The sequence below is a fragment of the Salmo salar genome, chromosome ssa13, assembly GCF_905237065.1.
Source record: "Salmo salar chromosome ssa13, Ssal_v3.1, whole genome shotgun sequence".
NCBI classification, from domain to species: domain Eukaryota; kingdom Metazoa; phylum Chordata; class Actinopteri; order Salmoniformes; family Salmonidae; genus Salmo; species Salmo salar.
Window position 1 is genome coordinate 37194508 of NC_059454.1, and position 288358 is coordinate 37482865.

Below are 288358 nucleotides of genomic sequence, written 5' to 3' on the forward strand. Positions count from 1 at the left end.
AGAGAGAGAGAGAGAGAGAGAGAGAGAGAGAGAGAGAGAGAGAGAGAGAGAGAGAGAAATCTATATTTATAAGAGATTTCTCTCCAGCTGTTTGGAGTGCTGCAATGATGTACTATAAGTGTTTTGTTGTGCTTCTAATGTGTTGCCTTGACGACCCAGTGGGGATGTCACAGTGGAGGCATGGGGATATCCGCACCCCTTTTTGTGGGAAATCTCTTGTGAGAGGGGATTTCAAGCAAATACATGGAGGAAAATATGAAGAAAAAAAACACTGTTCAGTTGCGTGATCTCAAGACGACATTGGAAAGAACAGAACAGGGCGTTTTCAGTTCCATGTGGATGGGCTGACTCTCAGTCAGAGTATAGATCAAGTGTTAAGCATTTTCAAGCCTCTCTTTCCTGTTCTCTGTTGGTCTGTTCCTGGCATATTGAACATGACCTTCTGGATGAAATGGGAGCACTCCTGGAAAACAACCTTGACCTAAATCCAACTGCATTACCTGCTATTTTCCTGTTGTTTTAGCTTCATATTAGCTGTACAGTACCAACGTTGGATTCCGTTCCTGTTCTGAGAGCTTACGAAGTATGACATGTATTCTGTAAGATAAGAATCACTGTACTGAAATCGAGTTCTAAGCAGAACTTAAAATGCGCTCATACATGTGTAGTAACACTGTAATTACTACAGTAATTAGGCCTACATAGGACTTGCTGTGTGTTTATGGTAATGGGGTTGAACTGTTTTTGTTATTACCCATGTGGAATAAGGAACAGCCACTGTTTTCTAACATGTTAATACAATGTTGTTACTAGTGTTACTACACAGGTTTAAGTGTTACCGGACAGGCTTTTGAAATCCATGTCATACACCTCAGCTTGTTTGAGGGTACATTCTTGTCCCTTGCAGGTTAGTGCGATAATAGATAACATATTGGCTGGTGGAAGGGTCAGCCATGATAGTAACTGACTAGGAGTACACATCTCTTTTATCTATCCCTAAAGTATTTCTTTACCTCTCTCGTCTCTCAGAATTAACCGATTAACCCAACGAGGGTGTGTTCATAAGTGTAAGGGTCTATGGCAAATCGCTCGCAGATCACTGTGCCATTAAAAACGACAGAATCCTGGAATAAGAAACAGTAATTGTTGGACAGTGATATGATCTGGTTGGAGCAGTAAACCCTTGTCAAACACAGAGGGTTTCACTTTCATCCATCTGCAAGCTCATCATGTGGGTCTAAAAAGGGAGTGAGAGAGAAGGAATGGGAGCACGAGCAGGATTAGGGCTGTGAACCGGCACGTTGCCTCTGACAGCTGTGAATCGCCCCACAGACGATCAACATTTTTCTCAACAGCTCCACGACTGGACCCCCTTCCCCCTCGGCAGAGACTATACTATACTGCTTAAAACAAGGGTGCTTTGTGGTTCTATAGCTAACCTTCTTGAGAGCCATATGAAGCCACCCATTGAACCCATGTTGGTTCTAAAGAGCATTAAAACCATTTCTTCTGCTAGTGTAGTTCTAAATAGGAATGCGCCTTGGGGGGACAGTCCTTAGTACTTAGTGCCACCCAGCTAAATGTGGCCCCTCAGTCCCAATCTTACTTAGCTGGGTGAATCAGATAAACCAGCAGTCACTATTCCCAGCCAGGCGAGTGGCTTTATTAAATGTTTAATTTCAGTCAGGTGGCTGCTTCTGACTTGCAGCGTAACCACATTCCAACGGTGTGGGTCTCCTTTGGTGTGACTCAGAAACACAAATAGGAAATGTTACCATAGTTTCCACACCCTGGGAGAGAACCTTATGCTGATCATATAACACAATTCAACTAATAGAAAACATATGCAGCCCACACTTTGTGATACCACTCATGTTAAAAGAGGCTGATATATGGAGATGGTTATTATGATCATCAGGGCCTAGAATCACAGCTTTCTCTACAATCTTGATCTGTATGGTTCCTTCTTGAAATAATGTAAGCAATCGGCATTCCTAGCTGCCACAAATAATCATCAAATGCCTTTGTACCTCAAGAAACAGGTCTTGGTAAATAACCACTATTGCTTCTTAATTCCAAGGCCTATCAGGAATAGATCAGCCCAGAGAGATATAACATAATATTGGATCATGAGGACCTTTGATGTTACTCTGTGTCCATTGTTCAGCCAGTTAATAATAGATCTGGTTATCATCGCCCTGCCTCTCTCTCTCTCTGTTTCTCAGTACGACCCAGGTAGACACGGTTTAGGTCACACAGGCACCCAACCATGTCTTTATCAGACTAAACCCCTCCTTCTGAACGATTGAATGCAAATGATGGCAGCGCGCCATGGTGAGAATAAAACAATCAGAACTCCCAGGTCGGGAACATTTCTCCAGAATCTTCTAGGATGCTGTAACATACAGATGAATCAGTTCTGAGTGTAGCCCACTGAAGTTACACACTAGTTTTCTCTTCTGTCTGTCTTTTTGTGAAGCAAGAGCTCCACCTCTCCTAAAGTTGTCACGAGTCGAGGAACTACCTCCTTTCAATGTTCCCTCAATTAGGAGCAGAACGAGCGTAGTGAGGGACAGCGAGCGGTGAGGACGCCGAGGGAAGAGGCTGACTGAGCATTTAGGAGACATACAGCGAGTTTTAGTTTCAAGGCATGCAGTTTAGAGAAATAGGTAGAACAACCACTCCACAAGCTCTACGGATCTGAAAACATTAGAGCAACTCGGGTGTTGATTAAAACAAAACACATTTTAGTGGATTCATTTAGAAATAGAATGGGTTCCAGAAGATACCGTTCGGAGACGCCGGGAGAAGTGAACTACCCATTCTGCTGTATTGGGGTTTGTCTGATAATTATCCTACAGTTGTGTGCTGCATTCAACTTGGACGTGGAAAACCCCACTGTCTACAGCGGACCTAATGGGAGCTACTTCGGATATTCCGTGGAATTTTACTTGACCAATTCTTCAAGGTACGTTTTTTCTTTCTTACTTGGAAGTCATTTTGCAAGTTACTGCAAACATGTTTGGACAAATTAGGCATTTGTTGGTACATTTCATTATAGGCTCCAAGTGGAAAATGTGGGCCAAGGAGTTTAGAGGGTTTATTCTCGGGTTCACGCAAATTGCCTATCAACTAAATATTTTACAATAGCCTACATTACATAAATACAATTAATATATCTGATAATTGGACATTAAATTACATGTTCTCTTTGAATTTGGTTCGAAATCCATCCTCTCTTCACGCGCAATGAAAAAAAGGTTGTCCTTATCTAGTGACTTGACCAGTGAGTGACCACCCTATGTTAGAATTGGGAATGGCCAGTGCCTCTATATAAAGCGCAATTTTTCCTATTATAAAAAGTGTTTTAGTCAGTGTGTTGGCCACATTATTTCCTTTATGTCAGTGGTAGTTAACTACAGCTTCAATTGTAACTAAGAGCCTCAAAACAACAATATTGCTAAGGTGTCCACTTGTTATCATACCTCATTAAGACTTCAGCGCGCACACGCATCAGTTTTAATAGAAAACAGTCAGGGCATCTTCCATTTTAGTTCATCTCAGCCGTTGAGATTTCAAGATCACTCTGTTGCATGGATTTACCTGTGTCAACCCCTTTAAGCATCTGTGAGGTAGCCAGTGTGTTTGTTTTGTCTAAGGTAAAACTGAACAATTTTGGTTTAACAGGATGATTTTCTTCCACTTTTCTCTTTATAACCTAATTTACACAAATTACACCTACAAAATGTGTGTTCTGCAAGCCGGAGAGCCTGAAGCCTTTAGTTGGAATGCTGGTCTCTATAATTTAGGTAACATTGGTAATCTGTGATAATTCTATGGGCACTCTATTAGAATGCTATAGAATATAAACATATAGGATCAAAAGGGAACATCAAGCTGAGATTAAACTCAATAAAGATTACATTTGTGCCATATTTGGGAAAACCTTTTCATATAATAGTCTTTAAACTGTAATCTCATTGTCCTAAAATTGGATTTCATTCTGACCTCTAATCTCTCATTGGCTCTAAATGTCAAACTAAGAGCCAATTTGAAGCAGCTTTACCCCAACTCTGTTCTTTTGATGTGATCACCATCCACCTCTTCCTCCATACCAGACGTATTGGTCTTACTCTGAAATGCTCCTGTGCAATTTAGTGTTATGCCGCTTGGCATTATGGGAATGTGATCTCTGTGTCTGTGTCACAAACATGCTGTGACTATTATCTCAGCGTCCTGGCATGCAGTGGCTCCATCACATCAGTCCTGTCTATACTGCTGCTGAGATCACTCATTAAGAATGGCTTAGAGCTTATTCCAGACTTATTATGGGGTAAACAGACTACTGGAGCAGCACAGTCGATATGTGGTCAGGTAAATGGACTGATAGATAGTCTGAAGACAGACATAGTTGATGATGGAAGATGCCCGGGTGGCCACAATGACATCCAGCAAATGACAACATCTGGTCTTTGTATCAATAACCATAGCAACAACAGCTCTTATATCACTAGGAATGCAGCATGAGGGAAGTAAATGACATGCTGGCAGATTCACAGCTGTGTTGCTGCCATCCTGGGGCTATGTGTGTCAGAATAAGATTGCTTTGACTGAGTCGACCACCACTCATCAGTATGCAGTGTCAGCGACTCAGCCTGGACCTAGCTGTCTGCCCTGTAATTGTAATAATCATTATCCAAAGTGAAGCTAGAAGCTAGCCGGGCCACTGGGGCCAGACGCAATCAGACATCCTGGCTGGCTGTGTTTTTTTACTGTCTCGCCAGCCAGCCAGGGGTTTAGGAGAGGGGCTTTGTGCCGAGTGGGCCGCCAGTGGCTCCAGTTTCTCCTCCCCACTTCACTAGTTCCTTGACTAGAGTTCAGACACAGACAGGGTGGGATTCTCCTCCTCACTCACTCCTTTAAGGGGCTGCTGCCATTGGTCTATATTTTTCTACCAGACAGGGGCTCTAGGTCTAGGAACACTATGATTTAGGACGTGAGGCTGGCAGTCTGTGTCAAGAGTGTATTAAATCCCCTATACCTCCCCCCATGCCCCCTTCCTCTGGTCTGATGTAATTCTGCAGGGTCTTTAATTTACGTCCCCCCCGTCTCGTGAATGAAGTCACAGCAGCAGCTAGAGCAGCAGTCATCTCACTGGTCGATGACTTCATCTGAACTTTTAACAGCGGAGACGTCATGGCCAGGGGGAGGAGAGCTAAGACAATGGGTTGGTGAAGAAGGGGGATACTACATTTAGCATGTATCTACCCACTGTCTTGTACTCTCACTAATGCTACTGTTCAGATGCTTGCCAAACCAGACACAGGATGAGAGCAAAGTTTAAACCTGGTCTCAAAAATCTTCCTTTGACTAAATCATATATTTTATTTCCCACATTTCACACGTCAGTAACATAATCCAGCAGGAAACAGAAACATACGTTTCCAGTTATCACTCGTCTTCTTCTCCGTAAGTTTTATCAGTTGTCAGACTGTCGCCCATGTCGTGGCTAGTACGGGAGTAGCTGGAATCCATGGGTGAGGTCAGTCTCTGCCTGGGATCAGGGAGGATGCCTGTGCCTGATGCAAGATGCACACACAACACCTCTTTGACCTGTACCTGTAGGATAAACTCTTCTCTGGAAAACATAAAGCACTTGCCAAAGACTCTTCTCATGGCCAGCTGTTTGAAGACTCATTTCTCTCTCGTCTCTCTCTCTCTGTTTTATTTAGGAACCTCAACAGTAGCATAGGCCTACGGAAACACACAAAAGTGAGAAAGGGCGAGACAGAGCGCTCTCACACATTCATCCCCCACCCTACTACACACAGACAGACTTTCTCTGTCACTGATAGCATGGCTCCATGAGTGTATGTGTGTCTGATTCCTGTCATGCCCCCTGGCCTGGTCTAATAGAATTAAGTAAACTAGCGGACAGAGAGGACACTAGCCCTGCACTGAGACCACCGTGGTAGACTGCCTGAGAATAGGGTTCATGAACTGTGTGTCAGTTAGACACCGGCGAGACCTTATTTATGGTCCCCTGTATGTAGAGTCTACAGAGAGAAGTAGCAGCACAGTATGGGGCCTTGTAAGGACAGGTCTTCTCCTCAACCTGACTTGGCTCTATGAATCTCAGCGAGGCCACAGCAGATCCGCCGGGCTGAGAAGGAAACTGCTTAATACCTCTCCATCCATCCAGCAGCAGCAGAAACACATTCCTCCTTCCCTGTTTCTGGAGCCAGACAGGGATTCAGGGTGTGGACTGTTAACATGGCTGAGGTCAGAGGTCAGACTATAGATGACAGGCCTGGCTGTCCGGGATTGTCTCTGTCTGGACCGATCGATGTCTGCTTCTGGACCGTATATTTATGTTATTCATCCCAATAACAGCAGGTAGTCCTGTCTGTCTAGAAAATACGATATATCAAGAGACAATTTTAACTTGGATGAAGTGAGATAATGTGAACCCTAGGAAGAGTAGCATCTGCAAAAAGCTAATGGTGATCCAAAGAAAGAAATAATCTGGGAATCACAAATGTTGTGGGCTGAGCTGAATGGGGTCTGTCTGTCTCTGTCTTTCTTCTGGGTGTAATTATGTACAGATTGCATTGGAAGGCAGTCATAAGGAGATATTTAGTCATGGATGCCTCTGATGATGATGATGATGACACTGTTCCCCATCCCATCCCTACCACGTGTTTGAGATGGGCTTGGTGGTGTTCTCCATTAGATCATGGAAGGTTTAACTGTGTCATACCCAGATCGAAGTCAGGTCATCGTTCATGTTGGTCACTTTCCTGGAGTTTACCCTCTTAAATAAGGTTTCTGCTAAACCAATATTAATACTGGACCGGGGGCTGTGTTAGCTGCTAAAACAGAAATATTTTCTGTGTCTGCACTGTCTCCCTCACCATATGATCAAGCAGATTTCTGGTATTGTTTTCATTGTTGCTATTTTCGTTTGTGAGATTCTGTTTATAAATCACAGTTGGTGTGAGGGGTGGACGTTGTTTAAATTGGGCCTGTGTATTTGGGTTGCCAAGGTATTCTTCACTCAGGTTCTCTGCTCTGCGATTAGCTGCTTTTCATGGCCCTCTGTGTTGGACAATGGGGCTCTTTGTGTGAATGTTTGCTGTTTTCCATCTGAGAAACTTTCCATGTGACTCCCATGTTCTTTATTTATTTATTCACTTTTTAAAAGGCCTATTTGAGTCTTTCTCTGTTCTCGCTTCAGGCCTGTGAGGTTGGTCTGATCATTCTGTATTATAATAATAATAATAATTTGGGGGTGCTTATATTTGTCCTATTACACACAAGTGTGTAATGAAAATGCGCATTTGTGCATATCCCAACTCCCCCAGGGAATGCCTTGCTCAAGGTCACAGTGACATTTTATATATTTTTCACCTTGTCAGCTCTGGTATTCAAACCAGCAACCTTTCGGTTACTGGCCCAACGCTCTACCCTCAAAGCTACCTGCTGACCCAGTGTGTTGTTTTAAAGGTTAATGGGGACATGTTTAGCCTGCTGACCGGGGCCCAGAAACACCCCAGGAATCTTTAACTGCCAGCAGTCCTGGTTTCTTTTGCCCTATTAGGGTCAAAAAGGGACTCCATTCATTGTACAGACTTGTAATGGCACTCTCCTTTTGGGGAAATGGATCTAGCCAGACCAAACATCGGAATCAAAATAGAGTTATTGCCATCATTCCAGTTCAGATTCAAATCTTGAATTACAATTTTAGTATTTATTAGGATCCTCATTACTCTTCCTAGGGTCCACACAGGAATAAAACAATTACATCAAAACAACAGTCTACATCATAAATAAAATGACATTATTACTCTATTACAACTTTAATATAACATTTACAATATTAAAATTATACAATGCTTGTGTGTTTGTAGAGCGTGTGAGCGTGCAAAATGGAATTGACCACGATGCTGCTACTCTCGCGGTCAATGTTTGCGCAAGGGGGTACTTGGGAGACAACAGAGACAATTTGTGTCCAGACAGCTGTGGTGAATGGGAGTGAATGAGAGGTGATCAGAGGGATGGCTGTGTGACTCTCCTTCCGTCAGCCCCACTGTCTTCCCCTTTAGAGGTATAAAGGACTGGACCCCCCCTTGGTGGTCACTGTGGAGAGGTGTGAATGGCCTGGTGTTAAAAACATCCCTCATTGTGTTTTTGGGGTCTGTGGGGGTGTGGGGATTTTTTTATTTTTCAGGGCTGGGTTGCAATTTGGCGTCATATAGTCTCTTTAAACTCAGCTCCACGTTTAGGGTGTTTGAAATGACCAACTTGCCACTTGTGAAACCCTTGTGAAATGACAATGCCTGGTGGTTTTGCTGAATGAGCCACAGTGTTTAGAAAGAGCTATGTCTCTAAGATCCTCACTAGCATGCAACACCTACATAATATGAGGATGATTGATTTATTTGACACCTTTATATAACTAGGCAAGTCAGTTAAGATCAAATTCTTATTTTCAAAGATGGCCTAGGAACAGTGGGTTAACTGCCTTGTTCAGGGGCAGAACAACAGATTCCTTTACCTTGTCAGCTCGGGGATTCGATCTTGCAACCTTTCAGTTACTAGTCCAACGCTCTAACCACTAGGCCACCTGCTGCCCCATTAACATTGAGCCCATAATCACAAATCAGCCCATAATCACAAATCAAGTCTAAAGCAATCCAAACCACAGGTGTATTTGTTTTACAATGGAACTGAGGGTATCTGAATCCCTGTTCATCGTTAACTACCCTGTATCAGAGCCATGGAATACATGAAGACGAATGGGAAAATCCACCCATATTTCAAAGATCAGTGTCGCTGTATGTTAGAGTACAGGGGACTGGCAGACTGCACTGACTAAGTCAATCTGGATAAGAGCATCTGCTAAATTACCAAAATATAAATGTAAAATGTATTCACCAGTGCTGCTTTCTCCCTGTCACTAATACTAAACAGCAGTGTAGTGTAGTTAGCTCTCCGCACCTGGGACATCAGGCTGCTGAATAGCCACCACTAGTCAGCGACCGACTCCACCCTGGCCCCCTGCTACTCCCCTGGACATTCCCCACCCTCAATGATCACTTACCTTACCTGCTGCTCCCCCTATTGACATTCTTGCCCCCCCCTCCAACGGCATTCATCACTGGTGCAGTTGCTAATATGTATATTATTACATTTAAAAAAAACATTTGTATTGTTTTTATTTCATTTGGTCCCCACACGGCCTCAGTGGTCCTGCTTCTCCCCCTATGGTCATCCCCCACCCCTAAACAGTCTTTACTCTGCCTCCACCCCAACGGACATGTATTTATTCATCTCTGCTACTGTTGTTATTATGTATATAGTGCTATTTCTATTGTTGTTTTTATTACCATTAGGTTGGAGCTCGAAGCCTAAGATTTTCGCTGTACCCTGCAATCACACCTGCAACCCTGTACATGTGATTATTAAACACTGAATCTGAATCTGCTGTTGACTTGCAGGTCTTCTGCTGTACTGAACTAACGTCCTTTGGGAGAAAATGTTTTTGCAGTGACATTAAGATCCGGTTCTGGAGAGGGGGGAATGTTTATCAGATCAACATTGGTGGGTGGGTAGTTTTTGTTGTAACTGCTGCTCTTCAAGTACAGTACTCAAAATGGGAGTGTGAGACAAACAAGGTTTTAACCTGATTGCTGGGCAGTTTGTTTTTGGAAATTTGGGGTAAATTTATAGAAAGGAAACCATAATGAGATTGGAACTCTTCAATACCCCTCAAAATAAGAATTTTCAGAGCAGGTTCCTACTTCATTTACAGTAATTTGGTTCCTACTGTAGCAGCTGACTGTATGGCTATATTAGTACCATTTGGGATGCAGCCTATGAATGAGTGTTCTGTACAGTGTTCTCTCTTTCAGCATTAGCCATCCCAGCAGACACTGCTACTCTCATCATCTCCCTCTGTGTCTGGCCCAGAGGAGTAAGAAGGTCCTGGACAGCAGTACTGAGCGCGTGTGTGTGTGTGTGTGTGTGTGTGTGTGTGTGTGTGGAACTGAAGGATGACCAGACAGAATAGCAGTTGGGAGACAGTCCGTCTCCTGGTCTGGCCTTGGCTTGGACCGAACCGAAGATCGTGTGTCAGACTGAAGGCCGTGTGTCACGGCTCTACATGGTCCAAAAGAAGTCCTTATTATAGTACAGCACATTTAACTGGTATTCCCCTCCACAGTGACACAGTGAGTCATAAATACTTCCAGTAATTCGGTCTAGTGATAATGTGACAATGTCATATTTGGTGTTCTTGTGATGATCCCATTTGACAGTTTGTTGGCATTTCTGACTGAAGACCCTCCTCTTGTACAGTAATGCATTATCTTAAATGTATTTGCGTCAGTTCGCCAAGGCTGTGCGGCAGCCGGTTCCTCAAAGCGGAAGAGGAAAACAGTTGCTGCTGTAACGGTTTACTCGTTGTATTTGGGCACTGGCCAGATCTCAATATCTGCTGCTGGAGAGAGAGAGAGAGAGCGAGAGAGGAAGGGAGAGAGAGGGAGGAAGGTCAAGAGCTCCACAGATTCAGTTTGAGTCACTGTACTTGAGTTAGTTCGGTTTCCCCTTGTTGTGAGGAGATGATTTTGAAGAGTTAGTTGAGTGACTGCATTTGTGATTTTGTTCATGTAGTCCCATCCCAAGTTGAGGTTTGGACCAACGCTTTTGAAGGCTGTTCTACTTATTATTTGTAACTGTTTGTTGGTTGAGGCCCTCCCCTGTTGTGGAGGGCCTCAACCAACCCACTATCACAGATTATTGTGAAATGGACACAAAACACTTATTGGAAAATTGGCATAGTAACTGCACACAAAAAAGTTGTGTCCAGTACACAATTTTGTATACAGTGCATTTCAATTACAGATAGAGAGTGGGTTGCTTAGATAGTTTACCCAAATTACAAAATGACATATTGGTTTCCTTACCCTGTAAGCAGTCTATGGACAAGATATGACAGCAATCCATGCTTTGTTTTAGTTTCCCTGGCACTGTTACTATGCCAAATTCCCAATAAGTATTTTGTGTCTATTTCACAATCCGTGGTTGAGGTCCTCTGCTCCACAGGAGGAGGGAGGTTGTTCGGGGAGGATGTGTGGGCACATAACAATCCAAACATTGTGTGTTCGAATCACATCATGGACAACTTTAGCGTTTTAGCTAATTACCAACTTTGTAACTAGTTACTACTTTTTAACTATGTAACTATCATGTTACATAACCTTGTTGCCTCAACAGTGCATCTTGAGCTAACTCTTCTGTTGGCAGTTTTCTTTTTTCCTTCTTTACTTTTTTTAACCTTTATTTAACTAGGCAAGTCAGTTAACCTCTATGGGCTACTCAACAGCCAGTGTAATCCCGTGGCACGTTATTCAAATTCCTCAAAAATGCAAAAACTTCAATTTTTCAAACATATGACTATTTTACACCATTTTAAAGATAAGACTCTCGTTAATCTAACCACACTGTCCGATTTCAAAAAGGCTTTACAACGAAAGCAAAACATTAGATTATGTCAGCAGAGTACCCAGCCAGAAATAATCAGACACCCATTTTTCAAGCTAGCATATAATGTCACATAAACCCAAACCACAGCTAAATGTAGCACTAACCTTTGATGATCTTCATCAGATGACAACCCTAGGACATTATGTTATACAATACATGCATGTTTTGTTCAATCAAGTTCATATTTATATCAAAAACCAGCTTTTTACATTAGCATGTGACTAGCATGTGACTAGCATTCCCACTGAACACTGCCGGTGAATTTACTAAATTACTCACGATAAACGTTCACAAAAAGCATAACAATTATTTTAAGAATTATAGATACAGAACTCCTCTATGCACTCGATATGTCCGATTTTAAAATAGCTTTTCGGTGAAAGCACATTTTGCAATATTCTCAGTAGATAGCCCGGCATCACAGGGCTAGCTATTTAGACACCCAGCAAGTTTAGCACTCATCAAAGTCAGATTTACTATAAGAAAAATGTTATTACCTTTGCTGTCTTCGTCAGAATGCACTCCCAGGACTTCTACTTCAATAACCAATGTTGGTTTGGTTCAAAATATTCCATAGTTATATCCAAACAGCGGCGTTTTGTTTGTGCGTTCAAGACACTATCTGAAAGGGTAAATATGGGTGACGAGCATGGCACAATTCGTGACAAAACATTTCTAAATATTCCATTACCGTACTTCGAAGCATGTCAACCGCTGTTTAAAATCTATTTTTCTGCCATTTTTCTCGTAAAAAGGTGATAATATTCCGACCGGGAAAGCGTGTATACGTACAAAGAGAGAGAAAATAAAAACATCTCGTGCCCTCGTGCACGAGCCTGAGTCTCAGAGTACTCTTATCGGCCACTATCCAAACGCGATAATGTGTTTCAGCCCTGGGCTGCCTCGATATCATTCAGCTTTTTCCCGGGCTCTGAGAGCCTATGGGAGCCGTAGGAAGTGTCACGTTACAGCAAAGATCCTCAGTCTTCAATAAAAAGAGCCAAGATGAACAACAACTTGTCAGACAGGCCACTTCCTGTTCAGAATCTTCTCAGGTTTTTGCCTGCCATATGAGTTCTGTTATACTCACAGAGACCATTCAAACAGTTTTAGAAACTTTAGGGTGTTTTCTATCCAAAGCCAATAATTATATGCATATTCTAGTTACTGGGCAGGAGTAGTAACCAGATTAAATTGGGTACGTTTTTTATCCGGCCGTGTCAATACTGCCCCCTAGCCCTAACAGGTTAAGAACAAATTCTTATTTACAATGACGGCCTACACCGGCCAAACCTGGACGATGCTGGGCCAATTGTGCGCCGCCCTATGGGACTCCCAATCACGGGTGGTTGTGTTACAGCCTGGAATCTAACCAGGGTGTCTGTAGTGACGCCTCAAGCACTGAGATGCAGTGCCTTAGACCGCTGCGCTACTCGGGAGCCCAGGGCAGTTTTCTTGACTGTATTCCAGGTGATTCCTGCCTTCTTAATTTAATGCTCCAGTCCTCCTGCCCTTTTTCCAATCTTTATATCATATGTAGGCCTACCAGTCCCCTGGGTGTCTGTCTGTGCCATACCATTCGCATTGCATCCAGGGTTAACGACTGCAGATGGTGACTGCAGCCATCCGGCCCGCCACTGGCATGCCAACAAAATGTGAATGTGTTTTTCCCGGCTGGCTTAAAGCAATTATAATAGTGTTCAAGTGACATAAGCTTTGCAGCTGGGAGGAACACCATTAACTGTGGAATGGGTAAAAAGCTGTGTTTGGGTGGCAAGGGGGCGAGAGGAATTTGGCTTCTGACTGCCTCTCTCTAACCTCATCAGAAACTCCATTGGGTTTAAGCCTGGGAAGATCAGTAGTAGATCAACGGTTTCCATCATTTATATATTACCCCTTAATTTGTCAACCCTGTATAAATAGTGGCAGCAACCAGTGGAATTATTGCCTCGCTTATGTATTGTTTAACATTTCTGCTGATTGCAGTAGCAATCATTTATACTGAGGAGTCTGTTTATGGCCTCAACACTAGCAGCCTAAACCAATGAATTTAAAGCTGGAACCATCAGACTGAGGTAGGTTGGGGTCGTTAGTGTGTTTCTGATGGCGTAGGTGGGTCTCGCTTTGGGAGATGCAGAGAAGCCACAAATGTTTCCACCTACGCTCCTTCCGAACAATATTCCCAGCAGTAGATTGCTCAAGGTCTCCTTATTAAACCGTTGGCTATGCTGTAGTTTTTTTTATTGCAACATGAAAACATGCTGCCAACATTTTTTTTTTTCTGAAAATATGTCAAAATTGTTCAATGAAAAGTACCCTTCCTATGATGGCACTACTGTGGGTTTCTTGGCTTGGCTGAGATGCACTGTCTGACCCTAAACCAAACCTCTACCATCATGTTTCTATAGCACTGGGGCTGTCACCTCCACACTGGCTATGACAACATCAGAGTGGTGGTGAATCTGCTGGCCATTCTAGAACCCAGGGGCAGACTGGGACAAGAATTCAGCCCTGGCATTTTATCCACACCAGCCCACATCACTATGGAGCCTGTCTTCTTAAGCCATATATGTTATAAAAGCCAAGCTAATGACAGGCTATATTGCAAATTAGTGCCTGTCATGTGTTCCCCTGCATCAACACCTACCCTAAGTGTTAATTACTATTACAGAGCTCCAGACTTAACAGTTTCCTCTGGTGTCAGTGGTGCCACTGACTTTTACAGTTGGTGGCACCAGGACCCAAATCACGAGTAATCATCTTATAAAGTCATTCATAGTGCTTTATTAAGAACTATAATAAAATCAAATTTTATTGGTCACATACACATATTTAGCAGATGTTATTGTGAATGTAGCAAAATGCTTGTGTTCTTAGCTCCAACATGGCCGCTTGGTCATTGGTCATCCATATATTTATATGTATACACTACCGTTCAAAAGTTAAGGGTCACTTAGAAATGTCCTTGTTTTTGACAGAAAAACATATTTTTCTCCATTAAAATAACATCAAATTTATCAGAAATACAGTGTAGATATTGTTAATGTTGTAAATGACTATTGTAGCTGGAAATGGCAGATTTTTTTATGGAATATCTACAAAGGCGTACAGAGGCCCATTATCAGCAACCATCACTCCTGTGTTCCAATGGTACGTTGTGTTAGCTAATCCAAGTTTATCATTTTAAAAGGCTAATTGATCATTAGAAACCCCTTTTGCAATTCTGTTAGCACAGCTGAAAACTGTTGTTCTGATTAAGGAAGCAATAAAACTGGCCTTCTTTAGACTAGTTGAGTATCTGGAGCATCAGCATTTGTGGGTTCGATTACAGGCTCAAAATGGCCAGAAACAAAGACCTTTCTTCTGAAACTAGTCAGTCTATTCTTGTTCTGAGAAATGAAGGCTATTCCATGTGAGAAATTGCCAAGAAACTGAAGTTCTCGTACAACGCTGTGTACTACTCCCTTCACAGAACAGTGCAAACTGTCTCTAACCAGAATAGAAAGAGGAGTGGGAGGCTGTTGACGTTGAGACTGGTGTTTTGCGGGTACTATTTAATGAAGCTGCCAGTTGAGGACTTGTGAGGCATCTGTTTCTCAAACTAGACACTCTAATGTACTTGTCCTCTTGCTCAGTTGTGCATCGGGGCAGTGCGATGGCGATTGCATCGTCTGTGGATCTATTGGGGCGGTAAGCAAATTGAAGTGGGTCTAGGGTGTTATGTAAGGTAGAGGTGATATCCTAAACTAGCCTCTCAAAGCACTTCATGATGACAGAAGTGAGTACTACGAGGCAATAGTCATTTAGTTCAGTTACCTTTGCTTTCTTGGGTACGGGAACAATAGTGGAAATCTTGAAGCAAGTGGGGACAGCAGACTGGGATAGGGAGAGATTGAATATGTACGTAAACACTCCAGACAGCTGGTCTGCGCATGCTCTGAGATTCCGGCTAGGAATGCCGTCTGGGCCGGCAGCCTTGCGAGGGTTAACATGCTTAAATGTCTTACTCACTTCAGCCACGGAAAAGGAGAGCCCACAGTCCTTAGGGGTGGGCCACGTCAGTGGCCCTGTGTTATCCTCAAAGCGGGTGAAGAAGGTGTTTAGCTTGGCCGGAAGCAAGACGTCGGTGTCCGCGACATGGCTGGTTTTCCCTTTGTAGTCCGTGATTGTCCTGTTGCATACATCTCGTGTCTGAGCCGTAGAATTGCGACTCCACTTTGTCTCTGTACTGACATTTTGCCTGTTTGATTGCCTTACGGAGGGAATAACTACACTGTTTGTATTCAGCTATTTCGCCTGTCACCTTGCCATGGTTAAATGCGGTGGTTCGCGCTTTCAGTTTTGCCGTGAATTCTGCCATCTATCCACGGTTTCTGGTTTGGGTAGGTTTTAATAGTCACAGTAGGAACAACATCCCCTATGCTCTTCCTGATGAACTCAGTCGCCGTATCCGTGTATTCGTCGATGTTGTTCTCAGAGGCTACCCGGAACATATCCCAGTCCGTGTGATCAAAACAGTCTTGAAACATGCATTTCTATTGATCAGACCAGCGCAGAATAAAACTTAGCATGGGTACTTCCTGTTTGAATTTCTGCCTATAGGAAGGGAGGAGCAAAATGGAATCGTGATCAGATTTGCCGACATAAGGGCGGAGGAGGGTGTAAACGTTTCGAAAAGTTGTTTCATCTAACACATCCATGCAGGAATGCAGGATTCAAGCTGTTTTGTTAAACCCAATCCAGTTATTGTCGTGAATTCTGGGTTGACAATTAGACCATAGTTGCTATGTTTTACTCCAGGATTTCCAGATGTATGCAATTCATTTCTATTGAAAAAATAAATACATCTTTATGTGCACTAACTAATATCATAGGCTAATTAATTTGGGGTTCAACACCTGAGGAAGTGGAAACTCAAAACACATTAACTAGATCGCTTACTCTAAATATAATATCCACTGCTAGACATGTATTCATCCAACAGTAAATGTAATGTCCCCAATTATTTTTTTGCAGTTGTAGGCTATGACCCATGAGGCCCATAGGCCTGTGCCCTCGCAATGGCTGTTGCACATCTATATCTCAAAGCCATATCAAATATGGTGGTTGTAAAATAGTTGCTGTTGAGAAATAAAAAAATTACAGGAATCATGAGGATAATGTTTGACCAAATCATGGTTTTTGCCGCCCAATAAATAGGAAGTTTTGAGTGAGGTGACTATGTAGAATGTGCGTTTTCCACATTTAAAGGCACCCTTTTCGTTTTTTAAGATCCATGATCTTGGCTGTCTAACTGATGACAGTCGAAGCAGGTCTCTTTGCTGATGTTTGTCTTTGAATGTGAGCTTGCATGACCTCAGCTCAGCCTACAGAAAACAGGGCTGGTCCATCTTGGTAGGGGGACTGGATGTTGCCCACTGATCAGTCCAAAGGCTCATTATAGATTAGTATAACAGAAAAATATTGCCAAAATCTTAGAATCTTAACGGGCACATGGGCCATGTCAGCCATGTCACCTTTTTTCATTGTTTTATTTTTATATGTAAAAATATATATATTTTCTGTCAATTTCGAGCAGCCCATCTGGCAGTTGCCAGAAGGCCAATCTGCTCCTGCTTGGCATATTAAACCTCTACATATAATGTAGAACTCTTACTTCTTTTCTGAATCTCTGAGATCACTCATTCAAATTCTGATGTTGATATTGTAAAGACGTCCCCCTGAGTTCCTAAAACAGTCAACTACATTCTCTGTAGATTTGAAAGTGCCTGGTGTATGCACGAAGCATCCGAAATGACTGCCCCTTTCCACTACACCTCCCCTTTGCTCTGTCTTAATCCTCAGAGGGCCAGACGGTCTCCTCCCTCCATATACACATAAAGCCGTTTCTAAATCCAGCAATCAGCCAACTACACTTAGGTCTTTATGAAAATGCTAATGCTAGCGAGACTGATCCCTTGCCAGATAAAGGCCCATTAAATGATAATTGTTCCTTATTTACAATACTTTCAGATCACTATCAAGGTGTGAGTGGGTGTGTGGGTGGTGAGGTAGTGAAAACACACCCCTGTTTCCAATTTGCTGATGAAAGCCTTTTCCCCTCGTTTTGTTGTTTCCTGAGTTTTTTTCCCTTTGAAATGATATCCTCACCGAATACTGTTGGCCTGTTTTCAGATCAGATTCTCAATAGATGTAGTAAGCCTACCATCTTTGGCTTGTTTTTTTCCCCGCTTACTGTCTTTGTTTGAATTTACACTGGACAAGGATTTGTAAAAAAATGAATATTTGACTGTACTCATCCTGATTTTTACATCTTCAAATTATGCAATATTGAATTACATTTGTTGAAAGTGTCTTACTCAAAAGTCCAGCCAAAACGTATGTGTTTATCTTTGTAGGAGTTGAAGAAAGCGAAAGGTGACTTTTTCTCTGTGGATCTGAATGTTTGCGTTGGCGTCATCTCTTCCTGTCATAATAAGCACTGAAATATGAATGGCCAAATTAGATCCCCACAGCATTGTGGTCTATTAATTAACACGTGATGAACCAAAGAATATGCTATGGAGTTCATATGTACACATTTTTGCCAAACTTCTTTGTGTGTTTATAAATGTGAAGAGGGAATCAATCCGTGACGACGAAGGTTCTCTCGGATTTCCATTATTCTACAGGTGGAGCACCGTTAGCTGCTCTTCAGGGAGCTTCCCTCACACACACACGCCCGGAAACCGGTAAACTCCCTCTCTCTCTCTCTCTCTCTCTGAGCCAGATGCCATGTTTTTAGTTCCCTCTTCAAAAATAAAAAAAACTATGGATTTCTGCCCTTCGTTTTGGTTGGGTTGCTCTGTATCTCTTTTGAGATAATGCGACCAGTCAGACCACCACTGGTTATAGTGTGACATTAAATCCATGTCCTCAGATTCAGGACCTTGCCCTGTGTTTGGCCTCAGTATGTTTTCAACACCATAAGGTTTAGCTGACACCTACTCCTTCCAGGTTCTCAGTATAGTCTACTACAAACCTTGATTCTATGCAGAAAGTATTAAAGTCATGGCCAATGTCTAAATCCTAACTAAGATGACACTGTGGCAAGGATGACCAAAGATGTTTGACTAAAGCTGGTTTCAGAGTCCAGGGTGGCTCCTCTGGACTCTGTCTGGACCCTTCTGGTTAGTTGTCCCCTGAGGGAAGATGTTAAACATAGCGGTACCGTAAACTACCTCACATCATTGGGTGACTGACCTGGAGCAGGAAAGGGTGTGCTCTTCCTGTGTTTTAGGAAGACCCCTCAGGCTCTACTCCACTCATTGCCCTCTTCTCTTCCCTCTGTCTTTTGCCCACTTCACTGTCCAGCACCATGCCAGTGGTGATAGGATAATTGGAGCCGCAATGAGGTAATGGCTACACTGTGCTGGTTCAGCCAGACTGTCTACTGGAAAAAATGCCTGTCAATTTAGCCATGGCTCTTAGTCCTGGTTCAGTGGTTCGTCTCAAAGTTCTCATTCACAAGCATTTCGCTACACCCGCAATAACATCTGCTAAATATGTGTATGTGACCAATAAAATGTTATTTGATTCCGTGGCTGTCTTTGTTTCTCCGTCATTGAATATTCTGTCCTTGTGATCTTTAGCCTGGTTGGCTGGTCCTCAGACTCACCTGTAAGACCACACATGTTGCTTGGGTTCATGCTATCCGGGATCCTTGGGACGTCCATACCCCCCATTGAAGTTGACATTTGAAATGGTGAAGGTAAGGGTTAGGTAAGGGTTATGGTTAGGCAGGGATTATGGTTAGGGTTTAAGGTAGTGACTTTCCAAGGATCTCGAATAGCACTTATCATGTTGCTGGTGGATCTGGTGAAGGGGTTCTTTGTTCTGTCTTTATGTTTACCACAGGGTTACAGCAGCTAGATGTCTGTCCCAGACCTGTCTTTACGTTTACCACAGGGTTACAGCAGCTAGATGTCTGTCCCAGACCTGTCTTTACGTTTACCACAGGGTTACAGCAGCTAGATGTCTGTCCCAGATCTGTCTTTACGTTTACCACAGGGTTACAGCAGCTAGATGTCTGTCCCAGACCTGTCTTTACGTTTACCACAGGGTTACAGCAGCTAGATGTCTGTCCCAGACCTGTCTTTACGTTTACCACAGGGTTACAGCAGCTAGATGTCTGTCCCAGATCTGTCTTTACGTTTACCACAGGGTTACAGCAGCTAGATGTCTGTCCCAGACCTGTCTTTACGTTTACCACAGGGTTACAGTAGCTAGATGTCTGTCCCAGACCTGTCTTTATGTTTACCACAGGGTTACAGCAGCTAGATGTCTGTCCCAGACCTGTCTTTACGTTTACCACAGGGTTACAGCAGCTAGATGTCTGTCCCAGACCTGTCTTTACGTTTACCACAGGGTTACAGCAGCTAGATGTCTGTCCCAGACCTGTCTTTACGTTTACCACAGGGTTACAGCAGCTAGATGTCTGTCCCAGATCTGTCTTTACGTTTACCACAGGGTTACAGCAGCTAGATGTCTGTCCCAGACCTGTCTTTACGTTTACCACAGGGTTACAGCAGCTAGATGTCTGTCCCAGACCTGTCTTTACGTTTACCACAGGGTTACAGCAGCTAGATGTCTGTCCCAGACCTGTCTTTACGTTTACCACAGGGTTACAGCAGCTAGATGTCTGTCCCAGACCTGTCTTTACGTTTACCACAGGGTTACAGCAGCTAGATGTCTGTCCCAGACCTGTCTTTACGTTTACCACAGGGTTACAGCAGCTAGATGTCTGTCCCAGACCTGTCTTTACGTTTACCACAGGTTTACAGCAGCTAGATGTCTGTCCCAGACCTGTCTTTATGTTTACCACAGGGTTACAGCAGCTAGATGTCTGTCCCAGACCTGTCTTTACGTTTACCACAGGTTTACAGCAGCTAGATGTCTGTCCCAGACCTGTCTTTACGTTTAGCTTACTGCAGGGTTAGATGGGTTAGCTAGATGTCTGTCTAGAGGAACAGGGCCATACAGCTGTGGAAACAACAGTGTGACTCCACTTAGGCTGTTTGCTTTCTTGTTTTCACATCCAATTTGCCCCACGGGGATCTCTCCGTTGTGTGTGTTTGATGGAGAGAGCGGGAGAGAATGTCACATGCGCACATGTTTCAGCAACAATTACACATGGTTACAATATTATGTAACAGTACTGTGGTGGAACCTGTTAAAATGTTTTTGAAGTAGGGGTATAGCTTTGTGAGCAGTAAAACGTGTGTACCGGCTCTGCAACATGCTAAAACTGTTGACTGGGAGGTGTGGAAGGCATTTTTAAATTCATACCAGACCAAGAGTAGATCTAAACCAATTACATAAAAAGACTACAGGTAGCATTAGCAAACCAATCCCGCTGATCTAGGTTGCCATACCTCAGCTGTTATGTTGCTGAGGGAGGTAGCAGGTCAGGTAGAGGTGACATAGTGACATTTGAATGACCGAATGTATCTTCTCTCTCCTAACAGTGTCAGTGTGTTGATCGGTGCTCCCAAGGCCAATACCAGCCAGCGCAACATCACAGAGGGCGGGTCCGTGTACTACTGCCCATGGAGTCTCGGCCAATCAGAGTGCCACAACATTGAGTTTGACAATCAAGGTAAACCCGGTCATTGGCAGACTACGATCAGTGTGACTTCACTACTTTAGGTCCTGAACATACCTCCTCACTGTCTGAACTTGCTTTAAATTAGATTTTAAGATGATAAATTACACGGACTTACTTAATCACAAATGTACTTGACGCGTGAAGACATGGTGTTTCAGCAGATTTGATGATTCCATAGCATAATGACAACTGTCCTTCAGTTCCTGTAACACATACCACGTATCTCCTCATGTAGTCCTGACTGGTGACTCGAGAGTTTGAGACTCTTGCGACTGTTGTGAACTGGAGATTTTAGAGGATGGTTACACACAGTAAAGCCGGTCAAGCCGCTCAAATCCCTTCTTAAAGCCACTGGTCCATGTCCACCATGCTTTGGTGGCCGGCAGGTGATCATCTGTCACTGTTCTACTCCACTGATACTCCTTTGTTTGACACGTTGGTTCGTGGAAACTAGATGATCCCTTTGAGCATGTCATTAGTGTCTTTCTTTTTGGGACGAAAAGAATAACGGATTGTTTAAGACAAGGGTATCTTCCCTTTAGGCTAGATACAATATGTGGTGTTCTGTTTCAACCCCAGGTGCTGTAGGGAAATAAACGGCAAATAAACAGTTGAAACAAAAGAAATGTCACTAAATACAACGACAATACAGTGCATTCGGGAAGTATTCAGACCCCTTCCCTTTTTCCACATTTTGTTACGTTACAACCTTATTCTAAAATGTATTAAATAAAAAATGTTCCTCATCAATCTATACACAATATCCCATTATGACAGTGACATTTAAAAAAAATTTTTTGCAAATGTATCCAAAATTAAAAACAGAAATACCTTATTTACATAAGTATCCAGACCCTTTGCTATGAGACTCAAAATTGAGCTCAGGTACATCCTGTTTCCATTGATCATCCTTGGAGACTTAAATCTCCCTCACTAACTTTAAGCACTAACTTTCAGCTATCTGAGCAGCTTACCGATCGCTGCAGCTGTATACAGCCCATCTGTAAATAGCCCATCCAACTACCTACCTCATCCCCATATGGTTTTTATTAACTTTTTTTGCTCTTTTGCACACCAGTATTTCTACTTGTACGTCATCATCTGCACATCTATCACTTCAGTGTTAATCTGCTAAATTGTAATTACTTCGCTACTATTGGCCTATTTATTGCCATACCTCCTTACTCCATTTGCACACACTGTATATAGATTGTAAATGAGAACTTGTTCTCAACTGGCCTACCTGGTTAAATAAAGGTTAAATAAAAAAATACAAATCCTTGATGTTTCTACAACTTAATTTGGAGTACAGAAAGATCCTTGATGAAAACCTGCTCAAGAGTGCTCAGGATCTCAGACTGGGGCAAAGGTTCACCTTCCAACAGGACAACAACCCAAAGCTCACAGCCAAGACAATGAAGGAGTGGCTTCAGGACAAGTTTCTGAATGTCTTTGAGTGGTCCAGCCAGAGGCCGGACTCAAACCCGATCAAACATCTCTGGAGAGCCCTGAAAATGGCTGTGCAGTGACACTCCCCATCCAATCCAGACAGGGGTTGAGAGGATCTGCAGAGAAAAATGGGAGTAACTCCCCCAATACAGGTGTGCCAAGCTTGTAGCATCATACCCAAGAAGACTTGAGGCTGTAATCGCTGCCAAAGGTCTTTCAACAAAGTACTGAGTAAACGGTCTGAATATTTACGAAAATGTGATATTTCAGTTTTCATTTCGTTTGGAAACAGTCAAGGGGTCTGAATACTTTCGAATGCACTGTAGATACAATGATATATACTGGGTGTACAAAACATTATTGAGTCGGTGAATGCACCAATTTGCAAGTCGCTCTGGATAAGAGCGTCTGCTAAATGACTTAAATGTAAATGTAAAAATGAGTCGCAACCCCCCCCCCCCCCGACCTCAGAACAGCCTGCACCCCCCCCCAGAGATTGTTTTTTAAAGAAGGCTGGATGTCTTTTGGTTGGTAGACCATTCTTGATACACATGGGAAACAGTTGAGTGTGAAAAACCCAGCAGCGTTGCAGTTCTTGTTACACTCAAACCGGTGCGCCTGGCACCTCCTACCATACCCCATTCAAAGGCATTTAAATATTTTGTCATGCCCATTCAACCTCTGAATGGCACACATGCACAATCCATTTCTCAATTGTCTCAAGGCCTACAATTCCTTCTTTAACCTGTCTCCTCCCCTTCATCTACACTGTTTTTGTAGTGGATTTAACAAGTGACATCAATAAGGGATCATAGCTTTCACCTGGTCAGTCTATGTCATGGAAAGAGCAGTTCCTAATGTTTTGTACACTCGGTGCATTTGGTCTAGCGGATATTGCCAACAAGCTTCATTTGAACCTGAATGTAAAAAGGTAGAATGACAGTAAGAGTCCCTGGTTGATGGGTCAACGATCATGCGCTATTCAGAGAAGTGGAGCAATGTTCCAGTGACTGGACAGTTGAAGGAGCCTTTTGTCTTTAGAGGAATGAGTAACGAGTAAGTTAAAGAGTGACAGAGCTATCAGAGAGAAATCTTCTGTGTATTGCGTAAATTAGATCATCCTTTCTCTGACACACACACACACACACACACACACACACACACACACACACACACACACACACACACACACACACACACACACACATCACTGTCCTATGTCCATGGATAGTGGTGTGTGGGTGTGTGTGCGCTCCCCAGTCAGTGCAGCGGGGGACTGTTGGCTTGTTTCCTGGGAAATCAAAGAGAAGAGTGCTGAGAGCCAAGACTGATTTACTGGCCATAAGGCACATTAGAGGAGAAATATTCCACTGCAGCAGATTTCTGTTTTCACAAGCCCCGTTTAACAGTTGATTTGAAGGAATCCAAATGCAGGTCGCCTCTTTCTTCTGGTGTTTTCCTTCCCTTTTCTCTAGCAACAGATTATAAAATGTGTTGCACATCCTTGGATGCTGGCGCAGGGCCATGATCGTCACAGTGATGTAATGTGCAGCAGGCAGGCGAGAAGCAGGGCGTTGGGGTGAAGGATAGTCCCTTGGGGTTTTAGACAGTGTGTACTTCATTTTACTTAATGGGCTTTGAAAGCACCCATTTGATTTGTGTGGAAGAGCCAATTTAGCCATCTGGACTGGCATACAAGAACATAGCACCTCTGTCTGTATGTCATAGAAGATATGTTTTCCTTTAGTTTCTTATGACATGGCTAGAGCTCAGCTGACTGTGGTATATATTATACTGCTAATATATTATTATTGACGCTTTTTATGAGAGGTGTGTCTATTTGTGTGACATTTTTCAGGTTCTTCCCTAAGTGTGGGTGAGGTCTTCCTTGAGCCTGACCGAGGGCACAGGCCCATTTAATTAGAGCCTCCTAATTGGGTCACAAAGTGGTCATGGGAGAGCCTCCTCCACCCCTCCTCGCCTACCTCTCCACTTCCCCTTCCCCTTCCACTAAGATAAGGAAAAACTGCCCAGGGATCTGAGGGAGAGAAAGAGGGAGGAAACCAGAGCCCTGTCTCTCCATCTCTCAATCTGACCCTCTTCCTCCGGCCAGTAACTCCCCGAGGGCCAGCTGATGTGATGAGTGGATTTTGCCATTTTTCTTTGACCCCATCCGCCCTGCACTCTAACCCAAGATACAGGCTCTAAACTCCTCTAATGGGTCTCCTCTCGCACAGTTCAAAGGGGGGAGTGTCTGTGGACACACTCCAGACCTCACCCCATCCCATCCACCCCTCTGCTGTCCTGTCCCAGGAGAGAGAGGGGTGGAGAGGCACTAGTCACTGCAGCACTTCTACCCAAGTCTACCCAAGTTCACTGAAATAACATTACATGACATGTTATTGCGACATGTGTCTGCTAGCTTTTTCTTCAGATCTTGTTTGTATCAACCCATGTTAGGCTTTGGGCATTTTTGCATGACTCAGGCTGACTTGTCTTGTCTAGCCTCTTAACCAACTGATCTTTTCATCTCTCCATCTGTCACACTGTATGAACGCCAATGTACCGTCTCTGACATGGACAATAAGAGCAGTGACAGACTCTGAGCTCACGTCACAGCCGCTCAGTGTAGTTAGAGAACACTCCAAAACCCTGCATGTTTTTTTTTGTGCCATTTTTGCCTTATAGCTGACAGTCTTGTACTTTGAACGTAGCGATGACGTCACTTACATAACTGTAGAGATGTCATGTTGAATATTATTTTCTGTTTTACCATGACCAAGTGCTTAAGAAGAGTCCGACTACTATATTGTTCTGAAATGTGAATAAAATGTCTTTCCCTGCTCATACTCATGGTTGCCGGGGTAGTGTGTCCCAAACACACATGCCTGTTTGGCTTGCATGTCTCCTCAGTGTCACCCCCTTCACTTTATGAAAACAGAGGCCCCTGAGTTATGAAAACAGGAGGAAAGTATGCTTCAGGGAGAGGGACTGTGACGTGTGTAGTGCAAATGATTGCAGTGCAGTTGAAGAAACAAGTCTCTTAGATCTTTTAATGTGTTAGGCATGTTATTTGTTGTATCGCTAAAGTGTGTCTTTCCACACGTGAAGGAGTGGCACACATGTATCCCGGTAGGGAACAGGGGTGCTGTGTGCCCATGAGTAATGCTGGAGAGAAAGCCTGGTGATACAGTAAATCTACTGTGCTGTTATTAAAGGGCCCTAATCCCCACTTCTTTCTTAGCTGGGCAGGGGGAGATCAAACTCCCTGAGAGAGGGATAAAGAGAGGAGGGAGGGAGGGAGTGAGAAAGAGGGAGACTGAGAAAGAAAGCGAAATAGAGGGAGAGAGTAGACAGGAGACTATTAGAGAAAGAGGAGAGTGTGCCTGAGCAGGGATGACTGAGGTTGCTAGGAGGAAACAGAGCCAGAGCGTTTGTTTTCCTTGGACACAGCCCCCCCCCCTTTCTGTCTTTCCACCAAGACACAGAGCAGAGCAGGCCCTCACCCAGATCCAGAGATCTCAGAGCTGGCTGGGGCCAGGGTGGAGGAGGAGGCTGACGCACAGTCTACTTTCCTCACGTCCACAGGTCACAATCTCTGGCTCTCACCACCAGGCCCCCTTTCCAACAGATGGATATGGCTCTATTGCAACACGCTTATGGTTTAACTGTAGAGAATAGTGATTGGGAAAAGAGAAGTAGGCTGGGGTGCGCTTGCTGAGCTGCCGGGGTTAGTGGTTCAGAATCCAAATGAAATTTGTTTGGTACAAGTTCCACTGGATACGTATTGTCTGAATTCCAAGCATTTAGAAAACTTGTTACAGGATGTTTCATGGTATGTGAACTGTATAAACCAATTTGTGTTTGGATTTTGTTTCTCACCATAGCAACACAGATGTTGCATCAGTCTTGCCAATAAAACATCCTGTTTGAACCTGACTCCACAGGCCATCTGTCTTGTCACCTGCTCCTGTCCTGTCAGAGAGGTAGCGTCCTAAATGGCACCCTATTCCCTACATAGTGCACTACCTTTGACCCGAGTAGTGCACTATATAGGAAAAAGTGTTCCATTTGGTAACGCTCTGGGTTACAGGCCAGGTGGCCAAAAAGAGCCAGGGTCAGTAGGTCACGCCAGAGAACTGTCTCGAGTTGACATCTGAACAGTGAGGACAGGAACTATATTGCGGCATGAGGCTCTGGTGAACACCAAGGTTTTCCTCTAGATCCTAGATACATACAGCCCCTGAACATTGAGTACCAAATACTTTCAAGTTTTTTGCTATGTTCGTCTCTGGAATGTTCTTCATGAGAAATTTGTGTGTGTTTAATGATGCAGTATGTAAGTTCTGTAGTGCCAGATGACTAGATGTTTGGATGACGTTGTCTGGAGGAGAACTACAATGATTCATTAGGGACTTTTTTTAGTCGTCACTCATTCACTCGGTTATTTTTCTGTTCCTCCCAGGGGACCGAACAGTCACACTCAACAACACAGACTACCAGGCTGAAGTCAAGTCCCACCAGTGGTTCGGCGCCACCGTCCGTTCCCATGGCGACACCATTCTGGTAAGATGAACCTCACTGACTCAGAGACAGGGGTGGAGAAAGTCAGTTTACTTTCAACTTTGGTCTCTACAGCTCAGAGTCCCTCAACTGTTAAGGGATTGTATATGTTAATTGTTCAAAGTTTGTCTTAAAGGTCTGTGTCAATCGGTTTGTTGTGACTGTTCCAATTTTCACCTCCAGCCTCTCTCTGAGGAGAAGTGTTTTGCGCTCCTGTGACTTCAAAGTTGAGACACCTGTATTTTTTGCTGATTGTGTGGGACGTAACCTGGATTTAGTTACACGGTTACTTTGCTCCAGATGTAACATTGACCTCTCTCTGGGTCTCCATCGAGTTCAACGGGGTGTTGCTGTAACTGACAAAAAACTCCCCCCTCTACCTCCCCCCTCCTATAGGCCTGCGCCCCTCTGTACTCCTGGAGAACCAAAGAAGACATGCCCCAGTCAGATATCACAGGAACCTGCTACCTCTCTGTCAAGAACTTCACTAAGTTTGTGGAATATGCTCCCTGTCGCACAGGTCATTATTTTCTGTTATGTTATACATTTCCCATTAAGACACTGCTGTTCTCTCTGCCAGCCAACTACCCCACCACCACTACAGGTGACTCCTGTGGCCTACCTCTGACACGGCAGCTGTCCACACAGCAGGCTATTAGAGAGGGGTTAAGTGGAGTGCCCGAGGGCCACAACAGACGGGATGTTTAGAGTCTCAAGTAACAATACTGAGTAACCACTTCCAGAGACATCACACACTAGCTGTGGAGAAAGAATTGACCCCCTTAGATTCAATCCATCATGTCAGCCCCATATTGACTAGTCTATCCCTACTGCTGTGGTAGTGACGGGCTGGCTTGGTTCTGTTCAGAATGCCCAGCTGAGTCATTGAACTCCACAGGTTCCAAAGTATTTCAAAATTCAACATTCTAAAGTATTGGTTAAATTTAAGGCAGAATTTATGGATCTTTCAAGTTGCTTTTTCAAATAGGAAAAATTACTGATTTATGAACCTCTCTGTTTTTTTCAGAATTCATTAACGAGGGCGGCCAGGGCTACTGTCAGGGGGGATTCAGTGCTGATTTCACCAAGGTAGCACTTCCTCTCAGTTCAGTACCAGAGCTTTATCAACTAATATGGACTAGAAACACATGATCTCATTCTGTCTCTCTCTCAGGATGGGAAAGTGGTGCTTGGAGGACCAGGCAGCTTCTTCTGGCAAGGTACACATCTCAACAACCCCCTGAGACAACAAGTTGTAGTATTCTGAAGTTATTTGTGTGAAACCTGAGAGGATCTTTCCATTCACTCCCTGCTTCCTGTGTCTTCTCAGGTCAGGTGATCTCAGCAGCCAAAGAGGAGATCATCAAGGCTTACTACCCAGGGTACTTCATGCAGTCTGTAGAGGGACAGATCCAGACCAGACAGGCTCAGCTCAAATATGACGACAGCTACCGCGGTAAGACTTTTCCTCTCATAATTCTACCACTCCCCTTACTTTCCACACATGCTGGTTTCCTGTGCAGGCTACTTGAGTCAGAACTAAGATTGGGAAAAATTCTTCTAAATCAAATCAAATCGTTTCCCAATCACCACAATTCTTCTAAATCAAATCGTTTCCCAATCACCACAATTCCTTCTAACCTTCTGACCTCTGATAAAAGGTGGACCGATGCATATTTGTTCAAAGTACATGCCTTAATCCCTAGATTACTCTTCAAGAGAAATGGAAGTCCAAGGGCTCTGAACGCTTGATATCATATGACTAATGTCTGCTTTCTTGTGGTCTTGCAGGTTACTCTGTTGCGGTCGGGGAATTCAGTGGAGATGAGGTGGAAGGTAAGAGATCTGAACCACAGACCTTCACAGGCCTGCACAACAGAGCGCCATTAAAGATATAGAATGTTTACTATACCTGAAGTAAACGCAACTGAACTGGCCTATAAGATTCTGTCCCCCTACTAAGCTGGAAAACTGCAATCACAGGAATTCTCAGAGTTCGACAGCTGTGACCTTTGTGATATTTCCCTTCCTTAATCTTCCCTTTTTCTGTTTTTCCCCCTGTCTGTGCACCTCTCAGATTTTGTGGCTGGGGTCCCAAAAGGAGTCATGCTATTTGGTTTGGTAAGAAAACCTCATCACCACTCTAATTTCGAGAGGAGATTGATTTTGAAAGGGAGGGCTATAGGCTTGGGGGGAGAAATAGAGCCTGAGATAACGAAAGTAGCCGTAGCTGTGTTTAGTGAAAGTAGAAGTGATGAATACCATATCACTGGCCTACTCTATACATACAGTATGTTGGACCTCAGGTATTTTGACCATATGTTCTGTGTGTGTGTCTGCGCTCCTCAGGTGTCTGTTTTAAATGGCACTGATCTGAAGTCCATGCTCGACTACACCGGTGAACAGGTGAGCATCCAAACCTCCCCAGCTCTAACTCATTAGGGTTATAACACACATAACCCATTGGTTTTAACTCAAGTGTGGTTTTTCACACAGACTGTGGTTCCATAACTTGCTGTTTCTCATGGCAACACTTAATCTCCTGAGTCTGTGTACTGGAGCACTGATGATATAAGCAAAATAATTTCCTTTACAAGTTTCTGTTAACTGGGTTTCAAGCCCTGTGTGGTTTTCTGTAAAACATAATTATTGAAGTAAAAGTACAGAAGCAATTTTCCCCAAATGAGAAGCATGATTCTTCCTGCGAATGGAATGGAGGTAGCGTGAGCCCCTTTTTAATGGTGCTGATTGGTTCAGCTGAATAAATAAAATCATAGGAGTGTATTTGCTAACCCTGGGAGTCTGGGAATCAAGCTGTTTCTGTGTCTTTGTTACTTCAGATGTGTTTTACAGACAGGACAAATAAGACTAACAAAACAGCTTCAAGTTGGACCAAGCAAGAACCATTGCTTTTCATTGACCATTTCTTCTCTCTCCCAGTAGTTTCTTCTACTGGATATTTGTATTCAAGTAGATTCACTGTACTTTAGAAGTCCCTTTGCTTAAAAGCAGCTTTTCTATTTTGAGCCTTTTTGAACCCAGATTCATGGTGATGTTCGAGAGTTGTGACGATGATGTACTCTGATGTTTTCTCAGATGGGCTCCTATTTTGGGTATGCTGTGGCCACAGCTGACATCAATAACGACGGGTAAGTACAGTCTAACAGGACAGTCTAACAGGACATTCTCACCATATATTCTCACCCATGAGTTGGGTGGTGATGGCAAATTGGATTTGTCCAGTAATGTTATGGGACATTTTTTTATCAGTAATGAGGGGTGAGTAGGTGTCAGTTCTCACATAGCATTCTCACCATAGGTTCACACCTTAACCAATGACACATTTTATGGGAAACTCCAGTCGTCTATGTCAAAAAGGCAACTAGGGTTACACAATTCTGGAAACTTAAATAAATTTCCCAGTTTTTCCAACCAGGATTTCTGGAAAGTATACAGCATTTTGCCACCCTAGTCTGTACACTATATGTGTCTGTAACCGTGTGTGTTTCTCCCTCCCCTCAGCATGGCTGACCTGTTGGTGGGAGCTCCCATGTATATGACCCGGGGGTCAGACAGTCGCCTGGAGGAGGTGGGCCGTATGTACGTCTATCTGCAACGTGGTCCCCTGGACCTGGAGCCAACCCTCAACCTGACCGGAACCCAGGTGTTTGGGAGGTTTGGTAGCACCATCGCCGCTCTGGGAGATCTCAACCAGGACGGATACAATGGTGAGAGATGGAGGAGTGGTAGTAATGGGAGTTTAATGGGGAGAAGAAAAGGATGTTTCACAATCTTGGTTTTGAGATTCTACTACATGTAGTTTTGTTAGTCTCATGCAGTTCATTCAAAGTCCTAGTAGACTGTAAAGTTCTGAGTGATCTCACGGTCTTCTCCTGCTCTCTCCTCTTCTCTGATTGGTAGACGTGGCCATCAGCTGTCCATTCGGTGGAGATGACCAACAGGGATTGGTTCTCATCTACAATGGATTTGCTGGTGGGCTCAGGGACACGCCCTCTCAGGTCATAGCTGGCCAATGGGCTTCAGGCACTGTGCCCGCAAGTTTTGGATTTGCCCTCCGAGGGGCTAAAGACCTGGACATGAATGGTTACCCAGGTGAGTGACAAAACTAATGTGTTTTGAAGACCTCTCATGCTGCTGATTTTAGCATATTATCAACTTAATACTTTTATTTTTTTATTTATAAAAATAATAGTAATAATTAGGGTGTAGATCAGCTTTAATATTGCAATATAATTGTGTCCATCATTTCCAATCCCCCATATATATTTTTTACAGACAGACAGACAGACAGACAGACAGACAGACAGACAGACAGACAGACAGACAGACAGACAGACAGACAGACAGACAGTTGAAGTCGGAAGTTTACATACACCTTAGCCAAATACATTTAAACTCCGTTTTTCACAATTCCTGACATTTAATCTTAGTAAAAATTCCCTGTCTTAGGTCAGTTAGGATCACCACTTTATTTAAAAAATGTGAAATGTCAGAATAATAGTAGAGAGAATGATTTATTTCAGCTTTTATTTCTTTCATCACATTCCCAGTGGGTCAGAAGTTTACATACACTCAATTAGTATTTGGTAGCATTGCCTTTACATTCTTTAACTTGGGTCAAACATTTCGGGTGGCCTTCCACAAGCTTCCCACAATAAGTTGGGTGAGTTTTGGCATATTCCTCCTGACAGAGCTGGTGTAACTGAGTCAGGTTTGTAGGCCTCCTTGCTCGCACACACTTTTTCAGTTCTGCCATCAAATTTCCTATAGGATTGAGGTCAGGGCTTTGTGATGGCCACTCAAATACCTTGACTTTGTTTTCCTTAAGCTATTTTGCCACAACTTTGGAAGTATGCTTGGGGTCATTGTCCATTTGTAAGACCCATTTGCGACCAAGCTTTAACTTTCTGACTGATGTCTTGAGATGTTGCTTCAATATATCCACATCATTTTCCTTCCTCACGATGCCATCTATTTTGTGAAGTGCACCAGTCCCTCCTGCAGCAAATCACCCCCACAACATGATGCCGCCACCGCCGTGCTTCACGACTGGGATTGTGTTCTTCGGCTTGCAAGCCTCCCCCTTTTTCCTCCAAACATAACAATGGTAATTATGGCCAAACAGTTCCAACAGACCAGAGGATATTTCTCCAAAAAGTATGATATTTTTCCCCATATGCAGTTGCAAACCGTAGTCTGGCTTTTTTATGGCGGTTTTGGAGCAGTGGCTTCTTCCTTGCCGAGCAAGGACTAGATCAGGTTATGTCGATATAGGACTCGTTTTACTGTGAATATAGATACTTTTGTACCTGTTTTCTCCAGCATCTTCACAAGGTCCTTTGCTGTAGTTCTGGGATTGATTTGCACCTTTCCCACCAAAGTATGTTCATCTCTAGGAGACAGAACGCGTCTCCTTCCTGAGCGGTATGACGGCTGAATGGTCCCATGGTGTTTATACTTGCATACTATTGTTTGTACAGATGAACATGGTACCTTCAGGCGTTTGGAAATTGCTCCCAAGGATGAACCTCCAATTGATTCAAATGATGTCAATTAGCCTATCAAAAGCTTCTAAAGCCATGAAATAATTTTCTGGAATTTTCCAAGCTGTTTAAAACCTGGAATGCTTTTCCAACAGTCTCGAAGGAGGTCCCACATATGCTTAGCACTTGTTGGCTGCTTTTCCTTCATTCTGCGGTCCAACTCGTCCTAAACCATCTCAATTGGGTTGAGGTTGTGTGATTGTGGGGGCCAGGTCATCTGATGCAGCACTCCATCACTCTCCTTCTTGGTCAAATAGCCCTTACACAGCCTGGAGGTGTTTTGGGTCATTGTCCTGTTGAAAAACAAATGATAGTCCCACTAAGCATAAACCAGATGGGATGGCGTATCGCTGCAGAATGCTGTGGTAGCCATGCTGGTTAAGTGTACCTTTGAATTCTAAGTAAGTCACAGACAGTGTCACCAGCAAAGCATCATCACACCACCTCCTCCATGCTTCACGGTGGGAACAACACATGCCGATATCATCCGTTCACCTACTCTGCGTCTCACAAAGACACAGCGGTTGGAACCAAAAATCTCCAATTTGGACTCATCAGACCAAATGACAGATTTCCACCGGTCTAATGTCCATAGCTCGTGTTTCTTGTCCCAAGCAAGTCTCCTCTTCTTATTGGTGTCCTTTAGTAGTGGGTTTTTTTGCAGAAATTCGACCATGAAGGCCTGATTCACTGAACAGTTGATGTTGAGATGTGTCTTGAACTCTGAAGCATTTATTTGGGCTGCAATTTCCGAGTCTGGTAACTCTAATGAACTTATCCTCTGCAGCAGAGGTAACTCTGGGTCTTTTTTTCCTGTGGCGGTCCTCATGGGAGCCAGTTTTGTCATAGTGCTTGATGGTTTTTGTGACTGCACTTAGATTTGAATCTGGTGTTGTTTTGCATATTGTTTATGAACTAATGTTACCAGCAGCATACCACCCTGCGTCCCACTGCTGGCTTGCTGCTGAAGCTAAGCAGGGTTGGTCCTGGTTGATTGCTAGATGGGAGACCAGATGCTGCTGGAAGTGGTGTTAGAGGGCCAGTAGGAGGTACTCTTTCCTCTGGTCTAAAAAAATATCCCAGGGCAGTGATTGGGGACATTGCCCTGTGTAGGGTGCTGTCTTATGGATGGGAAGTTAAATGGGTGTCCTGACTCTCTGTGGTCACTAAAGATCCCATGGCACTTATTGTAAGAGTAGGGGTGTTAACCCCAGTGTCCTGGCTAAATTCCCAATGTGGCCCTCATACAATCAGTCACCTAATCATCCCCAGCTTACAATTGGCTCTTTCATCCCCCTCCTCTCCCCTGTAACTATTCCCCAGGTTGTTGCTGTAAATGAGAATGTGTTCTTAGTCAGCTTACCTGGTTAAAAATAAATGTGCCATGGAATCAGTGCATCAAAAATCTCTTCCCACTATTTTGCAATCTATATGGCACCGATATGGCACAGCTGTTTGGTCCTTCAATGAAACTGGTATACTTTATTTATCACAATTTTCTTTAAACAGTTTTGGTCTTGTTGTTTACTTGTAGTCCATGAACTTGATGAAATGTATTTTCTTGACAGATCTTATTGTTGGTGCTTTTGGAGTTGACAAGACAGTTCTGTACAGGTAATACTCACTCATAGCTTCCTATCTGTTCATCTATTGAGTGATGTCTAATACAAGTCTAGTTAAGAGGTTTACCAAAAGGTGTGCCTCTACCATTTCTTAACCTGGCTTCTGTTCCCATTTATTGTACCACAGATCCCGGCCCATCGTCAACACCAGTGCCTCCCTGACTGTCTACCCCACCATGATCAACCCTGAGGAGAAGAGTTGTTCAGTCAACAACGGCAACACCACTATCCCTGTCTCCTGGTAAGTTCTGCAGCATACCTGCCTCCTGGTACGTATTGCAGCATACGTGTCTCCTGGTAAGTACTACAGCATACGTGTCTCCTGGTAAGTACTGCAGCATACCTGTCACCTGGTAAGTACTGCAGCATACCTGTCTCCTGGTAAGTAATGCAGCATACCTGTCTCCTGGTAAGTACTGCAGCATACCTGTCTCCTGTTGACTACTTGTCTAGTCTCCTGGGCCTTTATTCTGGGCCTGTATGTAAAGCATCTCGGAGCATGAGTGCTGATCTTGGATCAGGTCCCCCCTTTCGATGTGCTGTCTCTTATACATTATGATCTAAAAGGCTAAACTGGTCCTAGATCAGCACTCATACCCTGGAACTCTTTATAAGTAAGGGCCAGACTTAATTTGCTGAACGTGTTTTACACTTGGCACAACACCAACAGGAAGGAGATCCTCAACACTGGCACTCAGTTGTACTTAGACAGGAAGACCCATTGAGAACATATTTACTTGGGAAACAGTCAGTCTTATCTGGTGGTGGTGACCTGTTATCACAGCAACTTCATAACAGATTATATTTCTTCGAAAGGAGAAAAAGTCAAATAAAATGCTGAATAAGGGCATTGTGGCTGTCAGCTATTTTCCCCTTCCGTTAGAATGTGCTGCATGGTATTCCCCATCCAATGGGAGAGGAAACAGAACAGAACAGGGCTCCTCTAATCTCTGGCTGCGCTGCTCAACATGCTTGACACTGTGCTTGTGTGTTTGCTGCCCCCCCCCCCTCTCTAGTCCCCAGATTCATAAAGGAAACTGTTGTGTATACACGTCTTGATTACGCTGCGTTGCCTGGTGATGGGGTGGGATGTAGGTGGGGGTGGGGGGAAGGAGGGGAGTGAGGGGTCAGGAGGTTTGGCAGTGGCTTTTGAATGAGATATTGTTTGGTGGTGGAACACAGCTGGGAAACATCAGGATGTGGAGACTCGTGCGCATGCACACACTCAGACACAAAAACACCTAGAGACACAGGAGCACCATATATAATGGATATATATCCTAGATATAGACATTCTCTTTCTGTCTCTTTCATTCTCTTTCAAATTTGTTCCTTCCTTTGTTCTGTCTGTACTGTCGGGTTTCGCTCCCTCTTTTTCTCTTGTTCCCTTGATCCCTTTCCCTCGCTCCCTCTCTCCTTCCTTCTTTCTTTTCCCGTCAGTGCGAGTTTGGTCGTAGGGCTTGGGGTTTGGGTTGCTGACTCTTGGAAGCTGTGGCTCATGTTATGGGAGTGAGCGAGAACCCCCGGCCCGTATAGATACAGACACTGATTGACAGTCCTGCCTGTGGGGCAACATGAGATGACGCTCAATTTCATCCTCTTAAACTCTGAGGATGGGGCTTGGGCTGGGGGGGGGACACACCATGTTATTAGCTTGGCTGGCTATAGCAGGCAGATGCCTTTCCCAACATTACCCATTGCTCCATATTATACAGTGAAACCCATTACGCTGCTTGTCTTGTAATGTCAGAAAACGGAAGAGTTAGAGTTTAGCCAAAGAGAAGGGGAAGAGAGTGAATGAGTGCGGTGTCTGTGCGTGCATGTTGACTTTTTGCCATGAATGCATATGCTTCCCTCATCATCATGTCTTTGTTATGTTCTCCTCTGTTCTAAACAGTGTCAACCTGAGTTTCTGCCTCTCTGCCAATGGGAAGTACCTCCCAGACAACCTAGGTGAGCCAACTGTCCACATCTGCTCCAGATGACATACAATACCATACTTTCAATTGCACACCAATATCAATTTATATAACAAGTTATTGCATGCATGTTGCATGTATGTTGAAGGACTTTGTTGTTGCTCTGTATTGTATCGTGACAAAGAGATAAAGAGCAGAGTCAGGGTTCCAGAATCCCCATATCTTCCCTGATCCACTTTTAATGAGTTCCAATCAAAGCACAAGGCTCCACTTACGCAATCTCAGCAATTATTCCACTAATTACCCCTCTATGCATATGGTTACTCTGCTATTTGTACCATATGGTAAACTAACTACATAGTCTGGATTCTCTATTTGCTTGAGAGTGTGTTTTAATGTCTGATTGATGGTGTGTAAAACAATGGCACATTCATGGTTGTGTCCTGTGTGTGTGTGTGTGTGTTCCTTTGTGTGTGTGTGTTCCAGACTTCCAGGTAGAGGTGCAGTTGGACCGTCTGAAACACAAGCAGAAGGGAGGGGTGAAGAGGGCTCTGTTTGTAGACTCCCAGCAGACAGTGCTCACGAGGAGTGTGAGGGTGCGGAACAGAGAGCGCGTGTGTCACGACACCAAGATCTATCTGAGGGTAAGTCTCAGACGCGCGCACACACACACACACGCACACGCGCGCGCACACACACACACACACACACACACACACACACACACGTGCACACTCTTTCTAATGAACCCTGTCTCTCTCTATCTGACTCCAGGATGATAAGGAGTTCAGAGATAAGCTCTCCTCCATCTACATCTCCCTCAACTTCAGTCTGGATCCTCAGGCAGCGTTCGACTCCCACGGCCTCAGACCCATCCTCAACTACCAGTCCACCGAGCTCATCGAGCAGAAGGTACTTCAATACACTCCCCCTCTGTCTGACTCTGCCCCCCCCCCCCCCAGCACTGCACTCCTAACCCTGAAGAACGACTCGACGTTAACAGGCCCCGTATATCTACTGAGGTGGAGCACTGCACACGTTTTAATGAACAAGACGTAGTGAAAGACGTGGCTGGAAATCCATTCACTCAGAGCTGATGGTAATGTTTTCGCCTTGACCAGACCTCCACCCCCTCAGAACGACTCAGGCTGCTCTCCTTGTTGATTTCCAAACCGCTCTGCTGGGAAGGGGTCCAGAGGGTCTGGAAAGCAGTTTCAACAAGAGAAATGTGAGGCGTGTGTATGGTACAGTGGAGATGGAGTTGGAGAGTGTTTGACTGCCCCTCCAGGAATAGCTGCTTTCAGCCTGGCTGGGCTGTGTAACGGATCATAGGAGTCGTGTTCCGACCGAGGGCTGCACAGTAAGACCCCGACACACAGGGTTAATGGATATTTCTGGGTGGGGCCACTGGGGCCCTTCGCTCGCAGCACACAGGCCATGTGCCATCTGGTGTAGATTTGTCTGTATTTTGCCAGTTTTATCCTGGCAGGGAGAGAGAGACATGAGCAGGACTCAGCGTGTGGGCTGCCTGCCTTCAGCTGTGGCGTGCTGCACCCTATGTGAGCTCAACAATAACCACTGGATTGGATTGGAGTGTTTTGGGAAAGGCCCTGGCTGAGGTTGCAGTTGCCCCCCTCCATCTTTCTCTCAGTATTTCTCTCTTCTCTCTCAGAGCAGGGCAGTACTGAACCCTGTCATTGGTGTTCCCTTGTCGTATCAAAGCTGCTGGGGCTTCATCAGATGTGGTGTATTGTACTTACACTCCAACCAAGAGCTAAATACTGAACCCTGATAAAGCTATGTTGTTGTAGTACCGAAACTGAACTTCAGATAACATATTTCATTAATCATTGATACCCAGTGTGACTGTAGGGGATGTCTACTCACTACATTCTGGATTTAATCAGATACATGATACCTTATTATGGATTCCTCCGTATGGCATCGTTTGTACTGGGCTGACTGTTGCAGCAAAGGCTACGTACAGGTAACTACCAAAATAACGGAAACACCAACATAAAACCTCTTAATAGGAAGTTGGGCCACCACGAGTTAGAACAGCTTCAATGCACCGTGAAATGGATTCTACATCTGTCTGGAACTCTATTGGAGGGATGCGGCACCATTCTTCCACCAGAAATTCCATCATCTGGTGTTTTGTTGATGGTGGTGGAAACGCCGTTTCAGCCGCCACTCCAGAATCACCAATATGTGTTAAATTGGGTTGAGATCTAGTGACTGAGACGGCCATGGCATATGGTTTACATCGTTTTTATGATCATCAAACCATTCAGTCATCACTCATGCCCTGTAGATGGGGGCGTTGTAATCCTATGGGGGCATAGCTAAGGTAGCCAAAATAATGGCCTGCCCAGCATTTTTATATGTCACCCTAAGCATGATTGGATGTTAATTGCTTAATTAACTCAGGAACCACACCTGTGTGGAAGCACCTACTTTCAATATACTTTGTATCTCGCATTTACTCAAGTGTTTCCATTATTTTGGCAGTTACATATACATGCTGGCTCACCCCAGTTCTCACACCCTCTGGTTGCTGAGTGAGTCTGAGAGATCACCGAAGCCTCTCTGCATAGTTTAATCGTTTCTCTATAATGTGCTCCACATGTTGCCGTGAAGCCAGAGCAATGGGAACATAATAAAAATGGATCCACAAAACACCACCCTGAGAGTGAAGCTGGAAGCTCCCATGGGTGAATGCCTGATACATTCCGCACACAGGGGCCGTGATTTATTTTCGCTGATATTGACACAGTTATTGAGTGAAACTGTATACTACACATGGTACCCTCAATACACTGACTACACGCTATTCATCTGGCTTTCCTCTGCCAGTTGTTGTTTAACGGCAGCCAGGATAGGAATCTAAATAGCTTTTACCCTGATTTACTGAGTCTGTATATGGGCCAGCACACGCTGAAGGGGCAGAGTGGGTGAGCTGGTGGTTACTATGGTTACCCCGGCGTCTTAAATTAGAAAGCCTGCCTGTGTAATGACAGGGGAAGCACTGCGCTCTCTTTCTAATCTACGTCTATTTATTATCTTCGTCGTCATCTAAGTCATCATGATCATCACACTGTGATGGAATCACACGGGGAAACTATTACCTACGTCAAGCCTGGGCTTTTCCCTGCTACACAAACACGTTCAGTGGTTACTGGTCACACTTTACTGCTTAGTTCATGTCTTTCTAGTATTTCCACCATAGCCTCTAGCCCTCCTATATTACCCCCTCCTCCCCCATGACTCTGTACCAGCTTCAGCCCTTCCCTCCCTCTGGTTCATGTATGGTCCTGCACGCGGAGCGCTGGGTGGCGTCGCGTGTGGCTAGCTTGTGGTCCGCTGCAGAGCGCTGTGGTGTGGACGTCAGCGTGCGGCGCTGGTGGATGTGTGGACAGAGAGCTGCTGGCCTCCCCAGAGAGGCTCTCCTGGCGTACCACTTCTCCTTCTTGTCCTCCTGTCTCTGGGCTGTGTGTGGCGCTGCTCCTGCCTCCTGGTCCACCCGTCCCCTCTCCTGAAGGGAAGTCGGACACTCTATGATGGAGGTGGTTTTGTCATCCTACACACAGTCAGACGGCTTCTCCTGCCTTCTTAACGACCCATTTCACTCTGAGAGGAAGTGAAGTCAGACAGGGGCTGAATTAGGGTTGTTTGTGTCATCATACACGGTCATAGTCACTAACATCCCCCAGAAGATAAGAGCGTTTAACAGGGTTATTATTACAGGTGTTTGGTTTGTAGGGGGGGGGGGGGGGTTGGGGCTTGGACTAGGAATGTATTAGTCATTCTGGTCTGCACGACATGTCCTATCCCGCTGCAATTACTCCATTGTATGTTTACCACCAAAGCAAAGTGTCTAATTCTCTATGTTATGTCTAACTGAAAGAAGTGTAGGCCTCATTTTAATGGGAACTGTGCATCCTGTGTAAGCTCTGTCACTCTTTAACTTATTCCTCTCCTCCTCTTTCCTGCTCTAGGCCCAGATTCTGCTGGACTGTGGAGAAGACAACATTTGTGTTCCCGACTTAAAGCTGGCGGTGCACGGGTGAGTTATTACAAAAACCCATGAAAGCCACTAGATCAGGAGAATATATCTACTATGTATGATGAACGGTTGAACTATTCACCTAACTATACAGATGAGTCGGCCTTGTTGTTGTCCTGATCTGATGGATAAATAAAGCTGTGTCATGCTCCACCTGTTTGTTTAGTTTAGCTTGCAGAGCAGACCAGTCTGTTATTACACCCACAATGCTCCACTCGCCGAAGATACTACTCTGCTTTGGAAACAGGAAGAAGCGCTGGTCCCTGGTCTAGGTGCAAGGATTGGTTGTCAGGCAGCTGGAGGAAAGAGACACGAGAGATGAAAGGGATTTGTTATGAACGTATGGAGTGGGAGTTGTGGGCGTTTTTCTCCTAAATAACATGCCCCTTGCTCTCTTTCTGCCCTCTCATGTTCATATTTGTTTGCGCGCTAATTCCATTTCTCTATTGTAAAAGTCGTCTATCACATACCCTGACTGTACAAAACATCAGGAATACCTGCTCTTTCCATGACATAGACTGACCAGGTGAATCCAGGTGAAAGCTATGATCCCTTATTGATGTCACTTATTAAATCCACTTCAATCAGTGTAGATGAACGGGAGGAGACAGGTTAAAGAAGGATTTTTAAGCCTTGAGACAATTGAGACATGGATTGTGTGTGTGTGTGTGTGCCATTCAGAGGGTGAACGGGCAAAGACAAATTATTTAAGTGCCTTTGAACGAGGTATGGTACTCTGCTGGGTTTTTCCATGCTCAACAGTTTCCCGTGTGTATCAAGAATGGTCCACCACCCAAAGGACATCTGGACTACTTGACAAAACTGTGTCAAGCATTGGAGTCAACATGGGCCAGCATCCTTGTGGAAAGCTTTTGACACCTTGTAGAGTCCATGCTCCGATGAATTGAGGCTGTTCTGAGGGCAAAATGGAAGGGAGGGTGCGCAACGCAATATTAGGAAGGTGTTTGTTCACTCAGTGTATACACCAATATTTTTTTTCTGTTTATTTGTCTGGGGACGAAAGTAATTATGAGTTGAAATAAGGGATTTCAGTTGAGGAAAATCATAATGCATGAACTACTTTCCTCTGGCAATCAGATGATAGTGCTGCGTTCATCTAAATGCTTTGTTTAATAGTAGCTTGGGGCAAGGGGTCAATTATGAAATTCCCAGCATTGTATCCATCAAAATATTTCTACTGTTTTCCTGCCAAAGCACACAACCTGTACCACCAATGCCCCTCAGGAGAGGTTTTAGGTTTTTGTGGGTTCTTCCAATGTATCCCTTTTGTTTTCTTTAAAGAGCGTGATGGCTGTTGGAGTCTGACTAGGCTGGCTGGCTGGTTGGCCAATAGAAAATCAGTGTTTGAAATATGGTCCATGTTGCTTTCTCTCTCTGCCTGGTTTTATGAGTTCAGCTCTAATTAGAAGCGTCTGTGTGGCCCTCGTGTGGAATTCCTCTCTCATTGTGTTCAGAAAGAGAGTGAGAGATGGAGGAAGAAATGTGGGGAGGGAGAGGGAGGGGGAGGGAGGGGGAGGTGTTTTACATTCCTATTCTGTGCTCTAACGCATGTATGACTTTGTTCCTACATTTGAAAAGTTGTGTGTGAGGGGGATGCAGGGGAAGGGGAGGGGAGAGGGAATTTCCTGAGATGAATCTAAGTGTTTTGGGCTGTGTCCCATTTTGAGAGAGATGAAGCACAGATATCAGGCTATAGCAACAGAACATGCAAGTATGTTAGTGACCAGACACTGCTTTATACTGTATGCACTGTGCACACAGCCTTCACAGTTGTCTCTAGTATAATGGCACCCTCTCCCACCTCTTCCGGGGCTTATTTACACTTGGAGACCCGACACCTCTTGACCTGCCGTCTGACCCGATTAGTAATCAATTTCTGTTTTTTTTGGGCCCTCAGGGACCGGAAGGAAGCGTACCTAGGTGACGACAACTCACTGACCTTGACTTTCAACGCTCGGAACGAGGGTGAAGGAGGGGCCTACGAGGCTGAGCTGTACGTGGTGCTGCCTCCTGAAGCAGACTACAGTGGTATAGCTCGCAATAACGAGGTGAGAGAAACTACTAAACATTCACCTGAACCCAACACTACTATTAGATGTGAAGTAACTTAAGGGTCCCAGTCTATTGGCTCATACGACTTGTGATGGTAGATCTATAAGGGACAGGACTGTTATGGAAGTTCTGAAAACACCAAATGGAACCAAATGTTTGTTCTTGGTGTTTGATCTGTAGATCTGTATCTATGATTCTTCTTTGTTGTGTTCTAACCAATGACAAACACATATGAATGTATATGGTTCTAAACCAGCACTCTTTCTCCTTGCTCTCTGTCTCTTTTGGTCTCTCCCCTCTCTCTCTCTCTCTTCTCTCTCTCCCAGAGCCTGACCCAGCTAACCTGTAGCTACGAGACAGAGAACCAGACCCGCTACCTAAGCTGTGACCTGGGCAACCCTATGAAGTCTGGCACCAGCGTAAGTCAAGGATTCATGTTCTGCTTGCCCTTCTGAAGATTGGTCATGAGTAGGGCCAGGACTATTTCCTGGTTAGGTCACATGGGTGGAAAACAGGAGCAGCTCTGGCTCTTGGCGTAAAAAAATCATTGATGTTTATTTCGGCCATCTTGGTCTTCATCAAAATGAGAATGAGGTCACATGACATAAAAATAAACGTTGGGCCTGGTTCTACTCAAGACCTTTCTGAAGAGCATTGGTTATGAATGGGGTGAGCAGTTTTTCCTGGTTAGGTCACATGGTCCTGGCCCTACTCGTAAGCAATACTCTTCATTGGTTCTGATGAGTGTTGATGGCTGGTGGAATAGCTAGTCTAGCCCTCTGAGATCTGTTTAGTGGTAGAAAAGTAATTGAGGCTAGCACAAAATCAATGTTTCCTAGTGTGTGAAGGAAGGGATTGTGTGTCGTCTAGGGGTTGAGTGGTAGAGAACTGAACTGGACAGGAAAGGCTCTCTTTTCATGTCACAGCAGTGTTCAGAGAGGAAGTTCCTGTCCTGGTAGCAAGAAGCTGGTCTACGTCTCTGCTCTGAGCAGAGGTTCCCTCCTAATGTGCCTGACTGCAGAGGAAGACTGTAAAGTGGACATTGGTGGAGAGGTTAAGAAGGTTTTCTGATAGAATGGTTGTATTCAAAGTGTAAACTAAAATTGAAAAACTTTAGTATGCAACAAACATATAGTATAGATCCTGCCATTGTAGTACCCAATGTGCTGAGGATACTGTAGTTTGCCTAGTTTGTCTCTGTAGTGCGTTAGTTATAATACACAATGGCATAGAATGTTAACAAGCAGTATTTTAATTGTTTTTACAGTGCACATTTGCAGTTCGATACACACTCACGCTACAGAGTTAAACAGCAAAAGCTCTAAACTCGCTGGAAAACTAAAGGGGCATGAAATTCCAGTTGAAATAAAGGGCAGCAAAACAGAATACTGTAAGCAGGAAGTCCCAGACTGTCTGGACCTGCAGGCCCAGGTGTATTACAGCTGTGTATGTGCCAGGCAGGCAGGCAGGCAGGCAGACAGGGAGTACCGGCTGACTGACCGATTGACCCCTGAAGACAACAGAACAGTTGGGAGGAGAGAGAAAGAGAGGACAGGACTGTTATCCTGTCGGGGGACTGGCCCCCGGTATGCTGTTATTATTGTATAACAGAGAGTCTACTCACCGTCGCTGTGGGGTGTTCAAAGCAACACTGGCGGTGAATGCCTGGTGAACACAACCCTGAACTGGGGTGGAGTCAAAATAGTATCAAAATAGTGCACATGTTTCCTAATGCCCTTAAAAGGTTAGCTTTAGATATGTTGGTTGCATCGTCCCCCTTAGACATTTGTGACTCTCTTGCCTCACGTCATGTTGGCATCAAGCCCTTGTCCCTGATCGCATTGCTTCTCCTCATCTGCAGCTGTGGGCAGGCCTGCGCTTCACTGTGCCACGACTGAGGGATACACGCAAGACGGTTCAGTTTGAACTGCAGATCCGCAGGTATGACTCAGTTACATCACCTCTCTAGGCATATGTTTCAACTGGGACTATAGCTGGACATGTGTTATGTGTCATTGACAAAATAATTGAAGGCTAAACTTGTAGGATACAGACCATTGAAAATACCACAGTATTCCAATATCACCATATAGCTGCAGAGGTGTGTTTTCTCTAATTCATCACCCTCTCTTCCTCTCTCGCTTTCTCTCCACAGTAAAAATGAGAATAATTCCCACAGCGAGGTGGTTCCCTACAAGTTGGAGGTGGTTGTCCAGGCCAATGTTATTTTACAAGGGTGAGTCCAGAGGAAGTCAGAGAGAAGTCCAGGGGTTGGAGGAATCTCTGTGTTAGATTTCCCCCATCAGAGCAAAAACCTTTTGGAACTCCATAAAAGTAGTTTTCTTTTTCTCCCCACACAGTCTCACGCTTTCTCCCCACACAGTCTCACGCTTTCTCCCCACACAGTCTCACGCTTTCTCCCCACACAGTCTCACGCTTTCTCCCCACAGTCTCACGCTTTCTCCCCACAGTCTTACACTTTCTTTTCCCTCTCTTTTGAAGAGTCTCCCGGCCAGACAAGGTCTTCTTCCCTCCCCCCAACTGGAAGGTGTCCAAGAGCCCCCAGGTGGAGCAGGACATCGGGCCTGCAGTCCAACACGTCTATGAGGTAAGGAGTCAAAGGGTTGGGGTTAGGATTAGGATTAAGGTTAGGTTGGGAAGATCCAATGGAACATTCAATGCATAGACAAAGGGGAATGCAGCCAAACCGGGAGTGGACGTTCCCTTTTTTCAATGTAAGGAGCTAGAGCCAGAGGCCCTCCAGGAGGATAGCTGTTAGCTGGCTGGACAGACTCATCAGGATGTAGTATGGCAGAGAGTTCTATATAGCAGACTCTGGCCTTAAGCAGGTCTGTAGCAGCAGGCAGTACTTCGCAGACACTAGCTTTTTTGTAGAAGCAGACCAGACCAGACACTAACCTTTGTGTAGAAGCAGACCAGACCAGACACTAACCTTTGTGTAGAAGCAGACCAGACCAGACACTAACCTTTGTGTAGAAGCAGACCAGACCAGACACTAACCTTTGTGTAGAAGCAGACCAGACCAGACACTAACCTTTGTGTAGAAGCAGACCAGACACTACTTCCTGGGGCTACAGAGAAGTCAAAGGAGAAAGAAGAAAGAGAAGAGACACATTCCAGGAAGCACAGAGATTTGTTTTGAGCTTTACATCATTACAGGTCTAACTCAATTTGTAAGGACAACCTAGTCTCCCGTGATAGACATCACACCGGGCCACCTTTCACATAACAGGAAGAAAAACAGTGCTGAAATTTAGATGACATCACACCAACATGCCATTTCCTGGAAGTCTGGGTCAAACCAGAACGGGTTAATTTTTAGCAAAGACTAGCTGGGGGGTTATATGCGTGTAATATTCTTTTAACTAATTGCTCTCTTTTTCTGTCTTTCCTTCCGTCTCTCTCTCCCTTTCTCCCTCGTTCTTTCCCCTGTCTGTCAGCTGGTGAACAAAGGCCCCAGTGGTATTAGCCACACAGTGCTTCAGCTCAGTTGTCCTCTCAGTGTTCAGGGACAGGGTCTCCTCTACCCTCTGGAGATCTCTACTGAGGGCCCCCTCAACTGCACCACCAACCACTCCATCAACTACATGCAGCTCAAGGTGAGCAATCAATCATTGGAATGTCTTTTGATGTATGACAGGGAAAAGTTATTTGAATGTCTATGTTAAAAGTATGTTGTTTACACTTTTGCAAGGGTATAGCAAGTCTTGAACTCATTGTCTCTCACGGTCAACACACACACACACACACACACACACACACACACACACACACACACACACACACACACACACACACACACACACACACACACACACACACACACACACACACACACCCTCCCTTCTCAGGGTCACATGAGGCTGACAGACATCTGTGTGAGGCTAGAACACTTCAGAGAGACGGGCACTGTGAAGATGTCCCACAGGTTCTAATTCAGTGTGTGATTAACAGTCTCTACACCCACCTCCACCCTCCCTGCCCAGCCAGCCCCACCCAGGACACCATCCCCACTAACACTTTGATCTCTCTGCACTTCCCTCAGCTCAGCACAGCTTGATGAACCTCTTCTGTCCCGATACACTCAACTTCTAACGTTAGGTCCCCTTCTGCAGGGTTTAAGCCTCAGGTTTTTCATGGGAACAGATGACTCTTGGGTAGTCGCTTGTTTCTGTTTCAAATTTCTAACTGGCCAGATGCTGAGATGAGGCTGAAGAGGTTTCCCATTTAGCTGTGATCTGATTTCCTCTATGGGAAACCATGTGAATGAGACCTCACTTTCACTAGATTAATGACGAGGATAATGATGGGTCACTAACGTCACTCCCAATATTGACAGAAAGGGTGGCCTGCTCGTCTCTCATGGGTGAGGTCTCTGTCTGTAATGTGTTGACAGAAAGGGTGGTGTGCTCGTCTCTCATGGGTGAGGTCTCTGTCTGTAATGGGTGGTGTATGTTCTTTCCCTCGGTCTCCTCAGCTCCAGCAGTCGTCCACAGAGCAGCCTCCCCTACTTGTGCCCGGCCAGGATCACCACATCGAGAGGAGAGACGTCCACAGAGACCAGTTGGCTGAGCACACTAACCTGGTGAGGCCCTTAGCAAGGACAGATGGAGAGAGTTATTGGAACAGTGTGCCATTAATGCAACTGGCTTTTTGAGTGATGAGTAGAGCTTGTTGTTGCCTCTGGTGGTATTTCATGTTGTCAAATAGTTCAAATAAACAGGACAAGTGGATGGAAGTGACTAGGGACTTTCCTTTGGAATAGAGCTGAGATGGAGGGTTGAACCTCTGCCTCTCTGCTCCTCTGAGTTGCCTGAAGCCATGGCATGTATTGATCTGGGACAGTGGCTCTGGCCCTGCTCTTGGAAAGCCTCCTGGGATTGACTAATGAGGTTATAATGTAATTGAGAGGAAGGGGTCAGAGGGTGTGGGGTGGTGGAGGTCCCACTGTGGTGATTAACATTAAAGGGCTGCAGGGAGACTGGGAGGGGTGGAGCTGGGGTAGTAGGGACATGGAAATAGGGGGATCTGTGGGACCAGGGGCATGATGCGCTGGTTAGTTCACAGACCGCCCTCTAATTTTCCACTCCGTGGTGTTGTTAGTATGAGTACCACTGCCCCTGGCACACACTGGCCCTATTGATCCAAGCAGGACCAGGACCAGGTAGCCCTCCCTCTGTTCTCCCTCTCATTGGTCTGTCACTACCCAGAGTGGTGAAAGAGGTCTTTGTCCCCCCCGCCTGTCGCTCTTAACCGCCCCTCGTTTATCAAGCCTGCCAGATGACACGTTTCTATAAAGGCCGCCATTCTTTGTTTCACTCTTAGCACTTCAGTTTCTATGCTGAGTTGGAACTAAGGACAGACGTCTCTGTTAAAAAATATATTTCAAGAGAACGTGTGTTAGTGGTCAGAGCTGTGCATAATGCCGTTGTATAGGCCCTTGATTGAATCTGGTTGTAGTAGGGGACTGGTAAATGAGAGAGACCCCTCGCTATGGCTGGCTTTGTCCTAGAAAACCTGTAAATGAAGTAGCACTGTGAGCTTGGTCTCTAAACGGCTATTAGAACAATCTAGGAAAATGTAGATTGAATTATTGTTTACATTCATGTCACACACTAGCTGCCATTGTAAACTTCAACACACACACTGCAGGTCTATTATATAGCCAGTCACTGCTGTTCTACTCATTGTGGGAACAGAAGCTTCCCTCCCAGCTCCTGTCCCTGACCTCAGCCACCCCACTAGGGAGGATCTGGCACTCTACCATATCCAAATGGACCATTTCCCCAGGCCCACCAGAATCCCTTAGCCTCCTCCGGCCTCAGAGAGTTTCCCCAAGCCTCCACCAGCCTCAGTTAGCCTCCAGTTTTAATCAAGTGTAATATTTTGGAAACAATTGTCTGACTTGTTGGACTAGGCCTCAGTATCCTGGGGCATCGGGGAGGTCCAGGACAGGAGGAGGAATTAAACAGATATACCCCCTGTCCGTCTGTCTGTCTGTCTGTAACTGTAATGCCGTTATTAAGCCTGTCTTAACTGTAAAGCCCTGAGGGAGGTTCCAGGCAGTAGGGTAGGTACTGAGTTGTGTACTACACCCTCTCCTCCTGTGTTCGTTTGCCCTCCTTGGCTCTTGGCTTAATAGGCAAACTAATTCGCTCCCGCAGGAAGCCCACCAAAACCGCCCAATCCGGGGTGGTCTGTCTAACACGCCAGCATTAAAAGTCAGTTTGTGGAGGTTTACAATGCAAAGCGCCCAGCTACCATTATGAGGATTTAATTAAGATTGTGTATTCTAACAGTCTTGTGAAAAGGGAGCTGGTGGTTGGGCAATAATGTTGAGTGTCGACTGCATGCTGGATTTTTACAGTCTCATGACATTCACTCAGTCTTTCTAATTGGAAGCAGCCTTGGATTGGGATCATAACATTGACCTCTTTGTTCTATTTATTTGGCCTGCAGAGTGAACATTGCCCTTACTGCTCTTCCCACCCACCTTCTCCCTGTCTACTGACCTTCACGTCACGTTTTAATTCATGCACTTACAGTAATTACTGTTAAGTTAAGCCTGACAGAATGTCAAATTAAGTTTGTTTTGTAGCCGTTTGGTTTTCCTTGCTGAGGACAGCAAGTTTTTGCATGGCATATCTCCAATGATGGCATATTTTATGTAATTTGTTAAGCCTTAACACTCTCTCTCTCTTCCTCCCTCCTTCTCCCTCTCTCTCTTCCTCCCTCCCTCTCTCCCTCTAGTCCTGCTCTAATGTAGAATGCTGGACGCTGCAGTGTGACGTGGGTCTTCTGGAGAAAGGGACCAGCGCCATCCTCAAAGTGCGCTCACGCATCTGGGCTGAGACCTTCATCGAGGTACCGTATGGACTGGAGATGAAACCAACCACTCTGCATACATATGCTCCACTACATACCTTTTTAATATGGCGATTGAAGAGTGGATCTTAGTTAGGTTCAGATGCAGAGATTTAAACCAACCGGCAGAGCTACTGGCCTCCTCTCAAACTCACTACACATGCAGATGCATGTTTCTACCAGATGACATTGGCACTGATTGCATGAGACGGACTGTCTCCGTTCACGTTGTCGTCTGTGTATTTTCTCATGTCAAGGTTTGGCTGAGTATAAGCAGAATGATTCCTTTAAGCCTCTACAAAGGAAAAATCAACACTCAAAACCTCAAATTCAAGACTGTGAAAGATGAATGACCAGTCAGACTCACACATGTGATTGTATTGACTAGATGTCAGTATTAATGCTAGCTCAGAGCTAAACTCTGCCAGTGTGTACTGTCTCAAATAGTTGGCCCAAATGAAGGGAAAGTGGTAGCTAACAGAGAGTATAATTCAAATCTGATTTCAATAGTCGTGTGTGTGTGTGTGTGTGTGTGTGTGTGTGTGTGTGTGTGTGTGTGTGTGTGTGTGTGTGTGTGTGTGTATAGTGTTTTAGCTGGATGGTATCTGTCCACAGAAGCAGTTTTGAGAGACCTTACACACAAAGCCTATGTGTAAGTGCATTGAAAATTCATTAGCTGGTGGTCGTGGCTTCTCATAGGATTGGAATGTCAGAGGGGTTTTGTGAGAGACAGCCGGTCTGATAATAGAGTTGCATCTCTCTGTAGCACATGACCACCACCTACTGGATACAAGACAAAGTGCACCCATTACCAGTCCACACTCTAGCCTCGCTAACACATATACAAGCTGCAATTTCCCAGTACTCCTACACTAATTATTTGCAGAGTCACAATGAATATCCAATCTGATCCAGTTCCTGTTGTTTTGCTTCCATCCTCAGAGGGCATACAAAGGGTATGTGCTTGAGTGCCTGGCAAGATTCAGTGTGATCAAGATGCCCTATGCCATCTTACCCAAGGAGCTACCAAGTGGATCTAAAAAGGTAGGTCTATATGCAATACACCCATGTTACCAAACCCCTCTATGTGTTACTGTATTGTTAGTCATGCATTACCATACAGTATGCCAAAGTTTTGTACATCACTCCGCTGTTGGGAAACTGCAGGAAGCCTTGAATCTAGGCTATTATAGTATAAGTGGTGGTCATGACTAATTCTCTGCCCCCTCCTCAGGTGGTGACCCCGGTGGTGTGGAACAAGCCGGACAGCCAGTACTCTGTGCCAATGTGGATCATCATCTTGGCCATACTAGCTGGACTTCTGCTGCTGGCACTGGTGATTTACGTCCTGTACAAAGTGAGTGGTCAGGATGGTGCTGATGTTAACATCAGGCAGAGTGGGCAGTTTCCATCTCTTAAGAACGTCCCGTATTTGCCTTTATAACTAAGACTTATTAGTCTCAGGCCAAACTCCATCTTGCTCTTAGCTCAGCCTTCTCTAGGCCTAAATGTAAGTCTGGCTGGAGAGACTAGAACCTCATTGACATATGAAGATTTGAGATGATGTTATAAATACTATATTTAGTTCAAACTTTTTCTGTCTTTTTTCTTTCTTTCTCCCTCCCAGCTTGGCTTCTTCAAGAGGTCGCTACCCTACGGCACGGCTATGGAGAAGGCCCAACTCAAGCCCCATGCTACGTCTGAGGCCTAAACACCACAGAAGGATTAAAACAAGCTACTTTGTTGTCAAAGAACCAAAGAAACCTAGATACCCACATGATTGCAACAGAGAAACATGGTTCATTTAAATGTCCAGAGAGGATCAGACTGCAGTTGAAGAGTGAGGAAGAGGAGGAGAAAAGACCACTGGAACTCCACTGTACTGCACTAGAGGAAGAAAACCCTAAGAACTCCAAACCAAATGAATGTTTTTAATTTAATATGTGTTGTTTTGTTTGTTGTCGTCGATCGCCAAGATGAACTTCAGTGTCAGACAAACAGGCCTTAGCCTTACTGATCCTATTTGAGTTGAAGTCCAAGACTAGTGACTACAGAAGATGGAGAATAGGAGCCCTTGATAAGCCCAGGATGGAGGAAGACGCTTGGTTTCTCCCTCCACATCTTTTAAAATAGCTTTTACTTCTCTTGGATCCTTGTGAAAGATAATGTTTAAGTCTTTTTAACTGCCTTCGTTTTGGTGCTAAAAAGTACACACGTTGTGCTCAGTGCTTCAAACGGGATGGCCACATCTTTCTTCTGGTGTTTAGGGGAGTGAATACCTCTCTCTTCCTTTTTGTAGCATTAAAGAATCACAGCTGATATTTTCCCCACCAAAGACCTGGAAACTGCATGATCAGGGCTTCTACCATAGACAGATGATTGTGTCTGTCTCATGTCGCCAAACTCTCTACACTTTGACTTTTTACCTATGAACATTTCTACCAAAGATTTTTTACAGTCTCATCTGTTATTGTTTTATGTAAGATGTAAGTGCAGCCCAAGTGCTCCAGTAATGTTTGTCAGGTTTAGATAAAACAGAGGAGCCTATGGCTTCTGCCCCCTTCTGAGTGGTGGACATGCAGTGCTTGGTTCAGTTGTTTTGCACACAAAGGAAATCTACTGATGACTAACAAGATGCCAAAAACAGACAGGATACTGACTGACTGAACTTCCTTTGAGTTTGACATGAACTCTTACTGATCAGGTCGTGTTGATCCATGTTCATTGTGACAAATGAAAGCATTGCCTCAAAGTCGTCTGGGACTTGACTGGATCCACCACCATGGGCCTGTGAGATAGATCTCACTAACAGCTTGAAACAGTGTGGTGCTTTGCCAGAGCTCTGGCTGGCGACTTGTAAGCAAGGTTGTCCAGACTTTGCTTGTGCTGCAAGAGGCAGTATGGAAATTGGGTTGAAGCAAAGGCCATCCAGGTATATCCACAGCCTTGGTGTGTAATGATGTCTTGAAAGTCAATATATACCTATTGTATGTTGCCAACAGAGATCAGGGAAGTTGCAGTACATTCTGAGTGGGTTGCTAGCAGGTCAGGGCTCATTCCACGTGAGTGTCAGGGAAATGGCCAAATGTCCAGTCCCTACACATTTGACCTCGATCTTAGTGTGCTGCAAGCATCTTCACTTCGGTAGATTTTTTTTATTTTATTTGATGCCCTTATGGATAAAGAGAACTGACTATGAGTACCAAATGCACTCCCAACACAATGCTGCAGCTTCACCCAGGGACTGAAAATATGTGGGGTTCATTTATTTGTCATGTCTTTATGTAAATTGTCTGTGCCTGAGAGAGGTGTGTGTGTGTGCTGGACTGTGTGTGACTTCATGTGTGCATGTTCCTGTCTGTGTATGTTTTTCGTGTCAATCAGAGAGATCTTTCCCATTGCTAAGTCCGCTCCTTCCTCCCTTGCATCACTAGAGAAGAGTAGACTTGTCCAGCAGTAATGCTGATCATCGTGCCACTACAATTTGTGCTCAGGATAGGTTGAGACTGCTGTTTAGGACAGCTAGGACCAGAGTAGCTATTCATTTAATGCAATAGAGAGACTACGATGCACATGCATGTACATACATGTCTGTACTGTAAAATCAGTTTGTGCCTCTTGTAAAGGAATAGCAACTGGGCATTGGGAACAAAAATCAACTTGTTTGTACGTGCAATATTATTTACTCTGGTTAATATCGTTTTTCGTTTTTTTTGTTGCAGTTTTTGTTATTTTCTTTGGTTTTGTTCCGGAGGAGTTGTGCTAAACCCATTGTATCTACCATCTAGTGATGAGTGTGAGATATCAACCATACATAAACTGTTCTCGTGGCCGGAACGTTATGGTCAGATTCTTTCTCTCTAGGTTTTTCCACGTTTTGACCAATTACATTTTGCTCCACCACTATAACTAGCCAATCTTTAGTATCAATATTTTAGATATCAGTGGTAAAAAAAGATATAACGACCTCCATCAAACCTCTGAGTTGAACTCGAGTTGGCCTATGTTACTTGTGTGATAATGTATGTGCAGTTCAATTGTATCAGCTATCTAAACACAGCCATAGTGTTACATATCTGTTTTTATCTGCGATGCCCCCTGGGTGATATTGGTGATTTCATTCTGCGATTAGGCTTTTCATGAAAGCTTTATCAAGACTCATGGTGCAAAGACTGTTAATGCCACTCAGTGGATTCATTTTACACGTGTAATATTGTTTTGAACAGTATTTGTATGATGGTAGTGTCCAGACTGAAATTTCAACCTAGGGTTATTTATATGTTGAGGATGTTTTAAACATAATCCTCTGTGGTTACAGGAGGAGACTACACTGGGTTTATCCTTGTTTTTCTAAATGTCTTCTAGGCCCCATTTTAATATTTTTTTCTCCTTTTTACCAAAGTTGTAAATATATTTCTGACAAGGAGAATGTTTTTAGATCCAATAAAAAATAATTGCTTGTTGTGAAATTTACTCTCCTCATATTGGGGGGGTGTTAGTCTTTCAGTGATCATTTGTATCTTATTTTATGGTTTGCATTTCAAATAAAAACATACATTTTTACAAACTCTTGACTTCATGCTTTGATTGAATACACATCATTCTGAAAATAATTTATTTAGAAAAAATAAACGTACATGGTATGAAATGTTTTACACATTTGTGTATGCGTTCTGGCAACATAGCTGATTGCTAAACAATTTATTGTACATGAAAATTGTATTACAAAGTGGAAAAAGGTCAAAACAAACACTCCATAACTACATGCTATAGCATATATCTGCTCTACTGTATATGCTTATGTAGACGGGTTACACCTCGATCACACCAACATTGTTTTGGCATTTGGTACACCAAAAGTACATTTATTTCAAATGGAACGCTGCGTTTGCCTTGCAGCATTGCGTTGCAGAGGCAGTGCGTTCTGTGTGGTCCCTACGTTGGATTTATCGAACGTATGCGCCAAACTGTATGCGTAGACGGCTTGACCGAAATGGTAGCAGAAGATGAATGTTGAACTTTGTTGCACACGTCCAGATGATGCTGCGTAATATTTTGTGCAAAACACAATCGCTGTGATCAAGGCATTAGCTAACAACGTCATGAAAACGATGCACACGCGTCAATGGGGCAGAAGTCTGTGTTGTGACTCTGGATGGCCAGATAGCTTGCAACAATGACAAGAAGCTGCCAGTGGGAATCGTAGGTGGCTCGTTTCATCTTGTTCTTGATACTATGTCTTGTTTTGAGGTGTTTTGACCGATGTCACATCTATGCTAATATGGCAAAAATTCGCTAGCTAGCTAACCAACAACTGTAACGATGTATTTGAGAGAGAAGTGCTCATTGTGCAAATGTATTTGTTTTCACAAAACATTGGAGACTAAATATAGTTTACATGTTGTCAACAATCTCAGCCAACACTGCCTCGTTTGCCCCAACCCGTACATGGCACTTGTAAAACCATAGTCTGCTATAGATATGATCGTATAAATAACGGCTAATGCCAAATATATGCCCTTCTTCCTCCGGAGTGTAGTGTTGCGTCACAGCACGCAAAATGATCAGAAACAGCAGTCGCTGGACCAGCAACATCTCTGGTAAGGCACTAGGGGTCACTAGATACTGCCAGTCAGATCCCTCCTCAGGTCCTAGTCACTTGATTAGCAGTCCAAACAGCAGCTTCTCTTGAATGCTCTCTGTGTGACACTGAACAGCCCAGAAACATCCACAGTCCTCCATTCTTGACACCAGACATGTACATGAGTCTATAGAAGAGCTTGCATGTGGATTAGTATGACCATGGTGTGTAATCACCTGCCAAACTCTTATTCACAGGCTGTGTTATAGACCGTCTTTATACACAGAGATATGTAGATACAGTCCTTATACACGGGTCTGGTTCAGCTCTCAGCGCTCCATTCCCCTGGACAGTTGTGTTAGTTTGCGCTGGTTGTCGATCACTTCAAAGTTCTGAACATAGTGGCGGATGTTGCTAGGATTCCGGAGAGGGAGGGACTGCTCAGAATCTGGACAAGCGACAAAGAGGGAGATTGTTTCTTAACACCTAACACAGAAGAGCTACATTTACTTCATCTCATTTGAAGCTCTGAGTGGAAAGTGAGTTAAGCGTTGAGGCATAGCTTACATGTGGACACCCGAATGGAAGGCGCCTCCAGAAACATTCTGTCTGCGAGTCCCTTCTGAGGTGAGGAAGGCACTGCGGGACAAAGAACCATCGAGTGTGAACACCATGCCCCAACATCGTCCTTATTCCATTCTTTTCTACAACTTTTTCATTTTGTTGTCTTACCGTAAGGTGTGCTTCGGCACCCTCGAACGATCTTCACTGTCTTGGCAATCATGCGCTGAAACAGTGGAGAGAAAAGGTGGCTTATTTAGCCAATAGTGTACAAGACAAAAAGAGAAGACATAACTTGGGTAAGGGCTGATGTAAGAATTTGATATTTAGGCTAGACAACTCACCATTTTCTCAAAATTGACCAGTTTTTCCGTGTAGTTCTTGTTTCCCTCATGGATGAATGTCATGTCTAGAGGAACATAATGGTTCAGTATAGGGCCATGTAGACTTTACTCAGGTATTGAATGTTAGATCTATCATAAGAGGTTTCTAACAAAGCAGTATTACCTTTTAGTAGCAGAGGCATGAAGGGGATGTAGGGAGGACTGAGCTTCGCCACAGCCAGTCTGTAGGCTCTGTGGTTACGTGACGGATCCTGACACATTAAGAGAAAGACACACACTTCTCCATTAGCTCTAGTTATAAAGGAAATATAGGCCCAAAAAAATGCACATATTACGAAGGGAGGAAAACATGATTCATACACACAGTGGAAATGAGGGGGAGGGATTGACAAGTGGCCTGTGATGTCACCTGTTGTTATCTATGACATTTAGTAGAACACTTTGTTATAAAGCTTGTAAGCGTGTACACATTAACTCACTCACCATTAACCTCTCGTAGGCACAATAGACCCTTTTCGTCTTACTCGGCACTCTCTGTCAACAACAACAACAACTGTTACTCCTCTGATATCCATTTCACATATGTTAGAAATAAAATACATTGTTATTATAAGCGATCCTAAAAATGTAGGTCATTGTCCCGAGCAGGCCTCACCTCCCAGGTCTTGTAAAGTCTCTGTACAGCACTGTTGCTAAGACCAAACATCACAGCAAAGAACGAGTTGAGGTTTTTCTGCTCCTTCAACCTGAAACAGGAAACACAGCCAGTAAGAGCTGTGGGAAGACTAAACATATACATTACCAAAATGGTTATTAGAGCACCAGTGTCTACAGACATGACCAATATTTTAACTGGATATGAAAATATTATTTCTGCTGGTATGTTGAATATTTTTTGTATATAGTGTGTTATTGTACAAAATCACCAATATAGTATACTGCTCTATAGGAATATTTACCCCTAAGATAACATAGTCATTAATCTGCACGTTACAAGGTAAACTGGGTCTTAATTTAAGTGAGACTCACATGGCGGCCATCTTGATGAACTTCTTCAGCAGCATGGCTCTCTTCATCAGGTCAGCACACAGACACACCTCCGTCACCACCCAGTACTGCACCTCGTTGAAGCGATGCACAAAACGCTCCAGGTTAGCTGTGGTGGCGCCTGGGAATTTATGTCGCCCAAATATATAGTACACTAGTTCCACCTGGTGGGAGAGACACAGTCATTTACCATCCATATGTACTGTGACACACTAAACACAGATCCAAAGTATTTGTATGTACCCAAATATATCAAGCAACCATCCAATGGACTAAACCTTCAATTTGGCATAACATTTGAACTTGACTTGAACTTGATTTCCTTGTCAAAGTGCTATTTTGACCTCAGTGGGTCAACCTGGTTAAATAAACTTGCATAAAAAGAGGTGTGTGTCAGATGAACACGTGGCCAATAGAGGGAGTAGTGTGTCAGGTGAGGAGTCGACCTGATGACTGATATGATGCTGCAGTAACAGTTACCAGAGAGAGGATGACTCAGACACATGCCTGAGTGACAGATAGCAAATCCTTTAGGCCTGTTTATACCTGGTGCTAACATGTGTCCTGTGCCCACTTTTTCAGACAGGTGTAGACAATTCAAATACATTTTGTTAACTGATTGTGATCAGTTCATTCGTCCTGACAAGATCAGGACGAAAGATGCACGTTAGAGTATAAACAGGGCTATTGTTGTTCTGAGACAGACGGAGACAGCTCACATCTGAGTCACCAGGCCTTGTCAAACCAGCTACCCACCACAGTGCATACCCACATGTGAGATAGATGTCATACCCTTAATAGACATGTACATTTGAGTCATTTAGCAGATGCTGTTATCCAGAGCGACTTACAGTAGTAGTGACTGCATACATTTTCAAACTTTTATTATTAACTAAGCCCCTTATTCAGGGAAATGGGGCATACTGGTGATTCTCGGTATTTAAAGCTGGGTAGCAAATGATCCCACTCAAGCGCCCATTGCAAGCATACGTCACAGTTTCTCCACTTTTAACTCTTATCCTGCTGGTCCCAAATCCATAACTTCCACTCCATAACATTGGCAAAGCTCCGGCATGGGCTCACCTCATTTCCTTCCTTACCTCATGCATGGCGGTAAACAGTTCCCAGTCGTAGTTGGTGAGCTGGCTGGCGATGTCCTTGGAACACATCTGCTCCAAAGTGTCAATGGTGCTCTGATCAGGGCCCTGTTGTTCCTTCAGGGGCGTCTGTCAAGGTGCCAGAGAACAAACACCATAAATAATGCCATGAAATCACACAAATATCTATGAACGGTATGCTATGATGACAGTCTGGGGATGTTTTTCTCTGATTCACCATGCAGTGTAGTTCTTAAGTTATAGATAAGTTATATATGGTCATCTCAGCACCCATGAGAGACTATAGAGTAGGTGTAGATTGTAGGTGATGAGGGGAGGGTAGGACTCACCAGTTGTTCCACCTGGCTGGCAGTGCAGAGGAACAGTCTCTCATTCAGCCCCAGAGAGGTGTGGACTGCTGTGGCGTCCAGCTTCAGCTGAGCCCTGTCTATGATACAGCAAAGACAAACCCTTTAACACACAATACCTCAGAGACACACATCCCAACTTAACATCAACACTCACTGAGAGTTACACACTCTCTCAACAAAACTCAATCTCAAATGACATGTTACAAGACATTAACATGCACATATACAACATCGTAAAGTTATGAATATAACGGCTCTTGCCTGAAGGAGGGAGTATTGTACCAAGTGTACAAACTGAAAGGGAGATAATGAATATCCTGTACAGCCGTATCTTAGAAAAGGGCTTCATATTGCTTCCAGATGACATGGAAAAAGAAAGAATAGCCCCGCACCTCCCATGGAGTTCATTTTGACCAGGACGTGGTCTCCTCCTGGGTTTACCAGCGATGACATCATTTCCTGAACAGAGGTGTTCACCGGCAGCATCAGAGTGATTGACGTATGGTCTGGCCGGAAGATCTCATACAATACTAGGAGAGAAAACACAGAGACATGGGAAAGGAAGTTAAGCATTAAAGGCCCAGTGCAGTCAAAAATGTGATTGTCCTGTGTTTTATATATAGTTCCATACTATGAGGTTGGAATAATACTGTGAAATTATGAAAATAATGATAATGCCCTTTTAGTGTAAGAGCTGTTTTAAAAGACCACCTGACATTTCAGCCTGTTTTGGTGGGATGGAGTTTTAGCCTGCCAGGTGAAATCGTCAGGTTGTAAATTAGTTAAAAGACCAATAAGAAAGAGAGTTCCAAACCTCTGTCAATAACAGCTAGTTTTCAGTTTCCCCACTCCCAGACAGTCCCCACTCCCAGACAGTCCCCACTCCCAGACAGTCCCAGAAATTGTACTTTGTTAAGAAGCTATTTTTGACAATTTTAATAATTTTAAACAATCACAGTAAGGTACTTAATTTTTACCCAGAAATGATTTGATATTGAGATTTAAAAAAACAGCTGCATTGGACATTTAAAACAAAGTATAGCAACAACCATTAACATTGATCCATCTGTAAGTGCATTTCATGGTTACAGTGGGCTGCCAATGGTTAACCAATAGTTAATAAACAGAAAAAAAGGCAAATTGTGCATTTTGTGTCATTATAGAAAAGGCATAGTCATTACCATGCTATTCATGACATAGTTATTACCATGCTATGGTAGTAGTAGTCTCACTGACCTTTGTCCTTTGATCTGATTGGCAGACACTTCCCCACTGGCTCCTCACAACTGGAAAACCAGTCAAACTGATGGTTAAGCTAATGGAAACAAACAGTAGACAGAGTAAGTCAGCCACAAGAGTGACTTTTCATTTCTCTGTGTTTTTTATGCTTTTAATGTTTTATCTTTTAGCTCCAGCAGCTCTGAAGACTAACATGCTGTGTTATAAAGGTTGGAGTTATATTGTGTCTTCTGCTATCTCCCAATCTGTCTAAGTAAAGAGAGCATGTCATGTGGTAATAAACAGAGATGCAGATGTATTTCTGTGTGCAAGAATGACCTTTATAAGCCTTTATTAATGTGGTTCAACTTACCCTTGTCAGTGACCCGAGTTCATTCTCAAGCCTGGGAAGATATTGAAAAATACAAAAATGATAGTAACCTAATTCAAATCTCAAATCCAGATTCCAGAAATACTCTTATTGGCTTGGTTACAAAACTACATCATGTTATCAATATGACTGTAAAGGAAAGAACATGACTTTTGCTTTTGTTTCACATTCCTGTGAGTACAAGGCTTATATCCATACCATACTATATTGAACTTTGACCTCCATTATTCACCGTATGGGCCCAAAAGTTGTACATTTCAGATACACTCTGGCGAAAGGGGCAGCAGGTAGCCTAGTGGTTAGAGTGTTGGACTTGTAACTGAAAGGTTGCAAGATTGAATCCCCGAGCTGACAAGGTACAAATCTGTCATTCTGCCCCTGAACAAGCCAGTTAACCCACTGTTCCTAGGCCGTCATTGAAAATAAGAATTTGTTCTGAACTGACTTGCCTAGTTAAATAAAGGTCAAATAAATAGAAATGTATTACTACTCACGCTCTGGTTCTCCTCCTGTCTCTGAGCTGCTCCCTCAGCATACTGGACAGACGGGAGTCACCTGCCACCTCCTCCCCCAGCCTCTATCATGCATAGAAACACTATGTATAAACACTGAATGTATATAGTATTTTTATGGTCACAACACACAGAAACAACACACAGGCCATGATTCAATACAATATACTGCACAATTTACTGTATAACAGATTTTTCAGAACGTGATATTTGGATAACATTGATCATTGAACATCTGCTATTTTTTATACTCTATATTTTTTTATACTCTATATCTATACTACATATATAATCTATGAATATGTGTTTGGTTATAGAGAATCCCACTACCCCCTTCACTCACCTCCAGGAAGTCTACAGCGATGGGGTCATCTTTGAGCAGCTGGCCGAACACCGCCACCCACTGGCAAATCAACTTCACTATCTTCTGCTTGGTGTTGAGGGCATAGGCTGCTTTCTCCAGATCTGAGCCCTCAGAAGGCTCGGCATGATAGGTGCACTCATCGATAAGGAAGAGAACTAACACATCTGAACAACAGCTTAACACAGCTATTCTAGACCTAGACCACTGTCTGAGGTGCTTTCGACTGAAGCTGGATGCCTTGGTTTAATTATGTTCATTTGTTTTATTTATTTAATTTAAGAACATTTAAACGTTTAATTTGTTTTTCGGGTACACAGATTCAAAATACTCCCACAAATGTTGGGTATGTGATCCTCTTAGAGACTAAGTGTAAGTAAATAGAAATAGACACAGCTTAGGACATCATTATCGTCATCCAAAGGATATTGGTGTTGCAGGGCCGGGCAAAGCTGGCTGGAGGGCATGAAGACCCTGTGGGTTAGCAGGAAGTCGCTCACACAGGGATCTGTGGGCACAGACAGAACAACACATAACTCACTAACAAGGACTAATGGCACTCTGTGTCCCTCCACTTTGTGTCCCGTCCACTTCCTCCCTGAAAAACACAGGCGCAATGAGTCATCTGATGGCCTTTAGTGAGTGGATATAAAATACATTTCCAGGAATGTGCCTGGCCTGATTCTGCCTGTTCTTTTCTGTCTTTGTTGGCTGTTTCATGTGAGTGACCAAAACAAACCATTCCCATGAAACCAGAAATGATCTTTATAGTTTGGCTGAGGATTCAGATGTGAAGCTACTGTATGGTCATCCTGGTACAGTATAGTGTGTTTTGTATTTGTATTTATTATTATGGATCCCCACTCTTCCTGGGGTCCGGCAGAATTAAGGCATTTATACAATTTAAAAAACATTACAATACATTCATTACAGAATTAACAACACACTGAGTGTGTGCCCTCAGGCCCATACTCCACTACCACATATCTACAACACAAAATCCAGGTGTACGTGTGTATAGTATGTTATTGTGTGTGTGTATGTATGTGTCTGTGCCTATGTTTGTGTTACTTCACAGTCCCCGCTGTTCCATAAGGTGTATTTCGATCTGCTTTTTAAATCTGATTCTACTGCTTGCATCAGTTACCTTATGTGGAATAGAGTTTCATGTAGTCATGGCTCTATGTAGTACTGTCAGCCTCTCATAGTCTGTTCTGAATTTAGGGACTGTGAAGAGACCTCTGGTGGCATGTCTTGTGGGTTATGCATGGGTGTTCGAGCTGTGTGCTAGTATTTTAAACAGACAGCTTGGTACCTTCAGCTTGTCAACACCTCTTATGAAAACAAGTAATGATGATGTCAATCTCTCTTCCACTTTGAGCTATGAGAGATTGACATGCATGTCATTAATGTTAGCTCTCTGTGTACTTTTAAGGGCCAGCCGTGCTGCCCTGTTCTGAGCCAACTGCAATTTTCCCTGGCCACACTACTGAACAGTAGTCCAGCTGTGACAAAACTAGGGCCTTGTTGATAGTGCTGTTAAGAAGGCAGAGCTGCGCTTTATTATGGACAGACTTCTCCCCATCTTAGCTACTGTTGTATCAACATGTTTTGACCATGACAGTTTACAATCCAGGGTAACTCCAAGCAGTTTATTCACCTCAACTTGCTCAATTTCCACATTATTCATTATGAGACGTAATTGAGGTTTAGGGTTTAGTGAATGATTTGTCCCAAATACAATATTTATGACTAATTTATTCCTTGCTACCCATACCGAAACTAACTGCAGCTCTTTGTTAAGTGTTGCAGTCATTTCAGTCGCTGTAGTAGCTGACGTGTATAGTGTTGAGTCATCCGCATACATAGACACACTGGCCTTACTCAAAGCCAGTGGCATGTCGTTAGTAAAGATTGAAAAAAGCAAGGGGCCTAAACAGCTACCCTGGAGAATTCCTGTTTCTACCTAGATTGTTTTAAAAGAGGAACTCCTGTTCTTTGAACATAAAACAGTGGGAGTATGTCAGTGGTCCAGCGACATAGAGGGGTCCAGCCACTACAGTAGAGAAACGTTTGGACCCATACAAGGCAAGCCATACAGGTTTCCTACCTATAGCATCACTGCCATTAGTATCCAGCTTCACTGTCTCAAGCAGGTGTTCTAGGATCTTCTCTGGAGTTCCAGCCATCACTGTATACCTGAGTGTGTAGGGGAGGGAGCGGGAGAGGGGGAGGGGAAGAGGAAGAGGAAGAGGGAGAGGCAGAGGAAGAGGGGAGGGAGAAGGAGTGGGGGAAGTAAGAGGGAGAGGGAGAAAAAGAGGGAGAGGGGAGGGGGAGAGAGTGTTGGTATGTGTGTAGTGTGGAAAGAGCCACAGGTGGACACATTGGTTAACAGTATAAAGAGGCATCCATTTGAGCATCACATTGATTAAACTCAATGTTTGCTAAAACACTTGAAGTGAGATAACAAAGCACAGTCTATTCAACTGAACAGGGTTCAGGTCTATGTCTCTGTTGAATCAACAATAGGCAGGCAGCTACAGTAACTGCCACAATTAACAACACTGTTAACTAAAACAGTGCTTGTTTCTTGCACATTTAATATTCTACAGTAAAAATGTGTGTTTTACATGACATTGGTCTAAGAATGCCTTAGAGGAGTGTGTTCATTTAGGTCTTGATTAATGTATAAGTGCTTGTTTGACTTTTTGTTGTTATACAGTATAATATATGACAGGTGGGAGTGTCTTACTTGCTGCTGTTTCCTGCCCCTCCAGGATTGGTTGACTCAGCCTTCTCCAGCACCAGCACAGCTTTACCATGTTCCTCCAGACGCATGGTGTTAGCTTCCACATCCTGAAACACAATGTAAACACACAGTCATGCACACACTTTACATCCAGTACACACTATACACGGTACACATGGATACATACCCCTTTTAGCATATGCAATAGGCATATTTGAATCATTGGTGTGTATTCATGGATGCCAAGGGAAGCCAGGCTTCCGAAAATATTTGACAATTTTTTTAATTTAATTTATAAAATAATATATCCTTCGTCTCTCTGTGTTTTTAGAATTTTGAGTCATTTCGCAAGCGGCTGAATCACACAGGAGTGATCCTCAGAGCGAAGGAAACAGCGCCCCTCTGTCTCAGTATGTGTAACACACGTATCTGATGCTGTCTGGAACAAAAGAGTATGACATTTTGCCGATGTAGCATTTGATTGATTAATGCCAGCAAGCATTTGGGCTCTCTTGATAAAAAAAGGAAAAAAGAATGAGCCAATCAGTGTTGAGCTGAGCTCAACTGTGGGTTGTCCTGGCCCCCCCCAGGGAGGCCAGTTTTGGATTTGGCTTCACACCAATCAAATTACATTCTAAGCATAATCTCATTGTCAGAAAACATGTCTGTTTCTGGTCTACTTGTGTTGATGTCCTGCAGTAGCTAGCTTGCTAAATCGTCCCTTTCCTAATCCATGGATGGAGATGGGGATTTGGATTTGTGGTTTTGTCTTAATTCTCTGGACAGGCCTATGATTATGATGGTGATTCTGATCTAAACATAAATTAATATATTGTGCCACTGGCCTTCGATGATTGAAGTTCAATATGTAGCCCAGTAGGCTCACGTTAAATAGCTAGCTAACTTAGCTGGTTCATTGTTAACCATACGAGGAAGTTAGGCTAGCAAGCATTTTAGCTAGGTAGCCTATGAAAACTTACACACACACACACACACACACACACACACACACATCAGTGCCATGGACAGCCACATGATATTTAGCAACATTGGTTGGACTAAATGGTTTTAGGTATTTTTAAGTTTGTTTTCAGTGTATTAAACTAAGCATATATATATATAGCCTTGTTGATTTGATGATGTTTACATGTTTAAGTTTAATTGTTACATGCAATATTTGCTTTGTGGACTTCACCGGACAGATGTGGCTCTCTGGTTTTGTGATGAAACAAACGTATGTATAGTTGAATTTATTCCGCCACTGTGTGATTGTTGGCTTCTTGTTGTCACGGCCTTATTGTATGTAACGGTGGTGTATGAACTAACGGGTTATAGAGCAAACAACGCAATTATCACAACATAGGTTGAAGTATGAGGTTTTTCCTGGCTTGGCTTCCCCAGTGATTTTACCCACACACCGCTATTGATTTGAATAGAGTACGTACTGTACACAAAATCAGGTTGTGATCAAAGAGAATGTGTATCTACTTTACATACAGTACACACACACACACATCAGTGTGAATACGATATGCACCCATCTTCAGTTTGTGACCAAACTTACCTTGAGGATGCGTATGAAGTCCTGTTTGTCGACTCGTAGGAAGTGGCAGTTGTCCTCTCTCAGGATGATGGTGGCTGCTCTGGGAGCATCGTTCACCAGGGCCAGCTGCCCAAAGTCTTCTCCCTCATGTAGCGTCGTCACCAGACCCTGCATCACACACGCACGTACACGCACGTACACGCACGTACACGCACACGCACGTACACGCACACACACACGCACGCACACACGCACACACACACACAGACAAAGTATAACTATGTAAGTGTGACCAAAAGGCTCCTTAACAGCTTCTACCCCCAAGCCATAAGACTGCTGAACAGTTAATCAAATGGCTACCTGGACAAATTTACATTGACCCTCTCAATTATTTATTTATTTATTGTTTTGCACTAACTCTCTTGCACTGGCTCTATGCACATGTACTAGACTCTACCCACACACTCACACATACTACATTGACACTCCAACACACACAGACTGCATACGCTCACACGCACAAAACACATGCATGAATATTGACGCCACACACACTCACAAGTAACGACACTTTCACACTTGAAATACGCTGCTGGTAATCAGTTTATTATATAGCCTGATTGTCACTTTTACCCCACACACATGTACATACTGTATTACTTGAACTACCTCGTACCACTGCACATTGAATCAGTACTGGTACTTCTTGTATACAGCCTCGTTATTGTTTTTATTGCGTTACTCTTTCCTATTTTATTTACAAAATATTTGTCTTACTTTTTAACTCTGCACTGTTGGGAATGGGCTCATAAGTAAGCATTTCACTCTAAAGTCTACACCTGTTGTATTTGGCGCATGTGACCAACAACATTTGATTTGATTTACTGTAAGTGTAGTGTGAATACAATTCAAATTCTCTATATCCAAACATGAATCTATAATGTGTATACTAAAGAATTGTACACAATTAAGATAACTGGGGTAAAGACCTTACCTTTCCATGTGTGATGACATTGACAGAGCCCTTCCAGATGATGTACCAGGAGGTGCCTTTGTCTCCCTGACTGAACACTGAGAAACACAAAGACACAGAGATTTAGGATTCACATCAGTCTCAACAGTCAGTCAGCTCTACCAGACAAGGATGTAGGCACAGTGCTTCACAGGTAAAGTCCAATAAAAATGAAAGGCCGGGAGGCAAAATGCTGGTGATCTGTATTTTTTTCCCATGTTCACAAAGGTGCACATGGCACTTTCGGTTGACATCAGTGTTTCGGTCAGCTTTGCCGACAGACAGATTTCTCTGACAATCTATTGGACTGATTGTCCAAGATAAAGATTTTGAAATATTCAAGTGGGTTTCAGTAGGTTTTACATCCGTGGTAGAAATCATTTGTTCAGCCACTGATGGACAGGTTTGTTGTATACTGCACTGAGGGGGTGGATGGTAACAGAGACAGAGTATCTCTAGCACTGTGGTGGTGATGTGGGCCCGGTGAGGCTCTCTTTCGCTCTCTCGCCCACCAGAGTTATAAAAAAAACATCACAGAGGACTATGACACTCACAGACTGTGCCTGCCTTGGCATGGGACTCAAACATCAGCACTGCTGCCAACTCCTTACGGACCTACAGGAAGAAAAAAGGAAAGGGAATGAGACAGGATTAAACAGGGAGAGGTCAGAGGGAGGGGCAGTGTAAAGCCTTAGCGCTACAGGACATACAGTAGTGCTGCTCCCTCCTCTTGGACCCAGATTTAACCTCTTCCTGGACTAAACATCACTTCAAATCACTTTCAAAACTCGATTGAGCATTGCTTTTGCTGCCCAGGTTTGACTTTATCTGGGTCTGGGAAAACCGCTCATCGTGTGCAGATGTTCTACTCCACTGGATGCTCAATTCACTTTCTAAGAACTGGGCCCATATTCAATTCACTTTCTAAGAACTGGGCCCATATTCAATTCACTTTCTAAGAACTGGGCCCATATTCAATTCACTTTCAAAGAACTAGGTCCATATTCAATTCCCTTTTTAAGAACTGGGCCCATATTTGATTCACTCTCTAAGAACTGGGCCCCATATTCAATTCACTTTCTAAGAACTGGGACCCATATTCAATTCACAAAGCATCTCAGAGTAGGAGTACTGATCTAGGATCAGGTCCCCCATGTCCACATAATCGTATTCTTTGTGATCTATGATCTAGGCCAGGGGTATTCAACTGGGAGTCCGCGGTGGTACTGCAGGGATTCAGCAATGTTTTAAAATAAATAAATAAACATATACATATATATAAACATATACATATGTATACACATATACATAAACATATACATATGTATATATATACATATGTATACACATATACATATATATATATATATATACATATGTATACACATATACATATGTATACATATATACATATGTATACACATATACATATGTATACACATATACATATACATACATACATACATACATACATACATACATACATACATACATACATACATACATATATATATATATATATATACACACACAGTACCAGTCAAAGTTTGGACAGACCTACTCATTCCAGGGTTTTTCTTTATTTGTACTATTTTCTACATTGTAGAATAACAGTGAAGACATCAAAACTATGAAATAACACATATGGAATCATGTAGCAACCAAAAAAGTGTTAAACAAATCAAAATATATTTGATATTTGAGATTATTCAAAGTAGCCACCCTTTGCCTTGATGACAGCTTTGCACACTCTTGGCATTATCTCAACCAGCTTCATGAGGTAGTCACCTGGAATGCATTTCAATTGACAAGGGCCTTGATAAAAGTTCATTTGTGGAATTTCTTTCCTTCTTAATGCATTTGAGCCAATCAGTTGTGTTGTGACAAGGTAGGGGTGGAATACAGAAGATAGCTCTATTTGGTAAAAGACCAAGTCCATATTATGGCAAGAACAGCTCAAATAAGCAAAGAGAAACAACAGTCCATCATTACTTTAAGACATGAAGGTCAGTCAATCTGGAAAATATCAAGAACTTTCTTCAAGTGCAGTTGCAAAAACCATCAAGCGCTATGATGAAACTGGCTCTCATGAGGACCGCCACAGGAAAGGAAGACTCAGAGTTCCCTCTGCTGCAGAGGATAAATTCATTAGAGTTACCAGCCTCAGAAATTGCAGCCCAAATAAATGCTTCACAGAGTTCAAGTGACAGACACACTGTTCAGAGGAGACCGTGTGAATCAGGCCTTCATTGTCAAATTGCTGCAAAGAATCCACTACTAAAGGACCCCAATAATAAGAAGAGACTTGCTTGGGCCAAGAAACACGAGCAATGGACATTAGACTGGTGGAAATCTGTCCTTTGGTTTGATGAGTCCAAATATGAGATTCTTCGGTTTCAACCGCTGTGTCTTTGTGAGATGCAGAGTAGGTGAACGGATGATCTCAGCTTGTGTGATTCCCACCATTAAGCATGGAGGAGGAGGTGTGATGGTGTGGGGGTGCTTTGCTGGTGACACTGTCAGTGATTTATTTAGAATTCAAGGCACATGGCTACCACAGCATTCTGCAGCGATATGCCATCCCATCTGGTTTGCGCTTAGTGGGACTATCATTTGTTTTTCAACAGGACAATGACCCAAAACACACCTCCAGGCTGTGTAAGGGCTATTTGACCAAGGAGAATGATGGAGTGCTGTATCAGATGACCTGGCCTCCATAATCCCCCAACCTCAACCCAATTGAGATGGTTTGGGATGAGTTGGACCGCAGAGTGAAGGAAAAGCAGCCAACAAGTGCTCAGCATATGTGGGAACTCCTTCAAGACTGTTGGATAAGCCTTCCAGGTGACTACCTCATGAAGCTGGTTGAAAGAATGCCAAGTTTGTAAAGCTGTCATCAAGGCAAATGGTGGCTACTTTGAAGAATCTCAAATATAAAATTGATTTTGATTTTTCTAAACACTTTTTTTGGTTACTACATGATTCCATATGTGCTATTTCATAGTTCTGATGTTTTCACTATTATCCTACAATGTAGAAAATTGTAAAAAAAATTAAGAAAAACACTTGAATGAGTAGGTGTGTCCAAACTTTTGACTGGTACTGTATATATATATATATGATAGAAAAATAAGATTATTATGAATATCACTAGCAACAACAGAATAAACACATTTTGAATTACATACCTACAGTAGAAAGAGTAGACTATCTTCTTTCAAATTATGACAACTTTAGTTTTTAAATCCTATTATTGAGCAAATTACACTATTACACTCACTGGAGTATTTGACATAGGTTTTGAAAAAGCCCACACCAATAGGCTACCAGTGCGGCAAGTGCTGCTGGCCGCTCGTAAGCTTTCTTGACTTGGCCATATATCCTTGCCATTGTCATTCACGTGAATGTTTTAGCTAACATATGATGGGGTTCCCTGGGTTGCCGGTTTGCCTGGGAGGGGGTCCCTGGGTTGCCAGTTTGCCTGGGAGGGGGTCCCTGGGCAAGAAAAGGTTGAAGACCCCTGATCTAGGCAAAACTGATGCTTTATTAGTACTCCTACTCTGAGACTGTTGTCATGACGTTGGCCTCTTTTGGTACAATTTTGTGATACTCAGAAGAGACAATATAGCCATATTACCATAAAACTGTTTATATAATAGACTCAGTTTAAGACTTGCCTCATATGGGTGTATGGAATGTATTAATAAGGATAAAGCTTTTGTAAGACATTGAGATGCTATGTACTGATGTAATGTGATAGAATTGTATTTCTGTAACCAAATCTAACTCAGTCATAGGCACGCCCCAGGGACATATACAGGACCAGGCGTCATTTGACCAGCCTGTTCGATGGGCACTATAAAACACTCCCTGATTTACATTTCCTCAGACCAGGCCTACACTCTATGGCCAGAGGTTTGACCATCCAATTCCTCTACTGAAAGTGAACCATACCACGTGGTTAACTTTTAGACTATTGATACCGACAGAATAAGAACAAGTCTTTGATATTAATTATTAGTCTGCAGCTAAGTAAATTATATCATTGAACGCGAAGACCAACGAAACCACCATTCTATGACGACATTAATGAATGTCGCTCTGAAAGATCCATTCTGAGAGAGAGAGAGAACGCGGACAAAACTCTCCAACAGAACCGAACTCTCCAACAAAGAACGACGACACACTGAGCGTAAATATATATTGATTGCAATTGTTCCCGAATGAGTGAGCCTTCAATTGTCAATTGTAATATTAATGAACTCTGTGTAAACTTCTCAGCTGACCATTTATGACCCATTGTTCAACAGGCCGACCAGCCTGTTTAGCCCACAAGGGCACATTCCGATACCAATCCTTTGTGACAATAATTACTGTTTGTATGTTTTTCTGTTAATTACTTAGTGTAGTAAATAAATGATTTTAAGACAATTGATGTATGGATGATTTTAGTAAAGACTGGGTTCGTGCAGATACAACAATTTACGACGTTTTGGAATGAGACTGGACGAGAGGTAAATACACCATTTAAACTTAAGAAGATAATCGACCTATACTATAATAGAATATAATATTATAGTACAGGAAAGTTATATTAGGAAAATTATAGCTTTGTAATCTGAATATTCTCCTTGGTGCCCCGACCTCCTAGTTAATTACAATTAAACGATTAATCAGTTTAATCGCGTGATAATAATTACAGGGAGCTAATTGATAAACATATCTTCAGTTTAATGGTACCCCCAAAGACACGACACTGTGAATGTGGGCCATGGACTGGTATAGCACCATTTCTACAGAACATCTTCTGACTAGACTCAGGTTGTACGCGTCCTCAATAGCGCCACATTCCCTGTAGAGCTCACTACTTTTGGACAGAGCCATATGGTAATGCAATACATAGGGAATAGGGTTCCACTTGGGACGCAGCCAAAGACAGGACAGGAAGCTGCGACTCACTGAGGTGGAGAGGTGAGCAGCAGCCTTGACATGAAGCAGCTCCTCATAGATCACCTCCAGGTCCTCCGCACTACGCTGGCTGGGGCTGCAGAGAGGACGGGATATGCGCAGGTTACAATACAGTCAGAGGTTAGACCTTAGAATAGGATGATATATGATACGATAGGAGAGCAGATATAATACAGTAGAAGTTTATTGTCCATCTGAGGGTGGAAATGTCCTTTTGACTTGTGAAGAGTAAAACAAACTTGATACGAACACACAGTATAATAAAATGGAACTCACCATTTGCGTAAAATCATGGTCAAAAGAGCATCTGGACCAATCTGCAGTAATAACGACAAACCCTCCTGCAGCTCATCGTCTAATTGGTCCTTCTCATTAGTTGTGTGGTTCAGTGAGATTTTCTCATTGGTCATGTGGTTCAGTCCGAACTCCAAATCCAGGAAGCGGTAAAATTGAGTGTCTTTGTCATGGAAGTTTAACTCCTGCTTCACTACATTGTGATGATAGGAGACATTGAGTTTGGTTACACTCACAGCAGGGAGCAGTTGATTCTTGTCAAATGATCATATTTGATAAGACATGATGATAATACATTCACTCTGATTAAAGTCTCTTACCATGAACAATGATTCCTTCATCCACCAGGACTTGCCACATGCCAACTGCCTGGCTCCTCGATTGGAAGCATTCGTTTAGCTTCATCAGCCAATCAACAAGCTCTTTCCCCGAACAACATTGTCTGTAAGGGAAAGAGTGAGATTTCTACAAGGAAATTATCTAGTATTTTCATTTCAGAAAGACAAACAGGCAAAGTAATACTCGAATTTGCAATCATTGACAGGAGCAAGGCTCCATACCTGTAGGTCTTCAGGTGATGCTTTCTGTCTCTGATCAGGCCAGGGCTACGTACTATCAAGGCACTATGCACCACCCTGGCTGCCTTCAGAATACGATCCGACAGAAACTACAAGGGGTGAGAGAAAGAGAGAGAGAGAGAAATACTGTATCAAATACTTGATACAGTCAAATGTAGGCTATGTGCAAATCAAAATATAATTGGACAATGGACCTCTTTCTCTGCCTATCATATGCACACAACCAACATGCCTTTACTTCTGTGTAATTTTCATGACGTGATAAAGACATGAGGTCATATAAATAAAGTGGGAAATGTGAAATGTCACACAGAAGGTCTTGTGACAACAGACAGTGACAACAGTGACCCAATGTGTAGACTTAGCACGCAAGGAGCTAGAATGAAAAGTGAAAAGCAAGTGGCAGTGGCAGAAAACATATATTCTGTGAGAAGCATTACAGAAACCATGTGTGATGTCACATACATCACTGGTGTGAGTGGAGTGTTTTGCTTTGCAGGGGCTAGAGTCCCTAATTGTGCGTGTGTGGGAGGAAAGCTGGTGAGAATGTGTTATAGAGAGAGTTACTGCACTGCTAAACTCAGCCACACCACACACACAACTCTCCTCACTTGGCTACGTTGACAACTTTGCCATTCTGAGAGTTTTCACTTTGCCTCCTCTCAGATTCTCTAAGTAGTATCATTTCCAATACACCTCCCAGTAATTTTTTCCCCATTCCCTGCCCCCTCCTATCTCACTCCTCTCTGCCATGCTCTACCACCCAAACAGAATGTGAGAAGAAAAAAAATCTGTATCAACCACTGATGCAGACTAAAGCTTATGTAACTCACAGCACATTGGGTCTGTTGCTGTGCAGCCTATTTCCTACCATTTCCTGTTTATAGGCAACCTCCATGACAAAACCAATATTACAAACGACTAAATATCAATATTTACTGGGTTGTTAATGAACTAGAATGTCTTCATTTCACTCCCTTCCACTCAATATGTTCTTGGTCCTAGTCTTGTGATTCCACGAGTGACTCACACAGTTGATTGTTTGTTATTGGGTTTCCTTCAGGGCGCTGTTTGTCCAAGGTGGTGGTCTTGAGATTCAGATTGAACTTAACAAAGACCAGTTCCTTTAGCTTTTGTCTCCACTTTGCTTGGTGTTGTGGTGGACGGTGCTTTCCTAGCCTCCTCTCCCAAAAGCCTGGCCCCTAGCCAGGCCTCAGCCCTTAGCCTGCTTTGGCTGGTGTTGTGGTGGATGGGGCAGCCTGTAAGGCCCTCTCCTCTCTCCTGTCCCCAAAGCCGGGTCCCTAGCCTGCCCTGGCCAATGGCTCTGGCTCCAAGCCACTCAGGATGAAATGATTGGCTCCTGACCCGTGACTGATCTGCCGACTCCGGCCTCTGCAAAGACAACACAACCTGGCAGAACCTGGTGTTCTCATCCATTTTTCAGAACCATGTACAAAAGAACGAGGAAACCTGCATGCTATTTTAAAGTTCACAGAGACACACCTGCTGTGTGAGAAGTTAACTGAGAGGTCCCCCAAGCCCCCCATCCCCCCCCTTCATACCTCTGTTTTCCCACAGGCTGTCCTGCTCCCAGACCGAGTGTCTACAGACTGTATGCATCATTCTGAACCTTTCATCCTCTCCACCGACTGCAGACTGGTCCCAGGGGACTGCAGACTGGCTCTACTGGCTGGAGGTCACCACTATTCCCATGTGCCCTGACTGTTCCCGTGGAACCACTAGCTACCACCATGTTCTCAGCCTGGTTATCTCTGACCTCTGACACTGAGATAATAAACTCCAAATGCATAAATCCCCCATCATCATTGCAGACAAGCTGGCATTTCTACTGTGACTGTGTTCAGTTTGCAATCTTAAACACATTTTCTTATAACAGACCAAAATTGAACGTTTCATACAGCACATCCTGGGTACAGCACCCCACCTACTAAGTAGCTAAACACACAGGACATAATCACTCATCAATCTGTTCGGTTCTGTATATACTGTAAGAACAAAAGCTCTAAAACTCTGTGAACTCTGTGATGAACAACTTGACATACACTAGCACTGCATTTCTTTTTGTCTACCCATTGAGAACATGTAGAGCTACTAAACATGTAATCTAGTGCAATGGTTTTCAACGGGTGTGCCTTGAGAAGCTGTCAGGTGTGCTGCAAACCTTTTCCTAATCTTTATTTTTTTTTTAACACACTTATAAATGTGACCTGTGGAATGCACATTCAATTTTGACTTGGGAGCACCACTGCCACTCAGATAAATACATTGTTTATCTTGTATCCTGATGCCTAGTCAGCTTACCCTAAAACATATCTACCCCTATCACTCCAGAATCACTGCACATTGTAAATATGATATTGGAACTGACCCTGTATATAGCTTCTTACTTATCTTGTTTTTATTTCTTGTGTGTTTTTGTTCTACCTTATGTTATTGTTAGTACTACACTGACATTGATTACTGCCTTGTTGCCTTGCTTGCAAGAATGGCATTTCCCTGTACTTGTGCATTTGACATTGAAACTTGAATAGCTCATGGTTACATCTGTACCTACAAATCCAGTTTGCTCAGGCATGTTGTAACATTTTTATCAGTTTTAGGGGCGCACATCATGAGCAAAGTCCTTTCCCACTGGACACAGACATCAGTTCAACGTCTGGTTTTGATTAACATTTGGTTGAGCTGTCATCTACTGTGAATTCAACGTGAAATCAACGAAACATTTCACCATGTCATTCGGTTTAGGTTAAAAGTTAGGTGGAAAAAAGACGGAATGCGTTACGTTGATCATTTTTGGCAAATCCATTTAGTTTTCTATGTTGATTCATCACCGGTGCCAAGCTTCCTGCCATCCAGGACCTCTATACCAGGTGGTGTCAGAGGAAGGCCCTAAAAATTGTCAAAGACCCCAGCCACCCTAGTCATAGACTGTTCTCTCTGCTACCGAACGGCAAGCAGTGCCAAGTCTAGGTCCAAGAGGCTTCTAAACAGCTTCTACCCCCAAGCCATAAGACTCCTGAACATATAATCAAATGGCCACCCAGACTATTTGCATTGCCCCCCCTCCGCCCCCTTTTACGCTCCTGCTACTCTCTGTTATTATCTATGCATAGTCACTTTAATAACTCTACCTACATACATATTACCTCAATTACCTCGACTAGCCGGTGCCCCCGCACACTGACTCTGTACCAGTACCCCCTGTATATAGCCTGGCTATTGTTATTTTACTGCTGCTCTTTAATTATTTGTTACTTTTATTTTTATTTATTTTTTTATTTTTCTTAAAACGGCATTGTTGGTTCAGGGCTTGTAAGTAAGCATTTCACTGTAAGGTTGTATTCAGCACATGTGACAAATACAGTTGGATGTGAGCCAATCTCATCGCAATGATTTATTGGGTTGAAATAATGTGGAAACAAGGTTGATTCAAAAAGTTTTTGCCCAGTGGGTTGTATCAATTTACTTCACCTGTGAAAACAATTATCACAGGCAAGTCTGATTAAAGGCACTACATGGTCAATCTGCATTGGCCAAGTCAGGGCATTCATGCTTCTTACACTTCGCCTAGCAGCACAGAGCTGCTGTCAAGGAAGTAAGTTTGTGTTTATACAGGACCTCCCGCCCTCACCTACCGTCACCCATTAATGGCAATGAGGAGCAATACTGAGCGACGCACAGCGATGCCGAGCTCAATTATAAAAAATGTTTTGTCGAGAGCTCAATTTAATCTTTAAAAAACTTTTGTCACAGAAAATAGAGAATTTTGCAGTAGGGATCAGATGAGATGGGGTCCTTACCACTAAAGAAATTAATAAGGACATTTCTGGTGTGGTGCTAAAAAAAAATGGATCCATAAAAGTGTGCCGCAGTTCAAAAAAGATAAGGAACCACTGATCTAGGGACTATAGCCCATGTGTTAGTAGTATAGGCAGGAGGAACTCCCTGATTGTTCCGACCACATGCATCAGGTTACAGAGTAAACAGTTTTCCCTCAGGTGTGCCAGTGCTAGTGAATGACATACTGTATGTGCTGTAGAAGTGGCCCTTTCTTTTTCACACTGCTCTCTCTGACGTTTCAGGTCCGGAACAGGCTGAATATGTGCTTTAGATAAACATTAATGACACACTTTCTTATGGAGACCAAGTCAAAGTCTGCCTTTGAATGTTATGTCTGTGTTTGAATAGTGTCGTATCACAAAAGGAACATATGAGCCTGTTAAAATGGTTTGTATATTTGTGGGTGGGTTGGTTTGTGTCTGACAATGGCTAATGTGGTCTGTGGTTATGGCCTTTTCTCCCACACTTTTTTTTCTTCTTATAACAACACTTAAATAAAGTCACTTTGTTACCTTCATTCTCTGGCTCAGTGAGAGTAACTGTTTCAATAACGGAGTGTGGTGTGTGGGTTTACTATATTTGTGCCTATAGTCTGTGTTAAATAGTGTCAAGTTTCTACTAGTGTTCTGAAGTTTCCTCTGTGGGCGAGTCTACAGTCTCCCTCTGTGCTGTGACCTTGGTGGGCTTTGTTCTCTCCTTTTCTGTTCTCTCTGGAACATGACTGTACCTGGAGGGAGGGATGGAGCACCACGCCGGTGGGCAGAGCTGTAGGAACTGCATCTCACATCCCACTCTCTACACAGACAAGACCACGTCAGACCTTCTGAGGGGTTATTGTTTCCAACAAGTACACTTCCTCCCCCATTTCAGAAATACCAAGCTACAGCACTGGATTTCTTTTTCCTTTCTTCAAAACAGGAAGTGCCAATTTAGGTAAAATGGCCTGACGGCATTGATGAGGATTTTTATTTTTTTTACCTGCGTGAATATACATAGCACCAAACCCCAAACCCCAATCACCATCTTGATAATCATTAGATAACAAACAGAACAATCTCAAATCTCTAAACCAGGAGTCTCAAACTCATTTTCCCAGCTCGCAAAATTCATTCTTCAATGAGGTCTGGAGGGCCCAACTTAAAATGAATTACAGTGCATTAGGAAAGTATTCAGACCACTTGACTTAAAAAAAAACAAAATGTTACAGCCTTATTCTAAAATGGATTAAATCGTTTTTGTTCCCTCGTCAATCTACACACAATAACCTATAATGACAAAGCAAAAATACGTTTTTAGAAATTTTAGCAAATTTACTAAAATTAAAAACCTGAAATATCACATTTATATAAGTATTCAGACCCTTTAGTCAGTACTTTGTAGAAGCACCTTCTGCAGTGATTATAGCCTCTAGTCTTAGGTATGACGCTACAAGCTCGGCACACCTATATGGAGGGAGTTTCTCCCATTCTTCTCTGCAGACCCGCTCAAGCTCTGTCAGGTTGGATGGGGAGAATCAGTGCACAGCTATTTTCAAATGAAATGAAATCAAATTCTATTGGTCACATACACATATTTAGCAGATGTTATTGCGGGTGTAGCGAAATGCATGTGTTCCTAGCTCCAACAGTGCAGTAATATCTACCAATTCACAACAATACACACAAATCGAAAAGTAAAATGATGGAATTAAGAAATATATAAATATTCGAACAAGCAATGTCGGAGTGGCATTGACTAAAATACAGTATAATAGAATACAGTATATCCATATGAAATGAGTAAAGCAGTATGTAAACATTATTAAAGTGACTAGTGTTCCGTTATTAAAGTGACCAGTGATTCCATGTCTATGAATATGGTAGCAGCCTCTAAAGTGCAGGGTTGAGTAACCGGGTGGTAGCCGGCTAGTGATGGCTATTTAACAGTCTGATGGCCTTTAACAGTCAGGTCTCTCCAGAGATGTTCAATCGGGTTCAAGTCCGGGCTCTGGCTGGGCCATTCAAGGACATCCAGAGATTTGTCCCGAAGCCACTCCGGCGTTGTCTTGGTTGTGTGCTTAGTGTCATTGTCCTGTTGGAAGGGGAACCTTCTCCCCATTCTAAAGTACTGAGCGCTCTGGAACAGATTTTCATCAAGGATCTCTCTGTACTTTGCTCCTTTCATCTTTCTCTTGATCCTGACTAGTCTCCCACTCCCTGCTGCTGAAAAACATCCCCACAGCATGATGCTGCCACCACCATGCATCACCGTAGGGATGGTGCCTGGTTTCCTCCAGACGTGATGCTTGGCATTCAGGCCAAAGAGTTCAATATTTATTTCACCAGACCAAAGAATCCTGTTTCTCATGGTCTGAGAGTCCTTTAGGTGCCTCTTGGCAAACTCCAAGCAGGCTGTCATGTACCTTTTACTGAGGAGTGGCTTCCATCTGGCCACTCTACCATAAAGGCCTGATTGGTAAAGTGCTGCAAAGATGGTTGTCATTCTGGAAGGTTCTCCATCTCCACAGTGGAACTCTAGAGCTCTGTCAGAGTGACCATCGGGTTCTTGGTCACCTCCCTGACCAAGGCCCTTCTCACCCAATTGCTTAGTTTGGCCAGGCGGCCTGCTCTAGGAAGAGTCTTGGTGGTTGAAAACGTCTTCAATTTAAGAATGATGAAGGCCACTGTGTTCTTGGGGACCTTCAATGCTGCAGAAATGTTTTGGTACCCTTCCCCAGATCTGTGCCTCGACACAATCCTGTCTTGGAGCTCTACAGACAATTCCTTTGACCTCATGGCTTGGTTTTTGCTCTGACATGCACTGTCAACTGTGGGACATTATATAGACAGGTGTGTGCCTTTCCAAATCATGTCCAATCAATAGAATTTACCACTGGTGGACTCCAATCAAGTTGTAGAAACATCTCAAGGATGATCAATGGAAACAGGATGCACCTGAGCTCAATTTCGAGTCTCATAGCAAAGGGTATGAATACTTATGTAAATAAGGTATTTCAGTTTTTTTTTCATTTGCAAACATTTCTAAAAACCTGTTCTTGCTTTGTCATTGTGGGGTATTGTGTGTAGATTGATGGGGGGGGGATTATTTAATCCATTTTAGAATAAGGCTGTAACATAAAATGTGGAAAAAGTCAAGGGGTCTGAATACTTCTGCACTGTATATTTCCTTGCCATGAAAATGTGAAAAAAATGGTCCTCTAGCCATCGCTTTTTGAATTTTCAATGCTCCCTGACTATCTATCTTAAGTTTTGATGACTGTTAGCAAGCTGGACAGAGTAAAGAGACTAACATTCGGTCAATTATAATTTCTACAGTTTCTATTTGGTTTTAGTCATTTCGATGTCAATTGAGATCGTCCCCCCCCCCTTCCAAAAAATGTCAAACTAAAAAACTGATTTCTTTACTCAAACCACCCTTGGGCCAGATTGAATCGGCTTGCAGGCCTTGAGTTTGACACATGCTCCAAAGACATAAAAAACAAGAACAACTAGCAACCAAACAAAGCATCAACAAAGCCAAACTCCCTGTAGCCTTGCTACTGTTCTCCCATTAGCTATAAGACCTGCATCCTCTCTCCCCTTTCCAAAATACACACAGCACTCACACAGAAAAAGCCCTTGGGAAGTTAGGAACATTCCAAGGCTGACTGGATATTTATTAAAGATACTCCCTACATGTTCAGTGCAGAAAAAAACATAGACATGAACTCAACTTTAATGTTGTATAGGGCTATTTACTGGCATTGATCTTTTACTGTTTTCATTCTTCCTGGAGTAGAAGAGAACACTGTTTCACTGTTTTTATTCCTGGAGATTCTGGATGCATCAAAGTGAGACCGGCTGTGTGTGTGTGTGTGTGTCTGTATGCGTGTGAGCGTGTGTGTGCCTGCCTGACTGCGTCTATGTATATTGGGTAAAATAATACCAGTCAGGAGCCAGGTTTGTCTTTCCATTTCAACACCGTTATCAGGCTGATTTCTCCCGAGAGGGTGCTATTGAAGGAACAGTTAGATAAAGGAGTGAGAAGGTTGGGTCTGCTCTGGTCAGGCGGGGGGGTAGTGAGCTAGCTGTGGATCTTGGAGTGTTCTTTAGACTCCCTGTGACTGCAGTGCTCGCCTGGATTGGAATGTGTTTTTAAAGACTCCACTGCTCAAGCAGTGATATTAGGAACTCAAAAAGAACAGGTTCAGCAGTTACAGAAGATGCCAACGCTGCAACAAAGGCTGGCGCAGTGGCTAAAAGTGCCCAGGAGAAACAATTAGCTGGAAATACAGCCTGAAGGCCGGGACATGTCCGATGTCAAGAGGTTGTGGTTGACATTTAATTGAGATGACTAAAATCGTTGTAGAATGTGATTATGTTCATACATTGGATCATCATATTGAGGCAAAGTGTATGTTGAAGGTCTTGTGAGTCTTAGAATTTCACATGGCACACTGTAGAAAATATGGGGCATTATATGATGTAATATGGCGTAGAATTAATAATACTAAATGTTTAATCTTAAGGACCTATAGCTTTAAGAGGTTAACTACTATTTACTGTACTTGAACTTCGATTCACCATTTCTACTATGCTGATGTGGTGTTTCTATGGTGTAACAGATTATTTGAGGGTGAGATCAAAATGTCCAACATAAATAATGTTCCTACATGTCAACTCAATGACCTTGTTGGTTCTCTTCTCATGAAGATTGATTCATCTTTGATGAATCACAGAAGCCAGAGCAGTTTGATTAAGGTCTAAGACTAGATGTAGGGATGTGAAGTACTACTGTACTGTGTTTGTGAGTGTCAGGGTTGGGATCAATTAGAATTGAAGGCAGTCAATTCAGGAAGTAAACTAAAATATGCCTTAAATTCAAACTGAGCCCAACCCTGGTGTGTGTGTGGCACTGTCCCTGATCGGCATAGTACGTACCTGCTTCATGGTGTCCTGTGTGTCAAGGGCCTCTGGCAGTGGGGTCTACGGGAAAGTGGGAGAGAAAGAAACATAACCTACTATTACATAATTTCACTATTCCATCATAGAGGTTCATGTCCAGTCCAGAAAGCCTATAATATCAAGGCATTGCTGAATAATAAGGCCTATAATATATTATGGCTTCGTCTCATAGGCATTCCAACAGAACTGGTTAAACTGGTTGTTCTCAGAAACCATTGGGTGGGACCAGAAACATAGTTTGAATGTGAAATATTCTAATGTCTAATGAGATACATACTGTTGTGTTCAGTTTGTTTCTGTGAGTTTTTTCTATATGTCTACTGGTTCAGGCAATATATGTCCTAAAAAAGATGATATATGGGCAAACCCTCCTCTCAACTCATCAACACTATCCTGTAGCCTAATTCCCACTTCCTCTATTGTTGTTCTATAACTCTTCTTTTATGATCCACTGACAGCCTCTAAATGTGTTCCCAAGCCAGCTGCTAAGTTGCATGACATGGATGGACTCCGCTGCCTGAGGTGTCATCGGAGTACACAGTCATTTACAAGGGCTTTGTTCGGGCCATTCTCTCCTCTATCTTTCCAGGTCTTGTTAACTCATGAGTGGTTAGTGCCTTACCTTGAGGGCCACTCAGGAGAAAATGGATTGTATAAGATACCGGCCTCACGTTTTCACTGTGTCGCGGCGTGGGATCGCCAGCTCAAATGATGAAAAATAGAAATATGTGGAAAATGATATCTCGTCTCTCTTTGTGTGGGAGCGCTATTGATGGCCTTGTGCTGGGCTTGGGTATCAAATGCAGCTAAAAAGAAAATGGTTTGAACACAATTTCCCTCAGCTCCACTTGCAGTCAAGAAAATAAATAATAAAGTATTCTTCTTCTATCCCCTTTTCTTATTATTGTACTAGATTGCTTTTATTCTCTTAAGTCAGGTGTTCAATGACTCCTAGCGTGGAGACCTCTCCACCCTTCCTTTCTGTTGACAGAGTAAACTGTGCTGGTCTGTCCTACTGCCAACACTGTCACATGCTCCCAACCAGAGGTACTGCACATTGCCCTTTTCAGCTGTTAGCCAACTCTATAAAATAGACTTAAGTCTCTCTCATATGTTCTGTCGCTTCTGCTCTCTCTCTGGCATGCTGAGAGCAGCAAAACCATGCTTGTAGAGGCGTCACTTCTTGCCTGATGTAGCACCACACAGACACCTGTAGGCTATGGTGACTTTGTTTTTTTCACCCCTTGGAGAAGCCCTTGCATCTTAGAAAATACGGCCTGGCAGCAGTATGGGGAATACAGGGGGAAAAACCAGATGCCATGTCCTGTCCCTCTTATCAAGAAGTGCCCTTCTTGCTATGTATCTCTTATTATGAGGACCTATACCAAATGTGAGTCATTTTGTCCTGTTTATCTCCAGGAGACATCATGGACATACATTATGAAATGTATGCATTCACTACTGTAAGTCGCTCTGGATAAGAGCGTCTGCTAAATGACTAAAAATGTAAAAATGTAAAATGCACATTGGGGTACAGACCTTATTAGCATCTATTAATTCTAGAAAAATGACTGTCTGCATTGCTACTAGTGGTGGTATCAGACCACACGTGCCATGTGTGTCTTAATTAACTAGAGTTAGCTGGCGCCCAGTGTGAAGCCAGTTTAATTGGGTCTAATGTTGTTGCATGCCGCCTCTGCATTCCAGACACATCAAACAGACACAAAGATGACGTGGAGCCGCAGATGCTTTAGGAATAATGATGTTTGGCTGATCATCTAAGGCATGGAGCATTGTACCATGGTTCTAATAAGGCCTACTGAACTCAATCTCCATTCTAAGTCTATTATTTTACATTTCCAGATCTTACTGTATTATCAATGTAATAAGTGTATTTCCCAATATCAAACGAAAAACAGGGTATTGTATGTTTAGCTTTCAATATTTTGTAATGCGCCCACAGCTATTGACATGAATAAGATCAAACATTTGGTTTTGTATGAAAGCATTGATCTATTTATCTATGAGAGGGGTTGCAGGTGTAGTTGAACCTCTAGGGACTAGGTCAATGTGGATTTAAAGGACATTAAGCAGATGGGCTAGATTAAAACATCCTCACCATAGGGTGTCCTAATGAATCAACTATAGGCTACTTGAGGAAAAAACATACACATAAACAAATAAACAAACTCCCTATGCATATGATATTTAGAAGCTTTACTAAACCATCTTGATTTTTTTGTTCTCAGCCAATCCAGTTGTTACTTGTGAACACAAGATCAGGGTATTAAGTAATATTTCCATTGACGTCCTACCTACAGTAATATGTTACGGCTACTCCATAGACATTGGCAAATATATATATTTTTTTTTTATGGACTGTCTACTGACAGGCGACACCTTTGCTTGTTAAGCTGTTATTGATCATATATAAGACCTATGCCTTTTTATAGTCAGGTCATCACAGATTCAGCTAATCACAAAGTCTGTAGGTTAATAACTATAGATTTGTATAATCCTGAGCAATTCAATAACAAAGTCAAAGCCAAATTTAGATCTTTCTTGAGGAGCACTATTCGGAACCTTCCTGTGGCTGGGGGAAAATAGACATTCTTGTCTACCCTGTAAACTGAATGAGGGGGGGGGGGGATTGAGGTGAAAAATAAACAATGCGCTATAAATAACAAGAGTAATACAAAAAAAAAATATATACTGTCTGGGTCTCCGCTACCTTCCTCTCCTCTGTCCCACACCCAAGACTACAGAGTCGTCCCCGTGTCAGTCTGAACCTTCTCCACATGCTCACATGCAACGCAGGAAGCTGCTTTTGTTTCGGGGACAGATACAGACTGTGTCAAAGTGGATGTGGTGAGCCTTCCCCCCCACTTCTTCCACCAACACATTGTCTGACTCCACAGCCCCATTCACTCTACGCCTCTGCAGTGCACACCACCCACACATCTCACCACGCAGACACTAATACAGTGGCACAATCACATAAAATGACGTAAACTTTTATGCTGAAGTGTTGCAGTGTTTTCAAGTGTGACCCGTCTTCCCTCCTCTTGCAGTGCTCATAGTAACTGATTAGTGAAGTGTGCAGTGTGTGCGAAAGGCAGAGAGACAGAGCATGACTGTGACAGTCAGACTTTCTGTAGAGATTGTTCTACCACCAACCACATTCTTTTCCATCAAGTACTGTGGAGCTTCATTACAACCTAGAACGTGAGTCTCACTCTCAAAACATGTCCACGTGATAGGCTATATCATTTATTGAAGGCCTATTTTGCGGTGAAAACATTGTGTCAAACTGCCATGGGTGTGACTATTTTGAGAATATTTTCAGTCAAGGTCATACTTTACTTTCTGAAGAAAAAAAAAGTTGTTTTTATGAAGAATTATATTATGACCCATGAGCACTCATTATCATCATCATCATCATTAATCATCATCAACATCATCACTATGGTCAGATCATCATCAAACCATCTCAAAGCTAAACAATAAGCACAAGGCAAAGACAAAAAAGGAATGATTTTGCAGATAATGATGATGATAAGTAGCCTAGTGATGATGATGATCATTATTACAAGATTAGTATACTATTAGCCTGTGCAACTGTAGGTTTTGTAGGCCGTCATTGTAAATAAGAATGTGTTCTTAACTGACTTGCCTAGTTAAATAGAGGTTAAATAAAAAATAAATAAAAGGTATGCTATTCTAGGCAATAATAATAACATACCCAACTGATGCCTCGAATGGTCGATGTTTCCACAGAATAATGATCCGGGAAAATTCGATAATTGTAACTCCGGAACAGATGCATATTGTTTCAAGTCAAACAAAACAACTTTCACGGTTAGTGGATCTGCGGTAATAACGCATGTCGAAGACGGGAGAACCAAGCATGTCTGTCTATCTGTTACAAAGACCGGACCCACGTTACAACAACATAGCATACCGACAGTGGACATTGCACGACCAGTTGAATCGCCACATGTTGCTCTTGTGTCACTAAAGCCACAAGTCTACATTATTTGTATCCAACCTGACTGTTAGGCTACTGTGCCTACATCAAAACTCAACACAGGTGTCACTGCCACCTCGCACGACGTTGCTGGCTTCTGCCTCTGCTCGACCGAGACTCCAACCCACTTTCAATCAGCCTCAGCTCTATCTCAGCACAGGCGCATGATTGGAGCTTTGCGTAAGCACACTTGCTCTCAAATGATTCCCCGCTGCTTGTCAAGTGATTTCGGAGTCATTAAAATCGGCGGCCTCTTCAGAACGATTTGATTCTCTATTCACTGCAGCAAATTGCCTTTTTCTTGTTCTTGTTCCCAACATTCAGTTGCGTTGACAGTTTCCGGAGTCATTCCGATGGCTGTTTTAAACTTTTTGTATATCCTTCTGTAGGCCTATCCCAGTGGACAAAAACTATATAGTTGAATCAACGCTGTCTGTTTCCAAGTCATTTCAACCTAAACAATGTGATGACATGACATTGAATTAACGCCGAAAACTTGTGGGATTTGCAAAAATTCATACATTTAACGGAATTTCGTATTTTTTCACCCAACTTTTAACCAAAATCCAACTACAGGATGAACATTTGGGTTGATTTCACATTGAATTCACGTTAGTTGACAACCAAATGTAAATCTAAACTAGACGTTGAACTGACATATGTGCCCAGGTGGATGTGTCACAAATATATATATATATATATATATTTCTAATATTTTGTAGGGCAGGCCTATCTGATTCCAAAACACACCACAATATGTTGAGTCAGAGCTCCAGCACTCTGTATTTCGCCTGAGTTTGGTAGATGAGATTGAGTCAACGATAAGTATATCAAATATAAGTGTTCATAATGTTCCAGGCCAGTACTGTGGGCAGGCTACAAAATTATCCTGTCCAGATAGCAGCACCTGTACATCAGGAGTTACTGGTGCAAAAACACTTTGATTAGAGGTAGAGGTACACACTAAAAACAAATGGTTCTATATAGTGCCAAATAAGGGTTATTTGGCTTGTTACCATAGCGGAACCCTTTTTAGTGCTATGTGGAACCTTTTTTAAAGGTTCTATAAAGAGTCATGCTCATAAGGTTCTAAATGGAACCTCTATGGTGCTAAAAAAATAACCCTATCCTAAGGTTCTATATAATACAAAAAAGGGTTCCGCTATGGTTACAACAATAAAACATCTCCTGTAAAATGTATGTATGCAATTTCATTTACAGTACAGCTAATGTAATCCATTTTACGGTACAACAAATGTTACCGAAATCTAATTTACAGTACCAAGTCAGTTACTGTAATCTAATTTACAGTACAAATTACAATTACAGCATATTAGTGTAAGTACCCAGTGACATATTACCCAATGCTCTTTGCAAGTTTTCATTTTCACATTTTTGGCCTTCCTGTGATATCGGATGCTGTAGTTTTCCTAGAGGTTAGGCAGTATGCCCCCCGGTGATGCGTTGGGCAGACCGTACCACCCTCTGGAGAGCCCTGTGGTTGCGGACGGTGCAGTTTCCGTACCAGGCGGTGATACAGCCCAACAGGATGCTCTCAATTGTCCATCTGTAAAAGTTTGAGGGTCTTAGGGGCCAAGCCAAATTTCTTCAGCCTCCTGAGGATACACTGGTCTTCAAAATAATTGTAATTACAACAAGGTATCTTATGATATAGCTCTGACTAGCTCTGATAGTAACAATACCTTACTGAGATATTCACCGTACCTTGATATCTGCTTCCTCTAAATCACTATAACATTAAAGTATTGACTAATAAAATGTAAGAAAGTCATTTTTTATAGTATTTGACTGTAACTACAAGGGATTGGAGCATGCAGGTTGGCTGCTAGGCATTTGTATATTACAGAATATTAATGAATACTAGGTGTTTTATATCACTTTCCCTTCTAGGGGCCTTAACAAAGGCTTCAAAACTGGTCGTGATTACAGGGCAAAACTGATCAAATGGACATGATTAAATAGTCAACCATTAATGGTTTAGGACCCTCTTTCACTCTCATTTGTCCCCTATAGACATTAATTGTTTGAGAACTACTACCACCTAAATTGGTACAGGGCTCTCACTAACAGTGCAACAAATATAGTACAAGGCACACCTGAAATTTTTCCTCTCCCAGAATATTTTTCCACAATGCACCATAATTTACAGTATGCTGCATTAAATATACAGCAAAACAGCACTTTATTGTTGAATTGTATTGAAAAACTTTTACGCAGTTGCTAATAATGAATAAGTAATTCTATATTACAGAATACCAACTGCTATTTGGTGTTTTATATCACTTGCAATTTAGGCCTTAACAAAGGCTTCTAAAGTGACAGTGACAACAGGGCAAAAACAGATTAAAAGGACATGGCTAGCCACTCAACACAGGTTTAAACCTTCCTGTCACTCTGATCTGTCCTCAAAAGACATTCAATTGTTTGGGAGCCACTACCACATATCAGTTAAATTCATCCAGTGGGTGAAACAAATATAGCCTCTTACAAGACATACCTCAAAATATGTTAATCAGAAACAATACCACATACCCACTAGATTTGCAAAGATTTTTGGCACTACAAAAATGCAGTATGGAACTGTATTCTGAATTACAGTAAATTACTGACAGCATTGGCCTGAAAATTACTGTAGATTTTCAGAATAAGGTTTATAGAATTCCTAAAATACAGTATATTACTAAACTCAGCAAAAAAAGAAACGTCCTCTCACTGTCAACTGCGTTTATTTTCAGCAAACTTAACATGTGTAAATATATAACAAGATTCAACAACTGAGAAATGAACTGAACAAGTTCCACAGACATGTGACTAACAGAAATGGAATAATGTTTCCCTGAACAAGAGGGGGGTCAAAATCAAAAGTAATAGTCAGTATCTGGTGTGGCCACCAGCTGCATTAAGTACTGCAGTGCATCTCCTCCTCATGGACTGCACCAGATTTGCCAGTTCTTGCTGTGAGATGTTACCTCACTCTCCCACCAAGGCCCCTCCAAGTTCCCTGACATTTCTGTGGGGAATGGCCCTAGCCCTCACCCTTCGATCCAACAAGTCCCAGACGTGCTCAATGGGATTGAGATCCGGGCTCTTCGCTGGCCATGGCAGAACACTGACATTCCTGTCTTGCAGGAAATCATGCACAGAACGAGCATTGTCATGCGGGAAGGTCATGCCAGAATGAGCCTGCAGGAAGGGTACCACATGAGGGAGGAGGATGTCTTCCCTGTAACCCACAGCGTTGAGATTGCCTGCAATGACAAAAAGCTCAGTCTGATGATGCTGTGACACAGCGCCCCAGACCATGACTGACCCTCCACCTCCAAATCGATCCCGCTCCAGAGTACAGGCCTCGGTGTAACGCTCATTCCTTCCACGATAAATGTGAATCCGACCATCACCCCTGGTGAGATAAAACCGTGACTCGTCAGTGAAGAGCACTTTTTGCCAGTCCTGTCTGGTCCAGCGACGGTGGGTTTGTGCCCATAGGCGACGTTGTTGCCTGTGATGTCTGGTGAGGACCTGCCTTACAACAGGCCTACAAGCCCTCAGTCCAGCCTCTCTCAGCCTACTGCGGACAGTCTGAGCACTGATGGAGAGATTGTGCATTCCTGGTGTAACTTGGGCAGTTGTTGTTGCCATCCTATACCTGTCCCATAGGTGTGATGTTCGAATTTACCGATCCTGTGCAGGTGTTGTTACACGTGGTCTGCCCCTGCATGGATGATCAGCTGTCCGTCCTGTCTCCCTGTAGCGCTATCTTAGGCATCTCACAATACGGACATTGGAATTTATTGCCCTGGCCACATCTGCTGTCCTCATGCCTCCTTGCAGCATGCCTAAGGCACGTTCACGCAGATGAGCAGGGACCCTGGGCATCTTTCTTTTGGTGTTTTTCAGAGTCAGTAGAAAGGCCTCTTTAGTGTCCTAAGTTGTCATAACTGTGACCTTAATCGCCAACCGTCTGTAAGCTGTTAGTGTCTTAAAGACCGTTCCACAGGTGCATGTTCATTAATTGTTTATCCTCTTCACTATAGGGGGCAGTATTTTCATGGCCGGATGAAAAACGTACCCAAATTAAACTGCCTCCTACTCAGACTCAGAAGGTAGGATATGCATATTATTAGTAGATTTGGATAGAAACCACTCTGAAGTTTCTAAAACTGTTTGAATTATGTCTGTGAGTATAACAGAACTCATATGGCAGGCATAAACCTGAGAAAAATCCAACCAGGAAGTTTGACCTGAAATGGTTGTAGTCATTTCAAATGATGTTATATCTAAACTACAGTGTCTGATGTCATATTGCACTTCCTAAGACTTCCACTAGATGTCAACAGACATTAGAACCTTGTTTGAGGCTTCTACAATGCAATTTGATTGAATAATACCCGAAACAGTAAGTGGTCGGGCTAGGGTCATTGACTTACCTGGTGCGCGCTCACGTAGGGCTAGCCATTTTTATTTTTCTTCTGTAATGAATCTGCTATTGTCCGGTTGGAATATTATCGAAATTCTACGTTAAAAACACCCTAAAGATTGATTGTGAACATGGTTTGACATGTTTCTACAAACGCTGAGGGAACTTTATAACTTTTCGTCAATGGTGGATAGATGCATTTTGGAATGGTGATCTGGACGCGCCATCAAAACGGATTTATTTCAACATAAATGGACTTTATCGAACAAATGAACATTCTTGTGGAAGTGGGAGACCTTCCGAGTGCATTCAGCCGAAGATCAGCAAAGGTAAGATAATATTTGTAACATATTTCAGCGTTTTGTGGATGCCGTGGCTGGACGGCTAACTGAATAGCTTGGGGCTCAGTACTCAGAATATGGAACAATGTGCTTTCTCCATAAAGTTATTTTGAAATCTGACAAAGCTGTTGCATAAAGGAATAGTTCATCTATACTTCTTTAATTTATTGTTATATATTTTGTCAACGTTTATGATGAGTATTTCTGTAAATTATGGTGCACATTCACTGGAAATTTTGGGGTGAATACATTTTCTGAACGTCACGTGCCAATGTAAAATGTTTTTTTTAAATATAAATATGAACTTGATGGAACAAAAAATGCATGTATTGTCTAACATAATGTCCTAGGAGTGTCATCTGATGAAGATTGTCAAAGGTTAGTGCATAATTTTAGCTGGTTTTGTGCTTTTGGACGGCTACCCTTGCTTGGAAAATGGCTGTCCTTGCTAGGAAAATGGCTGTGTTGTTTTTTTGCTGTGGTAGTATCCTAACATAATCTAATGTTTTGCTTTCGCTGTAAAGCCTTTTTGAAATCGGACAACGTGGTTGGATTCAGGAGAAGTGTATCTTTAAAATGGTGTAAAATAGTCGTATGTTTGAGAAAATTGAATTGTGGTATTTTAGTTGTTTTTGTATTTCGCGTCATGCGATCTCATTGGCTGTTGGCTAGGGGTTCCACTGGCCTAGATGTAAGAAGTTATTAAGGTTCATTGAACAAGCATGGGAAACTGTGTTTAAACCCTTTACAATGAAGAGCTGTGAAGTTATTTGGATTTTTCGAATTATCTTTGAAAGACAGGGTCCTGAAAAAGGGATGTTTTTTTTGTTGTTGCTGAGTTTCTATTCTGTGAGGGTAAAGCATTTCCTCTCACTGGTGCAACAAATATAGCCTCTTACAAGGCACACCTTAAAATATGTTAATGAGCCCGAAACTCTTTCCTCGCCCACATCTTCCCACAATGCACCATAATTAATTATGTAAAACACAATGAAGGTATTTTACTGTGCATTCTACCGTGTTTCACTATTGAAATTACAGAAATGTCTTACAGTGAACCCTTTTCAGAGCTATATTATAGGAAAAAAATGAATGGTTCTACAGAGGTTATTTTTAGAACCATACAGTGTTTCTCACTTTGGTTTAATAGCCATATTAAATTGTTATAATTCCATTGGTTTTATTATTGTTTTTATGAACAAGTTTTATCAGGAATGCTAGCTTTGGTACGTCTGGGGATTCCTGAGGAGAGAATTGAGAACTACTGACTTAATTAACCATTCTTACAAGACACCTTCACTGACCATAGTCATATGTAACATCTAATAGCATAACACAACAGATTAGATCAACTGGAATGACTCACAGTTGCACAAAAAGAGCTGTGAGAAAACCACGTCCCAAAATATTAGAATGACCCACCGGCCATACATTTGAATTATCGCTAAAAGAGGAAAGAACAATTTTTTGAACTGCAAATATCCATTGAAGGGCTCAAAGGGTTATTTGGGTCAGTATCTATCACCTTCCCAAAGAACCCTTGAGGAAACCATTTTTTTTGTGTGTATAGAGGTAGTTTCCTACTGATTTATGGATTATTTTTGACATGAGTACATTTGCTCTGGCAAAGTCTCTCTCTCTCTCAATCTTGCTCTCCCCCCTCCCTCTCTCTCTCCCCCTTTCTGTGTGTGCGTGTGTGTCTGCGTGTCTGTCTGCCTGCGTGTGTGTGTAGGATTGGGGTGTGTGGACACTTATCAGAGTGACCCCAGCTGTCTGTCTAACCATGCAGTAGGCTACAGACACGTGGACACAGACAGATAAACCACCTCAGTCCAGGGACAGACAAAAACAACAGGGGAGGCATGACATAGTTACAGGACGGACAGCAAGAGTGATTCTCCCCCTATACATCCTACATAGAACAACTCTGCTATGAAGTCTTATTTACTATTTCAAAGTCTGATGTGATTACATCATGTGGGTTTCACAGACCTTTCTTGAAACCCAGCATACAACCCGTTGAACCAGAATTACATGTAGCCTAATTATTAAGTGCGTAATGGTATTCAAATATGCATGTCATCATACAGTGTGTGTAAAACATTACAGTGTATCCAAGTCAAGTCTCTTTGTGGACATTTAATGCTTGATTTAAACAAACAAAACAAGGTGAATTGTAAAAGTGGCAAATTACGCTATAGTGAATTCAACACTCCAACTCTTTCCTCACAATTCAGATAACACACTATCCTTCTTTTAAAGATGTTCCTGTTTGTATTATGAAGAAGGAGAACTCGTGGTTGTCTTGGTGACCTGATGTATAAACAGATAACTTACTTCCCCCTCTGGTGTTATCCGTCTGGACGGCAGCAAGATAGATTTGAAGAAGGTATCCATGGAGAACATGGCTGAAGCCGTTGCTAGGTGAAAGAGAAGAGCGAGGAAAAACAATTTAATGTATTTTCCTATACAGTTTCCTCTAGTAATGTTCTGTGGAAACACAATAAGTTTGGTTCTGTTTTTCTGTCCTGTCATGCCCTGGCCTGGGGGGCAGTTTCAGGAGCTGTACAGTACCGTTCAAAAGTTTGGGGTCAATTTCCTTGTTTTTTAAAGAAAAGCAATTTTTTTTTTGTCCATTAAGTAACTTCAAATTGATCATAAATACAGTGTAGACATTGTTAATGTTGCAAATTACTATTGTTACTGGAAACGGCTGATTTTTTATGGAATATCTACATAGGTGTACAGAGGCCCATTATCAGCAACCATCACTCCTGTGTTCCAATGGCATGTTGTGTTAGCTAATCCAAGTTTATAATTTTAAAAGGCTAATTGATCATTACAAAACCGTTTTGTAATTATGTTAGCACAGCTGAAAACTGTTGTCCTGATTAAAGAAGCAATAAAACTGGCCTTCTTTCTTCTCAAAATGGCCAGAAACAAAGACCTTTCTTCTGAAACTTGTCAGTCTATTCTTGTTCTGAGAAATTAAGGCTATTCCATGCGAGAAACTGCCAAGAAACTGAAGATCTCTTACAACACTGTGTACTACTCCCTTCACAGAACAGCGCAAACTGTATCTAACCAGAATAGAAAGAGTGGGAGGCCCCGGTGCAAAAATGAGCAAGAGGACAAGTACATTAGAGTGTCTAGTTTGAGAAACTGACGCCTCACAAGTCCTCAACTGGTGTAACCAATGTGAAATGGCTAGCTAGTTAGCGGTGGTGCGCGCTAGTAGCGTTTCAATCGGTGACGTCACTCGCTCTGCGACCTTAAGTAGTTGTTCCCCTTGCGCTGCAAGGACCGCGGGTTTTGTGGCGCGATGGGTAACGATGCTTCGTGGGTGTCAGTTGTTGATGTGCGCAGAGGGTCCCTGGTTCGAGCCCAGGTTGGGGCGAGGAGAGGGACGGAAGCTATACTGTTACACTGGCAGCTTCATTAAATAGTACACGCAAAAAGAACACAGACACTGGACAGAGGAAAGGCCAGCACAGTCACCGGATCTCAACCCTATTGAGCTGTTGTGGGAGCAGCTTGACTGTTGGTACGTAAAAAGTGCCCATCAAGCCAATCCAACTTGTGGAAGGTGCTTCTGGAACTATGGGGTGAAATCTCTTCAGATTACGTCAACAAATTGACAACTAGAATGACAAAGGTCTGCAAGGCTGTAATTGCTGCAAATGGAGAATTATTTGACGAAGCAAAGTTTGAAGGACACAATTATTATTTCAATTAAAAATCATTATTTATAACCTTGTCAACATCTTGACTATATTTCCTATTCATTTTGCAACTAATTTCATGTATGTTTTCATGGAAAACAAGGACATTTCTAAGTGACCCCAAACTTTTGAACGGTAGTGTAAATCAGTATAATGTCAGGCTGGACAGACCCTTGACTTGGTCTCCATCCTAAATGGCACCCTATTCCCTCTATAGTGCACTACTTTTGACCAGACCAGGGCCGGCATAGGGCTCTGGTCAAAAGTAGGGCACTATGCAGGAAATAGGGTGCCATTTCAGACGCACACTTGCTCTCTCCCACCTACAGTAGCACAAAGTAATGGGGTCATTTCACGATTCTCATCTGTGACCTGGTTACATTAGAAGGCTTGTTTAGATCCCAGCCATGCTCTCCACCTCTTTCTAGTTACTTAGCTGCCTCAGTTACTACTCTGTCTTGTGTCATTCTATATAGCCACTGAGGAGATATACCCTGGACCTTGAGAAGAGATAGAGTTTATATGAAAGGCTGAATATCTCAGGGTGTCTCAGCTTCTTTATCTCGACCCAGACACCTGCTGTTTCTCGTCAAAGTATTTTTCCGTTGCGGATATCACCTCTCCTCATCATCCCTAGACTGTAGATGAGAAAGTTAAGGGTGTTCACAAAACACAGTGTGCTGCCTAGTACAACAAACATCTGACCCAAAAATAGCACCCATTAAAAACCAGTAGTCTACGTGAAATGTCTCAACCCTTCAAAGCGGGCTAAGAAACCTCTTCCTGTAGTTCTGACGAAAACAATCCACCTGAAAAGCAGGCAACAACAATTTCTTACCAAATATGTCTTCCTGAGGACTGTGAAGAATGTTTTGTCTATCTGTGATCCTGCTTAGAGAAGTCCAAAAATTCCCAAACATAAAAAACAAATAAACTAAAAGTACAGTCTACGGCAGAGACATACACAGAACAAGCTAAGGAAGGCTGAGTGAGGCTCTAGTGTTTGTCTTCCAGGGACATCAAGATGCCAGTTTAAGAATGCTCATAGTGAAGAAGGAATCCCGTTTTCATTTGTATGACCTCCTCAGGGAATGTGAACACGTCAGTTTGTTCGATAAGGAATAACAAGTGCTGTAGCTAGCTGCTAGACTCCATCAGATAGCATCTCACAGAGCGACTGCACAGTGCACAGTCCAGTGTCATGAGGGCTGAAAATGTTTGTTATGTTTCAACTCGGTAGTTCAACGGTTTGGTTGACTGGTTTAGGCCTACTTACAAGGCTTGTATTGATACACGGTTGGTGTGGTAAAAATACATCACGCCTATTTAATGACCCACAACTGATCTCAAACCATGAACGTGTTAGGACTGAGGGCATAACGATAATTCAATCTTTTAAACAAATGATTGCAACACATTGAAACAAAAGCCAGTAAATATTGAGCTCAGGACCGCTAGCTGGGCCTTGTATAGTATAGGCCCTAAGAGATGGCCAAACAGTAACCAGCGAGCATCATCAAGCACTGCCTTAATAAATATTGTCATCCTCTGGGGCTTATGTGTGTCCCTTCCCTCCACCTCACCACCAGTCACAGTCTGAGTCATTGTGGATGTTGTCAAAATGTCCCCTGCCTCAATTGGGCTTTCTTCCATTTTGGGAATTTAATGCTGCCATCTAGTGAATACACCCTCACACTACGCTCTGAGTCACCGTTCTCAAATCCTTTCTAGTTGTGGATTTATAGTACCGGTAAGGGATTTAAAAAAATATATATAAATATTTGAGGGGAGACACATTATTTGCTCATTTGTTATTCAGTTTGCACATTTATTACAGGTTAATTTGTTAATTTCAATTTAGCAATACTGAATTTGTTTGCTTGTGTATCTAAACTGTTAATCACCACTGATTTACAGATTGAATTAACAAAGAAAGAGTCCCATGGTCTGGTGTCCTTTCCCCACAACAAGCTTGTCATCAGGTCATCAGTTTGATAAGTGTGTGTGTGTGTGTGTGTGTGTGTGTGTCAGTTCCTCTGGGAAAGGGAGTGGAATTTCCTGCATCTACGCCCATTTGGAATGTGCTCTTAGCATGCTGTCTTTGTTGTGCGTCAGTGTTACAACGGTCTCTAAAAATGTGCACACACACACACACACTTATAGCACTTCTGAGGACAAGCACCTCATGGGAGCAAAACACCAGACATTTATACCACAGGACTTCTTCCTTTTCCTTGAAACATGTACCTACAGAACCATACATAGTATGTACGATTGTATTGCTGTTTTAGGCTTATTTATCTTTTCCCATCCTCCCTCTCACCTTTTCCTTCCTATTGTTTCCCTTGGCCAGTTAGCAAGTAGGGAGAGGATGGCAGAGCATTTATTCACCTGACCCTACGCTCATAGAGGAAGACAAGTAGATAGTTATAAGAAATGGAGAGAAGGTGCTAGAAACAGATTTAATGTGAGAGATGACTATAATTAAGCAATATCAAATCAACGGTTTTTTGTCACATGCGCCGAATACAATAGGTGTAGACCTTACAGTGAAATGCTTACTTACAGGCTCTGACCAATAGTGCAAAAAAGGTATTTGGTGAACAATAGGTAAGTAAAGAAATAAAACAACAGTAAAAAGACAGGCAATATACTGTAGCGAGGCTACATACAGACACCGGTTAGTCAGGCTGATTGAGGTAGTATGTACATGTAGATATGGTTAAAGTGACTATGCATATATGCAATAAGCCTAAGCGGAGTGCCTGGATACAGCCTTTAGTAATGGTATGACCATATACCACAAACCCAGAGGTGCCCTATTGCTATTATAAACTGGTTACCAACATAAATAGAAGAGTAAAGTATTTTTGCGTCATAGCCATGGTATGTTGTCTGGTATACACATGACTGAAATGCTGTTTCTGCCAATCAGCATGCAGGACCCAAACTACCCGGTTTATAATTAAGCAATAAGGCCCAAAGGGGTGTGGTATATGCATCGTGCCTAAGAACAGCCCTTAGCCGTGGTATATTGGCCATATATCACAAACCCCCGAGGTGACTTATTGATATTAAAATTAGGACAGTAAAAATAAATGTTTTGTCATATCCGTGGTATACGGTTTGATATACCACGTCTGTCACCCAATCAGCATTCATGGCTCGAACCACCCAGTTTATAATGTTTAATAGCTACCGGTTTCATGGGTATCCCTTTGTCTTGCTTTCATTTGGGTCTCTCTTTATACATCACTGAAAGGCTTATAGCTGTTGTCCACCTTCACATTCTAAAAGACGACTGATAACATTCGAAAGTCCTGTGTCTGAGAAGCAGCACATGGGGATATTGGGGCCATCTGCTCCTGATAATCTTAATCTTGCTTTGGTATCACATAAATGTACATCAATATCAAATTCATCCTTAAGTGTATTTTGAGTACATTGTGACCCCCTCAAAAAAAGTACCAAACTAACTTATACTCAATTATTACCACAATGACTACAAATTATTACTTATTTTGCCCAAAGCTCATGATATTTCTGTAATTTTAACATGAGGTGTCTATAGATGTGTGATAACAGACTAAAATCTTTTTACCTGATACCCCCTCTGCCATGTTTCAGCCTCCGTGTTCTGTTCTGAGAGCCCAAAGCTGTCTTCCTCTTTCACTCTCCTCTCCTGTCCTTTTGATATGACAACTGATGGTACATCACAGTTTGGGTTTGTGAGCTTTGTGTGTGTGTGTGTGTGTGTGTGTGTGTGTGTGTGTGTGTGTGAGCTTCCTGTGGCTGTCTGATTGGATATGACTAGTGTGCTCTAGGGGCTTGGGGTGTCAGCATAGTGGCGGGTAGAGGGGGAGGTAGACAACACTGTGGCAGTTGTCCTAAAATGGCCCCCTACTCTGCTACACCACCAAAGTAGGCTACTACCCATTTCACTGCACCTATCCTGTGTACTTGACAATATTATTATTATTATTATTATTATTATTATTATTATTATTTTTTTTTTTTACTACAGTAGTACTCACCTGGACATGATGCATTGGAATGGAGGCCATAATGATGAGTGATAGAGGGAAGTCGGGGAAAGAAACAGCGATGAGTCAGTGTCTCTGTGGACTAAATAGAGCCAAAATATGTTACACATCTACAGCATTCTAACTGTCATTGTTAAAGCAAAGCAAGGATGTGGTTTACCTCTGTGAAAGACTGTTGAGTACACACTATGATAACCACACTGGAAAGATAAGCTATGTCTGTCTCCATCCTACTTGTAATAGTACATTTTACTTCCTCATGATGCCATCTATTTTGTGAAGTGCACCAGTCCCTCTTGCAGCAAAGCACCCCCACAACATGATGCTGCCACCCCCGTGCTTCACGGTAGGGATGGTGTTCTTCGGGTTGCAAGCCTCCCCCTTTTTCCTCAAAACATAATGATGGTCATTATGGCCAAAGAGTTCTATTTTTGTTTCATCAGACCAGAGGGCTTTTCTCCAAAAAGTACAATCTTTGTCCCCAGTTGCAAACTGTAGTCTGGCTTTTTTTATGGCGGTTTTGGAGCAGTGGCTTCTTTCTTGCTGAGCAGCCTTTCAGATTATGTCGATATAGGACTCGTTTTACTGTGGATATAGATACTTTTGTACCTGTTTCCTCCAGCATCTTCACAAGGTCCTTTGCTGTTGTTCTGGGATTGATTTGCATTTTTCGCACCAAAGTATGTTCACCTCTAGGAGACAGAACGCGTCTCCTTCCTGAGCGGTATGATGGCTCCGTGGTCCCATGGTGTTTATACATCCACAGGTGCACCTCCAATTGACTCAAATTATGTCAATTAGCCTATCAGAAGCTTCTAAAGCCATGACATCATTTTATGGAATTTTCCAAGCTGTTTAAAGGCACAGTCAATTTAGTCTATGTGAACTTCTGACCCACTGGAATTGTGATACAGTGAATTATAAGTGAAATAATCTGTAAACAATTCTTAGAAAAATTACTTGTGTCATGCACAAGGTAGATGTCCTAACCGACTTGCCAAAACTATAGTTTGTTAACAAGAAATTTGTGGAGTGGTTGAAAAACGAGTTTTAATTACTCCAACCTAAGTGTATGTAAACTTCCGACTTCAACTGTACATGTAGGTATGGTTAAAGTGACTATGCATACATGATAAACAGAGAGTAGCAGTAGCGTAAAAGAGGGGTTGGCGGGTGGTGAGTGGCAGGACACAATGCAGATTGTCCGGGTAGCCAATGTGCGGGGACACCGGTTAGTCGGGCTAATTGAGGTAGTATGTACATGAATGTAAAGTTAAAGTGGCTATGCATATATGATAAACAGAGAGTAGCAGAAGCGTAAAAGAGGGGTTACACATTGCAAATAGTCCGGGCAGCCATTTGATTAGCTGTTCAGGAGTCTTATGGCTTGGGGGTAAAAACTCTTGAGAAGCTTCTTGGTCCTAGACTTGGCACTCCGGTACCGCTTGCCATGCGGTAGTAGAGAGAACAAACTGGGGTGGCTGGGGTCTTTGATAATTATTAGGGCCTTCCTTTGACACCGCCTGGTGTAGAGGTCCTGGATGGCAGGCAGCTTAACCCCAGTGATGTGCTGGGCTGTACACACTACCCTCTGTAGTGCTTTGCGGTCGGAGGCAGAGCAGTTGCCGTACCAGGCAGTGATGCAACCAGTCAGGATGCTCTCGATGTTGCAGCTGTAGAACCTTTTGAGGATCTAAGGACCCATGCCAAATCATTTTAGTTTCCTGAAGGGGAATAGGCTTTGTCGTGCCCTCTTCACGACTGTCTTGATGTGTTCGGACCATTCTAGTTTGTTGGTGATATGGACACCAAGGAACTTGAAGCTCTCAACCTGCTCCACTACAGCCCCCGTCGATTAGAATGGGGGCGTGCTCGGTCCTCCTTTTCCTGTAGTCCACAATCATCTCCTAAGTCTTGGTTACGTTGAGGGAGAGGTTGTTATGCTGGCACCACCCGGCCAGATCTCTGATCTCCTCCCTATAGGCTCTCTCGTCGTTGTCGGTGGACTGCAAAAAAAATTAACATTTCCTCTCAATCCAAAATGTTGAATGCAATTATATTTTAACTTACTCTACCGGTTGTCTGTGTGGTTAGTCCTTATGTGGGTCAAAATTTGAAAAAAATTATCCACAGGAAAGTATTATTTACCCAAATTTTTAGAGCGCCGCTAGGTATATGGTTCTGTAGGCTTGTATTTTCAATCTCCTGATGCATTTACACGTGATGCACACTATGTAAACAATAGCTGACCCTCGTAATCAGCTAGAAGTGCTTGAGTCTTACTGAACATCATCTGTTCTGTGAAGTGTGATCGCTTATACAGTATAATAGCTCATCTGTGGTTTGGTTATGCTCAGATATTGTTTACATATTGTACAAGCTATGGCATAAGGTAACGATGAGCAGATAAGAGGCAATCTGTAATTTCGATTAAGACATTAATGAACAAGCTAGGACGGACTTTGTCAATATAACTATTTATTCAGCACTTCTGAAATGTACTGCGACAAAATTCAGAACATGGGCCGTTTTTACAGTACACCTGTACACCAAGTCAGAACCGCAAGATAAACAACGGGGGCATTTAAGCAGCTCTTACAGTATTCAGTGATTACATTTCTCTAAAACAGGCTATAGGCTACATGTGCACCACCAAGTCAGAACAGTAGGTGAAATTAAGAGGGGTAACGGGACCAAATTATTAGCGTGAAACACATGGGCTACTAACAGCTTACTACACAACATACACTTAGTAACTTTATTACTTTCTTAGCTACAGTATACATATCTCCCTGGCATGTTACATAATTTATGTAGCAGCATACAAGACATTTTTGGATGCACCTTGTTGTGCTGTGCTCACTTCCTTCCACACCACTCATTGTTGAATTTGCAATTACCAACTTGTTGTGTAATGTTTATGTCCAATGGTCGATGAGCACCGATACGTTTTATATATCATTTCTCTTCATTATTTATCTTCATATGACAGGGATTGAAAAGGATTTGCCAGTAGATTGTCGACTTAATTCATGATGATGACTGCTAGCTAAGATGTTAAAAGTATGATGTTGACATCAGTCCAATCAAAGCTACTGTACATTTAACGTGATTTGACGTCATTTTATCTGTGGCCAATGACCTTGAGCCTTTTTGGATGGGCACTTCTAATGTTTTTTTATTTATTTTTTATTTCACCTTTATTTAATCAGGTAGGCTAGTTGAGAACAAGTTCTCATTTACAACTGTGACCTGGCCAAGATAAAGCAAAGCAGTGCGACACAAACAACAACACAGAGTTACACATGGAATAAACAAACATATAGTCAATAACACAATAGAGAAAAAAAGTCTATATACAGTGTGTGCAAATGAGGTAAGATAAGGGAGGTAAGGCAATAAATAGGCCATAGAGGTGAAATAATTACAATTTAGCAATTAAACACTGGAGTGATAGATGTGCAGAAGATGAATGTGCAAGTAGAGATACTGGGGTGCAAAGGAGCAAAAAAAATTGAGATGAGGGGATGAGGATGAGGATGTGCTATTTACAGAAAGACTATGTAATGTAACTCTATGTCAGCAGCCAAAGGGCAAGAATGTTCGAGGTCTCCCCTTACACTTTGCGGTTATGTAGTGTCCCCATGAATGACAGAGCACTGAGCCAATCACGGCGCAACACTCCATATTTTCTGCTAGCTTTCCCCATCACCACAGAAAGCACTGAGCTAGGCTGAAACACCTGCATTTTGGAGCTACTTACTCAAGAAAACAAAAAAGAGACCATGTTTGTATGCGGATTTATTAACTCAATGATATATACTTTTTACATGGTTTGCAAACTGATATGTGACACGTATTAATGCCAAAATAACATGCAAAACAGGCAAGCCCACCCCGACCAAATATGTATTTTTTTTATTTATTTTTTTTTCAAAAAATGTGGGGCTCAAAACAGGTGGGGCTCTGCTTCTTTTACTTTTGGTTTTGTACACCATCTTCAATCAGCTGAAAACAATATTTTTGGTTATGGAAAATATATTTCACAGCAGTTTAGATGGTCGAATGATTTTTATACTATACTTCGAATTTTAGCAACCAGAAAATGGCGGAATGATTTCTGCATAGTGCATCTTCAATATCTTCAATACCACATGGAAAATTCAATAAATCAGATGTTTTATGTGAATAAAGACTTGCTAAAGTGCATCCTCTGTGACTTCTAGGTAGAGTTTAACCCACTTAAGAGCAACATTTCTTCTTTTTTTTTGCTTTGACTAAGTCATTTCTGAAGATTACTATTTCTTTCATGTGATTTAGTGATTCACATACTGTATGTCTGCCCTCATTTTAAGGTCAACCCTTTTATGTGAACTGAAGTCTCGTTTTAATGTGGAGAAACTAGTCCCTTCTTTTTGTTAACATCTAATAGTCAAACTATAGTGTAAAAGCAGGTAAACTGGTTTTACTCTTTTTTGGAAATGTTCTGGTGTTTTGTGGGGAAAACTAAGTGGGTCGGGTATAACACGTCAACCCTGTTAACCAGGCACAGTAGAAATGTTCTGGTGTTTTGTGGGGAAAACTAAGTGGGTCGGGTATAACACGTCAACCCTGTTAACCAGGCACAGTAGAAATGTTCTGGTGTTTTGTGGGGAAAACTAAGTGGGTCGGGTATAACACGTCAACCCTGTTAACCAGGCACAGTTGAAATGTTTTACCAATTTCATTATTTTGTGAAGCTTGTTTGCAATTGCCCCTCCCTGTTGCACACAACAAGCTTCCTTTCCCCCTGTCACAAGGGGATTTATGGCTGATTTAAGATGAAGTAGTCAACCCTCTTACGGTCAACTTTAATAGGCACTTAATATATTCCTTTTTTTAATTTAACCTCTTGAGATGGGAAAACATGTTTTTCATTAAGTTGAAGCTGTGCTCTTTATGACAGAATATTAAAGTTAGGTGAAATAAAAAATATATAAACTACGGTTCAAAAGTTTGGGGCCACTTAGAAATGTCCTTGTTTTTGAAAGAAAAATGATTTTTTTGTCCATTAAAATAACATAAAATTGATCAGAAATACAGTGTAGACATTGTTAATGTTGTAAATGACTATTGTAGCTGGATGCGGCTGATTTTTTATGGAATATCTACATAGGCGTACAGAGGCTCATTATCAGCAACTATCACTCCTGTGCTCCAATGGCACATTGTGATAGCTAATCCAAGTTTATGCTGGCCTTCTAGGCAGAGTTGTAAAGAAAAAGCCATATCTCAGACTGGCCAATAAAAAGAAAAGGACAAAGATGGGCAAAATAACACAGACACTGGACAGAGGAACTCTGCCTAGAAGGCCAGCATCCCATAGTCGCCTCTTCACTGTTGACGTTGAAACTGGTGTTTTGCAGGTACGATTTAATGAAGCTGCCAGTTGAGGACTTGTGAGGCGTCAGTTTCAAGAATAGACTGACGAGTTTCAGAAGAAAGTTCTTTGTTTCTGGCCATTTTGAGCCTGTAATCGAACCCACAAATGCTCATGCTCCAGATACTCAACTAGTCTAAAGAAGGCCAGTTTTATTGCTTCTTTAAATCAGGACAACAGTTTTCAGCTGTGCTAACATAATTAAAAAGGGTTTTCTAATGACCAATTAGCCTTTTAAAATTATAAACTTGGATTAGCTAACACAACGTGTCATTGGAAAACAGGAGTGATGGTTGCTGATAATGGGCCTCTGTACGCCTTTGTAGATATTCCATAAAAATCTGCCGTTTCCAGCTACAATAGTCATTTACAACATTAACAATGTCTACACTGTATTTCTGATTAATTTGATGTTATTTTAATGGACAAAAAATGTGCTTTTCTTTCAAAAGCAAGGGAATTTCTAAGTGACCCCAAACTTTTGAACGGTAGTGTATATATATCACTGAGTTATACTTCTCAAAAGACACCTAAATGGTGCAAAGACCCAGAACCATATACAGACCAGCGCTCTGAAAGTTGGGTTAATAAACACTTTCCTGCGGATATATGGTCTAAAGTTTCAACCCACATAATGACGAAATGAGCGGGCAACAGGTAGAGTAAGTTCAAATGACGTTTATTCAACATTCTGACTTGTAAAGGGACTGTTTGACCCTATATGTTAGACACGAGTGAGGAAGGAGACTTACACACTCCGATTCAAAAGGGGAAACCCTACCTGTAGAACTTACATCAGTGATGTGATTTCTGGTAGAGAGGCGACTGTTTGTTTGTTCGCTGTTCGTGACTTGATTTTAAATTTGCTACTAGATTCATTATTAAATAATCCTAGTTACATAGTTTGGTTACGCACTAGTTTTGATTATTTAACCATCATAAGTTATTCAAAGTTTAAGCTTTCAGGCTACTCTCGTTCCCGCATCCTGATCTACTTGTACTAGCCTAGCAGGAGCCTTCCCCCAAGAAGCTACAGCAGCACTCATCTGAGTCATCCAGCATAATGAAAGCTACAATTATACTGTAACTACATACAATATCATACTGCTTCACTAGCAAGTACAATATCCTTGTGTTTTTTTTAATTATAGGCCTGCCTATAGCCTATCTCTAGGCCACAGGAGGCTCTGTTTGGGTCTGCCATGTGGAGTTTTGTTCAAAGCGAAGATCTTCCAATATAGTTTGCTAAATAGTTCACTTCTCAAATGTATCTGTTTATTTCCTTCGCTTGTATTTGAGAGACAAAAAAAAAGTTTTGACATGGATGTTTTTCAATATCAATGCATACAAGACAGCCTGTTTTAGAAAGCCTATTTGACTCTTGGCTGAAGACGGAAAGACACTAAAGCATTGGCTCTAGAACATAACACACAGTCTTGATCATTCCTGGGCCAGGGTCCGGAAGGAGTCGGGCGGTGGGAAGACGGCAGTAACTGATGTTTTGTTTGAAACTGCTGGCGAGTCGGGTGAAGATGAAAGCGCAGAGAGTGAGGAGTGGTTTACAGTGGCGAAAAAGAAAGGAAACAAGAGAAGTTAAAGTTGTGGTGGAAAGCCCTAGACTCATTTTTAGTTGGAATGAGGGTTTTGGACCAATGTAACCTGGGATATCCGTTTGAAGTGTCGATAAATGTAATGGAAGCGTTGGGTGAAGTGAGGTCAATGGAAGTCACAAGAAGTGTGCTTATTTAGGTTTTTAGTGTGTCCGAAGAGCAGAAGTGCCTTAAGAAGATATATTTGTGGAATCTTTAATGTAGGATCTTCAAAGCTGTGCACCTATCAAGGGGGTTACCACTGGGGTGGAGCATAAAGTGTGTGCAGAGGTAGTACCTGAGGACATATGGACTTATGTAGAGTGGTTGGGGCACGTTGACTGACCTGTATGGTAGATGGAGTGAAGACATTCTATTTTTGTATGATGTCATCGCCCAATGGTTATTTGTTTCTATAGTTTACCACCCGTACAGTAGGTGCCGGCATGCATCTCCAATGAATATTTGTGGACTGCCATAATACCATACATTTTTTTCTGCATGTTGATGATTGATTTATGGTGATCAGTGTTGTAAAGTAACAAAATAAAAAATACTTTGAAGTACTACTTAAGTAGTTTTTTGGGGTATCTGTACTTTACTATTTATATTTTTGACTACTTTTATTTTTACTCCACTACATTCCTAAAGTAAATATGCACTTTTTACTCCCATACATTTTCCCTGATACCCAAAAGTACTCATTACATTTTGAATGCTTAGCAGGACAGGAAAATGGTCCAATTCACTCACTTACCAAGAGAACATGTGGTCACCCCTACTGCCTCTGATCTGGCAGACACACAAACACAAATGCTTTGTTTGTAGATGATGTCTGAGTGTTAGAATGTGCCCCTGGCTCTCTCTCTCTATATATGTTTTAACCTCTACGGGATCGGTGTCCCTATACCAGGACCGTTGAGCTAAAGTGCGCTAATGTGATTAGCATGACAGTTGTAAGTAACAGCAAACTTTCTAGGACATAGACATGTCTTACATGGACAGAAAGCTTACATTTTTGTTAATCTAACTGCACTGTCCAATTTACAGTAGCTATTACAGTGGAAAACTATCATGCTATTGTTTGAGGAGAGAGCACAACAACAAAAAACTGGTTTGATACATTCACCTCTGAAGGTAAATAATGTACTTACATTCAGTAATCTTGCTCTGATTTGTCATCCTGAGGGTCCAAGAGATAAAATGTAGCATAGTTTTGTCTGATAAAATCCATTTTTATATTCAAATGTAGGAACTGGGTCTACAGTTTGACCCCAGGGCTGTCTCTGGCTCCTCACCCACCCCGCCCGGCCATCTAGATCTGTGAAAGTTAGTGTATAAGCTAATGTTCTATCATGTATGACATTTCTGGGAGTGTGTAAACTAACATTTTGTATTACCATATCATTTTTGTATCTTCTCTATAGTTATGTACTTAAAACAGTAGCAATTGACCAATTCGGCACATTTGGGCAGACTTGACACAAAATATTGTCCAGTATTGCCATGCTTCACTGGATCAATCTGAAATTTTGCACACACACTGCTGAGGCCAAAATCGAATTTACGCCTAAACTGCAATATTATATGATGGCCTTTCTCTTGCATTTCAAAGATGATGAAAAAAATAGAAAAAGCATGTTTTTTTGTTTGTATCATCTTTTACCAGATCTAATGTGTTATATTATCCTACGTTAATTTCACATTTCCACAAACTTCAAAGTGTTTCTTTTAAATGGTATCAAGACTATGCTTAACCTTGCTTCAAGTCCTGAGCTACAGGCAGTTAGATTTGGGTATGTCATTTTAGGCGAAAATTGAAAGCAAGAAAATTGTGCTGTCTGGTTTGCTTAATATGAGGTATTTTAAATGATTTATAGAATTTCCTTTTACTTTTGATACTTACTTAGCAATGACATTTACTTTTGATACTTAAGTATATTTTAAACCAAATACTTTCAATTTTTCATCAAGTATATTTTCCCTGGTGATTTTTACTTTTACTTGAGTCATTTTCTATTAAGGTATCATTACTTTTACTCAAGTATGACAATTGGGTAGTTTTTCCACCACTATGTTTTTAGCCACATAGTTGTTGTATTTTTGGGTTCTTTTTACGTTTATCCCGCACACTAGGTGGCAGCAATATAACTTTGTGGATATAGTACGGTGTAAAACACTAACGAAGAAGATTAATCTTCCTGGGCCGGTAGGAGAAGTTGTTAATTTGTTGCCACTGTAGGCTACTGTTTTGTCGGTTGTGTGTAATTTACACAATTGTAGCGAGTGTTGTGTTCGCTCGATAACCAATTCGTTTGTATCAATTCGAGATGGTTCAGTCGATGTAGTTGAGATCAGTTGTTGTATAGTCAGTTCGGGTGATTTCAGGACAACAACATCCAGCCAGCCAGGACTGCTGTTGCGTAATCACTATACTATGTGAGCCGTGTTTGTCTAAATTTGTCAGGCTACGTTTATGCATTGTTATTGACCGTCTATATAGCAGCTTTCCCCCCAAAAAAATTCAATCTAGAATTATAGTTATATCCGTGTTAATGGGGAAGAGTAGAACATACATCAGCATAGGATATGCTACCTTTGGTATGCTGGTTGGATTTTCAGCATTTTTGGTCTGGAACATAGCATACAAACAACCATGGACGGCAGCAATGGGCGGATTGTCAGGTACAGTAACAACGTAGAATGACGGACATACCAGTGTGTCGTGAACAATATCAGCTTGAGCAACAATAGTGGACTCGGCGGTTCGCCTCCAAAATAAAAGTTCCCCATTTGAAATCAATTATGTATATATAAAAAAAAATCCTCTATTGCTGGTGCTTTGAAGCCACCGGTCGGCCATATTGCTAACCGAATCATCGTCCCTCTCCTAACACGAACGTAACCATTTTAAATGTCAACTTCAATGGGGTAGGGACGTCCCAATGATCGATGATAGCAAGGGCATTAGGAATAGTCCTCTGTAGGAATTAATGCAGTATTTCAATTGTTTCAAGGACAAAATTGCGTGTATTTAAGTATTTTTGTTATAGTAGTGTGGATAGTAACATTATTAATCTCTAAAATGTATAAATGTTTTTATACATTTTTTTATTATTATGTTTAACACACAGTATAATGTAAAATTATGTATTATGGTGTAATAAAATAAACATGGCAGAAACGAATGTAGACATTTGTAAATGTATTTCTATATCTTCTAAAATATTTTTTTACAACGTGGGGAGTGCCAAGATGGAGGAACAGTGGCTTCAACACAGTCATCTAGTGTATATATAAATCATTAATTGAAACTGAGGCAAATGGATAAAAATAGTGGAATGAGACACAATTGGATTAGATAATGCTAAACAATGTTGGAATGTTATAGATATTCAACAAAAGACAATTTGTTAATTTGAAAAAAATGTATCTGTTGAAATTGCACAGTGGATGTATTCGAGTTCCGAATTGCATTGGGCTACTTATGAATCCAGGGTCTATGGAATGGGCTATCAGCAGACTCTGTAAAACCCACAAATTACAAAAGTTACACAATAAGAGCTACGCTGCTAATATTTGTGTAAACTCTTCTGAATTGTAGTCTGCGGGTGTCACTGAGTAGGCTCATACCCCCATTTCATGGACCAAAGATAAGTAAGGTTGTACAGTGCATATAAGTATGCCCCAAATGCAAATACATCCACAGTACGATTTCAACTGATTTCTACCGTTATGTGTCAATTTAACTAATTATTGTCATTTGTTGAATTTATATAACAACATGCCAACATTGCTTAGCATTATCTTGTCCAATTGGGGTATGGTTCCACAATTTGTATCACTTCGCATGTTTCAATTGGGGACTTTCATTTTGAAGGTGAACCGCCAACTCCACTATTGTTGCTCATGCTAATGTTGTTCTCAACACACACAGCAGACTTGTAGGCCAAGATAAATGGGCATTTCACCATAATGTTGAATAACATTGTCAATGTACTCCACTACTATGTCAGTGCATGCAAATAACTCAGAGCCTGTTTGATATTTCTCATGGTTTCTGTGAAATGTTTTTGTGTAATACTGTGTTGTTATTGTAGCAAAAAAAAAGGCTAAACGATCGAGCCCAGGGATGGGAAACTGGCACAGGCCGTTGGATCAATAAAAACAGAAATATATTTGATTTATTTATCAGGAACTCCGTCGGTGTCTCAACTTACTGTTTTGAGTTAGAATGGTAGAATACAGAAGGTGCGGTGTCTAAATTTGGTTGTACATCAGCAGTTTCTCTCTTGTTAAGTAAGTCACTGATAGTTTGTCTCAACTTGTTATCATGGTCAAATTACCTGCCGGGGGGCCGCCATTGATTTTGTTATTCAGTCTAACTCAGATATAAAAACTGCAAACATTTCTCTTCAAAATGTTTAGAATTGCAGGAAATTAGCTGTAAAACAGCTAATGTACTTGTCCGCCCCATGGCAAAATATATAGTATTGCAGCAAACTCTTTAAAACTGCAACATTTTCCCTACACCCCATGTCAAAATGTGTAGAATTGCACAAAATTAACTCTAAAATGTATATATATTTTTTATCTCCGCTGTAAGAGGGGGGCCACTATAATGTTTTGCTCGCAATGCGGGTTGTAGATCGGCCCCTCATGATGAGTTCAGATTTTGTGTCCCCCATCAAAGTTGCCCATCCCTGATCTAGCCTAATGCCTTGATGAACTGAGACTATTACTCATAACTTAGGAATAAATGTGTAGAAGTGTGAATTGAATAGGCTGACTGTTTGCATCAGATTTAGCATCACCTTTAATTAGCGCAATGGCCCCTTACATCTGCTTCACCAAAGGCTTTTTCTGTGATGCTCCCTAACTAAGCACGCTGTCCCTATGTCCTAGTTCAGTCATGAGGTCTCACAGTATGCCAGCCTTTCTGGAGAGTATGATACGGTATTCCCCATGTTTCTGTCACCCAACAGGAGTGCTGGCGCTCTGGGCCCTTGTCACCCACATTATGTACCTGCAGGACTACTGGCGCACATGGCTGAAGGGACTCAAGTTCTTCATCTTCGTTGCGGGTTTCTTCTCCATCCTGGCTGTGGTGGCCTTCGCTACTTTCCTCACCCTTGCCATCACACAGAAGCAATGTTAGTCTTTCTCTCTCTCTGGCTCATATTCTCTTATCTGATATGTAACTATTGATTACAGATTTCGAAACCTATATATCATCTAGTAATTAAGTGTCGAGATATTCTGAAAAAGTTTGACAGATTGTATATTCTCTCCCGTCCTGCAGCTCCCACTGACCCGACGAGCCTGTACCTGTCCTGTGTCTGGAGCTTCCTCACTCTCAAATGGGCCTTCCTCCTAGCCCTGTACTCTCACAGGTACCGCCAGGAGTTTGCAGACATCAGTATCCTCAGTGACTTCTGATCACCATCCATTTTACCCACCATACACTGGGTAGGAGGTTTGGGGAACCAGCCAGCTGCAGAAGAGTTGGTCAAAAACGTGTTTCAACGAAAGAGAGCGCGGAGAAGCTGGAATGGCTGCATAAGAGTTCTTTGAACTTTTAATCAGCGTAGTTACACACTCCGGACAAGCCCTAAATTGTTGTCAACCCCTAAATTGTTGTCAACCCCCACTACTATACATACAGTAACAGCTCATTTGTTTTGTTGGAGTGAGTAGCCATATAGTCACTTGGAAAAACTCCTTCTGATGGGGATCTACTGCTTATCTGTAATGGCAGGTAGCAGTGGCTTATGTTTCTAAGCAAGGATTTGCACAAGGCTATTTGTAGAGTGGCTTTGGGATCAAGACTAGGTCATGTAGACTGTGGGGGTTTGTCTCTGAGGATTTGGGTCAAAGCTTTCCAAAAGGACACTGTTTTTAAGAATTGTATTTTAAGTTTCAGGTTGAAATGTGTTGATCCAATGTCACATCTAATGAGTAAGTGTCAAATACACCCATGGAAAAAGGTTGTCACTGTGTTATGCGATCTCTCTGCTCTTTCTCTTTCCGCCACTAGGGAGAGCAGGATTATTTAGCCTGTCATTGCTATCGCTGTCTGGATGCTCTTTTAGTTAACAACACACACATATTTGATGTGATGCATAATAATGCACTTTCAATTGTTATTCATTTCATTGGATTTGTTCTTCCAATGCTGTCGTCTGCTTTTAAAGAGGAAATGCCAGAGGATGAGGATAGATATGACACAAACTAATACACAGGTGTATGGAACTCCTGATTTGATGGGGTTTCTTTTTCTCTGTTTCTATCTTCCTAAGTTTTCTTCCTTATATTCATGTTGATCAGCACACTTTTTGGCTTTGTTTTTATCATATTAAATATCTAATGTATTTAAACAGAATTTCCACCTTTATACAAGTTGGTCTTGATTCTTAACCTGGCTCTATTTGTATAGAAATGTCTGCAAATGGGTGAACGGTGTGTTTTTGTATGAGATAAAGGCTGTTCGTGAGAGGGAGAGAAATATTTTAAATAAACAATTGGTTCGTTTTGCATGGTAAGAGTTTTTTTAGTTTTTATTCACAAGATGTATTTTGGTTGTACATTGTCTGTTAATAAATGTTGAGATGTGATTGTATAATATTATTATTTAGACAGATCATAATAATTTCCATAATCATATTGCACTTCTACCATTAACTATTCCAACCAAACATGATGCCTTGACTCCCTCTAAAGGAAGCTAGACCATGGTTTCCCGTCTGTGGCTCCTCCCATGGAGAAGGTGTCAGCACAGTTCCAGTATAAAACAAATAATTAATCTTTTCTGGGGTGTGAAAACTCAAACCAGTGCCATCCCATGGTTCACTCTGACAGTACGGTACAGTGCGGCATACTTGCTTTGTTTTTGATTTGTTGGTCACTTTACTCTGCCTTGTGTTAGACTGAAATGTGTTTAGTATGTTGCAGATCACCTTATGTCAAATGTAAGACACTTGGTGGTCTATTGTCTTACTGTAGGCTTTCTGATAGATTTGCATTCTGACTCTGGCACACATGCAAGACATGATCTTTCTGATCTCAAAATATAGTTTTTTATCTCTATTCTTTTGACTTGCATTACTGAAAAATCGAATCTTAATTGTCAGTCATTTTTTAATATATTTAATTTTGAACATGCAACCCATTCTTCCAGTTCAGTATTATTTCAGTATAACCATGGTCTTTGTAGTGTGAGAGGGGCTGATGTGTGACTGACCACGTGCCTTTAGTTTGGAAGATTGGTTATCTAGCTCTGTTCAGACAGAATGGCACTGGACCTGCCTACCTCTCTCAAGGTTAGATTAGGAACCCAGCAGAACGTGAGGGGTTTATACTCAGGAAATAAGGGTGTTTCATTCAACCTTACTTGTTTCTAACCACCGCCTATGTATTATAGTTGCTTGATATTCATAGACCTTCCTAGTATATGGATGCCACCTCAAACGATGCTGTGTGAGTGTCCGTTGAGTAGCCAGGGAAGAGTAGCAGTCAGTTTCTCCTATCTTGCCAACTCTTAATGGAATTGTCACACCAAAGTCATGTTTATCTTGACAATAACAGCCATGGAGTTGGCAAGAGCTCAAACAGATCTGGACCAGACTAACCTTTAAGTAATGTTATGTCATTTTATCAATGCAATGTAATCTCTCATTCACACCTCAGTGCAGCTGCATGGATACTAGCGTCAATTCTTGGCCTGCCTAACTATCCTCTGATTGGCTGAAGCCATGCAACAAGAGCGCCCACGCTATGTGATCAACAGGCTAGCCTACTCCCTCCCAGACTTTGATGGGGAGTTTGACAAGAAGAAACGGGCCTTCCCCATAGGAGAGAAAGTGAAGAAATGCTTCAGGTACAGTGTTTACATTCTACTGACTATCAAAAGCCCACAACTGTTTATCTCCTTTCATGAGTCAATTAAGCTCATCTAACAAGACTTTAGTACTTTCATTACGACATCTACATTTTAAACCAGATTGTTCCGCTTGAGAGAACTGAGCTAGTACTATACCAAATAAAGAGGATGAGGCCATAGGGAGACTGTTCTAACCAGCCTTGCATGCTGATGCACGTTATTAGGTGCTCTGGGTCTCGACTCAAGTCCCTGCTGTTCAGACACCTGCCTATCCTGAGCTGGCTGCCCAAGTACAAGGTGAAGGAGAACCTGCTGTGTGATGTCATTAGCGGGGTCAGCGCAGGCACCATTCAGGTTCCTCAGGGTTTGTCAGTTTCCTCCTTCTGGTGTCTCATCATTTGAGCTGTTGTCCTGCTATATATTATCTTATACGGAAGCAGAATAGTTTCCTAATGATGTTTTTAACATTACAATTTATTATCAAGAGTTTATGATTAATTCAATTCATGAGTCATGCTCTGTACAGGTATGGCGTTTGCTCTGCTGGCTAACCTGCCGCCTGTCAATGGCCTCTACTCCTCCTTCTTTCCTCTCATCCCCTACTTCTTCATGGGCACTGCTCACCAAATGGTCCCAGGTACTGTAAATCTACTGTAAATCTGCATGTTAAAGGATAATTGAAGACTTTAGATGAAAGACTAGATCTCCTTAAAGTGTGATGTGATTGAGTGATCTCTATGTCCAGGTACTTTTGCTGTGCTCAGTATCATGGTGGGAATGGTGTGTTTGAGTCTGGCCCCTGAGTCTGACTTCAGCCACTTCAATGCCACCCTCAATGCTACAGTAGTGGATGAGGACAGGATGAACGAGGTTCGACTGGGCATCTCTGGAACACTGGCCTGTCTCACTGCCATCATCCAGGTATTGCCTGAGGGCCACATAGAGGCTTAGTTCATCATTGTACAGTGTTAATACAATATGTTACCTTAGTGTGGTATCGTGAAAATAACACTGTCTTAATAATTGTAAGTGACCAAGGACACAAATTCTATCTGAGCAGATGGGCCTGGGCCTAATGCAGTTTGGCTTCGTGGCCATCTACTTGTCTGAGTCGTTCGTCAGGGGCTTCATGACGGCTGCAGGACTGCAGATCCTCATCTCTGTACTGAAGTACATCTTTGGTATTAAAGTACCTCCCTACAGTGGACCACTTGCCACCATATATGTAAGTCTCCTATATGCATGCAGAACTACATTACTACTTACACTAACCATGATGCACCTCTCTATAATTTCTAAAAGTTGCCAAAATGATGTCCCTTTTTGTCCCAGACTCTAAAAGATATTTTTTATGGCCTGCCTGACACCAACATAGCCTCGCTGGTCTTTGCTCTGGTCAGTAGTGTTGTACTCATAACAGTGAAGGAGCTGAGTGCACACTACCGTCACAAACTGCCTTTCCCCATCCCCATGGAGATCATTGTTGTGAGTAATCGAGGAGACTCGTCTGTTCCTCTTATGCTATGCTATGCTCTGGAGTTGTAAGACCAATATAAATGGTTAAACCAGAACTTCCATTTGCACAGGTGGTAGTGGCCACAGCCATATCAGGTCCCCTGGACCTGCCTAAGAAGTATCACATGGACATAGTGGGAGAAATTCCCCTAGGGTAAGGGACACAGAATATTACCAGAAAAGTTTACTGTTATGGTTTGCTATTATGGCTGTTTTACAGTCTATCCTTATGCAGTAGATTCTGTGGTCCCAACCTCTTCTTCTAGATTTCCTGCTCCAATCCTCCCAACTGTGATTCAGTGGGATGACATGCTGAGCACAGCCTTCTCCCTGGCTATCGTGGGCTATGTGATCAACCTGGCTATGGGCAGGACACTGGCAGCAAAGCATGGCTACGATGTGGATCCCAATCAGGTACGAATACGGGACAAGCATGTCTTCGTCTTTTTTTCATATGAGATGGAAAACCCATTTTGTGCAATTTTTTTTAATGCAATGCCATCAAATCCCTGTCTAAGCTGTCTGACTATAGTCTCCATTAGTCATCATAGTGTACTATAAACACTGATAGGAGTGTGCGTTTCTGTGCAGGAGATGTTGGCTCTGGGCTGCAGTAACTTCTTGGGGTCTTTCTTCAAGATCCATGTGATCTGCTGTGCTCTGTCTGTCACCTTGGCGGTAGACAATGCTGGGGGAACATCACAGGTCAGACACAGGGAGCCGTGAGGCAGGACCACGTGGAAACTTTGCACGGCACTAGACAACACAGTATTCATTGAACATACCTCTTACTTTTATGCTTAACAGTTCACTTAATAATCGTTCACTTGTTAATTTACTTTCTGGTTGACTGACTAACATAATGTACCAAGTTTCATAAGAGCTCTGTTCAGTACACAACGGTTAGTTTGTCATTTTGTCGTCATGTCTCAATAATTAATCTCTCCTCTACTTTCCTCTTCACAGTTTGCCAGTCTGTGTGTGATGCTGGTGGTCATGGTCACCATGTTGGCCTTGGGGGCTTTCCTCAAACCACTACCAAAGGTGAGGACCTTTATTTCAGTGCATTCAAAAAAAGATAAGAACAGTGACGTACAGCAGGTGTTCTCAACCTTTTCCATGCCGGGGCCCACTGAAGCGCTTTCAAATCAGGGACCCCCTGAAGGCTCTCTGAGGCCTCCCAGGCATCCTAGACCCCTGGTTGAGAATCACTGACGTACAGTAACACTGAAGGTAGAAAATCAAAAGAAGTCTTTGTTTCATCTTATATCATACATGTTCATGATCTACAAATAACATGTTGAAGGTAGTGAATGTTAATCACCATTTATTCCTGCAGTCTGTGCTGGGAGCCCTGATAGCTATCAACCTGAAGAACACTCTGCTGCAACTCTCTGACCCATATTACCTCTGGAAGAAGAGCAAACTGGACTGTGTGAGTCAAATAACCCACACATTAAGTGTTAGCTCTGACGACGATACTCAAACACTGTCAAATCTACTGCTCTAATGATCCTGTATCTTGTCCAGTGTGTGTGGGTTGTGTCATTTTTAGCCACCTTCTTCCTGAGTTTGCCTTATGGAGTTGCCATTGGAGTCAGCTTCTCCATCCTCGTGGTTGTTTTCCAGACCCAGTTGTAAGTAAAACAACATTGATTGCGCAATAAATGTCACAAACTGGAACATTTGCTATAGTCATCTGTTTTAGAATGGTAAAAAATATATATTATACATTCTTTTTTTGTTCTTCACAGTCGAAATGGTTCAGAGATGGCTCAGATCATGGACACAGATCTCTACAAAAATCCCAAGATTTACAGCAAGGTAGTAAAACATCGTATTCACCATTTACTTTGGATTTATGTTTGTGTCTTCTTTCATAGCAAGGTTTTATGAATGTGAATCTATCCAATGGAATGCAGACATTTTTATTTTATTTCTATAGGTGAAATGTGTAGAGGGGGTGAAAATAGTGAACTACTGCTCCCCTCTCTATTTTGCCAATGCAGAGATATTCAGACAAAAAGTCATCAAAAAGGTACATTAATGACTAAAGGATGGCCATATCCCTCTCTCTACCATGCAAAGTCAATTATGTTTAGACTCATTTCCCATCTGGTGTGTTTGTGCGTAGACTGGATTGGACCCAAGTAAACTTCTCTTAGCCAGGAAGAAGTTTCTGAAGAAGCAGCAGAAGGAGTTAGAAGGGCAAAACAAGAAGACCAAGAAGAAGAAGCCCTGCTCTTTGGGAACCATGAAGTCTCAGGTGAGAGGTCAGAGGTCAAGGGGAATTCATGCATTAAAATGGACAAAGTCACTTTAAACTAGCTACCTTAAGTTGACTATTTTGTGGTTATGTCCTCCCCCATGTCTAGACCATATCACAGATAGAGCTTCAGAATGACTTTGACGACAGCAATCCTTACCCGCCACCATCACCCGTCAGCTATGTCAACTTCCACTGTAGTGACATTGAGCTGGGCGAGCAGCCTCCTGACCCAGAACAACCAAGTTCCTCCCCTGTTACCCTGGACTCTCAACCCAGGCCCTTCCACACCCTCATCCTGGACATGGCAGGGGTCTGCTTCATAGACCTCATGGGAATCAAAGTACTCATCAAGGTCAGACAGCTAGCCATTTGGTTTTTGTTTGCTTTCCCTTTATTTGGATCCCCATTAGCTGAAGCCATTTGTTTGATATTTTGCTAGCTGCAGTATATGAATAATGAGATGATGGGTGATACTACTGTATCCCATTTTATTTCATTTTTTAACAAGTCTGAAAGTGCAGGATGCATTTGAACATTTACAGTGATATGCACTGCAGCTCTCATAGAATTTGTTGAGACTTGATGTGTGCTGTTATGCGTTTGCTGTTCACAGATGAACTCAAGCTATGAGATGCTGGGGATCAAGCTTTACTTGGCCAATGTTCAAGGTAAGATCTAGTTTTCATGAAGTAGCTAGGTGACTTTCAATTGTAGTCATGGGAACAGAATCTTACTTGCAGGAGCAAAAGCTGAGTCACTGTGTGGAAACTAAGGACACATAAAAGATTACATAGAACACAGTTAATGGTTAAAATTCAATCTCAGCATGACCATAATAGGGTCTAGAATTTTCAATTTCCTTCTCCTTCTCACTAATTCCTATTGAGATAAAGAGGTGATTCATCAAAGGGAATAGTGCAGGTTGGCATTCAATTTACCATTCATTTACAAAGTGTTCTCTGTTCTTCTGCTGAATCACATATGCAATGACTTGGGCTTCCTGATCCAAAAGAATGTTTAAGGTCATTTGAGTTCCATAACGTTGGGTGGAAAACTCAGTCCCTTAACACAAAAGCCCATGTCTGTCACATTACTTTCACAGAAAAATCCTAGTATCATAGAGGGCATGCAACGTCCCTAAGCTCCCTAGTTTTTCTCCTTGTATTACTTTGTTGGTTTCTGGTGTGTGTGTTTACAGCACAGGTGTACGAGGAGCTGGAGGGAGGTGGGGTGTTTGAGGAGGGCAATATCGCCCAAGGTCACCTCTTCCTCTCTGTCCATGACGCCATCCTCTGTGCCCAACAGAGGTCAAGAAACACCGAAAACTCTGAAAAGGCAGGTCCCACTTAATCCTACACCTTATCAGTATGACCATGAAACACTTCACAGATCCTCATTGAGTAATGACAAAGTAAATCAAGAGGCAGGGGATTATTCTATGTAAATCATCTACACGCAGTACACATTAACTATGTATTGTCTGCAATCTGACAAAGATGGAACACTTCCTTCTGAGTTATCCAATCAATAGGAAAAAATCCAGCTCAAACACTTCACAGAACTTCTGTGATTACATAAGTAAGATTACAAAATATATAAGGAAGAGATAGGTAGATTCCGTTCTTACGTCTGATGGGGAGAAGGGGACATTTGGAGCAGTGTGATAAGTTAGGGTGGGAATTTTCTTAGCTGTGTCCCTGGTACTCACCCGGCACATTAACTTGCTTCCTTTCTACTCAACCTCCACCATCTTATCTGGGGCAGTTAGTGTAAACAGGTAAATCACACAACACAAGTCCAGGGAAACTTGGCACCACTACCTATAACATTTACTTCTCAACTTCACTTTGAATCCTGTTGTCGCCAGAGGTCATGAGAAAGACAAGTCGTCTGTCTGTTTCTCCTTTATTTTCTCTCCCATTACCTTTATGGCATCCGGGAACTACAATGACCATGATTATCACTTGTTCAGATGATGTTACAGACACAGCAGTTGAGTTCAAGAGAGCAATACAATTATAAAATAAATGTGTAGATGATAACGTACTATATGTGTGTGTAGTCCTGAGTTAGCTAGGTGTTAAGGAGAGGCTCCCTGACTGAAGTGTGTCTCTCTGTGGGGTTGCAGACAGAGAAAGAGAGGAAGGAGCTGGTCTTCAATATTCAGGAGGATGAGGAGAGGGATCTGGAGCAGGTACACTGACTAAATTAACTATTTATCACTGTTGTGGATAATCTATCTTGATGAAGCAAATTGTAAAACAGATGGTTACCGTTTACTAATCGTTAGGTTACCTATCAACCCACAGTCATTCTGAATCATCCTTTTCTCTCCACAGGAACTGTTTTGAACATGGGATTTTTACTACTGAATGTATGGAGAATGTATGAAATGAATGAAGATCGAGGAAAATGTTCATTTAGGTTGATAATAAACAAAACAAAAAAGTGTTGTCTAAACAGTCAATTTCTGTATCTCAATGATTGTGTATTGTACAAATAGTTATTAGATTATCTCAAAATCATGATAATAAACATGTGATAGTCTATACTGTAAAATATCTGTAGTGACTGAACAACTGGTCTCACTATTCAGGTTTCCATCCAACCTTTTTATGTGAGTAAAGTGCATGTCAGATAAAAACATGTCATCATAGGCCCAATGGAAACTTTCCAATGTCGACAAAACAAAATACTCTAGACAAGGTGGTATATTAATTATGCAAAAAATGTTGGTGGAAATGCTTTTATGCCAAAATGTTTATATAATAACCATCATATGGAAGTAAACTTGGGAGTCACGCGATGACATGTGTGGTCCTCCCACTATGACTTGTCTGGAAAGCAAGCAGTGAATTAGGCTACAGATGAAATAAGTTATGAACTTCACAAGGTGGGGAAAGTGCAAGGTGATGAGCTTGATGCTTCTTTCCAATAAATATTGAGGGTCTTATTCTGGTGACATGATTGATGCTTGGCTGCTGTTTGACAAATAAAAATAATCTTGCTCTTTTGCCAATAATAATCTCATCATGTAGGCCCCTCATACTCAATTCTGGACCTCGAAGCCAGTTCCACTGTGTTTTTTCATTGTTCCATTCTAATCAGGGACTGATTTAGACCTGGGACACCAGGTGGGTGGAATTAATTATCAGATAGAACAGATAACCAGTAGGCTCCGGACCTCATAGTGTAAGGCTTGAATGCCCCTGGTAAATCCTAAGGAAACAAAATACATAATTAAATACCTAAATACTACATCCGCTGAAGATTTCCACAGCAGTTTACTTAATTCTGTCTCTTCAACCCCATTACTTCTTAAAATCTAATAACAATCCCTTTCCCTCCCATATTTCTGGCACTGAAATAGAACATGTTCCACTGTCTCCATCTCCTCCTGACAATGATCACACCTAACTGTTGCACCTTTCATGACACTAGCATCTTATCCAATCAAATTCGTTTCACCTGTAATCTTTTCTCCGTTTTTGTAGTTCTCTAAATATACAGGCGTATTTGTATACTATTGGGAAAGGTGACTATGATGGCCAAATTGGCCATGTCCTCACCTCAATAGCTAGGTTTCCATTCAATTGGCGACAGATTTTCATACCAATCTAAAAAAATATGTTTCCATCAAATTTACTTGTGCAGATAAAAGTATTTGCGTGATGACATAGTGCACATATAAATACCGTTTGCAGTTACATTCCCATGTAGGCTACGGAATAAAAAATAAAAGTAAAATGGGTATCCATCGCATTTTCAACTCTACTGATGTTTTTCTCACAAAATAAAGTTGCGTTATAGCGAGTGTACCCACTCTGGTATTGATACGTGCGCTCTAGCAAGCAGTACTCTGATTGCGGGCTTTTAGCTGGAGCGCAGTATAGCCTACTGACCGTGACTGTCTCTGGTCCACACTCCAGGCCAGTTGGTGGCGGTAATGCACCTTAAAGTTGGTTGCAACTAACATATAAAGTCCACAGAAGAAGAAGGTGCGACGGTTTGAAGAAGCGGTTGGACAATAGGCTTATGCTGTGATTATTAGGAATAGCACAGCGTAGTTGTTTCTCCTTGAGGTGTATATGTAGTAATGTTTTTCCTAATTTGAAGTGAGACCTTCTCCGGTGTTATCCAGACACGGGAGGACAGGTGTGTTAAGTCGCACGCAAATAAACAGCAATACTGTCGATATCTAGGCTAATTAGGTTACCTGTGGAATGTTAGTTTTTCTCTTGATTTGAACAAAATACTACAATATAGACTGATCAACATGAACTTACTTAAAATATACACATTTGAGCTAACAAATTCCTTTATAGTTCAGATAGCCTGTTACATTTTTTTTGCAACATGTTTATACATTTTATTAAATTGTATGCACATAACGGGTGGTTGTCAACATGGACCAATCTCCCTCTTGTGGAATATGATGTAACACAACACTGAAACATAATCAAATGTTTGAAACGAACCTTTATTGAATGAATAATATTCAATTACTGAATGTGTTGCTAAAGCATACAATGTAAAATCAAATTACACCTATCGTATTGTACAGTTGTGGTGTTTTCCTGCTCTATTTTAAAAGTTGTAAAATATAGATCAGTCTGACAAAACAGAATGTGGTCTTTCTTGGCACAGCTTTTCAAAAACAATCTGAGCGATCATTTTCCTAGATCCTACTTTCCTGCCCAGTCAGATGTAAGTTTCTACCTGGATGTCAGCACAACATGAATGTGGCAGCAGGTAAGGAACATTGTAGACTTATTCAAATGTAATCTCCTTGGTATAAATGGTAGCCTTGCCTTTACATTAGATATTGTACTGTAGAGAGGATAGTAGTTGGACATTACTGAAATATTGCTCTCTTCCATTTAGTTTTTGTTTGGTTCAGCCTGGTGGTCACTAAAGCCGTTTGTACTCGGGAAGAGTACCGTCTGGTGTGCTATGTGAACAGCAGGACCCAGCACCATCCTGACATGCTTACCTTCAGCCTGGACATGGCTGACCCATTCCTCTGCACTCATATCATCATGGCCTACATGGACCTGGACCAGGACTATCACATCACACCCTTCACACAGGAGGATAAGACCCTCTGCAACTCCCTCAACATGCTCAAAGAGGGGTGTGTGTGTGTGTGTATCAGGGTTTTACTACCACAACCATCAGGTTGTATAATTCCATCTCTTCTCCCTCCACCAGGAACCCAGATCTGAAAACTCTGCTTGCTGTTGGGGGAAGGAACTCTACTGACACCAGGTCAGTACCCCACTCACACTTAATTAAAGTAATAATTGTAAGTGCTTTTGGAATTGAAAAGTTTTCACCCAAGCAGTAACGTCCAACCATCCCTCCACCATAGGCTCCTAAAGATGTCCTCTAACAACACCAGGAGGAAGACGTTTGTCCAGTCTGTTCTGAAACACCTGATGCAGGAGGGCTTTGATGGACTGGATGTGGTGTGGCAACCTCCCTCTGCTTCTAATGTAGCTCAGGGGGGAAAAAATATATTCACTAATCTGCTCAAGGTAAGAGCTGAGATGACTTCTTCATGTTTGCATTTTCATTTGATGTTGTCAAAGTGAGAAGTGTGTGTGTGTGTGTGTGTGCGAACGTAGGAGCTGCGTGGAGGAATTCAGGAGGAGGCTCGTGTCTCAGGGATTGAGGCCCTGCTCCTCTCCACAGCAGTGTCAGGCCTGGAAGACTATGCCAGAGAGGCCTACAATGCACATTCCTTCCCCCAGTGAGTCCACACACAGTACCCTGGAGTATGGGACTATGGTGGAGAAAGACACTCACCTCTCACAGTTTTAGATTGACGTCTGATACAGTAAATGGGACATTACGAACGGCATAATCATGTAACATTTTCATTCATTGAAGTACTTGTTGATAGACCATACCACATATTATTTTACAGCTATTTCATGTAATTAAACATTTTCTTAAAGTAATCCTGACCTTTGACCCTCTAGGTATGTTGACTTCATCTCCTTGGTGACGTCTGACCTCCACGGGCCACTGGAGGGAATGTTGGGTCACATCAGTCCATTGTTCAGCCGGAAACATCCAGCTATGGACACACCTCAGAGAGAAGTACTCACTACTGTTCAGTACAAATGAATTACTTCATCATTGTATTCCTGATGGCCAGAGCTGGTTGAAATGACTTGGACACCAAGTGTGTTTCTGCTGGTTTTACTTGTCATGATTTCCAAAGAACGTGTTATGTTTGTTAGTCTCTTCTATTGAACCTTTATGCAGTACTGTTTTACCAGAACCAAGTGCAGTACTGGCTCTCTCAGGGAGTGGATTCCCAGAAGCTGACTCTGGGGTTCCCTGCCTACTCACCTGTACCCCGAATCCTGGGGAACGAGATAAATTATGACAAGGAAGATACAGAGCTACAAGAGGACGCAGCGGAATATACTGAGACTGATACTACTGTACGTGTTATGGCCTACCATGAGGTAAATAGCATACCTAGTGCAATAGGAACCCTGTTATGGTTCAAGTGTCAATAAAGTTTGTTCCAACTTTGCTGACATTTCTGACAGGTTCTGTCTCTATGCTACACTATAGGTGTGTCAGTACCTCAAAAGTGGGGCGGTGGTGAAATTTGATAAGAGCAAGAAGCTGATACAGACACATGAATACGATCACTGGCTGAACTTTGAATATATACATATCCTGAGGGAGAAGGTAAATGTTTACATCAATACAGCATCTGTGCAACACATTTCCTATCTTTATAGATCAAGCAAGCCGATACAGTTGCATTACATTGTTACTTTATTTGACAGGGACAATGCACATTAATCAACCCATTTTGTAATTATGCCAGGTTTAGCCAGCCGACTAACTTTGATCCAATAACTATCATAGCTATGTGTAAAACTCCTTCCTGCTCCTCTGCAGATGAGAGCGCTGCAGCGTCAGGAGCTGGGTGGAGCCATGGTGTGGTCTCTGGATCTGGATGACTTCACGGGGACGCTGTGTTGCAAAGGTCGCTTCCCGTTCACCAGACTGCTCAAAGCGTCGCTTCTCAGGGATAAGGGGCCACGACATCATAAACGACACCACCGCTCACGCCACCGTCATCACCATCGCCATCCACATCGTCATGGTGGTTTCCTTTCCCATGACAGCCATCGCACTGGTTACCATGTCCATTGTCACCGTCACCTTGACCGCCACAACACTTACTCACACAGTGGAGTGTGACTGTAACGTAACTCACTACACTGGCAAGACTCAACATACCATCCCTGGGGCCTCAGGTAGCCTAGTGGTTAGAGTGTTGGACTAGTAACCGAAAGGATGCAAGATCGAATCCCCGAGCCGACAAGGTAAAAATCTGTCGTTCTGCCCCTGAACAAGGCAGTTAACCCACTGTTCCTAGGCCGTCATTGAAAATAAGAATTTGTTCTTAACTGACTTTCCTAGTTAAATAAAGATGAAATGTAAAAAATAATAATAAATCCCTGCAAGAAGATATTAGCATAGTTGTTTTATATGGTAGATCAGGTCGGACTGTTTGTTGGCTCTGTGAGTGATTTCTGTCATGGTATAGTAGAGATGAGGCTTTAGATTTAGCTTCATAACTTGCACTCTGGCCTCTATGGTTGAATACCATAGAGTTCCAAATGTTACTGCTTTACAAATAATAAAATGAATGGCTCCGTTTCCATGGCCTAATATAAAGTGTTGATATGCCATTAAATGACAGATCGGTTTCAGGTTGTTTGCAGTTGACTCTTCACTGTACCCTCTCCGCAGTTTACAAAAATGGTAATATCTTCCTTTGCAGTACTGCACTCCGATGCCAGGGGGCAGTACACTACAGTGTAAGGTGATCACAAAATCGGTCCGTATGGGCCGGGGAAATCACAAAGGAGATTTAGCCTACAAAAAGTGTCTAGTGAAGTTGCTGACCAAGCCCATCTGCTGCATGGTGAGACAGTGGTCTTTCTGTAATTAACACCCAGTCTGAGTGTCCATTGAAGGACGCAGCTGTGGAGAGGAGAGAGCACTCCGCTCTGCCTTGTCCCCATGGAGACCTAGCTGACTATAGAAGGGCAATGCAGGCTGGACAGCAAGGGGAGGAACTTGGCATCAGCAGTTTCACATGGCTTTTGTTTCCCTGGACTCATCTGTTTAATAGTACACTATTACAGTGCATTTGGAAAGTATTCATACCCCTTTCCTTTTCTACATTTTGTTACATTACAGGCTTATTCTAAAATGGATAAAAAAATTAAAATAAAAAAAAAATCTCTATCTATACACTACCCCATAATGACAAAGTGAAAACAGTTTTTTTAGAAATGTTTGTGAATTTATTACAAATAAAAAACAAATACCTTATTACATAGGTATACAGACCCTTTGCTCAGGTGCATACCTGTCTATATAAGGTCCCACAGTCAATATAGCAGTAGTCTGCATGTCAGAGAAAAAACCAAGCCATGAGGTTGAAGGAATTTTCCGTAGAGCTACGAGACAGGATTGTGTCGAGGCACAGATCTGGGGAAGGCTACCAAAACATTTCTGCAGCATTGAAGGTCCCCAAGAACACAGTGGCCTCCATCATTCTTAAATGGATGAAGTTTGGTACCATCAAGACTTCCTAGAGCTGGCCACCTGGCCAAACTGAGCAATCGGGGGAGAAGGGCTTTGGTCAGGGAGGTGACCAAGAACCCGATGGTCACTCTGACAGAGATCCTCTGTGGAGATGGGAGAACCTTCCATAAGGACAACCATCTCTGCAGCACTCCACCAATCAGGCCTTTATGGTACATTGGCCAGACGGAAGCCACTCCTCAGTAAAAGGCACATGACAGCCCGCTTGGAGTTTGCCAAGAGGCACTACAAGGACAGAGAGATCCTTGATGAAAACCTGCTCCATAGTGTTCAGGACCTCAGACTGGAGCGTAGGTTCACCTTCCAACAGGACAACAACCCTAAGCACATAGCCAAGTGGGGGTTCGGGACAAGTCTCTGAATGTCCTTGAGTGGCCCAGCCAGAGCCCAGACTTGAACCCGATCTAACATCTCTGAGAGACCTGAAAATGGCTGTGCAGCGACACTCCACATCCAACCTGACCGAGCTTAAGAGCATCTGCAGAGAAGAATGGGAGAAACTCCCCAAATACAGGTGTGCCTAGCTTGTAGCGTCATACCCAAGAAGACTCGAGGCTGTAATCACTGCAAAAGGTGCTTCAACAAAGTCTTTTTTTAAATACATTTTCCAAAATGTCTAAACCTATTTTTGCTTTGTCATTATGGGGTATTGTGTGTAGATTAATGAGGGGGGGGGACAATGTAATCAATTTTAGAATGAGGCTGTAATGTAACAAAGTGGAAAAAGTCAAGGAGTATGCCTACTTTCCGAATGCACTGTATATCCCTATTGGGTTGATATTTACTCTAGTAGTCTCTATGTAGTGTGTAGGCTTCCTCTGGAGCATACATGAGCATAACTTGACAATTTGCTAATGTCATTACTGAATATAAGGAGAAGAGAACACAAACACACAATGTTTTGGGTATACTCTCATAAACTCGGTGAAAACACCCCTTGGGTTGTGTACTGTACTGATGAGAGAAGTGTCCTAAGTTTGACAGCCGTTTTAAGCCATTTTGCGTGCTGCTATGGCCAAGAACAGTTTTATCTGAAAGCAGTAAGTAATATATGATTACATTATGTATTCATATATTAGTATAGATGCATCCACACTCATATTAAGTGCATGTCCAAGGGGACAACAGTGCCACCAACCCACTTAAGGTTTAGCAGTTGTGGCAGACCTCCAGTGGCCTAGCTCTTGGGCTGGATGTGGAGCGACGATGATTGAGTTTAAATTATGGTCTAAATTATGCAGAGATGGATGACGCCGGAGGGCATCCTGTGTTTGTGTGTGTGTGTGTGCTCGTGTGCATGCTGTGGGATACACATCATTCCCCAATCACATTATCCCAGCTCGTCTACTCTGACCTCCCTCTGATTCATTGTCACAATATGCATCCCACTAGATGTCACACTCAATGACATTTTAAACTAATTCAATTCCATTTTACTATCTTTATCATTCCACAATCTTTAACATTTTATGTTAAAATCTGTAGAATTACATTTTTATTTAGATTTACGATGTATGAGCTGGAGTGGTAGGCCTATGGTATACCTTCATTTCTATGACCACTGTATGACACTGGTATATTTTAATGAAAATATGCAAATATTTAGTGAGGGTCAACTGAATCCTTGCGTCATGTTGGTAGCAGGTGCACTAATCCTGCTATCCCAGTGGCAGTCAGTTGCTGTCGGTATGCCAGTGATGCATGAATAGATTTATGATGCTATTAAGAAATAATCCTAAAATATTCTGTTTTACACCTGGTCCTGCAGCCTCCCTCCCTCCTCTCTGAAGAAAATTGGCACCGTAGGTAATTACAGAGTTCCTACGGCCATCAGCTTTAATCAGGAGCTGTGGGAGAGCCACTCCGAGACGCTCCACTTTTTAATGGCTTTCTCTCTATCACGCTGCCTTTTCCCTTTGTAACCCCTCTGTGGTAATACCTGACAGGCCTGTACCCAGCAGGTGTCACTGGTAGGCTACAGTACAGGTGAGAGCTGGTGCGATGTCCTGAGAATAGCAGGTGGATGTTTTGTGGTTAGAGAGGTCTTATTGTGAATCACGGTGGTTGTGTTTTAATCAGGGTTCTAGAGTTTAATGGAATGCCATTCTATTCTCTTGTTCATTCACCTGTAGGAGTGGTCCATTAAAAGTGATGTACCGTGGTAGCTAGATAGATTGTAGCCTGTGTTCATTCCAAATGTTCCACTGCTATATTCTCCTCTGCACATAACAATCAATTTCAGTTTTATCATGTAATTACTTGTTAACTACTTGTATAAGCAACAGGAATTTAAACACGTTAAATAATGATTTGAATGCAATGAAAGGAAACTGGACAACTTATCTTTTCAAATGAGATAATATCGTAGTATATGAGGGGCGGGGGTGTGTGTCTTTTTGTCAATAACAGCTGGTGTGCGATTTCTGATATTAAAGAAGACTTGAGGTATTGCTCGCCTGAGGTAGAGTACCTTATGATAACCCGTAGACCACACTATCTACCAAGAGAGTTCACACCTATATTATTCGTAGCCGTATATTTACTACCACAAACTGATACTGGCTCTAAGATCGCACTCAACCAGCTGTATAAGGCCATAAGCAAACAAGAAAATGCTCATCCAGAAGGGGTGCTCCTAGTGGCCGGGTACCTTAATGCAGGCAAACTTAAATCCGTTTTACCTCATTTCTACCAGCATGTCACATGTGCAACCAGAGGAAAAACAACTCTAGACCACCTTTACTCCACACACAGAGATGTATGCAAAGCTCTCCCCTGCCCTCCATTTGGCAAATATGACCATAATTCTATCCTCCTGATTCCTGCTTACAAGCAAAAACTAAAGCAGGAAGTACCAGTGACTCGCTCAATACGGAAGTGGTCAGATGACGTGGATGCTACGCTACAGGACTGTTTTGCTAGCTCAGACTGGAATATGTATCGGGATTCATCCAATGGCATTGAGGAGTATACCACCTCAGTCATCGGTTTCATCAATAAGTGCACAGACAACGTCGTCCCCACAGTGACGGTACGTACATATCCCAACCAGAAGCCATGGATTACAGGCAACATCTGCATTGAGCTAAAGGCTAGAGCTGCCGCTTTCAAGGAGCGGGACACTAATCCGGACGCTTATAAGAAGTCCCGCTATGCCCTCAAATGAACCATCAAACAAGCAAAGCATCAATACAAGATTAAGATTGAATCCAACTACACCGGCTCTGACAAGGCTTGAAAACTATTACGGACTACAAACGGAAACCCAGATGCGAGCTGCCCAGTGACGCGAGCCTACCAGACGAGCTAAATGACTTTTATGCTCGCTTTAAGGCAAGCAACACTGAAGCATGCACAAGAGCACCAGCTGTTCTGGACGACTGTGTGATAACGCTCTCGGTAGCCGCTGTGAGCAAGACCTTTAAACATGTCAACATTCACGAAGCTGGGGTGTCAGACGGATTACCAGGACGTGTACTCAAAGCATGCGCGGACCAACTGGCAAGTGACTAAACTGACATTTTCAACCTTTCCCTGACCAAGTCTGTAATACCTACATGTTTCAAGCAGACCACCATAGTCCCTGTGCCCAAGGAAGCGAACATAACCTGCCTAAATAATTACCGCCCCGTAGCACTCACGTCGGTAGCCTTGTAGTGCTTTGAATTGCTGGTCGTGGCTCACATCAACAGCATCATCCCAGATACCCTAGGCCTAGACCCACTCCAATTTGCATACAGCCCCAACAGATCCACAGATGATGCAATCTCAGTCCCACTCCACACTGGCCTTTCCCACCTGGACAAAATGAACACCTATGTGAGAATGCTGTTAACCACGTCCCACCCTAGTCAACAGCCAGTGGAATCCCGTGGCGCGATATTCAAATACCTTAGAAATGCTATTACTTCAATTTCTCAAACATATGACTATTTTACACCATTTTAAAGACAAGACTCTCGTTAATCTAACCACACTGTCCGATTTCAAAAAGGCTTTACAATGAAAGCAAAACATTAGATTATGTCAGCAGAGTACCCAGCCAGAAATAATCAGATACCCATTTTTCAAGCTAGCATATAATGTCACAAAAACCAAAACCACAGCTAAATGCAGCACTAAACTTTGATGATCTTCATCAGATGACACTCCTAGGACATTATGTTATACAATACATGCATGTTTTGTTCAATCAAGTTCATATTTATATCAAAAGCTTTTTACATTAGCATGTGACTAGCATGTGACTAGCATTCCCACCGAACACTTCCGGTGAATTTACTAAATTACTCACGATAAACATAACAATTATTATAAGAATTTTAGATACAGAACTCCTTTATGCAATCGCGGTGTCTGATTTTAAAATAGCTTTTCGGTGAAAGCACATTTTGCAATATTCTGAGTAGATAGCCCGGCTATCACAGGCTAGCTATTTTGACACCCACCAAGTTTGGTACTCACCAAACTCAGATTTACTATAAGAAAAATTGGATTACCTTTGCTGTTCTTCGTCAGAATGCACTCCCAGGACTTCTACTTAAACAACAAATGTTGGTTTGGTTCCAAATAATCCATAGTTATATCCAAATAGCGGCGTTTTGTTCGTGCGTTCAAGACACTATCCGAAGGGTAAAGAAGGGTGACGCGCCCGGCGCGTTTCGTGACCAAAAAATTCAAAATATTCCATTACCGTACTTCGAAGCATGTCAAACGCTGTTTAAAATAAATTTTTATGCGATTTTTCTCGTAAAAAAGCGATAATATTCCGACCGGGAGTTGTTGTTTTCGTTCAAAGACTGAAAATGTAAACATGGAGTCGTCTCGTGCACGCGCGCGACCGTCTCATTGTTCTCAGATCGACCACTTACCAAATGCGCTACTGTTTTTCAGCCATGACCTGCAAAGTCATCATTCAACATTCTGGCGCCTTCTGAGAGCCTATGGGAGTATTAGAAAATGTCACGTTACAGCAGAGATCCTTTGTTTTGGATAGAGATGATCAAGAAGGCCAAGAAATGGTCAGAGAGGGCGCTTCCTGTTTGGAATCTTCTCAGGTTTTGGCCTGCCAAATGAGTTCTGTTATACTCACAGACACCATTCAAACAGTTTTAGAAACTTTAGGGTGTTTTCTATCCAAATCAAACAATTATATGCATATTCTAGTTACTGGGCAGGAGTAGTAACCAGATTAAATCGGGTACGTTTTTTATCCGGCCGTGCAAATACTGCCCCCTATCCCCAACAGGTTAATTGACTACAGCTCAGTGTTCAACACCATAGTACCCATAAAGCTTATAACTAAGCTAAGGACCATGGGACTAAAAACCTCCCTCTGCAACTGGATCCTGGACTTCCTGATGGGCTGCCCCCAGGTGGTAAGAGTAGGCAACAACATGTCTGCCACACTGATCCTCAAGACTGGGGCTCCTCAGGGGTGTGTGCTTAGTCCCCTCCTGTGCTCCCTGTTCCCCCACGACAGTGTGGCCAAACACGACTCCAACACCATCATTAAGTTTGCTGACGACATAACAGTGGTAGGCCTGATCACCGACAATGATGATACAGCCTATAGGGAGGAGATCAGACACCTGGCAGTGTGGTGCCAGGACAACAACCTCTCCCTCAATGTGAGGAAGACAAAGGAGCTGATCGTAGACTACAGGAAAAGGCGAGCCGAACAGGCCTCCATTAAAATCGACGGGGCTGTAGTGGAGCGGGTCGAGAGTTTCAAGTTCCTTGGTGTCTACATCACCAACAAACACACTATCATGGTCCAAACACATTGTCAAAGACTCCAGTCACCAAAGTCATAGACTATTCTCTCTGCTACCGCACGGAAAGCGGTACTGGAGCACCAAGTCTAGGACCAAAATGCTCCTTAACAGCTTCTACCCCCAAGCCATAAGACCGCTGAACAATGAATCAAATGGCCACCGGACTATTTACATCGACACCCCCCTCCCGACTAACCTGTACCCCCACACGTTGACCCGGTACCCCCTGTATGTGTTACACCCTGATCTGTTTCACCTGTCCTTGTGATTGTCTCCACCCCCTCCAGGTGTCGCTTATTTTCCCCAGTGTATTTATCCCTGTGTTTACTGTCTCTCTGTGCCAGTTTGTCTTGTATGTTTAGTCAAGTCAACCAGTATGTTTTTCCCATACTCCTTTTTCTCTTCTCTTTTCTAGTCCTCCCGGTTTTGACCCTTGCCTGTTTTCTGGACTCCATTCCCGCCTGCCTGACCATTCTGCCTGCCTGGACCTCGAGCCTTCCTGCCCTTCAGTACCTACTGGACTCTGAACTGGTTTTGACCTTTTGCCTGTCCATTACCATTCTCTTGCCGACCCCTTTTTGGATTAATAAACATCTAAGACTCCAACCACTTGCCTCCTGTTTCTGCATCTGGGTCTCACCTTGTGCCCTTTTAATATAGCCTTGTTATTGTTATTTTATTGTGTTCGTTTTATTATTTTTTTGTTTATTTGGAAAGTATTTTCTTAACTCTTTCTTGAACTGCACTATTGGTTAAAGTCTTAATACCTGTTGTATTCGGCGCATGTGACAAAGTTTGATTTGATTTGAACTGTGTTGTGTAATTTTAACAAATAATGCTTTTTACTTTTAACTACTTGTCGATAACCAAAAGTGATCTGCACACTGCTGTAATATGGTTACAGTTACTGTACAGTACTTTCATAAGAAATGTACCCCTCATCCAGCTGTCCCACCATGCATGTCTCTTCCAAACACTGTGCTCCCTGATTATATATAACTCCATGAGGTATGTGTGACCCTGGGCCACATTCAGCCACTGCATTAAATCGGTAGTAGCCAGTAGATTAGTGTGATGAATAAGGACTGCACATTCATTGACCACAAAATGTCTTTGCTAGGTAAAGCCCCGCCTTATCTCAGCTCACTGGTCACCATAGCAACACCCACCCGTAGCATGCTCTCCAGCAAGGAAATATTTAACTGGTCATCCCCAAAGCCAACTCCTCCTTCGGCCGCCTTTCCTTCCAGTTCTCTGCCAATGACTGGAACGAATTGCAAAAATCACTGAAGCTGGAGACTTATATCTCCCTCACTAACTTTAATCATCAGCTGTCAGAGCAGCTTACCGATCACTGTACCTGTACACAGCCCATCTGTAAATAGCCCACCCAACTACCTCATCCCCATATTGTTATTTATTTTTGCTATTTGCACCCCAGTATCTCTACTTGCCCGTCATCAACTGCACATCTATCACTCCAGTGTTAATGCTAAATTGTAATTATTTCGCCACTATGGCCTATTTATTGCCTTACCTCCCTAATCTTACTACATTTGCACACACTGTATATAGATTTTTCTATTGTGTTATTGACTGTACATTTCTTTATCCCATGTGTAACTCTGTGTTGTTGTTTTTGTCATGCTGCTTTGCTTTATCTTGGCCAGGTCGCAGTTGTAAATGAGAACTTGTTCTCAACTGGCCTACCTGGTTAAATAAAGGTGAAAAAAAATATGAGGCAGAGAAAGTGAACCACAAATTCTGTTTACACAAACCGTTCAAGACACTTTAGGGCGATTAGACTAATTGGAAAGCCATATATTTATATTGTATTGTATATGGAACTGGAATTGTTGACACAAATTATTTTCTTCTCGGTACTTGAGAGACTGTATCTGTAGACTGTTAGGCAGACTTTTTTTGGAGCTGCCGTCCCCAGCAAAATTTTGGGCTTGACCTTTGCATTAGAATTGAGATTGACATTTGCAGCACTTAAATAACAAGCTGGGAGGGAGGAGAAATCGAATTAGAGGCCACTGCTGCCCCAAATGGGATATGGGCAATCTAGGTATCAGCCTGCCTTGAAATAGAACCAGAATGTTATCCCATCTTCTCTACGCCGCCTAAGAATGATGGAGCATTTTAAAACACTTGTGAAATTTAAGTAACGGTAGTTTGACATTGACCAACAGACTACAATTCATCTTATGCATATGCATATGCGTCGGTCTGGGATAACAGGCGTGTGTTTGTGAGAGGGAGATCTATATTATGGAGCTTTGTTAACAAGCAAGTTTTAGAGCCAAAGGGATCATAAATCTTGGTCGTGCCATTTCAACAAAATGCTGTCGCATGCCTCGCATTTTGGACAGGGTGTGTTTACAGTCTTGAATGGGTGCACATTTGACCACTGATATCTAATATTAATTCATGTCTATTGTCCCTCTCCACTAGTCTGTTGGCAAATAAATGGTTCCAAGAATGGAGCGTTTCCCGGGTGATTAATTAAGGTCTAAAATTACAGAGTCTGCTTCTGGTAAGAGGATGGTTAATTATTTAACACCCGGTTATACCATCACACCACTGGTCCACAGTGCAATGTAAAATATTGTATTCCATTTGGCCTCCAAAACAAGAAAAGAAGGGCCCATTGCCTAGTCTGTTGTTCTCTGAGAATATTTCAATTTTAGAGCCTGCCAAATCAAAGTTGTTGTAGAATAGTTGACCCATTTCCACATATAGTATCACATTCTAGCTTGGAACAGTGTTTTATTTAAGATTGAATCTCTGTAATAAGATTTGAATTATGGACACTAACTGGTTATCTTGGGATTGGACACATTGTGATATGATAAATACTTTTACTGTTAACACAATGATTTAATTCATCCCTGTCAACACCAAGCATAACACAAATCAATAAGACTGAATAAAATTCTAGATAAAGAATATTATGACGCAATTCTTCCTTGAACCTGAAAATAAAAACTGTTTATTTATCATGTTATAAAATGGCAATATTCCGTAAATGTACATAGAGCTCTTGCATAACCATAGCTGCCTTGCTACAACCTTTGTATTTTTCCACATTACATTGACCTTTCTGCAATAATTATGTGATAAACATTTGTATGTATTGTAAAGAGGGTAGTTTGAGGCTGAGGGAAACACCTTTTTATGTAATTTTTCCCTCTGCATTGTTGGGAAGGGCCCGTAAGTAAGCATTTCACTGTTAGTCTAGACCTGTTGTTTACACCTGTATTTTTTTAAGAAGCATGTGATTAATTTAATTTAATTAAATTTTTCATGCATGGTTTCTCAGATAAATCTAAACATTATCTAAAATGTTATTTAACTAAGTCTCATCTTTCAATATACAGTTGAAGTCGAAAGTTTACATACTCTTAGGTTGGAGCCATTAAAACTCGTTTTTCAACCACTCCACAAATATCTTATTAACAAACTATAGTTTTGACAAGTCGGTTAGGACATCTACTTTGTGCATGACGCAAATCATTTTTCCAACAATTGTTTACAGACAGATTATTTCACTTATAATCACAATTCAGTGGGTCAGAGGTTTACATACAGCTTGGAAAATTCCATAAAATGATGTCATGGATTTAGAAGCTTCTGATAGGCTAATTGACATCATTTGAGTCAATTGGAGGTGTACCTGTGGATGTATTTCAAGGTCTACCTTCAAACTCAGTGCCTCTTTGCTTGACATCATGGGAAAATCAAAATAAATCAGCCAAGACCTCAGAAAAAAAATTGTAGACCTCCACAAGTCTGGTTCATACTTGGGAGCAATTTCCAAACGCCTGAAGGTACCATGTTCATCTGTACAAACAACAGTACGCAAGTATAAACACCATGGGACCACGCAGCCGTCATACCGCTCAGGAAGGAGACGCGTTCTGTCTCCTAGAGATGAACGTACTTTGGTGCGAAAAGTGCAAATCAATCCCAGAACAAGAGCAAAGGACCTTGTGAAGATGCTGGAGGAAACAGGTACAAAAGTATCTATATCCACAGTAAAACGAGTCCTATGCCGCTCAGCAGGGAAGAAGCCACTGCTCCAAAACCTCCATAAAAAAAGCCAGACTATGGTTTGCTTTTTGGAGAAATGTCCTCTGGTCTGATGAAACAAAAATAGAAGTGTTTGGCCATAATGATCATCGTTATGTTTGGAGGAAAAAGGGGGAGGCTTGCAAGCCGAAGAACACCACCCCAACGGTGAAACACAGGGGTGGCAGCATCATGTTGTAGGGGTGATTTGCTGCAGGAGGGACTGGTGCACTTCACAAAATAGATGGCATCATGAGGAAAGGAAAATGATGTGGATATACTGAAGCAACATCTCAAGACATCAGTCAGGAAGTTAAAGCTTGGTTGCAAATGGGTCTTACAGATGAACAATGACCCCAAGCATACTTCCAAAGTTGCGGCAAAATGGCTCAAGGACAACAAAGTCAAGGTATTGGAGTGGCCATCACAAAGCCCTGACCTCAAGCCTATATGAAGTGTTGGCTGAACTGAAAAAGTGTGTGCGAGCAAGGAGGCCTACAAACCTGACTCAGTTACACCAACTCTGTCAGGAGGAATGGGCCAAAATTCACCCAACTTATTGTGGGAAGCTTGTGGAAGGCTACCCGAAACATTTGACCCAAATTAAACAATTTAAAGGCATTGCTATCAAATACTAATTGAGTGTATGTAAACTTCTGACCCACTGGGAATGTGATGACAAAAATAAAAGCTGAAATAAATCATTCTCTCTATTATTATTCTGACATTTCACATTCTTAAAATAAAGTGTTGTCAAATATTGTGACTTTATTAAACTAATAGTGTTCTCGTAGTTTATTCTTGAGTGACTATAGTCACCATATCCTGTTTTCCTAATTTTAGTAACTGACCTAAAACGGGGAATTTGTCGTAGGATTAAATGTCAGAAATTGTGAAAAACTGAGTATAAATCTATTTGGCTAAGGTGTATGTAAACTTCCGACTTCAACTGTATATTAGTCATACTCCCTTAGATATGTAGCCTTGCTAAAACCAGAGGTAGGAAAATAATGAAAGTATAAATAATAATTGGGATTTTTGTTTTGATTAAATCTAAATCTCCTTAAATACTTTATTACATGTTTACTGAGAACCATGATGACATAATGACACATTGACATTCAAAAAGATAAAGGCCTAATAATAGAGTAGGGGCAGATGTGTGAGCGATTGATATCTGATGTGATCTGATATCCTCTCCACCCTCTCCGAGTTGGGCATCTCCGGCGCGGCCCACGCTTGGATTGCGTCCTACCTGACAGGTCGCTCCTACCAGGTGGCGTGGCGAGAATCTGTCTCCGCACCATGCGCTCTCACCACTGGTGTCCCCCAGGGCTCTGTTCTAGGCCCTCTCCTATTCTCGCTATACACCAAGTCACTTGGCTCTGTCATATCCTCACATGGTCTCTCCTATCATTGCTATGCAGACGACACACAATTAATCTTCTCCTTTCCCCCTTCTGATAACCAGGCGGCGAATCGCATCTCTGCATGTCTGTCAGACATATCAGTGTGGATGACGGATCACCAGCTCAAGCTGAACCTCGGCAAGACGGAGCTGCTCTTCCTCCCGGGGAAGGACTGCCCGTTCCATGATCTCGCCATCACGGTTGACAACTCCCTTGTGTCCTCCTCCCAGAGTGCTACGAACCTTGGCGTGATCCTGGACAACACCCTGTCGTTCTCCACTAACATCAAGGCGGTGACCCGATCCTGTAGGTTCATGCTCCACAACATTCGCAGAGTACGACCCTGCCTCATACAGGAAGCGGCGCAGGTCCTAATCCAGGCACTTGTCATCTCCCGTCTGGATTACTGCAACTCGCTGTTGGCTGGGCTCCCTGCCTGTGCCATTAAACCCCTACAACTCATCCAGAACGCCGCAGCCCGTCTGGTGTTCAACCTTCCCAAGTTCTCTCACGTCACCCCGCTCCTCCGCTCTCTCCACTGGCTTCCAGTTGAAGCTCGCATCCGCTACAAGACCATGGTGATTGCCTACGGAGCTGTGAAGGGAACGGCACCTCCATACCTTCAGGCTCTGATCAGGCCCTACACCCAAACAAGGGCACTGCGTTCATCCACCACTGGCCTGCTGGCCCCCCTACCTCTGAGGAAGCACAGTTCCCGCTCAGCCCAGTCAAAACTGTTCGCTGCTCTGGCACCCCAATGGTGGAACAAGCTCCCTCACGACGCCAGGACAGCGGAGTCAATCACCACCTTCCGGAGACACCTGAAACCCCACCTCTTTAAGGAATACCTAGGATAGGATAAAGTAATCCTTCTAACCCCCCCCCTTAAAATATTTAGATGCACTATTGTAAAGTGGTTGTTCCACTGGATATCATAAGGTGAATGCACCATTTTGTAAGTCGCTCTGGATAAGAGCGTCTGCTAAATGACTTAAATGTAAATGTAAATGTATGTGAGTGATCATTGCAAAGTCTTGGGCAGCAGGTACCCTAGCGTTGGGCCAGTAACCGAAAGGTCGCTGGTTCAAATCCCTGAGCCGAAGAAAAAAATTATCTGTGTCCTTGAGCAAGGCATTTAACCCTAATTTGCTCCAGGTCTGCTGTACAACTATGCCTAACCCTATAAAACAGCACATTTTACTGCACCTATCTGGTGTGACAATAAAACATACTTTTATTTTTTGTTATCAACTCATTACAGTGACTGGCAGGTGGGTTCTCCAGTCTGCTCATTAGATAAAGCTCAGCCTGATTAAAATATATCCAGATTGTGGCTCCTTATTGGGTTGTTCAGTATTGAACAGCCGGGAAATGAGATTGGACAATGTAAAGCTGTGCTGTGTGGTGGAACGTCAAGGGATGTCATTAGAACCTACAGTAAAACAGGAAACCACATAATGTGTTGCGACAGCATGTCATCATTGGCTATATGTGTTTATTGCTTAGCGATAATCCAATAACTTGTGCACAATTACTTCATTATGTTTTAAATCATGCATGACAATTATTTCTGTAGGCCTGGGTGAATAGTAATGGGGAGAGAACATTGTGGGGGTGCAACCATGCTGGTCACTTTTTCCACATTTTGTTACGTTACAGCCTCATACTAAAATTGATTAAATTGTTTTTTTTCGTCATCAGAATACCCTACAAAACCTTATAATGGCAAAGAAAAAACAGATTTTTAGACAGTTTTGCAAATTTAATTAAAAGAAAACTAAAAGATCCCATTTACATAGGTAATCAGACCCTTTAATCAGTACTTTGTTGAAGCGCCTTTGGCAGCGATTACAGCATCGATTCTTCATGGATGGGGAGTGTCGCGGCACAGCTATTTTCAGGTCTCTCCAGAGATGTTCGGTCGGGTTCAAGTCTGGACTCTGGCTGACTACTCAAGGACATTGAGACTTGTCCAGAAGCCAATCCTGTGTTGTCTTGGCTGTGTGCTGGAAGGTAAACCTTCGCCCCAGTCTGAGGTCCTGAGCGCTCTGGAGAGCTCATCAAGGACCTCTCTGTACTTTGCTCTGTTCATCTTTCCCTCGATCCTGACTAGTCTCCCACTCCCTGTCGCTGAAAAACATCCCCACAGCATGATGCTGCCACCACCATGCATCATCTTAGGGATGGTGCCAGGTTTCCTCCAGACGTGACGCTTGAATCCTGTTTCTCATTGTCTGAGAGTCTTTAGGTGCCTTTTGGCAAACTCCAAGCGGGCTGTCATGGCTTTATACTGAGGAGTGGCTTCCATCTGGCCACTCTACCATAAAGGCCTGATTGGTGGAGTGCTGCAGAGATGGTTGTCCTTCTGGAAGGTTCTCCCATCTCCACAGAGGAGAACCCAATGGTCACTCTGACAGAGCTTTAGAGTTAGAGCTCTGTCAGAGTGACCATTGGGTTCTTGGTTACCTCCCTGACCAAGGCCCTTCTCCCCCGATTGCTCAGTTTGGCCGGGCGGCCAGCTCTAGTAAGAGTCTTGGTGGTTCCAAACTTCTTCCATTTCTCAAACTTCTCTATTATCTATGCATAGTCACTTCACCCCTATCTACATGTACAAATTCCCTCGACTAACCTGCACATTGACTCAGTACTGGTAACCCCTGTATATAGCTTTGTTATTGTTATGTTAATGTATTACTTTTTATTATTTTTTACTTGGGTTTATTTATTCAATATTTTCAACTCTTTTTTGAACTGCATTGTTGGTTAAGGGCTTGTAAGTAAGCATTTCACAGTAAGATCTACACCTGCAATATTCGGCTATTTGATCAAGGAGAGTGATGGAGTGCTGCATCAGATGACCTGGCCTCCACAATCACCCGATCTCCACCCAATTGAGTTGTTTTGGAATGAGTTGGACCGCAGTGTGAAGGAAAAGCAGCCAACAAGTGCTCAGCATGTGTGGGAACTCCTTCAAAACAGTTGGAAAAGCATTCCTGGTGAAACTGTTCAAGAGAATGCCAAGAGTGTGCAAAGCTGTCATCAAGGCAAAGGGTGGCTAATTTGAAGAATCTCAAATATAAAATATATTTTGATTTAACACTTTTTTGGTTACTACATGAATCCATATGTGTTATTTCATAGTTGTGATGTCTTCACTATTATTCTGCAATGTAGAAAATAGTAAAAATTAAGAAAAACCCTTGAATGAGTAGGTGTGTCCAAACTTTTGACTGGTACTGTATTGTGTACTGTCAACTGTGGGACCTTATATAGACAGGTGTGTGCCTTTATAAATCATGTCCAAGCAATTAAATTTAACACAGGTGGACTCCAATCAAGTTCTTGAAACAGCTCAAGGATGATCAATGAAAACAGGATGCACCTGAGCTCAATTTCGAGTCTTATAGCAAAGGGTCTGAATACTTATGTACATTTTTATTTTTGTATTTTTTATAAATTAGCAAACATTTCTATAAACCTGTTTTTGCTTTGTCATTATGGGGTATTGTGTGTAGATTGAGGGGAGAAAAAACTATTTGATCATTTTTAGAATAAGGCTGTAACGTAACAAAATGTAGAAAAAGTCAAGGGGTCTGAATACTTTCCGAAGGCAGTGTAGATCTGTAACATCAGTCTGATCTCTACCATGGCCTGGTTCCTCATCTTACGTATGTCTGGACTGAAATGTGAGAGACTGAGTGCCTCAGTCCTACATTCCTCTTGACTTTCAGCTTGTATATGGGGCTAGATTGGTAATTATCCCCTGGGCACTCAGAATTTTGTATATATTTTTTCTGTTTTATTTTCACGTACACCAGATAGGTGCAGGGAAATGTGTTTTACAGGGTCAGCCATAGTAGTACCGCGCCCCTGGAGCAAATTAGGTTTAATGACTTGCTCAAGGGCACATCGGGAGATATTTCACCTTGGGTATTTGAACCAGCCGTAGCGGTGAGTAGGTAAAATCACTGGGGAAGCCAAGCCAGAAGAATGCCATATTACAACCTGTGTGTTGTGATAATTGCGTTGCTTGCTCTATTATCTGTTAGTTCATATGCCTTGTGACCGTGATATATAGGCCTAAGGCCGAGACAATAAGAAGACACAGTGGCAGAATAAATTCAACCACAGCTTTGTTTCATCACAAAACCGGAGAGCAACCTCTGTCCGGTGAAGTTCACAAAAGATATTGCATGTAACAAACAGTTACATGACCTACAACACGGTCAAGCAAGTTAATGTTTCCAACATTTTCGGGCTACTAAACAACTATTGATTTAGAACCAAGGAAAGATAACGCAAGTCACAAAGAAAACAGGAGCTGCCTCCCCAATGCAGCACCATTTCAACATCAAATCACCTAGGCTTAGTCTAAAACAGTGACAGCTAAAAGATACCAAAAACGATTTAGTCTTATCAACGTATGCTAAATATGTGGTTGCCCATGGTTCTGATTTCTGTGTGTGTGCGTGCTTCGTGCAAGTAGAAAAAACATGTTGACTCACCCTACTTGTAGAGAAATGACAATGCCATCCTCCTCTTTCATCTTGACTTAACGATCTATGACTCTGTCATACAGTACACACTTGTGTTTTTTGTTGTCCTAGGCTACCTGGCTAAAATGCTTGCTCGCTAGCCTAACTTCCTTTCTTGGGAAACGTTCGCTAGTTAACATTAGCCTTCTACATCTAGTACATATTGAACTTCCATCCTCTCAGGCCAGGGGCACCATGTATGAATTAATGGTTGGATCAGAATCGCCATTATAGTCATTGGCCAGTGTGGAGAATTAAGTAAAACCACAAGTCCAAATCACTATCTCCATCCATGGCTAATTTTGGAAAGGGACACTTTTAGCTAGCTAGCCAGCCACCGGAAGACAACACAATGAGACGCAACAATTCGGTTTTTTTCAATTGCTAACAAGCATCGGTCAATACTGAAGCCACTTTTTCAAAACTCTTCACACAGTTTGCATTACCAACATGCATCTTGGCCAAACAGTTAATCTCACCTCCAAAACTCACTCAAACCACCAAAACACTTCATACATTTCTCAAAATAAGCTCGTTCGACCACAACACTGGCAAAAATTCTCACTCAGAAAGCATACATTGTCACACATTGATCTAAAAAACACTAACAGGGAGCATTACATAAATTATTAACTTCTCTTTGACTTTTGAATGATTTTTCACATAAATCAGTATTTCATTATAGAATAATAATAACACATTTTTCACTTTATTGACTGTACTAAAGTATATGTAACAATAATGATTCAGAAATGCAGCAATTTGCTTCAATAGCTTTTATTTATTCTATATCTTTGCATATAGTCATTTACTTGTGAAAAATAAAAAGTTCCTGATATTCCAGGGCTGCATTAATAATAAAAAATAAAAAAACATCAACAACATGTATAGTATAATTACTCATACTGTACAGTACTGTGAGGGTTCTAGTTCTCATCAACATGTATAGTATAATCACTCATACTGTACAGTACTGTGAGGGTTCTCGTTCTCATCATCATGTATAGTATAATCACTCATACTGTACAGTACTGTGAGGGTTCTAGTTCTCCCTCTCTCCAGCATTTGGCCACAAGTTCTCATCAACATCACATCTTATATCTTCTCTGGCGATGCATCTTGGAAAGTATCTTCTGGAATGTCTAATCCAACCCTGGCAGTCTTCAGGAGAAGTGTCTCCACACCCTGCATTCATGGCATCCAGTAAGGACATCTGGTCATGTGGATGGTGATCATAAACCTTCCACCTCCACGCAGGGAGAAACTCCTCTATGGGGTTTAGGAAGGGGGAGTATGGAGGCAGGAATAGTACTGACATCCTGGGATGTGACTGCAGCAGACTGTTGGACTGCCACATTATCCCACACAACAACGAAGGTGGGGGAGTTTCTTGCCTCGGTCTCCTCTGGCACAAGTTGATTATGCAGGTCATCCAGAAAATAAATGTGCCTCTCTGTACTGTAGGGACCAATGTGTGGTTTGTGTAACAGCAAACCATCATTGAACAGTGCTGCACACATTGTGATGTTAGCTCCTCTCTGGCCTGGGACATCCACGGTTGCTCTCTGTCCAATCACATTTTTCCCCTGCGGCGGGTTTTTGCCAGGTTGAATCCAGCTTCATCCACAAAGATGAATGTATGTGCAGTTTGCCTGGCTTCCATCTCCATTACTCTCTAAAATACAGTAAATCCACAGTTTTACAGTACTTTACATTATGCATAGCTGTGTATGTACCCTGTTTGGTTATTGAACAGACATCTTACCTGGACATACTGATACCGGAGTTCTTTCACACGTTCACCGTTTCTCTCAAAGGGTACAGTGTACAACGGCTTCATCCTTATTTTATGTTTCTCTAGGACTCTGGCAATTGTCGCTGTACTGATCGTATTCACATTCCCAAAAGTGATATTGTCTGCCTGCACTTTGTCCCGAATTTTCCACAGTTTTATTGCATTGTTTCCAATTACCATGTCAACAATGGCAATTTCCTGCGGGTCTGATAATATTCTGCCTCTCCCCCCTGTGGGAGGCAACCTTTGGATCCTACTGAAAAACACAAAACAATCAATATATTTCAAAATGTCAGTACATGTAAAAATGTGAATGTACTGTATTGTACTGTAATATGTAGTTCAATTACATTGAAGGATGCACGTCTCACCTGTTGTTTTGCCGGATAATTTGTACTATTGATGCAACTGTTGAATGCTGCAGATTTGGTTGCACCCTTAAACCGGCCTCTCTCGAAGAGAGACCATGGTTTACAACATGGTCAATAATTGTGGCCCTTATCTCATCAGAGACCACCGCTCTTGGTCTTCCTCTCCTTTGTCCTCCACACATACTCCCTCTCTCTGTCACTCTTCTTTCCCCACCAACCTGTCTTCCTTGATCCATGTTTCCAAACTAAATCATTCCGTCCTCTTTTGTCTTTTTGGTAACGAGACTAAAAACAGGATACGCTTGGGTAGGCTTTCAGCTGAAATTGCAATCAGCTGTGTTTGGAATGATTAAATATTCTGCTGATTTGTCTAAACTCAGCAAAAAAAGAAACGTCCCTTTTTCAGGACCCTGTCTTTCAAAGATAATTCGTAAAAATCAAAATTACTTCACAGATCCTTCATTGTGAAGGGTTTAAATACTGTTTCCCATGCTTGTTCAATGAACCATAAACAATTAATGAACATGCACCTGTGGAATGGTCGTTAAGACACTAACAGCTTACAGACGGTAGGCAATTAAGGTCACAGTTATGAAAACTTATGACACTAAAGAGGCCTTTCTACTGACTGAAAAACACCAAAAGAAAGATGCCCAGGGTCCCTGCTCATCTGCGTGAACGTGCCTTAGGCATGCTGCAAGGAGGCATGAGGACTGCAGATGTGGCCAGGGCAATAAACTGCAATGTCCGTACTGTGAGACGCCTAAGACAGCGCTACAGGGAGACAGGACGGACAGCTGATCGTCCTCGCAGTGGCAGACCACGCGTTTATTGTGGAAGGAATGAGTGTTACACCGAGGCCTGTACTCTGGAGCGGGATCGATTTGGAGGTGGAGGTCCGTCATGGTCTGGGGCGGTGTGTCACAGCATCATCGGACTGAGTTTGTTGTCATTGCAGGCAATCTCAACGCTGTGCATTACAGGGAAGACATCCTCCTCCCTCATGTGGTACCCTTCCTGCAAGCTCATCCTGACATGACCCTCCAGCATGACAATACCACCAGCCATACTGCTCATTCTGTGCATGATTTCCTGCAAGACAGGAATGTCAGCATTCTGCCATGGCCAGCGAAGAGTCCGGATCACAATCCCATTGAGCACGTCGGAGACCTGTTGGATCGGAGGGTGAGGGCTAGGGCCATTCCCCAGAAATGTCCGGGAACTTGCAGGTACCTTGGTGGAAGAGTGGGGTAACATCTCACAGCAAGAAATGGCAAATCTGGTGCAGTCCATGAGGAGGAGATGCACTGCAGTACTTAATGCAGCTGGTGGCCACACCACATACTGATTGTTACTTTTGATTTTCACCCCCCCCCCCCCCTTTGTTCAGGGACACATTATTACATTTCTCTGGAATGTCTGTGGAACTTGTTCAGTTTATGTCTTAGTTGTTGAATCTTGTTATGTTCATACAAATATTTAAACATGTTAAGTTTACTGAAAATAAACGCAGTTGACAGTGAGAGGATGTTTCTTTTTTTGTTGAGTTTATTTGTTTCAATCTGGTTACTGCAGAAATGCACAAAATTTGCCATCATTCTGTTTTGAATGTGTTTTAACAGTTTTGGAAACAATATGTTAGTATTTGAAAACATGTGCTGCAAATATGTCGTTTTGCAGGTGGTAGAGTATGGATGAGAAAAGAGTTAATGGATTTCGTGGTCATTGAATTCATTTTGTGTGAAAGCAATGGAAAATGATTCACAGTTTGGTCCACATACACTTCTGTTTCACTGACTGTGTGAGTTTTGATAATGTGACTTCAGTTTTGACCAATGCATGTTAGCAATTGAAAAAAACGGTAAAGTTATTTATGTCAATGACGTATGCTCTCGATGTGATAGGAGTGAAGCCAAAGGACCATTTACAGACAGTTGAGCTCATTCAGTTTAGCTCAACGCTGATTGGCTATTATTTTATGCTTTTTTTTAAATCAAGGGAGGTCAAGTGCTCGCTGGCTACCCTTGCATTCAATTCTACTGGTGGCAACAATATCACACTCTTTTTGACCAGACCGCATCAGATAGATGGTTTAAACATACCGAGACAGAGATGCGCTCTTTTGCTCAGTGAGATGCATTCAGCCTCTTGCAAATTCAAGGAAAATTATGAAACACAGAGAGATGAAAGCAAATATATATATATATTTTTTTTAATTGGGGGGTCCTGGCTTCCTTGGCATCCATGAATACATGCCACTGTGAACCAGCGACATTTCGGTTACTGGCCCAACGCTCAGTCAGCACCATGCAGACAGTGCCAGGCCTGGTGTTTGTTCATCAATGCCCAATGCTCCTCTCCCTCTGTTCACACCTCTCTGTTGTTGATAACAACACACTAGTCAGGGAGGTTTTACTGTTGTTCAGGATTAATTAAAATATGAGGGGATATATATGGGATATTTTGTTAATGGCTCCAGAACCAGAAAGGACTCAGTTTGAGTGTAACTTTCGCTCCTCTCAGCTGTTTCAGTGACTAAACATCACCACAGGAGGGCAGTGGGGCTTCATCTGTAAACTCAACCAGCTGGTCTGATCAGGGATAGAAACTTTGATGAAGTGTCTCATTCCCCCAAAGGAAACCAGTAACCGATAAAGAGAGAAAATCACGAAAGTGGAGGTTGAGGCGATTTAAAACAGCATGTCTTTAAAGAAGCTGAATGGAGATGTGATCTTTCTTTCCTGTGATCCATATGCATTGAGCCAGGGGGAGGGAGGTAGAGGTGGGGGAGAACTGGTCGAGTGACAGGCAGCTGATGGCTGAGTGGGGGGATTGGGCCAGTGGGTGCTGCATCACCTCATTGGCCCGCGGAAGACTGGAGATGCAAATGGAGGAAGATAAAGCTTTTAATGACACTAAGCACACCCCAGAGGCCTGGCTACGGCCGGCGCTCTCCACACTCAGCATATCAAGGACACCCCAGCCTTCTCTGTCTGAGCCTCCCCTCGGCGTGCCACACATCCCGTCGATCTTTAGTTTTATTAGAGACAAGCACTTCTGACTCCTTCTGCTGAGCAGAGCCAATGACAGGAGACAGATGTGCTTTCCTCGGAGAATAGAGGATCCCGTTTGATAAGCCCCCTGCTCTGTAGACTGTTAAATAACCACAAGAAACCATTGTAAAAGGAATTTGATCTACATAAGAATGGATGGATGTGCCTGAAAAGTGTCGTCTTGCTCATTTTGCTGTGCTTCAGCAGTAAATGTCAATTTGATGTCAGATTTTCCTCTCTCTTTTCAACCGTGACTTCTGTTATGGATTAGAAATGAAGGTAAGGCCTACTTCCTCATGGAACAAGGCCTGAACTTGGAGAGAGGGAATGCAGCCAAATGTCAAAATACCAATCTATACTGTACAATTGACCGAGTTCCAATTTAAACATTTGAGGTTGCTGAAATGTCATGGTAAACTGCGTTGAACAATCTTCAAATCTCAATTCTCTCAGGCCATTTGTCAGTGGGCATGTGTCAGTGGGCCCAGCCATGGTTTTCATATCACACAGCTCCGCCACCACCTGAGAGCTATTGTACCCTGCTGGGACAACAACACACTGTCTGTACTGTCTGGGTGTCTTTTACTGTGAGAGACAGGCCCCAGGTGGGATGTTGTCTTTTCTGTGTGGGTCATTCAGGCATAGAGAACACCAGCTCTCCTCTCCCGTGGTTACCGCAACACAGGTGAGCCCACAGCGGGTGCTAAGTCTGTCATAGTCAACAGTACCAGGGTCTTACCATTCTTCAAAGGGAATAAAGAGAAGAAGAAGTGTAGCCTACTTTTGTCAGGAATGTTGGCTCCTGGGGGTGTAGCGTTCCATCTTTTTGTTTGGAAGTAAAGTTAGTGTACAAATGTTTGGAAATATGTGGAAAATGCCTTTTTATTTTCCTTTCTAGTTAATCAAATGAACTTGATTATTATTTAGCTTCTGTTCACAAAATACGAAAACGTGTTTAAAATGACTGTGGTAAAACCATCTGGAGTCTCCTCACGTACAGTTAAACTACTCGTGATAACTGTTGTCAGACTTCAGCGTTCTCCCTTCGACTTGTGCAATATGTTCCACGTCCATACCCTCTTGGCTTCTTACTGCTCTGCACGCGCACGCAACTCCCACTGTAGCTCGGCACTATCATTTGTTTAGATGTTGATTTCTAAACGAATTGCCTGTAATTGCTGTTTAGCAGCACAATTAATCTGAGCTGCGTGCTTCCTGAAGCACATTAGGACACATTTGTATAATGAAGTAATTAACTCAATTATAGAAGAACTAGAAAGTAGGGATAAGAGAGAAAAGGAGAGTAAAGAATGATGGAGAGCATTAAGTACTTCAGTGCTGCGAGGGTCCTGCTGGGCTATTTGAAAGTGTTTGTCTCATCAGTGTTCTGTATGTGCAAGCAAAATGTTACATTGCATGTAATGAATTAGAGTTGTTGTTTCAAGATAATAGCATGCTTGAGGTTACGTCATCACTACTTTACGAGACATTTCCAATACATTTCTATGAAATAGTCCGTGTCACGCTCAGCTTTACAACGTTTCGGTCCCAGCCACTGTACAGTTTACACCCCTACACATACAATTTATCTTTCTGTTGGCCTAGTGGCTAGTTTCTTCTTTCTCATTTGGTCTCTGTCTCTCTGTCAGATGATGCCATGCCATTGTCACTGCCAAGCCTGTGTCTCATTGTCTGCTAGCAGCATTGTTATTAGTGTGGGATGGGACTGCCTGTGGAGGTATGGGCGGGCAGACAGGCTCCAGGGAGCAGGCGGCAGGCTGGGTAATTAGTTGCTCCTCAACACCAGACGGGCACACTGCCGTCACCACCACCGGGAGGTAGAGACGGGCACAGTGCAGTCATCGGGAGGGAGATGGGAAGTGGCATGTCTGTCATAGGAATACTGGAACAACCTTTGGTGTGAGAGCTGGTTTCCAACGGTTCCAGCGCATCTGTCACAGTCACACCAATCATCTCGTCTAGCCACCGGCAAGATGGTAATGCTTATTACCCCACCAAACACAGCATGAATTATTATTAGTTTATCAGAAAGCGCATTATCACTATCGTCTTGTATCATAATTAGGAGTGGTGTTTTACAAAGCCCATTGTCCAGCTGCATTGGGAAGGTTGGAGGGCGAGGGCTGGCTGCGTACAGGGGAAAGCAGTGCTTGGATTACATTACTTATTGGTAATGGCATAATCAAATAATGAAACGTCATTATTGTTGAGTCAGAATTGCTTTAATAAACACTGTGGCCCTACAGCATTAACCTGAACAGTGAGCCTGTTAATTGAATATGCAGCATAGTGTATCGATGACAAATGAAGGCACAGAGAGGACAAAATGCTGTAGACTAGCTTTACGAGTATTTTTCACATATTCTCGTTTGTTCTTTATATGTACCCCAGTGGATCATTGTCTTGACTTGGAGAGAGGGAATGCAGCCCCTGGCTTGAATCCCTTGACCTTTCCATGTGACGTAATGGGTTTTAGAGGAGCCATTTCTGCTGATGTCACATCTCCAGCCCCAGCAATGTGTTTCTGTCTGGAGCGACTGTAGCGACCATGTGACGATGATGACGGACCCCTGGTCTTGTAGGAGCGGCGGAGTAGCTTCCTCTGGTCGCCCCGGGAGATGTACAGGAGGAAGAGGAGGATGGGTACCCCCATGAGGAAGGTCCCGGCAAAGCCTAGCAGGACTCCATAGACCAGGGGCCACGCCCCGTCCAGTAGACGTCGCTGGTACGGCTGGACAGGAGCCCTCTCCACAACAAGCTCCAGGTCACTCCATATCAGCTCCTTCACTGGTATATTTCTTACTGTCAACCAATTAACAACAGCACAACAACAGATCTCAGCCTGCCAACCTTCAACAACAGCACAACATGTTCCTTTGCTGACAGTGACAAACAACTACTCAACAAAAGCACAGGAGAGTCCAGCCAAATCAGAGGAGTATCAGACACCTGCTTTTAAAAAAAAAAATTTACTTGGCATGAGAAAACGTGACTTTTTGACAGGTGATAATTGCAACTTAGAAATTTCTGTTGTCCTGGGAAAAATTGTTCCTCATCAGTTGATGCTGATGATAAGTAATACGTTTTATGGCTCACTGCCCAACTAGTGCAACCAAATCTTTTTTTCAGTGACTTTCCTTCACAGTACCGTGTAGAGATTATCTACAAGGGCTCATACATGACCATCACATTATCTCTATAATACATTATAAACTGGGTGGTTCGAGCCCTGAATTCTGATTGGCTGACATACCACGGGTATGATAAAACATTTACATGAACTGCTCTAATTACGTTGGTAACCAGTTTCTAATAGCAATAATGCACCTTGTGGGTTTATGGTGTATTGCTAATATACCATGGCCAAGGGCTGTATCCAGGCACTTTGCATTCCATCGTGCATAAGAACAACCGTTATCCGTGGTATATTGGCCATACCAAACCCCCTTGGGCCTTATTGCTTAATTATGTGTCCATTATCTACCCTGGGGCTCTATACCTTACCGTGCCTTGCTTGGGGCTTTGGGTTTACATGATGTTCCTCTGTCTCTGACTGGACCAGTGGAGACTCTATGGAGCTGACTCTCTGATGGTACTCCTCCACATACTTCTTTATACTCAGGGTTTTGTCCTGGTTGATATTTTTCCCCACCTCTGGAAGAACATCACAACATTGGCACAGTGAATGGCTACTCAAAATGGCCTATACATACAGTACCAGTCAAACGTTTGGGCACACCTAAGGTTTTTCTTTATTTTTACTATTTTCTACATTGTAGAATAATAGTGAAGACGTCAAAACTATTAAATAACACATATGGAATCATGTAGTAACCAAAAAAGTGTTAAATAAATCCAAATATATGTTATATTTAAGATTCTTCAAAGTAGCCACCCTTTTCCTTAATGACAGATTTGCACACTCGGCATTCTCTCAACCAGCTTCATGAGGTAGTTCAATTAACAGGTGTGCCTTGTTAGAAGTTAATTTGTGATTTTTTTCCTTCTTAATGCGTTTGAGCCAATCAGTTAGTTTATAACAAGGTTGGGGTGGTATACAGAAGATAGCCCTATTTGGCAAAAGACCAAGTCCGTATTATGGCAAGAGTGGCCAGAGAGATACCACTCCTCACTAAAAGGCACATGACAGCCCGCTTCGAGCTTACCAAAAGGCAGCTAAAGGACTCTCAGACGAGGAAAATCTGGCACCATTCCTACGGTGAAGCATGGTGGTGGCAGTATCATGCTGGGGGGATGTTTTTCAGCGGCAGGGGAGACTAGCCAGGATTGAGGGAAAGATGAATGGAGCAAAGTAGAGGGAGATCCTTGATGAAAACCTGCTCCAGAGCGCTCAGGACCTCAGACTGGGGCGAAGGTTCACCTTCCAACAGGACAACGACCCTAAGTACACAGCCAAGACAACACAGGAGTGGCTTCGGGACAAGTCTCTGAATGTCCTTGAGTGGTCCAGCCAGAGCCCGGACTTGAATCCGATCAAACGAGATGTAACCTGAAAATTGCTGTGCAGCGACACTCCCTCTCCAACCTGAGCTTGAGCTTATCTGCAGAGAAGAATGGGAGAAACTCTCCAAATAGAGGTGTGCCAAGCTTGTAGCGTCATACCCAAGAAGACTCGAGGCTGTGATCGCTGCCAAAGGTGCTTCAACAAAGTACTGAGTAAAGGGTCTGAATACTTATGTAAATGTCATATTTCCGTATATTATTATAATATATTTTTTAAACCTGTTTTTGCTTTGTCATTATGGGATATTGCGTGTAGAGTGATGAGGGGAAAAAACTATTGAATCCATTTTAGAATGAGGCTGTAACGTAACTAAATGTGGGGTCTGAATATTTTCAGAATGCACTGTAGGCGTATCTGGGTTGTTCCACCTTTTGAAAAGTGTAACTTGGTCAAAAAAGAGCACATGTTCAACTTCATAAAAACATGTTTTTCCATCTCAAGAGCTTAAATACAAAAATTACTAAGTGCCAAATAAAGTAACAGGGTTGATCTCAACAGGGTTGATGATTTCATCTTAAATCAGCCATAAATCCCCTTGTGACAGGAGGAATGGAAGCTTGTGTGTAACAGGGAGGGGAAATTGAATGCAAGCGTCAAAACATTTTGTTGTTATTATTATTGTTAAAACATTTCTAGTCTGTCTGTCTTTGGGTAAGAGGGTTGACATGTTATGCTTGACCCTCTCACTTTTCCACCACAAAATACCAGAAAAGGGCCAAAAATTGTAGAACCAGCTCACCAGATTTTATACTATGACTTGACTTTTAGATGTTCGTGTTGCTTTTGAAAAAAATATTTTATAAAAGAATAGTTTCATCATATTAAAACGAGAGTTCAGTTCACATTACAGGGTTGACCTTAAAATGAGGGACAGACAAATGAATCACTAATCACATGAAATAAATAGAGACATAAGTGGGTTAAATTATGTTTGAAAACTTGGAGACATAAGTGGGTTAAATTATTCCTAGAAGACAGAGGGTGCACAAAGGGACATGTCACAACGCTTATTTTTGGCACTTCATTCAATTTTACAGGCTTTTAAAATGAGATATTGGTGCACAGGGATGAAAAAGACACTATTTTTGTGGAACGACCCATCTACAGTTTATGCATTGGGAAAGAGAGACCGAGAGAAACTATGGATAACATGTGTTGGGTGCCCTCCATAACTTAATGGACTTGAACTAAGCAGGCCTTGGTAAATACAATTAGTTCAGCAATACAGCAACTGCTCTCACTTTTACTTTAAAAAAGAAAGTAAACAAACAGTCGAAGTTGTTGTGTAAAAGTGGATTTATTCCTAATTGCAATCAGGTCCTGGGTAATTGGTGTTTTGTGTATCCATAGATTCCACACATTCATTCTGATCCAAAAATAAATAGCTTTCATACACTGTGTTGACAGAAGGGATGTTCTTGGGCTGTCACACTTTTGTCATTTCTCTCTATCTGTCTCTTCCTGCCCCCCCCCTCGCTCGTTCTCTCTCTACCCACCCCCCTCTCTCTATCTCTGTCTCTCTACCCCTATCTCTCTCTCAATCCCTCTCTTTCGCTCTCTCTCAACCCCCCCTCTTTCTCCGATGATGAAAGGACCAGATGGTTCGTAGTGAATGTGGTGTGAGCTCCACTGAGTCCTCTGTCAGATCATTTACACCTCAGATCAATCGCCACTCGACTGTGGAGTCTCTTCCACACTAGACCCCACCACATGCCAGAGACGGACATAGCCAAAATATAAAATTTTTAAAACTCCAATTACAGTGGACCTTGATGTAGTGAGTTAATTATGTAGACAATGTTATTGAAGTATTGAGTGCACTGAAATAATGTCAAAATACAATTTGTTCAAGTTAACTTATGGTGTCGTTCTCTGGCAGCTGAATCTCATGTCTTTGATGGCTGCTTTCAATGAGACGTCACTAGTGCTGTGTGCGTGTTTGCGTGAGCACGTGTGCATGTGTGTATGCGCTGTATCTGTCTGTCTGACCTATGGCAATGTCTGTCCTTCCAATGTGTTGCAGGGCGCGAGACAGCCTGTCGTAGTACGTCTGTTCTCCGTGCTTCAGCAGCCAGTCTGTCAGAGCTGTCCGGCACTGAGCCTCGCTGTTCCTGTCTGATAAACATACAGCATATGGCCCTCAGACAGCAGACCCAGCCACGCTGCTGCAGCTAACTAGGGAGAGGTAAACAGAACAGGACATGGGGGAACAGACCGCTCACTCTCCTCTGAGTCCTCACAGACTGGGATAATAAACAATCGCTTTGAATGCCTCACTATAATATACCCATTATATAGCGTTGAGTTAGAGCAGAGCATTTTGTATATTGTGATAGCTAGGACAGCTAGCTAGGCCCTTTTGATTGTTGCATTGCATCTCAGTACATCAACATATGTGTAGAAGCACAGTAAATGTATGGTGCAGACCCGGCTGAGTTTGCACAGTGTAACGAATGAGCTTTTGGTTGTGATGTACTGTCAGTGTTGCAGTACCAGTGTCTCTCTTGACTCTCTTCTGGAGGTCCAGTTGGTTGTTCTCCAGTGAGAGATGGTCCAGCTGCTGGAATATGTTCTCCTCTGGGTGGGACAGGGCAGAGAAGAGGTTCTCACACTCCCTTGAGGTCAGCAGCTCCACCAGACGACCCAGCTGGTGAACACCCATGTCCTCCGCCACTGTGGAGGTGCATAGGAGTGGATAGGAGGGCACAGTGTTAATACGCTATGCTATGATTGTAATCACTGCTTATGGCTGTGGCATTACAGGAAGAGGTATGAGTAAGGTGCATAGTGCTAAAGCGTCCCAGGAAGGGGTATCACATGATCTCAATTAGTATGTACTGTATGTGTGATGAGAAACATTTTCTTTCCTTTTAAAATAAACCCATGTAACTAATTTCACACAACTGGTGGAGCAACTTGAAATCCCAGTTTCATTAAAAGTGAAGATGAGTTTCCAACAGATTAGCACGGTATCAGCTCCGTGGAACATTTTAGGTTCTCACCTGTGTCTTCCCCCAGGCTCGGGCTCAGTAGGAGCAGAAACAGAAGTGAGGGAGCTCCCATGACTGACATGATTACTGTAGCAGTACCCGTTTCCAGTCCACTCACAGTGCAGGAGGTGCTCCCTGGCTACAGTAGAAGCTATTTTCAAAACACTGCAGTGATCCGGAACTCATAGAGTCATAAGACAACGGAACTGTGAGGAACATTCTCTTTTCTATGTTGGAACTGTTCAACACCGTGTGAGAGAAAGATGTCTTTGACTATGTCAGTGGTTATTGGCATTTGGTTTACAACACTGACAATTAGGCTATTCATGTGTTGTGGTTTGGTGTCCACCTCCGCATTAGACAGGAATACAGGCAGTAGACTACTTTACCAATCATATCCCTCCCTGCTTCAGCAATGCCAGCACTCTCCTCCTGTTCTGTGGGTTTTTGTGTGTTTGATGGCCTAGCGTTGCTGTCTCTGTGTACAGTAACATTGTACATGAAAGCCTGTCGTTGTTTTGTTGTTTAAACACTGTTTGGGGCCTGCAGAAAATGCTTCCATGCTAATGAGAGCAGGTGGGTGCATTTATGGTTATATATAAGAGGAGCCACAACCCTGTGCTGAACATCTGTTGCTTTGCTTTTTGGATTAATCGTTTTGTTTTTTACTAAGACCCAGTACTGTCAAAAATATGATTTCCCCATGTTTTATATATATTTCCACACTATGATTTTGACAAATACTGTGAAATTATGAAAATGATGCCCTTTTAGTGTAAGAGCTGTTTGAAAAGACCACCTGAAGTTCCGCCTGTTTTGGTTAGATGGAGTTTTGGCCTGCCATCATCAGGAGGTAAATTAATTAGTTAATAGACCAATAACAAATTGTTTTAAACTTCTCTCCCAATAACAGCTAGTTTTCAGTTCCCACTCAGACCACTCCCAGACAGTCCTAGCAAAATTATTGCATGAGAAATTGCTCTTTGCTAAGAAGCAATTTATGTTTCTTTTTTACCATTTTAATTGAAAACAATCACAGTAAGGTATTTATTGTGACCAAGAAATTACTTGATATTGAGATAAAAAAAATGGCTGTCACGACTTCCGCCGAAGTCGGTCCCTCTCCTTGTTCGGGCGACGTTCGGCGGTCGATGTCACCGGCCTTCTAGCCATCGCCGATCCATTTTTCATTTGTTTTGTCTTTGTCTTACACATCTGGTTTCAATCCCCCAATTACTTGTTCATTATTTAACCCTCTGTTCCCCCATGTTTATTTGTGAGTAATTGTTTGTCTTGTATACAGTCCGTTATTGTGGGCTCGGTATATTGTGTTGTATTTGCGAATACTTGAGTAAATACGTTGATTACTCATATCTGCTGTCCTGCGCCTGACTCTCTACACCAGCTACACACAGGCAGGATTACAATGGCTGCATTGGACCTTTTTAAAAGATCTCCAAAGGGGAATTTATTAAAAGGCAACCAAAGCAAACAAATGCCACTGGCACAGGGTAAAACCCCAGATTGTAATGATTTGCTGTGCTTCATTCAGAATACCATTGAACATAAAAGCTTTAGCCTGACCAGGCCTTATAAAAGCCTGCAGCTAGTGACGTTGAGCTTCGATGTTAGAGAAGACATTACTCTTTGAAAGACAAAAGGTTGCATATTAAACGTGTTCCTCTCTAGTTCAGTATATAAAGACACATGTTGATTGGGTTTGAAATAGAATGATTAAAAGATAAACGGCTACCCACAGCACACCAGGAGGTCAGAGGACGTTAAAAGGTTGTGTTCTACTTTCAATCGCTGGCTGTGTCCCAAATGGCACCCTATCCCCTATATAGTGCACTACGTAAGGAATAGGGTGCCCTTTGGGACACGCCCTCTATAATGTATTACTGGTAGGAGATGCACCTGACTCACAAGCATTTCGCTACACCCGCGATAACATCTGCTAAATATGTGTATGCGACCAATAAAATTTGATTCGAGGTAGTGCTACATGTGTAATCATTATTTTATGGGGAGGTTAGTGTGGGGGCACATTCTGAATAGATAATTGAACTTGGAAGTTACTCTGAGGCCTCTCAGCTCAACTTCATTGTCTGAACTTTAACATTGTGTTTGTGTGTGGGTTAGTCTTGGATGATCCATGTCAGCTAATGAAAAAACATGTCGTGGCATTGAGTTCAGGTGTGTTACGCCTAGGGCTGTGACGGTCATGGTATTTTGGATGGCGGTAATTGGCCAGCCAAATGACGACAGTCACCGTAATTAGCATTCCAATAGCAAATTATGTGCATTTTCTCCTCTGCGAGCGTACCAATGAGTTTACCAGTCAAATTGCCAGGGTTAGAGATTCCAAGCCTGTTCTGTTAATTATATTTCTATGTGTGCTCCTGTTGCATTGTGGTCATTCAGTCAACTGTTAGTTTGACCAATTAAAAAAAATATTTAAATGGTTATGTTGATTTTATTTTCATGACAGTCTTCATCCATAACCGTTGGTTACACAGTTGTACTGTAATTGTGCCAGCCCTAGTTACACCAAAGGGTGTGGGTGCTGTCAATCGTTGAATATACATTTGTGGAAATGTTGTTAGTATTTGAACAGCTCTTGCACAAAGGACAGGGTCAGAGACAGGATATATTTAGGTCATTCAGCATATAGTTATCTAGACTAGAGTAGCATTGATCTACAGGCACAGTGCAAGCAAACACGGAGATTAAATAAGAATTTTAATCAGATTACAAAACATTTACATCTTCACATTTGATTTTATGATGAATTTGAAATGAGCCATCAATCAGTCAAATGTATTTATAAAGCCCCTTTTACATCAGCAGTTGTAAATTGTGATGACATTCCTTCCAGGGCAATATCAACTATACAGAATACAGATTTTCCATTTATATTGTTTGGTGTAAATGATTAGACTTATTACTAAGGATTGCTTGCAACACTTTGGAAATGGACTCCATTGCTCAGTTAGGGTGCAAAGCTAAAGCTCCATGTCTCTTACACTTCATTTCACAGAAATCTGGTTGAATAAAGACACAGACTCCGGTGGAATGAAGGATAGAATCCATAGAAGGTTCTGGCCGATACAGCAGGGCTCCAGCAGGCCATCTTATGTCTGAAACAAAAGTTGGGTCAAATAAGCAAACATTATTATGGAACTTTAGTTAAATACATTTAATTATGCCTTTTCTCCCACCGTGGAGAACAAAATGGCTGAGTGTCTGTTTTAGGCAGCAACACGCCCTTTCTCGCTGCATGGTGTTTATGAAGAAACACTAAGTTCTTTTAACAGTTTCAACCTGAGTATAGAGGGAAGGAGACAGTGGCCTGGGAGCTTCGACACAGCCCTATGTAATTTATGACTCCAGTTAGTAGGTGAGGGAGGGTGAGGGGGTGGCAGGGACAGGGTGTGGAGCAGAACAGGGAGTATAATTTGGCCTCTCCATTTCAGCCTGTGCTGTCCTATAACTGCTCCATGGCTCCAGGCAGGCAGGTAGGAGAATGTGGCCTCTTTCTGGGATACAATCACAGGCCTGCCTGACTGCTTGGTCTGGCTGGCTTTGCCCTCACTCACAAAGCCTTGCCACCTCCACGGTGATCCCCTGTACCGCTCCACCGCTGCCTCAGAGCCCCCTCCTGAGGAAACCAAACACCCCTCATCAACGTCACCATCCGTCTACTGCTTCACAAATCTGCTTAGGAGCTTTGATACTAACCCAGGCACAGACACACACACTTACATGACAAACTCCTTCCCAGGTTGTACTGTATCATTGTTGGTTACATGGGGATTTTTTTATTAGTATGTTATTTTATTAGGTTCTTATTCTGTTTTCAGTCGCCTCCTTTCTATTTTCTAATTAGCTGTTATTCCTTTAAAATATGTAGTTTTTTTTCTCTACAGAATTGAATTGCAAGTCTATGATTCTGCTATGATGAAGATCTCTGCAAACAAATTACTTTCCAACTCAGCGCCCAAAAAATATTTCAAAATTGAAAATACCAAAGCATGGAGGAACTTTTAAGACATCACTTTCGGCATTGCTAATTAATATGGATATTTCACTCACCTCACTCACCTTGTTGGCCTTTTAGTTCCCCACCTTCTGAAGAGAAATGCAGATGTGAAAAACAGAACTGCTAAACAGAAAAGGTTGTTCCTTGCAGACTGATGTTACCAACAGAACACGATCCTAACTTTCTTCACACTGACTTTACTTTTCTACCTGACTCAGGTAATGCTATATTAGAGGCCCAACGTCGACCAATGAGAGATCAGCCTCTCAAAAAAGGCCAACCTCTCTACCCCACTCGCCATGGGATACAGGAGCCACACCCTTATATGTGGTGTTGTTTTACAGCCTAAACTCTGAACATTAGCTACACCTCTGGATTTTACGACTCTTTAACTGGATGAATGAAAAAAAACGACTCTTTAACTGAAAATGGGAAACGTGAGACTAACGTTGAACAAATAGTACCTCTGCTTCTGGCCTGGGGGCCATATATTTGATCAGTTTGGTTTGTTCATCGTAGGAATGTAGAGCTCTACTCATCGTAGTAATGTAGAGCTCTGTTCATCATAGTAATGTAGAGCTCTGCTCATCATAGTAATGTAGAGCTTTACTCATCGTAGTAATGTAGAGCTCTGTTCATCATAGTAATGTAGAGCTCTGTTCATCATAGTAATGTAGAGCTCTGTTCATCATAGTAATGTAGAGCTCTGTTCATCGTAGTAATGTAGAGCTCTGCTCATTGTAGTAATGTAGAGCTCTGCTCATCGTAGTAATGTAAAGCTCTGCTCATCGTAGTAATGTAGAGCTCTGCTCATCGTAGTAATGTAAAGCTCTGCTCATTGTAGTAATGTAGTGCTCTGCTCATCGTAGTAATGTAGAGCTCTGTTCATCATAGTAATGTAGAGCTCTGCTCATCGTAGTAATGTAGAGCTCTGCTCATCGTAGTAATGTGCTGCTGATGGCGCTGCTCATCCTGCTCCTTCCCATCAGAGGATATCACTCTCCTCATTAAACTGGTTCATTTTTGTTGTAATCCAGAGCCTCTCTGCTCTTGTATCAATTCTAATAGCAATATTGGCGCGATAATTGCATAGATTTTGTGAAAAGGAATAATTTGTGTCGTCGTAATTAGGGACAACCATGAATGTTCAAGCGCTTAGTGGCATTTATCCCCTAGAATTACTATAATCCACATGGAAATTAGATATTAACATAATAATTCAACAATAGTAATTTTTCATGCAGTCTTTATTGTAATGTACAGTATTATAACTTTTTAATTTCAGCAGCAACCAACTTGATAGAAATGTAGCATTCTGGTCACTTCACTGTAACATTTCAAACTTCACAGCTCTGTAGACTCCTCCTCTCAACTTTATTGAAAAGGGGCTACATCACTCTCAAAGGGCTGTGGCTCCCTGAAAGGAATTTCACCCCCAGGCAATGGAGGGAACAGAGGGATGGACAGGGAGGAGGGAAGAGGAGGGGGACAGGTCTAAGACATTCGTGAGGCCTATATGCACCTAAGCCTCACCTGACAATATATTTATCTTGAGAGAGCACATTCATTTGAGACCAATCTATTTTTATGTGATTTTATTGACAAGGACACCAACATCTTTGAGTTATGAGCTGCTGTTGTGCTCCTCAGACAGACATATTATATTTTACTCTGGGTTGTGTGTGGGCCTGATAGCCCTGGACAGACACTGGGGCTGCTGTGTCCCAAATCAAACCCTACTCCCTATGTAGTGCACTACTTTTGACCAGAACCCTAAGGTGCCTGGTCAAAAGCAGTGCACTGTGTAAGGAATAATTTGCCATTCGGGACGTAGAGTATACGGGGGTTTCTTCAGGGTAATCTTGAGGAGCGAGGGGGAAGTGACAGGTGAAAAATGAGCCTGTAAAAGCTCTTAGATTAGAGATGGCTCTCTCGCTTTTTACCACAGGAACAAAGAGTTCACAGCACAACAGACCTGCATGCTGTAGAGAAGCCATTGCTCAGTGGACACTGGGGTGGGGCTTTGCTGTCCGTCTCTTCAAATAGCCTCAGGGCATAACTTTGTGTAGTCGCCCCCCAGATGAAATCAGGTGTTACTATACAGTAGACATAATAAAAGGGAGAGGGGGTGGAGGTAGGCTAAGGGGGGGTAAAAGTAGTGGAGACATTGCACAGAAGGAAATGCATACTTGTAGTGTATTCAAGGTTTAAAATCGCTTCTCAAGTTTGTAATTTCCACTGCCCTAACAAAACTAAATTCAACCCCTACAAAAATGCTGGATTATTTTCCTGCTGTGAGAAACTGGTCCAAACAAATCCTACATCTGTATTTAGAAATGTCAGCAGAACAGTGTTGCCTATAGCAGGAGCAGCTTTGTAGGGCATTTTGAAAAGAAGAATTGCATAACATATAATAGACGAAGTGTGACAATGTGTGCCAAAGGACTTGACATTTTCATGATGTGCATATCATGGATAAACCAAAAATATGAGTAAAAGTTCAAATCCTGCTTTCAGATCAACCCCATGGCGAATAATGTGTGCCGTAACATCACACAATAAGTTGTGCTGCATAGTTTAGTTTAGCTTAGTTTATTAATTCGACCATTTAAAAAAACAAGCACACATAAAACTTGAAAAAGCCATATATGCACATGAATAAAATCATGGAGGATAACATACAATAAAGTCTGGGACTTATTTCCATTGTGGTCCTCTTGAGACAAGATGGCTGGACAAGATCCAACACAGTATGGCAGTGAAATAATAAAACTAAAACTTAGCGTAGTCAACTAAAGTAGAAGGTTGGTGTTTAGATTGAGATGGCTTGGCTGTTTAAACAATCCCATTGGGTTGAACCTACTTCTGTTCGTGAGCTGTGAGGCAAATAACAATAGATAGACATTACTCCATGCTTAGGTAAATATTCTACCACAAACTGAAGTGACATACAGGTCAAGAGTTAAACCCAAGGTGTCATCAGCTCTTTGTTCTTTTACAAATCTTTGTCTCCAAGTACCACAGAATAGACCAAATCGAGTATCGATCCCATAGGTCCAACCCTCTATAAACTCCTACATCCATCAGTGTCCCCAGAGAAAATCTGTTTTATATAGGGAGTTGTTGACTTTTTAAAGCCTCTTTTTAAAGCCTCTCAATTTTCATAGAACAGCAAGGTCAATGGGAAGTGAACACAGCCATTGATAGCAGCACCTGGAGAAGGGTGGTGAGGAGGACATGTTGTTGCTGAGTAATGATTCAGAACGAGTCTTGGTCAATAGAACACGGGTGTGACCATGCCCTGAAGTGTCTTTAGTAATAGTGAGACATGCCACTGTGTGACCGTACACTGAGGTGTCTTAGCAACGGTGTTCAGTGTTTGGGTGGCTTGTATTTATCTCTTCAAGGAACAACCAGGATTCCTTAAAGGAAAACAAAAGTGTTTGTTATTCCGTTGTTTTGGGGAGAGCACTGACCCACAGCGAGTGAGAGAGACAAATATAGAGAGTCAGAGACCGAGAGGTGTGTTTGTTTGTGTGAGAGAGAGACAGAAAGACAAAGAGAGAAACAGATGTGAGAGATGAGATGGTAATTTCAGTGCTGCCATGCTCCCTGAAGGCAGCTCCCTCCTAAGTGAAGGCGGTGTCTGAACATGCCACAGTCAGGAAGGAATGTCAGTGGAGCCCTTCAGGCAGTGACTGAGATTGGCTTATGTAAAGCTGCTCACACTGAAGCCAAATCAACACGCTGATATCTTGAACTGCACTGTGTGAAAAAATGTGCCTAGTCTATTAGATACTTACGAATGCATACCAACATGATAGTTATGCAATCAGTGATTTGCTATAGTTGTTTATTTTATTTGAGCTTGCCCTGCATGCCGGTATGTTGACGAGGCTATGACAACAATTGTTCTCATGAAAGGACAATACATGATACCTGAATATTCTAACAAGTCTTCCTTTTTGACAGGCTTGAATAGTGAAGACCTAATCCAAAACTACACCGTCATCATTAGACAAGTCCAATCAGGAATAATTAGTAACATCATAAAGGCCTGCCTGGCTGTGTCTAAGCATGGTATTTGGTTTGGAGTCATTTGACATTTAGTTTTAAGTTTGGGATTTATAATGGTGTTTAGATTGTTTTAGGGCTGGGGTTATGGGAGTTCTGCCTATATGCAGCCTAAAGGATAGGGCAGTCTTCTGCTGCTGCATTCTCCCCAAGCTCACTCCTCATCTCTATCCCCTCTCTCTCCCCTCTTTCTCCCTTCTTCTCGCTCCCCTCATTTTCCTCCTTCTCTCCTCTCTCTCTCCCCCCTCTCGTTTTCTCCCAGCTACTGATGGGAATCTGATGCCTCATTGAGTGAGTCTGTTCTGACTCGCCCGAGCAGGAATGCACCATCCATCTAATGCACTTTTATGTCCAAGTAAATTGACAATGAAGAGTGCCATCATTTTACAGCATAAATATTTCACTCCCCATTTGGATGCAGATTCCAAGATGCGGTGGCTGGAATACAAATGGGCTGTCTCTCCCTGGGGAAATGAGGGTCACCTGGCCTCAGTGAGTATGATTTGTGTGTATGTGTGTGTGTGTGTGTGTGTGTGTGTGTGTGTGTGTGTGTGTGTGTGTGTGTGTGTGTGTGTGTGTGTGTGTGTGAAGAGACACTGTGTGGTTTTCTTGTTATCAGTCCTTGTTAGATGTTGTTGGCAAGCTGGGATATTAATGCAAAAAGGTCCATTTTATATTTTGTAGAGCAGAGACCACGATCACAAACAAATTGCAAGTTTACTTTAAAAAACCCACATTGAATATCATGCAGATTATGTACTGCAGTCTATAGTCCTCTTAAATATTTGGTTATGCTTGCCTTTCGCTTTCTTGTACTCACACTGATGGGAAAATGACTATGACCTCAAAGTACATTATTCACGATTGAGTAGTTACCAAGATAGACATTAATGCCCTATTCTTTTGAAAAACTTTCAAAATAGCACGGAAAGTGTATCAAAACTTTCAGCCCAAAATGATTCTCCTAAGAGGGTTTGGTATAGTGAGTCTCATGGTGGGCTGTCTGGCAGAAACCAGTGTTTATCTGTCTCTTCTCCCTGACGTGGTGTAATGGAACTCTCAGTAATAGCAGAGGAGAGATGGCATCACAGCAGGTCATAATGGAATACTCTTTTCTCCCTCAAACACTCTGGGCCTAATCAGAACATTAGAACATGACTTGTTAGCTCAGCCATAGTGGAAGACACAGACAGAGATACCAGACCGAGGTTCTTTCTCCCTTTTCTGCCATTTATGAATATACAGTACGCAGTTGAAGAGTAAACACATAGCATATGACGTAATTGACCTCTGTTGAATACTGAAACTCTGTGCCGCGCATAGATTAATAGTTATTCTATATTTGTAAAAAGAACTGATAGACCTACATATGTTTGCACAGTACCTAAGAAGTGCACTTTGCCAAAAGCACTCCATTCCTCATCCCCTCCCCTTCTCATCCCTGTTAGCCCTGGCATCTGTGTGCGTATGAGCCTGGTCTTGCACTGTGTTCATCATACCTGCTGTTTCACCCAGCCACTGTTCTGATTCTATAGAGACTGATAGAGGAAGACATTCCAGTTGGCTATGAGGTGCTGATTAGTTGAAGTGTGCTTTAAGACATATTCTTTGCTTCGGAAAAAGGATTGTGAGACTGTGCACTCAAACCGGGTGAAACCGTCTCTCCTATATTGACACAGGTCAAAGCCTATTCACCTCAGCATCTCTACATGTCTCCCCAAGGTCCAGAAAGCAATCCTCTGATTAGTCATTAAGTCCACAAGTTTGAATTAGGATCCAGAACAATGAGAAACCTGTAACGGCACAGAGCAGCTGTGTCTGTTTACTGGAAAATATTGGTGTATTTCTAAATAACAATTTACAACACATAAAAAAAGGAACAAACATTTGCCCATTCTAATGATCTTTCTATTGTTAATAGTCGGTACTCCCTGTTAATATAAAGTATTCCCTAAAACCACCTGATAGAGCAGGGGATTGGGCACCAGGCCCTAGCAACACAAAGCATGTCTAGATTAAAAGGAACTCACTGTGCCTTGACATAAAGGGTCACTGAGAGCCAATTTAGATTCCTGTGCCTCTGCAGTCAGGAGTTAATCCAGAGACAAAACAAGCATCAGAAAGGTGAGAAGGGGGTGTCTTTGAGAGCTGCCATTCTCACTTTTCACTGCTTATCACAATTGTATGGGCAAATGAATTCTCATGGTGAAGAAGGAACAACAGAATGAGTTCTTACACTGCATCGTACATAGAAAATGGCAGCGGAAGAAATGGCAGCAGTTTTACAGTCTCCTAACCAATTGTACTATTATGTGTTTTTTTCACGTTATTTTTACTTATTTTGTACATAATGTTTCTGCAACTGTATCTTACGGCAAAAAAGAGCTTCTGGATATCAGGACAACGATCACTCACCTCGGATTTGATTTTTTTCTTCAACAAGCAGGACGCACAGGACAGTCTGTGCATATTTGTAAACAACAGCTGGTGCACGAAATCTAAGGAAGTCTCTAGATTTTGCTCGCCTGAAGTAGAGTATCTTGTGATAAAATGCAGACCACACTATTTGCCTAGAGAGTTTTCAGCTATACCTTTCGTGGCTGTTTATTTACCACCACAGACAGATGCTGGCACTAAGACCGCACTCAGTCAGCTGTATAAGGAAATAAGCAAACAGCAACCCACTCACCCAGAGGCGGCGCTCCTAGTGGCTGGAGACTTTAATGCAGGGAAACTTAAATCAGTTCTACCCAATTTCTATCAACATGTTAAATGTGCAACCAGAGGGAAAAAAGTTCTAGATCACCTGTACTCCACACAGAGACGCGTACAAAGCTCTCCCTCGCCCTCCATTTTGTAAATCCGACCAGAATTCTATCCTCCTGATTCCTGCTTACAAGCTAAAATCAAAGCAGGAAGCACCAGTGACTCGGTCTATAAAAAAGTGGTCAGGTGAAGCAGATGCTAAACTACAGGACTGTTTTGCTATCACAGACTGGAACATGTTCCGGGATTCTTCCGATGGCATTGAGGAGTACACCACATCAGTCACTGGCTTTATCAATAAGTGCATTGAGGACGTCATTTAACATTTACATTTAAGTCATTTAGCAGACGCTCGACTTACAAATTGGTGCATTCACCTTATGATATCCAGTGGAACAACCACTTTACAATAGTGCATCTAAATCTTTTAAGGGGGGGGGTTAGAAGGATTACTTTATCCTATCCTAGGTACCCACAGTGACTGTTTTTACATACCCCAACAAGAAGCCATGGATTACAGGCAACATTCGCACTTAGCTAAAGGGTAGACCTGCCGCTTCAAGGTGCGGGACTCTAACCCGGAAGCTTATAAGAAATCCTGCTATGCCCTCCGACGAACCATCAATACAGGGCTAAGATTGAATCGTACTACACCGGCTCCGACGCTCGTCTTATGTGGCAGGGCTTGCAAACTATTACAGACTACAAAGGGAAGCACAGCCGAGAGCTCCCCAGTGACAAGAGCCTACCAGACAAATCATTTCTATGCTCTCTTTGAGGCAAGCAACACTGAGGCATCCATGAGAGCATCACCTGTTCTGGATGACTGTGTGAACACGCTCTCCGTAGCTGACGTGAGTAAGACCTTTAAACAGGTCAACATTCACAACGCTGCGGGGCCAGACGGATTACCAGGATGTGTGCTCCGGGCATGTGCTTACCAAATGGCAGGTGTCTTCACTGTCATTTTCAACATGTCCCTGATTGAGTCTGTAATACCAACATGTTTCAAGTAGACCATCTTAGTCCATGTGCCCAAGAACACGAAGGCAACCTGCCTAAATGACTACAGACCCGTAGCACTCACGTCCGTAGCCATAAAGTCCTTTGAAAGGCTGGTAATGGCTCACATCATTATCCCAGAAACCCTAGACCCACTCCAATTTGCATACTGCCCAAACAGATCCAGAGATGATGCAATCTCAATTGCATTCCACACTGCCCTTTCCCACCTGGACAAAATAAACACCTACGTGAGAATGCTATTCATTGACTACAGCTCAGCGTTCAACACCATAGTACCCTCAAAGCTCATCACTAAGCTAAGGATCCTAAACACCTCCCTCTACAACTGGATCCTGTACTTCCTGATGGGCCGCCCCCAGGTGGTGAGGGTAGGTATCAACACATCTGCCACGCTGATCCTCAACACTGGAGCCCCTCAGGGGTGCATGCTCAGTCCCCTCCTGTACTCCCTGTTCACCCATGACTGCATGGCCAACACCATCATTAAGTTTGCAGACGACACAACAGTGGTAAGCCTGATCACTGACAATGACGAGACAGCCTATAGTGAGCAGTTCAGAGTTCTGGCCGGGTGGTGCCAGAATAACAACCTATCCCTCAACGTAACCAAGACAAATGAGATGATTGTGGACTACAGGAAAAGGAGGACCGAGCACGCCCCCATTCTCATCGACGGGGATGTAGTGGAGCAGGTTGAGATCTTCAAGTTCCTTGGTGTCCACATCACCAACAAACTAGAATGGTCCAAACACACCAAGACAGTCGTGAAGAGGGCATGACAAAGCCTATTCCCTCTCAGGAAACTAAAAAGATTTGGCATGAGTCCTCAGATCCTCAAAAGGTTCTACAGCTGCACCATCGAGAGCCTCCTGACTGGTTGCATCACTGCCTGGTACGGCAATTGCTCAGCCTCCGACCGCAAGGCACTACAGAGGGTAGTGTGTACAGCCCAGTACATCACTGAGGCTAAGCTGCCTGCCATCCAGGACCTCTACACCAGGCGGTGTCAGAGGAAGGCCCTAAACATTGTCAAAGACCCCAGCCACCCCAGTCATAGACTGTTCTCTCTACTACCGCATGGCAAGCGGTATCGGAGTGCCAAGTCTAGGACCAAAGTTTTTACCCCCAAGCCATAAGACTCCTGAACAGGTAATCAAATGGCTACCCAGACTTTTTGCATTGTGTGCCCCACCAACCCCTCTTTTACACTGCTGTTACTCTCTGTTTATCATATTTGCATAGTGACTTTAACTATACATTCATGTACATACTACCTCAATTGGCCCGACCAACCAGTGCCTTCGCACATTGGTTGACCGGGCTATCTGCATTGTGTATTTTTCACTGTCTTTTTTACTGTTGTTTTTATTTCTTTACTTACCTATTGTTCACCTAATACCTTTTTTTGCACTGTTGGTTAGAGCCTGTAAGTAAGCATTTCACTGTAAGGTCTACACCTGTTGTATTCGGCGCACGTGACAAATAAACTTTGATTTGATTTGAATAACACCGTTCATACTGTTAACAAAAATGACCTATGTAAATGAAAGGCTAACTTGGAGTTGGACTAATGTTAGTCCAACAATGAAAAGTTGACAGTTGAAATATCTAATGTTATCACTCACTTACAGCGTCTTACAAACACTGTAAAACATATACCCCTTAAAAAGATCATTCTTCATGAAAAACACATTGATCAAAACAGAACTATATATATAGACAGGGTACCATTGCCAGACCAAAAAGCCTGTTTGGGCATTTTGTCATAATTAGGAGAGAAATCTGAGGTTGTGTGAAGGAGAGGCGCTAGTGCCAGTATGTGTGTCTCAAGACCAAAATGCTATTTATTTTCTTCATTTGTCAACCTGTTTTTGCAAAGCATTCTATTGTAAAATATGTCAAATGAACAGCCTTACAGTGCATTCGGAAAGTACTCAGACCCCTTCACTTTTTCCACATTTTGTTATGTTACAGCCTTATTCTAAAATTGATTACATTGTTTTGTTTTTCTCATCAATCTACACACAATAACCCATAATGACAAAGCAAAAACAGGTTTATAGAAATGTTTGCAGATGTATAAAAAATACGAACTGAAAAATCACATTTACTTAAGTATTCAGACCCTTTACTTAGTACTTAGTACTTAGCACCTTTTGGCAGTGATTATAGTCTTGAGTCTTCTTGGGTATGACGCCACCTGTTTGGCACACCTGTATTTGTGGAGTTTCTCCCATTCTTCTCTGCAGATCCTCTCAAGCTCTGTCAGGTTGGATGGGGAGAGTTGCTGCACAGCTATTTTCAGGTCTCTCCAGAGATGTTCGATCAGGTTCAAGTCCGGGCTCTGGCTGGGCCACGCAAGGTCATTCAGAGACTTGTCCCGAAGCCACTTCTGTGTTGTCTTAGCTGTGTGCGTAGGTTCGTTGTTCTGTTGGTAGGTGAACCTTCTCCCCAGTCCGAAGTCCTGAGTGCTCTGGAGCAGGTTTTCATCAAGGATCTCTCTGTACTTTGCTCCGTTCATCATTCCCTCGATCCTGACTAGTCCCCCAGTCCCTGCCCTTGAAAAATATTCCCACAGCATGATGCTGCCACCACCATGCTTCACCTTGGGGATGGTGCAAGGTTTCCTCCAGACATGACGCTTGGCATTCAGGCCAAAGAGTTCAATATTGGTTTCATCACACCAGATAATCTTGTTTCTCATGGTCTGAGAGTCTTTAGGTGCCTTTTGGCATACTCCAGGCGGGCTGTCATGTGCCTTTTACTGAGGAGTGGCTTCCGTCTGGCCACTCTACCATAAAGGCCTGATTGGTGGAGTGCTGCAGAGATGGTTGTCTTTCTGGAAGGTTCTCCCATCTCCACAGAGGAACTCTGGAGCTCTGTCAGAGTGACCATCAGGTTCTTGGTCACCCTGACCAAGGCACTTCTCCCTCGATTGCTCAGTTTGGTCAGGTGGAAGAGTTTTGGTGGTTCCAAACTTCTTCCATTTAAGAATGATGGAGGCCACTGTGTTCTTGGGGACCTTCAATGCTGCAGACATTTTTTGGTACCATTCCCCAGATCTGTGCCTTGACACAATCCTGTCTCGGAGCTCTACGGACAATTCCTTCGACCTCATGGCTTGGTTTTTGCTCTGCATGCACTGTCAACTGTGGGACCTTATATAGACAGGTGTGTGCCTTTCCAAATCATGTTCAATCAAGGTGGACTCCAATCAAGTTGTAGAAACATCTCAAGGATGATCAATGGAAACAGAATGCACCTGAGCTCAATTTCGAGTATCATAGCAATGGGTCTGAATACTTATGTAAATAAGGTATTTCTGTTTTTTATTTGTAATACATTTGCAAAAATGTCTAAAAACCTGTTTTCACTTTGTCATTATAGGGTATTGTGTGTAGATTGATGAGGGGGAAAAATTATTTAATCAATTTTAGAATACGGCTGTAACGTAACAAAATTTGAAAAAAGTCAAGGGGTCTGAATACGTTCCGAATGCACTGTATTATCCAATATAGAATTAGGGTTCCATGTTTGTTTCTGCTGTTTCAATGCTGCTCTCGGTGTGAGAAAATAAGTGTTAATGTAACTCTGTGAAACTCAAACCCACTCCCTCTCTGGAAAATCTATGCTTGACATATGCATGACAATACATGTCATTCTATTACAGTTCTCTTTGTTCCAAATGGAACATGGATCTGGGCAAGTAGGCTGTATTTATGTACTCTTCACAGATTATTTCAAAGAAGAATCATTTAAACACACACTCTTGGTGGGAACATCGATAGCAGCATCAGTAAAACATAGAACTCAATAGCCTCTTTTGGAGGTGTGAACGTTGTTGAGATGGATGGCGACATCAACTGAACATGTAATTGGCTTTAGAGAAAATCTCATAGAGAAACTTTAGATAATGTGTCTGTGAGGGTTGCTAGCAATATGATCAATCCTCCTGTGCATTGATTAGTATCAGATGAGAGAGCGAGATCGATCACTCTGAGTACTGACTGCTTCTCGTATGGTGGAGAATGCTTTCACACCTATATTTCCCATATAGATTTTCCAGAGAGGGAGTAATACACCACTGACAGTATATCATCACAATTCACACATTGTGCCCAGAGAGAGGTTTTGATATTGATAGATTCCTTTTCTACTTTCATGAGGAAAATAGTATGTTGTTGAGGGCAGCGGAGTGCCCTTACAGGAGAGACTTACTCCAGCAGTATAGACTTCGGCTAACAGAGTTATGGGATAATCTGAGATAATCTGCCAGAAGCACATTACTGGTGAGAATACATTTTCAGTGTCAGGGGTGTCTAAGAGGAGATGATCCCAGATCAACCAGCAAAGGTCACTGCTATGATACTTTATGGACTGTTTATTCAGGAATTTTTATGCAATTTTAATACTTGGCCGGGCCACCTAAGCGTTTTTTTTTTCTCGGGTTGCCTAAATCCAAACAGTGTAAAAAAATTAAATAATGGAATACATTTTCAGGATGGAAAAACGCTAAACTTAAACAACTAAAACCACATATAAAGATAATGGACCTACAGTTGAAGTCAGAAGTTTACATACACTTAGGTTGGAGTCATTAAAATCTGTTTTTCAACCACTCCACAAATTTCTTGTTAACAAACTATAGTTTTGGAAAGTCAGTTATCTACTTTGTAATTTTTCCAACAATTGTTTACAGACAGATTATTTAATTTATAATTCACTGTATCACAATTACAGTGGGTCAGAAGTGTACATACACTAAGTTGACTGTGCCTTTAAACAGCTTGGACAATTAGAAGCTTCTGGCTTTAGAAGCTTCTGATAGGCTAATTGACATCATTTGAGTCAATTGGAGGTGTACCTGTGGATGTGTTTCAAGGCCTACCTTCAAACTCAGTGCCTCTTTGCTTGACATCATGGGAAAATCAAAAGAAATCAGCCAAGACAGAAAAACAATTGTAGAACTTGTGGTGGCTAATTTCTGCATTACCAAATGAGGAGAGTTACAAACACAACAGTCCGAATTAACTACATCTTTAATAACTAAGATACTTTTGCAAAAGCACTTGACCTTCAATGATGCCATTGAAAAAGGTAACTACACCTTCAATACAAAGAGCTTTTATACTCAAGGTCCACCCCTCTCAACGTACATGACAAACCACAGTTACATAGAATGGGTCACAAGGTTAAGTTTTGTATGAAAAGATATCAATAAAACACAGCAACTGCTATATCAACAGAGTCATTATATAGACCAGTGTCTGGTCTCCCTAGAACCGTCCCTCCCTGGTACGGTATTGAACAGAACTATTAGCTCATGTCCTCTGGAATGCTTGTTAGGCGTTCTTATCAAAATACACCATAAATCTCCTCTGTCAGTGCTATCTCATAGAGGCCCATCCTCAGTAAGACACCTCTTGTTCCCACTCCTGGACAAGCTCACTGAGGGGAGTGACCTGCGCACAGACATTGTGGAGACAAATAATTGGTTCCCCATTAATCACGCCATCCCTTCACATGGTTTAACCTGTTGGAGGTAGGGGGCAGTATTGACACGACCGGATAAAAAACGTACCCGATTTAATCTGGTTACTACTCCTACCCAGTAACTAGAATATGCATATAATTATTGGCTTTGGATAGAAAACGCCCCAAAGTTTCTAAAACTGTTTGAATGGTGTCTGTGAGTATAACAGAACTCATATGGCAGGCAAAAACCTGAGAAGATTCCTTACAGGAAGTGCCCTCTCTGACAAGATCTTGTTCTTCTTGTCTCTGTTTATTGAAGACTGAGGATCTTTGCTGTAACGTGACACTTCCTACGGCTCCCATAGGCTCTCAGAGCCCGGGTAAAAGCTGAATGATATCGAGGCAGCCCCAGGCTGAAACACATTATCGCTTTTGGCAAGTGGCCGATCAGAGGACAATGGGCTTAGGCGCGTGCACGAGTTGACCCCGTGCTTTATTTTCTTTCGTCTTTTTACCTAAACGCAGATTCCCGGTCTGAATATTATCGCTTTTTTACGAGAAAAATGGCATAAAAATTTATTTTAAACAGCGGTTGACATGCTTCGAAGTACGGTAATGGAATATTTTGAAATTTTTTGTCACGAAATGCGCCGTGCTCGTCACCCTTCTTTACCCTTTCGGATAGTGTCTTGAACGCACGAACAAAACGCCGCTGTTTGGATATAACTATGGATTATTTGGGACCAAACCAACATTTGTTATTGAAGTAGAAGTCCTGGGAGTGCATTCTGACGAAGAACAGCAAAGGTAATAACATTTTTCTTATAGTAATTCTGACTTTGGTGAGTGCTAAACTTGCTGGGTGTCTAAATAGCTAGCCCTGTGATGCCTGGCTATCTACTTAGAATATTGCAAAATGTGCTTTCACCGAAAAGCTATTTTAAAATCGGACATATCGAGTGCATAGAGGAGTTCTGTATCTATAATTCTTAAAATAATTGTTATGCTTTTTGTGAACGTTTATCGTGAGTAATTTAGTAAATTTTTTGTAAATTCACCGGAAGTTTGCTAGTTCTGAACGTCACATGCTAATGCAAAAAGCTGGTTTTTGATATAAATATGAACTTGATTGAACAAAACATGCATGTATTGTATAACATAATGTCCTAGGGTTGTCATCTGATGAAGATCATCAAAGGTTAGTGCTGCATTTAGCTGTCTTCTGGGTTTTTGTGACATTATATGCTAGCTTGAAAAATGGGTGTCTGATTATTTCTGGCTGGGTACTCTGCTGACATAATCTACTGTTTTGCTTTCGTTGTAAAGCCTTTTTGAAATCGGACAGTGTGTTTAGATTAACGAGAGTCTTGTCTTTAAAATGCTGTAAAATAGTCATATGTTTGAGAAATTGAAGTAATAGCATTTCTAAGGTATTTGAATAACGCGCCACGGGATTTCACTGGCTGTTACGTAGGTGGGACGAAATCATCCCACTGGCCCTAGAGAAGTTAAGAATATTTAAAGACACATTCACGTGAAGAAAATGTCTCATTCTTTTATCCTCTCTTGCTGATATTCTGCATAGCAACAGAGACCTGTAAAAAACAAGTCTGACCTCTCCCCTCTCTGGGCCCCAAGTGACTGAGCCCCAGCTAAGGGAAACGTGCAACTGAAAGACACCAGAATCCAAAGGACACTTTCTAATGACAAGTATCTCACATAAGCATATTATACTAATAAAATATCTTAATTATCTATGTTACCCAATTAATTCTGATTCATCCACCACAACCTCCACAAGTCTGGTTCATCCTTGGGAGCAATTTCCAAACGCCTGAAGGTACCATGTTCATCTGTACAAACAATAGTATGCAAGTGTAAACACCATAGGACACCATAGATGCTGGAGGAAAGAGGTACAAAAGTGTCTATATCCACAGCAAAACGAGTCCTATATTGACATAACCTGAAAGGCCGCTCAGCAAGGAAGAAGCCACTGCTCCAAATCCGCCATAAAAAAGCCAGACTACGGTTGCAACTGCACATGGGGAGAAAGATCGTACTTTTTGGAGAAATGTCCTCTGGTCTGATGAAACAAAAATAGAACTGTTTGGCCATTATGGCCATCGTTATGTTTGGAGGAAAAAGGGGGAGGCTTGCAAGCCGAAGAACACCATCCCAACCGTGAAGCACGGGGTTGGCAGCATCATGTTGTGAGGGTGCTTTGCTGCAGGAGGGACTGGTGCACTTCACAAAATAGGACTGGTGCACTTCACAAAATAGATGGCATCCTGAGAAAGGAAAATTATGTGGATATATTGAAGCAACATCTCAAGACATCAGTCAGGAAGTTAAAGCTTGGTCGCAAATGGGTCTTCCAAATGGACAATGACCCCAAGCATACTTCCAAAGTTGTGGCAAAAGGGCTTAAGGACAACAAAGTCAAGGTATTGGAGTGGCCATCACAAAGCCCTGACCTCAATCCTATAGAAAATATGGGGGAAGAACTGAAAAAGCATGTGCGAGCAAGGAGGCCTAGAAACCTGACTCAGTTACACCAGCTCTGTCAGGAGGAATGGGCCAAAATTCACCCAATTTATTGTTGGAAGCTTGTGGAAGGCTACCCGAAATGTTTGACCCAAGTTGAACAATTTAAAGGCAATTCTACCAAATACTAATTGAGGGGCAGTGTAAACGTGTGATGTGATGAAAGAAATAAAAGCGGAAATAAATCATTCTCTCTACTATTTTTCTGACATTTCACATTCTTAAAATAAAGTGTTGATCCTAACTGACCTAAGACAGGGAATGTTTACTAGGATTAAATGTCAGGAATTGTGAAAAACTGAGTTTAAATGTATTTGGCTAAGGTGTATGTAAACTTCCGACTTCAACTGTAGGTGAGCAATGTTCATATAGGGAGGAATGTACTCTACTCAAAGGTCTTCTTTAGTCATTGCAAGAACACAACTAGTCAGAGTCTGTCAAAATTAGTCAAGGCTGCTTGTATGTATGATTCATTTTCAAATAAAGTCGTGACTCCTTTAGATACACCGGGAACTCATCGGCATCAAATTGAGAGTGTGCAATCTGGTATTGGCTATTTCTGTCTTCAGTGTATCTGAATGAAACATGAGCAGAAGAATGAGTTTCCCACTATTTGAGAAACATGGCAGAGGAGCCCCTGGGCTTTACATACTGTATTTATTTGGTGGCAAAGGTTGGATAAAGCAGCCTGGGAAACTAAATTATGTATCTGCCCCTGAACACTGATTCTTCTTCATAGGCCAAACTCTTTATCTACCAAGAGAAAAACTAAGAAGGCAGATGTATAACCTCACCACTGCGTATTTATCACGGTGAAATACAGAGTACGAGCTGGAATTTTTTCCTACTTTACATGCGGATAAGAAAGTTTTTGAGGCTCTCCCTGGGTTTGATTGAACGCACTCCTTTCTAATCTACAATATATTTTCATTATCTTTCCTTTTTTCACTGGAGTGATGGTGGGGCGTCCTGGGAGAAATGACTATTTCAGGGTCAAGCCAGACATATACAGATTTATGACGCTTTACATTTTCATTGCGGATTTGGCCCATAGCAATTGCATTATTTTATGGCCCATTGCATGGTTGATACTGTGGAACAATATACAGTAGCCTATTCAGCAGTCTTGGTATTGAAATATTGATACATTCATATTTTTTCCAGCAGCAAAGCTGTGGTGATATATTAGTGACTGAATGGCCTTGAGGCATGCACTCGTCAACATTGAATGGGTACTGTCTGTCATACAGGGTGATAGCTTTGGTGAGAGAAGCCAATGTGACAGGCCTATTGCTAATGTTGACTGTAATTCATTGATGTATAGATAGATAGCTTAGTGCATAATGTCTCTTTCAATGTGTATTATTGAATATTATAAAACTGGTTGTTTGGATCCTGGATGCTGATTGGATGAGCAGCGTTCCAAGCTGTGTTGTACTGGCCGTCACAGCCACACCTATGCCTGCTAACAGTTCGATCTGAAAATAATCACTACCCCTCCATAAAAATATCATGTTCATGCTGCTGTCAGAATGTATCTTAACTCACACATCATTTCCCCTTGCTTCCAGCCTAGCATTTAGTGAACGGTGCTCAGACGAGACAAGACAACTTTTTCTGAGCCAGTCGAAATTGCATATCTACGTCATTATTATGGACATATCCAAGTAAATGCCAATAGAAAAATAGCTCAAACAAACAAAAATGCAACTAGTGTACTGTCATTCCAGGTTCAATATTTGACGTGACTGAGTTAGCTGAAGTTGGCTAGCTAGCTAGCAAGTAACAAGAACGTTATGTATCCAGCCTGCATAGCAACCATATTGTTTAGAACAGACAACCCGTCCTCTTGCGTATGTAAAAATAATTACGACTGGATTGCGTCTGTAGCAACATGACCAAAAGAACTAACAACCTGATTTTTGTCCAGACTATATCTTCTGGTGGAAGAGTTAAATTGTATTTAATTGGTAGCAGGTTTGTTTAAGTGATAATGCCCGAGAAGCCGGTGTTTGGAGAATAAATTGGCACAAGTGTTGTTAGGCCCTAGACGAAGTCTGCAAACCGTGCCAATATATATCCTCCAAACACCGGCTTCGAAGACATCATCACTTTTATGCAACGGATTACCAACATATTCAAATAATGATTGACATATTTGAATAAAAACAACCTTCCACAAGATATAGTCCCGACACAAATCTAGGGTTGCCACCCAAGTCAGCTAGTCGTTCGTTCTATCGGTTCAGTTGCCAGAGATACGACCCAGTCATTCAGTATTTTTGTTCTGTATCTATGGACGCGACCCAGTCGTTCATTCTAAATGTTCCATTGCCATACTGGCTGGCAACGTTCTTATCCTTTGCTTGCTAGCCAACTACGGCTAGCTTACAGTCACATCAGCAAAAGTAGCTGAATTTGCTTTTTTAAAAGCTGTTTTCTAGTGACATTTATTTGGATACATCCATAACAATGAGCTAATGAGTTGCGATTTCGCCTGGCATAGAAAATGCTCACTTGTCTGGATACTTGTTCAGAGGAGCTAGCCAACAACACAGCTAACACAATCACTTCACACTGAAGACGGAAAGATTGCAAACTAGCTGCACTTGGATTCGATTTACCATTTCGTTGTATGTCTCCCTAAAAATGATGCCAGCTGATTTATGATTTTGACTGGCTGAGAAACGCTGCCTGCCTGTCTGTCTCGTCCTGACTCCTGACTCATTCATTACTATGGGACCGCTGGAGATAGAATTTGAATATTGAAACAATGTTGCAAATGTCGGAGAGACAGACAGCAACGTTTATACAAATCTCCGCTGTTGAAAACTAAATGTTAGTCTAAAAGAAATGTGAGATAATGTCTAGATGCTTTTTATAGTGGAGATCAAGTTCATAAGTTCCCTGGCTGGACTGATGAGACAGTGGATTGCGCAGTCAGACGGAACAGAGTAAATAGGCATTTTAACGTCATAGATTTAGCCGGTGGTAACTTGTGGAATAGTCACCGGCTGGAATGCGGATTAGACCCACCTGATGTATATTAAAAAAGGCACGCGAGGCAGTGCTGTATCATGAATACAGTCCCAGGTAAATGGGTTGATTGGCCCTCTGCTATCTCGTCAGGGCGGAACAACACCATATACCTGTGACTGTATTCATGATTTTGCACTGCCTCTTGTGCTTTACTTCTCAACCATACTATACTACACTGTACTGTACTATATATGTACTACACATCAGTTTGACTCCCTGATAAAATAAAGGCTAAATAAAAAATACATGTACTATATGAAGTCTCACCTTTCAAACGTAGTCAAAGACTTGAGGAATGTTTCTCTTTTTTATTCCTCCCCCAATCTTACCATCTTGACTCATATTGGAATTTTCCAGTGCCCGTGCTGCAGAGAGAGGGTTGTGGAATGGAATGCAGACAGGACAGGGCATGTTGCTGGAGCTCTACTACCTAAATGAGGGATGGGTAACTTTGATGGGGGTGGGGGTCACAAAAGAGCTGAAGTCATCATGAGGGGCACATTTGCTTGTGGGTCTGCGTACCCATATGTGCAAGAGTGTACAAAGCTGTCATCAAGGCAAAGGGTGGCTACTTTGAAGAATCTCAATATAAAATATATTTCGATTTTTTTTTAACACTTATTTGGTTATTACATGATTCCTTATGTGTTATTTCATAGTTTTGATGTCTTCGCTATTATTCTACAATTTAGAAAATAGTATAAATAAAGAAAAACCCTTGAATGTGTAGGTGTGTCCAAACTTTTGACTGGTACGGTACACTGAACAAAAACATAAACTCAACATGTAAAGTGTTGCTCCCATGTTTCATGAGCTGAAAAAAAATATCCCAGAAATGTTCCATATGCACAAAAAGCTTATTTCTCTCAAATGTTGTGCACAAATTTGTTTGCATCCCTTTTAGTCAGCATTTTATCCTTTGTCAAGATAATCCGTCCATCTGACAGGTGTGGCATATCAAGAAACTGATTAAACAGCATGATCATTACACAGGTGCACCTTGTGCTGGGAACAATAAAAGGCCACTCTAAAATGTGCAGTTTTGTCACGCAACAACCAGCCTCACAACCATTTACAACGTGTAACCACGCTAGCCCAGGACCTCCACACCTGGCTTCTTCACCTGCGGGATCATTAGAGGGGGGAGGGCGGGGTGATGAGGAGTGTTTCTGTCTGTAATTAAGCACTTTTGTGGGGAAAAATGAATTCTTATTGGCAGGGCTTGGCTCCACAGTAGGTGGGCCTGGCTCCCAAGTGGGTGGGCCATGCCTGCGCCCCTGCCCAGTCGTAAACTCCATAGAATAGGGTTTAATGAATTTATTTAAATTGACTGATTTCCTTATATGAACTGTAACTCAGCAAAATCTTTGAAATGGTTGCATGTTGCGTTTTATATATTTTTTCAATATATACAATATATATTTTTTTATTGAGCTGAGGGCCTTCAAAAGGGGGGCCATGCGGTCGACGGGTTGCCCATTCATGATCTACACAGCCTTACCTGTGGAAACTAGCTCACCCATTCACAATACATTACCTTTAGGGTGCAGCCCAGCCCTCCCTCTCTCCCTGCAGTCAAATTCACAAGATATTCCCATGCCATCACATGAGCACAGGGGAGTAGGACGTTTCAAATTAGATACCGTATTAGTTTAATTATTTTATATAAACAGTAGATCAGACAAAATTACAGGTTGCAGGTATCTTAGAACATCTAGAAAAAGCGCAAAGCAAAGTATCTTGAAGGGCCTGTTTCTAACAGACCTTTACCACCTTAATCCATCACTGTCAAAAAGTTTTGAGCCTGCAACCTTTTTTTACACAATATGAATGAGCAAACAATAAGACCTTGTGCATCTGCTGCTTTCTTTAGCTACTCATCATTAGTCTGATTGTGATTATGAGGGTTCATCATCTATAAAAGCTATAATAATCAGCTCAGAATAGCTGAATAAGTCATTAGATTGGATGTATCCTGGATAACTGCCATGATTACCTCCTAACACAAATCATGCATAACCACATTGTCTACTGGTGGAGAGACAACAATGGCAGGATAATTTGTTTTTGCTTCAATGACAAAACCCCTTTTCCACATTTACAATCCCTATTCCGTTATCCTACTTTCTTTCTTTCCTTGGCAGAGTCCTTTCATATAGTGGGATTTTCTCAGTCCTGCTGTGATTTCTTCTCCTGTGTGTATTTCTGACTGAGAGTGAGAGAAACATTTTATTAGGAACTCTTTTAGTCCTCATTTGAACTAATCTCCCAAGAGTCTTTAAAGGGATAGTTCATCCAAATTACAAAATGACACATTGGTTACCTTACCCTGTACAAGATATGGCAGCAATCAATGCTTTGGTTTAGTTTCCCTGGCACTGTTTCCACATACTACATTTTAGCATTTGTGGCACAAATCCCGTTCAAGTCACGGGGCCAATATTTTAAAAAATTGCACATCATGTTCAAATCATCTATAAGTGACTTCGGGGACCATCACAATCAATTTTAGATACTTTCGGATAGAATATCGGTCCCATGACTTGAATGAGATTCTAAAATAAAATAAAATAGTATTTGTCACATCCGCCGACGAACACAAAAGGTGTAGACCTTGAAATGCTTACTTACAAGCCCTTAACCAACAATGCAGTTGTAAGAAAAATACCTAAAAAAATAAGCAATAAAAGTAACAAATAACTAAGGAGCAGCAGTAAAATAACAATAGCCAGGCTATATACAGGTGGGTACCGGTACAGAGTCAATGTGCGGGGGCACCGATTAGTCGAGGTAATTGAGGTAATATGTACATGTAGTTAGAGTTATTAAAGTAACTATGCATAGATGATAACAGAGAGTAGCAGCGTAAAAGGGGGGGCAATGCAATTAGTCTGGGTAGCCATTTGATTAGATGTTCAGGAGTCTTATGGCTTGGTGGTAGAAGCTGTTAAGAAGCCTCTTGGACCTAGACTTGGGACGCTGGTACCGTTTGCCGTGCGGTAGCAGAGAGAACAGTCTATGACTAGGGTGGCTGGAGTCTTTGATATAGAGGTCCTGGATGGCAGGAAGCTTGGCCCCAGTGATGTACTGGGCCGTACGCACTACCCTCTGTAGTGCCTTGTGGTCGGAGGCCGAGCAGTTGCCATACCAGGAAGTGATGCAACCCGTTAGGATGCTCTCGATGGTGCAGCTGTAGACCCTTTTTAGGATCTGAGGACCCATGCCAAATCTTTTCAGTCTCCTGAGGGGGAATAGGTTTTGTCGTGCCCTCTTCACGACTGTCTTGGTGTGCTTGGACCATGTTAGTTTGTTGATGATGTGGACACCAAGGAACTTGAAGCTCTCAACCTGCTCCACTACAGACTCGATGAGAATGGGGCTTGCTCGGTCCTTTTCCCGTAGTCCACAATCATCTCCTTTGTCTTGATCATGTTGAGGGAGAGATTGTTGTCCTGGCACCACATGGCCAAGTCTCTGACCTCCTCAAATTCCATTTGTGGCATTTGTGCCACAAATGCTAAAATGTTAGTATTTGAAAACAGTGCCAGGCAAACTAAACAAAAGCATGGATTGTTGTCATACCTTGTCCATAGACTGCGTACAGGGTAAGGAAACAGATATGTCATTTTGTAATTTGGGTGAACTATCTCTTTAAAAAACTTTAAACAATACAATCACATTTTCACAAATAACACACTGTTACAAACAACAGACGTAACACACCGACATATTTACATGTAAAGAAAAACCTAACATATACAAAAGTAAAGAAGAAAAAAATGTACTATAATAATGAGAAATACTCTGACAGTCTGAAAAGATAGGTTGGTTCAGTCATCTACCATAGTCATGCACAATATCACAATCCATTATTTTCAAGTAGTCCTAAGTGTTGCTTGAATTTATTTATTAAAAGATTTCTGTTTTTCTCAGAAACTATTACTTTTTTTTAATTGCTCTGAATCAATGTTCTTTTGCCTCTTTCTCTTCTCTGCTGGGGTAAGACATGGATGGTTGAGATCTTATTCCTAGTATTTACTGAATGTCTGTCTCTTACCAACTGAATCCTGTTGTGAATAGAGTTTGGACGTTTTAAATGGTGTACACTGTGAAATAAAGTGAGCATCTTTTTTTCCTTTTTTTTTCTTGTCGGATAGCTGACCCCCAATAACACTGTGTGCATGAATACAAAATAATTATCATATCTCCACCTCAGAACAATCCTTGCTGCTTTGTTCTGTGCAATATGCAGTCTCCTTATCTCACGTGCTGTTGCATTTCCCGACACCACAGAACAGTAAGCCAGACTACCAGACTACCTGACTCCCAATTAATGCTTGGGTTGTTTGCCTAAGAAGCTTTCCCAGTAGATACTTCCTTTTGAACATGTACATAGTCTTAAAGTGGCACTCCAGTCTCCTTTTCACCTCAATTAACACCTGATTTACTTAACAAGAGGCACATCTCAATAGGTGGTCCAGGTAAGTCATGAATTGGCACATGTGGGGGGTCTTTCCTCTTTTGTTCTCTATTACTCCTCTATTGTTCCTCAAGCAAGGGGGGAGGTGATGACGTCACAGATTCCCAGCAGAACAACTCCTTGAATGCCCTACTCCTTGAAGTTTGGAGTTGTCTAAAAAACATTATTTTGCTAAATTCTTTCGGGGACACTTTACTGTATGTACTTTATGGTATTTATAGCTGGGATGTCGCTTGCATAGATGACTTATTTCAGTTGACCATGATAAGCAGTTGTCTAACTGAACCCCTAGTAGTTTGGTTTCTGCCACTTCCTCTGAAAGATTTCCTCAATTCGCTCTCCCTCCATGTTTAATCCCATGTTGTGTCAGCCTTTTCCTGGTAAAACAGACCAACATAATTTAGGTTTTATTAGCATTCAAAACTACTTTTCTGACAAACCCACTCCTATATATTTCCAAAATCCACTTGTAGATCTTCCTGTACCTGTTGAATAGATTGTCTTGCTGTATAAATTGTATAATCATCTACAAATATAGTAGCTTGAGTTCCAGACAGGGCATAAGGAAAGCCATTGGTATATATTGAAAAAAGAAGTGGCCCAGGGCCGCTGCCATGAGGAATTCCACAGTCTAAAGCATGAGGTGAAGAAAAATATGCATTAATATACAGGTGAAGTCAGGAGTTTACACGAAGTTGACTGTGCCTTTAAACAGCTTGGAAAATTCCAGTAAATGATGTCATGGCTTTAGAAACTTCTGATAGGCTAATTGACATAATTTGAGTCAATTGGAGGTGTACCTGTGGATGTACTTCAAGGCCTGCCTTCAAACTCAGTGCCTCTTTGCTTGACATCATGGGAAAATCGAAAGAAATCAGCCAAGACCTCAGAAAAAAAATTGTAGACCTCCACAAGTCTGGTTCATCCTTGGGAGCAATTTCCAAACACCTGAAGGTACCACGTTCATCTGTACAAACAATAGTATGCAAGTATCAACACCATGGGACCACGCAGCCGTCATACCACTCAGGAAGGAGACGCGCTCTGTTTCCTAGAGATGAACATACTTTGGTGTGAAAAGTGCAAATCAATCCCAGAACAACAGCAAAGGACCTTGTGAAGATGCTGGAGGAAACAGGTACAAAAGTGTCTATATCCACAGTGAAACGAGTCCTATATCGACATAACCTGAAAGGCCGCTCAGCAAGGAAGAAGCCACTTCTCCAAAACCACCATAAAAAAGCCAGACTACGGTTTGCAACTGCACATGGGGACAAAGATTGTACTTTTTGGAGAAATGTCCTCTGGTCTGATGAAACAAAAATAGAACTGTTTGGCCATAATGACCATCGTTATTTTTGGAGGAAAAAGGGGGACGCTTGCAAGCCGAAGAACACCATCCCAACCGTGAAGCACGGGGGTGGCAGCATCATGTTGTGGGGATACTTCGCTGCAGGAGGGACTGGTGCACTTCAAAGTAGATGGCATCATGAGGCAGGAAAATTATGTGGATATATTGTAGCAATATCTCAACACATCAGTCAGGAAGTTAAATCTTGTTCGCAAATGGGTCTTCCAAATGGTAGAGATACTCTCAAAGATCGGCTATGAAAAAGCCAACTGACACTTACTCTTGTGTTACTGACTTGTTGCACCCTCGGCAATTACTATTATTATTATTATTTGACCATGCTGGTCATTTATGAACATTTGAACATCTTGGCCATGTGCTGTAATAATCTCCACCCGGCACAGCCAGAAGAGGACTGGCCACCCCTCATAGCCTGGTTCCTCTCTAGGTTTCTTCCTAGGTTTTGGCCTTTCTAGGGAGTTTTTCCTAGCCACCGTGCTTCTACACCTGCATTGCTTGCTGTTTGGGGTTTTAGGGTGGGTTTCTGTACAGCACTTTGAGATATCAGCTGATGTAAGAAGGGCTATATAAATACATTTGATTTGATTTGATTTGACAATGACCCCAGCACACTTCCAAAGTTGTGGCAAAATGGCTCAAGGACAACAAAGTCAAGGTATTGGATTAGCCATCACAAAGCCCTGACCTAAATCCTATAGAAAATATGTGGGCAGAACTGAAAAAGCGTGTGTGAGCAAGGAGGCCTAGAAACCTGACTCAGTTACACCAGCTCTGTCAGGAGGAATGGGCCAACATTTACCCAACTTATTGTGGGAAGCTTGTGGAAGGCTACCCGAAATGTTTGACCCAAGTTAAACAATGTAAAGGCAATGCTACCAAATACTAATTGAGTGTATGTAAACTTCTGACCCACTAGGAATGTGATGAACGAAATAAAAGTTGAAATAAATCATTCTCTCTACCATTATTCTGACATTTCACATTTTTAAATAAAGTGGTGATCCTACCTGACCTAAGACAGGGAATTTTTACTAGGATTAAATGTCAGGAATTGTGAAAAACTGAGTTTAAATGTATTTGGCTAAGGTGTATGTAAACTTGCGACTTCAACTGTAGGTGAACTGTTTCCTGTCAGTTAGATAGGACTGTACCCAATACTAATGCAGTAATTTGTTGAAAGTATTTGATGATCCACTAAATCAAATGCTGCACTCAAATCTAGAAATAGTACACCCACAAACCAGGTCATCATCCACAGCACTGAGCCATTGATTAGTCATGTCAGCCAATGCAGTGGTAGTGTAATGTTTTGTTGTTGTTGCGATAAGCATGCTGGTTGGCTATGATCAAATCATTATTTTCCATGTACTCCCATATTTGTTTACTCACAATACTCTCTAATATTTTACTGAGTGAATGAAGTTTAGCCGACTATTGGCAGGAGTAAGAGTAAGATCACATCAGATCTTTTTCAGAGCTGATCTGATTGATCAAATGACCAATTAGTGAAAAAACTATCAGAATTGGGCTGCCTCTGTAAACGCAGCCTCTTTTTTGGTTTTTTTTGGGATTGGACACAGCTTAGCATGCTTACATTGGAAATTGACCCTTTTCCAGTGACAAATTAAATGTATTTCAGTGGAGCTGCAATCAGGAGCGGCGTAGCGAAGCAAAATATTGTCCATAAGATCATTACCTGTAGATTTACCATTGGGTAATTACTTCAATAGGTTTGACACCTCTATTGACACCAATGGTAACTACAATAGCTTATAACATGATCATCAATCAACTGAACAATAGCTTGCTTGGAAGAATTGGGGTTTACATTCTCTCAATTAATTAGTTTTCTTTGAAAAAATATATAATCTAAGTGATTGGCAATGTCAGCTGGTTTTATAATTGTTTTCCCTTCCACCTCCACACTAGATGGGTATGATGAATTAGATGTGCCAAGTAATCCATTAACATACTTAAAAAAATCATTTTTACAATCAAACGTTATTATCTTATGATTTACTATACCAGTTAAATTTTATGTCAAAATGTAGATTTCCGCCTACATAGAAATACCCAAAAGTAATTATTTATCATGAAAGGGCCATAAATGAGTGTTTCCCAAATCCTCGAGTACTCCCAACAGTACACATTTTTATTGTAACCTTGGACAAGCACACCTAATGAGACTTGTCATCAAGCCCTCAATGAGTTGAATGAGGTGTGTTTGTCAAGGGCTACAAGGAAACTGTGTATTGTTGGGGGTATTTGAGGACCAGGGTTGGAAAGCACTGCCATACACAATACTTAGTAAGGCCTATACTGCCCGGACGATAAAAATATCACCTTTCTGGTAAAAATTGTTATACATTTCTGAGGTATAGTCACTTTTGAGGACACAAGTTCAAGTACACAGTGCAAAAATGATAAAAACCTGAAAAATTATTTGATCTTTTTCCTATTCAACAAAAGTGGGCAAATATGGGGCTTGAAATTACTGAAATGCTTTCTAAATATATTAACAATTAAATAATGAACGACTTACTATAATATTTCACCTCATAACTGGTAAGTAAGTATGATCATAATTCGTGACAGTAGAAAATTGGCACCATTTGAAATAACTGATTATAGAGAATTTCCTGCCCAGTGTTCTCTGAGCAATGAACAGACGCCATTCAAATGCCTGCTGACTCGACACAACTTCAACTTTAAGCACAAGGTGTCCCTCTGTGACCAAGAGAAAGTGGTTTTGTTTCAATTCTACCAAATTATGTTGTATTTTTTCATGTTGAGAGCTCTAAATCCACTTGCGAACATCACAGCAAGATGCGACTGTGTTTGGTGTAATTGCTAGACTAGAGTCTCCCGTTTCAAATGCCATATTGTAAGCGGAGCTGCGAGGTACACAGACAGTTCGATCCTTTGTCTGGATGGGCCAGAAAATGTACACACACAAATATCATACCCCCAAGACATACTAACCTCTCACCATTACAAAAACAGGGGAGGTTAGCATTTTTGGGGGGTGTGATGTCTAACTTTCTCACTTCAAATGGGGGGACTAGAGACATCAAGTGCTTTAATTTCTAAACGATAAAACAGATATAGATAAAAAATACCCTTGCTTCATAAAAAAACAATTGATCTGAAATCCAAAATGCTGAAGTATAGAGCCTTATTAAAAGTTTTAGCTTCACTGTCCAAATAAATACGTAGGGGAGTTTATACAGCATGACGCAGTTTGATGCAATGTCTTAATATACAGTGCATTCGGAAAGTATTCAGACCCCTTGCCTTTTCCCACATTTTGTTACATTACAGCCTTATTCTTACGTTACAGCCTTCTTCTGTGTTATCTTGCCAAAACTATGACATTGCTCTGGACCTTGTTTCCCAGTTTCGATGTAACTTTAGCAGTAAGATGATCGTACCAGATGCATCGTTATTTACAAACCAACTTTTTAAGAGTGTTTCCCAAACAAGCACGTAGAAGGAATGTTCGCTAAGTGTGTCGTTAGACCATGTGTCGATACTGATAGGACCTAAGGAAAAGCAGCGCTGCTCTTGGATCAGCTTTCTACAAATCAAAATGTCCCTTAGCATATTCTTCCACAATACTGATGATGGATCCACTCCTAGAGAGAGACCACCTATGGCTGCAATATTGAGGTGGCTTATTCGAAATGCTTACCCCATGCACTTATTCAAGATTTGGCACATCATTGCACACCAGTTGTTACACACCATGAACTATTGTCACTGTTGTCGTATGATGAAGGAGCGGACCAGCGTGTGCAGCGTGTGTATCGTTCCACATTTTCTTTATTAAACTGTGAAACTATGCAATACATACAAAATAAACTAAAGAACAAAAACAACAAACCGTGACGAAGCGGTGAAACGTACACTAACTCAAAAACAATCTCCCACAAACCCAGGTGGGAAAAACAACTACTTAAGTATGATCTCCAATTAGAGACAACAATGACCAGCCGCCTCTAATTGGAGATCATCCCAAAAAAAGGCCAACATAGAAATACAAAAACTAGAACATAACAACATAGAAAATCTAAACTAGAAAAAAAACTGTCACACCCTGACCTACTCTACCATAGAAAATAACAGCTTTCTATGGTCAGGACGTGACAACTATATTGAGACAGAAATAGTAGACATCGAATTAAATATTACAATTAATACACTTGAAATATATAGGCCTACGTAGTGTAATGTATTTATCTTGAAGCATCATTTTATTATTTGCTTGTTTGCAGAAATTTATTGGAAAGTTTGTATTTGTAGTCAACTTTGTTCTGAAGTTGTCACAGGTCACAGAGAGACAGATAAACTTCTTGATTCTGTGTTTAGCGGAGATCTAATGTGTATAAAGTGATGCAGAAGGGCAAAAAAAACCATCTTATGACCCACAGCCTTTCTATGAGTAGCCTGAGGCAATGTTCCCTCGATTTCTTTTAAGCAGTGAGTATATTTCAGGTCTGCTGAGCTCAAACTTGAACCTTGTGAAAATTCTGTGCAACTTCCAGTGTGTGTTTACTGTGAACACTGAGGCTGTACTAGCTTTAAGTTACATTTTTAATAGTGGCCAAGTAGGCAACTGTGGTTATTTGATCATAATGTAGGCCTACCAGAGTGGCATACCATCAAAAACAATGGAGAAAATATAAAATGTTAACACGGAAATAGCTGTTCTATCATGCAGCCAATGTGTGGTGTTCAATGACCTAATGTACATTTCATGAGACTTTTGAAAAAAACAGGGCTTGACATTAACCTGTTTATCCACTTGTCCTTCAGATAAGGAGGTGACTGGAAATGTTGTTGTTGTGTTGTTTGATGCAAGAAACCAAGAAAACACTTTACAAAATAAAATGCATCATTATTCCCATATTATTATTACAGAGAATCAGACAAATGATCCTACCCTCTGCCTATTGGCTACTTAGCTTATTCAAGCCTGTCTCAAAATAGTGTTGCCCCTTTAAGACAAAAAAAAACCTTTACCTGACTCACTTTTTAATGATGTCTAGAAATGTACATGTTTTGTGCTCTTGTAGGAGGCAATCACTCCCCCATTGCTGACTACACATTATCTGTAACTGGGCTAACAACTCACTAACTAGCAAAGGATATGAGCAAATGTGCAGCTCTCGCTTTAAACTCAAAACAAGCGCATCTACTCTAGACTGCTCATACTGTGAATGGCACAGATCCATATATATTGATTCGATCACAATTCCCACCATAAAGGGAAACGTTGATAGTGTTAACTAAGGGGGAAAACTCTAGAAAGTTGAGTGAAATTCAATCTTGTGCTTCTCTATGCGGGCTGATATTTTTTCTGCACAGCAGAAATCCCAAACCCTGGCCTGGTCTGCTTGGTCTGTTTCGCATGCGTTCCAGGAAGTCTCATGATGGTGCGCCTCTGGGTTTAGAAACTCTGTGGTTATACAGCATGAAAATATACTGTATGCTACGAGGCATTTTATTGGCTTGCAACATACAGTATGTCATGGAAAGAGCAAGAGTTCCTAATGTTTTGTACTGTACAGCTAAACAGTAGGCTAGCAAAACACATCCAAAGCAAGTTGTGATACTACCAGTCACAGTGCTGTCAAACATAATGACCTTTTATAAAGGTAAATTAAAGACATAAGTGTACAAGCATGTAAAGTATGATTTGTACATGTAAAATATGAGTTGCACCTGTATAATCAGTTTTTTAGTTGCAAACAATATTTGCAAACAAGTTATTTTAAGAATAGATGCAACAGCATTCACATGCACGTAATGTGATGTGTGAATAGATACATTGTCACGATTCCTACCGACGGTGGCTCCCCCTCCTGCTCGGGTGGCGCTCGGCGGTCGTCGTCACCGGCCTATTAGCTACCACCGATTCCCTTTTTGTTTTTCCTTTTTTTAAATGTTTTCTCACCTGCCCTGAGTTAGGCAATTAAGAGGGCTATTTAGTTCAGCTGGCCCGCACCCTATTGTGCGGGATTGTTTTTCTGTGTGTCGACTGCGTTTGTTCGACTGTGCTTGTCAATTGTATTTTTCCCTGTTGTTGGGAGACCTTTTATTTTGTACAGGTGGTTTTATTAAAATTACCACACAGTGTTCGCTGCTTCCTGCGCTTCTTTCCGCCACACTACAGACAAGACGTTACATACATCAACACTTGCAAACATGTAACTTGAAATGTGAATAAATTCAATAAGATTTGCAAGCATGCAACTTCATTTGAAAATGAACGCAACTCATTTACTACACTTGCGACTGGTGAACTTCTTGTCATAATAGTTGAAGCCGTGTTGTATGGACCAAACTGCAGACGGAATGTGGATACTCATCTTTTTAATATAGAAGAGCAAAGCATACACAGGGAAACAAATAAACACGAAACTCACGACAGGCTAACAGGCTTACTACAAACAAAAGGACTAGCAGTGTTAGCACAACCACACACAAACCCAAGTGACAAACATACTCCTAAATATATGACTCCCAATCAGGAACAACGATCCCCAGCTGTTCCTGATCAGGAGTCACAAGACTAACACAGAAACAGACATACTAGACAACACATACAGACTTCTTCTGCCACGTCCTGACCAAAATACTACACCACTACTCCCTCTGCTGGTCAGGACGTGACAGTAACCCCCTAAAGGTGCAGACCCCGGGATGCACCTTAAAAGAAAACAAAAATCCCCAATACCACAACAAAAAATAATATCCCCTAAACAAAAAAGGGAGGGAAGGGAGGGTGGCTGCCGTCAACGACGGCACTGTGCTACACCCTCCCTCCCCAACCCACCTATCCTGGAGGTGGCTCTGGTTCCGGCCTCCTGCCCTCCAGGTTGTAGGCATACTCATTGGGGTCCGGGTCGTAGACAGACTCAAGTTGTTGTGGCTCGTGGGCAGGTTCCCTCATTTCCATGCTGTAGGCACACTCATTTACAACACAGTTAGTCAATTTCAGTTCTGAGTCGTAGGTAGACTCCTTCGGTTCCGGGTCGCAGGCAAACTCCCTCGGTTCTGGGTCATAGGCAGACTCCCTCGAATCCGGGTCATAGGCAGACTCCCTCGAATCCGGGTCGCAGGCAGACCCCCTCGAATCCGGGTCGCAGGCAGACCCCCTCTGGTTCCGGGTCGCAGGCAGACCCCTCTGGTTCCGGGTCGCAGGCAGACCCCTCTGGTTCCGGGTCGCAGCAGTCTCACTCGGTTCCAGACTAGACACTGTTGCCGGATACTCTGGACTGCACACTGGTGCCAGATACTCTGGACTGCACACTGGTGCCGGATACTCTGGACTGCACACTGGTGCCAGATACTCTGGACTGCACACTGGTGCCGGGCTCTTGAGGCTGGGCCGACGCACTGGAAGCCTGGTGCGTGGGGCTGGTAGAGGTGGTACCAGGCTGAAGACATGCACCCTAGGGCTAGTGCAAGGAGCGGGAACAGGCTGAATAGGACTAGGCCGACTCATGGGAAACTTGCTCCGGGTTGCTGGTACTGGTCGTGCCATACTGGAGGTACTCACTTCCGGGATAGCACGAGAGGTGGGAACCGGAAAGACTGGGCCATGGAGGCGCACAGGTGGCCTTGACCGCACCGCCTGCACAACCCGTCCTGGCTGGATGGAACTAGCAGCCCTGCACGAGCGGGGTGCTGGTACAGGGCGAACTGGGCTGTGCAGGGGCCTGATGGTTGCCGTGCATAGAGCGGGAGTAGGGTAGCCTGGTCCTAGGAGGCGTACTGGCGACCAGATGCGCTGCGCAGGCATCCTCCTACCAGGCTGGATGCCCACTCTAGCACGGCATCTGCGAGGGGCTGGAATGGCGCGCACCGGACTGTGCATGCGTATGGGTGAGATAGTGCGCACCTCAGCAAAACACGGTGCCCTCCACTCCATACGCTCCTCCACATAATCACGGGTAGCTGGCTTATGGCTCTTCCTTGGCCTAGCCAAACTACCCATGTGCCCCCCCCCAAAAAAATGATTGGGGGTGCCTCTCCGGCTTCCTCGCCAGCCGTGTACCCCAGTAGCGTTCCCGGTCTGGTCCCAAGTCCATTTCTCACGAGTGTCCATGTCGAAGTCTATTTCCTCAGAATAGTCCATATATTCAGCGTCCTGCTCCTTTTTCCGCTGCGTGCTCTTGTTGTGGTGGGTGATTCTGTCATAATAGTTGAAGCTGTGTTGTATGGACCAAACTGGAGACAGAATGTGGATACTCATCTTTTTAATATAGAAGAGCAAAGCATACACAGGAAAACAAATAAACACAAAACTCACGACAGGCTAACATGCTTACTACAAACAAAAGGACTAGCAGTTTTAGCACAACCACCCACAAACCCAAGTGACAAACATACTCCTAAATATATGACTCCCAGCTGTTCCTGATCAGGAGTCACAAGACTAACACAGAAACAGACATACTAGACAACACATACAGACTTCTTCTGCCACGTCCTGACCAAAATACTACACCACTACTCCCTCTGCTGGTCAGGACGTGACACTTCTTCTGTGAATCAAAACAACATTTCCCAGTATCAAATCTGCTTTGGCACTAATTTAGTGACTAACCTCTGCCAAAAGTTTTGTAGTAATATTTTTTAAGCAAGCAGCATAGAAAAACACGATAGCTCTGGTGGGCAGGCTTTTTCTTCCCAAAATGTAGGTAAGGTGATGTTGGCTGCTTAGTTATTTAGCTATCTAGCATTCGAGCCTTCTGGCTAGCCTGTATCTAGTGCTTCTTATGTTGTGTAACAGAGCAATAGGTTTAGCTATGTAGCTACTTGTCATTTGGTTGAGACTAAAATTAGTTTAGAAAATAATTGTTTGCTCTGTATATATTTGGTGTGTGGTTGGTTGGCTTTGCTAGTTAGCAAGTGGGCTAATGCTGTTTTGAAGAGAACAGGCTAGCTCCCTGTAGAATCGAGACGAGGGGATGGGGAAGAAGATTAAATGTGCAGTTGCTTCAATCTGACTGCTGCAGTGCCCAGACAAGACGAGAGCAAACTGCTACAGCTATAAAAAAGTGAGATCTCTCAGATTCTATCTTGATTAGATGGCTAGATGTCAATGTTGAACCAATGCAATGATAAACATTTTCTTGGCTTGCTATATGAGCTGCTTTTCCTGAAATGTATATCTGATATATCTAGCTAGTTGTTGTTCTATCTAGTGCAATGTCCATTCAATGTTACAGCCACAACATCATGATCATCTAGTCATGCATCTGCAGACCAGTGAGGAGGAGAAAAGCCTGCTTTGGGTGAGCTAGCAAGAACAACATCTAGCTAGCTATAATATCAGATAAACATTTTCTAAGAAAAACATGGATAGAGCTAGCTATCTGTAGTAACATTATTATTTGAAACCAACACATGCACATCATCTGTATCTTCGTGAAAATGTAATGTGTGATCTTCGGATAATTCACCTATTACCTGCTCCAAGGCCACCATCCTGCTGTGCTACTTCCACTTGTGTGCAGAGGTGGGCGGAGCCATACATAGTTCTGGTTATCACAACAATGACATCCTGTGCTCTCTCTTTGTGTGTAAATGCATTGTGTAATATTTTTAAAAGGTATTTCCCAAATTTTAAGTTTGCCAGATTATCTGTGGCGGTATGTTTAACTATCAAGAGTCTTCGTGTCAACAGTAAATCTATAGTTCTAAATTATGCAAATGTTTCTTTCTCATATCATTCAATTTCTCTGCTCATCGATCCAAGCACTTAGACCTCATTAGTACTACAAAAATTGTATTCATCCGAACCTAAAGAGTATGTGTTTTGTATAGGACTCACTGCTGGTGTCACTCCTGTCCGGACCAGTCTCTTCATGGCAGTCTCCCTGTTTGTCTACGACATGCACTACTTCTTCTCTAAGCTGTAGATCATCACCACCGCATTCTCTACTCCCCCATGATCATAGTGATCGTATTCTTCCTCTTTAAACGGGACTCAGTAACAGGTCTTTTGACAGAAGCTCAAACAAATAGGGTATCTCCTGATTTTCACTTTAGCAAACTTTGCTAGAGCTTTTGTCAGACTGTCAGATTCATCGGGTGTTTCCAGCCACCCCTGCCGATAGGAATTGAATCCACCTTTAATAAATGAAATATGGTGATGCTGTAATAGCAAGCTGAGCCAGTTGAAAATATTGTTGTCAGGGATGTCTGTGTGCTCCTGAAGTAGTAGACATTTACAGGTCATATTCTAGACAAAAACTAATGAGACTGTTTCACCATGTACAAAGTTACAATACAAAACGATACATCTTTGCAAACATGTAAAAAGGCAACATAATGATCCCTGGAGACGAATGTGAAACCAGCCATATGGAAGCAAACTGAAAATCATATCAACATGACATGTATTGCCGCACCTTTTCCACAGTGAAATAGGACATAAATAGCTGTGCCATCATTCAGAATTTGTGTGGATGAAACTTGGGAGACCCAAGCTATAGGCTTCTGTAGGGCTGAACCTGCCGAGTTGATGGATGTGCTTTGATTGTATAGCTGGGCTTTTCTCTGTTTTATTTTACAATTTGTAGCATGTTAAATATTAGCCACTATCGAGAGCCACCGTCAGTAATAACCACATACATTTATTTATGCATCATTCCATTCTGTTTACCTTTCTTTCCTCTGTCACCTCTGTGTAGTTGTTCCTGAGGGTTGCTAGCATTAGTGGATCATATTAGGCTAACGTTGTGCAATCATTTGGGACATGTAGCCTATGTGAATCATTCTGGAACTCAGACCACACGTAGCTGGTTAAACCTAGAGCCTGGCGCACGGTTCACTACGACTGTACCGTTGTCATACAGTTCCATGATTAGTGAGAATTAGGGTAGGTTTTTAAGATTATTGTTCAACCCCTATTGTATACTTTTTTCCACCTTAAAATATTTTATGGATTGAACTTGAATATGATAACTTTCAGAATGAATCAAACTTGCACGTTGGCTTGTATTTTTTATTAATCATTATAGCAAGTGGGAGGGTTTTCAGCGGTCGAATGAAATGTATTCAGAGAGTGCAAGGTAGCCACACCTGCAGAGCGCGTTACGCAACTGAAAAAGGTAAGTCTGAATACCAAATACGGAGAAGTGAGTAAGAAAGGCATGGGTAGGTAGCGATCGGGCCCATACTGCATCTCAGATGAGAACGGCATGCGAAGTGGGACAACCCGAGCAGTCATGAAGTGCACAACAATTGATGTTGCGCCATTCACAGAGCGCTCTATACATAAAAATGTTGGTCGGAACCCGTCCAGAAACGCTCAAAGTCCCCTTAATAGGGGATTTAACGTCTACATAATTACGTAGTGTTCTTACACTTCTGTTCATAAATGTCTAGTTTAGATTTGGCTGCTAAGACTTTGGCTCTATATCTTTGAGAAAACACCTCAACCAGTCCATCATCAATCCATGGAGATGGACAAGGCTCAGAGAGGGAGAGCGAGAGGAGGAAACCACTCAGCACAGCCATGATTAAGTCTTGTTGCCAAAGCACACAGTGGAATCTCTGCATGTTTTTGTTGGACTGATTAACACAAAGTAATAGCATGTACTAAAGGGCTAGGTGTTGTTTCTACAGATCTACTCCAGTCATACTACAGTAGTTTTATAGTAGTTCTCTTATTTTCCTGAGTGAGTGATGCTGCCATAGCAGGGCAATATGAGATGCAGGGTCTTTGTTGTAACTTGGTTTGAGTCTCTGATCAGACCTGGTTAGGTCATCGCTGGGCCAGACCTGCCTCTGACACCTGACACCTCAATAGGGTTTTGTTTGATCCAGGAAGGTAATACAGTTTAGGTGCCTCAAGCTGTAATAACGGCTTCAAGCTCTTCAAGTCTTTCAGAATGCATCAGAGGGTTGAACATCTCAGTGGAGCTAATAGGGGTACTTTCTGAAACCTCATTTTGTTAGGTAGTTTAATTTGCACGTTGGCTTGGCTGTTATCTGTGTGGCTAAAGATAAAGATCAGAGGAGATTCACTGAAAGAGCCAAAACGTGAACCAAATGTCCTTTAGAGAAAAGGAAACTTAGAGAAGAGGTCATATTAAACTTGGATCTTTTATCCCACTAGGTAATTTAACAAAGTGAGGTAAATTTTACCCACCCTGATAAAGAAGACTGCCGATAACCTCAAGGAAGATTAAGATCTCATTGTGAGATTGTATGTCGAGGCAGTTGCTTTAGCGCCATCTATTGATGAGGATGTAAAGCTCGCTGTAGTGCAGCCAGCTCGACCCCTCCTCTTAGTGCTAGAGAGTGAGAGAGAGAGAGAGAGAGAGAGAGAGAGAGAGGAATCACTAGTCGAGAGAGAGAGAGAGAGAGAGAGAACAATCACTAGTCCACAAGAGGACACTGTGTCATCAGACAATTGACCCAGGAAGAGAGCCTATGAATGTGTCCAGGCAAAGGATAACCACTTCATGGTTATGCCAGTTAGGTTGCATTTACTGTAGACAGGCAACCCAATTTTGACCAATCACATCAGATCTTTTCATATCAGATCTTTTTCAGAGCTGATCTGATTTATCAAAAAACCAATTAGTGAAAAAACATAGAATTGGGCTTCCTGTCCAAACACAGCCTTAATAGCTTGAACAACATCATGAAGATTTGAGCTACAAAGGGAAGAAACTAATGCATTTTGCATAGCAAAGCATCAGATACAATGTATGATTATTATCAAAAAGATTGGGTAATTGGCTAGTGCAACAATCTCAGAACGGCTAATTGTGGTCATTGGTAATTAGCAGAAGAGATACTGTACTACTTTGTGAACCACCAGTAGCCTATCTCTGAGATTTATACAACATGAGTCCTATTAAGACACTCCAAACCAGGGAATCTAATTAACAAGAAGTTAACAATCACAAATTTGAGGCTTGTCCGTAGTGACAAATATGTTTCTAATTCGCCCATTCTAAGGATGGAGCATCAGCACATCGGCATCGCACTGTGCTCTCATTCATTATACAAAAGTGTGGCTTAGAAAAAGGGTTCCAAAAGGCTTCTGGGGTTGTCCCCATAGGAGAACCCTTTTTGGCTCCAGGTATAACTATTTTGGGTAGAACCCTTTCCATCCTTTCCAGCCTTTGGTTCTACCTGGAACCAAAAGTGTTCTACCTGGAACCAAAAGTGTTCTACCTGGAACCAAAAGGGTTCTACCTGGAACCAAAAGTGGTTCGTCAAAGGGTTCTCATATGAGGACAGCTGAAGAACCCTTTTACATTCTAGATAGCACCATTTTTTAAAAGATTGTAGGGGAGGAGAAAGGAGAGTGGAGTGTTGTGGCTTTTACATAGCATTTTTCCACTACACTACACTGTCTGGGTCCTCTGAATAAAACACACCGTTATGATCAACATATAACAACTTCTGAATGCTGACATCATATGTGAGCTTTAATGATTGGTTGTTGTTATTTTCTTCAGAGAATTCCATTGTCAAGTAACAACAGAACAGTCTGTTCTAGAATGGTATCTTCTCTCCCTCCTGTTCCAATAGTCTTCAGTGAGTCTCTCATCTGATTACTAGAGGAGACACAGTTAACGGACCCCTAAATACGCCTGAAGAAATAACTAACTCTCCCCCCCTCTTTAATAAGCTCCACTTTGCCTCTGTCTGTGACATGTAATTTAATTTTGCCTCACACCGGTTCACCCCCTACAAAGTTTGCTTGGTAATTACCCAGTTTGAGCGTGGGACATGGTGTGTGAACTCAATTTGGAGCACCACTGTGATTTCACACCATGTCCAGGGCCACAGAGGGCCTTCTTATTACTAGCATCAAACAGCAGTGATAAAACACCTCAATCTCTCTCTCCCTTTTCGTTGCAATGGGTAATCTTGAGTTCATAGTAATCTTTAACTCAGATGATGATGATAATAAGAAGGTAAACATCAAGAGGATTGCTAGCACTGAACGAATTACAGTTAATCGACCAGCCACACAGTAGGTTAGACCCGGGACAAAAATAACATGGGACGAAAGTAACACACCCACTTTCTCAGATAAGACAGAAGCTAGAATGACGTAGTGAAGTCAGCATGTTCCTAATGCGGAGAACGAGCAGAGTGAAGGAAAAGCAGCCAACAAGTGCTCAGCATATGTGGGAACTCCTTCCAGACTGTTGGAAAAGCATTCCAGGTGAAGCTGGTTGGGAGAATGTCAAGAGCGTGAAAAGCTGTCGTCATGGCAAAGGGTGGCTATTTTGAAGAATCTAAAATAACACTTTTTTGGTTACTACATGATTCCATATGTGTTATTTCATAGTTTTGATGTCTTCACTATTATTCTGCAATGTAGATAATAGTAAAACTAAAGAAAAACCCTTAAATGAGTAGGTGTGTCCAAACTTTTAACTGGTACTGTAACTATTATGTGACCCATTTTGGTCTGATTACTGTAAGGCTAAATATTGTGGTTGCGCAACATTATGATGTTGACGCATGGTTACTTTTGATACATTTCGAACCTACAACATTAATTATTCAAATTAACACAGACATGAAATGATGGCTGATAGTACATTTGTTGAAAGTAACAACCATTATAAACCAGAAACACGGAGATAAGACAGATATTGTGCACTTCTCGCCAGCTGTTACTTCCATCCCAAGGCTGTGTTACTCCTGCCCTGCTGCAGGTACAAAAGTAACGGTGCGGTAGTTCTGTTCTCTGCCTATTTCATTTCAACAATTTTACCATAGAAATTAAATTACAGTTGCTAATGTTAGATGACATATAATCGTTGTCTCTCTAGCTTTATCAATCTCAGTAATTAGGAAAAAAACAAAAAGTGTTATTTTCGTCCCGGTTCTCCCTTACTACAGAGAGACTATGTATAGAGGAAGCTGCAACAATACTGAAATGGTGAACAGTCACTGTGTTGGAGGGATTAATTTTTCACCATGTAAATGTATCATCAACCACCATGCCTCTGAAATGCTCTCTATGATTTAGGCATCATGCATTGCTAAGGCCATGGCCTTTTCTTCCTGCTCTCTCTACAAGACACTGAGTCAGATTACCAGGATGTCTCTTTCGGCAAGAGGGAGACGCATACAGGTGATACTTCCCATTTTCACCTGCGATCCCCCCCCTTTATTTTCATACTTGGATGGGGATTCCTTGTGAGCTCTGCAGAAATTGGATTTCATATATGTATTTTTTTGTTGCAACTTTTGAAAGTTACAAATGCTTTGTGCTCCTTCCTTCCCCCTTATGAGTGAACCGAGTACTCTGTAGCTATTTTCCTCTGGCCGGGGGAGAAGCATAAAAAAGAATGATGGCAATATTACTTCTGAAACTGAGTTGACTTTATTGAGGTTTTATGCGTCAAGGGAAATCATTGTGTCCTGGGCTGCAGCAAATGATTATTGAGTGTTAATAGGAGACGCTGTTTAATATAAAAGAAAGACCAGACAAAATCGCTCATAGCACCTGGGGGAATAAATTAAGGGAGGAGAAGTGGAAGGTGGGAGTCGTTGCTGTTGTAGATAGATGAGCTTTATTACCACCTGGCTGGCTTTGGTTGTATCATTACGGAAGCACACAACACATTTCTCTCCTCTCCTCTCTCTGTCTGTCTGTGTTGGTTAAAGCACTCTAGAATCTATAAAGAACCCTCAAGCTGACTTGTTGTTGTTGTTCATCTCTTGTTTTTTTAAAAAAAGAAAAAGAAAGTAGCACAGTGCTTTTTTGACCTCTGAGAAGTAGAATGCACGGTGATTGCCACCTCTCGAGGCCATTGATGGCATTGCTGCCCTCTTCATGTTATTTGCCTGTTTATTTCCCCTCAAATGTCTTTTGTTCATTCAATACACATATATGTAGTCTTATGGATAGTTATATAAGAATATGTGTAACTTGTCCTATTGTGAACTTCATCATGTCAGTACTAGTAGTGACATATACACAAAGTGTACAAAACATGACATAGACTGACCACCAATGTTCCCTCTAAACTGTAACACAAAGACTGCCTGAGCAGATCCCCCAGAACTACTGTGCAGAGTGTAGAGAAAAGCACGTGATTGAACTTCACGTAACTTTCTAGAGTTTTCCCTGTTAGTTAACACTATCAACGTTTCCCTTTACTGTGGGACTTGTGATCGAATCAACGCAATATTAGCCACTTTCAATGCAACATACCGAAACAAAATGAACTATGCAAGATATTTTTAACGCTTCGGAGCAGGATTATATTGCCCACGACTCAGCCCATACTCTACAGACCGGTGCGGCATAACGAATCCGAGCTGCAGTAGGCCTATATGCAAATAGACCATTACCATATATGGATCTGTGCGATTTACTTTGAGCTGGACTGTGTTTACAGCTGTGGGCGCTTGATTTGAGATCAGAGCAAGAGCTGCATGTACTGTAGCCACATGTGCAAAATGTTTTCATATCTTTTGCTAGTTAGTGAGTTATTAGCCCAGTAATAGATAATTTGTAGTCAGCAATAGGGGAATGATTGCTTCCTACAAGAGCACAGAACATGTACATTTAAAAAAAAAAAAGTCAGTTAAAGAGCTTTCTTTTGTCTTAAAGGGGCAGTGTTGTATTTTGAGAAAGGCTTGAATAAGCTAAGTAGCCGAAAGGCAGAGGGTTGCATAATTTGTCTGATTCGCTGTAATAATGGTATGGGAATAATAAGGGCATTTTATTTTGCAAAGTGTTTTTTTGCATCAAAACACACAACATTGTCACGCCCTGACCTGAGAGAGCCGTTTTTCTCTGTTTGGTTAGGTCAGGGTGTGACATGGGGTGGGCATTCTATGGTCTATATTTCTATGTTGTGTTTTTTCCTTTGATTGGCCGAGTATGGTTTCCAATCAGAGGCAGCTGTCTATCGTCTCTGATTGGGAATCATACTTAGGCAGCCTTTTCCCCACCTGTGTTTGTGGGTAATTATTATTTCTGTGAGTGTTTTGTCTGCGCAACAGTGGCGTCACGTTTCTTTCTGTTGTACCTGTTTATTGTTTTGTTTGGTTTTCTTCAATAAAGTATGTGGAATTAAGCCTCCTGAGATGTGTGCAAACCTGGTGGCCAACTAAAAGAAACGTCTGACCTCTGTGATTGCCAACAAGGGTTTTGCCACCAAGTACTAAGTCATGTTTTGCAGAGGGCTCAAATACTTATTTCCCTCATTAAAATGCAAATCAATTTCTAACATTTTTGACATGCGTCTTTTTGACATTTTTTGTTGTTGTTATTCAGTCTCTCACTGTTCAAATAAACCTACCATTAGAATTATAGACTGATCATTTCTTTGTCGGTGGGCAAACGTACAAAATCAGCAGGGGATCAAATACTTTTTTCCCTCACTGTATGGGCTTTTAACCAACGTTGCTATTTTGTTTGGTTTTTGAATTGTTTGCAACTTATTTTGTACATAATGTTGCTGCTACCATCTCTTATGACCGATTCTGGAAATCAGAACAGCGATTACTCACCTCGAACTGGATGAAGAATTTATCTTTAATGAGTCGGACGAGAGAGATTTACTCCAGACCCCCGAACAGACCCTCTTCCCCGTCATTTGCAGGAGAAAGAAATGGTAGAGGTATCGTGGAAAGAGATCGGGGTGTCTTGTGGGGATCCGACGACGAGTGGCTAATCTGCCTTTGCCATCAGTATTATTGGCCAATGTACAATAGCTGGATAATAAATTAGATGAACTTAAAGCACGTATATCCTACCAACAGGACATTAAAAACTGTAATATCTTATGTATCAACGAGTCGTGGCTGAACGACGACATGAATAACATACAGCTGGCGGGTTATACACTGTATCGGCAGGATAGAACAGCAACCTCTGGTACACAAGAGGTGGCGGTCTACGTATATTTGTAAACAACAGCTGGTGCACGATATCTAAGGAAGTCTCAAGGTTTTGCTAGCCTAAGGTAGAATATCTCATGATAAGCTGTAGACCACACTATCTACCTAGAGAGTTTTCATCTGTATTTTCCGTAGCTTTCTACGTACCACCACAGACCGATGCTGGTACTAAGACCGCACTCATTGAGCTGTATACCGCCATAAGCAAACAGGAAAACGCTCATCCAGAGGCAGCGCTCCTAGTGGCTGGGGACCTTAATGCAGGGAAACTTAAATCCGTGTTACCTAATTTCTACCAGTATGTTAAATGTGCATTCCAGATGGAAAAAAACTCTTGACCAACTTTACTCCACACATAGAGACGCGTACAAAGCTCCATTTGTCCTCCATTTGACAAATCTGACCATAAATCTATCCTCCTGATTCCTGCTTACAAGCAAAAAATTAAAGCAGGAATCACCAGTGACTTGGTCAATAAAAAAGTGGTCAGATGAAGCAGATGCTAAGCTACAGGACTGTTTTGCTAGCACGGACTGGAATATGTTCTGGGATTCTTCCAATGGCATTGAGGAGTACACCACATCAGTCACTGGCTTCATCAATAAGTGCATCGATGACGTCGTCCCCACAGTGACTGTACGTATATACCCCAACCAGAAGCCGTGGATGACAGGCAACATCCCCACCTAGCTAAAGGGTAGAGCTGCCGCTTTCAAGGAGCGGGACACTAACCCGGAAGCTAATAAGAAATCCCGCTATGCCTTCTGACGAACCATCAAACAGGCAAAGCGTCAATACAAGACTAAGATTGAATCATACTACTCCGGCTCCGACGCTGGTCGGATGAGGCAATGCTTGCAAACTATTACAGACTACAAAGGGAAGCACAGCTGAGATCTGCCCAGTAACATGAGCCTACCAGATGAGCTAAATTACTTCTATGCTCGCTTCGAGGCAAGTAACACTGAAACACGCATGAGTGCATCAGCTGTTCCGGACAACTGTGTGATCACGCTCTCCGCAGCCAACGTGAGTAAGACAGGTCAACATTCACAAGGCCGCAGGGCCAGACGGATTACCAGGACGTGTGCTCCGAGCATGCGCTGACCAACTGGCAAGTGTCTTCACTGACATTTTTAATCTCTCACTGTCTGAGTCTGTAATACCAACATGTTTCAAGCAGACTGCCATAGTCCCTGTGCCCAAGAACACTAAGGTAACCTGCCTAAATGACTACCGACCCATTGCATTCATGTCTGTAGCCATGAAGTGCTTTGAAAAGCTGGTCATGGCTCACATCAACACCATTATCCCAGATACCCTAGATCCACTCCAATTTGTGTATCGCCACAACAGAACCACAGATGATGCAATATCTATTGCACTCCACACTGCCCTTTCACACCTGGACAAAAGGAACTCCTATGTGAGAATGCTATTCATTGACTACAGCTCAGCGTTCAACACCATAGTGCCCTCGAAGTTCATCACTAAGCTAAGGACGCTGGGACTAAACACCTCCCTCTGCAACTGGATCCTGGACTTCCTGTCGGGCTGCCCCTGGTGGTAAGGGTAGGTAACAACACCTCCGCCACACTGATCCTCAACATGGGGGCCCCTCAGTGGTAAGTGCTCAGTCCCCTCCTGTATTCCCTGTTCACTCATGACTGCACTGGCAGGCACGACACCAACACCATCATTAAGTTTGTGGTAGGCCTGATCACCAACAACAACGAGACAGCATATAGGGAGGAGGTCAGAGACCTGACCGTGTGGTGCCAGGACAACAACCTCTCCCTCAATGTGACCAAGACAAAGGAGATGATTGTGGACTACAGGAAAAAGAGGACCGAGCACGCCCCCATTCTCAACGATGGTGCTGTAGTGGAGCGGGTTGAGAGCTTCAAGTTCCTTGGTGTCCACATCACCAACAAACTAACATGGTCCAAGCACACCAAGACAGTCGTGAAGAGGGCACGACAAAACCTATTCCCCCTCAGGAATCCTCAAAAGGTTTTACAGCTGCACCATCGAGAGCATCCTGATTGGCCGCATCACTGCCTGGTATGGCAACTGCTCAGCCTCAGACCGCAAGGCACTACAGAGGGTAGTGCGTACAGCCCAGTACATCACTGGTGCCAAGCTTCCTGCCATCCAGGACCTCTATACCAGGCGGTGTCAGAGAAAGGCCCTAAAAAATGTCAAATACTCCAGCCACCTTAGTCATAGACTTTCTCTCTGCTACCGCATGGCAAGCGGTACCGGAGCGCCAAGTCTAGGTCCAAGAGGCTTCTAAACAGCTTCTACCCCCAAGCCATAAGACTCCTGAACATCTAATCAAATGGCTACCCCAGACTATTTGCCCCCCCCCCTCTTTTACACTGCTGCTTTTCTCTGTTATTACCTTAATTACCTCAATTACCTCGACTAACTGGTGTATATAGCCTGTATATAGCCTTGCTATTGTTATTTTACTGATGCTCTTTAATTATTTGTTACTTTTATTTGTTACTTTTTTTAGCTATTTTTCTGAAAACTGCATTGTTGGCTAAGGGCTTGTAAGTAAGCATTTCACTGTAAGGTCTACACTTGTTGTATTCGGCGCATGTGACAAATAACATTTGATTTGATTTGATGGTGTCAGGTAGTTCAGTATCCTCCACAACCACAGTCCCCAGGCAGTCACAGATCTTCATTTGACCTTCCGCCGGGGCACACTCCTCCTTGTCCCTCTTTTGCAGAGAGGAGAGGTACTCTCAGGAGGTCTGGCACTAGCCTGCTTATCAGCAGGCTGTTCAGAGACCCAATTTCCCCTGCCTGTATACCCAGGCTGTAGTGTATACCCTTCATTGAAGGGCAGATGCTCCCTGCCTGCCTGCCTGCTACTAGAGAGGCTCCAGCCCCACTACAGGTATATATGTCTGTTTGAAGGCTGCAGTATGTGGAAGTTGCGGAGGGGATTAAGTGAATATACTTTGAGCGATCTTACCTGGCTTCTTTGATATGATTGAGACGTTGCCTTCAGAAAGTATTCATACCCATTGACTTATTCCACATTTTGTTGTGTTGTTGTGTTGCAGCCTGAATTCAATGCTTGAAAATATGGAGAGTGGTTCTCAGTAATGTGTTGTATTGGATTTGCCCCAGACATAACACTTTGTATTCAGGACAAAATTTGAATTGCTTTTCCAATTTTTTGCAGTATTACTTTAGTGCCTTGTTGCAAACAGGATCCATGTTTTGGAATATTTTTATTCTGTTTAGGCTACCTTCTTTTCACTCTGTCAATTAGGTTAGTATTGTGGAGTAACTACACTGTTGTTGATCCATCCTTAGTTTTCTCCAATTACAGCCATTAAACTCTGTAACTGATTTGAAGTCACCATTGGCCTCATGGTGAAATCCATGAGCGGTTTCCTTTCTCACCGGCAACTGAGTTAGGAATGAAGTCTGTATCTTTGTAGTGACTGGTTGTATTGATACACCATCCAAAGTGTAATTGATAATGTCACCATGCTCAAAGGGATATTAAATGTCTGCATTATTTTTTACTCATCTACTGATACGTGCCCTTCATTGCAAGGGGTTGGAAAACCTTCCTGGTCTTTGTGGTTGAATCTGTGTTTGAAATCACTGCTTTACTGAGGGACGTTACAGATAGAGTAATTGTATGTGTGGGGTACAGAGATGAGGTAGTCACTCAAAAATCATGTTAAACACTATTAATGCACACTCATTATCTGACTTGCTAAGCTCATTTTTACTCCTGAACTTATTTAGGCTTGCCATAACAAAGGGGTTGAATACTTATTGACTCAAGACATTTGAGCTTTTCATTTTCTATTAATTTGTTAACATTTCTAAAAACATAATTCCACTTTGACATTATGGGGTATTGTGTGTAGGCCAGTGACAGAAAATCTCAATTTAATCCATTTTGAATTCAGGCTGTGACACAACAAAATGTGTGAATACTTTCTGAAGGCACTGTATATGTCATGCACATACTGTAGGTACAGTACATGAATCACGCACACTAGCATTAAGGAGGACGAGGAAGGTTTACTCAAATACTTCAAATTAGGTTCTCTTTCAGTCGATCCTGAGAACCAAGGATACAATATGCAACCGTGATGTTTTGTCTTGAGAGTGTTATTTGAATGTGGAAATGCCCACTAATGCACAACACACAGCCCTGCATACTGTAGGTAACCCATTCTGCAAACACATTCATAATGCCTCAAAATGTGTTTATCTATTTTCTAGAACCAGCCAAAGAACATGAATAAAAATACATTTCACAGTTTAACAACTACCTCAACATCAACATATGTGAAAATGCCACGTTTTTATGTTTTGTAGTAAAAAAGATAGAGGAAGATAATTGTTTCCAATGACAACATCAACCAGTTAGTAGACAATTAATAGGAAATACCTACTCATAATTGGTTAAATCACACAATGCTCACTGATTTCTACAAAACATAGAACTGCAACATTTTCACATAGTTTGATGTTGGGGTGGTGCTGGAGATGATGAATATAAAGTGCATCAGTATGATCTGTATGAAACTCCCTTTATTGTCACCAGGTCAGAACCATTCAAGTGCAAAACAGAGGTTCTGGGATCAGATGTGTGAAACGGACACAGAGTTGTGAAACATGGCCACGTTGCAGTCCAGTGTTAGGCTTGTCTAGTTCTAGTGTTCAGCCCCCCCCAGAACACACATATAGCACATCATCTCACACTGCCTTGACCTTACAAGCATTATCGACTCAACTTGTTTGCCTCAGACCAGTGTAGATTCTCTCACCATCCACACCTCTATCTGTCTAGGCAGGCAGTACTTCCAGGCCTCTGGCCACAAAGGGTTCGCCTCTCCCATCACCCACCCCTATACTGGTTCTTCTGTCTTCAGAGTCCAGCTTTAACTCCCGCTCCTGTCTGTACCTTCGCTCTCTCATCACCCATCCAACCCTAGTTACCCCCTGTCCTGTCATCTCCCACTCCCTTCACACTCCCCAAACTGGATACGCCAGTCCTGTCTCTAGCTCTGTCACCACATTCACCCTTACCCACCCTCATTGCTCCCCAGCCCTCACCCACCCAGTCGGCCCACCCCTCCACATCGTCTCAGTGTGCTGGAGGTCTCAGCAGAGTGGCAGTGGAGCGAGTGGTGATTAAGTTGGAAGGTCAGGCGGAATTGATTCCTTCCCCAGCCGGCAGCCGATGCTTCCATCGCCCCCTCTCTCTGACAGGAAGAGGAGTGCAGATTTGTTTTGGGGGTGTTTCCTTATTTAGGAGAGTTTTGGCCCTGTCTCCGGGGGAAACGCCCATGCCCTGACTCCAGCGCCAGCCAGTGGAATAAGAGGTGTGCAGACTCATTCATCCATCCTTCCATTCTTCCATCCCTCTCAGCTGGAGTAGGCGATAAAGCAGTAAGGCTGTGGTCAAACAAAGGGAGGGTGATGCTTTAGCCCTACAGAGATCGCCTTAATTGAGCTCAATTGCACTGATGAGCTGGCATTCTGCTGATGAATGAGCTCTGCTAATGACTCATTACTTTATTAAATCTACCATTTAGCTCATCAGGGTTCGTTCTCTCTGGCTTCCCTACACTGGACAAGATATCTGTGCCCTTGTAATAGGCCTACACAGTAAACATTTCATGCCGGACATGAAATCGCACATGATACTGTATCAGTTTCTTTACCATGAAACTGACCTCCATGAGGGCCTTTATAAAATGCCTAATTACCATATGCTGAAAACATGTTATTTTCTTTGAAAGTACTTCCTCTGTACATTGGTTTTATACATGTCTACTTTCTTCACAGATGTGGTTCAGATGTATTGTGATGTAAAGACTGATGTTGAGGCGTCACGTCTTTCATGTCATATACATGAACTGCATCACAGCTGGTCGAGCCTGTCTCTCTCTGACAGCAACCCTGACAAACCCCTCTGTTGTCTTAGCGCTTCATCAAAAAGTGACAGCTGGCGATAATTAAAACAACAAGCTCCTCTCTTCTGATGGAGCTGATCGACATGGCAACATGAAGATGATAACAAATGAATTGTAAACAAGCATGAAGGAACAAATTGTGGAGTTTTTTCTTCTCCTTTATGCATATCACTAGGCCTTTTGTAAATGTATTGATAAGAATAATACCTATTACCCTTTATGTTATATTACATTGTTCTTATCTCTGTGTAGGTATTCCTGTAAGATTAGTGTAATAACTGTACAAAACGTATATTAATCTTTGATTTGTTACACCATATAAAAAGAGAGGACGTCACCACAGTATGGAATGACATACTCCACTTCAGCTAACAGCCAGGTCCCCAGTAAAGTCCAGTCAGCCTGGTAGAAGGGTAATGAGAGGAGTTAGAAAATGGTTTATGAGTGATTTTTATCTGGCCTCACACACACACAGACACACACAGAGAGGCCCATATGCTCTTTGCCCAAGGGTCTGAGCAATTTTCAATCGATAGCCACAGAGCGATTGCTGATCCCTAAGGCTGGAAGAGTACGACTCGCGTGCTTTCTGTGTGTCGTCCTCTGGGACTCTATTTTTGTATTTATTTTTTTACATTTCATTTTTTCCCCAAGAGATTGCAGTGCAATATCTGGAAGTCAGCCAGCTGGTGTCTCCCTTCTGGATGGTGGAAAGCATCTTAGAGACAGAGAGAGAGAGAGAGAGAGAGAGAGAGAGAGAGAGAGAGAGAGAGAGAGAGAGTGGTGAAGGGGTGTAAAACGTGTTGCTGCCTCTTTCTCGCTCTCTCTCTCTTTCTCTCTCTCTGTCTCTCTGCCTTTCTCTCTCTCTGCCTCTCTGCCTCTCTCCCTCTCTCTCTGTCTCCAGGGAGAAACAGAGACTGTACTCGCTCTCCCCTTGTGCCAATATGTTTGAGATACGGAGGGAAGGTATGAGGGGAAAATAAAATTTATGAATGCAATCATTACTGGTAGAGAATGGTAATGCTATTGTAACGCCGTTGAGGGAATGTCTTCATAAATGTCTGGTCTCGGGGGGAGGGAGAAAAGGATGCGGGTGCGTGCGGCACAGTGCGTGGAGGGGCCTCTTTCTCTGTGTGGTCTGCATGAATAAATGCATGCGTTACCGGTGAGGTTCTGTTTGCTTATTATGGATGCAGTTGGCTCTTCGGGCCATCCCAGGAGATTAAAGTTTGTAAACATGAATAATAATTAGGAGCAGGTCTTCGGGCAGGTAATCTACATGTGGGATCCGCAGGCATGCTTACCTTACCCCACTCAATATGCATCCATTTGGAGGGGGGGCATTGCATTAGCATTTTGTTTACACACACACACAGGTAACGTTTGATCTCTTATCAGGGCAAACAGAATAGATGTCATTTCTAGTTGGCTTTAAAGAAGATGAGGTCCAATGTAAGGAAAAATACAGAGCAAAGCAAAGATGAATAGATTTCATCTTTACTAAGGCCAGCCCATGTTGTTGACAAGCGGTTTTTAATATTCTCTGTTGGTAGAGACACACACCAGCAAGCTACCTACAGCCAGACCTTGGTTGGGTCTGTTTGGGTCCATCGAAGGGGCGCAAACATTTTCCCCCCTGTTGTTATAAAGATATACAGTATAGTATGATTGGGGTATTTCAGCACACCACAACAGAGGTATTGTACACAACAACAGAGGTATTTGAGGATGCTTGAGCCGTGTGCTTTTTCTCTGAGGAGGTAAAAAGTCAGTCTCTGGGCTTTGTGTAAAGATCCATCCTGGCACGTCCAGGAGTCTGCTGGGCATCAAGGGGATGGCTAAATGAGAACTCAGGGGCTTACAGATCTGATGCAGGGCCTCCCGTGCCCCTGGGTATCTGACTTATTGACACAAGGATAGGCCGCTGATGATTAATTAACAACATGGTATGTTATCGCTCTGGCTGGACCGCTGGAGAGATGGGAGATCTGGAGGTGACATTGGTGTTAGGAAGGAAGGAATCTAATCTTTGCTATTCTGCAGGAGTCTGAGGGTGCGTCGCAAATGGAACCAACCAGCCTTTATAGTGCACTACTTTTGACCAGGGCCCATGGGGGTCTGGTTAAAAGTAGTACACTTTATAGAGGATGGAATGCCATTTGGGATGCTCCCAGAGCCACCCATTCCTCCTTTCCCTTCCCCTAGTGCTAACAAGCCCCAGTCTGACAGTAAACAAATCTTTGACAAGTCCCCTTCCCAAACCCGCCCCCCTTTTATAGATAGTCTTAAGACTTTAATCTGGAACCGGTGACAAGCTCATCCCCAGTCAATAGGGTAAATGGAAGCTCATGCTAGGGAAGTGATGTCTTGTCCAAAGGCTGGTATGAGTGAACATGCCCTGCATCTTAAAACATAGCTCACCTTAAAGGAAGGGTACTGAAGGAAAGAAAGACAGCAAGTCAGGTTTTCACTATTAAAGTAGCAATACGCCACTTTTTGGGCGACCTGACCAAATTCACATAGAAATGTGAGTTATAGATATACACAACCAAAAGTATGTGGACACCTGCTCGTCAAACATCTCATTCCAAAATCATGGGCATGAATATAGAGTTGGTCCCCCCTTTGCTGCTATAACAGCCTCCACTCTTCTGGGAAGGCTTTCCACTAGATGTTGGAACATTGCTGCGGGGACTTGCTTACCTTCAGCCACAAGAGTATTAGTGAGGTTGGGTGTCAGGTAAAAATCTTCCCAACTTGAAGTAGTTCCCAATCGTTCTGATCGTGTTCTGATTGTGATGTCATGCTGTAAAATTTCTCCCAGCATGAAAATGTTCCCAGTTCAATAATTGCACGCGCATCTCTTTATGTGGATGGCTGAGCTCGTTTGGATGCCTCCCTCTCAAAAAACTATTCTGTATTCACGCGCATATGCTTCACACATCTTCCAATCAATGGTGGCCGGGAGTATTCGACACTGATGAATCAGAAGCTTGTTGATGCGTGAGATCAGAATTTAAATACCCGGCCTCACGCATCAAAGTGCTGAGGGTGCGCGTTACTTTTTTGATTGACAGTGCATATATTTGTTACTTAGTTAGCTAGCTAAATCAAGGGCGAGGGAGGGTGTGAGAGAAACATCTGCGTTCCATTTCATCCCAAAGGTGTTCGATGGGGTTGAGGTCAGGGCTCTGTCAAGTTCTTCCACACTTATCTTGACAAACCATTTCTGTATGGACCTCGATTTGTGAAGGAAAAAGGAAAGGGCCTTTGAAAAGAGCCTTTGAAAAAGGAAAGGGTCTTCCCCCAAACTGTTGCCACAAAGTTGGAAGCACAGACTCGTCTGGAATGTTATTGTATGCTATAGCGTTAAGATTTCCCTTCAATGGAACTAAGGGGCTTAGCCCGAACCATGAAAACCAGCCCCAGACCATTATTCCTCTTCCACCAAGCTTTACAGTTGGCACTATGCATTCGGGCAGGTAGCGTTTTCCTGGCATTCGCCAAACACAGATTCGTCCGTCGGACTGCTCTGGAATGGTGAATGCTCCAGAGTGCTCCAGAGTCCAATTGCAGCGAGCTTTACACCACTCCAGCCGATGCTTGGCATTGCGCATGGTGATCTTAGACTTGTGTGCGGCTGCTCGGCCATGGAAACCCATTTCATTAAGCTCCCGACGAACAGTTCTTGTGCTGACGCTGCTTCTAGAGTGTAACAAAGGTCGTATAAAGGGGACCAAGGCGCGGCGTGTAGAGTGCTCATACTTTTCTTTAATGAAACACTTAACCAAAAACAACAAAACGACAGCCAACAGTTCCGTCAGGTACACTTGACAAAACGGAAAACAACTACCCACAAAACCCCATAGACAAACCCCAACTTAAATATGATCTCCAATTAGAGACAACCCGAACCAGCTGCCTCTAATTGGAAATCATCAAAACTCAACCTAGAACTAGAAAAACAAGAACAAAACATAGAAACAAAAAACATAGACTGCTAACCCATATCACACCCTGACCTAAATAAACAGAAAAACACAGCTCTCCTAGGTCAGAGCGTGACATAGAGGCAGTTTGGAACTCAGTAGTAAGTGTTTCAACCGAGGACAGACCATTTTTTATGTATGGCTGTGTGCTCGATAGCCGAATCCAATAATTTGTCCATATACTTTTGTATATACTGTATATTGTATCATTCTACTTGATTGCAAGTATAAGAAGTGGTAGATCTGTTCTATGTGCACTATTTCTATGCTTCCCGTTCTTTAGTTTCATTTTTGCATCTTTTAGTTTCAGTTTTGTACACCAGCTTCAAACAGCTGAAAATACTATATTTTTGGTTATGGAAAATGTACTTCACACCGGTTTAGATGCTACAATGATTCTCTACATTATACTTGCTTGTTTTGTCACATAAACTGAAATTAGGTCAACTACTGTATTAGAGTTTTAGCAACCAGGAAATGGCGGAGTGATTTCTGCATAGTGCAACTTTAAGCTGTAAAGAAAAATATATTTTGCTTTTTATTTTCTAAATGAATATCAACAGTCTTGTACTACTGCTCAGTATCTACAACAGTGGAGGCTCCTCAGAGGAGGAAGGGGAGGACCATCCTCCTCCTGTGAATTTCATGAAAATAAAAATGGTAAAACATTAAAAAAGTTAAGTATAGATAAAACTATACTAAATATAATCCCATCACCAAATAATTGATTAAAACACATTATTTTGCAAAGAAGGTCTACAGTAGCTTCAACAGCACTCTGTCGGGTAGCACCATGCTGCAGCCGGAGGACATCCTCCTCTGCGTACATTGACTTCAATACAAAACCTAGGAGTCTGATGGTTTTCAACCCCTTCCATAGACTTACACAGTAATTATGACTTCCAGAGGACGTCCTCCAGCCTATCAGAGCTCTTGCGGCATGAACTGACATTTTGTCCACCCAATCAAAGGATCAGAGAATTAATCTAGTACTGAAAGCATAAACTACGGCTAGCTATCTATCACTGCACTGTAGAAAATGTGGTGAGTAGTTGACTCAAAGAGAAAGAAAGACAACAGAAAGACAACAAATTCATTTATTCCAAAATGATGGAGAAGCACTTTCACAGCTAGCAAATTTATCCTACTGAAGAGAAACTTGGTCAGTTGTACAACTGAATGTCTTCCGCATTTAACCCAACCCCTCTGAATCAAAGGTGTGCAGGGGCTGCGTTAATTGTCATCCACTTCTTCAACACCCAGTGAACAGTGGGTTAACTGCCTTGCTCAGGGGCAGAACAACAGATTTTTACCTTTCAGCTCAGGGATTTGATCTGGCAACCTTTCGGTTACTGGCCCAACACTAACCACTAGGCTACCTGCCACCCCACTGAAACACACTGCTTAAACAGAGCTGACTATGACCTTTCAACACAACAATGGAACTCTTCCAAGTCAAGGTAAGCTTTTGGTTTTATTAATTTATTGTCACCAGGACCCACCGGTGTAACTGCTTATTGAATGTACACTGTAACTACGATGTTACTTTAGCTAATATGGGGACAACGATGTAGGCTGTGTGCAGTCGATTGGCTTGGGAAGGTTTACATCACAGCAAGACCTAGAATTAAAGATTGAGCTCTTGTGTCTTTTACACATGTTGTACCGTTATCTGATTGCATGTTAAGGTTACCAACGTTCTGGAACTTTCACGGGTGGGTACATAGTCTCAGTCTATGTTGTGTATGATTCCTCAGTCCTATCGGCATTGATCCATCTGTGTGTGCAGTCACATTCCTGGGCTGTGGAGCATCTCTCTCTCTTTGGATCCTCTGGTTATCAGCGTGCCCTACAGCTCCTAATCTATCTTTGTTAGGCCCGCTGCGCCTGCTCTCGCTCCTGGCTCGCACAAGACTGATCACCCCCTCTCCAGCATCCAGCCTAGGTGCTAATATTACAACTCACATGCACTTTGTAATTGTCACAGGTGCCACTTTCATTCAGCCCCTCGCCAAGTCTCTCAACCCGCATAGTCTCAACATGGCGCTCGTAAAAATGACAAGGGCGGAAAAGTGAGTTGGAATTTCAGTCACAGTTTAGTTTAAAGGGATACGGTAGTAGGTGACGGAATGGGGATATATTTCCTAATGCTAAGAAATAATGACTTCGAATGGCAGACATTATTGTAAAAGCAGTATTGGGTATATCAACACTCCCTGGAGGCTGAATCTGTTATGGTGGTGAAAGGATGTAGTCTGAGTGGCATAATTGCATGGTATATGGATGAGTCATGTAACCTATTGTACCATTGCCCTCTCAAACCCTCTACTCATAGTACTGTAGTTGTTAACCTGATCAAGATAGTCTATAGTCATCATTGGCTATCTTGTCTTCATTAGCCTGTGTGTACATAAATCAATATGCAGATTACAATCACATGTCATAGGTCAAAAGATCATACAGCGAATCACCTCCACGTGGACAAAACTGGTTGAAATTACATCATTACAACTAGAGGATGTTTGAAATGATGTAATACTGACGTCACTTCAACCAGTTTAGCATCACATTTTTTTCTTACACCTAATACTGAAAGTTACACATTATCATGCTATTCAACCGATCAAAGTGATTGACCAAACTCTATTCAAAGGCACCCCTTCCATCATTTCCCAAAGGGAAGCTGTAGGCCAGTCACTAGGCCAATATGATGAGATACAATTCTAAAGAGCCGTTACACAGATGTCAATGAATGACCAGTAAAGACAAATTCAAGCCAAGGTCACAAGCCCAGTATATCCCAGTCTTCCTACAGTTATAGTTCAGTCATTTAGCATAAGCTCTAATCCAGAGCAATTTATAGGAGCAATTATTGTCTTGCTCAAGTGTACATTAACATATTTTTTCATTTAGTCGGCTCTGGGATTTGAACCAGTGACCTTTTTTGTTACTGGTTCAACATTCGTAACCGCTAGGCAGTGCCGGAACTACCGTTTTCTACATGGGGTGGCCAGGGGGTGGCCAAGGCTACTTCAGGGGGTCCATAGACCATGACCAAACATTTGTGTGTAACCCTAACCTGTGTCGTGTCTTTGGGCACCATTAACTGAAGACGTTTATCAAAATAACTCCCTGTTATTATTATCACGCGATTAAACTGATTAATCGTTTAATTGTAATTAACTAGGAGATCAGGGCACCAAGGAAAATATTCAGATTACAAAGTTATAATTTTCCTAATATAATTTTCCTATATTATAACATTATATATTATATTATAGTATCTGACCGATTATCTTCTGGTTTAAATGGTGTATTTTACCTCGCGTCAGTCTCATTCCAAACGTCGTAAATTCTTGTATCTGCACGAACCCAGTCTTTACTAAATCATCCATACATCAACTGTCTTAAAATCATTTATTTACTAAACAAAGTAATTCACAGAAAGTATACAAACAGTAATTATCGTCACAAAGAATTGGTAGAGTAATGTGCCCTAGTGGGCTAAAGCGGCATGGCGGCTTGTTAAACCAACAAGGGGGGGTCAGCTGAGAAGACCCTAAAGAGTTGATAAATATTAACAATTGATATGCTAATCCTTTGCACATGAACGCTCACTCATTCGGGAACAATTGCAATCAATATATATTTACGCTCAGTGTGTCGTCGGGATCCTTGTTGGAGAGTTTTTGTCCTGTTGGAGAGTTTTTGTCCGCGTTCTCTCTCTCTCGGTTAGAATGGATCTTTCAAAGCGACATTCATTAATGTCGTTATAGGATGGATGTTTCATCGGTCTTCGCGTTCGATGATATCAAATTTCGAGCTGCAGACTATTAATTAATATCAAAGACTTGTTATTATTCTGTCGGTATCGATAGTCTCAAGTTTAACCACGTGGTATGGTTAAAGTTCAGTAGAGGGATGCATGGTCAAACCTATTGGCCAACTCGTAATGGAGTGGAGGCCTGGTCTGAAGAAAATAACCCTGGGTGGGGGTTTTATTCGGAATGACAGAAAAAGGCTGTCTCATGACGCCAGGTCTTGTCTGTGTCCCTGGGGGCGTGCCGATGACTGAGTTAACCTGTTAGGGCTAGGGGGCAGTATTGACACGGCTGGATAAAAAACATACCCGATTTAATCTGGTTACCACTCCTACCCAGTAACTAGAATATGCATATACTTATTACATATGGATAGAAAACACCCTAAATTTTCTAAAACTGTTTGAATGGTGTCTGTGAGTATAACAGAACTCATTTGGCACGCAAAACCCTGAGACATTTTCTGACAGGAAGTGGATGCCTGATGTGTTGTATTACCTTTAAACCTATCCCATTGAAAAACACAGGGGCTGAGGAATATTTTGGCACTTCCTATTCCTTCCACTAGATGTCACCAGCCTTTACAAAGTGTTTTGAGTCTTCTGGAGGGAGATCTGACCGAACAAGAGCCATGGAACGATGATGGCCCATTAGACACCTGGCGCGCGAGTTCATGTTGGGTACCCTCGTTCCAATACGTTATAAAAGAGTATGCATTCGTCCACCTTGAATATTATTCATGTTCTGGTTAAAAAAGGCCCTAATGATTTATGCTATACAACGTTTGACATGTTTGAACGAACGTAAATATATTTTTTCCCCTCGTTTAGGACGAGAAGTCCAGCTGGCTTAGATCATGTGCTAACAAGACGGAGATTTTTGGACATAAATGATGAGCTTTTTTGAACAAAACTACATTCGTTATGGACCTGTGATACCTGGAAGTGACATCTGATGAAGAGAATCAAAGGTAATGGATTATTTACATAGTATTTTCGATTTTAGATCTCCCCAACATGACGTCTAGTCTGTATCGCAACGCGTATTTTTCTGGGCGCAGTGCTCAGATTATTGCAAAGTGTGATTTCCCAGTAAGGTTATTTTTAAATCTGGAAAGTTGATTGCGTTCAAGAGATGTAAATCTATAATTCTTTAAATGACAATATAATATTTTACCAATGTTTTCTAATTTTAATTATTTAATTAGTGGTGCTGACTTGACTGCCGGTTATTGGAGGGAAACGATTTCCTCAACATCAATGCCATAGTAAAACGCTGTTTTTGGATATAAATATGAACTTGATAGAACTAAAAATGCATGCATTGTCTAACATAATGTCCTAGGAGTGTCATCTGATGAAGATTGTAAAAGGTTAGTGCATCATTTTAGCTGGTTTTATGGTTTTGGTGACCCTGTCTTTGAATTGACAAAACATTACACACAACTCTTGTAAATGTACTGTCCTAACATACTCTAAATTTATGCTTTCGCCGTAAAACCTTTTTGAAATCGTAAAACGTGGTTAGATTAAGCTTTGAACAGAAATACAATTGTATCACATTAACATCAGTACATAGCCTCTCAACATATTCCAAATAGATTTAATGTTATTAAATCATTGTATACAACCATTTAGATGCAAGTCCCATAGCTGGGGCTATTATATAAACTTTAGTATGGTAATATGACACTATTGTCTCTAATGAGTATCACAAAATTGTACCAAGCGGACCAGTTCGTAGCTGGATTCTTCACCGATCTTTTATACCTTCTCCAGAACATAAATGTCGTTCGGTTCCCCAATTCTGTGAGTTGGGAGAATTTCTTTGTCTCTCTATGAAACCCCTCTCTGTCTCAAAACTGGGCCATGCGGCAGGACATTCTTCTTTAGAATTTTACAACCCCTCTCACCACAGCAGTGTCAGAAGTATAGAGGTCGGGGGATGGTGCATAGAAAAGGCCTGGTGCAGAGGGAGGGGGTTCAACTGTGTTCTCTGTAACCAGAGAGAGGGCAACGTCATGACACCTGGCATCTAAGGAGCATGAATGAATCCTATGATTGCTGATTAGAGGTAGAAGTGATAATTCTCTTAACCTAGAGTTCTTCAATGTGACAGATAGTGTGGTCCAAAAGGTTTACTTCACTGGAATTCTTTAACATACTATGAATAGTCAGTGTCTCTACCTCGGAACTGCAGCTCAATTTCTTTCTCTTTCTCACACACACACACACACACACACACACACACACACACACACACACACACACACACACACACACACACACACACACACACACACACACACACACACATACACACACACACACACACACACACACACACACACACACACACACACACACACACACACACACACACACACACACACACACACACACACACACTGTACTCACATACTGGAGAAACTTGGGTCACTCTGTTTTCATGAATATATAATCTGGGTCTATAAGTGTTGAACATCCAAAATATTTTCAGTAAATAAAGCTCAAGCACCAAGGAGATAAGATAGCATTTCTGTGTTACGTAAATTGAATAGTTTACTTACAAAAAAGTAAATTTACAAGAAAACACACTGCAATTTGACATACCAGGTATCAAGCAGAAATGGTTTTGAAAAATAAAAATCATTTTGGTGCCCATCAATATTACAAACTTACAGTATCATATTTATGCTCATATATATTATGTTAACTAATAGCAAAGTTTTGGAATTGTCCTAATCAAGGCCAAATTAAATCTGTGTGACATGATACCCTCTGGATTGATCATTTTAGAATGTCAGTGTACTAGCTAGTACACGGTGCAGGTTTTAATCATGACCAGAGGACCGCCTAAGTGCCAAATTATTCTAGGTGGATTTAAAACAGCATAATTCTGTGATTCTGGTGAGAACTGGCAAAATGTTTCACAAACTCATCCATGTTGAGGGAGCGTGCCCTCCTTGACTCAACACTGAGAATTCCGAGGTGACTTAACCTGTCATCAACCATTGTTGTCCTAAGGTGGGTTTTAATCAGTTTTAAAGCTGAGAAGCTTTTCTCGCAAGAGGCACTGCTGACTGGTGTAACAACAGAAATCTTACAAAGTCTAAATAACTCATGGAAGACCTCTTTATAAGGTTCTAGAAACACAACAAAGTCAAGGAGAGTAGACGGTCTGTCCCTTCCACTTTTCTCTCTCCTATCAAAAAGCCGCTCGGCTTGAAGAACCTCATGTTTGAGGTCCTCTAAATCTGACTCACAGGTCTGAGCAAAGGCAAACAGAGGCTCTTCATTCACTCTTTGGGTTGACAGACTGGACCCCTTGCATTATCTCGCAATTCTTCTTTGAAAAATGCCTCTGCAGCTCAGCTGTGAGACTGTCAAGCACCTGATAAAAGATAGCTCTTTGGAAGCGCTCACCATCACTTTGGTCACTATTGTTTTAGGCTGTCTTGTTTGTACACTTATTTTGCAGTGCTCTGCAATCTCTTCAAACTCTTTCCATAGTTCTCCAAAGTAACCCTCACGTCTGTAGTCCTGTAATGTGTCAGTCAGGCCACCTACTAAACTCAGCAAAAAAAGAAACGTCCCTTTTTCAGGACCCTGTCTTTCAAAGATAATTCGTAAAAATCTAAATAACTTCACAGATCTTCATTGTAAAGGGTTTATACACTGTTTCTCATGCTTGTTCAATGGAACCATAAACAATTAATGAACATGCCCCTGTGGAACGGTCGTTAAGACACTAACAGCTTACAGACGGTAGGCAATTAAGGTCACAGTTATGAACACTTAGGACACTAAAGAGGCCTTTCTACTGACTCTGAAAAACACAAAAATAAAAATCCACAGGGTCCTTGCTCATCTCAGTGAACGTGCCTTAGGCATGCTGCAAGGAGGCATGAGGACTGCAGATGTGGCCAGGGCAATAAATTGAAATGTCCGTACTGTCAGATGCCAAAGACAGCGCTACAGGGAGACAGGACAGATAGCTGATCGTCCTTGCAGTGGCAGACCACGTGTAACAACACCTGCACAGGATCGGTACATCCGAACATCACACCTGCCGGACAGGTATAGGATGGCAACAACAACTGCCCGAGTTACACCAGGAACGCACAATCCATCAGTGCTCTACTAGCCCAACTCTGTTGTAAGGCAGGTCCTCACCAGACATCACCGGCAACAACGTCGCCTATGGGCACAAACCCGCTGTCGCTGGACCAGACAGGACTAGCAAAAAGTGCTCTTCACTGACAAGTCGCGGTTTTGTCTCACCAGGGGTGATGGTCAGATTCATGTTTTTCGTCGAAGGAATGAGCGTTACTCCGAGGCCTGTACTCTGGAGCGGGATCGATTTGGAGGTGGATGGTCCGTCATGGTCTGGGGCGGTGTGTCACAGCATCATCGGACTGAGCTTGTTGTCATTGCAGGCAATCTCATGGCTGTGCGTTACAGGGAAGACATCCTCCTCCCTCATGTGGTACCCTTCCTGCAGGCTCATCCTGACATGACCCTCCAGCATGATAATGCCACCAGCCATACTGCTCATTCTGTGCGTGATTTCCTGCAAGACAGGAATGTCAGTGTTCTGCCATGGCCAGCAAAGAGCCCGGATCTCAATCCCTTTGAGCATGTCTGGGACCTGTTGGATCGGAGGGTGAGGGCTAGGGCCATTCCCCCCAGAAATGTCTGGGAACTTGCAGGTGGAAGAGTGGGGTAACATCTCACAGCAATAACTGGCAAATCTGGTGCAGTACATGAGGAGGAGATTCACTGCAGTACTTAATGCAGCTGGTGGCCACACCAGATACTGACTGTTACTTTTGATTAATTTTGATCCTCCCTTTGTGCAGGGACACATTATTCAATTTCTGTTAGTCACATGTCTGTGGAACTTGTTCAGTTAATTTCTCAGTTGTTGAATCTTGTTATGTTCATACAAATATTTACACATGTTACGTTTGCTGAAAATAAACGCAGCTGACAGTGAGAAGCAGTTTCTTTTTTTTACTGAGTTTAGATCCACAGCCCTTGCTGAGTCAAGAGAGCTTGATTGGAGCATGTCAGAAAGACATTTGGCAACACCAAGCTCTTTACAAAAGTTAACCAAAAGCCCTATGAAATGTAAATCTATCTGGGAAAAAAGGCCCCTTGCCTCCACTGATCTATCACCACTATTTTCAAGTGTGATATCCTGTAGCACTCTCAGAACTGCTGGAAGTCTGTCCCTCATATTACGGCATGCCATGTATCTGCATGCCCAGCGTAAGTCTCTGTAGTTCCCTGGGATGCTGCTGTGGATACAGCTCTTTCTGAACTGCAAGCCACTTGAGATGAACGTAGAAGCCAGATACAAAGTCATGAAGCTTCTGCAGGAGTTCAGGCACTGATTTTACAGCATCGACAAGAACCAAATTCAAACAATGTGCATTAGTGCACATAAAATGCTAATTTTGCACTGTTTGTAATCTGTGCAGACACACCAGAATGCTTTCCGCTCATGACGGATGCACCGTCATAGCCTCGCCCCACAAGATTATTTCTGTTGTCCAGACCATGTTTTTCAAGGCAATCAATTATCATTTTTGTGAGACCTGCTACATCAACTATATTTTGCAATTGTTTTAATGTAAGTACAGTTTTCCTCCACTTTCTTTTTCCGGTCCTCATTTATGACATCTAACATTGATGAGTTGCTGTCAATAGCCATTTTATGCTGATTCCAAGCGTACATAGCATTGATATGATGCCATGCCTTCCAATGGAGCTTAAACCCAGAATCTATAAACAGCGCCTGTTTCCAGTTACAAAAACCTGACTGTGATGTGAAGGCAGATTCAGGTGTATTGGGCAGAGAAAAATGCCTACAGGCGAAACAATAAGTCGAATCTTGATTTACAGAATATTCAAGCCATGAATTGTCCTTATACCAGGAGCTGTAGAAAGCCCTTTTCCTAGTACCATGCTCGGTTCTGGGAAATGTTTTCAAACACGGCTGTACAGGACCCTCTTCTCTGGATCTTGAAATGTCTGAAATACTCTTTAAATAATGTGTCATATGTGTCATATGTAAATATGTAATTAAGGGATCCACAAGATTAGATACTAACAGCTGCTAACTAAAATGTGTAGTTTAAAGTATAGGCCTGGCCTACCATTGGGTTCTTTTGGAACAGAAGTATAATATCTCTCCCTTTCTTTTCATGTTTAACTGACCCGATGCAAAAATAAGACCGTCTATGGTTACATCTAAGCATCCAATTACCAACATTTTAGTCCAAACTTAATTACAAATCCCCATTATCATAACTGTACCTTAAAATCAACTATCAGCCTAAGTTACTAGTTAGATCATGGCTAGCCCTACTCTGCAGTAAGTATTTAACTAGTCAAGTCAGAAAAGAACAAATTCTTATTTACAATGACAGCCTAGGAACAGTGGGTTAACTGCCTTGTTCAGGGGCAGAACTACAGCTCGGGGATTCAAACTAGCAACCTTTCGGTTACTAGCCCAACGCTCTAACCATTAAGCTACCTGCCGCCCCTAAGTAACTTCGCTAGCTATAATTTCTTACACCTTTATGATAGCAAACAGGCTATCTGCACATTGTGGTAATCTTTTGAGTAATGTTAACAGATTAATAATCACAATTGTTCATTTTGAGTTCAAGTACGAAAATCTCACTGAGTTCATGGATTTCAAATTGCTGAATGTTAACTTGCTGAACACTGACAGCTGTAGCCTACTAGTTACCCCACATTAGCTAAAGTTAATGTTAGAGCCAAAGGTCTAAACCTTAAAACTTTCTTAAAATATAATGCTTTCGCCAATCGCAAAAAGAGCTCATGGAGCTGTGGAAATAGGACATTTTCTTCTTCTGTATGTTCTTCTTCTTCTCGCAAACAATATTAATATTCTCTCTTTCTCATCCTCGATTTGAAAAATGCGCCGCCGAACATCAAAATAATTGCTTCTTTCAACAAGAGGTGAAATGAGAAGTCAATCAGCATCGAACTGCCAGTAGCGAATTACATTTTGGGGTGGCACCCGGGGTGGCCAATCAGATGTTAGGGGTGTCCAGTGCCACCTTTGACACTCCTCTGGCTCCGCCCCTGCCGCTAGGCTACCTGCCGCTCTACAGTAACAGAGTACTTCAGGCTGGAGGATGCAGATACAGTATGACCAATGATCCCTCATTGGGAGGTGACCCTCTTGATAGCAGGTTCACTGTGACTCTCCAACATCCCTCATCCATCCATCCTTCCTTCCATCCATCCCTCCATCCTAGTGCACTGCAGAATGTCTACTCTGTCCCAATGATCTCCCTGAGCAGCGAGTGGTTCAGGGCTCAGCCAGCCCCACTGGAAACGCTTCATGTAATTAGACTATAGAGTGGTTCCCAGAATTCATCGCTCAAAGTTGGATTACATAATCAAACGCTAGATTGACTAACACAGTGCCTTCAGAAAGTATGCATACCTCTTGACTTATTCCACATTTTTGTGTTACAGCTTAAATTCTAAATGGATTCAATAGATTTTTTTCTCACCAATCTACACACAATAACCCGTAATGACAAAGTGAAAACATGTTTTTAGAAATGTTTGCAAATGTATTTAGAGAAATATCCCATTTATCCCAACTATTGACAGCAGGTAGCCTAGTGGCAGGTAGCCTAGTGGTTAGAGTGTTGTACTAGTAACTGAAAGGATGCAAGATTGAATCCCTGAGCTGACAAGGTAGAAAATTGTCGTTCTGCCCCTGAACAAGGCAGTTTAACCCACTGTTCCTAGGCTGTCACTGAAAATAAGAATTTGTTCTTAACTGACTTGCTTAATTGAATAAAGGTAAAAATTGACATCCCTTTGCTATGACAGTCCAAATTGAGCTCAGTTCAATTTCCTTTGATCATCCTTGAGATGTCACTACAACTTCATTGGAGTCCACCTGTGGACAATTAAATTGTTTGGAAATGATTTACGAATGAACACACCTGTCTATATAAGGTCCCACAGTTGACAGTGCATGTCAGAGCAGAGACTTTATATCATGAAGTCCAAGGAACTGCCCATAGATCTCTGAGAATTGTGATGAGGCATATATCTGGGGAAGGGTATAAAACAATTTCTAGAGTGTTGAAAGTTTCCAAGAGCACTGTGGTCTCCATCATTGGGAAATTGAAAAAATATGGAACTACAAACGCTCTGCCATAGAGCTCTCCGTCTGACCTAACTGAGCAACCGGGAAAGAAGGACCTTGGTCAGGGAGGGGACCACGAACCCAATAACCACCCTGACAGAACTACATAGTTCCTTGGCTGAGATGGGAGAACCTGCCAGAAGGACAGCAGTCTCTACAGCACCTCACCAATCTGGGCTTTATGGGAAAGTGGCCAGATGGAAGCCACTCCTGAGAAAAAGGCACATTACAGCAAGCCTTGAGTTCGCAAAAAGGCATGAGAAAGACTCTAAATCATAAGGCAAAAGATTGTGCGGTCTGATGAGACAAAAAAAAATACAGGCAAATCCCTGATGAGAACCTGCTTCAGAGAGCAAATGACCTTAGACTGGGGGCGAAGATTTACGTTCCAACAGGACATTGACCCCAAGCATACAGCCAAAGCAATGTTGGAATGGCTTCAGAACAAGAATATGAAAGTCCTTGAGCGGCCCAGCCAAAGCCCAGACTTGAATCCCATTGAAAATCTGTGGAAAGAATTGAAGATTGCTGTTCACTGCCACTCCCCGTCTATCTTAACAGAACTTGAGAAAATCTGCAGAGAAGAATGGGAGAAAATCCCCAAATCTAGATGTGCTACAGACATACTCAAGACGACTCAAAGCTGTAATCGCTGCCTTAGGGTTGTGAATACTTATGTAAATGAGAGATTTCTGTATTACATTTTTTATACATTAGCTAACATTTCTAAAAACATGTTTTCACTTTGTCATTATGAGGTATTGTTTAGAAAAAAAATACATTTAATCAATTTTGAATTCAGGCTTTAACACAACAAAATGTGTAATAAGTCAGGGGGTATGAATACTTTCTGAAGGCACTGTACATGAACAATGTACAAGTGGCAGTAATCCTGTTATTTCCCCTTCTGCAAATTCAGTTGTAAAAGTGGTGGATTGTGGATTGTCACCTTTCCTCGTTTGAATGGGACGGAGTCATGGCGAAGGCTGAGCTAACGCAATGTGACATTGTCGTGAGTGGCTTTTCACACCTCTTTCATGCCATCATTTGATCCTGTTCAAGAATTACAAATCGATTTTTGCGTGAAATAAATTGTGATTTGAAAAGAACATAACAAAAAATAACAATTCCAACATGTAGGAATATACCATAGATTGCTAACATACAACATCATTCACGTATTTAGATTTATGAGAGAATACGCAAAATGAGACAATGTAAAACAAACACGTGCACATTTGAATAATCAGCTTCACCTTATGGGGGAGAGAAGCTGTAGGTTACTGAGGAAGCGTCCCTGTTGCAGTCCTGAGTTGGCCCTCCATGTGAGTGGATGAGGGTACACTAATTTGATTTCACGGCATGCCGTTGAAGATGCATTAATCTTTCCTAGACCATCGCACGGCCCTAAGCAGCTGGAGAAAGAGGGGCGAGTGAGACGAAGGGAGAGAGGAAAGCGGGGTCGGAGTGAGGGAGTTACGTGCCTCCCATGCTAACAACGTTCTCCTGCAAACAGAAGAGCAGAGCTGAGCAGAGCATCCCTCTAGGCATGCAGTGTAAACAGTGCACACCATCTCTAAATCACATTCACACCATCATAGACTGACACTCTCTCTCATCTCTCTAGCTTTCTCTCTCTCTCCCTTGTTCTTTATTTTTCTCTCATTTGTTCTCTATCTCCCAGTCTCTCTCCATCCCCTGCACAGCACTCTAGTAATGAAAGCCGGGAGCGAGGGAGATGGTCAGTTTGATTCTCCTGGCTATGTCAGTATATTAGTGATTTTCTTTATATAATGTTGACTGTTGTGGGTCTCGCAATTTTATCAAGGTTTACGAACAGCTATGGTGCTGTCGAGTCTAGGTTTTTCTACTTTGAAAACCTATATTTTTCGACTAAAAGATTAAAAGTTGTCTTGCAATTATTAAAGATTTAGTAATCTCAAGAGCATCTCATTCCAAAATCATGGGAATTAATATGGAGTTGGTCCCCCCATTGCTGCTATAACAGCCTCCACTCGTCTGGGAAAGCTTTCCACTAGATGTTGGAACATTGCTGTGAGGACTTGCTTCCATTCAGCCACAAGAGCATTAATGAAGTCGGGCACTGATGTAGGGGTGATTAGGCCTGGCTCGCAGTCAGCGTTCCAATTCATCCCAAAGCTTTTCGATGGGGTTGAGGTCAGGCTCTGTGCAGGCTAGTCAAGTTATTCCACACTGATCTCAACAAACCATTTATATATGGACCTCACGTTGTGCACGGGGCACTGTCATGCTGAAACAGGAAAGGGCCTTCCCAAAACTTTTGACACAAAGTTGGAAGCACAGAATCGTCTAGAATGTCATTGTATGCTGTAGCGTTAACATTTCCCTTCACTGGACCTAAGGGGCCTGGCCCAAACCATGAAAAACAGCCCCACACCATTATTCCTCCTCCACCAAACTTTACAGTTGGCACTATGCTTTTGGGAATTAAGAGTTCTTCTGGCATGCGCCAAACCCAGATTCGTCTGTCGGACTGCCAGATGGTGAAGCATAATTCATCACTCCAAAGAACACATTTCAACTGCTCCAGAGTCCAATTGCAGCAAGCTTTACACCACTCCAGCCGATGCTTGGCATTGTGCATGGTGATCTTAGGCTTGTGGGCGGCTGCTCGGCCATGGAAACCCATTTCATGAAGCTCCTGACGAACAGTTGTTGTGCTTCCAGAGGCAGTTTGGAACTTTGTAGTGAGCGTTGCAACCGAGGACAGACGATTTTTATGCGCTGCTTGCTTCAGCACTCGCGGTCCCGTTCTGGTAGCTTGTGTTGCCTACCACTTCGCGGCTGAGCTCTTGTTGCTCCTAAACATTTCCACTTCACGATAACAGCACTTACAGTTGCCTGGGGGAGCTCTAACAGGGCAGAAATTTGATGAACTGGTATGTTGGAAAGGTGGCACCTTATGACGGTGCCACGTTGAAAGTCACTGAGCTCTTCAGTAAGGCCATTCTACTGCCAATGTTTCTCTATGGAGATTGCATAGTAGTGTATGTTGTAGTATTTCTAAAACTGGTATTATTTGGTATAGGATAATCTGGTATTCAAAGTATTTTGTTGCATTTCAAAGATCACTGCAATGTGTAACAGAGAGCTATTAGTATGCTACGTGCTGGGCCATCTATCATCCATATTTTGCCTGCATCCTATAGGCTGGCCCCCAGACAACTGTGTGCAATGATAACTGGTGTCACATAATCAAAGCAAATCCATGGCCGGAGGCTATACTTCTCATATCTCACTTTGGAGCAAAGTGAGGGGAAAAAAAGATCCTCAGATGAGAAATGTCCCCAGGTCGGTTTTTGGTCAGTTGAAATCAAAGAACCAGAGGGAGGGGAGAGGAATGAGATAAATGTTGTCTAGCTACCAGAGTTAACGGTCTGACTGGAAACCCCCCACCACAGCCCACAGCCCACACCAACCCCCACCCCCTGTCCTATTGGCCCACCCAACTGCCATTTGGCTCTGGGGCTCTGGGGCCAATGGCTTCTTTCTTTTTTTGTTCCAGACCCATTTGAACTACTCGGCCGGCGGTGGAAGCATCAAACGCCACGTGTCATGCAGGATCCAGACCCCTTCCCCTTCCGGGTTTCAAAGAAAATGATTAAGGCATGGAAATATTAATATGCTCTTCACAGGGGTCTGTGAGGAGGCAATTTCCATCATGCCCATGTATATTTCGCCATGTGGGGAAAAAAAACAAATTTCTCTGATGTTTCTGCACACAGAACAGTGGCGAGTCTGCTGATACTGAAGCTTGCAGAGAGGTGTAAACAGATTGGTCTGGTATTAAATTAGGGGGTGTGAAAGGAGTTTTTTATCACTCTCTAATTTGGTTAACGCCCCTGGAGTATGTAATCATATCGATGGCAACGTCCTGAACTGGTTCGTTAGTATATTCATGGTTCCAGGGATATTACTTCAAATAAACTTTGGTCGTTTGACTTGTGGATCAATTCTGACAAGTCTTTTGATTATGGTTTTATGGTGAACCTAATTTATAGTGTGAGCTTTATTGTGATTTTAGCTGGCATAGTCGTCTATCTAGAGAGTACAACTACTTTTCTGTGTTCTGTGGTCCAGAATTCAAGTGAGAATAATCAATTCATAATCAGTGTCCTCCAGTATTCACACAGGAATATTTCACAGACAGTCATTGAACATGGTAATTGAAAAAACAATCCATCTCCATGGTTGAGTTAAGGAGCAAATTTCAAGAGCTGTATGCATGAAGGACAGCTCGGCATGTCCGAATTTGATTAGTTGCTCTTGCTGGGTAAATAAATGAATTAATCCTGCCTATTGTCCTTGAGATGTATTCACCTAGATCCCTCGTGGGAGAAAGGAAGTTAATTAAGATCATGGTAAAGGTGCGTTTCTGTGTCGTTGCTTGTAAATGTTGTGATTCCTTAAGCCTGCATCAGCCATCTGAAAAAGTACATAATAGTAGGTGAAAGTGGCATTTTGTGTGGAAATATTATTTTCTCCATTTCATATAAATGTATCGCAATCATGATTTATATCTTGACCTTAATATTATTATTTATTGTTAGAACGGAAGAATGGTGTGGGAAATTATAACAATTTCCCGATGATGTAGTCAAAAAATGGAGAGAGTGAACAAATGTGAATGATGATGAAGGCCAGTGATGAAGTTACATCTAGCAACTTGCTGATACCAGCCTGGCGTGCTGATTCAATGTAGCGTTGTCCGGATGGATGACTGTATATTTGTATCTCACAGGAGAGAACCACACCTTTGCCGTGGCAATCTCCAGGATGTGACGTTCCCACGGAAGTCCTGTGGTCACTGACGCCAAGAGAGGTGTGAAGACTGATGAAAACTTTAATCAACAAAATGTATGTTACTGTGTGAATTACGTTTTCATGTTTGGATTGTTTCAAGAGTTCATAAAGAGATACACATTTTCGTATGTTTTATTGTACTGTAAGCGCTATTTATTGTTACAGGGAAGCTGTGATATTCTGTTTGTCGGACGGCGGTCAGTTCGAAGAGGAACGACACAGGTGCGCTCCTACAGTATCATACAGTTTTGGGGTGTGGTGATTACTTTAGAGAATTTCTCATTTGTAATTTTTATGCCTTTTGTTTTAATGTTTTGGGCCATGCAAAGTGATGCTAATTAGACGATAGGAGAAACTTGGATTTGGCACTCTTGGAATAATAAAATCTGGGTTGAAATTTCTAGCAATTATTTGCTTGGATTATTATTTGGTGAATGGTCTAATGGTAGATGTTATTCAGACTATACATAGCATATACATTGCATTCGGAATGTATTCAGACCCCTTCCCCTTTTCCACATTTTGTTACCTTACAGCCTTATTCTAAAATGGATTACATAAAACATTTTCCTCATCAATCTACACACAATACCCCATAGTGACAAAGTTAAAACAGTTATTTTTTTTCACAAATGTATAAAGAATTACAAACATAAATACCTTATTAAAAATACGTGTTCAGAACCTTTGAAATGAGACTCGAAATTGACCTCAGGTGCATCCTGTTTCCATGTATCATCCTTGATGTTTCTACAACTTTATTGGAGTCTACCTGTGGTAAATTCAATTGATTGAACATGATTTGGAAAGGCACACACCTGTCTGTATAAGGTCCCACAGTTGACAGTGCATGTCAGAGCAAAAACCAAGCCATGGGGTTGAAGGAATTGTTCGTAGAGCTCCGAGACAGGATTGTGTCGAGGCACAGATCTGGGGAAGTCTACCAAAACATTTCTGCAGCATTGAAGCTCCCTAAGAACACAGTGGCCTCCATCATTCTTAAATGGAAGAAGTTTGGAACCACCAAGACTCTTCCTAGAGCAGGCCGCCCGGCCAAACTAAGCAATCGGGGGAGAAGGGCCTTGGTCAGGGAGGTGAAAAAAAAAGTGACCTGGTAGTCACTTTGTGGTCACTTTGACCTGGATGCAGAGTTCCTCTGTGGAGATGGGAGAACCTTCCAGAAGCGGAAGCCACTCCTCAGTAAAAGGCCTTTCACAGCCCGCTTGGAGTTTACCAAGAGGCACCTAAAGGACTCTCAGACCATGAGAAACAAGATTCTCTGGTCTGATGAAACCAAGATTGAACTATTTGGCCTGAATGCGAAGTGTCACGTCTGGAGGAAACCTGGCACCATCCCCACGGTGAAGCATGGGGTGGCAGCATCATGCTGTGGTGATGTTTTTCAGCAGCAGTGACTGGGAGACTAGTCAGGATGGAGGGAAAGGTGAACGGAGCAAAGTACAGGGGGACAGGGCCACGGGCAAGCACTACGATGAAAACCTGCTCCAGAGTGCTCAGTACCTCAGACTGGGGTGAAGGTCCACCTTCCAACAGGACAACAACCGTAAGCACACAGCCAAGACAACGCAGGAGTGGTTTATGGACAAGTCTCTGAATGTCCTTGAGTGGCTTGTACCCAATCGAACATCTCTGGAGAGACCTGAAAATAGCTGTGCAGCGATGCACCCCATCCAACCTGACAGAGCTTGAGAGGATCTGCAGAGAAGAATGGGAGAAACTCCCCAAATACAGGTGTGACAAGCTTATAGCGTCATACCCACGAAGACTCAAAGCTGTAATTGCTGCCAAAGGTGCTTCAACAGGGTAAAGGGTCTGAATACTTATGTAAATGTGATATTTCATTTTTTTTCAGTCATTCTGCACACAAAAAAATGCAACGTGTTTTTGCTTTGTCATTATGGGTGTGTGTAGATTGACGCAGAAATACAACTATTTAATCCATTTTAGAATAAGGCTATAATGTAGCATAATGTGGAAAAAGTCAAGGGGTGTCACGGTTGTCGTCTGGAATGGAGGACCAAAACGCAGCAGGAATGTGGATGCTCATCTTGATATTTATTTGAACCAAGAAAACACCAAAATAACAAACGAAGAATGAACGATCAACAAAACAGTCTTGTAAGGCTCACAAACGCAAAACAAGAAACAATCTCCCACAAACACTAAACCAAACAATTACCCATATATAGGACTCTCAATCAGAGGCAACGAGAAAGCACCTGCCTCCAATTGAGAGTCCAACCCCCCATTAACCTACACATAGAAATACACCAACCCAGAAAGAACATAGAAGTACAAAACATAGAACATAAACCAAAACCCGGAAAAAAATTATCAAACGCCCTACTAAATAAACCACCACCCCGAACCACATAAAACAAATACCCTCTGCCACGTCCTGACCAAACTACAATAACAAATAACCCTTATACTGGTCAGGACGTGACAAGGGGTGTAACTATGCAGCTCTGAGCGAAGGTTAACTCAATAATTTAATGCTGGGACGTTGATTGCAAGATATTAACAACAAAAATGAAAATCTAAACACAACATGCAACAATTTCAAAGATTTTACTCAGTTACAGTTCATATAAGGAAATCAGTAAAATTAAATAAATTAATTCAGCCCTAATCTATGGATTTCACATAACTGGAAATACAGATATGCATCTGTTGGTCACAGATACTCTTAAAAAATGTAAAGTATTGGCATGGATCAGAAAACCAGTCAGTGTCTGGTGTGACCACCATTTGCCTCATGCAGTGCAACACATCTCCTTGATCAGGCTGTTGATTGTGGCCTGTGGAATGTTGTCCCACTCCTCTTCAATGGCTGTGCGAAGATGCTGGACATTGGCGGGAACTGGAACACGCTGCCGTACACGTAGAGCCAGAGCATCCTAAACATGCTCAATGGGTGACATGTCTGGTGAGTATGCAGGCCATGGAAGAACCGGGACATTTTCAGCTTCCAGGAATTGTGTTCAGATCCTTGAGACATGGGGCCGTGCATTATCATGCTGAAACATGAGGTGATGGCAGTGGATGAATGGCACAACAATGGGTCTCTGGATCTCATCATGGTATCTCTGTGCATTCAAGTTGCCATATATAAAATGCAATTGTGTTTATTGTCTGTAGCTTATGCCTGCACACTCAATAACCCCACCACCATCATGGGGCACTCTGTTCACAACGTTGACATCAGCAAACCGCTCACCAACACGACGCGCACACGTCTGCCATCTTGCCTGGTACAGTTAAAACTGCAATCCATCTGTGAAGATTTCTCCAGCGTGTCAGTGGCCTTCGAAGGTGAGCATTCTCCCACTGAAGGCGGTTACAATGTCGAGACCCTGGTAAAGACGATGAGCACGCAGATGAGCTTCCCTGAGACGGTTTCTGACAGTTTGTGCAGAAATTCTTTGGTTGTGCAAACCAACAGTTTCATCAGCTGTCCGGGTGGCTGGTCTCAGACGATCCCTCAGGTGAAGAAGCCGGATGTGGAGGTCCTGGGCTGGTGTGGTTACACATGGTCCGTGGTTGTGAGAACGGTTGGACATACTGCCAAATTCTCTAAAATGACGTTGGATGCGGCTTATGGTAGAGAAATGAACATTCAGTTCTCTGGCAACAGCGCCGGTGGACATTCCTGCAGTTAACATGCCAATTACACTCTCCCTCAAAACTTGAGACATCTGTACTGTGTGACAAAACTCCACATTTTAGAGTGTCCTTTTATTGTCCCCAGGTCAAGGTGCACCTGTGTAATGATCATACTCTTTAATCAACTTCTTGATATGCCACACCTGTTGGGGCATGCTTTTCTCTGGAGCGATGTTTCTTTTGATGCCTTGCGCATTTTCTTTTTTGTTCAGTATAATTGCATAACGGTCATATTGGACACATGTAACTTATAGTATTCCGAGTGGTGATGCAAGGCTTGCTACTTTGGCTTGACCTATTGGATACACTTATGGGCCTATAGCATTCAGATTAAGTCAGATTGAAGATTATATTATGGTCAAATTCCTGCTACGCTAATTCTCTGTCATCCTCAGTCGAAGTGGATTTTCACCAATCTACACTGACAATAGAATGATAGTGAACGATTTTGCAGTCTGAACTTGAGTCCAATGCCAAAAAAAGGTGTTAAAAGATGATGTGAAGGGCTTTGTAGTCAATTGGGCTCAGCGTCAGACTGCTTCTGGGATTGGAGAATATCTGGCTGTATTTGCTAATATTAATACTATATCAATGTTAATATGTGTTCTGGCTGTGGAGGAGACTGGTGTAATTCCGGTCTTTAGTAAGGAAGCATTGTCTGGAGATCATTTCTGTTCCACATCTCCCTAAGCCTTTGTTGGGGAATCCTGGGTCTGTGAAGAATTTGTGAGAAATGTATGGCATTATAAAATAGACAACGACACCAACTCAAATGGGTAGTGGTGTTTCTACCTGTGTAGAGACATGCGGATATAAGTGATAACATTTTTAGATATAAGCAGAGATTTGCAGATAAAATACAGATTTAGCTGTTTATATGTTCTTCAATCTAGTTATGAAATCATGGGCTTTCAATTTTCTTACAATGGCAAAATGGCAGAACTTAGACTAGAGTGCTGACAAATTGCATGGAGAGAGTAGACCCTTCCTTGAACATGCCAGGTAATCTGGTTAAAAGCCTTGACACGGGTCAATAAAGTACTGTCTCTAGGGGAATAGTGTGTGCTGTGCAGCAGATAGAGGCCCTGTCGCTGCATAGACATGCTACAGTATAGACTAGAGGTGATTGAAGTGAAGCCCTTAGCTAGTGACAGCCCCTGCCTAGATGTCAATGTAAGCCAGAGTAATTGCACATGACATTAAGAAAATGCATGTGCTAACAGGGAGTGCACACATCGTTATTTCTCAGCATAACACCTCATTAATATTTGTTTTTTTTGTGTTATTCCCCCCCCCCTGATTCTGTGAGGAGGGCTGCACTGCTAAACTGGATTGGGAATGACAGGGAGATGAATCTTCTTGACTCCAGGCATGTGTTTCCTGTTTTGCATTCTAATTAGACGACACACCCCACCGCCTGTCGGCCCCGGCAACATGGCCTCTGGAAAAAGTGGCACGCTGGCGGTGGAAGATCATAAAGTACAAGAGGCCTGGCGTCTTCGTAAAGTGGCGTGTGTGCCGTGTGTGGGATTCGTCGCTTTATGAAAAAGGTCATATGGCTGAAAGCGAGGTGTGATCTATTCATCAAAGTCACAGGGCGGAATTGCCGCCACCTCGTTCCTCATTCCTGTTCCTCGCCCTTTCGTCAGGTGGTTTGGGGTCAGGTGTGTTGTGACCTGCAGTTAGCAGCAGTGCCTGTGGAAGGCATATTGCCTCGTACTACTCCAACTCATAGAGTAAGAACTGTAGAGATCCTATCACCCAAAAGCGTGTCAGATAAAATAAGCCGTTTGAGTTGGATTGGATCATCTGTGTATGAAAATATCCTCTCTTCACACATAACAGTGCGGTTTGGCTTAGCAAGTGAAATGTTGATGATTCATCACTCATGTTGTACACTACCTACAATTAACAGTGTGCGGTAGATTATCTTGTTTCCCTTCTACTCCTGCTGAGGGGAGAATCAATTCTGCAATCTGTAATGTGCAACTGCGTGCTAAACACCATCTTTGATACAATGCTGTTAGGTTAGAGGTCAGACTGGCATACAGGAATAATACAAATACATCATGTTAGATAAGAAAATGTACAGGCCGACTTCTTTGTATATCTCGCAGGTGCAGTAAACGGAAATGTCGATAAAGAATTTTCTTGCAATGTAATACCTGAGCATCAAGATGTTGCTCACTCTCTGTATTTTTTTCACATTTCCCATGGTTATACAATTCCAATTGCTTAACCAATCCCTACATTTTTCGACATTATTTTGTGCCTTTCCCATCCTCCCTTAAAAATAATAAGTCTGGTCAACGGGAGAGGGTCTTCCCTACCACTGTCGCCCCAAAACAACCCTGGATTCTCTAATCCCAGATTCCATTAAATGTCTTTATTGTTCCTTTCCTCCGACATCAGTCCTTCCCTCCGTTCCTTCTTTCGGTAGAAATATAAACCGCCTTCCTCAATAAGCTGCAAATCTCATCATCAGCCTGCAAGAAAGAGCTGTTATTCTCCTCTCCTAATTATGCAGAACAGCATCAAGTTTCCAATATTATCCTGCTGCTACACAGACAGGGTATAATATATATTGAGACAATAATGTACTGTCCTGATGGTGTCATATGCCATAGATGAGGAAATGTGCTGTATTGCAAAGGCAAATTATGTTTAAAGTTGTATTTCTACACATGTGTGGTTATTTCAGTTCAGTGTTTCCCGTACAGCACATGGGGTTGATGGTTGATGGCATCAGCCCTTCAGTGTAGAGAGATAACAGTCAGTGTGCTTTTAGAGAAACTAGTCTGACATTGTGGAGATGGGAATGTTCTTGACACGTTTCCCACAGGCGGTCCAAACTTAAAGGCCATCTTTTGTGAGAGAAAGTCGCAGTTCAGCAAATTATCTGGTTGTCTGTGGCAAGATTATACTTCTAAAACATTTTAGTTTGCAGCTAATTTAACTATTCATTAGGGGTAAATGTAATTGCTACTTTTACAAGCTTCTACTACCTCCTCTCTGTATATATTATTCTTCTTCTTTTTATTTCTTATTGCTTCATTCACACCTACACTGTTGGAGCTCGGCACTTAAGTATTTGTACTCTGCAACTACCCTGTGCATGTGACTAAATACAAATAAAAATAAATAAATAGAATTGCCTCAATCATTTTTTTTTGTCTAATCTATTTGTGTACACTGAAATAAAAATAGAATTGTCTCAAGAATTCAAAACTGAAAACGAGTGCCTCAGCCGTGGCCAGTTTGCTGGTCTACTTCTGTATACCCTCTTTATAAACAATAAATTGGCCCCGCTTTTCTGTTGTGGCAATCTCACACTATAACATGAATGTATGGCTTTGTTTACTACTTTGACCCACACTGCTGCAACAGTGATTCATCTTCGACCCCTTATTACAGTTACTTGCAATGAGATTACAATTTCAGTGCCGTTTTCTGGGATCTAACTAGACCTACTGGGAATATGTTAGTTGAGAACGATATGAGTGGGAGACATTGCTATCCGTCCTGTCCTGGATTACTGTCATGTTATAGAGCCCAGATATAATTATGCATTTGAATAATGCTGTGCAATATCTCCTTCTAAATGATCGGGGAGGCTAAATTATTGGCCTCTCAATGTAATTTAAGCCTCTCTGAATAGAACGTTATTTGATAAATTAGTTTTAGGCCTACATTGTCATCTCTCACATTTAATTTCTCAGTATATCATGTTCTTTGACAACAATTCAATGGAGGCTACAGTTCAGAAGTGGAATTGACCACTGTGTCTGGTTACACGGCATGCGGCATGCCCAGAGAGAAATCTGGGCAGAAATGTGCCTATTTATTATGAGTTATTTGTTAGAGTTATGGTCCTGTTACCTCAGGATCACAAAAGTTAAGTGAGGAAAGTGTAAGCATTAAACATAAATAGATGTATTTCACTATAAGCTACTTCAGACTATTGTTATGCACCCTAAGAATCTTGAATAAGATTGATGATAATTGTAACTTTATTTGTAAGGTCTTGAACCTGAGATGTAACCTGAATGATTATAATGACTGTAATCAGGTAAGATACCATCAGTTAGCAGAACTCTGACCTCAAGGGCTATTCTAGCATCAGACACGTGTTTTTTCTCTGAGCTATGGAGAGGCCACGCTGTATTTAGAGGGAACTCACTGTGGATATGCATTTTACATGATTTCGACCTTGTTGTAAAATTTTGTGGCCACAAAATGGAAATCATTGTTCTCAACCCTTCTCCATTTTATTTATACTGTACTGTCCCAAAGGAATTGTTATACAAACCTCATTGTACTGTAATTCCAGGATTATTCTTTGCATTACCATTTCTAAAATACTAGCAAAATATTTATTGAGTACTTGGATTCCCCTGAGGTGTTAACACCACCTGTATCTACTTCTCATTGGTTGGCTCTCCCTGAGGGACTGGAGTCTTCTCCAAATATAGACCACTAATATGCAAACATTTTAATGAGGGGACATATGGTCCTCGTTTTAGCATCTTAGCTCTACTTCTGCCCTGTATTAACATATTTCCCCCTTACTCTGAGATCATAATCCAATTGTATGTCCTTGAAAGTGGATAAACCAATAAAAAATGGTCTTCTTTTTTGGCGACGGCACGGAAATTCATAGCGTAGCGCACCAGTAATCCAATAAATAATAGCACTCAGCAGCCACATTTAAATGAGGGGGCCTTCCTCCTCTCTCCTGATGCCATCCATGCTCACAGTTGGGGGTTGTCTGCCAGTATTACCCACTGTGGGTGGTCCGGAGCACGGACTGAGCCATTGTAAGTACACACTCTGCTCTCCAGTTAACCTATTTTACTGTATGGATCAGCATTGTCGCTAACTAAGCACCATCCTGAAATCCATATTTTTCATTTTTCTAACATTCTCAGTGTGTGGGGACACATTATACATTGCATACAAGACTGTCTTTTCTTCTCTGTTAAGACCATGATGTCTAGATGGATCGTTATCTTCCGAACATCTTTTTTTTGTTTCCTACCTTGTGCTCATTAGTCAGCCACCACAAAAGGAATTGCTATCGCAATTCAGCCGGTGTTAATTTCTCATGGAATATCAATTATGCTCCATAATGGGAAGCAGCACTGCACACAACCTGGAGGGGATCAGGGTCCCTCTCTCTGCAATCATCCCAAATCACCCATCCATCCATTGCTCTCTCCCTCCTATCCCTCTCTCCCATCTTCTCCTCCATTCGTCAGTTCATTGAGAGACTCATACTTTCTAATTAGTACCAATGAGGAAAGGGACTTCATTACCGGCCGACTATGAATCATTATCTGATGTAATTGGCCCTCCATTCCCCTAGGAGGTGCCCTGCTCCAGCCCGCACAGCTGGAAGAGCCTTCAATGGCTCTGAAGGAGGCCTGGAGAGTGTTCCAATAATCTCTCCTTCCTCCTGAAATGTATGCTTGTTCACTACTTCCCACACGTTTAAAAGCATTGGATTGGTGTTAGCATGTGCTAAAATGAGTTTCCATATACCAGTAATTTCCTTTAAAATGCATGAAGGTTGGGAGGAAAGATAGATAATTGGGACATAGCCCTACAGTCTGTGCAGTTCTGATGATGACCATCTTTCTCTGCTGCAGTGATGTCATTAATCATTTCTATGTCAGCGTGTGCTAACAGATTCCTATTAATCATAGTTTAGGAAGTGTTTGGATGTAGCTCGGCTCTGTCTTACAGGCCCAGTGCAGTCAAAAACTAGATTTTTTCGTGTTTTATATATATTTCCACACTATGAGGTTGGAATAATATTGTAAATTGTGAAAATTATGATAATGCCATTTTCAGGCTGTAATTTTACCTGAAATTACAGCCTGTTTTGGTGGGATGGAGTTTTGGCCTGCCTGGTGACATCACCAAGTGACAAATTAGTTAATAGACTAATAAGAAAGAGTTCCAAACCTCTCTGCCAATAACAGCAAATGTTCAGCTTTCCCCCTCCCCACTAAGAATCATTATCCTAGGTCCTAGCAAAATTATTGCTTGAGAAATTGCTCTCGCAAAGAAGCTATATTTGTTTTTTTACACCATTTTAATTTAAAACAATCAAAGTAAGGTACAATTGTTACCCAGAAATGATTTGATATTGAGATAAAAATGGCTGCATTGGGCCTTTAATGAGATTCATTTGATATAAAATGTATTCTGTGTCACTACAGGGCATGTTGTTTCTTGGGAATGTATAACAATGTTAGCGAGGCTAGCTTCCTCATTCATGGTGATTCATTTTAATGACTTTTGAATATGATTAAATTTGCTTCATACCACCATGATCTGAAAAATACTTACTTTTTAATGGTTGTCCATGTCCCACCCAGCTAATGTTTTATCTGCATAAAAGACAATAGTGTGCACAACATTTGCAAACCATAAAGCATCAGGAGATAGGCCTAATCTAAATGGAGATTCATCTCCAGTTCCATTTCATCATCAGTGGTGAATTAGCATGTGTTAATGACCTCAGGAATGTTGATTGGTGCCAAACCTTCTGTTTACTTCCGAAAACCAAGAGGTGATCTGCTCAACCAGAGAGAGAGAGAGAGAGAGAGAGAGACAGAGACAGAGACAGAGACAGAGACAGAGACAGAGACAGAGACAGAGACAGAGACAGAGACAGAGACAGAGACAGAGAGGGCTGGCTGGTGCCTGGCACGTCACTCTCCAACACATCAACGCATCTCCTGCCTCTGTCAGCCTCACTTTAATAATTAGCCCGCTAAGATTACACTCAGAAACATTTCTAAAGTGAGCTTTCTTTCTCTTCTTGCTTTCTCCAGGTCCTGCGTGCTTGGTCCCTCTCATTTACAGGGTGATTAGCATGTCTGACTCTGCCCTGTGATGCAGTTTAGTCTCTCTAAAAATGATTTCCTAATGCTAATTGCTAATTGAAAAATTAGAAAGTCAATTAGTGTGCTGGAGTGATCTAATTAAGGGGGAATTGAATGAAAATCTCACTCCAAACTCGATTGGCTTCCTCCAATTTATAATCTCCTCAAGGCTCAAATTTACTCTGATAGTGTGTGCGTGTACTGCTGTGCTTCGTCCCCGAAAATGCAATTGACTTTCGGTCACACTTTATTTAGATAGTTTGTTGATATCTGGACTATCTGTTGATAAGAAACTGGTTGCTAAGGTTACGATTAGGTTTTGAATAAGGGTTAGGTTAAGGGTTCAGTTTAAGGTTAGGATAAGGGTAAAGGTTAGGCTGAGCTAGGATTAGGGTTAGTAGATAGTTAGTTGAAATGTTACTGAAGGTCTGTAGAGCATCTACAGATGGACTTTTCAAATGAGGTGTTACCTGACATTCAAAGCACAAGCATTTGACTGATTGATTTGGATTCAATCACTGCCACTTCCCTGTCTCTCTGCGAAAGATTAAAAAAAACAAATGTAAACTTACTACTTGAATGCTTTCAGGAAAGCCTATTCTAAACAAGATAGGAAAACGCAGTAGAGACACTCATTTAAGGCCTTAACACGGTGGCCTAGTAATGTAAGTTGAGCTGCTTCTTTTTAGTCACGAAAGAGCGGCACCTAAAATGTCTTAGTTAAGCACCTCACCACCATTCTGGCAGGAGTCGAAAGGAAGATGTCACTCATGACAAACTGGTCTGCGAGTACAAGCTTGCTACTCCTCAGATATATTGTCAGAGGGTGGGGTGTGCTCTGTCTGTCTAAGAGCTATAGCTCTCTGATAGCACTGTAGCCATCTCACATCATTGTTTACCTGTTGGTGTACCTTGTGGACGAGGAAGAGGACGTGGTGCGATTATAAATAATAACAGCCCATAGCAGCGGCAGATAATGCGTCAACACGCCTAGTTGATGCATGATGCAGTGAAGACACTTTGTAGCATCACTGTGGGGGGGTTCTGTGATAAACAGCTGCATGAGAAATTAAGTCAATTTAAATAAATTCATTAGGCCTTAATCTATGGATTTCACATGACTGGGAATACAGATATGCGTCTGTTGGTCACAGATACCTTTAAAAAAAGGTAGTGGATCAGAAAATCAGTCAGTATCTGGTATGACCACCATTTGCCTCATGCAGCGCGACACATCTCCTTCGCATAGAGTTGATCAGGCTGTTGATTGTGGCCTGTGGAATGTTGTCCCAGTACTCTTCACTGGCTGTGCGAAGTTGCTGGATATTGGCGGTAACTGGAACAGTCTGTTGTACACGTCGATTCAGAGCATCCCAAACATGCTCAATGGGTGACATGTCTGTTGAGTATGCAGGCCATGGAAGAACTGGGACGTTTTCAGCTTCCAGGAATTGTGTACAGATCCTTGTGTGCATTATCATGTGGAAAAGATGAGATGATGGCGGCGGATGAATGACACAACAATGGGACTTCGTCACGGTATCTATGTGCATTCAAATTGCCATCAAAAAAGTGCAACATTGACAACAGCAAACCGCTCACGCACACAACGCCATACACACTATCTGCCATCTGCCTGGGATTCATCCATGAAGAGCACACTTCTCCAGCATGCCAGTGGCCATCGAAGGTGAGCATTTGCCCACTGAAGTTGGTTATGACGCCGAACTGCAGTCAGGTCAAGACCCTGGTAAGGACGATGAGCACGCACATGAGCTTCCCTTAGACGGTTTATGACAGTTTGCGCAGAAATTCTTCGGTTTTGCAAACCAACAGTTTTATTAGCTGTCCGGGTGGCTGGTCTCAGATGATCCCGCAGGTGAAGAAGCTGGATGTGGAGGTCCTGGACTGGCGTGGTTACACGTGGTCTGCGGTTGTGAGGCCAGTTGGGCTTACTGCCAAATTCTCTAAAACAACATTGGAGGCGGCTTATTAATTCTCTGGCAACAGCTTTGGTGGACATTCCTGCAGTCAGTATGCCAATTGCACGCTCCTTCAAATCTGAGACATCTGTGGCATTGTGTTGTGTTTTTAGAGTGCCATTTTATTGTCCTCAGCACAAGGTGCCCCTGTGTAATGATCAAGCTGTTTAATCAGCTTCTTGATATGCCACACCTGTCAGGTGGATGGATTATCTTGGCAAAGGAGAAATTCTCACTAACAGGGATGTAAACAATTTTTTTGGACAAAAGTTGAGAGAACTAAGCTTTTTGTGTGGATGGAACATTTCTGGGATCTTATATTTCAGCTCATGAAACATGGGATCAACACTTTACATGTTGCGTTTTATATTTTTGTTCAGTATGTTATGAAAAACAGAGATACATTTTTTTTTATAGAATCTGGAACATAACTCAAAGGCCAAAGGTGGCATTTAGATAGGATCTAATCCTTCTCTCTGTGCTTTTAAATCCACAATGTGTTAAAAAGCTCTGCAAACATTATGAATATTCATTGGCTCAGTGTTCTGTGGGCTCTGCTAAGCGTATTCCCCTGTGGTGATTTAAAGCAGCTTCCCTCATTGACTGTGAAACGCTAGGACAAACCCTCACCTTCACTTTTCCTCCTGCTTGCTCTACTTTCTTTCTCCGTGGTCGACAGAGAGATTGCTGAAACAGGACAGGGTGAATTTTCTCAGCAGTTTTCCTTTAAAGTCCTTTCTATGAAATGCCAGCCATGATAAATGAGACTACTGTTTCAAAACGAGACTGCTTATCTAGCTTTTATTGTTTAGTTGTCATGCATGGTACACGTGTGTGGACAAAGCTTGCATGCGTGTGTGCGTGTGTCCGTCCATCAGTGCCTGCATGCGTGTTTGTAAGGCAATTCCTTTGGCACATTTGATGTTTTGTCTCTTCTCACCAATGATGTGTCAGTCTACTACAGTATACCTTCAGGTGCTGCTTGAGAAAGGAGGCCACGCTCAAATTCTGCTCTTGTTGTCTGGTCCAGATACTTTAATGTAATGGTGTCTGGGTGTGTTACTGGTAGCATGTTGTCCTGCCCAGAATCACAGAAATGTGTTTGGACTTCCCAGAACATTCTGTGTTTGGCTCCCCAATTTCTCTAATCCACTAGATTGGTTAATGGTCATTATATAGGAGTTCCTTTCATAATGGCCCTTTAAGAAACCGTTAGGGAGTCAACAGTCATAAATAATGAACAATACTGTAATGAGCTTCGGCCTGCGAAAGAGAGAGCCAGGAACTCCATAGTACTTGTTAATAATGACTGGTCACAGACACTTCATTTGAAGTAACTGTCCAGTGACAATCCTAATTTTAAAAGTAAGGGTATGTTAACTGTTGTTGACTAATCCTATACTCATAATTGTGGACCAGCATAAATTGGAGAAAAAAAACACTTCAAAAACCCCACCTCAAACTTGTATCTTTTTTAACATTTTAAATGTAACCTTTATTTAACTAGGCAAGTCAGTTAAGAACAAATTCTTATTTACAATGACGGCCTACACCAGCCAAACCCGGATGACGCTGGTGCCAATTGTGCGCCACCCTATGAGACTCCCAATCACGGCCGGTTGTGATACAGCCTGGAATCAAACCAGGGTGTCTGTAGTGATGCCTCAAGCACTGAGATGCAGTGGCTGCGCCACTCAGGAGCCCAGACCATTTCAAAATTGCTTGCTATTTCCTCATAGAATATGATGTCATACTCCTGGAGGATGAGCTGGCCTATCAGAGATCTAGAGGAGGATGAGCTGGCCTATCAGTGATCTAGAGGAGGATGAGCTGGCCTATCAGCGATCTAGAGGAGGATGAGCTGCCATATCAGCAGTCTACTCGCAGCAATATTGTTTATGACCGGTATACGCTCACACCATTCTGTTGTTGGGGTACGCCCACATCATTCCAACACAGAAAAGCTACTTAATTACAATGGTTTGGAAGGAAAACGATTTCACTCATATTGGAAGTAATTATAGGTCATATATCATTAAAATCTGGAAACACTGGACAATTACTTTAAAACATTAACTCTGATTAATTTGTAAATATGTGTTAGAGTAGGGATAGTGGAGTGTATGAAGGATGACTGACAGGGGAACAGGAATAATATAGAAAATGACTTCCTATATGACTCTCCAAGCAGCAACTCTTAACTAAGTCCATAAATGAACTCACACTAATAGTAATATTAGAGTTAGCCCGCAGGAGCTGGATTATTAGCTTTGTTGTATAAGCAAGGAGTTGGTTACAGTACAGACAATTTCCTTGCATAAGTCTACTAATAGGAGCTATACTGTGCACTGAAGAAGAAGAAGAAGAAGAGAGTTTGTCATAGAGAATAAAGAAGGGACAGGGAAGTGGTGCACAGCAGAGAGCAGAGAGTTTCCTCTTGGCTGTTGTTCTCATCTTCCTTCTCTGTGTCCTGTGGGTAGGTAGACCAGCATGTCCCAGCTCTACGTCTCCTGTGGGTACACTAGTATCATCCTCTCTCTCATGTGGGGTAGAGCAGCATGGCCCAGCTCTCCGTGGGGCCATTGTCCCCCCTGACAGAGAAGGCCCCCGCAGCCGCAAGTGACAGGCCTGGAGAGAGGGGAGAGCGGAGAGGGGGGAAAAGTCACTCCCATCTGGTTCAGCTGGATCAGCCTGGTCAGAGCAGTGGCCAGAAAGGGGCAGAAGGGGCCATGTGTCCCCCCACATCAGTGCCATCCCTTCTCTCTCTTTGTCCAGATGCAATGTCCACTTCGAAAGATACACTTCCTGTCTGATTATATGGAACAAAGTAAGGGAAGGCTTGGAAAAGGTTTCTGGAGATTTCTCATTTCCACATTTTCCCCCACAGTAGGCTTCATCCAGCACTGACATTATTATATTTCTCACTGTTTATGTGAGCTGTTTAAAGTAGGGCAGATTTCACGCTACACTAAGTACTGGTGAATATCAACGTTCCTCGCAGTCATTCAGATGAAATATTCCTCATGTGATGATCATGCCCTTAGCGTGTTGCCAGGGTCAACACAGGCACCCTGGACCTAATAGGCTCTCCTTTTCTTATTTACCCAACTCGAGATGATGAAGGCTGCCAGCCAATATTTCTGATAACCATGGCTAGCTGTGATTGTAGTGGTTGTTGTTTTGCATTGAATCCCAGTCCAGACTAGACTATCTTCCTGGTTCCCCTTAAAGGCATTTTTAACAACATGCTCAATTGAGCTCTTTGAACGCATCCGCACAAATATCCGCCAAAACGGGAGAAAAAAACGAACAAATTGGCTGTCCTTTCTATGAATTGAGGACACATCACAGAAATATTTGTTACACACTTTTCAAGATAATGTGTAAAATGCATGGGCATTCAGCTCTAGTAGAACAGTAAGATGGAGATTAATAAAATGTCCCCTGGAAAATTATATATAATTTAAGTAGCAAAAACATTTTATTCATGCTCAAGATGTAATTTTACAATTTTGATAGAAAACAGGTTATAGTGTGATTCTTATTATGTCTTGGGGTTTATAAAATACATGCTCATCCTGATGAACACACAAAGAGATACATCAGCATATATTTTTATTGAGAGGGATTATATCCTAGCTATCTCTGAAAATGAAGACTGGAGCCACAGAAATACTTAACCTTAACCCAATCCCTGTAATGTGGTCTGTGTGTAGCTTGTGTAGAGGAGTCAAGCGCAGGACAGCAGATATGAGTAAATAAACGTAATTTACTCAAAATAGACAAATATAATACAATAAAGCGAGCCCACATAACGGACCATCTTACATACAAACAATTACTCACAAACAAACATGGGGGAACAGAGGGTTAAATAATGAACAAGTAATTGGGGGATTGAAACCAGGTGTGTAAGACAAAGACAAAACAAATGGAAAATGAAAAGTGGATCGGCGATGGCTAGAAAGTCGGTGACGTCGACCGCCGAACGCCGCCCGAACAAGGAGAGGGACCGACTTCGGCAGAAGTCGTGACAATCCCTATCTTATTTTCTCCACATTTTGGTTCCTATCTGATTCTACCTTCCCATACTATGCACCCTCCTCTCTGTCACTGGCTTACAGGGCCTTCAGAAAGTATTCACACCCTTTACTTTTCCCACATTTTGTTGTGATACAGCTTTTAAAGTTGATTACATTTTGATTATTGGTCACTGGCCTGCACACAATACCCTATAATGTCAAAGTTGAATTATGTTTTTAGAATGTTTACAAATTAATAAAAAAGGAAAAGATGAAATGTCTTGAATCATTAAGTATTCAACCCCTTTGTTATGGCAAGCCTAAATAAGTTTAGGAGTAAATATTTGCTTAACAAGTCACATAATGAGTTGCATGGACTCACTCTGTGTGCAATAATCATGTTTAACATGATTTTTGAATGACTATCTCTTTACCCCACACATACAATTATCTGTAAGGTCCCTCTGTCGAACAGTGAATTTCTAACACAGATGCAACCACAAAGACCAGGGAGCTTTTCTAATGTCTCGCAAAGAAGGGCACCTATTGGTAGATACATTTTTTTTTTAAAGCAGACATTGAATGTCCCTTTGAGCATAGTGAAGTTATTAATTACATTTTAGATTGGTTATCAATATAAACCGCTCAGGGATTTCACCAATAGACCAATGGTGACTTTAAAACAGTTACAGAGTTTATTGGTTGTGGCAGTGTAATGAGCGCGCTGAGAGTCGGGAAGCAAGTTCAGGGAGTGAGTGTTTTAATAAATAAATGAAACAATAAACACTTAACACAAACAACGCGCCGTCATGAAAACAGTGTCAATAACACCTGATGAGAGAACCAAGGGGAGTGACAGATATAGGGAAGATAATCACGGAGGTGATGGAGTCCAGGGGAGTGTCATGAGGCGCAGCTGCACAAGACTATGGTGACAGGTGTGCGGGATAATCAGCAGCCTGATGACCTAGAGGCCGGAGAGGGAGTATAAGTGACAGACAGAAGAAAACAGAGGATGGATCAACATTGTAGTTACTCCACAATACTAACCTATATGACAGAGTGAAAAGACAGAAGCCTGTACAGAATAAAACTATTCCAAAACATTCATCCTGTTTGGAACAAGGCACTAAATTCAGGGGTTTAAAATAGTTAAGTAAAAATACCTTAAAGTACTACTTAGGTAGTTTTGGGGGGTATTTGCGCTTTACTTTACTATTTATATATTTGACAACTTTTACTTTTACTTCACTACATTTCTAAAGAAAATAATTCCAGACATTTTCCCTGACACCAAAAAGTGCTCGTTACATTTTGAATGATTAGCAGGACAGGAAAATGGTCCAATTCACACGCTTATCAAGAGATCATCCCTTGTCATCCCTACTGCCTCTGATTTCGGCCAGACTAACTAAACACAAATGCTTCATTTGTAAATGATGTCTGAGTGTTGGAGTGTGCCCCTGGCTATCTGTAGTTTAAAAAAACAAGAACATTGTGTTGTTTGCTTAATATAAGCAATTTGAAATTACTTATACTTGTACTTTTACTTTTGATACTTAAGTATATTTTTGCAGTTATACTTCTTTTGATACTTAAGTATATTTAAAACCAAATACTTATAGACTTTTACTCAAGTAGTATTTTACCGGGGGACTTTTACTTGAGTCATTTTCTTTTAAGTTATCTTTACTTTAATTCAAGTATGACAATTGTGTACTTTTTACACCACTGACTAAAGTAATACTGCAAAATATTTGGCAAAGAAATTCACTTTTTGTCCTGAATACAAAGTGTTATGTTTGGGGCAAATCCAGTACAACACATTACTGGGCACCACCATCCATATTTTCAAGCATAGTGATGGCTGCGTCATGTTATCGTTATGCTTATAATCGTTAAGGACGGGGGAGTTTTTCAGGATAAAAAATAAACGAAATGGGAAAAAAATCCTAGAGGAAAACCTGGTTCAATCTGCTTTCCCCAGACACTGGGCGATGAATTCACCTTCCAGCTGGACAATAACCTAAAACACAAGGCTAAATGTACTCTGGAATTGCTTACCAAGAAGACAGTGAATGTTCCTGAGTGTCTGAGTTACAGTTTTGACTTAAATCTACTTTAAAATATATGGCAAGACGTGAACATTGTTGCCAAGCAATGATCAACAACCAATTTGAAAGAGCATGAAGAATTTTGAAAAGAATAGTGGGCAAATGTTGCACAATCCAAGTGTGGAAAGCTCTTAGAGACTTACCCAGAAAGACTCAAACCTGTAATCACTGCCAAAGGTGCTTTTACAAAATATTGACTTAGGGGTGTGAATACTTATGTAAATTAGATATTTCTGTATTTAATTTTCAATAAATTAGCAAAAATGTCTAAAAACATATTTTCAGTTTGTCATTTTGGGGTACTGTGTGTAGATGGGTGAGAAATAAAATACATGGAATCCATTTTGAATTCAGGCTGTAACACAACAAAATGTGGAATAAGTCAAGGGGTATGAAAACTTTCTGAAGGCATTGTATGTGCCAGTAGGTAATTGCTCGTTGAGCATTGGGGGCCTGTGGGCAGCAGTGCCACGTTTCTGGGGGTGCCCTAGTGTGAAGGGCACACACAGAGCATAGAAGACTGCCTATGTGTTTAATTATGCCAATGCAAAGTGCCCCGTGCTCGTTAGCTCCTGGGCCACAGTACCATGCCAGCTGCCCCACCTCATTCCCTCTCTGTATCCCTGTTATCAATAACTCTATCACTGACTAAAACTGCATGGCAGCATCATACTGTAGGCATCCCCATGTTGCTTTGTATTGTCCTCAAACAAAAATATGAATGTTGGGTAAGTAAACATGCCAATACTAGATTTCTCATTTAAGTTGTATTCTAAGCTAAACAACAGGTTAAATAGAGGTTTGGATCAACTGTAGAATTATACATAAAAAAAGAAAATAGTATACAACTTCCAATCAGGTTAACTCTCTCTCTCTGGCCCCAAACCGAGGCTTCTAAGGATGGACCTCATGGAACTGCTCACATTGTAATGGTTTGAAACAAAAATATTATAAGGAATTAAGAGAATAAAATGAACAGGAATTATTCTGTAGTAGTATAAGTAGTATATACTGGCACAATTGTGAACTGATACAGAAAGAAATCAATGTATTCAGAGCATGAAATTATGTAAAAGAGGGTTAGCAATCTCCAGCAGTGAGACTAAACACAATAGAGGTCACAGAGTACGAACTCTAAAGAAATCAACATAACTGTATTATCAAGCACAAATAATTGCATTTTTCACTAAGATCGTCTTGATTGTTCTGTATATTTGGATAAACATTTTGAGTACTTTTCGAGGTGGCCCAGATCAGAGAAAGTCCCCCGTTGTCATGACAAATGGATGTCTTAGTTCTCTGCTCTGCCATTTCTGCAAATCAAAAGGCATAACGGTAATGAAAGTGAACAAATGAAATCTAATAAAATAGGGTCACACATCACTGGAAGGGCAACAAATGGGCACTGGAATGGAAGTCATTTTTTTTCTTGTTTCGACAAAAAAACGGGGGAAAAAAGCCATCAGCTCTGGTCAAAAAAGCAAGTTGTTATTTCGCCTGAAGCACAGCTAACTGCATCAACAAAAATATAGGTCTGCGTGGAACTTGGGATGACAGACGAGGGGCCGTTCATTTTAATGCAGAAGGACAGTTGTTTTGTGAAAAAGCGCTGAGCGATCCAAAACCCAGGCAAAATAGAAAATGTGTGAATAACCTGAATTTTATTCAAACTGATTTCTCCTTTCCTCCGTCTGTAAACCTACTGACGGAGGTCTTTTTCAAAGCTTGCTATTTCTCTAAGTGATCTGCAGGCAATAGTGGACTGGTTTTTAGACATTTTCTGATATAATTGAACAAATTGTTAAGTTGAAGAACAGTGGGATATGCCCTCATCATGTGATCTGTAAGCACTCAGTACTTTTCCATGTATGCTTTGAGCTTGTAAATGCAATTGATATAATCTTCTTCAATTGGTTTAATTTTCTTCTACTTTAATTATAATGCACATATCAATAAAGAAATACCAAGGACAAAAGTACCTAAGTCCCTGAAGATGATTGCGTTCATACCTTGTTACTCAAGTTCAAAGAGACTTGTTTAAGGACTGATTGCATATTATACTGAACATCATGACATGGCATTTGTTTTAATCAGAACATACCTTAATAGTGTTTTTTGTATTTATTTTTTACCAAAAAATGTAAAGCACAGGCTATTGTATGGGACAATATACAAACGTTTTGAGAAAGATAATTTGAAAGATAAAATTTTATTGAGTCAATGTATTTATTGGTTTCTTTTCATTTTGACAATTTATTAATATTTGTTGATGTAAAAATCTAAATGTACGGATTTTTAAGGTTGTGTCATTCGATTTGGGGTGGGGTCACAAGAAATTATTGGGAAGAAAATGGGGTCCCCAGAAATTCTGGCAGAAAAAATTGTGTACCCGTTGAAAAAGTTTCAATACCACTTCCTTATTAGAAGATTGTGAATGTTATTGTGTCTGTTCAGAACATCATTTTCCAGGTCCACATTTTGACTTTGACTTATTCATTACTTGAAGCCTTAGCAGAGGCTTTGTGAAAAAGCTCTTTTGAATTCAGCTCTTTGTTTGTTTCATTACATTTCTTTCTGAACCCCAAAAGATAAAGTGAACCGGACTTGACTACTCTCTGGTCTGGCTGAATATGTGCTTTGAAACCTCCATCACACACAGACCCAGGGAAAGAGCCGTGCTATGTTGTGGTGGATGGCTGCAACAGGAAAAAACAGTCTGCCGTCCCCTAGTGTTAACTTATTCTGACAGTTGTGAAGGAGCTGTGTTCTCTGAAAATAAATCATAGAAATTGAATGAATAGCTGGAGATCACACAAGGAAATAAACTGTCCAAATGGTGTGTTGTGGTTGAGCTGCCATTTTCTACGGTTTACAGATCATTGCAGGAATTATGCCTTAAGGGTGAAGGGACTGTGGTCACATATTCCCAGAATCATTGATTTGATTTATTCTCATCTATAAACCTTTTGAAACCCTTGTATTCAGTTTCTTATGTAAGCCGTTATAAATACTCTTTGACACACCTGTAGTATTTACTTTCACAATTCGCAATATTGTGTTAATGTTTTTTTTTCTTCATGTATTTATTTTATTTAACCTTTATTTAACTAGGCAAGTCAGTTAAGAACAAATTCTTATTTACAATAATGACCTACCAAAAGGCAAAAGGCCTCCTGCGGGGACAGGAGATCTCCATTTACTCTTATCACAGGGCCGACATTTACCCAAAGAAAAAGAAGCCTTCAACCCTGATTGATTTTATTCAGTGGCATGCTTAGGTCTGGATTTGAGGGATTTTCCTCTCTTCGTTCCTCTGAGATATGTTCTGTAATTTCAGCAGCAGCTGTATAATAAGGCCCAGCCAGCAGAAGCCCTTTCTAATATATTTTCTCCTCGCTACCTGATGCCAAGCATTACATGGAGAGCATGGATGGAAGGATGCATAGTAGGTGTGCATATAGGATCTTGAGATTCCTTGTTGTCATGTGTTTTCCTGTATGGGGGATTTTTTTCATGCTTTTAGAAAAGGGCATTCCAGACTGGAAATGGGATGAGCCATACAGAGGTCTTATCCTAAATGGATCGTCTGTGTTCTGATAGAACATAATACCGCAATAATCAGCAGCCTAGCTGCATGCTGTAGTGTGTTTGTTTGCTGTTGGGCCTCATGATACACTGCTGAATCCTTCCTTTCAACAGCTGTATGCGGAGGATAGCACGCAGTAGGTTACAATGTATAAATGCTGTTATATAAGATACAGTAACCAATCAAAAGTTTCATACCAGCGGGTATGTGTTACCATATGCATGTGATGTATATATTTGTTTTCTTTGGTTTCCCAACCACCCACCACCCATTCTCATGTCTTTAATGAGAAGGTATTTGCCTGGTGTTAGTTTGGCTTAAAGTAAATCTTCCAGCGTGCGGATCCACATTCATGCACACTGCCCACCACACAGCTCTTCTCTAGAGGGGATAAAACATGCAAGAACCAGTTAACGGTGGGAAAGGTGCACTCACCTCTTCTCTAATGAGGGAGGCCCAGTGCTCAGCCACATCCCGGGTGGGTACAGGCCTAGTTTTTCCACTACAGTGTCGTCCACAGTCTGGATATAAGCACTACATGTCTCACTGGCGTCCACAGCCATTCACAACCCTTACCTAATAGTCTACCCATTCTCCCTCTTCCATCTCTCTGTCTGTCACTAACACTCTGTCTCTCTCTCCATGGGATCATTGCTCTCCAAACGGATTGTAGAGTCAGCATTAACCTTTTAACACCCTATTAAAGTACAAATTGTTCAAAGAGAGAGGGAGCTAAAAAATGCATGTGCATAAAAGCTGACTGTCAATGGAATGTCAGTCTTTCCACAGCGTATCTTTGTTTTGGGAATCCCAGTGGGTCCAGGCTAGGTTGTTTTCATTTCATTATTCATTACATCACAGCTGGTATTCTTACCTTGGGAGTCTTAATAAAAGGATTAGCCCCTTTTTTTCAATTTTCGCTTAAAATGACATACCCAAATCTAACTGCCTGTAGCTCAGGCCCTGAAGCAAGAATATGCATATTCTTGGTACCATTTGAAAGGAAACACTTTGAAGTTTATGTAAATGTAAAAGGAATGTAGTAGAATACAACACAATAGATCTGATAAAAGATAGTACAAAGAAAAAACCAACCATTCTTTTGTATTTTTTTGTACCATCATCTTTGAAATGCAAGAGAAAGATCATAATGGATTATTCCAGCCCAAGTGCAATTGAGATTTTGGCAACTAGATAGCATCAGTGTATGTGCAAAGTTTCCGACGGATCCAATGAACCATTGCATTTCTGTTCAAAGTTTTGTGTCAAGACTGCCCAAATGTGCCTAATTTGTTTATTAATAACTGTTCATGTTCAAAATTGTGCACTCTCCTCAAACAATAGCATGATATTCTTTCACTGTAATAGCTACTGTAAATTGGACAGCGCAGTTAGATTAACAAGAATTTAAGCTTTCTGCCAATGTCAGATATGTCTATGTCCTGGGAAATGTTTTTGTTACTTACAACCTCATGCTAATCGCATTAGCCTACGTTAGCTCAAGCGTCCAGTTGGGGTTTCCTTCCAGGGGGTAAAGGGTTATCTAAATCTTCAATATTTTTGCCATTCTCTGACCCACTCACAACCTCATAAACTTCTCTTCATCTTTGTAGAGCATGATGTCACTTCAGAGACACTCTGACAGGAAGAGCCAGACTCATCTGAGGGGGTGGAGAGGTAGTCACCGTGACTAAAGGGCCTGTTCTTATGGCCACCCCAAACCCAGGCCACATGCAGCCAAAGGTGGATTAGCCTCCCACAACTCCATTCCTCATAGACTTTGCTTTTCATATGTGAAGGATGAGCCTGACTCATCTGTGGAGATCTCCCTGGCACATGTGTGACATATAATTGAATCATTATTAATTTGAGCAGATGTTGCTGTCCCAGGTTGGCAGTGGGCCAGTAGATTTCCACTAACACCAACCTTGATGCCAGTGTCCTGCGTCCATCCTACCTTGAAATGTCCGCTGACATTGAATGACATGCGGTTAGTCATCAAATCAAATTTTATTCGCCCAATATACAATTTACATCAGGTATAAACAGTGCAGCAAAATGCTTACTTGCAAGCTCCCTCAACATTTTACATTTGAGTCATTTAGCAGACGCTCTTATCCAGAGCGACTTACAGTAGTGAATGCATACATTTTTTTTCTGTGCTGGCCCCCCGTGGGAATCAAACCCACAACCCTGGCATTGCAAACACCATGCTCTACCAACTGAGCTACAGGGAAGGCTCAACAGTGCACTACAATAACAATGATAATCAAGCTCCCTCAACAGTGCAGTACAATAACAATGATAATCAAGCTCCCTCAACAGTGCAGTACAATAACAATGATAATCAAGCTCCATCAACGGTGCAGTACAATAATAATCAAGCTGTCACACCCTGATCTGTTTCACTTGTCCTTGTGCATGTCTCCACCCCCTCCAGGTGTCGCCCATCTTCCCCATTATCCCCTGTGTATTTATACCTGTGTTTTCTGTTTGTCTGGTGCCAGTTTGTGTCGTTTGTCAAGTCAACCAGCGTTTTTGTTCTCAGCTCCTGCTTTTCCCAGTCGCTGTCTTTCTCGCCGTCCTGGTTTTGACCGTTGTCTGTCAGTACAAATAGTCTCTAAGGTGCAGGTCTGAGCAGGTAGACAGCTAGGGTTAGCTGTTGCAACAGTCTGATGGCCTGTGTGTAGAAGCTGACTCGGAGCCTGTTGGTCCGACACCTGATGCGCCGATACCGTTTGCCAGATGGTAACAAAATGAACAGTCCGTGGCCCGGGTGACTGGAGTCCTTGATGATCTTCCAGGCATGGTGATCATAATAATATTAATTTATTAATCTTCTATAGTTTTTCATAAAAAAAGTATTCTTATTATATTATTATTATCATTGGTGATCAAAGCTTGTAGATTAATTTTTATAGAGATGTTTTTCTCTACCTACAGTACCAGAATAATGTCTATCATACGAACCAATATCTGTGGCCTCTGTGTAGCTCTCATTATTACTGTAGGTGTGTATACTGTAGGGAGAACTACTCCACTGTCATTTAGTTGTGCTAATGTGCAGAATAAGTGGTCATGCGTTGTCAGATTCCACTGAATCTGAATGTGAGTGTGAATGAATCTGTCTGTGCTTGGAGCATACTGAACATGCAGAGGCAATTAGTCATAATATTCAACACATTATCATTATCTTTCAGGGACGACAAGGGGTCCTCACCTCCTGTTGTTGAAACCACAAAGTCTGGTGACACTACGTATAATATCAGGTCTCCGTTCATCTCAGAGGATTGGAAGTCCCACTGTGCTCCTCTGAGAGAGGCCACCACCTCGGGACGCTTTGCATGCTACAGCTAAATGTCATCCATCTCCGCTGTAGCAACAAGCCGCAACCACAATGAAGTCTTAATGTCAGATAGACAGCAGGATGCTCAAGGAGAGAAGATCAGTTTTCAATGCTTCTGAAAGGATAATAAGTATTGTAGCTCAAAACGGCAGAGGTGGCTTTTTGTTCTGATGAGACGGAGAGGAGAGCTTTCAAACTCACGGTGTAGGTGCTAATTAATCCCACTTTTTGGCAGTCTCCCGCAGCAATCCATTAGAGTTTAATTTCTAGAAGTCACTGTGCCTCGCCGTAGTACCTCCGATCGCGTCTCCATTGTTGGAGATGGTTTTGTAATAATGGGAGTGTGGATTGATCACACTCCAGGTCTGAATAGGGATAACATGTCGAGAAAGATAATAATCTAACCACCTCCTTCCTCCTCTTTGCAGCGATGTGGACCCCAGACAAAGGAGTCATGGAAAACCATAGTTTCAGTCGTGTGAGTGTGAATGAATGCTTGGAGCATACTGAACATGCAGAGGCAATTAGTCATGATATTCAACACGTTATCATTATCTTTCAGGGACGACAAGGGGTCCTCTTCTCCTGTTGTTGAAACCACAAAGTCTGGTGACACTACGTATAATATCAGGTCTCCGTTCATCTCAGAGGATAGGAAGTCCCACTGTGCTCCTCTGAGAGAGGCCACCACCTCGGGACGCTTTGCATGCTACAGCTAAAGTACCAGTCAAATTCAACTGGCTATCATGTCTGTGTTATTCATCAGTTTGATGTCAAACCGTCTAGTAACACTAACAGTAATACTGTAGGCCTATTGTCATATGTTCCATCACACTACTGCACTTAGCAGCGAAGACAACACATAGAAATGCTCTGTTTTCCATTTGAGGTGAGAAACAGGGTTATCTAGGCTAGGCCTCTCCGATTCAGTCAGACTCCCCGTGGGGCCTGTGGAACGCACCCTTGATAGGAGCAGCCTGGCGTAAATAAAAAATGAGGAACACAAACAGTCTGCTAATTTCCTCTGGTCTGCTCAGCTCTGCTTGCCTGCTAGGGCTCTCATGACGGCTGACTAGCTGACTGTTGGGCCAGGAGCCTGGCTACAGGGGAGGCGGGGGAGTAGACGGATGCCCCTGCTGTGTCTCCTGCTGAGGAAAACATGCAGATTTATTTTTCTTAATGATGGCTAATCGTTTCCAGTAGATTACATTCTGGGGAATGACAAACACCCTCCTTTCCCCCTCCCGTCTCATGACCCCGTGGGATGATGCACGCTGGTTCCCTTCAGTTCAGCTGTCACTGCTATACTACCACTCAGGGTACTGATGGCTGCAGACTACGTCAGCTCATCGTAGGGGGGTTTTGCTGCTGTGCTTTTTCAGTCCCTAGCATAGACGACTAAATTAGTCACATTCTTCTCATGTTGTTACTGTATATCAGCACAATATGGAGAAAATAATGGAAATGTATACCCCTTTGTATTGAAGTGTAAATATCATGTCATAGCACAACTTGGCCTATTTTAAGGGTTAAGATTGTGTTGATTTGCCATGATGGTGTGAATGAGGGTAAATGGGTTTGATACATTTACAGTATGATAACGTACTGCACACGGTTATAAAGCTATAATCAAGGAACTCTTCTCTAAGTCTCCTCCACCCTGGTTCCTCCTGAGTGGACAGTCTTTTTTTAATGCTTGTGTCAGTAGAAAGTTTGTGGCTTAGGTCTATTTTGTTGCATGGCCATGGGGTAACTCTGGAAAACCCACCCCGGGCTTAACACCTCAGGTCTCATTAATGCAAATCTGTCTCCAGCAGACAGGGAGGAAATTGGCTGCCTCCATCGCTGAGCTGGGGTAGAGGTAGGAGAAAGGTGGCGAAAGCACAGAGAGGTTAAATAGACTGGGACAAGGTTTGTGGAGAGCCAGCAGCATTTGGATTTGAGAGTACCCATTTTGTATCCATCAACTTGTAACACCTGGAATTTTCCAGCTTAAGAAAATTGAAGATGATAGTGGTGGGAGATGGATGAGGCTGGGTAGTTTTTATTCCACCATCTTGGTTTGTATAGTGGGCCACCCAAACACCACTAATAATAATGTGTCACTGCTCAATAGAGGCCTTGCCTGTCTCGGGCAGAAGTATAGGAGAGAGGATAATCACTTTAACAATGGCAGGGATTTCTGCTCTGCCCACATTACTAATAATACATTGTTGTGTGTTACTCTTGTTGTCTTGCGTTATTTTCAGTATGAGGTTCTTGGATGTCCTCCTGTCAACGTTTCACAATCAGCTTGTGGATTTTACAATGAAGGGGATTTGGTGTGTAAACAGTCACGCATGCACACACTCACATGTGTACTGTATATACATACATATACAGTACCAGTCAAAAGTTTGGACACCTACTCAGTCAAGGGTTTTTCTTTATTTTTACTATTTTCTACATTGTATAATAATAGTGAAGACATCAAACTATGAAATAACACATACAGAATTATGTAGTAACCAAAAACTGTTATATTTTATATTCTTCAAAGTAGCCCCCCTTTGCCTTGATGACAGCTTTGCACACTCTTGGCATTCTCTCAACCAGCTTCACCTGGAATGCTTTTCTAATGCTCTGTGTTCCAACTCATCCCAAACCATTTCAATTGGGTTGAGGTCAGGTGATTGTAGTGGCCAGGTCATCTGATGCAGCGCTCCATCACTCTCCTTCTTGGTCAAATAGCCCTTACACTGCCTGGAGGTGTGTTGGGTCATTGTCCTGTTGAAAAACAAATGATAGTCCCACTAAGCGCAAACCAGATAGGATGGGGTATCGCTGCAGAATGCTGTGGTGGCCATGCTGGTTAAGCATGCCTTGAATTCTAAATAAATCATCGACAATGTCACCAGCAAAGCACACCCACATCATTACACCATCTCCTCAATTCTTCACGGTGGGAACCATACATGCAGAGATCATCTGTTCACCTACTCTACGTCTCAAAAACACATAGTGGTTGGAACCAAAAATCTCAAAGTTGGACTCATCAGACCAAAGGACAGATTTCCATCGGTCTATTGTCCATTGCTTGTGTTTCTTGGCCCAAGCAAGTCTCTTCTTCTTATTGGTGTCCTTTAGTAGTGGTTTCTTTGCAGCAATTCGGCTATGAAGACCGGATTCACGCAGTCTCCTCTGAACAGTTGATGTTGAGATGTGTCTGTTTCTTGAACTCTGTGAAGCATTTATTTGGGCTGCAATTTCTGAGGCTGGTAACTCTAATGAACTTATCCTCTGCAGCAGAGGTAACTCTGGGTCTTCCTTTCCTGTGGCGGTCCTCATGAGAGCCAGTTTCATCATAGTGCTTGATGGTTTTTGTGACTGCACTTGACATTTTTCAGATAGACTGACCTTCATGTCTTAAAGTAATGATTTACTGTCATTTCTCTTTGCTTATTTGAGCTGTTCTTGCCATAACATGGACTTGGTCTTTTACCAAATAGGGCTATCTTCTGTATACCACCCCTACCTTGTCACAACAAAACTGATGAGCTCAAACGCATTAAGAAGGAAAGAAATTCCACAAATTAACTTTTAACAAGACACACCTGTTAATTGAAATGCATTCCAGAGGACTACCTCATGAAGCTGGTTGAGAGAACGCCAGGAGTGTGCAAAGCTGTCATCGAGGCAAAGGGTGTCTACTTTGAAGATTCTCAAATATAAAATGTGTTTAACACTTTTTTGGTTACTACATGATTCCATATGTGTTATTTCATAGTTTTGATGTCTTCACTATTATTCTACAATGTAGAAAATTGTCAAAAGAAAGAAAAACCCTTGAATGAGTAGGTGTGTCCATACCTGTGACTGGTACTGTATATGTACACATTGTAATACTGTCTTAGATTCACTTTGAAACACCGTAAATACAAAGGAGCCAAATATTCTAGAGATACAGATGCTTGGATTTGTCCAACTGAGTCATTGACACATCTTCGATAATGATTATTTTCGTAGTATTTGTATCAATGTTGTTATGTAGGCCCAGTACAGTGCATACCCAGCAATGGGAACTACTAATGCCTTCATGAAATGCTTTAAACCTAATCATAAGAAGCAGCAAGGGTATATCAAGCAGAAATGAGTGCAGTGTCTCTGCACACTGCTTGACCGTGCAGCCTCATTCGATTGTGTCCCATAGTATCATCGCACTGTAGTTCTGTTTACGTCTAAGAGTGCCTTTGGGTTATATTTCATGGGTTGGGTTTCAATGCTAATGGCTAATCTATATTGCTGTGTGAATATTTTGTTAGCAAACTGTTCTAAAAATGTCACCCTGCGTTAATAACATCTCCAAATGGTTATGTATATCATTAATATGTACTGATAATTAATGAAGTTAGACAGAGTGGGGTGGGTGGAAGATTAGAGTCGTGATGTGTTGTTCACGGTTACATCACAATGTGCATGTATAACAAACACCAAACAATACATTAAAAAGTAGAAATGGAAGCTAAGCAATTAGGCACCATACTAGATGAATATTTCCTAAACAAAATAAGCATTTCTGGACATCAACTGGTCTATTGAGTAACCAACTGTTTTCTTTCATTATACAAATAAGAAAGAAAAAAAATATATTTGAAGAAAATGTGATTTGATTTCCAAACAATACATGTTATTTTTTACTGAAGCCAAAGCTACATTCACCACACATGAACGTGTGTCATAATATTACTTCAGGCACTGAAGCGTGAGGGCATGGCATGCATGTATGCATTCATTATGTTTTAACACATGGATTAACTACATTCATTTCTCCGAAGACAGAGACAGACACTTTCTCTGTCGATGAGAGGCGACGGTGTAAAGTAGAGCAAAGCAGCCAAGGGTGTTTTGGGGTCTGGAGGAGCGGAGGCAATCCCTGTGTGTGTGTGTGTGTGTGTGTGTGTGTGTGTGTGTGTGTGTGTGTGTGTGTGTGTGTGTGTGTGTGTGTGTGTGTGTGTCTGTGTGTTTGTGTGTGCATTCGCGTGCGTGACTGCCTGCCTTTCTGCATGTGTGCATGCGTGCCTGTGTGCGTGTGCTTTGCTCCCTGGCTACCGCTCCATTATCAGAGACACAGCAACACAGCAGGTTAACATTCAGTCCCATCTCCTGAAGCCACCATGTCAATATGGATTAGAGGAACTTCCATTGCCCAAGAGGGTAAAATCCTCCCCCATCTTCAATTACAATAAGCAAACAGCTCGTGGGCACGAGGGAGGGCACAAGAGGGTAGAGAATGCACTCACTCACTTACTCACCAGCGCATCCCCTGTTGACTTGCAACCACACCAGATAGAGTAAACATTATTAGCTTAATAACATTTTCAATTAGCTGTAACCCTCATAGCCAGATGCTAATGGTACATGAACCCTGAGAATGAATTAGATTCTTTTTTAGTAATTACAATATGGTTTAAAGGCCCTTGCAGGTCCAGACATGAATGATGGCTATCTGCATTTAGTCTAATTTCCCAGAATTTCCATCAATGGCGATCAATGCATCAACTCAGTGCTCATAACTATATAAATGTTCTTTATATTTAGATTGATCAGTATGTGTCATGTAAGGTGGTGCAAGTGCTTGCTGTATCACAGCTTATACGTAGCACCTATTGCCATTATTTTCCATCTAATGGCACTGTATCGGCACTCAGGTTTCTGACTGTTTTATTTCTCTGTCATTGGTGTTATGGACTATTACTTTTGTCATTTTCAAGGTTGGTGCCCCTCTGTGATTTTTATGCTACATTACAACAGTGATGGTTTTGAATCTGAAAGACTAAATCCCTGTGGTACTTGCTGTTTCCTATGTTATGAACGCGACAGCAGGAGAATCAGAAGGCTTTATGGTAGAAGAGGTATCATGGTGCTGCAGCTTCACTTTTCTATTCCCATCTGTTCTGAGCTGCTCGCCTGCCCTAGCAACCATCTCCCGTGTTTTCCAATATCTTCATTGTTCCTTTAGGTAAACTTTCAACGATCAACCCTTTATTTTCCTTGGTTGTTAAAGATTGAATGAGGAATATGGGTGTTGGAAAACATGCCCGTTACATTTGAATGTTATGCTTCCTGATAGTTACATTTCTTCTCAAACAAACGCTCTATTCTACCTCACAACTCTTGTGTGTATAGTAAAGCAGGTAATACTCATGTAATACTACATTAGGCGTAGTCGGCAAGATTAGTTATTCTTTGTAACATAATCATCTCAGTGTCTGTCAACTGTCGGGTTGTCCGTCTGACTGCCTTTGCTCTGAGGGTGGTTGTGGGGGCGTTCTTCACACCTATTGAGTGAGGCTAATGGAGCGGCCGTAGAACCGTGGGGATTTGAGATGAGAGACAACAGAGGGGGGCGTATCACAGTCATATCCCTCTGCCTTATGAAGGCCAAGTAGCTTTTTCACAAGAGGCCTGGGCCTGTATTCATAACGTGTCTCAGAGTAGGAATGCTGATCAGTTATGCCTTTTAGATAAGATCATATGGACATGGGGGACCTGATTCTAGATTAGCATTCTTAATCTTAGACACTTTATAAATACGGATCCTGGTCAGCAGTCCAGCCGCGCCTCAACTGCCCAGCAGCCCAGCACATCCAGCCACCCCTCAGTTAGCACAGAGTGGGATGGAAGTCACAGCTGGCTGCTGCTTACAGAGCAGAACAGACAGGGCAATACGACGGCCCATTCACTACCAGATGAGGCGGTGGAATACCAAAGTCATTTTGGCAGCTCATAACTTGTTTTCTGCCCCAATTGTACTCTCTGGGACTAAACTGAACACTATTTTAAAATTTACTTTATTAAGCATGATGGCTTGGCAGTACAGAATCCTCAAAATGCTCCACTGAAGGTCATGCCGATAAGATAGTGGAGGTGTGGTACAATTCTCCAGGAACAGTGAAACTATTTTGTATTCTACCATCAAGGTTAAAGAATTGGACCTCTATTTTTGTTGTAAATTGCATGTTACAGAAAGGTCCAGACACTTTTTAGCGATTTCACTTGGTTTTGAGAAACTTACCTCACAAAAATACCAAAATAAGTCATTTTAGAAATGGCAAAGCTCTCATTATAGTGATGCAGGTCTTTAGCTGTTGTACACATGAGGTTGTGTTGTGTACCAACATCTAAAGTAGTAAACCAATCCTTTAATGCACAGTTAGAGAGGCCAACGATTCAAAGCCAAGTCATCTACGAATGTGCAGTAGGGAGGAGAAACTGTGTGTCAGCCGGGCTGGCTCCCCTGCCTCCTGGGACAAGCTTTTAAATGTGTTTTACTGGATAGTCATTAATATTTTACAGAGTGTAATAGGCCCTAAGCACTGGGACTGTGCTGGATCCATTATTACACCACACATTCTCATTAAAACTCTATCTGATTAGCTCTCATTGCAAGGGGAGGCCCGGGTCTAAGAAATGCTTTGGTAATAGTTTTGTTCTAATTAAAGTATTACATGTTCAGGGCTTTTCTGGAGTGGGGCTTACGGCTCCCGCCTCCCACCTCTCGCTTCTGCTCCTAATCGCCTTTGTTTACCTGCCTCTAATGCTTCCCTTTCTCAATCAAACTGTGAGCGGATAAAAACCGACCCAAACTCGTCCCACAGGGCCAAAACAACTTCCATCAAAGCCAGACGGAATGATTATGCTGGCCCTTTATTATGCATACCATAATAGTTAGGGAGGGAAGTGGATGTGTTTAAATCGCCTGAGCATCATGAAATGATACTGCTGCTAATACACAACATAACCCAGACGCTCTCTCTCTCTCTGCCGCTCTGAACAGTTGGTTATGGCCCATGTGCTGCTGGGTCAGATTGTTTTCCCCTCTCGTCTAGCCCATCTCTAAGTACAGACAATCAAGCCAGGATGTTGTTATGTTGATGAGACAGAAAGCTGATACTTGAAGCTATTTCATGTCGTACACTATTGAATGCATTGCCGCTGGATTGTTTTCCGATGGTATCTGAATTATATTTCCAGCTTTAAAATCAAATATATTTGAGGAACTATTCACCATCAATATCCAGTGTGATGGCGCCGGAGTGGATGGCTGCCGTTTTATTGGCTCTTAACCAACCGTGCTGTTTTGTTTGTTTTTTCACATTGGTTGTAACTTATTTTGTACATAATGTTGCTGCTACCGTCTCTTATGACCGAAAAGAGCTTCTGGACATCAGAACAGCGATTACTCACCTCGAATTGGACAAATCTTTTTTCTTTAATAAGTCGGACGGGAAGGATATACTCCAAACACCCGAACAGGCCCTCATCCCTGTCATTCGCAGGAGAAAGAAATTGAGATTTCGCGGAAAGCGATTAGGGTGCCTTGTGAAGATCATGCGACGAGTGGCTAATCTGCCTTTGCCATCCGTACTGTTAGCCAACGTTCAATCGCTGGAAAATAAATGGGATGAACTGAAAGCACGTATATCCTACAAACAGGACATTAAAAACTGTGATATCTTATGTTTCACCTAGTTGTGGCTGAATGACGACATTAATAACATACAGCTGGCGGGTTATACACTCTATCGGCAGGATAGAACAGCAGCCTCTGGTAAGACATGGGGTGACGGCCTATGTATATTTGTAAACAACAGCTGGTGCACGATATCTAACGAAGTCTCGAGGTTTCTCATGATAAGCTGTAGACCACACTATCTCCCTAGAGCATTTTCATCTGTTTTTTTCGTAGATGTCTACATAACACCACAGACCGATGCTGGCACTAAGACCGCACTCAAGTGAGCTGTATACCGCCATAAGCTGTATACCGCCACACTCATCCAGAGGCGGTGCTCCTAGTGGCCGGGGACATTAATGCAGGGAAACTTAAATCAGTTTTACCTAATTTCTATCAGCATGTTAAATGTGCAGTCACTCATGACTGCACTGGCAGGCACGACTCCAACACCATCATGAAGTTTGCCGATGACACAACAGTGGTAGGCCTGATCACCGACAACAATGAGACAGCCTATAGGGAGGTCAGAGACCTGACCTTGAGGTGTAAGGACAACAACCTCTCCCTCAACGTGATCAAGACTAAGGAGATGATTGTGGACTACAGGAAAAAGAGGACTGAGCACGCTCCCATTATCATCGACGGTGCTGTAGTGGAGCAGGTTGAGAGCTTCAAGTTCCTTGGCATTCACATCACCAACAAACTAACATGGTCCAAGCACACCGAGAACTTTTCCCCCTCAGGAGACTGAAAAGATTTGGCATGGGTCCTCAGATCCTGAAAAGATTTTACAGCTGCACCATCAAGAGCATCCTAACGGGTTGCATGACTGCCTGGTATGGCAACTGCAAGGCACTACAGAGGGTGGTGCATACGGCCCAGTACATTACCGGGCCAAGCTTCCTGCCATCCATGACCTCTATATCAGGCGGTGTCAGAAGAAGGCCCTAAAAATGGTCAAAGACTCCAGCCAGCTTAGTCATAGATTGTAGATTGTTCTCTCTGCAACCGCATGGCAAGCGGTACCGGACTGCCAAGTCTAGGTCCAAGAGGCTTCTAAACAGCTTTAACCCACAAGCTATAAGACTCCTGAACATATAATCAAATGGCTACCCAGACTATTTGCATTGCCCCCCCCCCCCCCCACACACACACACACACTGCTGCTACTCGCTGTTATTATCTATGCACCGTCACTTTAATAAGTCTACCTACATGTACATGTTTCCTCATTTACCTCGACACCGGTTCCCCCGCACATTGACTCTGTACCGGTACCCCCTGTTTATAGCCTCGCTATTGTTATTTTACTGCTGCTCTTTAATTATTTGGTACTTTTTTCTCATACTTTTTTTTAGGTGTTTTCTTAAAACTGCATTGTTGGTTAAGGGCTTGTAAGTAAGCATTTCACTGTAAGGTCTACACCTGTTGTATTGTGTGACAAATAACATTGGATTGGATTTGATTTGATTATTAAAGCCTTTGTTATTGTTGGTTTTACCCACCTTTTCAGCGGTGAATGCAGAATGGTCCAGGTGCTCCAACACACAACAAAGCTAAACGGTCGGAGGACATGATGCGTGGGATGGCTGTTGACTCTCCAGGCTGTACTCTAGAACCCAAGCTGTGCTCTGAGCTGCAGGGCCAATCAGTCCATATGTGAGAAAGAGAGAAATCCCCATTACCGCCGGCTATCCCTCAGTGCTGAAAGAGCCACATCATCACGCTGCTCTGCTTCCTGGTTAATGTTATTGGCAGGTGGTGCGTGAAGCCAGTTGTCCTCAGTGGGACCCTAAGGGAAGGCCTGGCCAACTAAACTGATGGCCAAGGGACCTTGTCACTTTATTTTTCAACCACAAACAATGTGGTGGTGATCAATTGGACAAGAGACAACAGTGGCTCACAGAAACGCCTCTGAAACGCTCACTGCAATAAATATTGGAGGTGTGTATATAGAGGATGGATTTGGATGTTAAATCACCTACGTACTGACAGAATGGGTGTGACAAAGGCCCTCTGAGATATAAACACACAGACCCACACACACGCACGCGTGCACACATGCGCACACACACATGAACCCTTACCTCACCCTTCTACAACTGTCTGCTCTGTTCTGTTCTATTTTTCCCTCTTCTTTTGCTGCTTTGTCCCTCCATAGTGCAGTTCCTGCTGCCACTCTTTCACAGAGAACACACATGACTAACAATGTGGCTCATGTCGAAAGGACTTTACTGGTCAGGCATTGAAAGATGTGCTTTGAATTTGGTACTATTCATCAATCTGTTATTACGCATTCATAGCATGTCATGGTTTGTATGACTGGAATTAGAAGGAGTAATTTTAAAGAGATCTTTATTACATGACTGACATCTGACTTTTTGAATGCTTTATGCTCCAGCTATCTGTATCCCCTCATCTATAAGCCCACAAGAGTGATCAGTTCATCAACCACCCTTATTGATAATACTGATCATTTTTGGACTAATATGGCTAATACAGGTATACTTTATACTGACATTTCTGACCACCTTCCAATTTTCCACTTCTCTTTGGGTGCTGGAAACGAACAGATGGGAATGATTAGTAGCGTTAAAGGTAGAATATTTAACAAAACTAAATTGTGACCACTTTAAGATGTTGTTTGATGATCTTTTATGGGAAAATGTTTTATAATCTCGCCTTTGCTTACATCTTTCAATTCTGTATTTCACCACTGTTCTTCCGTGGTTAAATGATGCAAGAGAGCAACAGAAGAGTTCTGGAGACTTTGGTTTACAACCGGTCTCAAAAAATCCTCAGTTAAAAAAACAAGTTGTATAAAAAGTTTATCAACAATCCCTCTCCCCTGAATTCTTCAAATGACCAAAAGTTTAAGAACAAATTTACTCACCTACTTCGCATATCTCCCAAAAATATATTTTACTAATACATTCCAAGAATCCTGAAATAATATAAAGTCAAGTTGGAAAATCATCAATTAACTGTTGATTAAGAAAAGGCATCTACAGATACTCCATCTCAATGTGTTGTTGGAAATAAGACCTATAGTGATCCTGATGTCATTAAATGTGAATTTAATCAAACATTTTGTGAATGTGGGTTCCTCTCTGTCCAAGAAAATAGAGAAAACGAACGGGAATCCCTTGGATTACATCAAGGGACATTTCCCTTCTCTGCTTCAGTTTGATCCCGCTGATGTAATGAAGGTGATGGAGGTAATCGGTCACTTAAAGATATCAGCAGCAGGTCACGATGAGATTGACGTCACTTTGGTGAAATCAGTGTATTCCTCGATTACTGAGCCTCTAATGTATATCTTCACCAAATCTATGCAAACTGGGATTGTTCCTAAAGATTTATCTAAAGCGTTTGACACGGTTGATCATGAAATATTACTTTCTAAATTGCATGATTACGGTTTTCATTAATACTCCATATACTGAACAAAAATATAAACGCAAAATGCAACAATTACAAAGATTATACTGAGTTACAGTTCATATGAGGAAATAAGTCAATTGAAATAAATGAATTAGGCTCTAATCTATGGATTTCACATGGGAATACAGATATGCATCTGTTGGTCACAGATACCTTTAAAAAAGGGGGCCTCACAATGGGTCTCAGGATCTCATCACTGTATTTCTGTGCATTCAAACTGCCATTGATAAAATGCAATTGTGTTCGTTGTCCGTAGCTTATGCCTGCCAATACCATAACCCCACAGCCACCATGGGGCACTCTGTTCATACCATTAACATCAGCAAACTGCTCACCCACACGACACCATACACGTTGTCTGCGGGTGTGAGGCCGGTTGGATGTACTTCCAAATTCTCTAAAACTACGTTGGAGGCAGCTCATGTTAGAGAAATGAACATTCAATGCCTGGCAACTGCTCTGGTGGACATTCCTGCAGTCAGCATTCCAATTGCACGCTACTTCAAATCTGAGACATCTGTGGCATTGTGTTGTGTGACAAAACTGCACAATTTAGAGTGGTATTTTATTGTCCCCAGCACAAGGTGCACCTGTGTAATGATAATGCTGTTTGATAATGCTTGATATGCCACACCTGTCAGGTGGATGGATTATCTTGGCAAATGAGAAATGCTCGCTAACAGGGATGTAAACAAATTTGTGCACAGAATTTGAGAGAAATAAATCATGTTTATGATAGAGAACAATTGTTTCTTGCAAACGGATGTACATCTACCAGGGTCAAGATATCCTGTGGCGTGCCACAGGGCTGGATAATTGGACCTTTGTTATGCCTAATCTATATCAATGACCTTGCTGCTGGGTCTTCTACCATACTTCCCATTCTCTTTGCTGAGGATACAGTAGTAACTACATTTTATCACACAATCGTTTTGATTCACTAATTAATGAAGCCAACTCATGCATGGCCACATTTTCTGAATGGTTCCAGATAAACAAATGATCTTTAAATCTGAAAAAAATCCAACTTCATTGTATTCACTAATAAGAATAAGAAATATTGTAAAAAAAAAAGAAAAAGAGACAGAATCTCAATTGGTGGCAATGAACTCCACTAGATTCCTAGCAGTTCTAACTGACGAAAAGTTATCCTGGAAAGATTGTTTTCAATTTGTCTGCAGCAAAGTGATGAAATCTGTTGGTATCATCAGAAAGATGAGTGGTTTGGTTCATCAGGCTTGCTTCCTAACTCTATACTATAGCTTAATTTACCCATATGTCATTTATCTCGCTGTGTGCCTCTTACCTACACAAATTACTCATCATACAAAATACATTTGCAAGACTAGCCACCTCCTCTAATTACCTGGCTCCATCTGCACCTTTGCTTTAAGAAACTCAATATCTTGTTTATTTACAACATTGATGCATGCCAATTATGCACTTTCATGTACAAATACTCATACTGTACCCCCCCAGACAGTTTACCTAAACCCTTCAATGGATTCTTCCAGGTTAATTCTGAAATCCATCTATATAACACAAGACATTGCGATAGCCTTCACCCTCCGCTCTGCCACACCTCACATAGTCAATTCTCTATCAGATACAGAGGTACCATACTCTGGAATTCTTGTCTTCACATTGCCAAAACTTCATCATCCCTCAATAACTTCAAGTGAAGACTGGGTGTCAGCCTGATGAACCAAACTACTCAGTAATCTCTTCCATATAGCCTAACTCTCACACACTCACATCCACACATGCATACACACATTTAAACAAAACATGCATATATATTTTTGTTGTGATTACTAATCAATTAATTTATACATTTATAATTATTAGGTTTTGTTATCTGTTTTTTACAAACCTTTTTTTTGTATTTATGTATTGTATATTGTTTTTTTGTGGTGGGGGTTCATATACTGTAAGCCCCTGGACTTCCAACCACACCAGCACACCGTTTTTCTGTGCTGGTTGTTTTTTCTATCTGTATTGTTGTCTATCACTCGTTTTCTTTGGTGCAAATAAATGTAACTTCAAATTAAACTTGCATGGTTTCCGTAATGAAAAAATTAATTCATAAAAAATGTAATAAAATGTCAATTTTCAGTTATGTATCACAAATGCCTGATATCCATCATGGTACTCTTCCACTTGCTAAATGTTTAAGTCCCTAATCTAGACAGCCAGACAACTTGTTCCATTCCCAGGTAAATGTTATGGCATGACAGCAAGATATGATAAATGATGTGAGATGAACTCATATTTAGAAAATTGTCAATAACTAAATTCAATTGACTATTGCAATATTATGCAATTTTGTACACAATGTATCCATCTAACATACATTTAAGAAAATGTATGCAGTAATGGTCAGTACAGCAAGCTGTTATCGTCGTGGTGTTATTGTCCTAAAACAAAATGACTGTGGTTGGACAATTTACATTTATTTTCCAATATAGATTTTTTTTTCTAAAGCATATTCAACAATACAGGTAACTGCCAAAATATGGAAACACTTGAGTAAATGACAGATACATACGGTACACTGGGTATACAAAACATTAGGAACACCTGCTCTTTCCATGACACAGACTTACCAGGTGAATCCAGGTGGAAGCTATGCTCCCTTATTAATGTCTCTTGTAAAATCCACTTCAATCAGTGTAGATGAAGGGGTGCAGGTTTTTGTGCCATTTGGTAGGTGAATGGGCAACACAAAAGATTTAAGTGCCTTTGAATGGGGTATGGTAGTAGATGCCAAGCGCACCGGTTTATGTCAAGAACTGCAATGCTGCAGGGTTTATCACGCTCAACAGTTTCCAGTTTGTGTCTAGAATGGGCCACCACCCAAAGGAAATCCAGTCAACTTGGAGTCAACATGGGCCAGCATCCCTGGGGTGGCAGGGTAGCCTAGTGGTTAGAGCCTTGGGCTAGTAACCGAAAGGTTGCAAGTTCAAATCCCCGAGCTGACAAGGTACAAATCTGTTGTTCTGCCCCTGAACGAGGCAGTTAACCCACTGGTCCTAGGCTGTCATTGTAAATAAGAATTTGTTCTTAACTGACTGGCCAAGGTAAATAAAATAAAATTTCCACCCCTTGTGGAGTCCATGCCCCAATGAATTGAGGTTGTTCCTGTTTGGTAAACTCAGTGTACATTGAAAGCAATTCAAATCCCATGCTTAGGGTGATGTATAAAAACACCCAGTTGCCCATTGTTTTGGCTACCATGTCTAGAAGAAGAGATCTCAGTGAGTTTAAAAGAGGTCTCAATGGAGTGAAGTGTGTGTGTGTGTGTCACCAGATCTCAACCCAATTGAACACTTATGGGAGATTCTGAGACAGTGTTTTCCACCACCATCAGCAAAACACCAAATTATGGAATTTCTGGTGGAAGAATGGTGTTGCATCCCTCCAATAGCACCAGGCACTTGTAGAATCTATGCCGAGGTGCATTGAGGTTGTTCTTGTGATGGCCCAACGTCTATTAAGACACTCTATGTTGGTGTTTCCTTTATTTTGGTAGTTAGCTGGTCCTACACCTATTATTACTCAACAGCTTGGACCTGAGCCAATTCCCTTTATTATAGTGAGGAGAAGCTGTCCTTTTGCTTTGCCATTATTTACCTCCATTTTATGATTTGGATGAAGGTTATATAGAGTTCACCACATCCACTACTGCCGGTCAGAGACAGCATACTGTACACCCATCACCACTCATCTCACAAATGTCAGACTATCCAACTGTCGACTTAAAATAAAAAATGCCAGGCAAGAGATTGTCTTCTCTCTCTCTCTCTCTCTCTCTCTCTCTCTCTCTCTCTCTCTCTCTCTCTCTCTCTCTCTCTCTCTCTCTCTCTCTCTCTCTCTCTCTCTCTCTCTCTCTCTCTCTCTCTCTCTCTCTCCAGTGACAGACAGCCCATATGTTTGCTCCCAGGTCCCTCTCCAGAGGCCCCCACACCTGTCAATATATCTTTGACTCTCACCAGTAGGAACTGAGAGAAGTAGGAGAGGGGAACATTTCACCACAACCAGATGATGGGCTTTGATGTTGGCTCAGACTCAAATCCAACGGCTCAAGATGTGCAGTGAGCTCATTACTGTGGAGTTACGATATATAAACACACATGCAGCTGTTTATTTGGTCACTCACTCCTCTTCTTTCTTTCTCTTTCTTTCTTTCTTTCTCTCTCTCTCTCTCCCCCTCTTCTTTCTTTCTTTCTTTCTTTCTTTCTTTCTTTCTTTCTTTCTTTCTTTCTTTCTTTCTTTCTTTCTTTCTTTCTTTCTTTCTTTCTTTCTTTCTTTCTTTCTTTCTCTCTTTCTCTCTCTCTCTCTCTCTCTCTCTCTCTCTCTCTCTCTCTCGCTCTCTCTCTCTCTCTCCTGGCAGAGTTTCACCTGAGCAGACTGTCTTTCCTGTCCTAAGCACTGACACATGGCCACTGACAGACAGACAGATGGGGTGCAGGTTGCCCCCTTGGTCTCCGTCTGATGATGCAGACGAGGATGGGCGATTGGTCATCCCCAGAACCTGCTTTATATTTACTCAGTGATTTACTCTGTGCGGATAGATCCTGTTTATTCTTTCAGGACATGTCTCCTAATGGTGTGCACTTATTTTGGTATACTGTACGCACTTGCATTATCATCTGTGTAATATTTGATAGAGTATAACTCACGACATCTCCAAATGTATCTGAAACACAGTACACCGAGGCACGGTTTGAGCCATTTTGCAATGCAGTGTATACATTTATCCCTCTTATAAAATATGTACTAAAATTATAGTTTCTTTGCCTTGTTACATAGCTGGGGTTTGCTGTTGCCAATCACAGACACTAGAAAAAATGAATTTGAACTCAAAGCAGATATACAATTCTAAACATGCTGTTTTGCATATCTGAATGGCAGCATGGCATGCTACAGAGAAGGAGGGTTGTCTGGATGTCTGTCTCTCTGGCTGCAGCCACCCTTGGTCAGGCAGGGCCAAGGCCAGGCAGAGTGAGTGAGAAACTGTTCCACAGATCTCTGCATTAAACTAATGTGCTGGGATCAGGGGCCAGCGCCTCTCAAGCTGTCTCTTTGGCCTGCGGCTAATGTGAGTGGGCACTGACTGTGTGCTACTGGCTGGGCTGCTGGGGCGATGGCACAGATACGGAACACCTGCTTAAGCTCTGTTCCAGGGACCATAAATGCATCCGTTTCCCTCCACACCAAATAGCGTCTCCTCCTCCGGTTGTGATTAGTGGAGCCAACAATGGAATGGGGTGATGAGATGAACGTCCCCCTCCTCTGTAAAGCCAGAAGGGCTGCAGTTGAACACTGGTGATCGGGGGCAGCGGTAGGATCTCACACAATGGGTAATGTCATGACATTTTTAGCAAACACATGGTGCTGTGCTGCTAGTGAAACAGCCTACACCTGTTAATACTTAGCACTGAGTCTTGCTGCTTTACACAACCTATGAAAATGACTTCAAATTGACCATTGGGCACTTGTAAAATCATTGCTTTTGTAAACAGAACTATTAAACTTCAAAACATGAAATCTCCGGTGGTGTATATTGTGGGCCTAGCTGTCTCTTTCAGTAGACAAAAACAGAGGGCAGCATTTTGGTATGGCTAGATGGAATGGAAAACCCAGCTCTTTAGTGATTTTATTACCCTTTCTAAGAATCATTACTTTCTGCATAGAGTTTGTTTGAGCTTTAATGATGACTGATAGTAGTGGTGAAGGGTTAAAGGGTTAAATGCATGGGGAACAACCATGAAATGTAAGCGTTCTCCATGCCATACACACTTTGATATTTCATCATGAAGTGGTACATGCTGTGAGGGAAATCTTAAGTCTTAATAATTTGATATGAAAGGAGCTTTATTTCTATTCCCAGTGATGAATTGTTTCTGACATGTTCACTGGTGAAATGCTTCAGAAGTTTCCTTCCTGACAGTACTCTGGAGTGAGCAATTTTTTTCTTCTTCTTCCTCAAAGTGGGTTTTCTTAACTCTTTGAGTTATCTCTGTGTTTCTTTAATTTCGTCTCTGATCCGTCTCTCTACCACCGCAGCGCCTCACGGGGCATCTTAGAGATGGAAATGAAAGAAGAGGAAAGGATTTGTTGTCACATCGTCACCGTCACCATCACCTTTGATCCCCGAGACGTCCCCCCCAAAAAAATGTAAAGAAAATGATACTTGAATCCTTCGGAGACCTCAGGGAGCCGTTGTTTCTTTATTTAATATTGTATGATGGGGAGTTTATTTTCCTTATCAGTTCTAAGGCATCAGTTTGTTCTGTGTGGGTGATTATGATGAGTTTATTACTTGAAAATAGTATGTTTCCTTCAGCTGAATGAGGGTGGAGTGAGTCAGAGAGACTCTCTCCAGAGACAGCTAGCTGTTGTCGCCGTACTGGTAGAAGTACTCTAGACGTACGCACACGCGCACACACATCCTTCAAACAGACCACCAGGACCAAATCTAAGCAGTGACTCATAAGACACTTCTATTCTCTCCTTGTCTGGCATTAGCAATTACCGCTGCAGTCGAAAGGGCAGGAGATGTTTTTAAAACGCTGGCCAATGCTTTCACGTCGCTGTTCCACTGAAATGTCCTTCTACATTTTGAAAGTATCAAAGTAGGCTTTTCGAAAAGGGATGAGTTTTAGAATGCCGTTGACATTGTGACATTTTGTCACCAAAGTTGGTTTAGTGTCAAATGGCTTTCTGTTCTTTTCTGTCTTATATCTCTTCTAATCCACAGTGTTTGATAATGGGAATTCACTTGGTGAGAACAAAAGCTGCTGCTATTCTCATTTAGATCAGTTGTTCACTCTACACACATTAGTCATCGCTAGTTGTGTATCTTCTTGTGCAAGATATGTATCCAAGCCAATTGCCACAATTATTGTGTGTGTGCAGAGTACACTCGTACGTGTGTGTGTAAGTGTGTGTGCGTGTGTACAAGTGTTAGCGTGATGTAGAGATGTGAAGTGGAGGTCCACGTGTCTGCATGTTTGTTCAATATCTCAACGCTTCTGTTCGCACTATGACACGTTGAATTCACACTAAATCTAGACGCAACATAATCAGCAATACATTTGATAGATTACATCTAAATTTCTTCGCTCTATGACAAGAGGTAATCACACAGCTTGGAGAAGACAATACTATCTCGGACATGGCAGAAAAGGAATTACTGTATCTCCAAGATGTTTAATTTACTTTACGGTAGTTAATTAATTCTGGTTAAGTCAAATATGTACAGTAAGCACATTAACTACACATATTAATTAGCTGACGTCAAAGAAATGAACGATGGCAATCCTGATTTAAGTGAAAAATAAGTAGAGTTTTAGATTGTTTCATTAAGTTAAAAGCCTCCATCTAAGAGCCACTTCCAATGCGAGAGAATTTTTTATACAAATGTTGCTTTAATTTATTCCTAGACTTAATTCCTCCGACCCAACCCCATCAAACTTTTTTATCATTTTTAAATATATTTAAAAAAACTTCCCTCACTGGTGTCATTAAAACAGTTTTATCCTTATGCATTTTGTCACTACTAAGACATGGGCTTTAGGCTATTTCAGCTGGGGAATAAATTCTGCCCTCTCTACATTGTGTGGAATAGTGTAGGCCAGTAATGTGGGCCTAATTCTCTTCACCCCTCAGCAGTTTGGGCCCTGCCTCATCCATCTCACTTAGAGAGAGCAGCACAGCCAACCAGATCAGTGCTAAGTAGAGACATCAGCTTTATTATGCTACAGAAGACAAGCAGGCTAAATTATTTATGTTATTTAGCCATGGGTATTAGAAATAATAGCTACAGAATAGCAGTATTAGTGTTGTTAGAACCCAATTTGCCCGTTGGTTTCTCAATGTAACCTCAAGGTACTGTGGTTCCATAATTCCAAGGTGCTGTGTTTCCATAATTCCAAGGTACTGTGTTTCCATAATTCCAAGGTACTGTGGTTCCATAATTCCAAGGTGCTGTGTTTCCTTACTTCCAAGGTACAGTGTTTCCATAATTCCAAGGTACTGTGGTTCCATAATTCCAAGGTACTGTGGTTCCATAATTCCAAGGTACTGTGGTTCCTTAATTCCAAAGTACTGTGTTTCCATAATTCCAAGGTACTGTGTTTCCATAATTCCAAGGTACTGTGGTTCCATATTTCCAAGATACTGTGTTTTCATAATTCCAAAGTGCAGTGTTTCCATAATACCAAGGTACTGTGGGTCCTTAGTTCTAAATTCCATTTCCATTCTAAAAACAACAAATGTAAGTATTCTTGTTTCAAGCTCTAAGTATTAGTGTTGTTAGATCATAATTTGCCTGTTGGCTTCACAATGTAACCTCAAGGTATTGTGGTTCCATAATTCCAAATTACTGTGTTTCCATAATTCCAAGGTACTGTGGTTCCATATTTCCGAGATACTGTGTTTCCATAATTCCAAGGTACTGTGCTTCCTTAATTCCAAGGTACTGGGAGACAAATTCACCATTCAGCAGGACAATAACCCATTCCAAGGTACAGTGTTTCCATAATTCCAAGGTACTGTTTCCATAATTCCAAGGTACAGTGTTTCCATAATTCCAAGGTACTGTTTCCATAATTCCAAGGTACAGTGTTTCCATAATTCCAAGGTACTCTGGTTCCTTAATTCCAAGGTACAGTGTTTACATAATTCCAAGGTACTGTGGTTCCATAATTCCAAGGTACTCTGGTTCCTTAATTCCAAGGTACAGTGCTTCCATAATTCCAAGGTACAGTGTTTACATAATTCCAAGGTACTGTGGTTCCTTAATTCCAAGGTACTGTGTTTCCATAATTCCAAGGTACTGTGTTTCCTTAATTCCAAGGTACTGTGCTTCCATAATTCCAAGGTACAGTGTTTCCATAATTCGAAGGTACAGTGTTTCCATAATTCCAAGGTACTGTGGGTCCTTAATTCTAAATTCAATTTCCAGTCTAAAAACAACAAATTGAAGTATTCTGATTTCAAGCTCTATGTGAAGGAGACAAGAAGGAAAATAAAGAAATAGACAACAGACTGTGAAGGTCAGAACGGTATTATTCAAATTCTTTAATGTTTTGTTTTGTGGAGCTCCTCTGGACCGTAGTGCTAACGTCATTTCTAAATGTCATCTTATGGACATTCAACATTCTTTCCCCCCTAAACTCAAGCAAATGTAGCCTACCTACTTTCATCCATTTCTAAAAGCATTACGTGGAATAACAAATACACACTGTCAGTTGTATTTTATATCAAACCCAGTCCTTATTAATACTGAAAGACCACAGGGATAAAGGCCGGATGGATCACATGGATTTAATTTGGAGGCCTATGTCTTGAAAGTGTCACGACGTGGCCCTTTTTTGGTATATATTGTGGCTCCCCCCCTCTCACTCTCTCTCCCACATCAGGTTTTACAATGGTCATAAATACCTGGTAGAAACTGCCATGCAGTATTGAGGGAGAGAGTCTATGGAGATCAAAGAGCTTCTCTTGCCAAAACTTCTAATCCCCAAAATGGGAAAATTAAACAATATTTCTATTTTTGAGAATGTGGGAATGGTCCGTGGACAATCATGTCGAGTTTGTTTCATTTGGTGATCTCATGAAGGACAGGAAACACTCATTACTGTGTCTTTGGTTGTGTACACTTCGTAATTATGGGGTTTACATCTAAATATTGTGAAACGTATGTGATTAACCTCCCTGGGCAAGGTGGGACGTTGACACCCACCAAGTTTGGCCCTCACCAAACTCAGATTTACTATAAGAAAAATTGGATTACCTTTGCTGTTCTTCATCAGAATGCACTCCCAGGACTTCTACTTCAAATAGCTCCGTTTTGTTCGTGCGTTCAGGTCAGTATCCGAAGGGTGACGAGCGAGCGCATTTCGTGACAAAAAAATTATAAATATTCCATTATCGTACTTCGAAGCATGTCAAACACTGTTTAACCTCTCTGGGCTAGGCGGGACGAATTCGTCCCACCTACGCAACAGCCAGTCTAATCCAGTGGCGCGATTTTCAAATACATTAGAAATGCTATTACTTCAATTTCTCAAACATATGACTATTTTACAGCTATTTAAAGACAAGACTCTCGTTAATCTAACCACACTGTCCGATTTCGAAAAGGCTTTATAACGAAAGCAAAACATTAGATTATGTCAGCAGACTACCCAGACAGAAATAATCACCCATTTTTCAAGCTAGCATATAATGTCACAAAAACCCAAACCACAGCTAAATGCAGCACTAACCTTTGATGATCTTCATCAGATGACAACCCTAGGACATTATGTTATACAATACATGCATGTTTTGTTCAATCAAGTTCATATTTATATCAAAAACCAGCTTTTTACATTAGCATGTGACGTTCAGAACTAGCATACCCCCCGCAAACTTCCGGGGAATTTACTAACAATTTACTAAATTACTCACGATAAACATTCACAAAAAGCATAACAATTATTTTAAGAATTATAGATACAGAACTCCTCTATGCACTCGATATGTCCGATTTTAAAATAGCTTTTTGGTGAAAGCACATTTTGCAATATTCTAAGTACATAGCCCAGCCATCACGGGCTAGCTATTTAGACACCCGGCAAGTTTAGCCTTCACCAAAATCAGATTTACTATTACAAAAGTTTGATTACCTTTTGTTGTCTTCGTCAGAATGCACTCCCAGGACTGCTACTTCAATAACAAATGTTGGTTTGGTCCAAAATAATCCATCGTTATATCCGAATAGCGGCGTTTTGTTTGTGCGTTCCAGAAACTATCCGAAATGGTAAATCAGGGTCGTGCGCATGGCGCAATTCGTGACCAAAAAAATCTAAATATTCCATTACCGTACTTCGAAGCATGTCAACCGCTGTTTAAAATCCATTTTTATGCCATTTTTCTCGTAAAAAAGCGATAATATTCCGACCGGGAATGTCCATTTAGCTAAACAGAGGAAAGAAAACAAAGCTTTCGGTCGACGCGGGCACAAGCCTGAGTCTCACAGTACTGTAACCAGCCACTACCCAAACGCGCTACTTTTTTTCAGCCAGAGCCTGCAAAGCCACGATTCAGCATTTTGCCTCCTTCTGAGAGCCTATGGCAGCCGTAGGAAGTGTCACGTTATAGCTAAGATCCTCACTCTTCAATAAACAGAGACAAGAAGAACGACACCTTGTCAGACAGGCCACTTCCTGCATGAAATCTTCTCAGGTTTTTGCCTGCCATATGAGTTCTGTTATACTCACAGACACCATTCAAACAGTTTTAGAAACTTTAGGGTGTTTTCTATCCAAAGCCAATAATTATATGCATATTCTAGTTACTGGGCAGGAGTAGTAACCAGATTAAATCGGGTACGTTTTTTATCCAGCCGTGTCAATACTGCCCCCTAGCCCTAACAGGTTAAAATCAATTTTTATGCTATTTTTCTCGTAAAATAGCGATAATATTCCAACCGGGCGACGTTGTATACATTCAAAGGCTGAAAGAAAAAAATTGAGAATTCACATGAACGCGCATCTCCAGTGTCACTGTTCTCAGCCTGACCACTCACAAAGTCTCCTGCTGTTTTTTGCCCAGAGACAGGAGAGACGTCATTCTACTTTCTGGCGCCTTCTGAGAGCCAATGGAAGCCTTAGAAAATGTCACGTTACAGCAGAGATGCTGTATTTTCGATAGAGATGCCACAGAAGGAGAACAAATTGTCAGACAGGGCACTTCCTGTATGGAATCTTCTCAGGTTTTGGCCTGCCATATGAGTTCTGTTATACTCACAGACTCCATTCAAACAGTTTTAGAAACTTTAGAGTGTTTTCTATCCAAATATACTAATTATATGCATATTCTCATTTCTGGGCAAGAGTAGTAACCAGTTTAAATCGGGTACGTGTTTTATCCGGCCGTGCAAATACTGCCCCCTAGCCCCAACAGGTTAAACATTCAACTATTTGTGAAAAATGTGATGTTAAAAGAGGTTAACCTTTGAAATGAGAAAGTATGGGTTTTCATATAAAGTAAAAAAAATCAGTGGCCACGCCCACGTGAGCATAGACATTACGTCGGCGTCATGGACCAAACCTTTTCTCAGAAGTGTATAAAACCCACTCCTGATGAAATTTAGATTAGACAAGAAAGGATGGAGCTGACGCTACATGTTGAAATGGTTAAGAACTACGACTCTATAGGCCCAGGAGACCAGACAGCGTGTAGTGGTGGCTACACGGCTGGAAATGGTTAAACTCTGAGACTAAGTCTAGTACGAGAATACCGACAACCGCGGAAGCATCTATTCCATGCAACGAGCATCTGTACGCCTGATGTATCCATTACAACAGACACTATCCAAAGCCGCTGAGAAAGTGACAACTACGAAAGACATTGTGACTTCTGGGGAAGTTAACCAGAGACTCTCTGATGAACTGACTCTCCAGCAGATGGACCGGCGATTCCAACAGAGAAGACATCAACGACATACGGGTGTAAATATATACATTGCAATTATTTTCGAATGAGCGGCCGTTCATGTGCAAAGGATTAGCATTTCAATTAATATAATTATCAACTGTGTGTAGTGAATCCATTTTGTCTTTCCCGCTTTTTATCTGTCCCCAACCTTTCCATTGTCTACCAAGCCGTCGTACCGGTGTAGCCCACTAGGGACTTATCAATGCATTGTGTTAGTAACCAATAACTATATTGTTTGTTTATGTATTTCTGTGATTTGATTAGTTGGTTAGTAAATAAATAATTAAGCCAATTTGTATATCGCTGATTCATTATGGAGGCTAGGGTTCGTGCCGATATCCAAGGGTTTGCAATGTTCAGTAATGAGAACTGATGAGGTACAATTCATTAATAAGCTATGATATGAAGATAGATATGAAAGATATGAAAATATCTGAAGAGTCGATTCGGGAAATATAGACTCTATAAACATTTTAACGTGGTGCCCCGACTTCCTAGTTAATTAAAGTGTACATGATTCGTTTAATCACGTAATAATAATTACACATAGAGAATTGATTTGATAAAATAACAGTCTTCACATTTAATGATAGTCCAGACACAACAACAGCTTGGCACTGTGTTTTTACATGAATCAATTTTATGGTGATCACTGTAAGAAACAGATTATTAAGGCTATGAATGTAATTACCACAAAAGCCTGCCGGGATATGGATTTGCTCCAAGCCAAAACGAATACAAGATGGATCATGGCTTTCTGATACATACATTCCCTTTAGTAATGTGAATGAAACGGCACTGTATGTGACACACTATACCTAAACATCCAATGAAACATCACTGGATGTCTACTCTATAGGGTAGTCTTTACCCCTAATGTGTAGTTTTGCACAGAAAGCACATCTCTAACATGTTGTCCAAATCCAAATAATTATAGCTACATTTGTACAGTTTTATTAAGAAATGCTTCTATGCTAAAGCATTTTAATAATTTTCATATCTTGGATAATCATTTTCTGAATGCTTTGAGCCATCTGAGTGTTCAGATGAATGGCCCACCTTTATCAGGACTTCTGAATGAATTAACGGATTCTATCTGATTAGCAGATGATTCCATGCTGGGAATGGAATTTCAGTGTTCTATGGTTCTATAGCTCCAGATTCAAGGGATTGGCTGGATCATTATCCTCTGCTCTGCTCTGGTCTGGTATCCATCTCGACTGACTTTTGTCTTCTAGTGGGCCACTCCTCCTCTTCCCCGGCGCAACGCAGATAACAGGAACCAACCATTGTTTCAATAGTGCAGCCAGAACAATGGGGAGCCAAGGTGCATCATTTGTTTGACAGATCAATGATGGATAGCAGATCTGATGGGAGCCGGTGCCCTTTTCCTGAGCCTGACACCCACCTGCACCCCGCCATTATGATAGTGCATTTACACTCCCCTGTCACGGCAGCACCACTGTTAGCCAATACAGTGCCTTCAGTAAGTACTCACACACCTTGACTTTTACCACATTTTGTTGTGTTACAGCCTGAATTCAAAATTGATTGTTGTATCACTGGCCTACACACAATTACCCATAATGTCAAAGTGGAATTTTGTTTTTAGAAATGTTTACAAATTAATATAAAATGTAAAACAAAATGTCTTGAGTCAATAAGTATTCAACCCCTTTGTTATGGCAAGCCTAAATAAGTTCAGGAGTAAAAATGTGCTTAACAAGTCACATAATAAGTTGCATGGACTCACTCTGTGTGCGATATTAGTGTTTAACATGAATGACTACCTCATCTCTGTACCCCACACATACAATTATCTGTAAGGTCCCTCTGTCGAGATGTGAATTTCAAACACAGATCCATCACAAAGACCAGGGAGGTTTTCCAATGCCTCGAAAAGAAGGGCACCTATTAGTCGATGGGTAAAAAACAAAAAAAGCAGACATTGAATGTCCCTTTGAGCATGGTGAAGTTATTAATTACACTGTGAATGGTGTTTCAATACACCCAGTCACTACAAAGATACAGGCATCCTTCCTAACTCAGTTGCTGGAGAGGAAGAAAATCGCTCAGAGATTTCACCATAAGGCCAATGCTGACTTTAAAACAGTACCAGAGTTGAATGGCTGTGATAGGAGAAAACTATTGAAGGTATACCACAATACTAACCTAATTGACAGAGTGAAAAGAAGGAAGCCTGTACAGAATAAAAATATTCCAAAACATGCATCTTGTTTCCAATAAGGCACTAAAGTAAAACTGCTAAAGAAATTGGCAAAGCAATGTACTTTATGTCCTGAATACAAAGTATTGTGTTTGGGACAAATCCAACACAACTCTACATATTTTCAAACATGGTGGTGGCTGCATAATGTTATGGGTATGCTTGTCATCGGCAATGTAATGGGTATGATAGGGATTTTTTGTTGTTGATCTAAGCAGAGGCAAAATCCTAGAGAAAAACCTGGTTCACTCTGCTTTCCAGCAGACACTGGGAGACAAATTCACCATTCAGCAGCACAATAACCTATACCCCAAGGGCAAATAAACACTGGAGTTGCTTACCAAGACAACAGTAAATGTTCCTGAGTGGCCAAGTTACAGTTTTGACTTAAATCTTTTGACTTAAATCGGTTTAAAAATCTATGGCAAGACTTGAAAATGGCTGTCTAGCAATGATCAACAACCAACTTGACAGAGTTTGAATAATATTTTACAATCCAGGTGTGCAAAGCTCTTAGAGATTTACCCAGAAAGACTCATAGCTGTAGTCACTGCCAAGGTGATTCTAACATGTATTGAATCAGGGGTGCGAATACTTACGTAAATGAGACATTTCTGTATTCAGTTTTCAATACATTTGCTGACATTTCTAGTAACATGTTTTCACCTGTCATTATGGAAGATTGTGTGTACTGTAGATGGGTGAGAGAAAAATCGATGTAATCCATTTTCAACTCAGGCTGTAACAACAAAATGTGGAATAAGTCAAGGCGTATCAATACTTTCTGAAGGCACTGTACATGCTAAGAGTTGTATTCATTCTACAGAAAGTGTCTCTCCTTCCCCTCCCCTCCCATCCCCTCCACTCCACTCCCATCCCCTCCTCTCCTCTCGCAGCGTGGACCAGCTGTAATTGGGTTGGTTTACACCTCCTTAAGAGCAAATCGAAGCGGGCTAGACATGCAGCCATGCAGAAGGCAGCACCAGGGATAAAAACACAGCCATCCACTGAGGTTCTGAGATATGTTTTGAAATGCATAGTGTGCACTACTTTTTTATGGGGTTTGAGAAGTGTGTGGTAGAGGGGGGAGTTGTATTTGAACAGCATTGTGGATCATGTCACATAAAGCCGGTGTTCAGTCAGATTAAATGTGAACAACACATGCTTTACCAGGACGTCCCCAGACAGAAGGTGATAAGTAAGCAAACGCTTTCACACCGCATGAGGCAGTATTTCCATGGACCCGTGTGTTTACTGCAGAACAGCTGGGGAGAGGAGAGAAGAGCTCAGCTTATCCAAAAAAAAGAGTTATTTGATGATGTGGAGTACCCTTGACAGATACAGCACTGCGTCTGGCTAGATGTATTTCCAGCCAATGTTACAGTAAATTCCATCAGCATTACATTGACTGAAACCACGGCACTAATGGAATGATTTAAAGAAGACCAGAATATCAAAACATTATCACAGAGGACAAACAATACTCAACTTCAATTTCATTTTTTAATGGGATTCGTTATTTAATTTAAGAGGGAGAAAATTTGCCATGAGCAACACTCTTGTGGATAAAACACCATGGCAGAGACATAGAACAAGAACAATTTCTCTCTCTCTCTCCTTTCGCTCTCTCTCCCCTTAGCCAGGAGGAAATGGAAAGGCAACGTGTGACTGCAGAGCAACATCCCTGTGACCGACCGACCGACGTCCCCAGTGCAGTGAAATAAATGTATTTTGAGAAATAACAGGGACAGATCAGAGCCGTAACCAGGGTTTGAGTATTTGTGAGGTCCGGAAGAGGGGGGGGGGTTCTATACAATTAAAAACGTTAAAATGCTATTTAGAGAACAGAAAAAACAAGCAAAAAAGACCCCATCCATTATCACCTTGGCTTCTGCAGGTTGATTCATCTCAGTCGATATACAAACATATAGCCTATTAGCTATACAATTGTACCGTTATACCCCTGACGGGGGGATTCACACTGGCACGTAGCTGCAGCGACTCCTAAGGAATTGCATATCACTGCAAATGATCAACTCTTCACATACATATCTCTTTTCTCAAATTACATAGCGTTCACGTTCGTATTCCTAGGCTTTACTAATCAAGCTGCGTACAAACAGACATCAATGAAGCACAGAGATTATCGTATTATCACATTCACATGAATTATTAGAATAGTACTTACAATTCTGTATTAATATCAGTGACGTAGTAGTAAAAAAATGGTGTGTAGTGGATAAGACGAACAACTACCGATATAAATGAAAATGTATGACATTTTTAGAACTGTATTGTATGCAAGTTGATTGCATTTTAATGTAGACCTATAGGGAAAATGTTCATATTGAAACATCATATTCTTTCAAGTTCATAAACTTGTTTGATAAGATTAGTACAGATATTCTGAGGGGACCACACATGTGGCCCCGACCCTAGGTTTAGGAACCACTGTCACTGTACTAACCTCTCTCTCTGCTTGCTTCCTCTATCTCTCTCTGTCTCCTCTGCTTCCTCCTGCATGCATTGCAGACTGCCTCAGCCTCACCACTGAGCGCTACTCTCTAGAAAGCATATAAAGTAGCGTATTTTCTGCTTCTGCTGAGATAGGCTCCATTTAACGTTAGCTTCTTACTTCCTCCTTCTAGCTGGCAAAGTAATACTAGCCAGAACCCTTCAACGTTACTGCAATAGGAGTCTCGGTTTTTGTTTGTTTGGGGGATGTCTGTAGACACCCAGCAGGAGTCGAGGGATGGTTTTAAAATGACCTTTTGTCTGGCATCTCGCAAACACACTGTCAGCAGCGCCTCTAGTTTTGCCTACTTCTCTAGTGAGTCGACTCCGAGTTGGGGCAGTTCGTTTCACGTCTCAGGTCCTTGGCCTGTGCCGCGAGAGGGCGGCGTTAGCTCATTTGAAAGAGTGGTGGATATGCCGCTAAAAGAGGCAAATCCAGGGCACGCAGGCAAACGTAACGAACAACCAATGTTCATGGTTCCACTAATTCGCAAAAAGAAGCAGGCATGATTAGAACTCCATCAGATCAAGAATATAAGCATTCTGAGCTTTGATCAACACTGGGAGAATTATTCAGATGTTGACCCATAAATTATTTTCTTTATTGTAAACAAAATATATATTTGTTTTTTTTTTCAAATTAGAAACGTCACGTGCTATACCTCATATGTAGTTACGGCCATGGGACAGATGTGTGTAATTTCCCAGAGTCCTCAGTCCTGGAAACACAGATCAGAGGGTAGAAAGAGAAATAGCTATTTTGCCACCCAATGCTCTGCTTTCACTGCCTTGTTGTGCTGCCTCTCTCTCTCTCCTCCCAGCATGATTAATGCCAGGTGAAGAGCCCTCTGCTCTTTCCGATAGATTTATGGACTTCACAGTACAATAACTTAGTGTTTCTTTGTACATTAATCTTCCCTACATTGATATTTGTCATTTATAGGGCTCAGAGCCTGGCCTTTTCCTGCCCCTGCAAGCCCCCTCTGCTTCTTGATTTGATTGGTACTCAGTCCCTCAGGTTAACCATTGGGGGCTTGGGCAGAACGAGCCTGCTGTCTTTCCTCGCAGGTATGAATGAGTGAACGCCAAGAAAAAAAGAATGCAAGAGACACAAAAGGAGGGAGATCTTTGGAAGAAGGAATATGATTAGGGCTCTGGTCTATTGGTAGGACTACTCTGTACAGCTGAATGACTCTGCATTCTGAACTATGGCTCATTGTGGCTGACTCATGTGGCTCAGTTGGTAGAGCATGGTGTTTGCAACGCCAGGGTTGTGGGTTCGATTCCCACGGGGGGCCAATACGGGGAGAAAAAAAAAATGTATGAAATGAATTGAAATGTATGCATTCACTACTGTAAGTCGCTCTGGATAAGAGTGTCTGCTAAATGACATAAATGTAATCTATGAGTTTAGACGCTTAACATGAGTATAATCATGGTCCAGTATTTAACTCTACTGAAATTGGAACTAGACACTTGGATGTAATATTTCGATATGTTTTGTTAACACACACAAATACAGTATACGCCACCCATCCAGAAGGCGAGGTCAGTACAGGTGCATCAAAGCTGGGACCGAGAGACTGAAAAACAGCTTCTATCTCAAGGGCATCAGACTGTTAAACAGCCATCACTAACATTGAGTGGCTGCTGCCAACATACTGACTCAAATCTCTAGCCACTTTAATAATTAAAAATTGGATGTAATAAATGTATCACTAGCCACTTTAAACAATGCCACTTTATATAATGTTTACACACCCTACATCACTCATCTCATATGTATATACTGTACTCTATACCATCTACTGCATCTTGCCTATGCCGTTCGGCCATTGCTCATCCATATATTTGTATGTACATATTCTTATTCATTCCTTTACACTTGTGTGTATAAGGTAGTTGTTGTGAAATTGTTAGATTACTTGTTAGAGATTACTGCATGGTCGGAACTAGAAGCACAAGCATTTCGCTACACTCGCATTAACATCTGCTAACCTTGTGTAAGTGACAAATAACATTTGATTTGATTTATAATATGAATGAATTACTTACCCATACCAATAAAGCTATACAGGCATATAACAAGATTATCTTTCTTTGACATGAATAACAACATTTGCCTTTTCTCTTGAAAATGTTGTGATATCAAATTGGTAGTTACAGTCTTGTCCCATCGCTGCAACTCCCCTATGGACTGGGGAGAGGTGAAGTTCGAGAGCCATGCGTCCTTCGAAACACAACCCTGCCAAGCTGCACTGCTTCTTGACACACTGATCGCTTAACCCGGAAGCCAGCCGCACCAATGTGTCAGAGGAAACACCATCCAGCTGGCAACCAAAGTCAGCTTGCAGGCAGGCACCCGACCCGCCACAAGGAGTCACTTGAGCATGATGGGACAAGGAAATCCCGGCTGGCCAAACCCTCCCCTAACTCAGACGACACTGGGCCAATTGTGCGCCGCCTGAAGGGTCTCCCAGTCACAGCTGGCTGTGACACAACCTGGGATCAAACCCGGGTCTGTAGTGACACCTCAAGTGCTGTGATGCAGTGCCTTAGACCGCTGCGCCACTCGGAAGGCCCTTATTCTGACTTTCAACAGGGGAAATGTACATCCAAGTTGAAATGGGTTTTAGAACATCTACTACTAACCAATATTAGAGAAAATAAGAGTTATGCATCTGAAAAACAAAACAGGATCTGTTAACAAAGTTCAGCTGGGATAGAAGTATACTCTTAAAAACAGAATATATGCTGAGCATTCTGGTAAACAGAAAGTAGATAGAACATTCTCAAGATGTCTCTGCTCTCTTATATGAACATAAAGGACAATTCTTACTAATTACATTTTGAAATTCCTCCAAACTGTTGAAATGCACGTGTATTTACTGTGTGGAAAATGAATCCTGATATTATATCTTCCTGTAACCAGTGTGTATCTAAAAACACAGAGGCTCTGTGCTCTAACACAACCCACCCCTGGGGAACGACGTGTCCGTTGGTGATGGAGAGATGAAATCATCTGGCTTTTAAAGGCTCAGCGGAGGGAGCTGCCCTCATCCACCGTCCCCCCTGTCCCGTATCCTGGATTCTCTGCTCCAGAATGTTCCCCTAATGGCCCTTGCTTCACATCAGGAGATCCCCTGTTCCCTGTCTACTGTTCCCGGACGGTCGATGTTGCAAACTATTTCTCAAATGGTGCTCCCTGCTCCTCACATCAGTCCTAACTCCACCAGGAGCTCTCCATCTGGATGAGTGAGTGTGCTGGGGTCCCAGGCAGACACCGTGAAATGGGCCCGGCCGCGGTTCAGAGCACAGGCCCGCCCTGACCCCAAGCCGCCCACCTCACGCAGCCCGCCAGCCCACAGACCTGGCCCATTTGCCAAGGCCCATTAGTGTGTTCATGTTTTACTGGCGCCACAGCCCTGCCATTCATCCTGCCGTGGCGTGTCATTTGACCACACGCGCACACACACACACACACACACACACACACACACACACACACTCTCTCAGACACTCACACAGATTCATCCAGCCATGCCGTTAGGTCTGGCCAAACCGCTATACAGTGTTAAAGTCAATCTGCTCTCCTAGCTCACTAGCTCTAATGGCCCCAAGGCTTCCCTGCCCTGGTTGGTAATTGGAGGAGTCCAGCTGGAACGTCTAGGATTGATTGTTTTGATTAGATATGGCATCTCCGTGGATCAAATGGTATGGAGTATTGATTTGTTTTGTCTGCGACATCAATCATAACAACAGCAGCCAGATATTGCAACCTTAAGCCACATCTCCAGCAGGTGTAAGGTCGTATGAACAGGATCTAGGTACATTTGAATATTTTACTGCTTCTCAAACTCTGTATTCTACACACTCGGATGGAAATGTAATTTGTTACATTAAGTACTATACATGTACACCTTTTCACAGTGGAATGAGGATGATCGCTATAGGCCATGCAGCTCTTATGTGTGCTGGTTAGCCAGTGTAGCTCAGGTGTAGGCCTATAGCCAGTGTGTGTCAGTGTATCATGATATAAAGGCCACCAGGGCTGTCATGTCAGTGATTTATTACCCAGTAAGGAGCCCTGTAGCATGGCCATGCCAATGTCCCCAGTCCCCTGGTACCTTGTGCTCCTCTAGTCACGGCGTGTGACCACATCACTCCTACAATCAGCAGGGACGATATTGCTCGGCTCTGCTTCACTGCAGCCGATTGACACCTGAATCTATTTGTTGACATGCAGAAGGTTTTATGGGAGCCTTGCAGGTCAAGTGTCGTAGCTAAGAGGTTAATGTGAAAATAGATTAACCCTGGAAGGGATTGTTTCACACACACAGTTGTCCTAATACTGTGTTAGCAACCCAGAACACCATACCATATTGCTGGCCTGCCAATATAGGTCAGGTGCGCTGTATCTAGGCTATGGTGTACTTTGTAGGCCTACAGTAATATAAGGGGAAAAGTCTCAATCAAATGAGGGGTTGTGTCCATATCTTTGAAAAGTATACGTGGCCATGTGATTTCTATCATCAGACTGACTGATGGCGTGTGATTCAGCTGCTCTCTGTCTGTCTGTCGGCTATACAATTTCCTCAACTCCCTCCTCAAGTGTGTCTGTGTCTAGAAATAGAAGCAGGAGAAGGACTGGAGCACAAATTGGACAGAGGACTAATCAGTGCAGTAGCAGCTCCACTCCGCCTTCATCCGCTCTTCACTCAGTGTTCCATGAAAAGGGGCATGCATGGCGTGAACTGGGCTGGATGTGTCATCTGTCTGTGCCTCTGCATTGCATCCTCACCTTCCCCCAGCGTGCCTCTTCGCCTTGCCCCCAGGGTGTCTCCTCGCCTACCCCCCAGCCTACCTCCTTGCCTTGCCCCCAGCGTGCCTCCTTGCCTTCCCCCCAGGGTGCCTCCTCGCCTTCCCCCCAGGGTGTCTCCTCGCCTTCCCCCCAGCATGCCTCCTCGCCTTCCCCCAGGGTCTCTCCTCGCCTTCCCCCAGCATGCCTCCTCGCCTTCCCCCCAGGGTGTCTCCTCGCCTTCCCCCCAGCCTACCTCCTTGCCTTGCCCCCAGGGTGTCTCCTCGCCTTCCCCCAGCCTACCCCCTCGCCTTCCCCCCAGCATGCCTCCTCGCCTTCCCCCCAGGGTGTCTCCTCGCCTTCCCCCAGCCTACCTCCTTGCCTTACCCCAGCGTGCCTCCTCGCCTTCCCCCAGCGTGCCTCCTCGCCTTCCCCCCAGCCTACCTCCTTGCCTTGCCCCCAGGGTGCCTCCTCGCCTTCCCCCCAGGGTGCCTCCTCACCTTCCCCTGTAGCCTACGTACAAGAGGGATGCTAAGTGTTGCCTGTGTCTCTCCCTATGCTATGCCTCCTCTCCTCTTCCTCACCTCCGTCTCATCCTCTTCTCCTCTCCTCTTCCTCACCTCCCTGTCTAACTCCCTCTGTACATACAAAGAGGGATGCTAATGTGAGTCAGTGCTCAAAAATAGCTCAGCCCATCTCCTCTTGCCCAAGATGGCATGCCATGCTTAGTGCCGGGCAAAGGCACAGCAGCAGTATTGATTAAAACAGTCATTTGCTAAAGAAAAACAGTATCGACCTTCTCCTCCTCCCCCAGTCAGAACATAAACAGGAGGGAAACAAAGCTGAGGTAAATCTACTGCAGTTACACTGCAGAGTGCTTTTATCCCCGATTTACATTATTACTATATATCATAATAATATCAAAATATATCATATATCATCATATTACTTCATCATTATTGCTCTGTAGGTAAAATGAGAAAGTTCTAATGCAGGATGTGTTGAGATAACCATTAGTAGCCATGTTGCTTCCAAGGCGGCAGTCAGTTCTATTCAGGCAGTGTGTGGACACTAATGCCTCATAATCAGGCTTCAGGGGCTTAAGCCAATTGCAATTGGCGGAAAGTTCAAGAATGATTGATTGCTCTGCCGACGAGCCCTGGGTTTGGCTAAACTTCAATTCCTCTCAGTCAAACCTAAACTCCTGTGATGTATTTAATCTCACTGTGGCTTGTTGCTATTTCAAAGAGTTTCAGTATCACAGTATTTTCCCAAGGAGTCAAATGTCATAGAAGAGTCACTTACTCAAAGGTCACATGACATCACATCAAATGGTCAGGTGTGTTAACACCAGCTTGCTCACCTCCTTACTCTCCCAAAGTACTAACATATTCATAGAAATTTGTATTTTTGTTTGGTATGAAAAACCGATACACAAATCCCACACGAGAACTAGCAAACATTTGCACACATTGGGTGTTGTTTGTTTACCTGTTCCAACTACGAAAACGTCGGTAAATAGTGGAAACGTTGTGCTTTTTTCTAAAATGACTTGCGCATTAATTCATGTCTGCTCATGATCGATAAAGACCCCCACTTGATTACCTCAGAAGTGGCAGAAAAATATCAGATCCTGTAATCCCATAACATTGCCGTTTTCTCAGAGGATCTGGATAGAATGTGTCCGATTAGCGGCGGTCAATATTCCTAGAGAGAACACTCATTAGGAAAGTTGACGGGGTTTGGGAAGGGAGACAGAGTGATATCCCAGGGGAAATTTGAATAGCAAACTACATTGCAACCTAAACTATTGGAGGCAAATAGAACACAATGCAAAATGCTTTGGTTGTTCAAAAAGTGTGCTGATAGTCTCCCCTGCGTTTATTAGTTTGAAAGTGTGTATAAAGCTGTTCTCAGAGCATATACAGTACCTTTGAAACATTCTCTCTCTAATAGTAAAAGCATTGATCCTGTCAGAAGTCTA

The 288358-nt window shown here is 42.2% G+C and overlaps 6 protein-coding genes and 3 long non-coding RNA genes across 20 annotated transcripts; 6 read left to right on the plus strand and 3 right to left on the minus strand.

Moving 5' to 3' along the window:
- Window positions 1–2377: 2377 nt before the first annotated feature.
- itga5 (integrin, alpha 5 (fibronectin receptor, alpha polypeptide)) lies at window positions 2378–53901 on the plus strand. Its single transcript, XM_014136149.2, has 30 exons — window positions 2378–2968; window positions 21054–21184; window positions 27108–27208; window positions 27602–27725; window positions 28233–28294; window positions 28380–28425; window positions 28536–28661; window positions 28997–29041; window positions 29283–29326; window positions 29555–29611; window positions 30302–30354; window positions 30728–30933; window positions 31127–31318; window positions 34338–34383; window positions 34519–34632; window positions 36289–36344; window positions 36797–36954; window positions 37085–37222; window positions 40309–40376; window positions 42295–42445; window positions 42776–42868; window positions 44311–44390; window positions 44605–44685; window positions 44952–45057; window positions 45911–46069; window positions 46948–47055; window positions 49221–49334; window positions 50277–50378; window positions 50569–50691; window positions 50962–53901. Exons 1-30 carry the CDS (start codon window positions 2772–2774, stop codon window positions 51043–51045), a joined length of 3165 nt encoding a protein of 1054 aa, XP_013991624.1. The 5' UTR covers window positions 2378–2771; the 3' UTR covers window positions 51046–53901.
- Window positions 53902–53932: 31 nt separating this feature from the next.
- Window positions 53933–97047, minus strand: rapgef3 (Rap guanine nucleotide exchange factor (GEF) 3). Of its 9 annotated transcripts, XM_045693243.1 has the most exons (29): window positions 94132–94400; window positions 91909–91991; window positions 86154–86359; window positions 80742–80786; window positions 71944–72050; window positions 71704–71825; window positions 71366–71576; window positions 71081–71165; window positions 66676–66736; window positions 66104–66180; window positions 65131–65277; window positions 63570–63673; window positions 62928–63016; window positions 61247–61415; window positions 60800–60950; window positions 60439–60521; window positions 59927–59957; window positions 59572–59650; window positions 58728–58865; window positions 58315–58412; window positions 57968–58093; window positions 56850–57031; window positions 56476–56566; window positions 56304–56354; window positions 55984–56071; window positions 55821–55885; window positions 55648–55702; window positions 55483–55554; window positions 53933–55363 (listed from the first exon to the last, which is right to left on the minus strand). In XM_045693243.1, exons 3-29 carry the CDS (start codon window positions 86175–86177, stop codon window positions 55245–55247), a joined length of 2670 nt encoding a protein of 889 aa, XP_045549199.1. In that variant the 5' UTR covers window positions 86178–86359; window positions 91909–91991; window positions 94132–94400; the 3' UTR covers window positions 53933–55244. The 9 variants fall into 9 exon arrangements, with proteins under 9 accessions (XP_045549199.1, XP_045549196.1, XP_045549198.1 ...); XM_045693240.1 differs by lacking the exons at window positions 86154–86359; window positions 94132–94400 and adding an exon at window positions 96895–97047; XM_045693242.1 differs by lacking the exon at window positions 86154–86359 and having other exon boundaries at window positions 56850–56935; window positions 94132–94402.
- Window positions 59588–61504, plus strand: LOC123726215 (uncharacterized). Its single transcript, XR_006758570.1, has 2 exons — window positions 59588–59675; window positions 60774–61504. It is a non-coding gene; the product is annotated as an uncharacterized lncRNA (long non-coding RNA).
- A 9477-nt stretch (window positions 97048–106524) lies between the features above and the next one.
- On the plus strand, window positions 106525–110958 carry slc48a1a (solute carrier family 48 member 1a). Its single transcript, XM_014136148.2, has 3 exons — window positions 106525–107029; window positions 109330–109497; window positions 109647–110958. Exons 1-3 carry the CDS (start codon window positions 106900–106902, stop codon window positions 109781–109783), a joined length of 435 nt encoding a protein of 144 aa, XP_013991623.1. The 5' UTR covers window positions 106525–106899; the 3' UTR covers window positions 109784–110958.
- Window positions 110959–111181: 223 nt separating this feature from the next.
- LOC106567160 (solute carrier family 26 member 9) lies at window positions 111182–118906 on the plus strand. 3 transcript variants are annotated; one of them, XM_045693246.1, is made up of 21 exons: window positions 111182–111201; window positions 112031–112220; window positions 112448–112587; window positions 112750–112860; window positions 112969–113144; window positions 113284–113448; window positions 113556–113708; window positions 113810–113892; window positions 114005–114152; window positions 114330–114443; window positions 114705–114782; window positions 115078–115173; window positions 115269–115375; window positions 115493–115562; window positions 115684–115776; window positions 115873–116004; window positions 116114–116359; window positions 116621–116675; window positions 117206–117342; window positions 118136–118201; window positions 118347–118906. In XM_045693246.1, the coding sequence occupies exons 2-21, from the start codon at window positions 112096–112098 to the stop codon at window positions 118356–118358; spliced, it is 2307 nt and encodes a 768-aa protein (XP_045549202.1). In that variant the 5' UTR covers window positions 111182–111201; window positions 112031–112095; the 3' UTR covers window positions 118359–118906. The 3 variants fall into 3 exon arrangements, with proteins under 3 accessions (XP_045549202.1, XP_013991620.1, XP_045549203.1); XM_014136145.2 differs by having other exon boundaries at window positions 111188–111206; XM_045693247.1 differs by lacking the exon at window positions 111182–111201 and having other exon boundaries at window positions 111262–112220.
- A 427-nt stretch (window positions 118907–119333) lies between these two features.
- Window positions 119334–123755, plus strand: LOC106567333 (acidic mammalian chitinase). 2 transcript variants are annotated; one of them, XM_045693249.1, is made up of 10 exons: window positions 119334–120162; window positions 120690–120759; window positions 120892–121141; window positions 121219–121275; window positions 121379–121544; window positions 121635–121759; window positions 121992–122112; window positions 122295–122486; window positions 122599–122718; window positions 122935–123755. In XM_045693249.1, exons 2-10 carry the CDS (start codon window positions 120744–120746, stop codon window positions 123238–123240), a joined length of 1353 nt encoding a protein of 450 aa, XP_045549205.1. In that variant the 5' UTR covers window positions 119334–120162; window positions 120690–120743; the 3' UTR covers window positions 123241–123755. The 2 variants fall into 2 exon arrangements, with proteins under 2 accessions (XP_045549205.1, XP_045549204.1); XM_045693248.1 differs by having other exon boundaries at window positions 119335–120162; window positions 120655–120759.
- An 18161-nt stretch (window positions 123756–141916) lies between these two features.
- On the minus strand, window positions 141917–142488 carry LOC106567332 (uncharacterized). The gene is made up of 2 exons (XR_001320040.2): window positions 142220–142488; window positions 141917–142129 (listed from the first exon to the last, which is right to left on the minus strand). It is a non-coding gene; the product is annotated as an uncharacterized lncRNA (long non-coding RNA).
- A 5422-nt stretch (window positions 142489–147910) lies between these two features.
- On the minus strand, window positions 147911–153341 carry tmdd1 (transmembrane and death domain 1). Its single transcript, XM_014136464.2, has 5 exons — window positions 153222–153341; window positions 152713–152892; window positions 152209–152334; window positions 149199–149348; window positions 147911–148496 (listed from the first exon to the last, which is right to left on the minus strand). Exons 1-5 carry the CDS (start codon window positions 153289–153291, stop codon window positions 148090–148092), a joined length of 933 nt encoding a protein of 310 aa, XP_013991939.2. The 5' UTR covers window positions 153292–153341; the 3' UTR covers window positions 147911–148089.
- A 57597-nt stretch (window positions 153342–210938) lies between these two features.
- LOC106567159 (uncharacterized) lies at window positions 210939–227120 on the plus strand. Its single transcript, XR_001320005.2, has 3 exons — window positions 210939–211358; window positions 226711–226826; window positions 226938–227120. It is a non-coding gene; the product is annotated as an uncharacterized lncRNA (long non-coding RNA).
- The last annotated feature ends 61238 nt before the right edge of the window (window positions 227121–288358 follow it).

Bases quoted from the DNA above. Each gene is read 5' to 3' on its own strand.
- itga5 (XM_014136149.2), top strand. From the start codon at position 2,772: ATGGGTTCCAGAAGATACCGTTCGGAGACGCCGGGAGAAGTGAACTAC. The intron at 31,319-34,337 runs GTGAGTGACAAA...TTTTCTTGACAG, and splicing joins GGACATGAATGGTTACCCAG to ATCTTATTGTTGGTGCTTTT. The intron at 45,058-45,910 runs GTAAGGAGTCAA...CCTGTCTGTCAG, and splicing joins CAGTCCAACACGTCTATGAG to CTGGTGAACAAAGGCCCCAG.
- rapgef3 (XM_045693239.1), bottom strand. From the start codon at position 94,213: ATGTTTGGGAATTTTTGGACTTCTCTAAGCAGGATCACAGATAGACAA. The intron at 71,826-71,943 runs GTATGGAGCCTT...TTTCCCTTACAG, and splicing joins CATCACCTGAAGACCTACAG to ACAATGTTGTTCGGGGAAAG. The intron at 59,958-60,438 runs GTGAGTAGTAAT...ATATCTTCCCAG, and splicing joins GACAGGAGGAGAACCAGAGC to GCTTGAGAATGAACTCGGGT.
- slc48a1a (XM_014136148.2), top strand. From the start codon at position 106,900: ATGGGGAAGAGTAGAACATACATCAGCATAGGATATGCTACCTTTGGT. The intron at 107,030-109,329 runs GTACAGTAACAA...GTCACCCAACAG, and splicing joins AGCAATGGGCGGATTGTCAG to GAGTGCTGGCGCTCTGGGCC. The intron at 109,498-109,646 runs GTTAGTCTTTCT...CCCGTCCTGCAG, and splicing joins TGCCATCACACAGAAGCAAT to CTCCCACTGACCCGACGAGC.
- LOC106567160 (XM_045693246.1), top strand. From the start codon at position 112,096: ATGCAACAAGAGCGCCCACGCTATGTGATCAACAGGCTAGCCTACTCC. The intron at 114,153-114,329 runs GTACGAATACGG...GTTTCTGTGCAG, and splicing joins ACGATGTGGATCCCAATCAG to GAGATGTTGGCTCTGGGCTG. The intron at 116,005-116,113 runs GTGAGAGGTCAG...CCCCATGTCTAG, and splicing joins TGGGAACCATGAAGTCTCAG to ACCATATCACAGATAGAGCT.
- LOC106567333 (XM_045693249.1), top strand. The intron at 121,760-121,991 runs GTGAGTCCACAC...TTGACCCTCTAG, and splicing joins AATGCACATTCCTTCCCCCA to GTATGTTGACTTCATCTCCT. The intron at 122,113-122,294 runs GTACTCACTACT...CTGTTTTACCAG, and splicing joins TGGACACACCTCAGAGAGAA to AACCAAGTGCAGTACTGGCT.
- tmdd1 (XM_014136464.2), bottom strand. From the start codon at position 153,291: ATGTCAGTCATGGGAGCTCCCTCACTTCTGTTTCTGCTCCTACTGAGC. The intron at 152,893-153,221 runs GTGAGAACCTAA...GCACCTCCACAG, and splicing joins GAGCCTGGGGGAAGACACAG to TGGCGGAGGACATGGGTGTT. The intron at 149,349-152,208 runs GTCAGACAGACA...ATGTTCTTCCAG, and splicing joins AAGGACAGACATTGCCATAG to AGGTGGGGAAAAATATCAAC.